General features: G+C 39.7%; 7 protein-coding genes and 2 pseudogenes across 19 annotated transcripts in view; 4 read left to right on the top strand and 5 right to left on the bottom strand.

Moving 5' to 3' along the window:
* THADA (THADA armadillo repeat containing) overlaps positions 1-30,906 on the bottom strand; it is a 314,824-nt gene extending 283,918 nt beyond the window's left edge. The window contains exons 1-14 of one of the 4 annotated variants that reach the window (XM_060026719.1): positions 30,655-30,906; positions 27,435-27,534; positions 27,041-27,135; positions 22,337-22,467; positions 18,294-18,445; positions 18,144-18,176; positions 17,846-17,894; positions 13,921-14,102; positions 10,609-10,703; positions 8,726-8,946; positions 6,766-7,463; positions 4,982-5,133; positions 3,896-4,051; positions 3,074-3,196 (exon numbers count right to left, since the gene is read on the bottom strand). In XM_060026719.1, coding sequence (XP_059882702.1) covers positions 3,074-3,196; positions 3,896-4,051; positions 4,982-5,133; positions 6,766-7,463; positions 8,726-8,946; positions 10,609-10,703; positions 13,921-14,102; positions 17,846-17,894; positions 18,144-18,176; positions 18,294-18,445; positions 22,337-22,467; positions 27,041-27,135; positions 27,435-27,510 — 2,163 coding nt within the window. In that variant the 5' untranslated portion in view covers positions 27,511-27,534; positions 30,655-30,906. Of the gene's footprint in view, positions 1-3,073; positions 3,197-3,895; positions 4,052-4,981; positions 5,134-6,765; positions 7,464-8,725; positions 8,947-10,608; positions 10,704-13,920; positions 14,103-17,845; positions 17,895-18,143; positions 18,177-18,293; positions 18,446-22,336; positions 22,468-27,040; positions 27,136-27,434; positions 27,535-30,654 lie in introns of those variants that run through there. The other 3 variants (XM_060026718.1, XM_060026720.1, XM_060026721.1) reach the window with 3 other exon arrangements.
* A 3,984-nt stretch (positions 30,907-34,890) lies between these two features.
* LOC132435454 (SS18-like protein 2 pseudogene) lies at positions 34,891-35,122 on the top strand (annotated as a pseudogene).
* Positions 35,123-40,837: 5,715 nt separating this feature from the next.
* Positions 40,838-41,542, bottom strand: LOC132435376 (dynein light chain 1, cytoplasmic-like; annotated as a pseudogene).
* Positions 41,543-61,363: 19,821 nt separating this feature from the next.
* Positions 61,364-168,261, top strand: PLEKHH2 (pleckstrin homology, MyTH4 and FERM domain containing H2). Of its 2 annotated transcripts, XM_060026716.1 has the most exons (30): positions 61,364-61,447; positions 68,180-68,309; positions 93,075-93,137; positions 100,678-100,827; positions 101,936-102,019; positions 102,627-102,708; positions 106,010-106,195; positions 107,902-108,851; positions 111,600-111,675; positions 113,003-113,097; positions 113,717-113,861; positions 116,075-116,211; positions 116,310-116,420; positions 116,581-116,667; positions 118,260-118,418; positions 126,419-126,499; positions 130,457-130,636; positions 134,707-134,815; positions 135,765-135,877; positions 142,020-142,199; positions 144,096-144,193; positions 145,813-145,990; positions 146,871-147,026; positions 148,882-148,979; positions 155,198-155,339; positions 160,431-160,576; positions 161,623-161,752; positions 162,532-162,618; positions 164,692-164,829; positions 166,097-168,261. In XM_060026716.1, the coding sequence occupies exons 2-30, from the start codon at positions 68,187-68,189 to the stop codon at positions 166,274-166,276; spliced, it is 4,464 nt and encodes a 1,487-aa protein (XP_059882699.1). In that variant the 5' UTR covers positions 61,364-61,447; positions 68,180-68,186; the 3' UTR covers positions 166,277-168,261. The 2 variants fall into 2 exon arrangements, with proteins under 2 accessions (XP_059882699.1, XP_059882698.1); XM_060026715.1 differs by lacking the exon at positions 61,364-61,447 and having other exon boundaries at positions 68,080-68,309.
* Positions 89,431-92,876, bottom strand: C1GALT1C1L (C1GALT1 specific chaperone 1 like). Its single transcript, XM_060027524.1, is given in 6 exon segments — positions 89,431-89,681; positions 89,684-89,851; positions 89,854-89,966; positions 89,968-90,315; positions 90,317-90,419; positions 92,873-92,876. Coding segments are annotated over 6 exon segments (987 nt in total).
* Positions 168,262-171,527: 3,266 nt separating the features above from the next.
* DYNC2LI1 (dynein cytoplasmic 2 light intermediate chain 1) lies at positions 171,528-218,090 on the top strand. 3 transcript variants are annotated; one of them, XM_060026712.1, is made up of 13 exons: positions 171,528-171,625; positions 173,501-173,618; positions 193,967-194,001; positions 195,357-195,426; positions 197,577-197,665; positions 201,621-201,807; positions 202,742-202,810; positions 203,399-203,476; positions 207,111-207,187; positions 207,786-207,856; positions 213,122-213,219; positions 213,624-213,716; positions 216,583-218,090. In XM_060026712.1, the coding sequence occupies exons 1-13, from the start codon at positions 171,618-171,620 to the stop codon at positions 216,643-216,645; spliced, it is 1,056 nt and encodes a 351-aa protein (XP_059882695.1). In that variant the 5' UTR covers positions 171,528-171,617; the 3' UTR covers positions 216,646-218,090. The 3 variants fall into 3 exon arrangements, with proteins under 3 accessions (XP_059882695.1, XP_059882696.1, XP_059882697.1); XM_060026714.1 differs by lacking the exon at positions 171,528-171,625 and adding an exon at positions 171,749-171,794; XM_060026713.1 differs by lacking the exon at positions 213,122-213,219.
* A 7,041-nt stretch (positions 218,091-225,131) lies between these two features.
* On the bottom strand, positions 225,132-259,764 carry ABCG5 (ATP binding cassette subfamily G member 5). Of its 2 annotated transcripts, XR_009521456.1 has the most exons (14): positions 259,402-259,764; positions 258,596-258,717; positions 252,591-252,727; positions 252,409-252,507; positions 248,154-248,286; positions 246,424-246,563; positions 245,543-245,672; positions 244,518-244,731; positions 244,230-244,435; positions 243,277-243,415; positions 237,989-238,174; positions 227,967-228,079; positions 226,560-227,162; positions 225,132-225,738 (listed from the first exon to the last, which is right to left on the bottom strand). XR_009521456.1 is itself a non-coding variant. In XM_060026711.1 (13 exons), the coding sequence occupies exons 1-13, from the start codon at positions 259,545-259,547 to the stop codon at positions 226,969-226,971; spliced, it is 1,959 nt and encodes a 652-aa protein (XP_059882694.1). In that variant the 5' UTR covers positions 259,548-259,764; the 3' UTR covers positions 225,132-226,968. The 2 variants fall into 2 exon arrangements, 1 of the variants encoding a protein (XP_059882694.1); XM_060026711.1 differs by having other exon boundaries at positions 225,132-227,162.
* A 67-nt stretch (positions 259,765-259,831) lies between these two features.
* Positions 259,832-278,916, top strand: ABCG8 (ATP binding cassette subfamily G member 8). 5 transcript variants are annotated; one of them, XR_009521455.1, is made up of 13 exons: positions 259,832-259,989; positions 264,555-264,656; positions 266,237-266,387; positions 269,926-270,164; positions 270,629-270,761; positions 270,852-271,121; positions 273,378-273,540; positions 273,629-273,712; positions 274,592-274,791; positions 275,219-275,295; positions 275,964-276,231; positions 277,099-277,333; positions 277,420-277,433. XR_009521455.1 is itself a non-coding variant. In XM_060026706.1 (13 exons), exons 1-13 carry the CDS (start codon positions 259,927-259,929, stop codon positions 277,555-277,557), a joined length of 2,016 nt encoding a protein of 671 aa, XP_059882689.1. In that variant the 5' UTR covers positions 259,832-259,926; the 3' UTR covers positions 277,558-278,916. The 5 variants fall into 5 exon arrangements, 4 of the variants coding, with proteins under 4 accessions (XP_059882689.1, XP_059882690.1, XP_059882692.1 ...); XM_060026706.1 differs by having other exon boundaries at positions 277,206-277,333; positions 277,420-278,916; XM_060026709.2 differs by having other exon boundaries at positions 259,974-259,989; positions 264,555-265,608; positions 277,206-277,333; positions 277,420-278,916.
* Positions 278,917-287,448: 8,532 nt separating this feature from the next.
* The window catches only part of LRPPRC (leucine rich pentatricopeptide repeat containing), a 105,660-nt gene continuing 104,750 nt past the window's right edge, over positions 287,449-288,358 (bottom strand). For both annotated transcript variants that reach the window (XM_060026704.1, XM_060026705.1), the window contains one exon: positions 287,449-288,358. This exon is cut by the window's right edge and continues 1,191 nt beyond it. The gene's annotated coding sequence lies outside the window, so the exon portion shown is untranslated.

The following is a 288,358-nucleotide window of genomic DNA, read 5'->3' as shown; positions in this document are numbered from 1 at the left end:
ACCCTTGGATAGTTTGCTCATTCAACTTTTCCAAGCTTCACTTATCTGACTTGTTAAGTGAGGATAATAATGCCCATCTCACAGTTTCATTATTAAAGATTAAAGGAGAACACAGATCTAAAGCATTTTATACTTGAAAGTACTCTAGCTAAAATTTTTAAGTACTCTATTATACTAGAGTATGAAATAACCTCCTTCACTAGACTAGAAGACACCTTTTCCCACTCATAGCCTTCTCTTCTCCCAGCACTTAGTCTGTTGACTGGCACTGAGTCCACCACACACCGCACACGACACCCACTATTCTAATGACGATGATACAACAGTTCCGAAGTTGCAACCTCCAAAAGCCACAAGAGCCTACAGGTGGGAGAAAATATCAGAACTATGAGACTGACTCAGATCAAGACTCTAAAGGACTAGTTTTCAAAAAATATATTCATAAGCAAAACGAAGAAACCACGCATACATGAAAATTCAGAATGTCACACCACAAAATCAGTTTTGTGTTTCTAAGTACCTAATTGAGATTTCACAAATGTCATTTTATCCCCTGCAAAAAGAAGCAAGGTGTTTCTGAGATCATCTAGCAATGATCTAAAAAGGGCTAAAACATAACTGTTAGACACACACAGTAAATGCTCTGTACTCTAGTTACTTTTAATGATGCCCAGGAAGGCTTTTTAGAGTGATCTAGAGTTTGCAAAGAACATTTCTTGTTTAATCCTCAAAACTAACCATTTCACAGAGGTTACTCATCCCACTTATAGCTAAGTAGACTCATGAAAGTAAGCCAAGTAGTCAGTGGCAGAATTGTTACTGATCATGTCCTTCAAGTTTAGGTTGTGACTTTCTCATCTTTTGTTGTTGAGATTTTACGAAGATGAAGCTGATTTCAGCTTTGTATAGGAATGTTCTTCTTTAGATGATTTTTAACCTTTAGTAGGTAGTAAGTATAGCATGGTTCCAATATATCACTTATTATACTTGTTTCCCTAAATGAAATAAAATAGATGAGCTCTGTCCTCTATCTGGGTCTTAGGAGAAAATAAGCATCTGCTTCTGAGAGGAAAGATTTGGAGTAAGAAACCAGTGAAAGCTCATTCTGTTCCGATGGGACAGAAATTGAAGGTGGTCAAGCTGAGCCCTGGCCCAGACTGGAGCTGCTATAACTGGGGATCCATCCATGACATTAACCTGGTGGCCTGAAATCCAGTCCTATTCTTCAAGTTCACTCCAAAAAACAGGATAGAGAGGAAGCTCTGTAACTGGACCATGGGCCAGGAGTCACAAACATCAAGCTACTGTTAAATCATGTTAGATGAAAGGGGAAACACACTCAGATGCAGCAGTCATCTACCCCGGGTAGGGGTGGAGGAATCAGGGCTGCCAATTACCTTTTTTTAAAGTACTAAATTCATCTGGCTCACATAAGCTGTAAAACATCGAGGTTAGCTCATGAATGTTATTCTATTTTTTTAACATCTTTATTGGAATATAATTGCTTTACAATAGTGTGTTAGTTTCTGCTGTATAACAAAGTGAATCAGCTATACATATACATATATCCCCATATCTCCTTGCTCTTGTGTCTCCCTCCCACCCTCCCTATCCCACCCCTCTAGGTGGTCACAAAGCACCGAGCTGATCTCCCTATGCTATGCTTCCCACTAGCTATCTATTTTACAATTGATAGTGTATATATGTCCATGCCACTCTCTCACTTTGTCCCAGCTTACCCTTCCCCCTCCCCGTGTCCTCTAGCCCATTCTCTACGTCCGAGTCTTTATTCCTGTCCAGTCCCTAGGTTCTTTAGAACAATTTTTAATTTTTGTAGATTCCATATATATGTGTGTGTTAGCATATGGTATTTGTTTTGTCTCTTTCTGACTTACTTCATTCTGTATGACAGTCTCTAGGTCCATCCGATACCTCATTACAAATAACTCAATTTCGTTTCTTTTTATGGCGGAGTAATATTCCATTGTATATATGTGCCACATCTTCTTCACCCATTCATATGTTGATGGACACTTAGGTTGCTTCCATGTCCTGGCTATTGTAAATAGAGCTGCAATGAACATTGTGGTACATGACTCTTTTCGAATTAGGGTTTTCTCAGGGTATATGCCCAGTAGTGGGATTGCTGGGTCATATGGTAGTTCTATTTTTAGTTTGTTAAAGGAAACTCCATACTGTTCTCCATAGTGGCTGTATCAATTTACATTCCCACCAACAGTGCAAAAGGGTTCTCTTTTCTCCACACCTTCTCCAGCATTTATTGTTTGTAGATTTTCTGATGATGGCCATTCTGACTGGTGTGAGGTGATACCTCATTGTAGTTTTGATTTGCACTTCTCTAATGATTAGTGATGGTGAGCATCCTTTCATGTGTTTGTTGGCAGTCTGTATATCTTCTTTGGAGAAATGTCTATTTAGGTTGTCTGCCCGTTTTTGGATTGGGTTATTTGTTCTTTTGATATTGAGCTGTATGAGCTGCTTGTAAATTTTGGAGATTAATCCTTTGTCAGTTGCTTCATTTGCAAATATTTTCTCCCATTCTGAGGGTTGTCTTTTCGTCTTGTTTATGGTTTCCTTTGCTGTGCAAAAGCTTTTGAGTTTCATTAGGTCCCATTTGTTTATTTTTGGTTTTATTTCCATTTCTCTAGGAGGTGGGTCAAAAAGGATCTTGCTGTGATTTATGTCAGAGTGTTCTGCCTATGTTTTCCCCTAGGAGTTTTACAGTGTCTGGCCTTACATTTAGGTCTTTAATCCATTTTGAGTTTACTTTTGTGTATGGTGTTAGGGAGTGTTCTAATTTCATTCTTTTACATGTAGCTGTCCAGTTTTCCCAGAATGTTATTCTATAACAGATTTCAAGTCCAGCACTGGTTCCGCAACTCAGGCTACCTTAAGAGAAGTTCCAAAGCACTAGAAGGAATATGTACAACCCAGCTTGAAGGAAAAAAGCACAGAAATACTATTCACCAAGAGTATTTACTTCTCTTTAATGTTTATTCAAAATTGTTTTAGGTTTCTTAAAAATCTGTATATCTAGAAATTTATCACCTACCTTATATTGCTGTAAAGATACAGAAGGGTGCTGTCTGGTTAACTCATTCTCTGGTTCATGTTTGGATTTACTTTGTTCCAGTTTATAAAGTACCTGAGAACTTTCCTGTATCCTACAAAACAACTTTGAGAAGAAGAAAAATGAAGCATACATAAGCCACATTAACCTTAAACATCAGCTTAAAAGGCAAAGGAAGAACTTTCTAAATTCTTTAGACTAAAACATCAGGCAAGGGGAATACTGGTTTTTAAACTCAACAGAAAATTAACCTTTACATTTTAAAAACCAAAAACCAAATATTACTGCAAATCAGAATCCACAGTCATAAAGCCACAGTTCTATTTCCTTTAGGTCAGCATGAACCTAAAGATGATATACTCACTTCTACTCTCTACCCACTCTTCACCCTAGAAGTGTATCAGGTGATTAATTCAAGCCGAATTATTCAATAATGACTATTTCTTGAGGCACTTACAGGAACAATAAAAATACAAAGACCTCGTTCCACCTCTTACTAAAGTTTTCTTAAAATACCTTATACCCTGAAAACTCCAGTGCTAGATTTTTTTTTTCCTTTCAAAAAAAGAGTTCAAGGCTGACTTATTACACCAAAGTGAAAGGACTTTTCACTCTGGATTTTAACCCCAAATATGAACTTTATGGAATCACAGAACAAAGCGTTCACAGAAGGGCCATGAAGAGCTGTGGTACTCCAATCCCATGACCCTTATTCCCACACTCTCCTCGGATCTGGGCTCTTTTTAAAAATAATTCCAGAGCAAAGTTCACCACTTTCCTACACTTTCGGAGGAGAAATTTTACCTTTTTAAGAAGAGAACAAATCTGTTGCCGCACTCCTGGAGACTGACTGTTAAGATTGTATGTGATAAAGAACTGAATGCACTCCATTTCTTCTGTGGAAACAATTTCTGTGCTTCGATTACTTTCACAAAGCAAGCCTAACGTATCGATCCGTACCTAAAATACACCAAGCAATAAAATGTTAATTTTTCAATGAAATAAGCAAAGCCTAAACCACTTGAGGGGTTTAATTATTTACACAGGCTACCAAAGGTGGGCGGGGGGGGGGGGAGGGAAGGTAAATCTCAGTTTACCCATGTGTACTTCAGAAAGGTTCCATAATCCCAAAGTTCCTGTGGTTATTTCCTATAAAATTATTTTATTAAATGTGTAAATTGGGTATTTTATTAAAGTCAAAAATCTTAGAGATTCTTATTCCACAGTAATGCTCAACTTCATTCTTTTTTCTCAGTGACCACTCTGCCCCAGGACCACATCATCTCACTCTCCAATTACTGTCTTGAACATCTCACTGGTTTCTTTTTGCTCCCACTCTGGAAACTCATATCTGTTTCCATTTATGCCACTTCCTGGCTGAAGGCAGAGTGGCTCTGCTTCCCAGTTACCAACTGGATAAAATCTGAAGTCTTCAACCAAGCATTGGAGGCTTCCATAAAATGGACAAAATACTCCACTCCTGCCAAACGATGTCTTTAGTCACCCTTCAGCCCTTGTTTACTGTGTCCTTCCATTTTGAGTAGGCGCCAGTGCTTCCCCTCCTCAGATCACATGTATCACTTTCCTACTCAACCACCATCTATACTCAGATCAATCTCTTCTAAGCTCCCCCAGTCTTTATGCATAAAGGTACACCTGTACCTGCATTGTCTTTTAAGAGTTTCCAGTTGTCTTAGGCAGGTTTCCTTATTCTCTCAACTAAACTTTAAGCAGCCTGAGTGCAATGTCTATACTCTTCCCTTTCTATTCATCCTTCTTATGGAGCCCTTAAAACAGTGCTGGGCATAATGTAGGGGCTTCTATATCGCACTGTTAAATGAATCAGGGATCTACCGCATGTATGAATTCCCAGTTATTCTGTTTACTTACTTGGCAGTGCTGATGAATTAAGCCTTGCTTTATTCTTGCACTGGACACAAGGTCCCTCCAGGCATCAGTTGCAGACTGAAGATGTCCATGAGCTCTAGCTGTTCGTAGACAAGCCATCAAAGCTCCCAGAGCCCCTCTGCTGTCATAAGACCCTAAGGATGGAAAAGATTACTCTTGGTTCAAAACACAGTAATAAAGACCACCACTGTGCTATTTAAAAACTACAAAATTCACATGTTTCCAGTTAACATTTCAAGAAACAAAAATCATATTTTAAGCTAAATTCTAACATGAATTAGTGTTTCTATTATAAAATCATTATTGAAAAGGATTTAATAGTTCTTAAATCAATAATTTCAGTAAGCATAATCCACTTATTGTTAACTTAAAAAAATCATAATTTTTGGCTAATATTTTTACCTTTCCCTTGACAGAAAATAGACCATCACGTCAATCAGGAAAAAAATCAAGTGAAGAAATATTTATCTTTTTTTTTTTTTTTTTTTTGTGGTACGCGGGCCTCTCACTGTTGTGGCCTCTCCCGTTGCGGAGCACAGGCTCCGGACACGCAGGCTCAGCGGCCATGGCTCATGGGCCCAGCCGCTCCGCGGCACGTGGGATCTTCCTGGACCGGGGTATGAACCCGTGTCCCCTGCATCGGCAGGCAGACTCTCAACCACTGCGCCACCAGGGAAGCCCATGAAGCAATATTTAAAACAATAAAAATAACTAAAATGACTTTCAGCCGAAAATAGGAAAAACACTTCAGTGGCTAAAGACCATTATTTCTCTAAAAACAAACACTGAACCTATCTGTATATTTTGGAGTTACTGTTTCTTCTTAGCAAAGGAGATAAAAGGGGGATCACAAAGAACCTGATGCTTTCAGAGTCCAGGACATCAGCCGTTACTAAGGGGACAGGGAGCTCTGGCTCACAGGACATCTTGATTTAAAATAAAGACTGCCTAGCTTCAGAACAGATTCACGGATCCTCAGCTCTAGACGGCTTCTCAAAAATGCAAGGATGATTATTGTTAAAAATTATAAGTAAGGCTCATTTTTGTGTACAGGAATCAAATTTTCCAGCTATCTCATGGTTATTCTTTGAAGGATTGAAAGATTTTAACTTAAATTTTAGTTAGAAATACTCTTAAAATGTGGTGGAGGGTACCATATTCCTGCTTTGTTAAACAGAATATGATAATTTTAAGATTTACATGAGGAGTCAGGATCATCGTTTTATATCTTAATTACTAAATTATGCTTCAATGCAGTGATTCTTTCAAGGTTACTGAGTTTCAGTGGGATGTTTATGCTTATTCTAAATGACCAGAGAGAGCTGTTTCCTGGGGTCATGCTTCTAAATTTTTTATCTCTTTCCCAGAGACAAATACTTGCTACTGCCAATTTACCTGTCTTTAACCTTGCCTAAAGCAACTTTTAATTACTATTTCAATCACTTGAATAAGCAAATTATATAAAACACACAAACGTTTACTCCAGTCTGACAACCAAATAATAAAAACTTGGTAAAATGAATTAAAACCTAGTAATAAAGGAAACCTCATAATCATAACTGGGATCAATCCTTAGCCTGTAGAAATGACTTCAGCCAAAAAACTCTATTCAGCTAGGTACAGGAACATTCGTTTCAACCCAAAATTTCTATATTTAATATCCTCCTTTACTATTAACAGAAATGATAATATTTAAATTTGCCTAGGTACCTAAAGTTAAGCATCCTAACTAGAAATTACTAAAACAAAAAAATTCATTTTCTTACCAGTTTTAGCATCAGCAGAAGTCTGAAGAATCTTTACCATGTAGCTTAAGCTTTCAGGGTTGCAATTCAATAATTTTGGCAAGTAATAATCAATCACGTAAGATTTTTGATCCAGATTTCCTTCACACAGTATAAACAGGAGAGGAGAAACCCAAGTCTCATGCCACTTGTCAATCCAAGTGCTGTCAACAGCCTGGGATTTCAAACAACTCTTATGACTTTTAAACATGGTTTCCAAGAGGTCACTTGCATAAGGCACCAAGGACTGGTCCCCCATCACCTCTAAGATTTGCGATGGAATAGTTTTAGCTAATGCCAAAATATGTTCAATTCCTATGTAATCTACTAAACAACCAAGGCATGTGTACTTTCCTTTACTATGCCATTCCAATCGCAGAAGACTCTCAGTCAGTTGAAAAATGAAACCATCAGCAGCCAAATCTGAACCTGACTCTTGCAGGGCAAGCTGGTGCATTTGGAGAATATTTCTGAATATGGTTTTGGTTTGGTGTCTCAAAGCATCCAATGGATGTTCCCAGTGGGTATAGACATATTCCAAAAGTCTCCTAACCACATCTGAATTCCCATTCAGATGGTCCTTTAGGCTTGGGGAACTTGATTCAAGGACTTGTATAGCTGAATTAGTCCAAGATGCCAAAATTCTAGACAGAAACATTTCCAGAGTTGACTCCTTGATCCTGAAGAAAAATAAGTCATATTATTTTATACTGACTAGTAAAAGGAATTTCATTTTATAATCACTCAGACTTTAAAAATATCAATACAAAATATAAAGAATGATCAGAAAATTGAATCATTATTAAATTTACAACAAAAAATTACAAAGCCAAAACAGATCTCAAATTTGCATATGAATCTTTCCATTTCGTAAAAACTAATCCATAAAAGGACACAGGGAAACTTTTGCAGGTGATGGAAATGTTCATTATTTTGACTGAGATGCATCTTTAACAGGTGTTTTAAAATATACTGAGGGGCTAGGGAATATTAGTGGGAATGGGGCTTCTTTCTGGGGTAATGAAAATATTCTAAAGTTGACTGTGATGATAGCTGCACAACGCTGTAAATATACATACTAAAAAAAATTGAACTACATGCTTTAAATAGGTGAATTATATGGTATGTAAATTATATCTCAATAAACCGTTATAAAATAAACAATGAAGAATAATTTTTAAATTACTTTAAAATATGCACAACTTATATCAAAAAAACACAAAATACAATCCAGTGAAGTCAGAAGACCTCATTACATTTCTGGTTTAGGTGCTTAAAAGCAATAGGCTATTAGGTAAGCATTTACTTTTCTAAGCTTCACTTTACCCATTCAACAGATTAGATTTCCTATCCTATCTATCAGACATGTGAGGATCACACTGAACTACCTATGCTGAAGTTATTCGTAAACTCTAAAGCATTATATGTATAGAAGTGCTTATAATTTTTTTTAAATGCTTGCATTATCTAATGCAAGACTGAAGGTTAAAATTAATTTTACAAGTGTTCGCTACAGGTTAACTTGCACCAATAATTTCTCTCTCTCTCTCCCATCATCCCATCTTCTCCTGTTCTACTTTCATACCCACTTCAGTCCCTACACATATCTCCCTTTTAATTTAAGATTATCCTAACCACTTTTTTTTTTTTTTTGTGGTACGCGGGCATCTCACTGTTGTGGCCTCTCTTGTTGCGGAGCACAGGCTCCGGACGCACAAGCTCAGCGGCCATGGCTCACGGGCCCAGCCGCTCCATGGCACGTGGGATCCTCCCGGACTGGGTCATGAACCCGTGTCCCCTGCATCGGCAGGCAGACTCCCAACCACTGCACCACCGGGGAAGCCCTATCCTGACCACTTTTCATTGAATTACTAAGTAAGCCAGCTCAGCTGCCATCTTTTAAATATCTGACAAGCAAAGCAAAATATGAGACAAAACTCACTGTGAACTCAAGGTGAACAGAACACGCACAGTATCCAAGAGCAGGGCCTCCCCACTGGGGCCCATCCTCCCATCCTGCCAATCCAACATGGTGAGTGTCCCCTGACACAGGAATAAGAGAGCTGACTGGGAGACATCAGCACCACAAAGGCTCCTGCAGCAGTTCAAAAGCCACTCGGGGATGCTGGTGTGGTCCACTGAACGGAGGAGCAAACTACTAATCTGGAAAAATATGACAGAGCTGATACACATAAAGCTTCTAAAACTTTCCTGATATCCCAAAACATAAATCCAAAATTCTCTTTCCCCTGAAATGTCCTAGGAAAAACACTGAATCTAAAGGTGAAAAACCCACAAGTGTTAAAATTATTATATCAAGAGGAAAAAAATTGAATCTAAATACATGAACCATTTTGCTGGTTTGAATGTACTGGGAGAGTGCAACACATTGCCACCTGCAGGTGGATGAGATTATTAACTAATGCTTTTTTAGAGGTGATTTGAGAAATTAAAATTTTTAACTTTATCCAATGATAATTACTTTGTGTAAGCTCATAAAACAGTATACATCAATTTTGTATAAAGCCATTTTGCTCTTAGTAAAGAACTAAAATAAGTTCCTAGATAAAACAGTAAGGAACAAAAAAACTGCTAGTACTAAATACAAGAACTGTATTATCAACTTACACCTTCCATACAATCAAATTCCCTGAACAATTGATTCTAGTACAATATTTGGGTTATTCTTAATAAAGATAACATTTATCAAAAAGTTATTACTGTATATATCTATACATTAATCTCTAATTTTAATAACACAAATATCTTTTACGATACTGAGAGATGGAACTGAACAAACAACACTAGAAAAAAACAAGGATATACACCCCAAAATGTTGATAATGATTATCTTTGTGAGACAGATTTACAGGTGACTATTATTGTCTTCTTTCTGCTTTATCCAAATTTTTGGAAGTCACTAACTATAAGGGAAAAAGGTTACCAGAAAGATTCTGACTATGCAAAAAACTTTTAAATTCACTTCTTTAAAAAAACTTTTTCTAATTAATTTATTTATTTTTGGTTGCGTTGGGTCTTCGTTGCTGCGTGCAGGCTTTCTCTAGTTGCGACGAGCGGGGGCTACTGTTCGCTGTGGTACGCAGTCTTCTCATTACAGTGGCTTCTCGTTGCACAGAATGGGCTCTAGGCGCAGGGGCTTCAGTAGTTGTGGCATGAGGGCTCAGTAATTGTGGCTTGCAGGCTCTGGCGCACGGCTTAGTTGCTCCACAGCATGTGGGATCTTCCCAGACCAGGGATCGAACCCGTGCCCCCTGCATTGGCAGGTGGATTCTTAACCACTGCGCCACCAGGAAGTCCCTAAAAATATTTTTTAAAACATGTGTTGGGACTTCCCTGGTGGTCCAGTGGTTGAGACGTTGCCTTCCAATGCAGGGGGTGTGGGTTTGATCCCTGGTTGGGAGCTGGGATCTGCATGTCTCGAGGCCAAAAAACCAAGAAAACATAGAACAGAAGCACTATTGTGGCAAATTCAATAAAGACTTTAAAAAATGGTCCACATCTAAAAAATCTTAAAAAGAAAAATGTGTCTGGGCTTCCCTGGTGGCGCAGTGGTTGAGAGTCTGCCTGCCGATGCAGGGGACACAGGTTCGTGCCCCAGTCCGGGAAGATCCCATGTGCCGCAGAGCGGCTGGGCCTGTGAGCCATGGCTGCTGAGCCTGCGCGTCTGGAGCCTGTGCTCCGCGATGGGAGAGGCCACAATAGTGAGAGGCCTGCGTACCATAAAAAAAAAAAAAAGAAAAAAAAAGAAAGAAAAACGTGTCTAACTATCAATAAAGTACAATTCTAAAAAGGAGATGGACTTACCAAATCCGCAATCTTTTCAGGTGGATGAAACATAGCCTTAATAAAAAGAATAACAGCTAATCCAGATGTACTCTGAATCGTCTGTAAGAGGTCATCTATTTGGCAAAAAAGTAGAAAGCATGTATTAAATGATGATGGATACTGTGGTACAGTAGAAAGAGCAGATGCCGTGGGGTCAGACAGTCCTGGGTGCAATCTCTAGCTTGACCACTTCCTAGGTGGATAGGCCTTGATTAAGTTATTTAACTTCCCAGGGATTCAGCTTTCTCTTCTTTAATGGGAAAAATATAACTCCTACCTGACACAGTTGTTGTAAGGTTGAAATAAATGAACATAAAGGCTTTTATGCCCAGCACACAAATAATCAATGTGATTCCTTCCTTTCTCCTCTAACATCCACTCTCTCTTCCTCTCCATCTACTCCCTCCCAGCACATCTAGCAGCAATACCTCCTATTCCCTCCCTTCCACTGATGCCTCTGCAACCCAATCCCCATGATACATTACTTTTTCTTAAAGTGATTTCAGGGCTTGTGTAAAGAGCCCACATCAGTGCTAATTACAAACTTTGCTCTCACTGGCACTGTACCCAATGTAACCAAACAATCCTGGCTTACTATCTTCTTTTTGATTTCTATTAGCCTCTGGTTTGTGAGAAAGTAAACAAAATAATACAGTGACTTATTCACTTTGGGGTAAGAATTATGAATACCTACTATAAGCTATCTTCCAAAAATCTATTCTGCCCTTTATCCCTGTTAACGAACTGTGACTCTGGGAGATCCACGTGCCCAGCCAAAGACACGATACCTATTTCCTCAATCTTCCTTGCAACTAAAGGTACCATATGAGGATTCAGGCCGATGGGATGTAAGCAGAAATCTTTTGGCTATTTTTGTTCTTCCAGATTAAAGGTAAAGATGCAACTGGTCTTCCTTCCTGCCCTGAACACAGACAGGGGGTCTGGAGACAGAGCAGTCATATAGTAACCATGAAACAACAAACATATGGATGAAAGCCAACATGCTGAAGACGGCAAAGCAGAAAAGCAGAAATGTTTGGGTCCCAGACTGCCCACAGTAGTTCTGCATCACCTGCCTCTGAATTTATCCTTATGTGGGGAGGCACATTTAATTAAATCCCTGAAGTTCAGCTTTCTGTTACTTACAGCTAAGCACTTTACTGATACATGAAGCTTTAAAATCCTAGGGAAGAACAGCATTGATTAGGGGCCATCAACTTTTCAGAAATGAGGTTGCCTCACATTAAATTCATGTCTTCTCTGTATTTCACTGAAGTGTTTTTTTTTTAGATTTATAAATTCCTCTTTTAAAATGTAAATATCTTCTGCAAACATGTCTGTAAATTATGCCTTAATAAAAGGAACTTTATTTTCCTTTTAATACTTATCTGAGATCCTAGGCAAAGGAAGGAAGGCAGGAAGGAAGGAATGAAGAGAGGGGGAGACAGAGAGAGAGAGAAAGGAAAGAAGGCAGGAAGGAAGGAAGGAAGAGAGGGGGAGACAGAGAGAGAGAGAAAGGAAAGAAGGCAGGAAGGAAGGAAGGAAGGAAAAGAGGAAAGAAAAGAAATACTAACGAGACAATATAGTTAGGACTCTCACTAGTTACCAAGGTTAAGAACATATAAACAATGAGATACTATTTTTTTCCCAACAGCCTAGCAAAATCAGAGTCAGTTACTGTTTTTTTACAAGCAAGAGCTCTGAACAGATCCTATTAATGTTTTTTTAATTAAGTTAATATTCATACATACATTACCATATAGAATAGGAGGTAAAGGGTGAAAAGGTAATACAGCTTTTTATGTAGATACTTATATGTTTAGTATAATATTTTTGCTAATCTTATTGTAATATAAAACACAGATACAGAAAACATCCAAAGCAAATGTATAGCTTAATGAATTATTAGAAGGTTAACACCCTTGTACCCACCATCCAGGGCAAGAAATAGAGCCTGGCCACCCAGCCCAGAGGGCTCATCCACATGCCTCACCCCAATCACAAGCTCCTCTCTCTCACCCTGAGTAAGCATTATCCTGACTTTCACAGTAATGATTGCCTTATTATTTTTAAATAGTTTCATTAATCAAACGTGCATCCCTAGACAATATAGTCTCGCCCATTTAAAATTTTTTTGATATGTCCTTTAATCTACAGGTGCCCCTTCCATCCTTTTTATTATAATTTCTGTCGAAGAACTCTGTCCTTTTAACCTGCAGAGTTTCCCATGATCTGGATGTTTACTCCTAGTGTGGTTCAACACCTTCTTCTGTCCTCTGTAATTCCTGCAAAATGGCAGGTGACCTAGAGACGGGGTCAGTCTCAAGTTCAGTTCCTCTGGGAACTACAAGTGGTAAAAGCAAGACTCAAAAGTAAGAGGCACGTGTTGTCTGGTTGTCTGTTTCTGTAATGTTAGTAGCTGTTGATGCCTAATGCCTACCTCAAGTCACTGCGGGTAACAAAATGGTGATATTCTAATTCTAGCATTTCATTTTAACTCCTTAGTTGAAACACTTTTATAAAAAGACACTTCCTCTCCTTGATAAGCCAGTAGATTGCCTCACATTTGTCTGTTTACAAAGTAAACCTTACATCCAGGGGAACAAAGAGCAACCACCACCAGCAGAAGACTTTGCAGAACCCTCTAATTTTGCGCATTGTGAAGTTTTTCAATGCATGTATGAAAATGTAGAAAGATGTAAAAGAAATAAATTAGGAGAGACTACTTGGTGCTGTACTGCCACTCCTACTGTATTTTTACACTTTTTGGCAGCATTAAATATTTTTACTAAATAGACAAAAAAAAAAAAAAGGCACTTCCTCTCATTACCTACTTGGTTTCGTGGTGGTACAGTTCATATGGATAGAAGCAACATGAGATATAAGGAGGAATAATGACCAGCCCCACAATGACCACTGTCATTATCTGAAGGTAACACCTGCTGCTAAGGAGAAATGCATGGGTTACACTAATCTTTCCAGATCGTACCTCCAAATTTGGAAATTTCTCAAGAACTTTCTTTTGCTTTTTAAAGTCTGTGGCTTTTCAACTCTAAGACTGTTGGGTTTTCTTCTTTGTATACAATACACACATGCACACACACATACACACATTTAGAAAAGTCCTTCAATGTTATCCCTTGTTGAACTGTAATCCAGAACCTTTCGCCACTTTGAGGGGCTGGGGGAGAGGAAGTTCTATATTTCAGTTAAGTATCAAATATTTCATACCATTAGTAGCAAAGTGATTGACACTCAATTGTAATCATCATTTGTATGTCTTATACTTACCATCGCTTAAAAACTTGGTAAAGATACTCAGCAATCCACACATACTTTGCCATGTAGGAGAACTCTTCAAATGAAGTCTCTGGAAACCTTGTACTTTCTGTACTAACATCACTGAAACTCTAATGCCTACCAACAAGTCATTCATCAACTGAGTTTGAACAATATGATTTCCAGCCAATTTTCTACAACAAAGAAAAGAAATTATTACAAAAGAAAAGTCAAATTAAAATGTCACCTTTTCTATCTCTCTCCAAAATAATCCCTCAATCAAAGGGCCAAAATCAATTTTAGATTATAATCAACATTTATGCCTCTCTCTTCCATTCCCATAAATATTCCAGTTATGCAGACATTTACTGCAAACTTCCAATACTCTTAACTTACCTCAAAATTTTCCCATTTTCTCAGCTAATGACTAACCTCACTTCTTTTTAGAGTAAAAATAACGAATCAGGAATAAATGGTACAGTCACTGTGGAAAACAGTATGGAGTTTCCCAAACAAACTAAAAATAGAATTACCATATGATCCAGCAATCCCACTCCTGGGCATTTATCCAGACAAAACTATAATTCAAAAAGATATATGCACCCATATGTTCATTGCAGCACTACTCACAATAGCCAAGACAAGAAAACATCCTAAATGTCCACCGACAGATGAATGGATAAAGAACATGTGGTACATATATATACAACGGACTACTACTCAGCCATAAAAAAAGAACAAAATGCCATTTGCAGCAACATGGATGCAACTAGAGATTATCATACTAAGTGAAGGAAGTCAGAAAGAGAAAGACAAATACATATGCTATCACTTAAATGTAGAATCTAAAATATGACACAAATGAACGTATCCATGAAACAGAAACAGAATCACGGACATAGAGAAAAGACTGGTGGTTGCCAAGCGGGGACGGGGAGTGGAGGAGGGATGGATTGGGAGTTTGGCATTAGCAGATACAAACTGGTATATATAGAAGGGATAAACAACAGGTCCTACTGTATAGCACAGGGAACTATATTCGATATCCTATGATAAACCATAACAGAAAAGAATATGAAAAAGAATGTGTATATATATATATATATATATATATATATATGTATAACCAAGTCACCTTGCTGTGCAGCAGTAATTAACACAACGTTGTAAATCAACTATACTTCAATTAAAAAAAAAAGAATAAATGACATAATTTCTAAATCTGAACACTCCCTAACCTTGTAACTTCCTTGATCCGGCTTCCAAGATGCCAGGTGCCCTTAGGTTTTTCTCCTACTTCACTATTGTTGAGCCTTCTCAGACACCTTGGCTAGTTCATCTTCTTCTCCCTTATGTCTTTATGTGAGCTCACCGCAATCCAGTCTTTACTTCTTCTGTCCACCTAATTCATTCCCTTGATGCTGAGCTCATCTAGCTCATAAGCTTAAAATTATAGTCTATATGCTGACAACTCCCCAATTTTCATCTCCAGCCCAGACTTCTTTTTCCAATTCCAGGCTTGTGTATGCAACTTCCTACTCAACATCTTCACCTGGATGTCTGACAGACATCTCAAACTACGTGAACTTATCCACAACTCCACACCAGCTCCACCTGCTAGGATCTCTATTCTACAAAAACTTGGCAGTCATCCTTGACTCCTCTCTCACTCGTCCCATCTGTAAGAAAAGCCTGTTGGTTCTACCTTCAAAATGTATCTAGAATCAGACCACCTCCACTGCTACTCCTGGCCTGAGCCACTCTCATCTCTCCCTTGCATTACTATTACTGCAATAGCCTCCTAACTGGTCTCCCAGCTTCTATCCTTGCTCTTCTCAGTCTATTCTCAACATAGCAGAACACAAGAGCAATGATAATATTAAAACAAAAGTCAAGGAAGACAGTTTGGGGGCTCGCTCCTCAAAAAGTTAAACATAGAATTATTATATGATCCAGCAATTCTACTCCTAAGTATATACCCAAAGGAACTGACAGTAGAGACTCAAGCAGATACTGGTATACCAATGTTTATAGCAGCATTATTCACATTAGCCAAAAGGCAGAAACAACCCAAATGTCCATCAACAGATGAATGCATAAACAGAATGTGGCCTATATATAAAATGGAATATTCTGCCATTAAAAGGAGTGAAATTGACACATGCTACAACATAGATTAACCCTTAAAACATTATAAGTAAAATAAGCCAGACACAAAAGGACAAACATTGTATTCCACTTATTCGAGTTTATCTAGAATATGCAAATTCAAAGAGACATAAAGTAGAATAGAGGTTACCAGGGGTTGTGGGTAAAACAACAATATATAAAAGGACAGTGAATTTTCTTTTGGATGCATTGAATTTGAGGCACCCTGTAAAACAACCAGGAGACAACCGCTACATGAGTCTAGCACTCAAGGAAAAGATCTAACTTGGAGTGATGCCTGGGAATCCTAAGTATAGAGATGGTAGCTGACACCAAAGAAGTGGATGATATTAAGCAGTCAGAACAAACAGAATGAAAAGGACAGAACTCATATTTAAGAGATGAGCAGAGGAAAAAGAGCCTAGAAGGAAACAGAGAAGGAGCTCCCGGTAAGGTAAAAGGAGACTTGGGTTAAAGATGGCACAAAGATATTACTTCTACTCTCCCCCAGAACCTCCCTAAACCAACAACCAAGGGATTTAAAACGTAAAAAGACATAAATACACTAGGGCAACAAAAGACAATACTACTAAAATTTTAGGAGCAGATGGATACGTGATAACTGACTTAGCAGAATCAAGAAAGGTGAATCCTCAGTCAGAGAACAAGCCCAGAGCAACCCAATTTGCAGCCCCCAAAGACTAAGAAATTGTTGGCACCAGTTGCTCCTTGATGTGGAGCTAAATGTCGGTATGAAAACAGGAAGAGTGGCTACGCTCTGAGAATGACAACTGTGGATCATACCTCCAAGCTAGTAAACAACTGTTTTACGTCCAGAGAAGGTAAAACAGTAAGTGTCTGGACAGGAAGACAACACACACACCTAAAGCAGTGATACCATATTGCAAACAGGAGAATTAGGAAAATATATGCACAATAAATGCTAAATGCCAAGATCTCAGCTTTCTTCCCTCACTCAGCAACCAGAATATTAAGCCAATGGTTTGAAAGATTCTTCCATGGCAAATCCACTACCCATGCAAAAAGGCCTAAAGATACTGGCATCAAGCGTTCCCCCAAAGAAACAGCCCAGCTAGACTAGCCTACAATAAAGCCTGCAATCAACCCCAACCATACGTACAGAGATCCAAATCAACTCTCAGGGCCCCAATCTTAAATAAGTGCTCAGCCAAGGATCACCAGACTTCCAAGAAAAGCTTCTAGCAACGAATACAGTGACCAAAACCAGCAAACAGAAAAAAAGCAGGCTGGAAGAAATAGAGACCCATGTAAAGATAAGAAAACTTAAAAAAAAAACCTTATTATTAATATCCTCAGAGAGATAACAGAGCATATTTCATCCACAAAATAAAAACAGGATGCTATGAAAAAGGAACACTCCAGTAGAGGAAAAAGTTCTTCCCTTTCTCATTTATTCTCATAATAATTTATTTGATCTTTTAAAATTAAATATTAAACCTCAAGAAAATAAATTTAAATAATTACATCTAATATTAATGGAGAGGGATGGAAAGGAGCACATTCTGGACCCTTCTTAAAAATTTCCTTTGTGGGGACTTCCCTGGCAGTCCAGTGGTTAAGACTGTGCTTCCACTGCAGGGGGCATGGGTTCAATCCCTGGTTGGGGAACTAAGATCCCGCAAGGTGCATGGCGCAGCCAAATAAAAAAAAGCAAGCAATATAATACAATTTCCTTTGTACAAACACAATGCACAACTGCAAATGTACACACACACATAAACAAGCATGGAAACATGTTAACACTTGCCTGTTTTCTTCTGAGATTTCAATTAAACTCTTCTGTAGATAATGAAGCACTGAAACAAAAAGAATATAATGAAAAATCAGAAATTTAAAACTGAACTTTGACTTCAGCACAAGAAAATATTTTAAATCACTGCTACCCAAAACGATATCACAGAAGTAGAAACTTAAAAGGAAGGCACACCACGTACGTTAGTCATCCGCAGTACTCCACCCGTTGCCAAGAAACTTAAAAGAACCAGTTCCAAAATGACTTACATAAGCAGTCACCTCTCAGAATAAAATAAAATAATAGGACTTACCATTTTCAAGAAGATTATTAACACCTGATCTACCTGTGGGGGAAAAATTAACACTGGTAAGCAGTTTCAGAACCAAAATTAACATCATTTAAAACACTGATGTACCGACAGGTGTTAGCCAGAAAAAGTACTAGAAAAGAGCTGGCTTACCCAAGTCAAAGTTCTCCATACAGGAAGATATATTGTCAATAACTTTCCTATAAGAGTATAGATCAGTAGTAGTATTCAATTCTTCCTGAAGACGAGAAGTAAAACTCTGTGTAGCCTCAGTTAGAAAAAATTCAGGTAGGTCATTTAGTGAGCTAGAAAAAGAACCAAATATTAAAAATCTGACAACCTTAGAGTATGTACAAGGATATGTAGGGAGGGAGGGGAATATTATAAATGAAGAAATATTGAATGACACCTTCAAAATACAGCCAGGAAATTATAACATCACACCACTAGAAGACAGATCAGGAACTCCCTCTCATCTGGTCTCCCTGCTTCCATATTACTTCCCTCCCATTCTGCAGACTATTCTCAACAGAGCAGCCAGAGTGATATTACTAAAATAACATGTTACTCCTCTGCGTAAAACCATCCAACAATGTTCTTCTCAGTCAAAGCAGTAGCCAAAGAGATTACATTGACTTATGAGACCCTACACGATCTGGGCCCACCATTATCTCTCTGCCTCATCTTGATCCTTGTTCACTTCACTCTAGCTACACAGCCTTCCTCCATTCCAACAACATGCCAAAGTCTTTGTACTTGTTATTTCCTCTACCTGGAACTCTCTTCCCTCAAATATACCCAATAATCATTTCCTCACCCCTTTCAGGTCAATCTCAAACATCACCCTATCAATGACACTAAGCAAAGATGTATGAAGTCACTACTATATTTTAAACTGTAACACTCACCCCATCCTTGGTACTCCCTTTCCCACTTCTCTGCTTTATTTCTTTTTCTCCATAGCACTCATGCTCTCTAATTCCTATATATTTTGCTTATTTCTCTATCTTCTGTCTTCCTCTTAGAAGTAACCTCTGTTCTGGACTGTTCTATTCACTGTTTCCCCAATGCCTAGAAGAATACTTGACACATGGTAGATAATCAATAAAAATTTACTGAATGGATAAATTAAATTTAATGCCAATTTACCACAGTTAATCTAAATTAACATTTTAAAAAAAATTTGACTCAACAGTTCTAAAGCTTTTCTGGAAGGAAAAAAAAATTTGAAAATAGAATATTCTGAAAAACAAGAGTCACTACAGAGATGACTTGTTCTAGTATATAATTAAACCATAGTATCAAACTATAGTGAATAAAAGTGTGATGTTGGTGGGTAAACAAATAGACCCAAGTCTAAAATCAAACCTTTGCTTATACAAGACCATAGAACATAATAGTATGGCATTTCAAATATGTGGTGAATAATGGACTATTCAACAGTTTGGGGATAAGTGGCTCCCCATACAGAAAAGAAAACTAAGTTGGATCTCTATCTCACACTACACTCAAAACTTAATACCAGATAGATTTAAAAGTTAAACAAACAAAAAGAGTATTTTCAGATAAGACAAGTAATTTTATATAATCTTGTATTAGAGAAAGCATATACAGGCTGAAACTCATTTTTTACAACGAGGGAGAGAGAAAGTATATGACCCAATCTTGACAATGAATATCGACAGGACCTTCAATGAAAAGTCTACTGGGACCTTCCACAAAATGTTTTTTCTCTCCAATAAAAAGAAATGCGGAGGAGGAAATTTCCTTTTTTTTTCTTTTTGCCAATTGCAGTAAAGTCTATATAAGGTGCTTGTAACTGCTTTAGCCCCTTGTAACTCTGAGGGAAGATAGGGCCAAACAATGAGAAAAAGATGGAAAATATCAGGATATTCAATGACATTTGTTGACTACTTCACCGAAACCCTATAACTGGCCAGTATTTGATCATTTGCCTTATGACACAATAAATACACTTGCTTAAAGAAAAAAAAAAGATATTCTAACAAGAAAACATACTAAGATATGTAATCACCAAAAAAAAGTAAAATAGTCAAAATCCACACGTTAAAAAATATTGACTCTTGGGGACTTCCCTGGTGGCTCAGTGGTTAAGAATCCACCTGCCAATGCAGGGGACATGGGTTCAAGCCCTGGTCTGGGAAGATCCCACATGCCACAGAGCAACTAAGCCCATGTGCCACAACTACTGAGCCTGCGCTCTAGAGCCTGCGAGCCACAACTACTGAGCCTGCATACCACAACTTCTGAAGCCTGCATGCCTAGAGTCCATGCTCCACAAGAGAAGCCACCACAATGAGAAGCCCACACACTGCAACGAAGAGTAGCTCTCACTTGCCACAACTAGAGAAAGCCCGTGGGCAGCAACGAAGACCCAATGCAGCCAAAAATAAATAAATAAATAAATTTAAAACAAATAAAAAATATTCACTCACACTCGTAACCTGGCAAATGCAAGTTATAACATAACACCATTTTTCACCTACCAAATTTTAAAAGATTTAAAGATTGATTTTATTCAGTGTTGGAAAGATATGAAGAAAAAGGCACTCTTATTCACTTGTTAGAAGGAGTATAACATGGTATCGTGTTGAGGATTACGATTTAGCAATATCTATCAAAAATTTTGATAGGCTTAAGTTTGGTCAAGAAATTCCTCTTCTAGGAATTCATTTCAGAGAAATACACATATAAAATTATATACATAATTAAGAATATCACTGTAGCATTGCTGGAATAATGAAAACTTGAAAACAAACTATCAATGGAGAAGTGATTAAATAATATGTAATACGGCACATATAAATTTCGGTACATACATATTATGGAATATCTAGCTGTTAGAAAGAATGAGGCTTTTGGTGGAAATGTAAAACGGTGCAGCCATATGGAAAATTGTTCGGAAGTTCCTCAGAAAATTAAAAATAAAATTACCATATGATCCAGCAATCCCACTTGCGGGGGATTGCTATATACCCTAAAGAACTGAAAGCAGGATCTCAAAGAGATATTTGCACAACCATGTCCATTATTCACAATAGTCAAAAAGAGGAAGCAACCCAAATGTCTATCAACAGACTAATGGATGAACACAATGTGCTATATACATACAATAGAGTATTAATCAGCCTTAGAAAGGAAGGAAATCCTATCACATGCTACAACATGGATGAACCTTGAGGACATAAGTCAGTCACAGAAAGATAAATACAAATGTTTTACTTATACAAGGTATCTAAAGTAATCAAAATCATAGAAAAAGAAAGCAGAATGGTGGTTGCCAAGGGCTAGGGGGAGGAGGAAATAGGAAGTAGTTGTTTAATGGGTATAGAGTTTCAGTTTTGTAAGATGGAGAAGTTCTAGAGATCCACAGCACAACAATGTGAATACACTTAACACTACTGAACTGTACACTCGAAAATGGTTAAGATGGTAAATTTTACGTTATGTGGGTTTTTTTTAAACACAATTAAAAAAAAAAGACTATACTGACCTGAAAATATCTCTAAGACATTCCTTAGTGAAAAACAACCTACAGAGAAATATGTAGAGTATAACCCCATTTACATAAAAAATAAAAACTAAAGTATAACACACACACACACTAAACCCAAAGGAAAGGTCTAGAAACACCAAAATGTCAAGTGATAACCTTTACTAAGAAAAGATAAGCCAGAAATAGTGAAAAGGAAGGCTCACTTTTTATTTTGTGTACTTCTATATTGCTTAAACTTTCTACACTAAGCATATATTCCTGTATTACCTGTGTAATATAGGTAATATGGTAATATATTCCTAACGTATGCTTAGGAATATATGCTTTAAACATCTGTTTAGACCAAGAAGAGATGGGACACAGAAAAAAGAGCAGGATGACAGATTTAAACTTAACCAATAATTGCATTACATGCAAATGGACTGAACCAGGAGTCTGTAAAATACAGCCTACAGCCTATTTTTTTAACGTCTGTGACCTAAGAAGCTTTTTTACATTTTTAAAGAGTTATGATAAATAAATAAGTAAATAAACAAAACAAAGAAGAAATTGTATGAATGAAATTGCTAAGTGATACATTTCAGTTCAGTTTTACCAAACCATAGAGGGAACCTTAAACACTGGTTACTTTTGGTCAAATTAAACATTTACAACGTCTAACTTTTCTTTTTTTCCTTACCTTGCCAAGACTTTCTTCAAGGGATTCTTTAGATTCAAAGAAAGATAAATGCCTGCTAAAATATCCAAACAACTTCGAATAGTGGGATCACACTTGCCATTTTTATTTGCCTTCTCCAGTAAGGGTACAATCTATAATCCAAAGAATTCAAAGCCATAGTAATGTTTTTCTAATATCAAGAATAGTAAAGTAACATAGATTCAAATACTTTTTTAAGTCTCACCTTTAATGTGTAATATTTTCCACTCTACACTGTTAAGGGTACTAATTTAAACACTATTTAATTTAATTTAAAACTATTTCAGTATTTATTAAATATTTAAACCATGCCCCCAACTCCCACTTTACCCTCCAGACCCACCTTCAATGAGTAGTAGACTTGTTAATGGCTTAACGTACAGGAATTCTGTAGCACTACTGAAAACCAATAATACATTTAATTGCTTCCCCCCAAAATATTATGCAACTTCAAATGATAAATCCTAATAATGAAATGCTCGTAAGGACAGTCTTTACATTTTAAGTTAACTTTTTAACATGCCTGCTAAAATTTTTGAAGATTAAGATTAATAGAAATTTTTTTTTAAACTTATCTCCACAAAAAAGGTATGTACAGAGAGGGCAGACAGCAGAAGCAAGAACTACAATCCTGCAGTCTGTGGAACAAAAACCACATTCATAGAAAGATAGACAAGATGAAAAGGCAGAGGGCTATGTACCAGATGAAAGAACAAGATAAAATCCCAGAAAAACAACTAAATGAAGTGGAGATAGGCAACCTTCCAGAAAAGGAACTCAGAATAATGACAGTGAAGATGATCCAGGACCTCGGAAAAAGAATGGAGGCAAAGATCAAGAAGATACAAGAAATGTTTAACAAAGACCTAAAAGACTTAAAGAACAAACAAACAGAGATGAACAATACAATAAATAAAATGAAGAATACACTAGAAGGAATCAATAGCAGAATAACTGAGGCAGAAGAACGGATAAGTGACCTGGAAGACAGAATGGTGGAATTCACTGCTGCACAACAGAATAAAGAAAAAAGAATGAAAAGAAATGAAGACAGCCTAAGAGACCTCTGGGATAACGCTAAACGCAACAACATTCACATTACAGGGGTCCCAGAAGGAGAAGAGAGAGAGAAAGGACCAGAGAAAATATGTGAAGAGATTATAGTCGAAAACGTCCCTAACATGGGAAAGGAAATAGCCACCCAAGTCCAGGAAGTGCAGAGTCCAATACAGGATAAACCCAAGGAGAAACACACCAAGACACATAGTAATCAAATTGGCAAAAATTAAAGACAAAGAAAAATTGAAAGCAGCAAGCGAAAAACGACAAATAACATACAAGGGAACTCCCATAAGGTTAACAGCTGATTTCTCAGCAGAAACTCTACAAGCCAGAAGGAAGTGGCATGATATACTTAAAGTGATGAAAGGGAAGAACGTGCAACCAAGATTACTCTATCCCGCAAAGATCTAATTCAGATTTGATGGAGAAATCAAAAGCTTTACAGAAAAGCAAAAGCTAAGAGAATTCAGCACCACCAAACCAGCTCTACAACAAAGGCTAAAGGAACTTCTCTAGGTGGGAAACACAAGAGAAGAAAAGGACCTACAAAAACAAACCCAGGGCTTCCCTGGTGGCGCAGTGGTTGAGAATCTGCCTGCCGATGCAGGGGACGCGGGTTCGAGCCCTGGTCTGGGAGGATCCCACATGCCGCGGAGCAACTGGGCCCATGAGCCACAATTACTGAGCCTGCATGTCTGGAGCCTGTGCTCCGCAACAAGAGAGGCCGTGATAGTGAGAGGCCCACACACCACAATGAAGAGTGGCCCCCGCTCGCCGCAACTAGAGAAAGCCCTCACACAGAAACGAAGACCCAACACAGCCATAAATAAATTAATTAATTAAAAAAAAAACAAACTCAAAACAATTAAGAAAATGATCATAGGAACATACATATCTATAATTACCTTAAATGTGAATGGATTAAATGCTCCAACCAAAAGACACAGGCTTGCTGAATGGATACAAAAACAAGACCCATATACATGCTGTCTACAAGAGATGCACTTCAGACCTAGGGACACATACAGACTGAAAGTGAGGGGACGGAAAAAGATAGTCCATGCAAATGGAAATCAAAAGAAAGCTGGAGTAGCAATACTCATATCAGATAAAATAGACTTTAAAATAAAGAATGCTACAAGAGACAAGGAAGGGCACTACATAATGATCAAGGGATCAATCCAAGAAGAAGGTATCACAATTATAAATATATATGCACCCAACACAGGAGCACCTCAATACATAAGGCAACTGCTAACAGCTATAAAAGAGGAAATCGACAGTGACACAATAATAGTGGGGGACTTTAACACCTCACTTACACCAATGGACAGATCATCCAAACAGAAAATTAATAAGGAAACACAAGTTTTAAATGACACAATAGACCAGATAGATTTAATTGATATTTATAGGACATTCCTAGGTTTAGGACAAACCTAGGGAGACAAAAGACCTGTATGCAGAAAACTATGACACTGATGAAAGAAATTAAAGATGATACCAACAGATGGAGAGATATACCATGTTCTTGGATTGGAAGAATCAATATTGTGAAAATGACTATACTACCCAAAGCAATCTACAGATTCAATGCAATCCCTATCAAATTACCAATGGCATTTTTTACAGAACTAGAACAAAAAAATCTCAAAATTTGTATGGAGACACAAAAGACCCCGAATAGCCAAAGCGGTATTAAGGGAAAAAAAAACGGAGCTGGAGGAATCAGACTCCCTGACTTCAGACTATACTACAAAGCTACAGTAATCAAGACAGTATGGTACTGGCACAAAAACAGAAACATAGATCAATGGAACAAGATAGAAAGCCCAGAGATAAACCCACAAACCTATGGTCAACTAATCTATGACAAAGGAGGCAAGGATATACAATGGAGAAAAGACAGTCTCTTCAATAAGCGGTGCTGGGAAAACTGGACAGCTACATGTAAAAGAATGAAATCAGGATACTCCCTAACACCATACACAAAAATAAACTCAAAATGGATTACAGACCTAAACGTAAGACCAGACACTATAAAACTCTCAGAGGAAAACATCAGCAGAACACTCTTTGACATAAATCACAGCAAGATCTTTTTTGATACACCTCCTAGAGTAATGGAAATAAAACCAAAAATAAACAAATGTGACCTAATGAAACTTCACACAGCAAAGGAAACCATAAATAAGACTAAAAGACAGGGCTTCCCTGGTGGCGCAGTGGTTGAGAGTCCGCCTGCCGATGCAGGGGACACGGGTTCATGCCCTGGTCCGGGAAGATCCCACATGCCGCAGAGCGGCTGGGCCCGTGAGCCATGGCCGCTAAGCCTGCGCATCTGGAGCCTGTGCTCCACAATGGGAGAGGGCACAACAGTGAGAGGCCCGTGTACCGCAAAAAAAAAAAAAAAAAAAAAAAGACTAAAAGACAACCCTCAAAATGGGAGAAAATATTTGCAAACAAATCAACAAAGGATTAATCTCCAAAATATATAAACAGCTCATGCAGCCCAATATTAAAGAAACAAACAACCCAATCCAAAAATGGGCAGAAGACCTAAATAGACATTTCTCCATAGAAGACATACAGATAGCCAAGAAGCACATGAAAAGCTGCTCAACATCACTAATTATTAGAGAAATGCAAATCAAAACTACAATGAGGTATCACCTCACACCAGTTAGAATGGGCATCATCAGAAAATCTACAAACAACAAATGCTAGGTAGGGTGTGGAGAAAAGAGAACCCTCTTGCACTGTTGGTGGGAATGTAAACTGATACAGCTACTATGGAGAACAGTATGGAGGTTCCTTAAAAAATGAAAAATAGAATTACCATATGACCCAGCAACCCCACCACTGGGCATATACCCAGAGAAAACCATAATTCAAAAACACACATGCAACCCAGTGTTCATTGCAGCACTATTTACAATAGCCAGGTCATCGAAGCAACCTAAATGCCCATTGACAGACGAATGGGTAAAGAAGATGTGGTACATATATACAATGGAATATTACTCAGCCATAAAAAGGAACGAAATTGGGTCATTTGTAGAGACATGGATGAATCTAGAGACTGTCATACAAAGTGAAGTAAGTCAAAAAGAGAAAAACAAATATCGTATGTTAATGCGTATATGTGGAACATAGAAAAATGGTACAGATGAACCAGTTTGCAGGACAGAAATTGAGACACAGATGTAGAGAACAAACGTATGGACACCAACGTGGGAAAGTGGCGGGGGGTGATGGTGTGGTGTGATGAATTGGGAGATTGGGATTGACATGTATACACTGATGTGTATAAAATGGATGACTAATAAGGACCTGCTGTATAAAAAAATAAATAAAATTCAAAAAACAAAACGGTATGCACAATTATTTCATTATCCTACCTATATACAGCTCCAATAGTGGTGGAAGCCTAAGTATGGCTTCTTTTGCCACTCTGAATAAAAAGATATCATACAATGAATAGAAAAAACAAAACAATCCCTTATTCTTTAATGATACATTTATATTAAATAATTGGGAGCCAAAAATTATCAGTTAATTTTAAAAGTCCATAATAGCATGATAACCTTCAAGATGCACTCATGAATATCAAATCAGCCTTACCTGTTTAACATAATGGATCTGTGACACTCCATCGGTGAGTTGTACACAATGTAACAGCAAAGAAGCTAGATTCTTCCCTTCTACATCAGCCAAAGCTACATTAACACACACACAAAAATTTCTTCAGTGATTTAACAATATACGGATATGAGTTTGCCTTTGTCATGTGTTCTATAAAATTTAAATATTTATAAACAAACAAAAAAAAACCTGGCAGAACTTAGTCTGAAGATAGAAGTTTAAGAAAACCATTTTACAACCAAAACTGAATGTAAAGAATGTGGAATAATTAAATACCAAGAGTTTGAACATTATGTGATATGGAGTCCCAGAGATAAATATACTGTTTGCAACCTAAAAAAGAGATCAACAAATGAAGTCAGAAATCACTTACATCTCAAAGTTTCAAGGTCCTGATGACAAACGGTCAATGAAGTAACTTGAGTTTCTTTCTTCTTCTTTACACCCATTTTAAATAGAATTAACAGTAGTCACTACAAGAAAGAAGAGTTTTAAGACACTAATGCACTAAAGCCCTCAGTACCACTGACATTTTGGGCCGGATAATTCTTTGCTATAGAGTGTTGTCCTGGACACTGTAGAATATTTAACACATCCTTGGCCTCTACCCACTAGATGTCAGTAGCATCCTCTTTCCTCTAAGTTGTGACAACCAAAAAATGTCTCTAGTCATTGCCAAATGTCCCCTGGGGAGCAAAGTTGCCACAGACTGAGAACTACTGATCTAAGGATTTCTGCTTTGAAAAACTTGTTTAGACTCAAGAAGAGTTTATTAATGTCTGAAGTTACTTTTACCTACCCAGTCTTTATATTTTAAAATACAGCAAACCTTCATTTTAGTAATAACAAAGAAACCAGTATGGTTTTTCAAAAATAAACTACGCATACCTAACCTCCGTGACTTCTTAGACTGACAGATCAGGAGGTATCATGAGATGCTATATCTTTATTTCTGCAAAATATTTAACAAAGGAAACTTTCACATACTATCCTCGTGAGTTTGCTTTTAGTTAACGAACAGAGTTTGTTTCAGCTAACAGGGTTCACAATGGGCTGAACAAATGTACTTAGAGGATACACACTAATAGTACCATGCGGTCTGAAGACAAGCCGCTAGGGAAATGCCACACAGGGCTCTTTTCTTGGTGCAGTTAGCATTTTTAGCAGTGTTTATAATGTAGACATTAGAGGACATAACATAGTGAATTTATAAAAGACACAAAGGTGGGAGCATATGTTGGATGATGGAATTAGGATTAAAAAAAAAAAACCAATAAACTGGAATAAATTTACCAAGATGAAACAGAAATAAATGTAAAATGCTGCATTTGGATTAGAAAAATATAATCTAGAAATACAGGATGGGGAGGTGGGGGAGAAAATATGTGATTTGAAACAGCTCAATATGTGGTTTGAATATTATGTGAGCCAATAGCACAACATGACTGCTAAAAACCACATTAGAAGTCAGCTAGACCAAGGGAATGCCTGATCCCTTGGTCATCTTCACAGGTCAGGTGACATGTGGAGCATTAGATGCTATGCTGGTGGCCATATCTTAAGGAGCCATAGTAAATGATGGAGCTTCCAAGGAACAGCCAGATTTCTGAAGGGCCAAGAGAGCACCTCCTTTCAGAAAACAGTTCAGTTAACCAAAGGTGTTTGGTCTGGAGAAAAGAGGACTGGACGAGTGCCTTAAAAGAGCTGCTGTTGTTGGAGGACTGCTTTGGAGAAAGAGGAATAGATGTCTTCTGTCTTTTTTTTTTTTTTTTTTTGGCTGTACTGCACGGCTTGCAGGATCTTTTCTCTGACCAGGGATTGAACCCGGGGCCACGGAGTGAAAGCACCAAGTCCTAACTACTGGACCACCAAGGAAGTCCCAGATGTCTTCTATCTGAGATGGCTATAGAATTTGTAGATGTCTATAGAATTAGGAAATGTCAGTGCAAGCTTCAGGGAGGCCAGTTCCAGCTCAATACAAAGGAAGAACGCTATGGTTCAACTATAAAATGTGCTGCCTTTCAAAAGAGAATTTCCCAATGCTGGGAATACCCAAACAGAAATTGAATGAACCCTTTCCACCTGTACTCCTGCAATAACCTCCCAACTGGTCTCCAAACTTCCATTCTGCTTCTGAAGAGTCCATTTTCTTCACAGTCATCAAAGCAATTTTTTTCAAATCTAATTACTCTCTTTCTTAAAACTTTCCAAGGGCTTTCATTTTCACTTAGAATAAAATCCAAATTTGAGACTTTGGCCTTCAAGGCCCTAAATAATCTGGCCATGCTTTCCCCTACAGTTCATCTCAAATTAATCTTCTCTTCACCATCTAGGGGACTTTGCACTTCCTGATATCTCTGTCTGTTAGGCTTATTCCACCAAATCTTTGCAAGGCCAACTCTTCATCATTCAGGTCTCTTCTCAAATATTACCTCCTCCCAGAAGCCTTCCATGACCACTCTATCTAAAATGCCACCACTCCTACGCATATACAGACCATTTCTATTGCTTTATTTTCTTCATAGTACTTACTACTACCTGAAGTTACAAGAACTTGTTTATTTGCATATTATCTGTCTCCCCTAGTAATAAATTCCATGAAGGCAGCAACTTTAATCTGTTTTGTCCACTGTTTTAATTCTCAATTCCCAAAACAGTACCTGGCACATATCAGGTGCTTAATAAATATTTGATGAATAAACAAATGAGTTATTTAAAACACATTTGTCAGTGATGTTCTAAAAGGTATGTATACTTTTAACAGCAGCAAGTGGACTACCTGTCATCTTAAGTAAATTCTATATCCAAATGACAAGCTAGTCCTGACACTGAAGAACCTTTGGTCCCTTTGCTAAGTAAGAGGTCAATACAGCAATGAAATGTGAAAATCCACTTAACAGAAAATGGTAATAAAAATGGACACAGTTAGAAAAGCATTGACAAGGTTAAGAATCTGAAAAGTGAAATGATTAGATCAAGGGGAATATCACTGGGGATCACTTCCTAGGTAAGTCACCAATATACAAAGCTTAGAAGGAATAGAGATAGACAACTGGGGAGGCTATTCTCTGGTGAATGGTGAGCAAATCTGCCCCGGGATTTGATCCTGGAACCCTCAAGACTGCACAAAGAGGTCTGGTGCTTATGCGTGCTCAATGGATGCCTAAACGTTTGTCCTGAAGAACTGGGCCTCCCAATAGCGGAAAATCCCGTGCCCACCTTAAGGTACTGCTTAAATGGCCAGAAGATGCTCAGTAAATTATACTCCTCCTGGGTCCCACTGGCTGCTTCCCTTCTGATTGCTGCTTCACTCCCATCTACAACTTTCTGGCTGACTCCCACAAACATTATCTGGGCAATTTCCCAACCACGTGGAGACCGGGGAATGACAGGTAAAACAAAAGTGGTTAAAGTGCTATCTCCACGGAGACCTAAGCGACCGGAAATCAGTTTCAAGACCGTCAAATTCTCGCGTAACTGAAGGACGGGAATTGGTGAATATCGCCTGGCGGCCCTAGCAAAGTGGCCGAGCCGAGTGGTGGAGAGTCGAACGCTACCGCGGATGGGACAAGCAGGACGCCTGGGAGCCAAACCTCGTTCCCGTGAGAGTCCGAGAAGAGTCGCAGCCCTCAGGACGAGTCCCGGAAGCTGGTCTAGTTCTACGGTGTCTCCGTGGCTCACAGCGTGGTCTGTAGTCGACTACCGGGTCGAGGCGACGGGAGGGAAGGAAGAGGACCTGGAGGGAGAATCATCGCGAGAATTGAGCCAATGAACTCCTCCAATCAGGAGTCCAGAGGGGTGGTGATGTCACCGGAGAACCGGTGTTAGTGAGTTTGGTCAGACCCTACTTTAAAGGGTGCGCGCGGTACCTCACTTGAACCGCTAGGGCGAACCCTGCCCGCCTCCTTACCGTTAGGTAAGCTTTGACAGTGGCCTCCACACCCCTGAGTCCCTGGGAAGCACTTTTGCCTTAACCCAGACGTTCCACCTTCTCCCTCTCAGCTTTCTCAGCGCAGAGACAGGGAGAAAACTGCCTCCGGGCCTTTAGAATCAGGAGCCTGATGACTTTAGAGCCTGTGAGAGGGGGTAGGGGATGGAACGGGCAGTCAACTGAAGCCACAGTAAGAATTTTGACTAAGATGCGAAGTACGGAAATGAACTAACGTATGCCACAGTACAGGTATTCATTCAGCAGTTAATGAATGCTATTGTCGGAGCTGTTACCAGGCGCTATCCTTGAAAGTTATCCTATTTAGGGTATATATATTATGCAGAAAACCAAATTATCAGATGGCTCGGCCCTTTAAAAATACATAAAATAAGTAGGTGCCAACCTCTACACTAGGAGCTGGGACGGAGGTAAGATCAAGAAATAGACACGGAGGTTATGTTCAAGTGCAATTAATTTGGGAAATACAGAGAAACATTCTAGTTCCCCAAACCTTTAGTCAGATTGATGATTTTAAGTTTTTAATCATTACTTTTCTGAATTTTATCTCACCTTCGTTTGTTTTTCTTTGTAGTTTTATCACCTGTGTATGTATCACTAAACAGATCTTATTTTGTTTGATTTTGAGCTTTGTATGTGGAATCGTTTGTTTTCTCCAGGACTTTGCTTCTCAGCATTGCTTTTGGCATCCACAGAAAAGCAGGTCTGTGTAGTTCTTTCATTCACTGTTGTATAGTATTCCATTGTTTAATATACCACATTTATCCATTCTAGTCCTCTGGAGATTTGGATTTTTTCCAGCTTTTGCACTAACAATACTGCTGTGAAGTGTCTTTAACATGTCAGCTGATGAGTGTGTGTAGAACTTCCTCTACAGCAATTTTTTTCTAATTTTGACTGGGACTGATAGTAAGAAATACATTGTACCTTAAACCAAGTACACCTAAGTACTCACACATATATAACTGAAACAAAACTTTCTTGAAATATTTGTTATTCTACAAGAGCTATGTGCTCTGATATGGTAAAATACACATAACAAAATTTACCATCTTAACCATCGTTTTTTTAAAAAAAGGAGAAGAAAGAAACAACAGGCTCAAGGTGGAGCCACTAGCCCCCAGGACAGCAAACCAAGACTTAATGGCAGTTTCAGCCTGTCTCAAGAACAGAGTTTCTGGAATTGCTTTATCAGCACTAGAGAAGTAATCTTACCTGAAACAATCCTTTTTTTTCCTTTACTCATAACTTCTTTGTCTCACCCCATTTCTATAAAAGCTTTCCATTTTGTACCACTGAAGGAGTGCCTTCCTATTTACTAGATGGGATGCTGCCTGGTTCATAAATCATTGAATAAAGCCAATTAGATCTTCACATTTACTTGGTTGAATTTTGTTCTTTAACACCATTTTTAAGTGTTTTCCTTTTTTAAATATATGTTTCAGTCTCACTGAAGTAACTTCGTAACGATCAATGGATTACAACCCTTTTTAAATTTTGGCCCAACCATTTGAAAGTAAGGGGCATTTGAGAGTAAGACGTTGTGAGTCTTCCCCCCACAAAATGAGAGCATGAGCTAGGAGGCAAACACACACAATTAACATGTATGTGCAAAGGTGGTAACTGCCATAGAAAAAACGGGGAATAGAAGAGAGTGAGGGGGAGATCTGTTGCCATTTTAAATAGAGTGGTCAGGGTAGGCCTCCTGGAGTAAGGATTTGCGAGAAATGTGGATACCCTGAGGAAGAGCATTCCATGTGGAGGGAATAGCCACTGCAGAGGTGTGTCAGGGCAGGAGCTTGGTGAGGAAGAACAGCAAGGAGGCCAGTGTGGCTAGAGCCAAGCCAGCAAAGGTATAGGTTATAGGGAATGAAACAAGGGAGTTTCAATTATGTAAAGCCTTACAAGGACTTTTACTGTAAGTGAAATGGGGAGTCATTTTGAGCAGAAGAGTGATAGGATTAATCTGCATTTCAAAAGAGTCCCTGGAGCTACTTTGTTGAGACTAAGACTTTAGTGGAAGTGGGAAGACTTCCCACTTCAATGAGTGAAGAGGCTATTGCTATAAACTAAGCAGGCAAGATGCTGGTGGCTCAGACCAGGAAGGTAGCAGTGGAAAGTGTGAAGGGTGGACAAATTCAGGATATGATTTGGAAGTAAGCCAACAGGATTTTCTGAAGGATGGGATATGGAGTATGAGGAAAAGAGTCAAAGATGATTCCAAGATTTCTGACCTGATCAACTGGAAGGATGAAGTTGCCATTCATAGAGTGATCAGGGCAAAAGTTTGCTTGGAGTGGATTTGAATGAGTTTAAAAGAGACTGGGAGGAAAGGAATTGACAGTGACAAGATCAAGCAGCGACAATGGCGGTATAGTACACAGTGGCAAATAAATGGAATGGTAACTCCTAGGGGAAATAGAGGCAAGAGAAAGTTCAGGTTTTAAAGACTGAAAGAGTAACGTGTTTGGAAAAGAGCTTTTTTTTTGGAGTCAACTTGCACCACCAAATTGAGACCACTTTAAATTCTCTGCTTGGGTCTTTTCAGAACACAGCATGAATTTGGGCCATGAACCTTTTTTTAAGTAGCTATATATTTTATTTGTAAAAATGTAGTCCAAGGGAATTTTTAAAGAATCAGTAATCCTTGATATATAAAAATATAAAAGAAAACACTTAAATGGCATCTTATGGTAAAAGTGGACTACATAAAATCATGAAAAGTAATCAGTATATCTGTGTTTTGTTAAGTGTAGTTTTACTTTAAATATGTACCTGTTAAAGCAGCATTTTCCCTTCAAGTAGGGAAGGGAATTTTTTTATAGTTATTTAATAACACATTTTCACACATAATGATTTTTTTAAGTTCTTTTACATTTGAAAGGATGTTTGAATAATTAAAATTTCACCTTTTAAAACCACAAAAAAGGGATTTAATTGCCTACTCATTTAATACTTGTTCATAAACTTCACTCCAATCACAGGTATCTACTATAATAGGTATTGTTTTCCATAACTGAAAATCTCAATGGAGTCTGTCAGTCTCAGAGTCACCCTTACATTTTAAAAAACACACTTTATGAGAATAATCTGCCAGTAGTGTATGGTGATTTACATAATTAAGGAATCCCTCCTAATAAGCCCTATTTAATAGCTTCATGTCTAAAATGAAATCCAAAAGCATATACTAGAGTATGAATATGAATATTTTATTGTTTGTTAATATAAGATGATATTTTCTGGCCAGGAGTCTCTCATGAGGTTGCAGTCATCCAAAGGCTTAACTAAGGGTGGAGGATCCATTTCCAAGATGACTTAACTCAGTGGTGCTTGTTGTTTACAAAAGGCCTTAGTTCCTCCCCATGTGGGCCTCTCCGCCAGGCTGCTTGAGCTTTCTCACAACATGGTAGCTGGCCTTCCCCAGAAAGAGCAAGGTAGAAGCTTCAATGGCTTTTATGGCCTAGCCACAGAAGTCCCACACCATGTCAACAATATCGCATTGATTACAAAGTTCAGTCCTATTCATTTTGAGAGGGGACTACACCAACCCATAAATGCCAGGAGGCCAGTATAGTTGGGGGGCCACTTTGGAGGCTAGCTACCACAGTCTATAACACATCTACAAATTTCTCTTGATACTTAAAATGTACTAACTAATAGATCACAACTAAGGAATGATTTGTTTACGAGTTGTTTGATTATAATTTCCACAGTATATCTTAAGGAAACACTAATGCTCATGTGTTCTTACAAACTTATTTGCCTTTAATGACATACATTTTCATAGAAGACAGCCACAGAATTTAAACATAAAACTAGGTTTACTAGATGCACGAGGATCCGTGGGGCCTGAGACTGGGTTTCAACCTGGCTTCCCAGGATGTTGGTAGCCTTCATACCAGACTGGCTGAGAGGCAGGGCAGAAGTCAATCAAAATGATCCAGTGGGTCCTAGAGGAGAATGACCAGCTGATCTGCTGTATCATGGAGTATCAGAACAAAGGCCAGGCAAATGAGTGCACCCAGTACCAGCATGTGTTACACAGAAATTTCATTTATTTGGCTACTATCACAGATGCCAGCCCAACCATTGCTTCGAAAGCAATGGAATAATCTTCCAGTTGACTGTTGTGAGAAGTCATTGAATGTAATTCATTTCCTATGAAGTAGAATCTTTACCATCTTAACTGCTTAAAACATGAATGAAACTTCTGTGACTCTCAAAAATGTGAAGAAAGCTACTAAGTTAACTGTATTCTCAATGTAAATATTTATTTTAATAATTAAGCAGATTCCCTAAAAAAACAAAAATAAAAAAAAAGGTTTGTTAGGTTTGTTATGAATGAGGCACATTTTAGATGTTCTTCAAACTTTCTTTTTTTATTTTATTTTGATTTAAAAAATTTTTATTTTTGGCTGCGTTGGGTCTTAGTTGCTGCGTGCGGGCTTTCTCTAGTTGCAGAGAGCAGGGGGCTACTCTTTGTTGCGGTGCACAGGCTTCTCATTGAGATGGCTTCTCTTGTTGTAGAGCATGGGCTCTAGGCATGCGAGCTTCAGTAGTTGTGGCTTGCGGGCTTAGTTGCTCCGTGGCCTGTGGGATCTTTCAGGACCAGGGATCAAACCTGTGTCCCCTGCATTGGCAGGCGGATTCTTAACCACTGGGCCACCAGGGAAGTCCCAAACTTTTCCTTTCTAAAGAACTCTGATCTTATCCCTTCCCTACTTAAAAGCACATGATGGCGCTCTTTTATGTATTCTTTCTTTCCTTCACCAAACACCAGCCTCCAACTTGTGGGACCTTCTCAGTATTCCCTGAAAGCACTGATCTTTCATGCACTGTGCTCTCTGCTTGGAAGGTTTTTCTTGCTTTTTATTTTTCTCTTTAAGATTTTTTTTTTTGGATGTGGACCATTTTTTAAAGTCTTTATTGAATTTGTTACAATATTGCTTCTGTTTTATGATTTGGTCTTTTGGCTGGGAGGCATGTGGTATCTTAGCTCCCTGACCAGGGAGGGATAGAACCCGCACCCCCTGCACTGGAAGGCAAAGTCTTAACCACTGGACCGCCAGGGAAGTCCATCAGAAGGTCTTTCTTATTCCCACCCACAAAACTTCCTCACACTTGAAGATACATCTCACATGTCACCTCCTCAGTGAAACCTGACAAGAAATTCTTGTTTTTACTGCCAGTAGTTTTGTCTCAGCATTGTCACTTTGTCTCAGCATTGTCACTTTGTTGGGACATGCTAGTTATTTGTATGCTTGTCAGTCTTCCTATTAACTTCTGAACTTTTCCAAGACAGGAGCCATCTTTAGGTCCTTATTGACTAGTACAGTGCCTAGCGTGAGTAACTCAGCAAATATACTTGTTGGGTTAGGATAATAGACCATCAAGTTCTTTTCCAGTGTTAATGTGCAATGATGCTTACCTTACCACTATGTGGCAGCAAACTACAGAATTACTTCCACCTTTCAATAAGGAGTTCAGCCAGGATGAATGTTCACCAGACAATGGTTTTCCTGGGAGTAGAATTACAGGAGACCCTCACTTTCCATGTTGTTTATTTCTGCACCATTTGAATGATAGCATATTTTTTCATGTGGAATATAGAATTCATCCAGAAAAATACATAAAACAAATATTTACAAATAGATTTTAGCTTATTGACTTCTACCCAAAGTGAGTTAGAATAGCTTGTCAGCTCAGTTTAAATGCTATATTTATTATGAAGCATAACATTCAAATAGAAAATTACTTTGTTTATGAAAATTGCTCAATATTATGTTTTTAAAATTCATAGTGCTGCTTATACTTTTTACAAAATAATCAAATATTTAAACTTTAAAAGAAAATTTCAGTGAGTAACTTAAAAATTAAGTCATAAGGAAAATAGTTATAAAATAATATGACCCAGAAATATTAGAACAGCAAATCATATATACATTATGTTTACAACTTGATAAAAAAATGTGGATACTGTGAATAAGAGTTGGAAAATAATGTGTTTTGAAAAGCAGTTAATCAGGCTGGTAACATTATGAGTGAACTTTTTTTCTTCTTAAACTTTAGTGTAACACTAGTTTAATAGAGGTTTCTTTTAAGGCTTGTTTTTGTAGGTTGTAGAGTTGCTAATTGGAACACCCTCAAATTACTGAAAAGTTAATATTTTTTACCAGCTGAATTTTATTATTGTCATTTTGAAGAAAGGCAGCAATTGTGTTGGGCACAGATGGGAAAACACAAAAATTTTAAATACATAGCATCATCTTTGATTAAAATGCTTTTGAAAAGAAAATATATTTTTTTAATTCTTGTTGCAAAAAGCAGTCTTATTTCCCCCACATTATTCTGCCACCCCAAAACATCTATCATTTGGGAGCCCATGTATGGACTATATCTGAGAAAGACCAATGAGGAAGATTTGCATCACCCAGTCCATATGGCAATCCCAATTCTCAGTCCTCTCCAGAGGAGGGGACTTGTAGATACCTACCACTGTTTCTTTGGCACATCTGGAGAAGAAATCTCTAGCACAGGAAGAGATGGAAAGTTTAATATAAATTTTAGAGAGTAGGACTCTGCTGGGTCCTGCAAGGGAAGAAAACAAAGTTTGTAAAATATAGAATCTCTTGGAAAAGGTAAAGATTGTGTTAAGTTTGTTTTCCTTTTTTAAGTATAGTTGATTTACAATATTGTGTTAGTTTCAAAAGTAAAGCAAAGTGATTGATTCAGTTATATATATTCTTTTCCATTATAGGTTATTACAAGATATTGAATATAGTTCCCTGTGCTATACAGTAAGTCCTTGTTGTTTATTTTATATATAGTGGTGTGCATCTGTTAATCCCACACTCCTAATTTATCCCTCCCCCCCTTCCCCTTTGGTAACCATAAGTTTGTTTTTTCTGTCTGTGAGTCTGTTTCTGTTTTGTAAATAAGTTCATTTGTATTATTTTTTAGATTCCACATATAAGTGATATCATATAATATTTGTCTTAGTCTGACTTACTTCGCTTGGTTTGATATTCTCTAGGTCCATCCATGTTGCTGCAAATGGCAATATTTCATTTTTCATGGCTGAGTAATATGTTCCATTATGTGTGTATCCTGAGTAATATTCTATTCCCCGTACACACACATACACCATGTCTTCTTTATCCATTCATCTGTCGATAGACACTTAGGTTGCTTTCATGTCTTGGCTATTGTAAATAGTGCTGCTACAAACATTGAGGGATATATGCCCACGAGTGGGAATTCTGGATCATATGGTAGCTCTATTTTTAGGTTTTTAAGGAACCTCCATAGTGGCTGCACCAGTTTATTATTTGCACACTTTTTTTTTTTTTTTTTTTTTTTTTGCGGTATGTGGGCCTCTCACTGTTGTGGCCTCTCCCATTGCGGAGCACAGGCTCCGGACGTGCAGTATTTCAGTACCCCCAAATACTCTTTTTCAACTGCTCTACTTGTCATGAAAGGTACTTAAATGGATTTAAAAGATGAGTAGGAGGCCCAATGGACAGAACTCAGTGACTAATTGAGTATAGTAATAAGTGAAAGACAGGAATCGGGGATGATTTCTAGGATTTTGTTTGGAGTGAAGACACTCCTAGTGGTCCTAGGCCTCTGGCAGGACTGAGTCGAGATCCAGCAGAGTAGCTGCTTGGAGCATTTTGGGGTGTGAGTAAACATAGCTAACACTCTTGCCCCTTTCAGGAAAAACCCAATTCACTTCCATAGGCACTTTTGTTAGAAAGACTACAAAAAGGGCCATTCAACTTTATTTTAAATATCACACAAAAATAGTATCTTCTTTCAACTGAATGCTCCACCCTAGTGTCTCATGGTACCATCTCTCCAGCAGCACACTAATTTCAGAGCTTACAGCCTACTTTTCCTGGGGTTACTTTGTCAGAGCTTCTGCCTACTTTGGGCAGAATTGGCTTAGAACTGGGTGAGGCTCTGCCTGCCTGAGAGAGGAGGGACTTGAGCCAGGAGGGACCAGGGAAGGTTAGCTCTGGCAGATGGTAACAATAAAGGCCAATGTTAATGGGGCACTCACCACGAGTCACACCTCTTCTCAGCCCTTCACAGAGGTCAGCTCACTTAATCCTCACACAAATGTATGAGCTAATTACTGTCTCCATTTTGCAAATGAGAAAACTGATTTTTCTAGAGGTTAAGAGAAAGGATTTGAGTCAGAGACCCAAGTGTGAAGCTTTACCACTGACTAGTAAACTAAGCTCTTTCAGCCTCAGTTTTCTCATCTTTTAAAAATGGCCGTAATAATAGCTACTTTGCTACATTTTTGTGAGAATTAAATGAGATAGCACATGGTAAGTGCCTATCAGGGTTTCTGGAACAGAATACATGCACAATAAATGGTCTATTATTTTTCCCATTCATACTTGACTCTCAACCACAAGCCTTCTTGGGCTCACTGCCCCTCACTTAATTTTCAGTACTTCCTATGATAGGCTGAATAAAGGCTCCCCAAATATGCCCATGTGGTAATCCTCGGACCTGTGAATGTGTTGTCTTACATGGTAAAAGGGACTTTGCAGATGTGATTAAACACATTTTGAGATGAGATTATCCTGTATTATCCAGGTGAGCCCAGTCACAAGGGTCTTCATGAGAGGGAGGAGGATTGAAGTCAGAAAAAGATATGATAACAGAAGCAGGGTTTAGCATGATCTGTTCTGAAGATGGAGGAAAGAGCCACGAGCCAAGGAATGCAGGCAGCCTCTAGAAACTGGAAAAGACAGGAACACAGCCCTGCTGACACCTTGATTTTTAACTCCATAAGACCCATTTCAGGCTTCTGACGTCCAGAACTATAAAAAAATTTTTAAGTGTGTATTGTTTTAAGCTACCAAGTGTGTAGTGTTTGTTACAGCAACAATAAGAAACTAATACACTCCCTAACTGAAAAAGAAGAGTGTGGACACCAAGCTGCACACCTGCATTAACCTCAGTGTCAAAGCCAGACCAGCTCCAGGGTATTCACCTGGCAGGCTGCCCTCAGCCCCTTAGCTCAGACAGCCTTAGCGCTGGTGAAACTAAACCCTGTGTAGCTGGGATTTTTGTGTGGTGCTTTTTTTCTATTCTTTTTTTAATTTAAAGAATAGAAATTAATTTTTTTTTTTTTCATTACGCGGGCCTCTCACTGTTGTGGCCTCTCCCGTTGCGAAGCACAGGCTCCAGACGCACAGGCTCAGCGGCCATGGCTCACGGGCGCAGCCACTCCACGGCATGTGGGATCTTCCCGGACCGGGGCACGAACCCGTGTCCCCTGCATCAGCAGGCAGACTCTCAACCACTGCGCCACCAGGGAAGCCCTAAAGAGTAGATTTTGAGGAGAGAAAAAACATGGGGCAGAGAAGTATGGAATAGAAAACGAATACAAATGCAAGCTGTTTTGCTAGTTGCTTTTTTTTTTTTTTTTTTGCGGTACGCGGGCCTCTCACTGTTGCGGCCTCTCCCATTGCGGGACACAGGCTCCGGACGCGCAGGCCCAGCGGCCATGGCTCACGGGCCCAGCCGCTCCGCAGCATGTGGGATCTTCCTGGACCGGGACACAAAGGTGTGTCCCGTGCATTGGCAGGCAGACTCTCAACCACTGCGCCACCAGGGAAGCCCCGCTAGTTGCTTTTTAACCACAACAAACTAGTACCGACAGCACCAGTACAAAAGATCGCAGTAAAGGTTCAAAGATCAAGGTGTTCTCTTAGCAAGGCTGAAAGATTCAGTCTCTGGTCTTTGGAATTTAGGCTGCAGTCCCTATTTGTGGGTAGATCCCTGGGTGCCCGGCACAATCCACGTTTTCAGTCGGATTTGAACAGAAGAATGGCCACTTGGCCCAGAGGTAGAAGTGGATGCGGTGTTGGGTATCCTGTGTCACGTGAGTACCGAAGTTCCTCCCCTTCCACGCAGCGCCAGGTGGGGGTGTACTTCTTAGCAGACTCCTTGCGGTTTGGGGCCGCAGTGCCCTCCTCTAGGTCGTACTTCTCCGGGCCCCAGTACCGCACTCCACTGAGTCCTGCGGCATCTCCTCGGCACCGCTGCATTTTTCATCACGGCCTTACGGTCACAGGTGGTTCCTATAGGGCCAGGTCTGGCAGACAGCTGCGGTCTCCTACGGGAGACCTAGCGGGCACATGTAAGCCTGAACCAAGCTCTCCTGGCTTGGCTGGCGCTAGCCTCTGCCTATGCCTGGACTTTGGTGTGGAAATGGGTAAATTCGGGCAGTGAGGGTCCATCCCATAGCGTGTGAAAAATTTGTCCAAACCCAGCTACTTCTTCCTGGTCTGGTAGCCCACACAAGCAAGAAGGGCAGGAGTTGAGGATTCCTGGAAGAAATAAACCATGCACCGCTGCATGCAGGAAACATTTGTGCTGTTCTAGGAAGGGAGCATACCTCAGAGGACGCTACAAGAGGAGGAGTAACTGCCCAGCCCAGGAGTCTGGCTTAGACTAGCCCCTCACCCTAGAAGCCAGGCAAAGTCCCTCCACCTCCTACAGGACGCCATCCTGGCCCCCCATACTCAGAGCTCTCCTGGACTAGGGAGGAACACATATGGTCCCTTCAACCCCAGTCATTTTCATTTGTTCCTTAACCACAGACCTTTAAAGCAGGCAGGGCTGGGATTCTCATTTTACTGATGGAGAAACATATTCAAATGGAACAAATGGCCAATGTGCAGTGGTTCAGATGCTTAGTCCAGGGCTCTTTCCATTATATTTGAAACCCTCCTTTTTATATGCAAATGAGGCCAAGTGTGTCGGTGACACTTTCCTACAAAATGAAACAATGCCGTAATAACAAGGTCTTGGGGAATTAATGGTACTAAATGGGTAATTTGGGTTTAATGTTAAATCCTGGAGTGGGTGACCCAGGGCCAGAAAGAGTGGCTTTCTGCGTGTCACCTCTGCCATCTGGTGACCAAATGACAATATAACTAAAACAACTGTGTATTGATACTGTCATCATAGAAAAGTCACGCATGACCCAGAAGCTGAGTGAATGATTTGAGTGTGAGCTCTGACTTTTAGGGCCTGAGATGATAAAAATAAAATGTTAAGTCTACAAATAAAGGTCATAGTTTTCCACAATTATTTCTGATCAGGGTGAGGAACCTCATAGTTTACAATGGAAGAACCCCTTCATCCATTTAGTCAATGAATATTTATTAAACATTATCTTAAGTCAGTTCCTAAGGAAGGAGATTCTAGGCAGAGATTTGCATAAAGGAGGGTTACTGGGGAGTACTCTTGAAAACAACTTTTGTAAGGACTTGAGGGAAACAGAACGGTCAGAAGGGTTGAAAGGGGATGAATTTGCTACAGAGGCCTTAGCCAATCCTACTGAGAGCTCTGGCGTTGGCTTGGCAAGGGACAGAGCCTCTGTCCTGCATGAACCAGGTATTGGATCAGGTAATGAGCCATCACAGCTGAGACTAGCCACATCTGAGGGAATGAATGCCTTGGTGGTAAAGTGGAGATCTGGGCAGCACGTCGCAGCATCCACTACAGACCCCCCTACTATGTTGTGTGCACTGTGCCATGGTCTAGTGGTATTATATTGAACAAGACAATATCTCTGCCTTCAGAGGTACCCACAGGTGTATAGTTAAAGAATAAACAAACAAATGTTGTAGAAAATTATCTTGTAACTAGAAAATGTATCCCATAAACTTAACAAAGAAAAATCCTTGCCTTTTATTGATGGCAATAAAAAGTTTGAAAATATTTAGGGTGAAAAGTGAATTCACTCTCTGCTGATATAAAAATTGAAGAAGAAAAAAAAGTCACCCAGGAACAGTTCTAGAGAAACTTGCCTAGTAAATGTAACTGAAGAAGCTGGAGATTACTTTGGCGTTTGTCTGTAATGGACTGTGGATCCCTTCAGCTCTACCCAAGAATAGGCGATGGGGCTTTATTTCTATCCTGGGGCCTTCAAGTGGTCTTAGCTATTGGAAAAGAGGGCTGCCTTTGCAAGTGGGGATGTGCTGGCTACTGATACTGATTCTGCTCTGTCCACTTGGTGCCCCTGACCCAATCCCATTGTCCCAGCCATCCTCTCCCCTACGTCCCCTTTGTCCCTCCCTTTCTCCCACTTGAGGAATTTTTATTTCATCTCAGAGAAAAGCACTTGGACTTGCCTGTTATCCCAGCCTGTTACTTATAGCATGACAATGAACTCTATACCTTGTGCTCTTTAGGGCTTAAAAATTTGAAATACACAAAACTATTTCTCTGCCATGGGTTTCAGAAAAATCACGTGGGACTTAAAAAGCCAAAAATTGCCTTCTTTTTCCTCTGGTTGAGCTGTGGTGTCCATTCCCTGAAGCAGGAGGGGTGGAATTGTCCTAGAGGTTTGGGTAGGGCAGAGGACCATAATAGAGGTACCTGTTGACCATTCTAAACTCTCTCTATTCAGAGCTTCAGATGCTGGCCTTCAAATGAACATCTCTATTTGGATGCCCTGCCTCAAACTCCTATCTGTTTTTGCTTTACTTCTAACTAACTAGCTCCTTCCCCCGAATTCTCCATATAACTTGTGCCCTAAACAAGCGAAAACTCTGAGAATCTTTCTTTCCCTTGAACTCCACTCCCTCCCAGCTGACTAATCACCAAGTTCTAGATAGTTCCATATTTGCTATCATTGTCCCAATTCAAGACACTGCTAACAACCTCCTTACCCTGGCACCATTGACATTTTGGACCAAATAATTTCTTGTGAAGCTGTCCTGTGCATTGTAGGATGTTTAGAAGCATCCCTGGTCACTACCCACTAGATGTCAGTAGCACACCTTTGTCGTGAGAAAAATGTCTCCGGACTAGTACTGTGTTGGGCCATGTTGGAGCCTGAGGCAAAAGGAAAAATCTGTGCCCTATATACAGTTATCAAAATGTCCTATCATATTTTGAACCACGTGGAACAAGTTAATGAAAGTCCTACAACAGCAAGAAGACTGAATTTCTTCTATGCTAATGTAAAATTTGAAGGAAAACAAAAAGACATCCAGAAACCATTCCAGAGAAACTTTGCAGGGCCCGGTACAAACTGAAACTACAGGGCCCCTTCTTTAAAAATTATAAAGAATTTCAAGACAGTGACAGCAGAGCAGTAAACCAATTGGGGGGCCCCTCTAAGTGTGGGGTTCTTCTGCATGTGGGGCTGTGTTCAACTGCACAAGTCTCACACCCTTGAAGCCAGGCCTGAACACCACATTACCCAGTTCACCTGCTGGGAAATGTGACAGTTATGTGGGCCCTGGGAACCCCAAGCAGATTGGAAACAACTGTTCCCATTGCACAATAACACAGGGCCCTAAAACACAACATTGTGAATTTTTGGCATTCATTTTAATTTTTTCAAAATGTTACATTAACATATTATCTTGGTTACTGAGGATTTTGGCACCCTCTTAAATTTTGCACCCGAGGTGAATTCCTTCTTAATCTGAGCCCCGCTCCAGACTTTGTCAAGTGTTCCTGCTGATTTAGAGCAGTGATTCTCAAACTTTGACCTGGATCAAAATCACCTGGAGGACTTGTTGAAACACAGACTGGTGGGCCCCAATCCCAGAGTTTCTGATTCAGTAGGTCTGGAGTAGGGCCTGAGAATTTGCATTTCTTAGTCCTCAGGTAATGCTGAAGCTGCTAGTCCATGGCACACTGAGAACCACTGCTTTAGAGCCATCCTCCATGTCATGCCAGTGAGAATGATATTTCAAAAATACAAGGCACTTCTCTGCTTAAAAAGTGGTCCCCATGTCCTATAGAATACAATAGATGCTACTTGGCATGGCATATATTACTCCTATGGACCCCCTATTGTGCCCCCCGCATGATGCTCTAGTAATATGGGACTGGATAACTCTTATTAAACATCCCTTAACACTCAAATCAGCAGTCATCATCTTTAGAAACCTTTTTTAGGCCTCTATATTGAGTTAGGTGTCTTTTCTTTGTCTTCTCATTGAACACTGAGTATAGCTCTCTATTAGCATTGAACTTGGTACAAAAGTCTACCACATCAGAGAGCAGAATCCTGGAAGACTGGGATTATCTTTATTCCTCTAGTCCCTGCTATAGTCTGTTGCAAACAAGTGCTCCAATAGCATCTAAAGAACTGAGCTGGACTCACCCAAATGCCATTCTATTATAGCGGAGTAAAACAAAGAAAAAGACTATGACCTCATGTGACAGCTAGAGATTTAAGTGCACAAGGGGAGCACAGCTGAGTCTCAAGAGTCTTGAGGTTTAAGAGTCTGGCAGACAGTTTTCCAAATGTCTATAAGAGTCGAATGCTTCTTTAATGGAATATTAACCCTTAATGTGTAACTGGTGACCTTTAGATCCTACTGATAGTAATATCCGTATAAGCTATGAAAGACAACAGCTAGGGAAGAAAAACTTGAAGCATTGGTTAGAACCAGTAAGAAATGCAGTCAGAAAGAAAGAGCAACAGAATAGAATGATCTAGGATAACGTGGATAGGAAAAAAAGAGCACAAGAGAAAAAATTCTTACATTCAAAGGAAAAGTATTTTTTTTCACTAAAAGGTAATTTTTATAATGTTAAAATTCTTCAATAATATCTATTACATTGAAAATATTTCAAGAAATCATTTGGCTTCATTGCTTTAAAATAAGTTTGAAGAATCATTTTATGGTTCTTTTATGATCAACACTAAACTTCAAAGTACAGAGCTACCATATGAATCAGTTTAAGTGAAGTTTGTTTGGATAGTTGGCTCCTGAGGTCATGGAAAAAGGATGGGAAAATGAAATTCACAGCACCGCAAAGGAAAGAGTGCTCTGCAATCCGCCATGGAAAATGTTAGATGTCTTTTGGGACAAAGTAAACCAAAATTCTGACTTAAAGGTATTGTCATCAAACTTAAAGAAAGGAAGCCACATGGCAGTGCTTCAAATCCAGTAATACCTCTGAGAAAAATGTATGTGTAGTATAATTCCAATATACTGACTTCCATCATACACCTTTGGTGTTTTCCACACGTTTTTAGATACACATATTTTTGTTAGGGAAATTTGAATATAACCTACCTCATTTGAAATCATGACTGTACGTTCATGGAATAAGACTGTGGTGAATACAGAGGTCCTGCTTCAAGGAAGGACTTGCTACCCAGGCTGCTCGGAATTCAGTGACCAGACAGCTTCCAGCTGTCACTCCCATCAGGGTTTCCCTAAACCGTTTGCCATATCCAAGCTCACACCCTTCCATCTGAGTATTGATCAACTGATGGTGTTCTTAATATACTTGTGGTCACTGTGGAACAACTCTGACTGGGGTCGTGTGTGCTGTCAAACTCTCCATGGTGTTTCCTGAGCCTTAGGGGAGCCTGCATTGCAGTTCTTGCTCCAATCCTACATCCTCCCCTTCCAGCCAGAAGTTGGTCCCTAATATCGTGCACATCAAGCCCCGTCTCAGCTTCTGCTTTCATAAAACTAATTGGAGACAAATATTAATAAACTTATGGAATAAGACACATTTGTGGTTCTTCACCCCCTTTATTACTCAAGCAAGAGCTAGAAGATAGATAGATAGATAAAATAGATAAAATCTATGTCTATATTTATATTAGTTTTTACTTTGCAGTCATTATTTTCTTGATGTAGGAAAGTCCTGGGATTTTCTAGTCATTGTCTTCTCCAAGTACTACTAGAATCAAGAAATTACATACAGAATCAGTACTAATTATTCATTCAACAAACATTTAGCGAGTGCCTACTCTCTGCCAGCCTCTTGGAGTTCCTAGTGCCTAAGGATACAAAGTATATAAGACATATTTTCTGTTCTCTAGGGAATTCCATCTAGTGTTGAAGAAAAATATTGGTAAGGGCTAGAACCGAGGAAACACTGATTATAGGGATGGGACAAAGAAGCAAGTGACTGCATCAGCTTTTGTGAGGCAGGAGAAGCCACATAGCAAAAGGTTTTTCAGGATGTAAAGGTGATTAAGCTATAAACAGGGTGGCATTCCAGCCTTTCCCAGCACAGGGAACAACATGATGTAAGACATGACACAAATCGGTGCCTCTGGGGAGGGTAAATCTTTAATCTGACAACAGCCTCTCTCACTGTTCAACCTTTCTGGAGACCAATCTCTGTGTGAAACACTCTTGACTCTACTAATATTTCACTTGGAGTAACTCCTTGTCCTTCACGTCTTTGTTAGGATATTACTTCCACCAGGAATTCTTCCTTGATTCCCTTAAAGTTGGCTAGATGAGTCTGCTGTACAGTTCAGTGTCTAGTACTTCCACTATTGCAGCATTTATTACACCGTGCTCTAATTGTCAATTTACTTGTCAGTTTGCCTCTGAGTGGACCATAACCTCCTTGAAGGCTATCACTCGAGGTTAGTCACCTCGAAGTCTAGTCATTGTTCATCACCAGATCTCAACATACTGCCTGAAAGATAAAAGGTATTGTTTGTTTGATGAATAAATGAGAGAAGCTAAGTGCAATGGACTTAGGAAGGCGTACTTTCTTTATTGAATAAACACTTATTTGTGCCCATCAAGTGCCTACATCTCTAGGCACTGAAAATAACAAGAATGAAAAGAACAAAGAACCTCATGGAGCTTACATTCTAGTGGGGGAAGACAGACAGTAGACAAACTGCTATAAATATAAAGCAGGATGGGGAAGGAGAAGTTTGTTATTTCATATAGGGTGGTCAGGGAAGACCTCGTTCTTAAGTTTATATTTGAGAAAAGTCCCAAAGAAATGAGGGAATGAACTATAAATATTTGGCAAATAAGATATGCATTGGAAACGTCATCAGCAATACTTCTTAAAATTACCCCATGAATGTTGGTTCTACATCATGGCTAATTTCTCTCAGCTATTTTGGGTAATGTCATGAAGGATTTTTGTTAAATTCTGACTTTTATTGTGGCTATCTCTTTAGGTACTAGCAAAACATCTCAAGGTTCTTTATTTCACAGTGCATTTTGCAAGGATTCCTGTAATGGTCAGGAAACTTCTTTGTTTCTAAAGCCTTTTAAAATCATAGACTAACCCAAACAATACCCACTATTAGTACAAATGTTTTATCTTTTGTTACCTGGCACTGGGCAAGAGCAATTAATATGGCCATTGGAACTGATTTAATTTCCGTGAGAAGCTTACATTTCAAGGGAAAATTCAAGACTGTGCTAAACTAGCCTGCTTGGCAATTTTTAGTTTTTCTTTTCAAGGATGAGCCACCACAATTAAATCAGGGGTACTCAAGAGAGTCTCTGTAAGGTCCATAAGGGATGTGGAGAGTTCCCGATAGGGGTTAAGTAATCACAGGGTTCTCCTTTTTTCAGGTAAAGGAAGGAAGTGGCTGTGTTTGTGTTGTAGTGATATGGGAGGAGAAATACAACAATATTTTATAAAGATTAGGTGACCAGCTGAAAAGGCATGAGCATTTTCTATCAATAGCAGAGTCTATATAGCACAGGAACCATCAAGGTTAGTGAAAACCGTAAAATTAATTAAAGTTTTCACACATTTTACTATTGCCGTCATACTTTTGGACAAGGTAGCTATGTTTTGGCTACTCAGTGAAATGCTGAAATGAGCAATAGGCCTCTGAAGATTACCATGTATTTGCATTAATACCACTAGTATTTATTCAGATTCTGTATGAACAAAAATGGAAATAGGAATTGTGGATCTAGAATCCTGGAAGACACATTTTTGCGATACGCGGGCCTCGCACTGTTGTGGCCTCTCCCGTTGCGGAGCACCGTCTCCAGTCGCGCAAGCTCAGCGGCCATGGCTCACGGGCCTAGCCGCTCCGCGGCATGTGGGATCTTCCCGGACCGGGGCACGAACCCATATCCCTTGCATCGGCAGGCGGACTCTCAACCACTGCGCCACCAGGGAAGCCCTGGAAGACACATTTTGATAGGCAGTTATTGTACCAGTCTTTGTCCTTGTACGTGAGCATGTCATTTTTTTCCTTAAACTTGAAAAGTATCCAATCATAGAAAGTATTTTTATTTAAGAAATATATTTTACTTAAGTATAATTTGCATTAGAAGATAAACTCTCTTTTTATTGTCAGTTTTTTTAAAATTCTAAGTTTGTTAAACAAAAGAACTCATACAGGTTTTTTTTTTTTTAATTAAGTAATTTATTTATGGCTGCGTTGGGTCTTTGTTGCTGTGCACGGGCTTTCTCTAGTTGCCGTGAGTGGGGGCTACTCTTTGTTGCGGTGCGCGGGCTTATTGTGGTGGCTTCTCTTTGTTACAGAGCACAGGCTCTAGGCACACGGGCTGTAGTAGTTGTGGCATGCAGGCTCAATAACTGTGGATTGCAGGCCACATGATCTTCCCAGACCATGATCTTCCCGGACCAGGGCTCGAACCCGTGTCCCCTGCATTGGCAGGCGGATTCTTAACCACTGTGCCACCAGGGAAGTCCCCAGGTTTTTAATTAACTAAAATTTGGAGAATTTTAGACAAACCTAATCATTCCTATTTTCCTTTCTTTTACTGAGGGATAGAGCAAATCTTTGTGCTACCTACGAGTCATTTTAGGTAACTGAAAGATAGCTCAGGCGTAAAAGGCATTTTAACAGTTCTATTATTCTGAATTTGAGGCCTGAATTTAGGAAAGGCAACATCGAGAGTGATTAAAGAGGCAGATTCATAAATATCTAAAGACAAAACAACTTGCAGCAAAGTTCTAAAAACATAGCAATAAGCAACAATGGTTGATAGGAATTCAACTTTTTTTCAAAAGTAAAGACTCTTGAAAAATGATTTAAAACTGTGTCAAGAAGTACCAAAAGTTAGCAAAATAATTTTCTGATCTCCACTGATCTGTACATAAAATAACATTAATTTTATAGAAAAAAGATCCAAATTCTATTTTTACTCCCTATGTGTATTATTCATGTAACAATTTGCAATAAAGGACTTATTTTTTCTTTTTAAGATTTTTTTTTTAATGTGGACCATTTTTAAAGTCTTTATTGAATTTGTTACAATATTGCTTCTGCTTTTTTATGTTTTGGTTTTTATTTTGGTCCCAAGACATGTGGGATCTTAGCTCCCCAACCAGGGATTGAACCTGCACCTCCTGCATTGGAAGGTGAAGTCTTAACCACTGGACCACCAGGGAAGTACCTAAAGGACTTATTGAGATGCATTAATATGTACTCAATCCCACATACTTAAACAGATATATAAATATTAAAATAGATCTTAATTTGAAGTCTTTATAGTTTTAAAATATAACTAACTTAGTAGTAGAGTAGATAAAACAATTTATATAGCATAGTAAATTTGCCATCTGAACAAACTATAACTTTCTTAATAAAAAACAAAAAATCATATGTATTATCATTGTATATATATTTGTATTTAAAAAATATTTTTGTATGTAGTGTAATTAAACAATTATATTAATTGCCATATTTAACCAAGGTAACCAACTTTACTTTCCTCAGACACAAAAGAAAACTAGAAAATTGAAAAACAAAATCTGTTTTTATCCTTTAGCATTTATTTCATATAATTCTAACAAATCTGAGGAGGCAAAAATAACTAAGTTGTGGGTGTGTGAGTAATATCATTTAAATGTATTTGCAAATTTTGTTTATCTATTGTCAATTTAAGTAATAAGGTAACTTAAAATTTTGTTTAGTGACCAATTTTTGTGTTTCTTTTTTTAGGAACTGTCTCTGCATCCAAAGATTTTTTATTAATTAACTTAGTCATTTGTCTAAGGTTTTAAAGTTAAAGATCTGGAAATCATAATTTAGCTAACACATTAAATCCTTATGATTTGTAACACTGTACAAACTTCATAAAACTAAACCCTTTGAACAGACATTGATCATCATTCCAATTAGCTGAATACGATTTTACATGTATAATTTTTTACTTAAAACAAGTTATGGAAACAGTGGCAATTTATTTAATTCATAAAACCAATGTGGGAAATTTAAGATGTTTGAATCACAAGAAATGTGATTAAATGGTCTTAACTGACTTTATTTTTATATGGTAAACTAATTTTTAAAGACTCAATCACAACAAAAATTCTTCTTTTAACTTAAAGTTGAAGGCTTTTCTTCCTATAGTATAAATGTTATGCAGGCTAATATGTAAATATACTCTTTAGTGTCAATAAAAAGAAACATGGTTTAATAACTTTTCTTTTCTTTTAGATCTTTTTGACCGCTTACCTGGACTATACTCCTAGAGTGAGCACATAACAACTGATGCGTCTTTTAAATTAATTCATCTTTAAAGTTTCCCAAGAGAAGGAAAAAGAGAGGAAAAGAAACAGAAAAAATGTGAGGGAGCTGTCATCAGATAAATACAAAAAACATTTTTTAAAAAAGCTAATTATGTTCCCTCAGTAAGGAGGGGAAGAAAGGTTAGATACAGAAAAATAAATGTGATGTATATACACATACAAGAGAGTGATGTGCAGTTGGTTTTGACAGAACTTGAATCCTTGAAAATTTCTATCCAGCTATAAATGAGAACATCAGATATCATTAATCTGTAAGTTACAAAAAAAAGGGGGGGATATTTCTCAAGCTAGACAAACTTTTCTCTTTTAGACAAACAAGACAATCTTCTTAAGAAAGTTTCTTCTTTTTTTTTTGTTCTGAGGCACTTCTCAAATGAACAACCTTGTTCACGTCAAAAGTTCCCTTGATTGGCCACCGCATTCCAAACTGTCCCTCGTGAAACTGTGCCAGTTAGAAAGTCAAGTGTACAAGTTTGTATATAAAGAGAAAACAGGAAGGCAGCAGGTGTTTAGTCTGGAAGAGGTGCAGTTTTATACTGAGAAAAGCCCCGAGAATGGAATGCTCCGTAAGGACGGTGCTTGGCTAACTGTCTCCGGAGCTTGGCCAAAGGCCAACTGTAGCTAATCCAGAGCTGAACAGAGTCTCCTGATTCACTGCAGGTGAAATTAAACACAGCAGTTCTCAGGGAAACAAAGACAAGACTGAGGAAGAAGTCCTGATAAGGTCTGTAAAGGTGACCCATGGAAAAGTTCATTTAAACTTTTTAAGCTCGTCTGTGGAGAACTTTGAACTCCTTAGCCCTCGAGGCTTGCTCAGGACGAGCTTATAGATTTCTTCTCCCTACAAATATGAAATTGTTCTTTTAAAAAGCTAATTCTGTTCTCTCTGCGAGGGAAGAAAGTTTAGATCCTCTCCCTGTAGAGTTTTCCTTTTACAAACAACATTCAAAATGCTTGTCAAGCAGAAGCAGGTGTTGGCTAGAAAATAATTTTGCCAAAGAGCAACACAAAACTGGTTAGGTTTTTTAAAAAAATCTTAAGGGGTCTTATTCCTATGAAAACAAAATAAACCCAACACTGAAGGGCTTCAGTGAAATACTGAAGCTCAATTTAGTATGTGCAGGTAGAGACACAGGGCTCTCAGATACACTCAGGATTACTGGGTTGAGGGTCCTGTGCGTGGTGCTGAGGGCTTCCTTGGTGGAACATCTACTTAAGTCAACTCCCTACAGCCAGAGACCACCAGGAACACACTTGTAGTTAAACAAGTTGGGTTTATTGCAGCTAAGATGGACACATACTATGGGGAACCATGATGTTTCAGCAAGTGGGTGTAAAGAGGTAAAAGTAAGTGGGTATAAAACAAATGAGGCAAAATATATAAGTAAAATGATAATAGGTAAAGTCCGTATGAGTTTTCTCTGTACAGTTTTTATTCCTGCAACTCTTCTTTATGTCTGGAATTATTTCTAAAGTAAAAACTTAAAGAAAATAATAAATCTACTTAGGCTTCAATCACGTGTGTGTATACATATATACTGAAAGCTAAATTTAACTAGATGTCAGCTAGGCCCTCTCAGTCTGTATCGATTTGACCCAGTCTCCTCTCCTTGCAGCCCAGTCCCCCACTTCACCCAATTCCATAGCTGGGGAAGAATTAAGGCACACTGAAGATTTTTGTGATTTCTCTGGAGGCTGATATCCTTATGGTCACTTTGCCTCTGGGCTCCTGTTTTTCTGTTGTGTTTCTGCCCTACGTGTCAGATGTGACATTTGGTCCCATCCTCTTACTTATGCAAAGCATTTATGAGCCTTGCAGGCATTGCAAAAGATTTGAGTCTCCTGAGAGAAGCCACATCATGCATCATAGAGCAAATAACCTAAAATCACACAGTAGACTTCCTGTTCTTAAAAAGCCTTTGGCCACACCATCCCCTGGGATTTCTCATTGCCCCTTTACCCTATGCTGTGCCAGCTCTCTGCCATTGTGCCATCTGCCTTCTTCGTCCCTCTCTTTTCTTTTCTCTCTCAGGAGCAAAACCAAGTTCCTCTCATTTTCATATTACTACTTTCCTAGACCTGACACTTTTGCCTTTGTAGGCTCCTTCCTCAGGAAAAACCCATTGAAAGTGATATTTTACCACTGTGTTGGTATGAAAATGAATGTATTAATGCTGTGTGTTAAAACATTTGTTTGACCACAAAGTTCATTTTTTCTTTGGATTTTAAAGTTAAAATATTTTCATGGGGCTTGCCTGGTGGTGCAGTGGTTGGGAGTCTGCCTGCCGATGCAGGGGACACGGGTTCGTTCCCTGGTCCGGGAAGATCCCACGTGCCGCGGAGCGGCTGGGCCCGTGAGCCATGGCCGCTGAGCCTGCGCATCCGGAGCCTGTGCTCCACAACGGGAGAGGCCACAACAGTGAGAGGCCTGCGTACCACACACACAAAAAAATAATAAATAAATATTTTCATGGGCCATTAAAGGTATTGTGGACACTGAGCACTGTGTCTATTTTGCCTCATGGATAAGTTGGCCTGAAGGAAACTAGAAAAAATAGATACTGTGTTAATGATACAAATTATAAATATTATGATATCACCAAAGTCTGATGTTGTGGTGCTCTTGATACGAAATTTATGAATGTGAATAGCAAATATATATTTTAATTTTCAGTGCTACCATACGTGTAGGTCATAGGGCAGAGACTGTCCATACCCATATGCCTAAGTGCAAACAACAAAAGAAAAAACTGATAAACTGGACTCTGTCTAAATTAATTTTTTTTTCTTCAAAGGACATCTTCCAGAAAGTGAGACGACAACCCACAGAATTGGAGAAAATATTTGCAAATCCTATATCTGGTAAGGGACTTGTATCTAGAATATAAACCTTATGATTCAATAATAAAAAGACAAATAACTCAATTGAAAAATGGGCAAAAGACTTGAATAGATAATTCTCCAAAGGAGATATACAAATGACCAAAAAGCTCATGAGAAGATGTTCAACATCATTAGTCATTAGAGAAATGCAAATCAAAAAGGCAATGAGATACTACTTTAGCCATTAGGATGGCTATAATCAAAAAGATAAATAATAACAAGGGTTGGTGATGATATAGAGAGAGTGGGACCCTCAGTCACTGCTGGTGGGAATGTAAAATTGTGCAGTCACTTTGCAAAACAGTCTGGCAGTTCCTTAAAAGGTTAAACATAAAGTTACCATATGACCCAGCAACTCCAATGCCAAGAGTTGCTGCAATTCTTCCAATAGAATTGAATACCTAAGTCCACACTAAAACTTGTACACAAATGTTCATAGCAGCATTATTCCTAATAGCCAAAAAGTAGAAACAACCCAAGTGTCCATCACCAGGTGAATGGATAAACAAAAGGTAATGTATCCAACTCAATGGAATAGTATTTATCCATAAAAAGGAATGAATTGCTGATACATTCTATAACATAGGTAAATCTTAAAAACATTATGGTAAGTGAAAAAGGCCAGTCACAAAAGATAACATATTGTATTGTTCCATTTATATGAAATGCCCAGAATAGGCAAGTCTATAGGAGCAGAGAGTGGATTAGTAGTTGCCTAGGTCTGGTGTGGAGGAGGGATTGGAAGGTGATGGCTAAAGTATATTGAGGCTCTTTTTGGATTGATGAAAATGTTCTAGAATTGATTATGGTGATGGTTACACAAATCTGTGAATATACCTGAAACCACTGAATTGTACACTTTCGATAGGTAAATTGTACAGTATGGGAATTGTATCTCAATAAAACTGTTATTAAAAAGTCTTCCAGGGACTTCCCTGGTGGTCCAGTGGTAAAGAGTCCGCCTTACAATGCAGGGGACATGGGTTCCATCCCTGGTCAGGTAACTAAGATCCCACGTGCCGCAGGGCAACTAAGTCCACGTGGCACAACTACTGAGCTCGCGCCTCAACTAGAGAACGCACGTGCTGCAAACTACAGAGCCCACACACTCTGGAACCCTCACGCCACAACTACAGAGCCCACATGCCCTGGAGCCTGCTCGCCACAACTAGAGAAGAGAAACCCACACGCCACAACTAGAGAGAAGCCCACGCACCGCAACGAAAGATCTTGCATGTCTCAATGAAGATCCCTTTTGCCACAACTAAGACCTGATGCAGCCAAAAATAAATTAAACAAATAAAAATTTTAAAAACAGGGCTTCCCTGGTGGCGCAGTGGTTGAGAGTCCGCCTGCCGATGCAGAGGACACGGGTTCGTGCCCCAGTCCGGGAAGATCCCACATGCTGCGGAGCGGCTGGGCCCATGAGCCATGGCCGCTGAGCCTGCGCGTCCGGAACCTGTGTTCCGCAACGGGAGAGGCCACAACAGTGAGAGGCCTGCGTACCGCAAAAAAAAAAAATTTTTTAAATAAAAATAAAAAAGTCTTCCAAAAGGTTATTATATTAGGGAAACATGAAAATATTGAAACAGTTATGTTGTTTTTTATACTAGTGAAAAATTGGAAATAAGCTAATTGTATAATAATAAGAGAATGGTTAAATAAATTGGGGTAAAATCTTATGGTAGAGTATTAACCAGTCCTTAAAAATGTTTTCAAATAATACATAATGACAAAGAAAATGCTCACAAAAGAATAGATATATGTATATGTACAACTGAATCACTTTGCTGTATACCTGAAACTAACACAACATTTAAAATCAACTATACTCCAATATAAAATAAGAATTTTAAAAAAGATAAAATGCTCACAAAATCTTAAGCGTAAAAGATTAAAAAGTATAAATTCAGCATAATCTTATAAGGGACTATCATTACGGGAAAAGTTTGATGATGAGAGAAAAAAAGAAAAAGACTGATGATGGATGGTGGGTAATTTTAGTTTTCTTTTTTATATCTTTTTATATTTTCCAAAGAAAATTAATTTATGTTGCTTTTATAATCAGGAAACAGTATAAGACAAAAGTGACTATGGGGAACTTTTAAAAAAAAGTTTCTGTATTGATTTGCATAAGTAACAGGGTAACACAGCACTAAAGATCAAAGTCCCGGTCCACCATATGAATTCGGTTAAGTAAAGGAAAAGACTTATTGAAAACAAGAATGCAGGTAATTACTTTGATTCAATTGTTGGTTCAAAATGCTGTTGCCAAGCCATCTCACATTATTTCAGCTAGGCTCAAAGCAAACCCACCTCTTGAATTCAGTGAGACACTGCCTCTCTTCTGTTTCTACATATAGCCCTCTCTCATTTTTACACTTCCCTTGCTCCATCTGCCCACTCCTTCTCACCTCAACTCTTAGGATTTTCCTGCTATGTATCTGCTATCCTTCAAATAAATGCTCCATGCAAGCTTCCAATACCCATCAAACACATTAGGCTTGTACTTCATTCAGTGGCAATCAAATACCTGTTCAGTCACCCTGCCAGGTTTTCTGAAACATCCATACTATATTCCATAGGCAATGATTTTACAGTTATCCCAAGGCACATAATAATGTCCTTATAATGTGTCTTTAATTGTCATTGTCAGGGGATGTCGTGGTCAGTTTTGTTGTGTTTTCTGTTCCTTTACTTCTGGCTTAAGCTGTCCCTTTATACACTGTAAAAAGAGAGGGAAAAGTTTTAGTTATTAGCTGTAGTGAGGATCTGGACCAGAATAGCTGCCTCTACCTGGTAGGTAATGAGCCCAAATACAGTAAATCCTCTGTTCACATTTAATGTTTTTTTATATGGTTTGGGTCACTGTTTTCCTGTGTGACTCTCATGTGTGGTGTCTTTTTCTTTTTTTTTTTTAAACTTCATGGGTCCTGACCAAGTCATTGCTGACTATCCCCCTCAATCTGTTTCAATGGTCTGCTTCTCCTTTCACTTGCCTTAAAATAAGTGATCCGCAAAGCTCTGCCCTAGCTCTTTTCTTTTTCCTCTGTGCATGCTTGTTCTCTCTGTGGCCTTACCAGTGCCCATTAAACTCTCACCTCCACCAGTCTTGGCCTTGGCCTGGCCTCACCTACAACCTGCTGCCCACACCAGTCTGTGATAGAGGGGGCCCAGCTCACCTGGTGAGGCTGCCTTCATTCAGCCCCAAAGGACTGAACAGGCTGTTATGCCCTGGGCACTGGGGACACACCAGACAGGTCATCTTCCTGTCCACCCCTCTAGGAGGGCCAGGTTGTTTGTCTGTCTCCCTGGTTCTAGGGACACTTTGGTGTCCAGAGTTTTCTGGTCTCCTGAGTTGCAGGTAAACAGCTTGGGGTGCCTGGGCCTATACCCCACTTTGTACTCTAGTCAGCCAGTAAGAGCTTGATCCTACAAGCCCTATTTCTTTTTCCCAATCTTCTTCTCCTTGTCTTTGTTATATTTCCCCAAGTGCTGGGACATGTACTTTCTGAACTGGGGTTTCCAATATCTCTGTTCCAGAAGCCATATGCTCATTCTGGTGGGGCCAGTGTCTCCTTTCCCCTTGTTTCTTTTTGGATTTTATGTGCAGTTGGATTAAAGAGCCAGACTCTTCTTTCCTAGTATTTACCCAGCTCCCTTATCCCTGCTTCCTTCAACCTCTCTGCTCCTGTTCCCAGTATGCCAAGTGGCTATATGGTCAGCAATCATTCTGCAATTTACAAAAATCTCCCCTCTGTGCAGATTACCTTGAAATGTATACTCAAACCCAAGCCTTTGTCCTCAACTCAGTCTGACTAATTTCCTGCTGGCTCTCTCCTCCTGGATATTTCAAAGGCACTTCAGGTTGCACTCAGCTCATCCAAGCCAGATCTCATTCTTCTTCCCCTAAACTAATTCCTTCTTCTCCTTGCTTCTCTACTTTGGTTAGTGGGACCATCATTTCCCAGTTACTCAGAGCCTCACGTCCCTATGCTCTAATCAGATTTCAGAACTTGAAGATTCAATTTCTTGAAAGAAATTGAGGTGCAGTAGAGATGACTGTGAAGCCAGAATTCCCAGTCCTGCTACTTAATGTCTGTACAACCTTGTGACAGTTATTTTAACTGTGTACCTCGATTGCCCCTTCTGTCAGATGGGAATAACAATTGTACCTATATCGTAGGACTCTCCTTAGATTGTATATGCTAAAGCACTTGGAACAGCTCCCTATGCATTGTAAGTGCCACATGTTTGTTTACTATTTTTATCTGTTCTACCCAGAATCTAATTCCCACCATGGCCTGCATTTCAATCTCACCATGAGCACCCTACTTCAGATGTTCATTGAACTGTTCTCTTAGCCTCCTAATTGTTCCTCCCTCTAGCTATTCTCTCCAGCACACTAGATAGAGCTTCCTAAAGCACAGCTTTGGTCCCCCATTGCTTTTTTCCATCACCACCACTCCCCAGCTGCCACCACTTCTCACCGGGCTAACTGAAATACGTTGAATCCACTCTTGCTCTTTTCTAATCCACTCTCCGTAACTTGCCACATCTGATCTTATCACGTCCCTGTTTAAAAAACTTGAGTGGATTCTTAGGGCTCTTGGAATAATGTCGTCACAGCCTTGCTACTCAAAGCACGTCCCTGGGACTTATGAGAAATGCAGACTCTTGGTCCCCAGCCCAGGCTTATTGAGTCTGAACATGCGTTTTAACAAGATCCCCACTGAAGTTTGAGAAGCCCTGTTTCTTCAAGGGCCCACACGGTCTGACCCTCTTTCTTCTGCAGCCTCGTCCTGCTCTACTCGTCCCCTTGCTCCGTATGCCTCACTGTGCCTCTGCCTCACTGGCCTTCATTCAGGCTTTTCAATGTCTCAGGCTCCTCCTCATTGCAGGGCCTGGCACCTGTGGCTCCCATGACTTGGGATGCTCTTCTCATTATCTCTTTGCTCTTGCCTGGCTTCACACCTGAGCTCAACTGTCAACTAAGATAAATACTACCTTAAGGTAAATACAACTAAGGTAAATACTATGCGACAAAGGTATATAGTGCCATGAACATTCATGAGGGCTGGTCAGAGATATTTTCCAACTGCCCCTACTTAATATGAAAACATAAAATTCAGCATGTATTTTTTAAAGAGCAGCTCTATTGAGATATAATTCACATAACATACAATTCACTCATTTAAACTGTACCCGTCTATAGTCTCTAGTATATTCACAGAGTTGCACAATCATCACCACAAATTTTAGAATGTTTTCATTTCCCCCAAAGAAACCCCTCTCTCCTTGGCCATCACTCCTATCCTCCCCAGCCCCTCATAACCACTAATCTACTTTCTGTCTCTATAAATTTGCCTATTCTGCACATTTCATGTAAATGGGATTCCACAAAACGTGGTCTTTTATGACTGGTTTCTTTCACTTGGCATAATGTTTTCAAGGTTTATCCATGTTGTAGCATTTAAAGGTACTTTTCTTTTTATTGCTAAATAATATTCCACTGTTCATGTATTTTTCTTAGCACAACCAGAAACAGGATACCGTTCCACTGTGTTCTCCAGAGCCAAATTCAGTTTGTCATGTTTCTAGAAAAAGGTGACAGTAAGCAAATGTTGGCAGAGCCTTACAAGAGTGGCAGCCGTGTTTAGAAAGCTTCTTTCCATGAGTGACTTTATTCACTCAGCTCTCTTAGTCTATTTAGTATTCTGACTCACAAACGGAAGTGATTCTATTTTGGCATTCTTTCTCTTTCTCCTGAACTAAGCTCTTTGGTCTCTACTGACTTGCTGTGTTAAATTTTGCAAGTTATTTAAACTTTGTTTATTTAACTCCTGTGTGCTCTATAAAATAAGCCCAGTCCAGCCTGCTTGTTTGCCAAAGCTGTTTGGAGACATTTTCATATGCTATGCATCATCAGCTCCCACAGAAGGCAAAAGGAATTTGATGTGTGGGGGTAGTCTGGGATCCAGTCCAAAACTAGTGCTCATCTGGAAGAAACATGGAAGCCTGATACTCACTTGCTGGCCTTTTAGTCTTATTCGTTTATTGCCTTCCCTCTGTGGAACTTTGTAAATCTTTATCTGCTTTGTGCTTTTTCTATATAAGGTGAGATAAGCTTAAGGGGAAAGAAAAAAAGATTGTACTGAAAAAAGCCTCCTGCACTTTCTATTGGCCAACTGTGAACCAATGGGAGTAATTTGTCTGACCTAGCTTTGTGACCTGGGGAAGGATTACCCATAACATTCAGAATTCTCTCTCTTTTTTTTTTTAACCCTGGGATTGGCCTCTCCAGACCCCATCTTGGGATGTAAAATCCAATTATGTTAAAATTATCACTTACTTACTCATGCAATGCGCTGTGCTAGGTGCTGAGGAGGATACGAAAAGAAAGAAAACAAATCCCTGGTTTCAAAGAGCTCACAGTCTAATGGGGAGATAAGGAATTGTACACAAGGCAGAATGAGCTAAGTGCCAAGGGGAGAAAAAAACGTAAATGCTCAGGGAGCAGAAACAAGAGAAGGGATTACTGCTAGGTGGGGCAACAAGTATGGTTACAAGCAGAAGATGATTTGAGCTGTGTCTTAGAGGATAGTTAGAACTTTTAAAGGTGGGCATAGGAAATAGTAGGTAAATGTTCCAAATGGACTTCCCTGGGGTGGGGAAGTGCACAGCAACAGTCTCAGGTGTGTGAAGGGCAGCTGTAAATAATAAACCTGACAAAAGTAGGTTGGAAGCTATGAATGCTATACTAAGGGATCTGTTCTTGGTAACTTAAGCAAAAGGAAGCCAATGAAGGTCTTTGTCAGGGTGTACATCAAAACCGCACTTAAGGACAGTTAACCTGGCGAGAGGTTGAAGGATAGACTGGTAAGAGGAGACACTTCAGGCTGGGAGACCAAACAGGAGGATGCCGAGTCGAGGCAGAGGGAATGGAAAGGAGGTGAGCGCTACAACAGGCTCTGAGCTCAAGTGTGCCAAAGGCCAGGGATAGAGACTCCTGGACAGAACTCCCTCCTGGGATAGGGACTAGGAGTAGTCAACACCCACACCCCCAGGTGACGTCAGGAGGTCGACTGAGGTCTCTGATTGGCTACAACGGCCGCCAGTCCGGGGAGGAGGCGGTACCCTGTCCCCCGCCCGCTCCGGGCTTGGTGTGAAGCGGGCGCAGGCTGAGAGCCCCAGGAAACCCGCACCAGACGCACCCAGGACAACGGGCGCTGCCCCCGGGGGCCAGCGCAGAGGTAGGCAGATGAGACTGGCCGGGAGCCGAAGGGCGACCCCAGAGACTCCGGTGCCCGGGGATCCCCGCCCCCTCTAGAGCGCGCCGTCCCGGGTGGGCGCGTCGCGCGGAGGATGGGAGCGGCGGGCTGATCCGGAGGGCCGGGACCCGGGGATGGAGCGGGCTGGCACCGGACTCAACTCCGCGCCTCCCGCCGCAGCCTCCGCACTCCACGTCGCTCCCCTTGCTGCTAGCAGGACTGGGGTCTCGTCTGGGAGCAGTGGCCGGCGGCTCCTAGCCCACTGGTCTCCCGTGACATTTTGTTTGAAAAGTCGGGGCCCGGGTTTGTGGCGCGGCGCGGGCAGTCAGGGGGGCACACGAGGCTGCTGCGCGTCCCCGCGCTGAGTGGCACACGCAGTTAGGGATGCTGCGGCTCGGCCTCCGCTTCTTGGGAGCCCCACTGTGATCTCGGGGGCGAAACTTCTCAAAACTTTAAAGAACCATTTTCTACACCTTGAGTTGCCAGAATGTCAAAGTGCCCTTAGGTGATCTACCATGAAACTGCGCTGTCCCTCAAGTCATTCGGCCACTTTTTAAAAGATGGAACATTTCAGCCAAAAGTTTTGACGTGCGAAACCCAGTGGAAAGAGAGGTTGAAACAATAACGCTGGAAAAGTCCTAGTGCTGTGCTACCTGCAGGTCACTGCTTTCTTTGTGAAAATGCCAGTCGCAAGCCTCGACCACACAGCTGTGTGTGTCCCTGAGGAGCTATGGAGTGAGGAGCACGGGTTCTAAGCAGTGCTACTGAAGGGCAGGCTTTGCCCAAGTGGTGCTGGGTGGTGGTCGGAAGGTTGCTTAAACAAGGCAAGCCTCAGTGTGGTCAAGAAAGACATCTTCTCTGCTTTAGAAACACACACACCTCTCTCTCTCTCTGTCTGTCTCTCTGTCTCTGTCTCTGTCTCTCACCGGGCCAAGTTAAGCTGTTCCTTAAGAGGAGAGAATTAAAGAGTATAAGTGGCTACCTTGGGCTTCATCAGGGGAAGCCTAAGTAGATGAACTCTTTCTATTCTTTTTCTTTCCCTTTAGGGATTTGGAAGAGAAACAGGAAGTCAAAGATTCAGAGAAAAGAGCATTCATTCCACAATCGTGTCAGTAAATGTTTCCCAAAGTCATTGGGGTATTTGGGAAACCAAGACTTTTTCCTGTCGGCTGCAGTAAAATTAGATTACTTTCAAATTCAAAATGTAGAAATGCTGTTTATTTAGCAAGTGGTATAGCTCCCAAAGCTATATCATTAGGCTCTATAAAATCAGTGGTAATGGAAAAGGATGGTGGATATTGTTAAAAATTAGAAGCTTTACTCAAGATGATGCATTAACACAGCAGTTACTTTATATTAACTGAAATTACAGAATGAAATGAGGAAATCAGGTGTCTAGACCTCAGGATAGACCATTAGCTAACCAATCTGTAGTTTTGAATTTTTAAAATTATGACTCTAGTAACTGGGAATGCAGACATGAAATGCCAATAATGTTCTTAAGGTTTTGCTACTTCACTGTAAAAATATGTAATTAGTATAACTATAGAAATGAATAGGTGTGTTTAACAGAATTTATTTGATGTGTCATTTTCATAGCACAGTACTCTTGGTAAAATATATGTCTGATACTTGTCATATTTGAGATTAACAATTAACTCTAAATTGTTCGAGTTAATGGTGGAATTCTCAGCAGGGATAACCACAAACAATAGATTATTAATATACATCCACTTAAACTGTTACTTTTTCTTCACTCATTTGTAAATATATGCTCTTTATAATTAAGGTATAATTCACAAATGAAAGTTACCTTTTTAAAGTGTACAGTGCAGTGGGTTTTGATATATTCACAAGATTGTGCAACCAACAGCACTAATTCTAGAATATTTTCATCACTTAAGAAAGAAACCCCAAACCCATTAGTAGTTGATCACCATTGCCCTCTCTTCACAGTTGTTGGCAACCACTAAGCTACTTTCTGTCTCTTGGGATTTGCCTGTTTTATATAAATGGAATCATACAGTATGTTGCCTTTTGTGTCTGGCTTCTTTCACTAGGCACTTAGGGTAATGTTTTCAAGGTTCATCCATTGTTGTAGCATGTATTAGTGCTTTATTCCTTTTTTTGTGGCTGAATAAGATTCCATTGTGTGGATATACCACATTTTGTTTATCCATTCATCTGATGATGGACACTTGGTTTGTTTCCACTTTTTGGCTGTTTGAATAATAATGCTGTTAACATTTGTGTACAAGTTTTGGTGTGGACTTAGGTATGCAGTTCTCTTGGGTATATACTTAACATTGGAGTTGCTGGGTCATATGGTAACTTTATGTTAAAACTTTTGAGGAGCTGTTAAACTACTTTCCAAAGCAGCTGTACTATTTTTACATTCTCAACAGCAGTGCATAAGAGTTCAGATTTCTCTGCATCCTCACCAACGCTTGTTATTACATGTCTTTTTTATTATAACCATCCTATTTAGTATGCAGTGGGAAGTCATTGTGGTTTTGATTTTCATTTTCCCTTATAGCTAATGATGTTGAGCATTTTTTCTTGTGCTTATTGTCCATTTGTATATCTTCTTTAAAGAAATATCTCTTTAGATCCTTTGCCTACTTTTTTTTTTTTGCGGTACGCGGGCCTCTCACTGTTGTGGCCTCTCCCGTTGCGGAGCACAGGCTCCGGTCGCACAGGCCCAGCGGCCATGGCTCACGGGCCCAGCCGCTCCGCGGCATGTGGGATCTTCCCGGACCGGGGCACGAACCTGCGTCCCCTGCATCGGCTGGCAGACTCTCAACCACTGCACCACCAGGGAAGCCCTCCTTTGCCTACTTTTTAACTGGATTTTTTATTGATGAGTTGTAAGAGTCCTTTATATAATCTGGATACATGTCCCTTATCAGATAATGTGATTGGTTAATATTTCTTCCCATACTGTGTGTTATCTTTTCACTTTCTTGATTGTGTCCTTTGAAGCACAAAAGTTTTTCTTTTTAGGTTAAATTTACCTATTTTTTCTTTGATTACTTATGCTTTAGATGTCATATCTAAGAAACTATTGTCTATTCAAGGTCACAAAGACTTATGCCGATTTAATCTACTATGAGTTTAGAGCTTAGGCTCTTACGTCTAGGTCTTTGATCCATTTGGGGTTAATTTTTGTGTATGGTATGCAGCCAGGGTCCAAATTCATTCTTTTGCGTGTGGATATCTAGTTGTCTAGCACCATTTATTTAAAAAAAACTATTCATTTCACCTTGTCAAAAATCAGTTCTCTCTAAATGTGAGGTTTTATTTATGTACTTTTTTTTAATGGATTGAATAGCTCCCCCACCCGCCACCAAAAAGGATGTATTGCAGTCCTAACCCCTAGTATCTCAAAATATGATCTTATTTGGAAGTAGGGTTGTTACAGATATTTTTAATTGAAATATAGTTGATGTACAATGTTATGTTAATTTCAAGTATACTACATAATGATTTAATGTTTGCATACATTATGAAATGATCACCACGATAAGTCTAGTGACCATCTGTCCCCGTACAAAATTAGTACATTGACCATATTCCTTATACTGTATATTACATCCCTGTGACTTATTTATTATATAAGAGGTTTGTACCACTGGATCCCCTTCACCTATTTTGCCCCCCATCCTTATTTCTTATTTCCTTATTTCTGTACTCGTAATTTTATTCCACTGATCTATATATATGTCTATCTTTATGCCAGTACCACACAGTCTTGATTACTGTACCTTCGTAGTAATTTTTGAAATTGAGTGTGTGAGTCATAAAACTTTTTAAGATTGTTTTGGCTATGCTGGGTTCCCTGAATTTCCATATGAATTATTGGATCAGCTTGTCTGTTTCTGCAAAAAAATGCAGTTGGAATTTTGATAGGGATTGTATTAAATGTGTATATCCATTTGCAAGTGTTGCCATCCTCACAGTATTAAGTCTTTTAATCCATGAATGTGCGATGTCTTCCATTTATTTAGGTCTTCTTTAATTTCCTTCAATGATGTTTTGTAATTATTTTTTTTTCATCTTGATCAATGATGTTTTGTAGTTTTCAGAGTACAAATCTTATACTTCTTTTGTTAAATTTACTCCTAAGTATTTAATTCTTTTTGATGCTATTGTAAATGGAATATATTCTTGATTTCATTTCTGGAGTTTCCTTGCAAGTATAAAGTAAAACAATTGATTTTTGTATATTGATCTGGTTTCCTGAAACTTTGCTGAACTCAAATAGTTCTAATAGTTTTTTTTAATGGATTCCTTAGAATTTCCTATGAATAAGACCATGACATCTTAAAATAGAAATAGTTTTAGTTTTTCCTTTCCAATCTGTGCGCTTTCTATTTTATTTTCTGGCACTGGCCAGACCCTCCAGTATGACATTGAATAGAAGTGGCGAGAGCAGACATCCTTATGTTGTTTCTGATCTTAGGCGGATCAGTCATTTACCATTAAGTGTGATATAAACTGTGGGCTTTCATGGATGCTCTTTATCAGGCTGAGGAAGTTCATTCCTATTGCTAGTTTGTTGAATGTTTTTATCATAAAAGGGTGTTAGATTTTGTTGAATGTTTTTTTCTGCGTCTGTTGAAATGATCATATGGTTTTTGTTTTTTATTCTGTTCATATGGTTCATTACATTGATTTTCATTTGTTGAAAAATATGTTTGTTATTTTTAAAACTGTAGAAATTTTACAGTAGAACATAAACAGGTTATTTTAAATGTAGTGCAAAAATTAACCAACATGAAATAGACTCTTCTTGTTGCTTAAGATAGAGGAGTGTCCCGATATTTCTGTGCAGTGATATGAATGGTTCAAGACTTAAGGATGTCCATTTCAGGACTGCTTTTTATTTTTAATATTTCATCTGTATTTTATTTCTTGTCCACTCTAAAGCTAATGAGGAAAGAAATGAAATAGCAGTAGAATTGAGAAAAAGTTTGTGACTGACAAACTACCTTATTTACTTCTAAATCATTAATAGAAAATGCTGATGTGAGGTAATGAAAAAAAGGTCATTAACAAGGCTAATATCCTTAGGAAAAACTCATAAAACAGTGGGGTGGGGCTTCTGTGAAAACGAAGAAATGAAGAGAACAATTTTTAGCTCTACAATAAGTTTCCCTTAAATTATGGCTAGAATTTAGGAGCATCTGGAGGCTTTGAGATGGTTGGGGAACTCTTAATAAAGTTGTAGCCTTTGTAGAATAACTTTGCTTATATTTATTTCTAAATTATTGAGTGATAATGTAAGTATTAATGTGAAAGCTGATCTAAGCACAAATCAATATTTATGCTAGGAAAATAATCTTTTGCAGATTTAAAAAACTGGTATAGATTTAAGAAGGGGTTATATTACACTAAATATTGGGAAAATAAACTTGCTTAATTTGTGAGGGAGACATGTTTTTGTAAAACAGAAGAACAGAATAATACGCTTCTACTGCAGTTCTATCCTGGGGTTCTGAGAGTTTGCTGTCACATATATGCTATGATTAGGACTTGGCTTCTCCTGAAGAGCCATTTCTAATGCAGATTTTGTCAGTTCATAGCAAGGGCAATTCAGAAATACATTATCAAGCCATTTATGAAAATGGTCTGATGAAACATTAACAGACATTTAAAACTACTTTTATGAATCCCAGAGCTAAAAATAATTGTGCTTCCAAAGTCAAGCAATAGTTTTTTGCACTTTAGAATTTCAAAACCAGTTCCCCTGCCTCTTGGCTTCCCCTTAACCGTGCTTCTCCTTAGGATTAACCTCCTCCAAAAGGAAGGTTAGCATCTTGGAAAACACTGATCCAGATTTACTTAATGTAGGTGATTCTAAATTTCATGTTTATATGTTTTCTCTTCTTACACCAAATAAAAATTATCTAAACTCGTCTAGGGTCATAATACTTTGCCCAGTTAAATATGCCAAAGGATTTTTGGTTTGAAAGACAGCCTTAGGGAAGAGATATGGGGACATATGTATATGTATAACTGATTCACTTTGTTATAAAGCAGAAACTAACACACCATTGTAAAGCAATTGTACTCCAATAAAGATGAAAAAAAAAAAAAAGAAAGACAGCCTGGACCTGGACAAATATAGGGTGGTGGTAAGTAATAATTATAAGTCTAAGCCGTAATTGTAGCACTGATATGAAGTTTCTTTAGGTTATTCTATGATGCTACCAATTGAATCAAAACTGTAATAATTCTATAAGTTTAAGAACATGGTAAAATTATGAACCGACAGATGTAAAAAATCTTACCTCAGCTGTTGGGCAGAGCTAAAATAATGACAGTACTCTGTTTGTGTGGTGCTGTTATATTGTCCAAGGTATTGTTAAGAACAGCAGTATTTAATTTGTTCCTTACAACCTACCCATGAGACGAATGGTTTGTTATTGCCACATTCCCCCTTTTTTCTAGATTGGATAAGCTGAGACACGGAAAGTTTAATTAAGTTAAACAGAAAGTTTATGTAACCCAGTTGGGCCTCCAACCCTGGCCTCTTGTCTCCCCTAAGTTCTTTCCATGAGCTATCACCAGTTCTGGAATTTATCTTAGAATTCAAAACTTACGTCTAGATATCGTTAGATGGTGACTAGAATATGTGTGTTCAATGATTTAATGAATTATCCTGAATGCTAACTGATATTATGCCATTTGAATGCTTTCTTTCCTTCCTAGAATAAATATGGCAGAGCTTTCTGAGACAGAAGGACCAGTAGATTGGAAAGAACGATGTGTAGCCCTGGAGTCCCAGCTCATGAAATTTAGAGTTCAAGCGAGCAAGATACGAGAGCTCTTAGCAGAGAAGGTAAGCTTTTCTCCCTCACCTTTGTTAGTAAACGTCAGCTATTTGGGGCCCATTTCATTTATATTAAATAATCTCAGTACTTTAGGCTAGGGAAAGCATTTTAAAAATAATGAATATAATTTAACGTTTTGTCAGGAATCTGAAGCTATATTTGACATATTCTTTTGCCAGTTTTATTTTATTTTTTTAGATCTTTATTGAAGTATAATTGCTTCACAATACTGTTAGTTTCTGTTGTACACCAAAGTGAATCAGCCATGTACATACATATGACCCATATCCCCTCCCTCTTGAGCCTCCCTCCCCTCCTCCCTATGCCACCCCTCTAGGTGGTCACAAAGCACCGAGCTGATCTCCCTGTGCTATGCTGCTGCTTCCCACTAGCTATCTATTTTATATTTGGTAGTGTATATATGTTGATGCAACTCTCACTTGGCCCCAGCTTCCGCCTCCCACCCCGTGTCCTCAAGCCCATCCTCTATGTCTGCATCTTTATTGCTGCCCTGCCACTAGGTTCATCAGAACCTTTTTTTTTTTTTAGATTCCATATATATATGTTAGCATATGGTATTTGTTTTTCTCTTTCTGACTTACTTCACTCTGTATGACAGACTCTAGGTCCATCCACCTCACTACAAATAACAATTTTGTTTCTTTTTATGGCTGAGTAATATTCCATCGTATATATGTGCCACATCTTTTTTATCCATTCGTCTGTCGACGGACACTTAAGTTGCTTCCATGTCCTGGCTATTGTAAATAGTGCTGCAATGAACATTATTGTAAATAGTGCTGCAATGAACAATAATTCAAAAAGAGTCATGTACCACACTGTTCACTGCAGCTCTATTTACAATAGCCAGGACATGGAAGCAACTTAAGTGTCCGTCGACAGACGAATGGATAAAAAAGATGTGGCACATATATACGATGGAATATTACTCAGCCATAAAAAGAAACAAAATTGTTATTTGTAGTGAGGTGGATGGACCTAGAGTCTGTCATACAGAGTGAAGTAAGTCAGAAAGAGAAAAACAAATACCATATGCTAACATATATATATGGAATCCTAAAAAAAAAAAAAAAGGTACTGATGAACCTAGTTGCAGGGCAGCAATAAAGATGCAGACATAGAGAATGGGCTTGAGGACACGGGGAGGGGGAAGGGTAAGTTGGGATGAAGTGAGAGAGTGGCATGGACACATATACACTACCAAATGTAAAATAGATAGCTAGTGGGAAGCAGCCGCATAGCACAGGGAGATCAGCTCGGTGCTTTGTGACCACCTAGAGGGGTGGGATAGGGAGGGTGGGAGGGAGATACAAGAGGGAGGAGATATGGGGATATATGTATACGTATAGGGGATTCACTCTGTTATAAAGCAGAAACTAAAACACCATTGTAAAGCAATTATACTCCAATAAAGATGTTAAAAATATATATATAGATAGATAGGCACAAATCCTTAGGTTACATGATGCCTACCTCTCAATAAAGCTGTTTCATGATTTTAAAAAAAAAAAAGAAGAGAAAAAAATCATTTCCTGGGTTGTACTGTGATTTATCTGGTATTTTCCACAATCCCAATCCCGTATGCAATGATTTTGTCAATATCACCAATTATAACCTTGCCTCTAAACCTCACTGGACACTTCCTAGGTATCCCAGGTGCCTTAGCCTCTCAACAGTTGGCCCGCTGTTGACCACAGCCTCCTCAAAATTTTCTTGGTTCCGTTGACTACTTACTCTCTTGGTTTCATTATGGACATTGTAAGAAGTTATGCCTATTTGGGTTCCAATTAATTGACCTTTAAATTCTTAATTTAATGCCAACATTTGTTTTGTTCTTCAGAAGGCTTATCGTAACAAATTTCTTTGAGTGCCCATTTTGTAAATTTTAAAAGTGTCGTTTTCTCTGTAAGTAAAATTGTGAATAGTTTTTTGGTGATTAATTTATGTTATTAAATTTTCTTTTTTGTCAGTGAATGAATATTCACAGAGGAATTATAGAGGAATTCACAGAGGAATATTATTTCAGAATTGCTGTTTTATTTGTGGTTTCTTATTCTCCTTCTCCTTCTCCTCCTTCTTCTTCTTCTTCTTTTTTGTCTTCCATAATTTGTATCTGTGTTAAATCCTTTGACAGATCTCAGAGATGGAATGATTCAGATGTGTTTCATACAGTGGAAAGAGGATAAGCATGCCAAATTTACTCATGGTTTCCCAGTAAATAAAGTCAACACCAAAATGGGAATAACACTTTTCATGATATTTTCTGTTATTTTCCACTATGAAATATTTTTCTCTGGATTAAAAATTATTTTTGGTACCCACCCATGTTTTAATAAAAATACCAAATATTGATTTATTATGTACTAAGCACTTTACAGATATGATTTATTTAGCTCTTATAACAATCTATGAATTAATAAGTTTTATTGTTCCCATTTTACAGATTAGGAAAATGATGCTTACCGTGTGCCAGGCAATGTTCTAAGTGCTTTATGTATATCAACTTTTTTTTTAAATTATTTTTGGCTGTGTTGGGTCTTCGGTGCTGTCCGCAGGTTTTCTCTAGTTGCCTCTTCATTGCAGTGTGCGGGCTTCTCATTGTGGTGGCTTCTCTCATTGCGGAGCACAGGCTCTAGGCACGTGGGCTTCAGTAGTTGTGGCATGTGGGCTCAGTATTTGTGGCTTGGGCTCTAGAGTGCAGGCTCAGTAGGTGTGGCATGCGGGCTTAGTTGGTCCGCGGCATGTGGGATCTTCCCGGACCAGGGCTCGAACCCGTGTCCCCTGCATTGGCAGGCGGATTCTTAACCACTGCGCCACCAGGGAAGCCCATATATTAACTTTTTAATCCTTATAACAGCCCTATGAGGTAGCTATTAATATTATTCGTATTTACACAGGAGGAAACTAAGGCACATAAAAGTTATTTATTTACCTTGCCTGAGTTCATGCTGAAATGTAAGTGGTGGAGCCAAGATTTGAAAATAGGCATTTTGTTTTTAGAGCTTGAATGCTTAGCTGTCACCCTATATGGCATCTCTAATACAGTTTTGTTACCACATTCTTTGCTTTCTCTGATATTCTTACCTACTCACCTATTCTGTCTTCTCTGTTCAGCCACACAGCATGTAACTCCATCTCTGCTTGGCAGCACACGTCTGCATAAGTTAGGATGCATTTATGGATGTAGTAATAACAGTTTACATAATATTACGTATTTTTCAAAGCAAACCCTCTTGCATTGCTTCTGCGTGCCAACACGACTTGAGTCACCTGTTGCGTTCTAGAGGATAGTCTGGTCCCATCTGTAACCTTTAGTTTTGTGTGAGAACCAGTCTGCCCTGAGGCTTCTTCCTAATAGTTCTCCATACCTTCCCTCCAGATGGTTGCAGGCCTAAGTCTGAAGATTCTTGAGGGAATATTAATTTGATTCCTCAGCTCTTTGCCAGAAATTCTGTCCAACTTTTCCTTTCTGCTACAGTTCTTGTTCTTAGTTCTGTTTTCTTGGCACTGATTTGAGGCATCTAACACTAGGTGCTTAACTATGGTTCCTAAGCCTTGACTACAACCATTAGCTAGTTTCAACCCTACAGTAACTCTATGACATAACTATTATTACCCACAATCTACAGATGCTGACATTAAGACTGAGAGCGTTTGAGTAGTAGGCCCAATATTACACAGCTAGCAAATAGCAGAGTTGGCATGAAACCTTAGATCTTTCATGCTTTTTTTGTGATGCAGCTAAAAGAGTGCATGGCACATAGAAGTAACTCATTATTACTTTCCTGTATCCTTCTGATTGGACACACTGGTTAAGTGTACAAGGAGATGACTTAAACTAATGTAATTGTAGATTGATGGGAGACATCTTTCTGAATTTTTTTAGGAAAAATGTATGAGAGGATCTCAGAGTGTTTTTATAATTCAAGATGGATTTCAATCATATATACATTGTATAGTTTTGGAGATGGATTAGGAGAATACATGGGATTTTTTTAAAACTATTTTTTTCACCTATTTGTTTTTTCCATTACAATTTCCAAGTAACTTCAAATATTGAAGCTTGTGAAGAAAAAGGCCTTATTGAAGTCTTGGGCAGGTCCTGCTGTAAGTGGGAGAGGTCTTTAGAGGAATTTAAGGAATGGTGTTGGAAATATCTCTAGTATGCCAAACATAAACGCTTTAGAGAAGCTGAGATTTAAGTAATTTTCCTACTTTACCGTATTACTAGTTCATTTTTGGAGTCAGGGAGGGAAAGGGAAAGTTTCTTTTTCAGTTGAAGTGAATGTTATTTCCTACAGGTTAGATTTTCAGTGAAAAGGAAAAAGTGAAAAATATGAATTTTCCCTTTGGGCATCAGCATGGACCACATAACCTAATGCTGCCTTTACCTGATACAGCATTTCTGTCTGGCAGTTCCTGCCACTTGACCTTCCTCTTGTGAATATGATTCCCCTGAGGTGGTCTAGGATTCTCGTCTAAGAATAAGGAGTATCTGGATAGCATTGTATTTGCTTTCATGTAACAGTCCAGTCACCACTGTGATTGCCCTATTTAAACCACACATGCCCTGTTACTCTTTTGCCCCACCTAATATTTCACAGTGCCCAGTGAAAATTATACATATAGTAATAATGAGATTTTTCAGGCTAATTTAAATTTCATTTTTGAGCTATTGACTGAGGATATTATTTTTAATAACAAAATTTTTAAATGGTTATAACGTCTTTCATGGGTTCTATGGGGAAAAGTCAAGAAGAGAGATACTTAATGAGGAATTTCTGTCCACATCAATGAGTTTGCAGGTTCTAAAGTATTCTGCCTGTAGTAACCAATTCATTAAATAAGTTTATCTGTATACAATGCATGGAACAATGAGATCACTGAGTGTTATGTATGGTGGTGTTATGTATGTATGTGTTTCTGTGTGTGTGTGTGTGTGTGTGTGTGTGTGTGTGTGTAAAATCTGGACCAGTGGCAGATTTCCCTCTGCCACTTGCTGCTGTGTTCACACTGGCTACAGAGGGCACTTTCACTCTGGTAAATCAAAGCACCAGGCTTAGAATTTGCTTCTTCATTTTATTATTGTATTAGTGGCCTGTTCATAAAAGACTTATTTTTGTCCAAAGCCTGATATGGATCATTTCAGGTTTCTTTTACTGACTTAGTATGGATTGGCTGTGGAATTGACCCAAGCTTTACATTACAGTCTACATTGTGAAAGTAAAAACTTAATGGGTATTTCCCGCATTGCTTTTTTTTCACTTTTAGTATTTTGCAAAGTTATTGCCCAGTTTGAATGATTATAAAAACAATCACTCGAAAAACAAAGTATTGCTTTTCATCCTATGCTTATGTTTAAACTGATTTTTTTAAATTAATTTATTTTTGGCCGCATTGGGTTTTTGTTGCTGTGCACGGACTTTCTCGTTGTGGTGAGCGGGGGCTACTCTTTTGTTGCGGTGTGTGGGCTTCTCATTGAGGTGACTTCTCTTGTTGCAGAGCACAGGCTCTAGGCACGTGGGCTCAGTAGTTGTGGCTCGCAGGCTCTAGAGTGCAGGCTTAGTAGTTGTGGCACATGGGCTTAGTTGCTCTGCGGCATGTGGAATCTTCCTGGACCAGGGATTGAACCTGTGGCCCCTGCATTGGCAGGCAGATTCTTAACCACTGTGCCACCAGGGAAGTCCCTAAACTGATTTTAAAGTGTTCTAAACTTTATTGGATATACTTAATGTGTATTTACATTTATGCAGTGTGAAATGTTTGGTATTTATGATGTTTAACATAGATTGTGAAAATTTAGTGATTTTGTTTTATCAAAATGTATCTTTGCTTTTAAATAATTATTTGGAAAGAGTTGAAACCTTCATCCATTCATTCATTATTTTTTCCTTTCTTTTATTTGTTCAACACACATTTATTGAGTTTCTGTTATGGGGTATTCGTGATCCCTGCCACAACCAATGTTACGTAAGTAAATAATAAACCCCAAATCTGGGGAGAGACTACTTAGGTAGAATTTGGTTAGAATCTCAAATTCTAAATTTAGCCTCTCTTGGTCATACCTGTGTTCCTGTGTTTCCTTCTGCAATAGGTTTCTTGAGAACATGCAACTTAAAGTTGTTCCTATTATGAATGTTAATGATTTTAAGTTACCAATAAAAGATTCCTAGGCCAAAAGAATAGCATACAAGGGACAAAAATAAAGACAAATGCTTTCCAGCCAAAGATTTTGTGGTTTCACGTATTTGGGACTGATCTTCATATGGTTCTGTAGAGCTATATGCTGTGTGTGGAGTTTATAAATACCAAAGCTGCTGTGGTTCAACTAAAAGAGCAGTAGGGAATCTGAACGTGAAGACTCACATCCCAGCCATGTCACTGGCTGGGAGCATTAGCTTACACAAGGCAAACTCATTCGAAACACCAATTTCCCAGTCTTTATAATGGGAATAATGATTTCTGTCTTATGACGTGACTGTGAAATAATGTATTTGAAAATTCCTGGTTCCTGAACACATTCTAATTTTTTAAAAGTTCTCTTCCCTGAATTATTTTTCTTTCCTCTGAGATTATTTTCCACTTTTATGTTTGTTTGTTTGTTTGTTTTCAGGTTGCAAGCTTTTCTCAAATGTCTGATGATCTTTGGTGGTCCATTTATATTTAAGAATGAGATATCTGGAAAGCTGACCAACAATTGTGTATAAATAGTCAGTGCTGGTCAACTGTCAATGTTTGCTTTAGAATGAGTGGGTGGGAGACTGCTTATTACACCATGAGCCCATAAATGCCACAGTTGTTGGACTAGAGCCCTCCAAGTAATTTATTCAGCATTATAAGAGAAGAACATTTCAGTTTTTTAACAGGAAGTAAATGCTTAGCTGCTGCACATTCGGCACACGGGGATAAGTGAGAAGGTTTCAGGGAGTTAGTTGACTCTAAGGGCCACGTGTTTTCCATTAATACCCACTATTCCCAGCCCCACACTCACTTCCCCTTGTAGGTCTTTACAGGGTTGTGCAGGGCATTCAGCTCCCAGGGGAGAAGTTCAGGACCCTCCAATCCTTATTCTAGGCTGTGGTTTCTGTCACTCTGCTTCACCAAAAACAAGAGAATTAAGTGAAATATGTATATTTAATGGTGAACTTGTCCTCCCCCTCCCAGCCTTCTTCTCCTACATGGTTCCTAAAATGCTGACAGCCAATTCTACAGCAGGAGATTGAAAGTCTTTGGGCAATCTTATCAGCCCAGGTGGAAAGAGGTAATAATGCTGACATCAGTGGTTCTTCAACAGAAAGTCTAGCCAGATCACCTAATACTAAAGTTCATGATCAGCAAGCCCCATATATGTGTAAAAGCTTCTAGTCAGCTTTTTAGTTCCTTACCTTTAAACATCAGTGGGCATCTTATGAATGACCAGACATCTGATGAAGGCCTCTAACATGGAAGATAGAGAACAACCAATCAGAAAAAACCAATATCGCCTATGCAGGGAAAAAAGAAACAAAACAAATAAAATCCTATCATTTAATATTCCCAGAGAGAAAAGGTATTGCATTCATGAAACAAGGAATATTCAGGAAATAAAAAGAACCCTCAAAAAATTAAAATCATGATAGAAGAAATAGTCAATTTAATAAAGAGTTTGGGATATAAACTTAAGATAAGTTCCTGGGAAGTAGAGAAAGATGTTGAAGAGATGGAACACAGGAGAGAAAAGAGAAATTTAGAGGACCAGTCCACTATGTCCAAGCTCTGGATAAAGGAAACCTAGAGGGGAGAATATCAGTGAAATGATGAACGGAGGTTTCCCAGGATTGAAGGATGCAAGATTCCAGATTGAGAGGGTCTACCAAGTGCCTTGCGCAACAGATAAAAATAGTTCCACCCCAAGGCACATCATCATGAAAGTTCAGAATATATAGACCAAAGAAAAGATTCTGCAAGCCTTCCAAGAGAAAAAACATGTCACATACAAAGGATCAGGAATTAGAATGGCTTGGACTTTTCAAAAGCAACGCTAGAAGTTAGGAGATAATGAAAAAATGCATTCAAAATTCTGAAGGAAAGTGACATCAAACTCAGAATTCTGTACTGAGGCCAGTTATGAATTTTATCTGAAGGTAGAATAAAGAGATTTTTAAGACATGCAGGGTCTGGTAACCTTTCTGAGGAATCTCCAGAAGGATATGCTCCATTAAAAGGAAGAAGTAAACCAAAAAAGAGGAAGGCATAAGATATAGTAAATAGGAGATTCAATGTGGGAGGAAGTTGAAGGGCCTTCCCAAGAAGACAGCAGTGCCCAGGCAGAAAGAGGAGCCAGTCTGTATTGACACAGGTCAGAGGCTTTAGGAGCTGCTTCAGGAAGATGAAATTGGTGGAAAATTAGATGTGAATGAGCATCCTGAGAGATGATTTAGACAGTGGTGTGAATTTGGAGTTGAACTATTAAGTTCATAGAAAGCTAAGTAAATAAAAGAACAAGACACTAGGGAAAAAAGTTATGTAGCAAAGGAAAAAGTAACCATAGTGTACTACATGGTTCCTCTTTGACTATCATACATAGTCACAATAATACTAATGAAGAACAGCAATTTAACCAAGGGTAAGATATAAACGTATTGGAAGAACGGGAGTGTACCTGTGTTGATGGCAAGGAGATCAAAGAGCTAAATCTTCATTCTCCATGCAGGAAGTAAGTAGGAAATCACTAAACTGAAGAAGTCAACAGAAATAGAAGCATGTTATTTAGAACACTTAAAGAAATAATAAGAGCATTGACCAAAAGAGTACAATTATTTTATTAAAAAATCTTATGAAACTGGTTGACACAATGTGTATTTATGGCTTTGATCAACATAAAAAGAACAAAAATCAAATTGTGAAATAGATGGACTTATTCAGTCTTTTGGAAGGAGATCTTCTTAATAGGATGTTTCCATGGAAATCACTTTCTAAACAAAATAATTTATTTTGTGTTTTCAGAGTATATCAAAAAGAATCAAACCTTCTGGGTTATATACTTTGGGTTTTTTTGGTTTTGTTTTGAAGTATAGTTGATTTACAATATTGTGTTAGTTTCAGGTGTGCAGCAAAGTGCTTCTGTTATATATATATGTGTGTGTCTGTGTATGTATATACAGAATATATATATATATATATTCTTTTTCAGATTCTTTTCCATTATAGGTTATTACAAATATTGAATATTGTTCGCTGTGTCATACAGTAAATCCTTGTTGCTTATCTATTTTATATATAGTAGTGTCTATCTGTTAATCCCATAGTCCTGATTTATCTCCCCCCCATTCCCTTTCCCCTTTGGTAACCATAAGTTTGTTTTCTCTGTCTGTGTGTCTGTTTCTGTTTTGTAAATAGATTCATTTGTATTAGTTTTTAGATTCCACATATAAGTGCTATCATAATATTTGTCTTTCTCTGACTTCACTTAGTATGATAATCTCTAGGTCCATCCATATTGCTGCAAATGGCAATATTTCATTCTTTTTTTATAGCTGAGTAATGTTCCTATATATATATGTGTGTGTGTGTGTGTGTATGTGTGTGTATACATACACACATACACACACACACACACACACACACACAGCCCACGTCTTCTTTATCCATTCATCTGTTGATGAACACTTAGGTTGCTTCCATATCTTGGCTATTGTAAATAGTGCTTCAGTGAACATTGGGATGCATGTATCTTTTCAGATTAGAGTTTTCATCTTTTCCAGATATATGTCCAGGAGTGGGATTGCTGGATCATATGGTAGCTCTATTTTTAGTTTTTTAAGGAATCTCCATACTGTTTTCCATAGTGGTTGTACCAATTTACATTCCCATGAACAGTGTAGGAGGGTTCCCTCTTCTCTACACCCTCTCCAGCATTTATTTGTAGGGTTTTTGATGATAGCCATTCTGACTGGTGATAACTCATTATGGTTTTGATTTGCATTTCTCTAATAATTAGCAGTGTTTTCTTTCCTTTTATTAACTTTGGACTTTGTTTGTTCCTCTTTTTCTAGTTCCTTGAGGTGTAGGTTGTTTATTTGAGACTTTTCTAGTTTATTGAAGTAGACATTTATTGCTGTGAACAACCCTCGTAGAATTGCTTTTGTGGCATCCCATGGATTTTGGTATGTTACATGTCCATTTTCATTTACTCCAGGTATTTTTTTATTTCTCTTTTAATTTTTTTTCTTTGGCCCATTTGGTTTTCAGTAGCATGTTGTTTAATCTCCACATATTTGTGAATTTTTTCAGTTTTCATGTAATCAATTTCTGTTTTCATATTATTGTGGTCAGAAGAGATGCTTGATGGGATTTCAACCCTCTTAAATTTATTAAGACTGATTTTATCACCTAACGTATGGCTTCTTTAAATGTATCTGAAATCACAATAAATGTATTATTTCTATATATCATATTGATGAAGTTTTCATTATCTCCCTGTTCCCATGCTTTTTTTCCTCTCTGATGCTTTGGAAGCTATGGACTGAATTTCTGTTCTTTTAAGTGATTGTCCTTAACTCTTTTTTAAAAAAAAGGCCAGCAAAAATACTTTATATTGTAACAATAAAACTTGAAACAGAATGTGTCAAGGAAACATTAGGGAGGTGGTGATAATTACAAAAAAAAAACCCTCTATATAAGGTGGCATTGTGGTAGGGAGTTGGTGAAGGAAAGGATGGAAACAAATAGCAATGGAGAGCTGAGCATCAAAACAGGAACTGCTGAAACTGTTAGGATGGCCAGCACTGATTTTTCTTTAGAGAGCACTCTTTAGAGAATGAGCATTTTCTAGAACTTAAAAAACAGCACCTTCAATTTAAGCTTTCAGTCAAGCTCTTGGAATTTAGGTAATTATTTAGCATTGAAGATGCTAGAAGATGTTAAATGTGTAAGTCCAGTATAAGCCATAAAATGGGAGAATGTCAGGCAACCAGAAAGACTTCAATTGCCCCATCTTTCCTAAAGAGAACTAGTGGTTTTTCCAACATAATCATGAAACTGCCTACTTTGAAAGCCTGAAGTGGTGTGGGGATACGTTGGGATAGGGTGTGATGGAATCACATTTTGGGTAGAAATATTAATACAACTGAAGGAAATCTTTCACCTTGGAGAATAATTTAGCCCTCAGCAACTCCTTAGTCTGCCATGGCTTTGCAACAGTAGCAGACTTTTAATTTGTAATATATATAAATGTGTTTTCATAAAAAGAAAAAATATAAGTATAAATATGTTTTAAAGGCTAGACCCAAAATGGCACGATGTCACTTCCACTGCATTCTGTGTGTTAAGGCAGGTCACAAAGCCATCACAGAGTCAAGAAAAGGGACAGGAGACCTCATCTCTCAGTGAGAGAAGTGACATGTACTTACAGGGAGGAAAGGAATTGATGGTGGCCATTTTGGGTGGCTGTCTAACCCTAATCAGTCACTTTAATTCACTCAGACTCTTGCATTCCAACTTGTGTCCTTGCTTCCTCACATTACAGCTGAACTCACGAAAGTCACTAATGACCTCTTAACTAGCATATATTTACATATATTATTCAATCATACTACATTTCATTTACATGTGTCTTTCAGTATGTCATTTACATATTTTTAAAAACTTTTTATTAAAGAAGTTTTCAAACATACAAAAGTGAGCAGAATATTATAATGGACCCCAGGTACACATCACCCAGCTTTAATGGTTATTAACTCAGGACCAATCCTGTTTCACCTATACCCTGACCTACTTCTCCTCTCCTACGTTATGTTGAAGCAAAGCCTCAATATATTATTTAATCCATCTGTGTATATTTTTAATGAATATATGGTATCTCTTTAAATATTTAGACAATCCGCTGTTTTGGGACATTCATGGCTTTTATTTTTATCATTCAAATTATAACACCACAACTGCTACCATGTATTTCTAATTAATGAAACACCAACAGCTCTTTCACATCACTTTTACATTTTTTTTGTTTTTTATCCTCATAACTTCCTGTTAGGTAGGTAGAATAGGTTACATTATCCCTATTTTAATAGGGAATTAAGAAGAATTTTAGAGCCCAATGCCAAATTGTTGGTAAATAGTAGAATTAGAACTAGAACCCAGTGTCTTAAATCTATAGTTAGTTCATTTTCAACTAAACCTTGCTAACTTAAAGTTATTCATAAAAGTAATACATGTGGTAGAAATACACAGCTTTAAATTTTTCTGTATAAATATTCATTGAACACCCATTAAGTATTAGATACTATGCTGGACACTTTCCTGTTTAATCGTCACATAAATAGTATGAGATAAGTGTTATCTCACTTTACAGGTAAGGAATGCAGACTCAGGAAGGTAAATGTCTTACCCATCATTACACAGCTTAGAAGTAGTGAAATCTGGATTCTGATTTAGGCCTTCCTGCCTCCAAGTTCAGTGCTCTTTCCACTTTTCCCTATATTAATATTTCAAGGACTACCCCTTTTAAATTAAAAAAGCAAAAATACTTTTTAGACATATGCTTTTAATTAACTCACTGTATTCACATATCCATATAATTTTCACGTCCAGCAAATTCAGTTTATTTGTAACCTTATATACCAAGTCCTATGAAATGCTGTGTGTGTGCAATGCTTTTTATAATGGAAAAAATCATTTTTTGTAAGGTTATTTCTTGCTGGCAAGCTTTTAGAATTTTACTGAGTGACTGGTATGTGCAAAGATATGGTGTTACAGAGGATATAAAGGGTACTCACACATGAAATATGTCTTCAAGCAACTTACAGTATAGTTTTGAAAATAGTACAAGGTAGAAAGTAAATGCCATAGGAACAGAAAAAAAAGTTATTTGACAGTGTAAAAATAATGCTGCTATCCTTCATACAGGCATAGTGCTTTACAGATGTCATTTCATTCAATAATTTATAATACATTGAATACCTATTATGTATAAAGAGCTGTATTAGGGTATGTAACAGTGAGGCAGACAGACAAGGCTTCTGCCCTCACTGTTATTGCTAAAAAGCAAACACTTCAGAAAGAGAAATCTGACAAGATATTTGTATAGTCCTTGTCTTAGTCCATTCAGGCTGCTATAACAAAGTGTCACAAACTGTGTGCTCATAAACAACAGAAATTTATTTCTCACAGTTCTGGAGGCTGGAAATCTGAGATCAGGGCACCAGCAACATTGGGTGAGGGTACTTTCCTGGGTTGCAGACTTATCATTATATCCTCACTCGGTAGAAGGACTCAGAGAGCTCTGTGGGATCTAGGGCACTAACCTCATTTGTGAGGGCCCCGCTCTCATGACCCAGTGACCTTCCAAAGGTCCCACCTTCTAACACCATCATTTTGGGTGTTAGAATTCCAACATGTGAAACAATGGGGACACAAACAAAAAAAGCCTAAAGAATAAAATTTCATATAAATACCATTTTTGGGGGGGAACACAAACAAAAAAAGTCTAAAGAATAAAATTTCATATAAATACCATTTTTTTAAAAATTGAAGTATAGTTGATTTACAATGTTGTGTTAATTTCAGGTGCTACAGCAAAGTGATTCAGATATATATATATATATATATCTATATACACATACACACACATACACAACACACACACACACACACACACACACACACACACACACACACACATATATATATTCTTTTTCAGATTCTTTTCCACTATAGGTTATTACAAGATATTGAATATAGTTCCCTGTGCTATCCAGTGGGTCCTTGTTTTTTTATCTGTTTTATATATAGTAGTGTGCATCTGTTAATCTCAAACTCCTAATTCTAAATACCATCTTAATCAGATATGGATGAGACTCAAGGTATGATTCATTCTAAGAAAATTCCCCCCAGCTGTGATCCTGTGAAATCAAACAAATTATGTGCTTCCAAAATACAATGATGGTACAGGTATAGAACAGACATTTCATTCCAAAAGGGAGAAAGAAGGGGTAACAGATTCCAAGCAAATCCAAAACCCCAGAAGACAAGCAACATTAAATCTTAAAGCTTGAGAACAATCTTCTTTAATTAGATGTTCTGCTCTGTGGGACAAAGGTCTTACCTTCCAGACCCACCTAAGGCATGGTGTGGGGGTGGTCTCACCCTCTGGACACACTGGGATATGCTCGCCTCCCATGGTTTTATTGGGTGTAGCCACACAGCAGCTCTCATGGGTTGCAATTGCATGCTGGTGGTTCTACCAGTCTGGGGCCCCAAGGGTGGCCTGATGGCTTCACTGGCACTGCCCTGGTAGTGGCTCCCTTCAGCGACCTTGCCCTCAAGTGACCCTCTGCTTGGGTTGTGGGCCCATGGCTCCAGGTTGCTTCATCTTTCTAAATCTAGGTGAAGGTAGCCGTGCCCCCATGGCTCTGCTGGGCAGGATAGAGCCCCCATAGCTTTGGGCAGTACCACTTTGATTTAGGCAGAGGTCAGTCATCTGGCCTGTTGAAACCCAGGCAATAACCCCATCCATCTACCACGTTTTGAAACTGAGGAGGCAGCCCTAATGATCTCTCTCTCCTTTTTTTTTAAAAATTTTTATTGGAGTATAGTTGATTTCTAATGCTGTGTTAGTTTCTGCTGTACAGCAAAGTGAATCAGTTATACATATACATATCCACTCTTTTTAAGATTCTTTTCCCATATAGGTCATTACAGAGTATTGAGTAGAGTTCTCTGTGCTATACAATAGGTCCTTATTAGTTATCTATTTTATATATAGTAGTGTGTATATGTCAATCCCAATCTCCCAGTTTATCCCTCTCCCCTTTGCTCCCTGGTAACCATAAGTTTGTTTTCTACCTCTGTGACTCTTTATACTTTGTAAATTAGTTCATTTGTACCTTTTTTTAGATTCTACATATAAGCGATATCATATGATATTTGTCTTTCTCTGACTTGCTTCACTTAGTATGATAATCTCTAGGTCCATCCATGTTGCTGCAAATGGCATTATTTCATTCTTTTTATGGCTGGGTAATATTCCATTGTATGTACCACATCTTCTTTACCCATTCCTCTGTTGATGGACACTTAGGTTGCTTCCATGTCTTTCTTGGCTATTGTAAACAGTGCTACAATGAACATCGGGGTGCGTGTATCCTTTTGGATTATGGTTTTCTCCAGATGTATGCCCAATAGTGGGATTGCTGGATCATGTGGTAGTTCTATTTTTAGTTTTTTATGGAACCTCCATACTGTTCTCCATAGTGGTTATATCAATTTACATCCCTACCAACAGTGCAAGAGGGTTCCCTTTTCTCCACACCCTCTCCAGCATTTATTGTTTGTAGACTTTATGATGGTGGCTGTTCTGACCTGTGTGAGGTGATACCTCATTGTAGTTTTGATTCGCATTTCTCTGATGATGAGTGATGTTGAGCATCTTTTAATGTGCTTTTTGGCCATCTGTATGTCTTCTTTGGAGAAATGTCTATTTAGATCTTCTGCCCATTTTTTGATTGTGTTGTTCGTTTTTTTGACATAGAGCTGCACAAGCTATTTGTATATTTTGGAGATTAATTCCTTGTCAGTTGCTCCCTTTGCAAATTTTTTTTCCCATTCTGTGGGTTGTCTTTTCATTTTGTTTATGGTTTCCTTTGCTGTGCAGAAGCTTTTAAGTTTACTTAGGTCCCATTTGTTTATTTTATTCTTTAAATTTATTTTATTTATTTTTGACTGTGTTGGGTCTTCGTTGCTGCATGCGAGCTTTCTCTAGTTGCAGCGAGGGGGGCTACTCTTCGTTGCGGTGTGCGGGCTTCTCACTGCGGTGGCTTCTCTTGTTGCGGAGCACGGGCTCTAGGTGTGCAGGATTCAGTAGTTGTGGCGCGCAGGCTCAGTAGTCATGGCTCGCGGGCTCTAGAGCACAGGCTCAGTAGTTGTGACTCACGGGCTCTAGAGCACAGGCTCAGTAGTTGTGGCACACAGGCTTAGTTGCTCAGCGGCATGTGGGATCTTCCTGGACCAGGGCTCAAAACTGTGTCCCCCGGGCTTCCCTGGTGGCACAGTGATTGAGAGTCCACCTGCCGATGCAGGGGACACGGGTTCGTGCCCCGATCCAGGAAGATCCCACATGCCACGGAGTGGCTAGGCCCATGAGCCATGGCCGCTGAGCCTGCGCATCCAGAGCCTGTGCTCCGCAACAGGAGAGACCACAACAGTGAGAGGCCTGCATACGGCAAAAAAAAAACAAACTGTGTCCCCTGCATTGGCAGGTGGGTTCTTAACCACTGAGCCACCAGAGAAGCCCCTATTTTTGTTATAATTTTCATTACTGTAGGAGGTGGATCAAAAAAGATATTGCTGTGATTAATGTCAAAGAGTATTCTGCCTGTGTTTTCCTCTAAGAGTTTTATAGTGTCTGGCCTTACATTTAGGTCTTTGATCCATTTCGAGTTTACTTTTTCTTTTTAAATAATTAATTAATTAATTTATTTTTGGCTGCGTTGGGTCTTCATTGCTGCACTCGGGCTTTCTCTAGTTGCGGAGAGAGAGGGCTACTCTTTGTTGCGGTGTGTGGGCTTCTCATTGCAGTGGCTTCTCTTGTTGTAGAGCATGGGCTCTAGGCATGTGGGCTTCAGTAGTTGTAGCATGCGGGCTCAGTAGTTGTGGCTCGCAGGCTCTAGAACGCAGGCTCGCGGGCTCTAGAGTGCAGGGTCAGTAATTGTGGCTCATTGAGTTTACTTTTGTGTATGGTGTTAGAGAGTGTCCTAATTTCATTTTTTACATGTAGCTGTCCAGTTTTCCCAGCACCACTTATTGAAGAGACTGTTTTTTTCTCCATTGTACACTCTTGCTTCCTTTGTCAGAGATTAATTGACCATAGGTGTGTGAGTTCATTTCTGGGCTTTCTGTCCTGTATCATTGATCTATGTGTCTGTTTTTGTGCCAGTAACATACTGTTTTGATTACTGTAGCCTTGTAGTGTAGTCTGAAGTCAGGGAGTGTGATTCCTTCAGCTCTGTTTTTCTTTCTCAGGGTTGCTTTGGCTATTCAGGGTTTTTTGTGTTTCTATATAAAGTTTAGAATTTTTGTCCTAGTTCTGTGAAAAATGCCATTGGTAATTTGATAGGGATTACATTGAATCTGTAGATTGCTTTGGGTAGTATGGTTATTTTGACAATATTGATTCTTCTAATCCAAGAACATGGTATATCCTTCCATCTGTTTGTGTCATCTCTGATTTCTTTCATCAGCATCTTATAGTTTTCAGAGTAGAGGTCTTTTGTCTCCTTAGGTAGGTTTATTCCTACGTATTTTATTCTTTTTGATGTGATTTTCCTTGATTTCTCTTTCTGATCATTCATTGTTAGTGTTTACAAATGCAAGAGATTTCTGTGTATTAATTTTATATCCTGCAACTTTACCGAATTCATTGATGAACTCTAGTAGTTTTCTGGTAGCATCTTTAGGATTTTTTATGTGCAGTATCGTGTCATCTGCAAACAGTGAAAGTTTTACTTCTTCTTTTCCAATCTGGATTCCTTTTATTTGTTTTTCTTTTCTGATTGTCATGACTAGGACTTCCAAAGCTATGTTGAATAAAAGTGGTGACAATGGACATCCTTGCCTTGTTCCTGATCTTAGAGGGAATGCTTTCAGCTTTTCACCATTGAGAACGATGTTGGTTAGCTGTGGAGCCCTGATGATCTCTGAATTACATTTATGGTCCTTCTTTCCTTGTCTTGAAGAATAGCCCATGTTCACAGCCATATAGTCCTGTCCTGTAAAATCTAAGTCCAACAGCCTTCCTCATTCCTTCTTCTTCAGTTCAAACGGACTGTTTTCCTGCTGGGGTGGCTGATTCAGTCTGTGGTTCAAACCCATACTAATCTCTTAATCACAAGGTGGCTTGGCCACACCCTGTTCTCTCTGGAACAAGCTTTCTCATTTCTTTCAATATGGATAGGCCAAAAATTTTCCATTTCTGCATCCTCTTTGGTTAACAATTCCACCTCTAAGTCATTCTCTCTTTTCACATTTTACTATAAGCATTCAAAAAGAAACAGGCCACTCCTTAAACACTTGGCTTAGAAATTTCCTCAGCTATATATCCAATTTCATCACTCATAAGTTCTCCTTTCCACAAAACACTAGGACATGAACACAGTTCAGCAAAGCTCTTTACCACTTTATAACAAGGATCACTTTTCCTCCAGTTTCCAATAACATGTTCCTCATGTCCGTCTGAGACTTTAACAGAAGAGCCTTTACCATCCATCATTTCTACCAACATTCTGTTCACAATCCTTAGGTACACTCTCCAAGAAGATTGAGGCTTTCTCTATAGCTTTCCTGTTCTCTTTCTGAGCTCTCACCAGAATAGCTTTTAATGGTTCGATCACGGCAATGTAGATATTTTCTACTATGCACCTTAGAATTCTCCCAGTCTCTATCTGTTACCCAGTTCCAAAGTTGCTTCCGCATTTTTAGATATTTGTTACAGAGGCACTGCACTCTCAGTACCAATTTTCTGTCTTAGTCTGTTCGGGTTGCTATAACAAAATACAACAGACTCTGTAGTTTGCAAACAATAGAAATCTATTTCGCCCAGTTCTGGAGGCTGGAAGTCTGATACCAGGGTTCCAGCAAGATCAGGTTAGGTCCCTCTTCTGAGTTGCAGACTTCCTGTATTTTCACCTGGCAGAAGGGGCTAGGAGCTCTGTGCGATCTCTGTTATAAAAGCCCATTCATGAGTGGTCCACCCTCAGGATTTAATCACCATTACATTGGGCACTCCGATTCCAACATGTGAATTTTGGGGGGACACAAACATTCAGATCACAGTGGTCCTCTTGACAAACTATTAAATCTTTCTAAAAATTATTATTATTAAAACTTTGTCTTTTTAGAGCAGCTTAGGGTTCACAGAAAAATTGGGCGGAAGATACAAATTTCTTATATAATCCCTGCCCCCACACATGTATAGCCTTCCCTATTATTAACATCCCCCACCAGAATGGTACATGCTACAAATTGTTGACCCTACATAGACACATCATTGTCTCCCCAAGTTCATAGTTTCACTCTTGCTGTTGTACATTGCATGGGCTTGGACAATGTATAATGACATGTATCCATCATTATGGTATCATACAGAGCATTTCCACAGCCCTAAAAAGCTTCTGTGCTCTTTTTATTCATCCCTCCCCCACCCCAATCCCTGGCAACCACTGATCTCTTTATTGTCTCCATAGTTTTCCAGAATGTTATATAGTTGGAATCATACTTTATGTAGCCTTTTCAGATTAGTTTCTTTCACTTAATAATATGTACTTAAGTTTCCTCCATGCCTTTTCATAGCTTAATATCTTATTTGCTTTTAGCCCTAAATAATATTTCATTGTCTGGATATACAAGTTTATCCAGTCATCTACTGAAGGAAGCCCATCTTGGTGGCTTCCAAGTTTTGGCAGTTATGAATAAAACTGCTATAAATATCTGTGTGCAAGTTTTTTTTTAAAGATATTTTTTAAATTAATTAATTATTTATTTTTGGCTGTATTGGGTCTCCATTGCACCTGGGCTTTCTCTAGTTGAGGCAAGTGGGGGCTACTCTTCATTGGGGTGCGCGGGCTTCTCATTGCAGTGGCTTCTCTTGTTGTGGAGCATGGGCTCTAGGTGCATGGGCTTCAGTAGATGTGGCACGTGGGCTCATTAGTTGTGGCTCGTGGGCTCTAGAGCACAGGGTCCGTAGTTGTGGCACATGGGCTTAGTTGCTCCGTGGCATGTGGGATATTACTGGACCAGGGGTCGAACCCGTGCCCCCTGCATTGGCAGGCGGATTCTTAACCACTGCACCACCAGGGATGTCCCTGTGTGCAAGTTTTTATGTGAACATAAGTTTTCAACTCCTTTGGGTAAATACCAAGGAGCACACTTGCTGGATAGTATGGTAAGAGTATGTTTAATTTTATAAGAAACCATAAAAATGTCTTCCAAAGTGGCTATATCATTTTGCATTCCCATGAGCAATGAATGAGAGTTCCTGTTGCTCCACATTCTTGCTAGCATTTGGTGTTGTCAATGTTCTGGATTTTGGCCATTCTAATAGGTATGTCAGTCTTTTTTTTTTTACTAGCAAAATTTTACAGAGCAGCAATCTGTTTGTGAATTTGCCTGTTTTTCCTGGCAATCTCAAAAATATTCAAAATTGAGGCTAAGGCTGCACAGGTGCAAAAGTTCCCCTGAAAACACAATGTAGTTGCTTTGCAGAGGTGATGATTATTAGCATATTGTCAGTAGTGAAAGAATGTGGTGTTGGCATGTACATGCCAGTTAGTTTTTTGGATAAGGAATATCCTAGACAGGAGACACCATGCTTGTCCAACTGCTTGACATAATGCTGCAGTCTGTAACAATGACTCAATAAAATGCTTTTAGACAGCAATACTTGCTTATTAAACATTTGAAATAGCTTCACAAAAATTAAAGGTGACATGATGTCCAGAGAATGCACTTGGGAAGTATCTATTTACATATCCAAATATTTGAAACCTCTTCCAGAATCTAGATCCCTACAGTAAACTTCCTTTTAAAAAATGCTGCCATGTGGACAGGAAGTTAAATTGACATATATGGTGATAATGGAATGTTTTACATTTTTATTATCCAATAGAAATATAAAGTAAGACACATGTAATTAACAAATTTCCTAAATAAATAAAATAAAGCTAAAAAGAAATCTCCATTAAATAAAAGAAAGATTAAAAAAAAATCTTCCATAGGGAATTCCCTGGCGGTCCAATGTTTAGGACTTGGCACTTTCACTGCCGGGTCCGGGTTCAATCCCTGGTCAAGGAACTAAGATCCCACAAGCCACATGGCACAGCCAAAATAAATAAATAAATAAAAGAATGCTAAAAATTTCTAATAACATGAATAAACTGTAAAAGAAACAGTTGACATTAATTTTAATGTTGTATTTTATTTAATGCAACATATCCAAAATATTATCATTTCATTGTTGAGTCAGTATGAACAATTACTGAGATTTTTATACTTTTTATACTAGGTTTTCAAATAATATTATTGAATGGAGTGTGTATTTTATACTTATGCTACATGTCAATTTGGACTAGCCACATTTCAAGCACTCCTGGACAACACAGTCCTATTATTTCCCAGCCCTCTGTCATTTTCTGAACCATTTGAAGGCAAGAAAATCAGTGTGTCATTGAAGTAATGTCCAAATGCCCTGAGCTGGCACACACCATCCATCATTACTATCATCTTCTTGGGAGTCAGTCCATTAAAAGTAATAGCCATATCTGAACAGCAGGCTTCTGCTACTTGCTGAGGGTTACTAGACATTGTCTCTTGAATAAGACATGCAGTAGTTTTGTATTTATAAATAGAGTTCTTCCTTCGGAATCCTCTGCATTTTCTGCAAGAACTCCTGCATATTTCAGGCAGACTGCCAGTTGCTTATCTTCAGATAACTTCCAAATCACACTTTGACCTGCACACTTTTCAGACTTATTCAGAAGTCTGTTAAGTCTTTTCATAGCTCTATACTTAAAACAATTTCTTCTCCCATAGTCACATATTCAAGGTCACCAGATGTTATAGTGTGGCTCAGATAGAAAGGTTGTGATGCATCCCTAGTAAACAGAAGATACTTTATTTTCAATGACAGTAAATGTAGTGGGATGTGGAGGAAAGAACCAGTTGTCATTGTTGCCGTGCTTCCCAAAGACATATTTGTACCTTTTCCTTATCTGTGTCCACATGTCATTTTTTATCTTAAACAAACCATCATTTTTAGTACTGTAGCGCTCTGTTTTGTCACAGTGTTTGGCCTAAGTCTCTTTCAGTACAGCCCAATAATACTCATCATTGGGTTCTACAAGGATGGTAGAGTAAATACAGATACTTTTACTGAGCTCCATGCGTTCCACTTCTGAAATGTTTAAGAAATCTTTTGTGTTAGGTGGGTGAAGGTGATGATGCTCATGGTCTTGAGTTTTATCTGTGTCGAATGGTAACTGGCCCAAACATAGTTATCAAAACACAGCAAATTCTCCCAACCAGTGTACCCTTAAAAAATGATACAGTACACTCATAACAGAAACCATCTTTCAGGCATTGAGAACAGAGCACACCTCAGTTGGGGTCCCTGTCACCCAGGCAGTCCAGAGAGGGCAGCTCCCTGCTGGGCCGTTGTAGCTGCAGGAGGCCGCTTCTCTGTGGTTTTCAAGAAGGGGACAGGTCTGGAGTGTCGGCTATGGGGGTAGTACCCAGGGTGCTGTGAGTTTGAGATGTTCTGGAAGTTCAGGGCGTCTGGGAATATCAGCCAACAATAAAATTGATAGAGTCTGAGCCACAGACAGACGGCTCTAGTGTTGACCAGACTTCAATACTCAGCAAAAAGTTTAGTTTTACATCCTGGTTGTGTATGATGTTAACTGCACTGGGTCCTATTTAATACTTTCGTTTATTTTACTTATAATATTCATTTTACTATTTAACTCTCCAAACTTTTTTTAATTCCCCACTCTCTAAAATCTCCAAACTTTCTCTTCTCCACAGAACTTTAAAAAAATACCCAGATATTTTTCCATTCTCTGTGCTGTATGCTTTTGTGGACGTGTGTGTTTAATCAGAGTATCTTCTATACTCTTTCCATCATGATCTGTAAGAATTAAAACTCCTCAGTTGTGACATAAACATACCACCTATGGAGCTTATGAGAATACAACACTTTCTGATATCATTGGGACTTTTTTTTTCTATATTAAGCCTGTGTCAATGTATCTTTTTTTTTTTTTTGCGGTACGCGGGGCTCTCACTGTTGTGACCTCTCCCGCTGTGGAGCACAGGCTCCGGACACGCAGGCTCAGCGGCCATGGCTCTCAGGCCCAGCAGCTCCGCACCATGTGGGATCTTCCCAGACCATGGCACGAACCCATGTCCCCTGCATTGGCAGGCGGACTCTCAACCACTGTGCCACCAGGGAAGCCCTTTTCTTCGTTTTAAAATTTTTTATTATTTATTTTTTATTGAAGTATAGTTGATTTACAATGTTGTGTTAGTTTCAGGTGTACAGCAAAGTGATTCCATATATATATTCTTTTTCAGATTCTTTTCCCATATAGGTTATTACAAAATATCGAGTGTAGTTCCCTGTGCTATACAGTAGGTCCTTGTTGTTTATTTTATATATAGGAATGTTTATATGTTACTCCCAAATTCCTAATTTATCCCTCCCATGCTCATTGGGAATTTTTTTTTTAGCATCTTTATTGGAGTATAATTGCTTTACAATGGTGTGTTAGTTTCTGCTTTATAACAAAGTGAATCACCTATACATATACATATATCCCCATATCTCTTCCCTCTTGCATCTCCCTCCCTCCCACCCTCCCTATCCCACCCCTCTAGGTGGTCACAAAGCACCGAGCTGATCTCCCTGTGCTATGCGGCTGCTTCCCACTAGCTATCGGTTTTACATTTGGTAGTGTATATATGTCCATGCCACTCTCTCACTTTGTCCCAGCTTACCCTTCCCCCTCCCCATGTCCTCAAGTCCATTCTCTAGTAGGTCTGCATCTTTATTCCCATCCTGCGCCTAGGTTCTTCATGACCTTTTTTTAGATTCCATATATATGTGTTAACGTACGGTATTTGTTTTTCTCTTTCTGACTTACTTTACTCTGTTATGACAGACTCTAGGTCTATCCACTTCACTACAGATAACTCAATTTCGTTTCTTTTTATGGCTGAGTAATATTCCATTGTATATATGTGCCACATCTTTATCCATTTGTCTGTCGATGGGCACTTAGGTTGCTTCCATGTCCTGGCTATTGTAAATAGAGCTGCAATGAACATTGTGGTACATGACTCGTTTTGAATTATGGTTTTCTCAGGGTATATGCCCAGTAGTGGGATTGTTGGGTCGTATGGTAGTTGTGTTTTTAGTTAGTTTTTTTCTTTGCGGTACGCGGGCCTCTCACTGTTGTGGCCTCTCCCGTTGCGGAGCACAGGCTCCGGATGCGCAGGCTCAGCGGCCATGGCTCACGGGCCCAGCCGCTCCATGGCATGTGGGATCTTCCCAGACCGGGGCACGAACCCGTGTTCCCTGCATCGGCAGGCGGACTTTCAACCACTGTGCCACCAGGGAAGCCCTATTTTTAGTTTTTTAAGGAACTTCCGTACTGTTCTCCATAGTGGCTGTATCAATTTATATTCCCAGCAAGAGTGCAAGAGGGTTCCATTTTTTCCACACCCTCTCCAGCATTTATTGTTTGTAGATTTTTTGATGATGGCCGTTCTGACAGGTGTGAGGTGATACCTCATTGTAGTTCTGATGTGCGCTTCTCTAATGATTAATGATGTTGAGCATTCTTTCATGTGTTTGTTGGCAATCTGTATATCTTCTTTGGAGAAATGTCTATTTTTGATCAACAAATCAAATATGACATTTGAGGTTTTACTATTCTCTTAGATTTAATTTATTGTTCTCAATATGTGTTAACCAGTGATTTCTAACGTATAGTCCAATGAAGAAAATTCTATTGATGAATACTCATGTAGTATATATTACATTGTATTAAAAATATCAAACCTTTGGTATTTTGTTTGATCCATTTTTAAATATGCCCTGAAAGAGCTTTTAATGTGCTAAATTGTATGAAATCATATTCACTGAAGTACTTTAAATGTTCTTAAAGAATTCCAAAAGGGAAATATGAATTTTTCTATTTTTTATATCTTTTCTCACTTTTCAGATGCAGCAGCTGGAGAGACAAGTTATTGATGCTGAACGTCAAGCAGAAAAAGCTTTTCAACAGGTAGGGTATAGTTTTAGTTAAAAAATTGTTTTCTGCCTCTACCAGTATAAACATTGTTTTGCCCAAAACAATCCTGAAAATAGTCTTCAGCTGTCCTCCTCATTTTATCATTTTTCCTGTTCATAAGCTGGTTCCGTAGAGAAAATGGAGAATCTAACTTTGTTTTGCCCCTTAATAAATTTTCAAAAGGACATAAATGCTTCTATTTGGAAGTTTTATCTTATGAAAAAAATCAAATATGACTTTTATGGTTATGTCTAACCATAATGACAGTTTATGTATAAATATGTTCATGGCAGCTTTATTTATAGTAATAAAGAGTTGGAGATAATATGAATGCCATTTTGTAGGAGAATGAATTAGAGAACTGTATCTATTCCATGAAATATTAAACAACAATTAAAAATAACTATTACGGGCTTCCCTGATGGCGCAGTGGTTGAGAGTCCGCCTGCCGATGCAGGGGACACAGGTTCATGCCCTGGTCTGAGAAGATCCCACATGCTGCGGAGTGGCTGGGCCCGTGAGCCATGGCCACTGAGCCTGCGCCTCCAGAGCCTGTGCTCCACAATGGGAGAGGCCACAACAGTGAGAGGCCCGCGTACAGCAAAAAAACAAAAAACTATTACAAAGAATATATGCAAATATGGAAAAATGCTTAGTTATATTAGGAATAATATTTACAGATTTTTATATTTAACATGATGTTATATTTAACATTTTTATTTTTATTTTTGTTTTTTTTAATTTAACAACAACAACAACAAAAATTTGTGTTTGTGGAATTATGGATGATTGGTTTTTTTATTCTGTATATTCATACTTTCTAGTTTTTGATTTTGGTAATACTTTTACTTTAAAAAAATAATCTTTTGATAAATCACTTAACCCTTTCTGGGCCTTGACAACAGTAAAATGAGCGGTTTGGATGAGCCCACCAGCCTTAAAGTTTGTCTAAGGAGCCTAAATTGATAATTTCACATTTTATGAAAAGATCTCTGTCAGATTCAGTCAAGTCAAGAATTTCAGAAGTCTTAAATACAAAATTATTTCTTCCAAGGAGTGTATCTTCAATTTCTTATACTTGCTCTAAGTTTGTCATGTTTCTTCCTTCAGTTTGAGTATTACCAAATCTTGTTTTCACCTAAAAGATTTAATTTTACTCCGTAGATTGTTTTAGTGGCTTGACTAAGTTAACCCAATTTAACCTAATCCTTAATTTTCTTAAATTAATTATACTTGAAGATAAAATCTTAAAACTTTATTATGCAAAATTTCAACCACTACAGGAGCAGAGAACATAGTATAATGAAGCCCTGTCATCACCTTCAGCAGTTAGTTGATGCACAGCTAGTATATACCTCCACCCACTTCTTCCCTACCCTCACACTAGGTTATTTTGAAACAAGTCCCAGATATTATATCATTCCACCCAACAGTATTTCAGCAACTCATCTACAAACAAAGACTTAAAAATCATAGCTACAGTACCATCACCCCACCAAAAAATTACCAATAATTTTTTAAAACCTCAAATGTAGATTTTGATACAAGTACTAGTAGTAATGGTAAGGATGTATGATTTGCTTGTTTTTTTGTTTTTTGGTTTTTTTGGCGGTACGCGGGCCTCTCACTGTTGTGGCCTCTCCCGTTGCGGAGCACAGGCTCCGGACACGCAGGCTCAGCGGCCATGGCTCACGGGCCCAGCTGCTCCACGGCATGTGGGATCTTCCCGGACCGGGGCACGAACCAGTGTCCCCTGCATCAGCAGGAGGACTCTCAACCACTGCGCCACCAGGGAAGCCCTGCTTGGTTTTTTTGTATTTTATATTCTTTAGTTGATGGGACCAAATAGTAATTACTCTACATATATCTATAAAAAGCCAATAATTAACAGTAAAGTCATTAAAGGTCACTTACATTCTAAAAGAAAGACTCTTGTGTTTATATCACTCTCTGTCACTCTATACCAAATGTCTTTTTCTGTGGTGGGCCATATATGTGCGTCCCTATTCAGCCTTCAGCCTTTTGCAGCATACGTTTGTCATTTTGTTGACCTCTCTTTCCTGTCTCCTTCCCTTTCTTTCCCTTTCTGACTTTGGCCTTTCCTGGTGACATCTCTCTTTATTTCTGTACCCATGGCTGTCTCTATACGTTTCTCTGTCTATTCTTTCCTAGCTTTCTTTTCCCTTCCCTTCCCTTCCCTTTTTCTCCTTTAACTGCTCGTATTATAGGAAAAAAAAAAAGAAGGAAATTGAAGATGGTTTTGTTTTGCCTTAAGTTAAAAGTCTAAATTTATATATGCAGCAAATTTATTTAGCTATGAAAATTAAACTAAATGAAGAATTTTTTAATTTGTGATTTTCATTTTTTTTACCCCTTTGGTTCACTGGATCTTGAAAGAAAAAAGGAATCCCCATTCTCAACTCAAGGGAAGCAAACCGTGGCAGTTTGTAGCCATCAGGGCCCAACCACTGATCTCAATAAGTTAACAGGAAGAATATCTTATTTGAAGTTGTCCTTTGAGGATATCAAATGTAAAGTTATTTAATTCTATGTGCCACATTTTTAAGCAAAATTATACAATGATTGGTTATTTTAGATATACTGCCTTAAATCAACACCCCCCCAAAAGAGTGAGAATTGAAGATCTCCCAGAGTTTCTTTATAATCTGTAGATATTTCTTTTTGTCATACACTTTAAATTTATACAGTACCTATTTTTGTTATGTTTCAGAAGAATTTTTTCTTAAATATTTCATAATGAATCTAAAAGTTAACAGGAAATATAAACAGCAGATGAATTCTAATGTACTGACTATATTACTTTTTTTTTTTGCCTTTGCAAGACTAAGTAAATATTATTAACTTAGAGTAACTGAATCCTTCACTGTCTTTAACACTTTCTATGGGACTATGGCCTATCTGCTGTTCATGTTGCTTAAATTCATAATTTATCCTTTGTCATTGAGCCATATCCTAAGACTTAAACTGTATTTATACTAACCTAGAAAGAATGTTTCACCACTAAAAGCAATAGTCAGCTGAAACAGCTCAGCTCTACACTTTAGCTTTGTACATTTTTCTCCTTGTTTATTAATGTGTGGGCATCACTTGCATAATCACTAAATAAGTTGCTGATAGAAAAAAGAATTAAACATTCTTCCAGAGAAATCTTGGCAGTCTTTTTACTTGATGCTGTAGTACATCTTTATTGTTATTGTTCACAAATTTTGAAAGCAGTATGTGCAGATCAACCCAATACTACTTATGAGAACTCTTGTGAGGCAGAAAAGCAGCAAATAGCACATTTGGGAGACACTGATAAACAGGATTCCTTCTCAAGTATCTGATTAGTTAGGTATATAATACAATCTAATACACTAATTTATGCTAACCAAAGAGGGCTAGATAATTTCCCCTGTAGGAGTTTGTCTTTTCAATTCTGTCTTTCTGGACTCAGTCGCTTGTGTGTATTTGATTCAGGCTTGGTAGGAGTTGGATTTAAATTTCCTTCTGACCATTCTAATATGTGGGCTCATCTGCCTTTTATAAAGTTGGTTCTTAGTATCCAAGTTATTTTTGGTTCTTAGTAAATGATAACTACTCAGTCATCCTAACGTCCAAGACCGTGTAATGATTTGCTTCATTACATGGAAACCTACTTTATCCAGTGATGTTCCCTTTCACCTTCGGTGAGAATGGGCCTGGCCTTACTGCATAAATTTTGGAGCACTATGCTGAAATAACTATGTTTAAAATATGATTAGAATGATTAATTAACTTGCAATAAATTTTAATTAACTGGAAAATGGTCTGGGATTCAAAATACTCTTAACAGTTTCATCATTGTATTTTGGAATGATTAAGTATCTTTGTCATGTCACTGCGATACTTATACAGGAATAGAAACTTACACCCCCCACTCAAAAATATAGTCACATCTTGATTACCTGTAGTGGGGGAGGGAGGGATGAAGTTAGAAATGAGAAGAAGGAAATATTGATATGGGTAGTTACAATGCGGAAAATATTGGCAGTTTCTGCTTTCTCCAGGATAGACAAGAAAATGGAAAATAGCATTGGAAGTTGTGTCAGGGTCCCCAAGACTACCCTCAGGTTTGATGATTCACCAGAAAGACTCATGAAATCCTGAAAAGCTGTTATACTCATGGTTATGGTTTATTACAGTGAAAGCATACAGATTAACATCAGCAAAGGAAAAATGCACATAGGGCAGAGTCCAGGAGACACCAGGTACGAGCTTCCACTTGTCCTCTCACAGTGGAATTGCACAGGAATGCACTTGGTTCTCCCATCAGTGATGTGGGACAACACATATGAAGTATTGCCAACCAAGGTTGTTCATCCGAGCCTAGGTGTCCAGGATTTTTATTGGTGGGCAGGGTGGGGAGGGGTCAGTCTTATAAGCACGAAATGCATGCATAACCCACCTTAGCTACTCAACTTCCAGCCCCTCCAGAGGTCAAACTTGATACAGTGTGGCCCATGACCCAGGTAAGTAAACAAAAAAGGTATTCAGTATAAGTCACACTGTTAGCATAAACTATCTGGTGTGGCCCAGTATATCAGCTATATAAAGACAGTCTTATCAGGCAGAATATTCCAGGGGCTCAGAGGTTATTTCCCAGCAGACAGTCAAAGGCTAGTTCTTTCTTTGGAATGTACAGGGTTCGAGCACCCCAAGTCTACTGAATTAACCCTTCATTGCACAAAAGCTCAGAATCAACAAGACTTTCGGGAAATAGCTGAGGAGTGTGCTGAGGGGATAGGTAGATGCAACCAGAGGCTCTGCTGGAAGTAAAGGAGAAAGGTAGCCTGAAAGTACAAAACATTCCTCACTAGTGGATATCCACATATTGGTAACTGCAAGAGTTTATTCAACAACTAATTTGAATTCATAGGTGTGTGTTACTGGCCAGTCTCTGAGTCGTTAAATTGTATAATTCAAGTTAAATAAATGGTAAAAGATCTGACCTATGTTCTGTGTACTTGTGGTAAGATATTTTTAAAGGCTGCTTAGTTTTTCTGTAGGCCTCTTAACTTTTCTGCAGATTTCTTATTCATACTAATTGCCAAGGAAGGCTGGTGAATCCTGTGGAACTTGGTCCTAACAGGGCCAGCTGGAAGAAGGTTGCCTGTAACTGCTTTGTGATCTCTCTCCTGCAGAGATGTTGCCACCTTTGTCAATGTTTTTCTTGCCCAGGAAAGTTGTTTATCTAGAAGTAATAGTCAAATGAAACAGTTGCACAAGGCAAAGGTGCAGCCAAGGAGCTCTGACTCTAGCATTCATTCGTAATGAACTTTCAAGTTGAATGTGTTTTTCAGGGAGGAAGAAGGTCCTGGAAAAATAGTTTTCCAGGACCATAGGCCTTTTCTAAGCAATAATAGGACAATTTTATATGGTAGCCCAATGTCCATAGGGTGGCTTGCTCCAATTTAATAAAAGGAGACTGTAGATGTCGGTCCGGTAATATTTATTTTTATTAATTTTGTCTTTCTGGAGTATTATGATCTATTACTCCCTCCTTGATGGAGGACTACCATTTTGCACTTGGTCTCTGCTCTTCTTTCCCTGCTTCCACAGCTACAGAATACCCTGCATGGAACTGGCTGTACCATTTTAAGACTGACCTTTGGTATTTACTGTCCAGCTCTCTGTCCTGCTCTGGCTTTTTTCATGACAGCATCTCTGATATAGGCCTTTGTCCTTGACCTCTTGGTCTGAAGTTCCTGCAGAAAGCCTGCTATATTATGTTTAAAAATCTAAATCTTAAAATAACTTAAAATTATCATTTGGATAGTAGAATATATTTTTTCTCCTATTTTTTTGGATCTGCTTTTATATTTATAGCTTCCAGCCATGTGGGTGGTATTTAAATAGGACAGTTTTGGCATTTGAGTTGAATTTACATTTATACAGTGAACTCACAGATGAAACTTTGTATTCATAGTTAAAAAAACAAAACCAAACTAACCTTAACACCCTCCTTCTAGGAACCCTCATTAATCAAGTATTTTTGAGCTTTAAGTAAGTTCATTTTGATTTTTCAGAGATGTTTTATAAGACTTTTCATCTTAACTATCATCTTTAATTTCTCAAATGCCTTTACATATTTTTCTTCTTTGCCCCCTATAATCTAAAACATTACTAAGATTACATTCTTACCTATTTGGAGTATATAGAATAAAAGTTTTAATATTGTATACAGTGCCCAGTACTTTATTTTCTTTCTTACTAACATTAACATCACACATATCTCTTCAAACATTTCATATGCCCAAATGTGTTTTGCAGAAGATCCAAGCAGAGCCAGTATATCTTAGATATTAAAATTGAGGCACCACAACCCCTAGCCGTACAGCGATCTATTTTATCTTGCTTTATTTTTCCCATTACCCTTATTGCCATCTGTAACAAACTGTGTGATTTTTAGTCATTACAATATTTGTGCTCTCTCTTACCCACTAGAATGTAATTTCTATGCAGGTAGAGATTTGGGGGTCTGCTTTATTCACTGATGTCTTCCCAGGACCTGGTATAGACCTGGCACTTGGCAGGTGTTCATTGAATATTTGTTAAAGTATTGAATCAATAAACCCTCATGGAATGTACTCTGCTACCTATATCTTGACTGTCATACTTTTTTACTCTCTATGATTTCATCATTGGGGTTTTAAGGTTCTTTTTTGGTTTGTTTTTAATATTTATTTATTTATTTGGCTGCGGGTCTTAGTTGTGGCACGCGGGATCTTCCCTGCAGCGCTTGGGTTCTTCATTGTGGAGAGCGGGCTTCTCTCTAGTTGTGGCGTGTGGGCTCCAGAGCACGTGGGCTCAGTAGTTGCAGTGCGTGGCCTCTCTATTTGTGGCCCATGGGCTCCAGAGCATGCGGGCTCAGTAGTTGCAGTGCGCAGCCTCAGTTGCCCCACGGCATGTGGGATCTTAGTTCCCCGACCAGGGATTGAACCAGCATCCCCTGCATTGGAAGGCAGATTCTTAACCACTGCACCACCAGGGAAGTCCCTTTAAGGTTCTTTTGTTTTACTTTTGCTTTCTGTTGTATATGTGTACCTTTTTCAGCTAAGTTCAGTTTTTTTTCCCAAGATGTGTTATTATACTAGGTCATCCAGTCTGAGTCTTATCTTACCACTCAATGTCTGTACTTGATATTCTTACTTTTTTATAAAGTATGAAAAAATGAGAGCTGGAAGCTTTCTAATTCTATGCTCACATGAAATACTTTGCATATTATCATTGATCTAGTTAACATGTGCATTTCTTTACATGATAGCAATATTATGAGAATCTTTCATGTACCCTCATGCACCTCAGGGGTAGCATCACTTAGCAAAATAGTCTTCAGACTTTATAATTGTTAAATACATTAAAACTTGCTGTTCAATGTTTTCCTTTTATGACGATACCTTTTAGGAATTTAATGTTAAAGTAAAATTCTGAATTTAATACTATGATAAATTAAGTACGTGCATAGTTTTAATATTTTATCCTCTGAATTTAGGTACAAGTTATGGAAGAAAAATTAAAAGCAGCTAATATTCAAACCAGTGAATCAGAGACGAGGTTGTATAAAAAGTGTCAAGATCTGGAAACCCTAATACAGGAAAAAGATGACATCATTCAAAACTTGGAACTGCAACTTGAGGAGCAGGTTAGGAAGAATTTGATCATCAAAGAGTCCTAAATATGTGCATTCATTTATACATAATCGCAAAGATTAAAAAGAGAGTCAAAATTTCTAAATTTTGATCAGAAATCTTACTTGGTGACCCCCTAGGACTACATCACATTACTGGTGAAAGGTGCAAGTTAAATACATTCACTTTAAATCCGGGGTGATTCCAAGGCAGTATCTACCACTTTTTGGATGTGACAATACTCCTTAAGTTGGAAACACTTGGTTATCAGCAGGTATTTATGTCTGTAAAATGTTTCCAATAAATTTTTGCTTTAGATTGTTAGGGTGTTGGAAATGTTTATGGAAGGTTAAATTTTAAACATGTGTTTGATTTGACTCTAATCCTTCTGCTTAGAAATGTGTATACTGTTTTTAAACCACTTCATTGAGATCAAGTATAGTATTTAGTTTATTTTTTTTTAGTTTTTAGGAAAAAAATTGCACTAGGGTTATTTACTTAAAAGGTCATTTAGTGTCATTTAAACATGACCACTATAGAACTGTTCAATGTTTAATCATTTTTTTCATTTCTCTGGCATCAGTGTTCCTTTAGGTCAGTGGCTTTCAGCCTCCAACCCCTAGGATTTATATGATAGTCACACTCTCAGTAGTTTTGTGACCATAACCAGATTTAAAGTTTGGTGGATGTGAGCTAGAGTTTCTCAATCTCTATTTTTTCTGGACCTTCTAAAACTAGCACTTGAGGGGAAAATAAGCCATTCTCCAGAGGAGATTCTGATTCTCCTCTCCCCAACCTGGTTGAACTCTATTCCACTGTTCTAAACCTAGACTATTTCCAGAAATGGTTTATTTTGTTGATAAATTCAGTGGATTGATTTTGGTATATGATCTTTCAGAGAAAGGGAATAGCAGATGTTAAAGCTAGAAATATTTATGTATGCTTTTATTATTGTTCTGCTGGACAGCCATTCTTATTTTTTCCTATGTTTGGTAATTTAAAGGCAGACGTCTTAACTTGGAAACAGGTTTTAAATGGACTTGCCTTTTATATCTATGACTGTAACGTTTCCAGACCAGTGAGCTTCTGTTTGAACTAAACAAACTGCTAATGTTATTTCAGAAACAAATAAGGATTCAAGAAGCTAAAATAATAGAAGAGAAAGCAGCTAAGATCAAAGAATGGGTAACAGTTAAGTTGAATGAGGTATTTATTGCCATATTTGTCTTTTCTTTACCTTTTACTTCTTTTGAATAGATAAGTCATCAGAATATCTGAATGAAACAAAATTCTGATCAGTTGGTGGTGCTGCTGGCTTTTGGCAAACATGAGATAGGTAGCTTTCACTTTAATGACTAATGTAATTTTAAAATTAAAAATATTGATAGACCCATGGTAATCAGTGTTAAGTAGCCTCATTCTAATTAGTTGACTAGTTCTAATTAGTTAACTTTAAATAATTAGAGAATATATGTGCATAGCTCATAAAATTAATATATTCAGTATCTGAGAAGTACACATTATTTAGTTTATATGGCAGATTAAATGCCAAAATAATTTGGTTTAAAATAACTTTACAGTGGAAAAGGCATAGGGGTGAAGAACATTTAAAACTTTTAGCTCTGGAAACAAATATTAAAGCCATAATTATCTAGGCTGACAATCTGTGCTGATAAATTCATCTGATATTTACTTATTTCTTTTGTATTTTGCTTGTGTTTAATGAGATATTAACATTTTCTAAATGTTTAATTTACTAGTACATTTTAGAAATGTTATCCCTGTATAAAAGAAAACCATTATGTTCTTTTAGCTGGAATTGGAGAATCAGAATCTTCGTTTGATCAACCAAAACCAAACCGAAGAGATAAGAACAATACAGTCAAAATTACAAGGTATGTGCACTTTGGCTAAGATAGCCTAGTTGGATTTATTTGCTAGAATTTTACTATTGAGCGCTTGAAATATGACTTGTACAACTAAGGAACTGAATTTTATCTAATTTGAATTCATTTAAATTTAAATAGCCACATGTCCATATTAGCACAGCTAGACAGTAGTGAATAAACCAAAGGGGGTAATTTGGATGTTTAATTTCAGGTATGTTTACTTCTTAAAAAATCAGTCTTGTTATTTTCTATTTTCATTTTGTGGCATTGTGCTCAATGGTGATTGAAATTCTTACAACCTGAATATTTTGAGCAGAATTTTATAATGTGAATAAACTCTTTGCATTTTCTAATGCTTAGGGCTATTTCCTTTCTTTTTAACTTTAAAGCCAAAGGATGGGTGGTAGAGTTAATGATAGAGATTCACTTAATATGCTATTCGTATGATAGCCACTCAAGTGCACATTTAGCTGAAGAGGAGGTTAAGTCAGCAGGGTGTATGGATAGCCTGTGCTTATTAGACCCATGGCCTAATAGTGCTTTTTAAACTTTTATTTAGCAGCAGAACCCTTTTTAAACAATTTTTTTTTCCTATAGAATCTCAAGGGATAAAATAGGTAAAAAACCTGTACTGGGTGATGGGTCCAGAGTTCTGCAGACTTGGTCTCACCCATGACTCTTCTTTCATTTCTTGCATCCTCTGCAACATTTCCATAAAGCCGTGGGGTTTCCTAGAATGCATTGGAAAAATACTGGCATGGTAGAAAGAACCTGGACTTTGAAGTCAACTTTAATGCCCTACAATTTAATAGCTGTGTTTATATCTCCAATTTTTTTTTTTTTTTACATCAGTAAAATGGTGACTGTAATAGTGTCTTACTGGTTTCATGGGGGGTTGCTGATTATAGGATATGTGAAAGCACTTTGTCTACTGCATGTTAGTACCTATTGCTGTCCTTTTGTTAAGGCAAAAAATCCTGTTTTCTCTCTCTTAATATTTCTGACATGAGATGTGTGGACGTTTTTCCCACACCAAGCAATTCTCCAATTCTCAACAGACACCGACTGGGTGTCCTATAAATTTAACTCAATTCTGACTCATCTACTTGGATAGCACCAGATCCCTCACCCCCACAAAACTACCCACCAGCACCTCCGAGCAGGCACTGAACACACACACAAACACACACTTTGGACAGAGTCACAAGTACAGGGTGGCATCCCTGCTTCTATCCAACAGACTGTAAATCCAAGGTTCCCAAGATCCCTTCCTTGGGTTCAATAATTTGCTAGAGAGGCTCACAGAACTCAGTCAGACAGTTCACTTCCTAGATTACTGGTTTATTACAAAGGATGTAACTCAGGAACAGCCAGATGGAAGAGATGTATGGGGCAAGATACGGGAGAAGGGGCACAGAGCTTCCAGGCTCTCACTAAGTATACCGCCTTCCCAGCATCTCCACATGTTCACCAACTTGGAGCGTCCTGAACCCCATCCTTTTGATTTTTTCTGGAGGTTTCACTATGTAAGCATGCATGATTGATGAAATAATTGGCCCTTGGTGATTAATTCAACCTCCAGCCCCTTTCTTCCTCACCTGAAGTCAGAGGTAGGAGGTGGAGGGTAAGGCTGAAATTTCCAACTCTCTTATGATTTGGTTGGTTCCCCTGGCAACCAGGCCCCATCCTGAGGCCATCTAGGGGCTTTCCAGAAATCACCTCATTAATACATACTCAGATGTGTTTAAAAGGGCTTGTTATGAAAACAAAAGACACTTTTATCGCTCTTAGGACATTCCAAGGGTTTTAGGAGCTGTGTGCCAGGAGCCATGGATGAAGACCAAAATCTATTTCTTATATCACACATCACACATTTCCTCTACCTATATGATGAAAAAAATAGGTGTTCCTATAGTTGATCTGGAATTCCATGTTTATAATTAAAGTTTTAGGTCCTTGTGGTGTTCACCCTCTTTGAAATAGACAGGATGTATTAAGCCCCTTCACCAAATACTGTTTCCCTGATATTCTTAACTTACAATTCTAGTCTTCACTGGCAGCCTTTTAGTCTTGGAGACTAAGGATTATTGATCCTTGGAACCTCGGCTTTACTGGAGAAGAAGAGATACAACATATGTAGATATAATATAGTACTTTAAAAATGTATATGTATATATGTGATTACTAAAATATCATGAATTAGTTCTGTGAGCGATGGCAACATGAAAATATTAAAAGATACATCTGAAGGAATACACTATATAAAGGTATTTTTCTATACTCAATTATCAGTTGCTATTTAATTTAACCCTTTGGTGCTCTCCTAGAGTTGAGAATTTAATTTCTTTGGAAACTTTTCTTACTATCACTGGGATCTCCATGCTTTTGATCTTACAAGCAGCAATGTTACAATTCCTAGAAGATGAATTAAACCCATGATTAGGTGCTCGATTAGGTGCTCGATTAATCACTCACCTAGCTGTCTAAATTCTCAATCTAGAGACTGCCCCCTCCCCTTTTTGTTCCTTAAGGAAGTGATTAAGGCTCTCCATGCTGTGGTCACCATAGACCAAGTGCCTTCATCTGCTTTCTTATGAGAAGCACACTAAAAACTAAGATAAGGGCTTCCCTGGTGGCACAGTGGTTGAGAGTCCGCTTGCCGATGCAGGGGACACAGGTTCGTGCCCCGGTCCGGGAAGATCCCACATGCCGCGGAGCGGCTAGGCCCGTGAGCCATGGCCGCTAACAGGAGAGGCCACAACAGTGAGAGGCCCGCGTATCACAAAAAATAAATAAATAAATAAAAACTAAGATAAGTAAAAGTTATTCCAGTGATCATGTGATATTTGCCCCAGTGATCATCTAAATTTTCCTGGGTTGTCTTGGCAACCAAGACCTCAGTCCCTTTTTTCTCACTATTGGTAGCAATACCAAACAATCAAATTTTACCAGTACTTGATTGGTATTTACCAGTAGTTGACATTGCAAGAAGCTATAACTTCCTAGTTGTTTATATCTGGATTTTGGTTTGTTTGTTTGAGAACTAACTACTTTTAAAGGGATTAGAAATGTTTCTCTTTGCAGTTAAAAAATAGTTTGTGCATTCAGAATATATAAACAGATTTTAAACACTGACGTGTGATGCTAGACATTGAGGGGTCATTGTTCCTATACATAAATAAAGATGAACTTCAGGCTTTTTTCTGGTTCAAGGAGTGATTTGTCCACGTTTTTATATGCTTTGGTTCTCTGTTTAACAAATTGTTATAAAAAATTCAGATCTTCATTTTGATTAATGATCTTGCAGAAGTTCAAGGAAAGAAGTTGTCCACTGTCTCCACACTGAAGCTCACAGAAGGCCAGCGTCTGAGCAGTCTGACTTTTGGGTGCTTTTTATCCCGAGCAAGGAGTCCTCCTCAAGTTGTAAAATCTGAGGAAACGAGCAAGATATCATCTAAAGAACCTGAGTTCACTGAAGGAAAAGACATAGAAGGTATTTATGGACTAGAGGAATTTACTTTGACATTTTTTTAAAAAAGGAAAAATCATTTGCTAAGATTAATGCAAAGATAGCTTAATTTTCCTTATTTTTTTCCTGACAACTTGATGTTTTATGAGACTATTTCTAAAGAGCAAAACAGCATTTAACTCTGTGTATCTAGTTATCTTGTGTGTTTTTTGAGACTCTCTGCCAATGATTTATAGGAAAAACTGGTTTTCCCTTCTTGATACTTTTTCCTGCAATAGGTAGCAGTAATAGTTAAAATTTTAAAATGTACAGTCATACCGACTTGTTTTAACTGAGTTTTAGAAGTATGAACTTTCTATTCATTATTTATTTAAAATATAAAAAGATTATCTAATATTCAATATGAAATTAAATGTGACACAGCAAACTTATAAAGAAAAAGAACACCAGGTGACAATTTAGTAACTGCTTTGATTTTCCCTTTATTGCCTCAAAGAGGAAAATATTTGCCAGATGTTTAAACTTTGGACCTGTGTGCAAATTTCTACCCTTCTTTTAGTCTTAAAGCCCCTCTAAATTTTGCTTAATTTTGCGGTTGCTGCTTTGCCACCACTAGTATGACTTTTCCCAAATATTTTTGAAAGACTTGAACTTGTATCTTCTCTATTTTCAGTTCCTGCTTCCTTCCTCCAAAGGAGAAAAATTATAGCCCTAAGAACTGTCTCTATGCTTGGTTTTGAAACTCTGAAAACTATATAATGTTTTTCCATTCAGAAGGCTCCTTTGGTACTTGTTTTCATGCCATTACATGGATTTTTTTTTTCTTTTTTGAGACGTCATTTTAGTTTTTTTCCCACTTTCTAATAGTTGAGTACAGCTCGGTTCAGCTGAGGTTGCCTGTACTGCGGTTCTTGCTCATTTGCAAATTTAACAAACTGCCTGATACCAAATGGTGGAGTTTATTTGTTCAGCCTCTGTATCCTTAATTATGAAGCTCCTATCTATATTTTCATGTTTTCAAAGTTTCTTTTGTATTCTTCAATCTAAATTTTTAGTTCACTGTTTATAATGGTTCGTTCTATTAATTATGTTATAAACAATAATAAGCCATATCTAAAGATATTTTTAAAGACTGTTATTTTTTATTGTAAAGACATTTTATATTTATGATTAAACCAAAAGTAGAGTGAATAAAGCTTTTCTTTGTGTATGTTTTCCTTACGGTTTTGCATATTTCATGTAGTGAAGCTTGGGAACAAAGTTTTTTTTTTAAACTATAGCTTTATATTTATTATGTTTTAATTTATTTATGATAATTTTGAAGTTTAGTAGAAAGAGGGTGTCATTGTCTTTGCCTCTAAAATATAAATGATGATGTTCATTTTTTTAGTGGCTGCTTTCTTTGATAGTCAGTGTTGCCTTATTTTTCATTTTGCTTCTCGTATTATCTCGCCCTAGACTATTGTCAGTTTTATTTTTCCTTCATGTTTCTTTGTAAAAAGCAGTTTCATTTTGATATTATTCTATTGAAGTGTAAGGGCTCAGTGTTTTATAGAAAGCTTGTGGTTTTCAAACTTGGGTTTAAAAAAGGCATATGACTAAAAAAGGATAATGTAAATTAATTTGACTCGTGGAAATTCCAGTTTGTACAATGTAGTTATATAAAGCTAAACATACAAAAAGATTGTATGATTAAAGGCAGCATGCCAATATAATGTATGCTTTTCTAGAAATGGAAATACCAGAAAAGTCTGTCGATAACCAAATTCAAGAAAACAACCGAGGTCAGAGAACATTGCATCAAGTGCCGTGTGTCTCAGAGCAGAATCAGAAAACAAGGACAAGCTTTGTGATGGATGGTGGCATATCCCAGAATTCTGGGGCTCCTGGGAGTGACTGGAGTTCCGATGAGGACGACGGGGGCAAAGGAAGATCCAAGTCCAGGTATACGTCCACCCTTTCCAGCCACACATCAGAGGAGGGGGTCCAGTGTAGCAGAATGGGCAGTGAGACGTATCTGACAGCCTCTGATGACAGCAGTTCTATATTTGAAGAAGAGACTTTTGGCATAAAGAGACCAGAACACAAGAAGCTGTATTCTTGGCAACAGGAGGCACAGTGGAGTCCTCTCGGAAAGGGAAATTCTGAATCAAGTAAAAAGGAGCACGATAGTTCCTCAGACGAACTGAATAAAAAATTTCAGTCTCAGAGACTGGATTATTCATCTTCATCGAGTGAAGCCAACACCCCAAGCCCTATTCTGACCCCAGCTTTGAGTCCAAAGCATCCTAACTCACTCACTGGAAAAGGCACAGAACTAGTGCCCCCCTCAAGCCTGCCACTTCCCAAATTAAGGGTTCCTAATGTTTTCAGCTTAAGTGTAGCTCTAGCCAAAAGACACCTAAGCCAGCCACAGTTAAGTTCCGACAGGATGTTTGGTACAAACAGAAATGCTATAAGCATGATCCGGCCACTGAGACCTCAGGAAACAGACCTTGATCTAGTTGATGGCGACAGTACAGAAATTTTAGAGACTATGGACACTAGCTGTGATGATGGATTATTTTCCTACGGCTCCCTGGAGTCCCCATGTTCAGACGACCAGGAAACCTGCAACTCAGCAAAGAAGGCGGCCTGTGGGAAACCTCCAACTCCTCCCCTGCACCGGTTTCCCTCTTGGGTAAATTATGTGTTGTGTGCAACGCACACACACTCGTTTTTGCTCAACGCTCATTTTCAGGTTTTACTCCACTTCTTCTTCTTTCTTTTCCAGTCCGGCTTTGTTCTGACAATTCCCAGTTTTTAGAATCCAATTTCCCCTTCTCTTTCCCCTGAACCAGTCGAGAAATAAGAGAAGGGTAAGACAAAGCAAGATCAAAATGTTACCTTTATTACTGATAAAATGGATTTTAGAGAATTGGTGGGCAAAGGAGCAAGTACTGCACCTGGGAAAAAGCTAGATTTATTCACCCAGGCCCAGGTAGCGCTTGACCAGCCACCACAGGCTCATCCAGTGAGGCCCAGCTCCTCTAAAGCTTACAGTCTAGAGAAAGAACAAATGGTTATTTCCTGCACACAGCTACTTCTCAATAGAAAGGAGAGGGGAAGGTGCCGGGCTTTGCATGTCCGGTTTCTCCTTCTAGGAATCACTGGCTAGAGATCAGGAATGTTCAATTTTTGGAGCTCCCTCCACATGGAAGGAAACATTGGGGTGGGGAAGAAGGGCTCTCTCTAACTGTATAATACTTGTGGGTAAATTCTGGATGAGGGCACTTACTGGTCATCAAGTTCTGAACTTAAGTATTTACTTGATTGGCTTTAAGAGAAATTTAATTTTACTCTTCATGAACTTATAAATCTATTGCTTTAACCAAAAGCATCTTCCTGTATATCTAGAATAGATTGAAATTTCTTCCATTGAAACACTGACCATTAATATAATAATTAACCCATTAATTGTGTGATTCTTCTTAGGAATCTCTAGATTAAAAAAAAATTCTTCCTATATTTGAAACAAAGTGAAATTATCTGTTTTGTAGATTGAAGTTTTCCTTCACATATTGACATAATTTAACCTTTGGCCTCCAGAAAATCATCTGGGTTGTGGGATTTTTTGGTTTTTGGAGTCATGTTCTGTTATTATTTTTTATTTAGTGACCAATGCAACTTTAAGCAAATGAAGGCAACTATGTTTTCCTAGTATAAATTCAGACCTTGAGATGTATCTGCTCTTATTTACTTTTAAAAGAACATTTCATTGCAAAGTCCACGTGAAACCGCCTGCAGTTTATTACTAAACTCTGGATAGCATAAAAAATGGACATTATTGGCATGTGAATCTCTGGAATTCCAACTATGTTACCCTTTAGGCAGTTAGGAGTTGAAATTTTGCTTCTTTCATTATGTTGAGATTGGCAGAGATTTAGGTTAGACATTCACTTTCATTTTATTTGGCAAACCATTTTTACTACTTTTTTGCCTTTTTCTCTTCTTGCCTTCTGAAACTATCCAGTCCTGAAAAAGTAGTACTGCTTTGCAAAAGCCTTCTAGCAAACTGGCCAAGTTTGAGGTTTTATTTCTGCTTGTTGGGTATTTTCAAGTTTCAAGTTAAAGAGATACATTCTAGTCACCTCAATTTATGAGAGTTTAAGGATTTTTAAGAGTTTACTTTAAGGCATAGCCCATTCTTATTGAACTGGAATATCATTCCAAAATACAGTAGTCACTCTAGCAGGACAGCATGTAATGATTCAGGAGCACCTCTGATGCTCAACTCCTTAGAAAAACAGGTGATACCCAGTGTCCCTGGTCCCATGGCTCAGCTTGTCCTCTCCTGTCTACAGTGACTGTCTGCTTCTTTCATGACTGCTAACTACTCTCCTTCGCTCTCTCATGGCTTGTAAGTGCCTCACTTACTGCCTTATTTTTATATGTCTTTTTGTTCTGTCCACTCTGTTGTTTGTCTCTCTCTGTGTATCTCACCATCACACTCTCAAAGAAGCTGTGAGAGTGATTCATTCAGCCACTCTTCAATCTTAAGTGTCTCAGATGGTTAGAGATCTCCTGCCCATTGCCTCACACAGGCCCCTGTCTAGCGCAGTCCCAAAGAGGACTGCCTTAGTTGCCCCCTGTGCCCCGATCCAGATAACTGTCCAGGTTAGGTGTGTGACAGAGTTCAGGACATGGTGATCTATGCATTAGGGACAACCTAGAGTCCCTTTTCTCAGAGGGGGCAGGGCCAATAGCCTTCCAGTACCCATTTCAGAAATCTCTCTCAGAGAAGAGAAAGCAAAATAACAACCTGCTTTTGGAACAAGATCCTATAAATTCCATTGCAGTTCTCAAATTCACTTATTATTTGACCTCAGGTATTTCTTCTACTTCATTGAAATGTACATTGAGATATGAAGGTGATAGCACTAAATGTTACTTTGTGTGTGCTTTCTGACTTCAAGTTTTGGCTTTCTCTTTTTCTTTAACCATATTCTAGAATGGTAGAATATTAAAGATAATATTTGTGTCTAGTCAATGATAATAAATGGTTTGTGGCTTCATGTTACAGCTCTTCAGAGTTTTCCTTTTTTTTTTTTTTGACCATGTTGTGAAATGGTGGAATATTAATGGTGGTATTTATGAATAGTCAGTGATCGTGAATAAGCTTTCTCTTACTTTTTTCCTGTCTGTTCAAAAGAATTTAAAATACCAAGCAAAAATTTGGGAACAAAGATAAATAATGGAGTGACTAATGGATGGAAGAAAATTCTGCAGTGCTGTTCACAGTGGCATATTTTAGTTGGCACTGGTGACAGTTTTATAATAATTCTGTACTCTGGTGACAATTAAATGAAGCACAAATGAAAAACATGTGTATTGAAAGTAATTGTTTCTTTGCTTTAAATATCCAGCTTAAATCTCTCTTTTACATTAGGAAAGCAGAATTTATGCTGTAGCCAAATCAGGCATTCGAATGTCTGAGGCCTTCAATATGGAGAATGTTAATAAAAGTAAGTGATTTTGCATGCTGCAATGCAGGTGAACCTTGAGGACTTTATGCTAAGTGAAATAAGCAGTCACAAAGGACAAATACTGTATGAGTCCACTTATATGAGATATCTGACATAGTCAAACTGATAGAAACAGAAAGTAGAGTTGTGGTTACTAGGGGTTAGGGGGAGTAGGGGAAGGGGAGCAGTTGCTTAATGGCTATAGGGTTTCAGATTTTCAAGATAAAAAAGCTTTGGAGATCTGATTCACAACAATGTAAATATACTTAACACTAACTGAACTATGCACTTAAAAATGGTTAAGGTGGTAATTTTATCTTATGTGTTTTTTACTACAATAAAAAATGTTTTAAAAAATAAGTGATTTTGTATTGCCATTTCATTAGCCAAGAACTTCCTAACTGTCTAAAGTCATTGGAAAAAATACAACTTTGCCAACTTCCAGAAAATGCTTTCTGAGGTTGCTGATTTATATTTTAAAATTGAAATTCATGTTACTCAGTATAGGGGCACATAGATGTTCAACTCTTATGTAGCAAATACCTCATGTTTTTACCCGAAAGAGGCTAAAGCTAAGAAACTGTGGAGTTTCAGCTGTTTAAAATTGTAAAACTATTGATCTCTATGTCTTCTTTTTCCAGAGTTTAAAACACATTCCTCCTTTCTTTCTTTTTTCAAAATATTATTATAGAAACAATGCATGTTCATTATGAAAAATAAAACCAAACAACAGAGAACTGTCTGGAACAAAAAGAAAAATTTTTCTGTGGTTCGTTCTACTGGCCCCCTCCCTATCCTACCTCTGATCTGTATCTTAGAGGTGACTATTGTTGTTCTATTCCTTTTCAGCTATCCTCTGTTCTTGCCACTCAGGAAATATATTCTAACCTTTCAATCTGAGGTTCACCTGATAAAGGTTTAAAAGTGACGATGTTTTAAGACGTGTCAGTAATAGGTCTCTGAATAGTCAGAGAATATCTTCATAGGGTACTGCTCACTGAATCAGTCAGCAGGTGTTTGTACTCATTTCTGCCCATTGTGAGCTGGATGGAGATGCCAAAGAAATAAAGCTAAGATCCTTGCTCTCAAAGAGCTTACAGTCTAGTTGGGGAACTAGCACACCTGAGGACATAATGAACCATGTAAGAGAGTGTATAATTAAAACTGCCATAAATGCCATAATTCTTCAGGTAGACTGTGTAGTGAATATTGTATGTTCATCCAGTTTCTCTTTAATTGGAAGTTTTGCTAATTCACATTCATAAGAAATAGACATAAGCACTAGTTAGAAGGTTTGTTTTCTTAATCATTTTGTTTTCTGTTTCAGATTCTGTTGCAGTGCTTTCCTATACCACATCAGGACTTTATACATCACTGATATACAAGAATATGACAACCCCAGTGTACACAACTTTAAAAGGGGTAACTCATTATTGTTACTGTTAAAGATGTGGGGCTCTTCATGATGAATCAAGGAAACTGTTTAGTCAAGCTCCAGATTCCATTCTTGACATTTTACACGGACTGTCCCTTTAAAGGGAGTTTTAGAAGTTCACACTAGCATATTATTAAAAGAGAAGAAATGGAAAGATCTAGAGAAGATATTTATTTTTATTGGAGTATTAGAGGTCTGATATGCTCCGTTTTTGTTATGCTACATGTGAGTCTCCACCCCCTCCATAGCTGTTAATTGTTTAAAGGAAATAGTATTAATGATGTAATGAAAACTCCTAATATAGAAAGATCTTTGTATCACTGCCAGGGTTCCCCTCCTTTGTGTGAAGTACCTAATTAAAATAAATATCAGAAAAAAAAGTAGCATCAGGTATTAACAGGCTTATGTTCTTAGGAATCTTTTATAATTGACAAATGCCTTGCTAATTGGAATTTGGGATTTAACAACGTGACTTTGATAATGGCAAAATATTTTCTTGTATTCCTTAAAAAAACTTATTCCATAACTTCTGGTAAAACATTCTATACCTAAAGAGAGTGGTGACTTTAAGGATGGACACAGGGAGGCTGTTTTGCTTTTCTTCAGAAGGCGACCCAGATAAGCAGCAACCCATTCCTGGATGACTCCTCTGGGTCAGAGGAAGAAGATAGTTCCAGATCCAGCTCCCGGACTTCAGAGTCAGACTCTCGCAGTCGGAGTGGGCCAGGCAGTCCCAGAGCAATGAAACGAGGTAAGGGAGAGTCTCAGGCATACAAGACAACTCCCAAAAATTCAGAATGTTTAATGGGAATTTTATCTCTATAATAGGACTTAAAAAAAAAAATCTGAGCTGCCTTCAACTCATAGTGAAAAGAGTATTCACCTAGGACTAAGATGCTTATATTTTAGTCCTAATTCTCTTTTAAATTCTCTTTGTGATTCCAGACAAGACAGTGGTTTTTTTTGTTTTGTTTTGTTTTTTGTTTTTTACCTTATCTGTAAAAGAGAGATCACTTCGTTATAGGAATAAAGTGAGATACTTGGCTTAAATTAGGTTCTTCTTTTACAGTTACTGTGTGATTTTGGATAATTTATAGGATGGACTTATTTCAGCTAAATTTGTTGCACTGCTAAATGGCAGAAGAATATACCTAAAAATGTGGTGGTTAATCTGATATTAAGATGGAAACCAACAAAAACTTACTTTGGGCATGTCTATGATTTTTGTAGATTTTGAAAAAATTTTTGGCATACAGGTTACAGAGAGAGCCAGTCACATTAAATGGCATCTGTATTTTACAAAAGCCTTTAATGCAGCACAGTATGTTGGTTTTCAAACTGTGTTCCATGGAACCCCTAGGTACTCCCAAACCCCTCAGCTTCAACAGGAGCTGTTCAGCTCTCATAGGTTTAATATTTTGGGCTTCCATCAGTCCCTTTGCTATATGACCTTGCCCCCTTGACAGCCAGAATCAGGTTATATCACACTTTTGCTCAAAACACTGCAAGGACCTCTTATAAAGACTATAACATGTTATGTGATTCTTTGATGTCTTGGACCTCAGTTCCTCCTTTCTTCTCTCTTACTCAGCTCTGGCCATCCAGACCCTTTAGCTGTTCCCGGCACATGCCATTCATTCCTTTAGTTCAGGACCTTGCACTGATCGTTTGCTCTACCTGGTATTCTTGCCCCAGATGTTCCTTTGCCTCCTCCAGTTGAGACACTGCCTTCTCAAGGAGATCTACCCAGAGCACACCATTCAAATGTAGTCCTTTGCCCTTCTCTAACTGCTAGCTCTTTTTATTCCCTTTAGTCCACTCTACATTTTATTTTTCCATGGCATTTACTCCCTGTTTTTTGTCTGTCTCCCCCGACTAGAATCTGTGTTCCATGAGGGCAGAAATTTCTTCGTTTTGTTCTCTGCTCTGTCCCTAGCACCCTGGGGCTAGGAGCCTGAGATTTGCACTCCAACATTGCCTCTGCCTAGCTGTTTGACTTTGGACAAATCCTTTAATCTGTGGACCTTAGTCTCCTTAGAGAATGAGGGCATGAACCAGGATGATCTCTGAGGTCCTTTGTAGATCTAAATTTCTGTTACTCTTTGAAAAATAAAGATATTACTATTATCACAGCCATTACTTGTCTTAGTCAAATAAATAAGAGGAATAATATAGTGACATTGTCCTAATGTTTCCCTTAAATGTTAATAAACACTTAAAAATTGCCACATACTGTAATGAATAATGACTTAAGTCCTTGATTTTATTTAATATTTTCAAAATCTCCAATTGTAGTGACTCTCCAAATGTGGCTTGCAACTTGCAAGTTGTTTTCTAAAATGACAAGTGAATTATTGTGAAAAATGCTCCCTTGAATTTTACATTAGAGCTGCTGGCAAATGAAATAGTCATTTTATATCTTTAAGTCTTATTGCGTCTCTTTTATGAAAGATTTTCAAAATCTGTAAACTAGTAGTATTGGACTTGTGTGTCTTTTTTAATGTGATGTTACTTTCAAAATGATTACATGTAAAGCAATTATACTCCAATAAAGATGTTAAAAAATGATTACAAAAATTAAGTGCAGTAAAGTGTGATTGTACAAATCTTGATAAATTAAGGTTCAACATTTGTTTGCCTACATGCCAATATGTAAATACACATATTTTTAATCCTTAATAAAAGATATTGTTAGGCTACTGCATACATTTTATATATGTAAAAATAGCTGTGCTTATAATCATACCGAAATATTATTTATGTTCCTTTAACTTCCTTGGAGATTTGCATGATAGTCCTTATGCTTAAGTTCTGTTTTCTGCTTTAAAGGTACTTCATGGACTACATCTAGTCTAGGAAGGTTCATGATTTGGGATTAGATGTATTTCTTAAGAAACCTGACAGTCAGCATTTGGACCACCCAATTATTAAATACTGACTTGATTTATTTCTTTTTTCATCTAGGTGTGTCTCTCTCTTCTGTAGCTTCTGAAAGTGATTATGCTATTCCCCCAGATGCTTACTCCACAGATGTAGAGTGCTCACAGCCAGAGCAGAAGCTCCCGAAAACTTGCTCGTCTTCCAGTGATAATGGGAAAAATGTAAACACTGAATCAGTTTTTTTTTTAACATTAATGTATCTGTTAGTTTGAGCCTCCAAAGGGAAACTTAAATATTTTTTTAAAATCTCTTTAATTAGGAACCACTGGAAAAATCTGGCTACTTATTAAAAATGAGTGGTAAAGTCAAGACTTGGAAGCGGAGATGGTTTGTTCTTAAAGGTGGTGAATTACTTTACTACAAATCTCCGGTGAGTGGAAATTGCTTGTTATTTAGAACTGAATTCCTCAAACTATAAATCAGACTCCTGATTGATTTTCTTCCATGTAATGCAATTAATTAGACAAAGCATTTCTTATTATGACTATTATAGGTAATCACTTTGCATTGGTTTTCTTCCTTTCATACAGAGTGATGTAATCAGAAAACCCCAGGGCCATATTGAACTTAGTGCATCCTGCAGCATTTTAAGAGGAGATAACAAACAAACAGTTCAGGTACTTTTTTTTCTTTTTTTGTGTCATGCAAAACTCAGTTCTCAATTATGTAAGCTAATAGAGTGGAAATTGGGTGTTCAATTGTTTGTTTATTCCCTTTGGGGGTCAGTTTGATGCCCCAAAAATGTGTGAAACCCTAGGACTTCTTAGTTAAAACTATAATATAACCTGAGTATATGTTAGTAACTCTCCTCTACACTTTCTTTGCCCTTGATCCTTTACACGGTTCTTTCCCCACACTAACCCTCCCAGCCATTTTCTGTTCTCAAACTGTCAAGCTATTTTAGGGGAGGGTTATTTGATAAATGAATTCCCAACAAGATATTCATAATTTAATGTACTATTAAATTCAGAAATGTTTGCAATTAAATAGAGAACCGGAAAATGGCAGTTGTATGAACTTCAGAGGCTGTAACACCAAAGTGGGAAGGATATTGGTGAGCAGAGGGGCTGTCCTGGCTCCCACTGAGTCACATGGCAGAGGTAGCTGCTGACCATTTCACCCACACATAATGCCAGTCTTGCTAGAAACCTTTGTTAAGTTAAAACAAGCAAACAAAAAAAACAAGCTATCGGGCTTCCCTGGTGGCGCAGTGGTTGAGAGTCCGCCTGCCGATGCAGGGGACACGGGTTCGTGCCCCGGTCTGGGAAGATCCCACATGCCGCGGAGCGGCTGCGCCCGTGAGCCATGGCTGCTGAGCCTGCGCGTCCAGAGCCTGGGCTCCGCAACGGGAGAGGCCACAACAATGAGAGGCCCGCGTACCACGAAAAAACAAAAACAACAAAAACAAACAAACAAAAAACAAGCTATCGAGACAGTTTGGTATGTGTGATTTAAAATTCAGATGCTTTATTTCTGAAATGCCTTCAATAATCATTATTTTCTTATCTTGCTCCTTTGGAGGGTAGAATACAATATTTTATTAGAAAGGTACATTATCAGTGTTTCCAGTAGATAATACCTGAGGACTGCCCAAAAATGCAGAAAGGAGAATCAGGGAAAACTTTGTCTTGGAGCATGGCAGATAAGAATCATTTGTAGGCTTCTGAAATATTTGGAATTTTTAAAATATGGCTAATTTGAACTTGAGAAATTGTGAATTCATAATATCTGATTACATGTTTAAGAATTCCTCTTCTGCTGTATAGGTTTTCTTATTTTATTTATAATTCATTTCTTCATTTCCATAACAAATAACTTCCCTTTATTTGCTTAAAGTGTGTTATTTTATTACAGTCTGAAATCATTCTGCTCCTCATTTCAACAACCAGGAACCTGTAGCACATTTAAGGGAGAAAAGGAAAATGTAATGAGTAAACAAGATAAAAAATCATGACCCCAAAGCTTAATACTATGAAGAGTTTTAAAGTAAACAGAAGTGAAAAAAATTATTTCAGAAAAAGTTAATTGTCATTCTCACAAAGTGGTTAAAATATGCTACGTGATTTATGGAATCATTTATTTAGAGCCTAGGATTCAAGGTTCAGCATGTTTGTTTCCATGTTAGGTAGTGATGTTTGAAGAATGGACAAGGAAGTGCTAATATCCTAAAATCTTCAGAGTTTCCTATCTCTTTCTTATCCCATTCTAGTTGACCACTGAAAAACACACATACTATCTGACTGCAGATTCTCCCAATATATTGGAGGAATGGATTAAAGTGTTACAGAACGTTCTTCGGGTACAAGCTGCCAACCCCCTTTTCCTCCAACCTGAGGGCAAACCAACGGTGAAGGGATTGCTCACCAAGGTGGGAACTCTTATACATAGCGGTATCCCAGGCAGCGATGGAATTAGCCCCCGATCATAAAAAAGTGGGCATCAGAGAATATAAATATTGAGTATTTATGTTATCTTGGGATGGGGAAGAGTGTTTTAGGTATGATACCAAAGACAAAAACCATGAAGATGAAAAATGGTAAATTTGACTACTCTACATAAAAAATGTAAATGTTCTTGGGAGTTCCCTGGCATTCCAGTGGTTAGGACTCTGCTTTTCGGAACCTCTGCCGAGGGCCCAGGTTCAATCCCTGGTCGGGGAACTAAGATCCCACAAGTTGTGTGGCACAACCAAAAAAAAAAAAAAGTAAATGTTCTTACCATCAGAATTTCTCTAAGCAGAATTTTTAAAAGACCGATGAGAAGCTTTGGAAAGGTATTTGAACATGAAAAACAAGCTTTTTCTAATCAGTAAGTAAAGGATAAATACCAGTGAGGGGAAGGAACAAAGGACACAATGAGAGAAAAGTAGAGATAGTAGAGAGAAGAAATACAAATGATCAATAAACATATGGGGAAACGTTCTACTATCAATAATAATTTTCTTAAAAAGCAAGAAATAATGGATATTTTTAAAAAATCTGATCAAGGGAGGACCTCTTTTAAAAGTATGAAATGCAGTATCGACACAAGTTAAGAAATTTGCTAGTGAGTTTATTACTTTAGAAGGCAATTTGGCAATATCTTGACTAAAGTGTTTACTCAATAAATATTTTTGAGTGAACAAATGAATGAATGAATATTAAATGTTTTATGAACATATATACGTACCCTTTGATCCAGCAATCTCAGTCCAAGAAATTTATGCTTAGGAAATTATCTTAATTTGCATAAGATTTAAGTATGAGGATGTCCATCACAGCATGGTTTTTCCTTTCCTATTTAAAACAAATGAGATATAATTAACATACATTGAAATGCAGATCTTAAGTGCAGAATTTGATGAGTTTTGACAGATATTTACTGTCACTCTCTCAAGATACAGAACATTTCCATTACTGCAGAAAGGTTACTTGCACATCATGGTTTATAATAAAGAAAAACTGGGATCAACTTAGATGTAGAGTAGAGCATAGTTTTAAATAAATATTTATGTAACCAGGTAATGCTTTACTATGCAGTCATTTTAAATGTTGTAAAAGAATGCTTAATGTTTTAGAAATAGGTTATGGATGTATTGTTAGGTGATAAAATAGCATATTACCATAAATACATAAAAATGGTTGTTATGCCATTTTTGGTAAACATGTTTGTAGAAAAATGTCTGACTAAGAAATATACTAAGGTATATTAGATATCTCTGGGTGGTTTTTACTTCATTTTTGCTTAGTTCTGCTTCCTAACATTTTTAGAATGAGGAAGTATTGATTTACGCTAAGATAAATATTATTTATAAATTTTTAAGAGTTCAATTGGTCACTTTTAGAACAAAACAATAAGATATTTATATGCAAAATATTACCCACAAAAATAACCTCTACGTCATCACTCATCACTCATGTGCTTTATTTATGTAAGAGGTGAAAAATTTAGCTGTAGATGAGCTATGCCACCATGTAATTTATACTTATTATTAATGTGGGAATGTAGGTGGGTGCTCTTCAGTAATATTTACAAAGACTGGAGAAAAAAATTGGAGAAAAAAATTACCAATACATTCAACAAAGAGATGCACTATGTTTTTTTCCAAAACATTACGTTACCATGAAAATGTTTTTTCAGTTACTGATGGGCTTGAGAACTCCTTGGTATTGTGCTGATATATGTTTTCCAACGAACACAGTGCCACTTTAAATCACATTCTTATTCTAATTCATAGTAACTAGGTGTCCTCCTGTTTCAAGGGCTATGTTTATGAAACCCTTAAGCTTTAATATGATCTCATGGCTAAGGGTTTGTTACTTCTTTCACAATTAGTGTTTTTTGTTTTTTTGCTTATTTTTAATTGTTGGCATGGCTTGTCAGTTTCCACTCCTGTTACATTTGTGCTGTTCCCTGCTTCCCATTTCACAATTGCATTTTAAATGAGTATAAGTTGATGTGATTATCAGATGACTAAACCATTAGAATTTATAGACAGGATGCTTATTAGGTTTCCTTCCTACCATTTGTGAAGGCTTGTCCACCCCCATATTTTCACCTGCAAAGCCTTATAAGAGAAAAACTCATTCTGAGTGACTTGTTCTGAGCTCACGTTCAGGCTACAATCCCAGATATGGCAGAGCAGCATTTGAATACTTTGGAGGGGAGGAGGCTTTTCCAAGTTGTCACACTGTTATTATTAAGTACAGAAATATGTAGGTAGATATTAAGAACTTGACTAATTTGATTCTGGACAGTCACTCTTGCAACTTTTAATGCTTTGGAAGAACATTTCCTATATAAAAATTCATTTATTTTTAAAATATGTATTGAGCAGTTACCACATGTCAGGCAATGAGCTGCAGGGTATTAAGATGAATAGGCCACTGCCCCATCCCTCAGAGAGCCTCATATCTATTGGGAAAGAAAAGGACGTCCACATATTTATAATGATATATATAAAATACTATTGTTGACATGCATCATAAGGTCACAGAGAAACCTAATTTAGACTGTGGGATCAGGAACAACTTCTCAGAGAAGATTTGCCTGTGCCAAGTCTCCAAGGAGGAGTATGAATTAATTTTGGAAACGGACAAGGAAAGGTATCCTGGGCTAGAAAACAGCACGAACAAAAGACACAGTATCTCAAAGCAGTGCCACCTATGTGAAGAGCAAGTCCCTTGGAGAAAAAGTTGGAGGGTCCTGATCATGGAGGGCTTTTTTGTCTTGTTAAGGACTTTGTTCTTCATCCTGAAGGTGTTGTGGAACCCTTCAGGGTTTGTAACAGGAACATGGCTATATTCATGCTGTTAACCGATTACTCTGCTGAGAGGAAGATGAATTTGTGGGAAGCAAACTGGAGGTTCTAAGAACAGTAAGTGGAAGTGGTTTTCCTCAAGAGGATGGGACTCTGAACTGGTCATGGGGAAAGAGACCAGAGGGTGAATCTGAATAATGCTAGGAGGTAAAATCTTCCGTTAGACTGAATTCAGCAACTAGGAAGTGGGAGAGTTAAGGATGGCTGGGTGAAAGACCATGCCAGATAATAGAGAGCTCAGAAAACAGGAGCAGTTTAGGATGACTAAAAGGTTATTTGGGGAACTGTCAACGTTTAGAGCTTGTGAAGACACCTGAGTTAAGAAGTCCAGCAGGCAGTGGCAACACCAGTCTCCATCAGAGGAGAGGGCTAGGGCTTCCCTGGTGGCGCAGTGGTTGAGAGTCCGCCTGCCGATGCAGGGGATGCGGGTTCGTGCCCCGGTCTGGGAGGATCCCACGTGCCACGGAGCAGCTGTGCCCGTGAGCCATGGCCACTGAGCCTGCGCGTCCGGAGCCTGTTGCTCCGCAGCGGGAGAGGCCACAGCGGTGAGAGGCCCGTGTACAGCAAAAAAAAAAAAAAAAAAAAGAGGAGAGGGCTAGGTTGGAGAGAACGATATGGGGAATTATCATCATGGATATGATAGTTGAATCCACGACAGTGAGAGAAATCACCCAGGAAACTGTGTAGGGTGGGAAGAGCAGGGGACTGTTGATGGGACACTCGGGTTCCCAAAATTTGAGGGCACATAAAGGTGATGTATGAAGAGACCCTGGAGAGTACGTCCTGGAGGCCAGGGGTGGAGTGGTTGACAGGGAAGGAGTTATCTGTAGTGTCAGATGCGGTCAAGTGCTAGGGCAGAAAGTGCCTTGTGGTATGTTGAACAGTAACCGGGTGATGGGTAAGTGCAGTACTGAGTGTGGAGGACTGTCCATACTTTCCGGCACATGAGAAAGAATCAAGTTGGGAGGGAACATGGTGTCAGGAGAGGCACTTTTTCAGATGGGAAAGGCATACCTTGAGTTTCCAAATTGAAGGGAGGAAGCTGGGAGAGAGAAGTGGGAGGTTAAGAACAAAGTCCAGAAGAAATGGGTGATCGGGCATGGCGGGAGGGCACTGTGGAGGGGCTGGACTTGCAGAAAGGTGAGGAAGGATGAAAATACAAGTTTGTGGGGCAGTGAGTGAAATCATGTCTGATGTCCTCGGTTTTCTTTGATGAAGATTACTCCAGTGGACAGTTCCATGAGAGTGAAGGAAAGGATTGAGAATAAGGGAAGTGAGATATACCCAAGGACAGATAGAAGGATTGATTTACCGAGGGCCCACCTGACTTCAGTGATTTGAGTTCATATTGGTTATTCTTCTCTAAGATGCTCAGAAATAAGAGCAGAGACTTTACATTGTAGTGATGTGAGGATAGTCATTTTTTTCTAACATTTTATTATGTGAATTTTCAAATACGCAGAAAAGTTGGAAGAGTATTTTACAGTGAACACTCATATTCCCACCACCTAAATTCCACAATGAACATTTTACTTGCTTTATGCATATCAAGATGATGATTTTTAAATCATTCTTTTATTATGGGCACTTTCAAACACATGTGAAAGTAGAAGGAATAATAGAAAGGACCTTCATATATTCATTACCGAGTTTCAACAATTATTAACTATGGCTAATGTCATTTCTTAAAACCTCCCGTAACCTTCTTTCTCTTCCTACACGCTCCACTGGATTACTTAAAAACAAATGGAGGTAAAATTTTATTGTGTGGATTTGTTAGAAGCATGGGAATGCAACATAATCACAGGTTTTAGAGCAAGAGTTGTTTTGTGATCAAATATCAAATTCAAGGTTGGTGGAGAAGGAAGAGAAGCCAGGAGGGAACTGATAAACTGGAATAAAATGGAAGGGTTGGAGGACTTAAAAGTTTTGAATGAGGTCAAAGAATAGGAGTGGTGTGAGTAGGAGGGTGGGAGCTGGGGGGAGGTTGGGATCAGAGAGTAGAATGTAAATTTCAGAAGTGGAGCAGTTCCCAATGAAGGAAAAAGGACCAGGGTGTGGCCAAGCGGATGAATGGCAAAAATGGAAGGATAGCAAAGGTTTTTAGAAATGAAGAGAGCAAGGAACTGTGAGTTAAGATTGTAGGGAGGCAGTACAGCAAAAAGGCTAGGGCAAGAGTTCAGGGGCCAGACTGCATGGGTGCATGTCCTGCCTCTGACAGTTGCCACTTGTGTGACCTTGAATAGATTACTTAGAGGCTCTGTGCCTTAGTGTCCTTTTCTGTAAAGTGGGAATAATAATAGTGCCAACCTCACAGGTGCTGGGAAGATTAAATAAATTATTTAAGCATGTCAAGTGCTTTAGAACAGTGCCCGGCACATCATAAACATGCCAAAAGTGCTAGCTATTATTATCACAAGAGTTTTACCTAGATGCTGAAGTCAGCAAGACAGGTGGCAGGATTTGTGGTGGAGAAGGCTACAGGCGTGCAAATATAGGAGAGGGGAGAAGACCATGGGAGCTTATGTTTTGTGTGATGACAAAGGCCAATCAGAATATGATATACTATTTGTCATCAAAGTTTCAGAGAGAACTGATATAAGTAACTTTGTCATGGATGCAAAGTAAAAAAATTTATTCTTTCAACTACTTAGTTCACCAAAGCCTTGAGGTTTGAGATTGTCTTTAAATCTCTGTGAGGATTCTTCTAGTGTAATTTGTTTCATTATGATTTTTTCAGAATAAGTCAGAATTGGAAGAAATCTTAACATAATCAGATGTACATAAAAAGATAGACTATGTTTTAAAACACAGCTTTTACTGTAAGTTGGCAGAAGTCTTCATTAATTTGTAGTTCCTCAAAGGCACACATTGTTCTCTTTAAAGATAAATCATTTCAAAAGTATACTCTCTATAGCCAGATGCATTATTCTTCAGTTTTGCTAAGACTCCTTTCTGGAGTTTGTTTAAAAGGAGAAAAAAAAAGCTGCATAACACAAGCTATTTAAAACTTCCAGGATATTCATCTGTAAATATATGTTTCTAAATTTAATTAAACCGAAACATGTCTTGCCAAATGCGACATTTTGTTTTGTTTTTCCTCAAGCAACATTTAAATCCATCAAACTGTTAGATGGTGGAGTTATTTGTTTGCTTAAACCATAGTTTTGAAAGCCCAAAGGCTGGCTGCATTTGTGGGTTTAAACGAAACATGTGTTTTACTTCTCCTTATGCATAGTGAGGAAGGAAGCATTTATTGAGTAACTACTAGTATCCTTTATTTACATTTTCTCCTTTGGTCATCACAACAGCCCAATGAATGAGGTGTACAGTAATCCCATGTTAACGACAGAACTTGGGAGGTCAAGTCAGTTGCCTGAGGACATCATCCATCCAGTATGTGGTAGAACTGGAATTTAAGCCTTGGTCCATGTGACCTCAGAATCCAGGCCTTTTCTACTGTCGTGACTTGCTGACTGTAAAATCCGTTGTGGCAATAATTTATATTCTTCTCATTGTACAACTGTCAGAGCAGTCCGTTTAAATGTTATGTCATTACAAGGGCCCTGCAAAATATGTGTGCTCTCCACCCCTATATGCTGCCCCTTCCCCAGTGACCTCTCCCCTTCCTCGCTTAGTCTCAGACACATGGGCACACACCGTCTCAGGACCAAGGAAGCTTGCTGCTTCCTTGCCCGGAGTGTTCTTTTCTCAGGTGACTGCATAGCTCATCTGCCTCCTCCAAGGCTTGAATCAGTGTTGGTGATGCCTTCCTGACCGCCTTATTTTAAATTGTAAAACACGTCCCTCCTTCTCCAGGCACTTCCTTCTCCTTTCCTGCTGTGGTTTTCTCCTTCGTATTTATCACCATGGGCAAGCATGACAATGGAATGTTGGGCTTTCGTTTTACCGGCCAGTGTCTTGGTTTCCAGGTGGTGGGCCACTCCAAATTGAAGCCCACTCTAACTATTGCAGGAGAGGGTCAAGCCTCAAGGCAGAAGTTGGCAGGGCTGCCAGGGTAGTGGGATTATAGGGCAAACTCAACCAGGCTCACCACATTCTAGGTCTGGGGCAACAGAGCCTATTATCAATCTTACCCACTGATGGGAATGGGGTTCTTGGTGTTTTTCTAGGCTTGAGGGTGTAGCTGGGACTGTCTGGCAAAGATCTTCAATGCCTGTACCTGGGCAGAACTGGGGCAGAGAGGAACTCACAGTGAGGATCTTCATAAAGCTACCAAACGATGAAAAACCTGTGGTATTCAGTACAAATTTTGGTAGAATGTCTTCCTCCAAAAAAACCCCCCCCAAAAACTAGGCTTTTAAACTCCTTGTGTTCTTGATGAAGATATGTAGCACGCTGCTGGGTTAGTTGTCTGTCTTCCTCACGAGGCAGTGAGCTCCTTGAGGAAGGAGACTGTCTCATTCATATCCGTCCCCCCAGTATCTAGACTAGCCTCTGACTATTCAGAGTCAGGAATCAGATTCAGGTTCCATCCCAATCACTTGACATAGCTCCTGACATGTAGGAAGTACTCAATATGTAATAATAGCTTTTAGTATTATTATTTTACAATTTTGTGTGTATCCTTCTGGAGAAGGTATCAAATGTGTTCAGTGTATTATTACTCTGGAAAAGGCATCAAATGTTTTGAATGATTGAATCTCTTACATTTTGGAAATCACTAGAATTCTTAGGTTTCAATCTTGTTTCTAACATCAGAGTGTTAACCCAGAGAGCCCCACAGAGTTATTGGAAATCTATGTAATATAAAAACTATGAAATATACTTACTTGTGAAACTGCATCTTTGAATCCTTAGTCCTAGGCATAGTACTTGACATATAGTAAACATTCGTTAAATGTTGAATGGTGAACACCAAAGCAAAACATACCATGCTATTACTATAATGGGTAAGTTTTAAATAGCATTTGGATAGTCTAGTTGGAATATCACTTATATCTCAAGCAAACTGGACAGCCGAACAACTTCAAATAAAGTGTATAAACTATACTTTAAGGTGTCAGAGTTCTGAGCTACATTTGTAATTCTTTGAAATATGATTTCAGGTAAAACATGGCTACTCCAAGAGAGTCTGGTGTACACTTATAGGAAAAACATTATATTATTTTCGTAGTCAAGAAGATAAGGTATGTATGTATTTTTAATATGCTAATTAGAGGAATTTTTTGTTTGTTATGGCTTCAAGTTTTCCCTTTCACTGTTCTGTTGCTAGCTCAAACTTCAGAATTTTTGATAAGGTTGAAATTTTGCATAAAATTTATTACTAAGGTAATCATAGACCTACAGGGTCTTTTTTTTTTTTTTTTTTTTGCGGTACACGGGCCTCTCACTGTTGTGGCCTCTCCCGTTGCGGAGCACCAGCTCAGTGGCCATGGCTCACGGGCCCAGCCGCTCCGCGGCATGTGGGATCTTCCCGGACCGGGACACGAACCCGTGTCCCCTGCATCGGCAGGCGGACTCTCAACCACTGCGCCACCAGGGAAGCCCCCTACAGGGGTTTTCATTCTTAATTATAAGCCTTAGTAACTTTTAATTAATTCTTCTTCTAAGACCTAGAAAAGTCTTCCTCTATCCCACTTTCAACCATCAATTTCTCATATTTTTCAGGTCTGACAGACTAGATAAGGTTGATTGAAGGGAACAGCAAGCTAGGAAAAAAGAGCTGGGAAGGGAAAAGAATCCAGTCCTGTCCCAGGCCCTCGAATCCCTAGATACCACTTATCTATCCATCCATCTGCATATCTATATCCCATTCGTTCATTTTTAACTAATCTCCTCCCCGCCAAAACTTGAGTTATTGCATTTTCAAAGTAAAAAGATGGGTATCTTCCAAACATGAAATGTATACCTAATTATCATTGTGCATACCCCATGTCATCTTTGGATTACTGAAACTATAAAAATTGAACTAACATGGACCAAGAGTATTTGCATAAAACAATGATGCCAGCTCCACAGAACAGCAACCTGTGACTGATTACTGTGTTAATGAGACTAAACGTCTTGGTCCACTGACCATGTAGGTCAGTTAGTATTTCTCTGCTCTATTTTCATAGTCTGCACTCTCAGTTCTGACTAGCCATATTTAAAATGCATGCCATTATCGTCAGTATCGCTCACGGGTTGGTACTTAACACAGTGCAGCCATTGAGAGTGATATCTCTGAAGTAATGTGGGAATATGCTCATAAAAATAATACAAGAATAAGCACAGTACAAAACTGCATATTCAGTATAACCCTAACTCAATTATCAGTCAGGAAAACAGAAGCCACTCTGTGTATTCCAGTTTTTAACAATTTTAATGCAGAATTAGGGACATACATAACTTTAGAAAAGTCGGGGGAGTAGAGGTCGGGGAAGCAGCTGCCACTGAAGATCTGAGAAGCCAGCACCAATGGTCTGAACACAAAGCACAGAGGCAGCTGGTACTCAGCAGTTTACTGAGAAGCCTCTGTGATACATCAGCCCAGACATCTGACTGCAGCTGTCTCAGGAGAATCATGACTCTTCTTTCACGCTTACCTTCCACAGCAAGTTTGGGATTCTGAGTTTATAATTCTCAGTCCAGCACATCTATGTAAAGATACACATAGCAGAAAAGTCAGAAAGAACTATGCCAAAATGTTGAGTGGGAGTAGAATTATGGATGATTTTTTTCTTCCTTTTTTTTAGTAACTTTCTGTTTTTACCAAGTTTCTATATTCGTGTTTTATAAATAGAAAAATAATTTAAAATTTGCTGAGAGTAGAATTTAAATGTTCCTACTATTACTACTAATAATAATTTTGTTTTCTATTAAAAATGGATAACATTGATCACAGAAGGAACAAGTCAGAGGAATGTAGATAGCTGAACAGAAATCCATTATAATTACTGGAGAAGTGTTGAGAATGCTTGTGAATCGGTATTAGGCTTACTTCATTTTGTGCTATAGATGTTTCAGAAACAATTTGTCTTTATCTCAATCAGTGTCTTTTAAAAAATTCAGTCAAAATATTTAAAAGCACCGGTCTATTCACTGTTTATAGAACCATGGTAAATCCTCTGGTAAAAGGAATAATCATCTTTAAATATTGGGGTGGATGGAACCTTGATTGTCATATGATTAGGTATGCCTAAAGCACACAATTAGGATAGTATTGTCATGTATTATCATAGTAGAATTAGTTTTCTTTATCCTATTTTTTAAAGCTTGCTTTTTATTTATTAATGTGAATTTTCTGCCCTATTATTTTGCTTTTGTTTTACTGCCTTTTTCTGAAAGTATAGATAAGTTAATTTCACATTTTTCCTTCAGAAGTAAATTTTATTCACTCAGTCTCCAGAATGGTGCTTTGCACATAGTAACTACTCAGAAAATAACTGTAATTAATTTAATGGGAAAAAGCAGTGTTTCTCGTAAAAGACAACACATTTAATCAAATGAATTAATTTTTTACTATTAATCAGCTATTAGGCAGATAAGATATCTAGGTAAGACCTCACTGAGAAGCCAACATTTTAATTAGGTTTTGAAGGAAGTAAAAGAGGCAAGAGTATTCCAAGCCAAAGGAACAGCAAGTGCAGAGGCCTTGGCAGGAGCATGCCAGGTGTGTTTGAGGAATAGTGAGAAGATCAGTGTGACTGGACTGGACTCCGTTAGGGAGAGGATAATAGGAGATGAGTTCAGGGAAGTAATGGGGACCAAATCGCAGGGGGCCTTATCATAGTAAGGACTTTAGCTTTTGCTCCAAGTAAGATGAGAAGCCATTTGAGGATTTTGAGCCGAGCAGTGACATGATCTGACCTGTGTCTAACAGGAACCCTCCAGCTACTGTCTGAAGGGAATTAGGAGGAGACTGGTTAGGAGACTCTTACAGTAATTCAGGTGAGAGCTGATTGTGGTTTAGTGTGGAGGTGTGAGAAGAGACCAGATTCTGGGTATATTTTGAAAGATTTGCTGATAGGATTTGTTGACTAAAAGGGTATGGAATAGGAGAGCAAGAAAAGGGGCAGTGACAATGCCAATCTTTTTGGCCTGAACAGCTGGAAGGATCAAGTTGCGAACAACTGGGATGGGAGAGACTCAGGAGAGCAGGTGGTGGGGGAGGACTTACCAAGTGACGTTGAAATGCTATTAGACATCTAAGTAGAGCTAGTGTGAGTCAGGAGTTATAAATTTGGAAGTAGCTAATACATGCTGATGCAAAAGCTATGAGCTTGGATGACATCACCCAGGGGAGTGAGTGTAGATGGGAAAAGAGAGTCCAAGCACTGAGCCCGAGCATGGAAATGTAAGATGGTAAATGTCCTTGGAGTTACAAGGAACTTTCTCAGGCTGCAATTCCAAACCTGACCGAATATTTTAGAAGTTGTACATCTGAAGCAGACTGTGTGTGTTGCTGGAATAAATGGACTTAATTAAAGAAAAGTTTTAAAACAAATATGCTAAATATTCTACACAGCAAATAATGGTTTTCATCAGTAAAAGAGTAGGTAAAATTTAATATAAATCATTTTTAGGATGTTTTTCTTACACTTAAATTAAGATGAAAGAAATCATGGCATTTTTTGTGATATGTTACATGTGTAATAAATCATATATGTGTATATAGCCTCAAAACACTCCTCATTTATTGGGGTTTAGAGTGATAGTTAATCACACTTCTTCACACCAGCTGTTTCACTTTGTTACTTTTTCTATGAATAGTATTGAGACTATGTCTACCCTTGTCCTTTTGATCCAATAACTTAAATTAATTCTGTGGGGAAAAAAGTCAAATGAATATTTTGACTGAATTGCTTGACTAGGTAATGTGTCATTTTGGTCCAAATGAATAATCCAAACCACTGTATGGAAGTGGCTTCTTGCTTTTTCCACAAAAGTTAAATGTCTAGTATTCAAATTGTTCTTCAGTATCACAGTTGGCATGTTGGTTGTGGCTACTCCTTTTGTAACAATGTGGATAATCCAATTAGCTTTAGGCATTCATTTAAAAAAAGGTATGCTTTATAAAGGTAAGAATGAAAAACACTATGAAAAATTTTAGCAGGAAAATATTTAGAAAGTTCCTTCCTTACAATTACTAATATTTACTTTAGTTTCCTTTAGGTCAGATCAGACTCTGGGAGGCTAAAGTTGAAGAGGTTGACAGATCCTGTGATTCAGATGAAGATTATGAAGCCAGTGGGCGAAGTCTTTTATCCACACATTACACTATTGTGATCCACCCCAAAGACCAAGGTCCGACTTACCTCCTGATTGGATCCAAGCATGAAAAGGTATGTAAGGTCTAATTGGTTGATTTAGAATGATTTAGACTAATATGATTAAGTATTGGTAATAATTTTCAAATGACCGTTAAGTACAATCAAAGATTTACGTATAGATTTGTTGGACACAGTATTTTTAAAATAATTTTATTTCTGATATATTTCAAACACAAAAAATATAACAGACACCCTTTTTTACTTAACAGATGTTAGATTTCATGGTATTTTTTTATCGGCATGAAATTAATAACCATCTAAGTGTTCAACAATAGGAAATTGATTAAATAATGTCCATATGATAAAATATCCTGCAGCCTTATATCTTTTTTATATTAAAAATAGATAATTATAATTTCTGAATTTTACTAACATAGTATAAGCACGTCCTTAATATAATCTCAACTATGTGAAAATATGATGTACATATATATTTTAATAGAAAGAAAAAAGTCCAGTATATTTGGGGAGCAGAAAAATGGATTCTTTTCTTTCTTTCTTCCTTATATACATAATCAATGTATACAACTTGATGCTTTGGAAATAATTATGTGCGCATGAAAACATCACTGCAGTCTATGGCATAAACCTATCCATCACATCCAAAAGTTTCCTCTCAACCTCTTTTTTAATTATTATTTTTGTGTGTGTGTGATAAGAACTACATAACATAAGATCTTCCCTCTTAGTAAATTTTAAAGTATGTAATACAACATTGTTAACTATAGGCACCATGCTGTATGATAGATCTCTAGGACTTATTCATTTTTTTTTTTTCCCAGGACTTATTCATCTTGTATAACCAAAACTTTGTACCCTTTGACTAATACCACCCTGTTTCCCCTTCCCCCTAGCCTCTGGCAACCACCATTCCCTCTCTGCTTCTATGAGTTTGACTATTTTAGATCCATCATATAAGTGGTATTATAAGGTATTTGTCTTTCTGTGTCTGGTTTGTTAGCAGGCAACAAACCTGATTGCTAAGAAACCAGACACAGAAATGTCCTCCAGATTCATCTATGTTGTCACAAATGGCAGGATTTCCTCCTTTTTAAGGCTGAATAATATTGTATGTATATACCATATTTTCTTTACCCATTCATCCATCGATGGACATTTAGGTTGCTTCCATGTCTTTGCTATTGTAAATAGTGGTGTGATGAACATGGGGGTGCATATATCTTTTTGAGTTACTATTTTATATAAATTTATATTATAAAACTTCCTTCAGATAAATACCCAGAAGTAGAATTGCTGGATCATATAGTAGTTCTATTTTTAATTTTTTGAGGAAACTCCATACTGTTTTCCATAGTGCTGCACCAATTTACATTCCCACCAACAGTGTACAGGGCTCCCTTTTCTCTACATCCTCACCTTGTTATTTCTTGTCTTATTGGGGTTTTGTTCTGTTTTTGATAGTTGCCATTCTAAAAGGTGTAAGGTGATAACTCATTGTGGTTTTCAGTTGCATTTCCCTGACGATTAGTGATGTGAGCTCCTTTTTGTGTACCTGTTAGCCATCTGTATGTCTTCTTGGGAAAAATGTTTTTCAGATCCTTTGCCCATTTTTTAATTGGATTGTTTGTCTTTTTGCTATTGAGTTGTATGAGTTTTATATGTATTTTAAATATTAACCCCTTATCAGAAATATGATTTGAAATATTTTCTCCCACTCAGTAGGTTATCTTTTCATTTTGTTGATGGTTTCCTTTGCTGTGCAGAAGCTTTTTAGTTTGATGTAATTCCACACGTCTATTTTTGCTTCTGTTGCCTGTGCTTTTGGTGTCATACCCAAGAAATCATTGCCAAGGCCAGTGTCCAGAAGCTTTTTCTCAATGTTTTCTTCTAGGAGTTTTATGGTTTCAGGTCTGATGTTTAAGTCTTTATTCCATTTTGAACTGACTTTGTGTACTGTGTGATATCAGGGTCCAATTTCATTTTTTTTAATATATATTTTATTTACTTATTTTTGGCTGTGTTGGGTCTTCGTTGCTGTGCATGGGCTTTTTCTAGTTGTGGCAAGCAGGGGCTACTCTTTGTTGCAGTGCATGGCCTTCTCATTGCGGTGGCTTCTCTTGTTGCAGAGCACAGGCTCTAGGGTGCATGGGCTTCAGTAATTGCAGCACGCGGGCTCAGTAGTTGTGGCTCACAGACTCTAGAGTGCAGGCTCAGTAGTTGTGGCATGCAAGCTTAGTTGCTCTGCAACATGTGGGATCTTCCAGGACCAGGACTCAAACCTGTGTTCCCTGCATTGGCAGGCGGATTCTAAACCACTGCACCACCAGAGAAGCCCTCCAACTTCATTGTTTTGCCTATGGATATCCAGTTCTCTCAACACCATTAATTGAAGAGACAATCCTTTGCCCACTGTATTCTTAGCAACCTTGTCAAAAATCAGTTGACCATATATGCATGGTTTTATTTCTGGACTCTCTATTCTGTCCCATTGGCCTAATGAAGCAATCATTAGGCCCATTGATGGACCTAATGTCTGTTTTTATGCCAGTACCATACTATTTTGATTACTGTAGCTTTGTAATATATTTTGAATTAGGAAGTATGATCCCTCCAGCTTTGTTCTTCTAGCTCAAAATTACTTTGGTTATTTGGGGTCTGTTGTTGTTCCATGTGAATTTTAGGATTGTTTTTTCTATTCCTGTTAAAAAAAAAATTGGGATTTTGATAGGGATTACTTTGAATCTCTATGGGTTGCTTTGGGTAGTATGGACATTTTAATAATATTAATTCTTCCAATCTATGACTGGATGTCTTTCCACTTATTTGTGTCTGCTTTAGTTTCTTTCATTAGTGCTTTATTGTTTTTGGTGTACAAATCTTTCACCTCCTTGGTTAAGTTTATTCCTAAGTACTTTATTCTTTTTTTTTTTTTTTTGCTATTGTTTTGGGATTGTTTTCTTAATTTCCTTTTCGGATAATTCATTGTTAGTGTGTACAAACACAACCGATTTTTTAAAATTAATTAGTTCGTTTATTTTACTTATTTTTTGGCTGTGTTGGGTCTTCATTGCTGTGCGTGGGCTTTCTCTAGTTGTGGTGAGTGGGGGCTACTCTTCCTTGCAGTATGCAGGCTTCTCCTTGCGGTGGCTTCTGTTGTTGCGGAGCACAGGCTCTAGGTGCATGGGCTTTAGTAGTTGTGGCATGTGGGCTCAGTAGTTGTGGCTCACAGACTTTCGAGCACAGGCTCAATAGTTGTGGCGCACAGGCTTAGTTGCTCCGTGGCATATGGGATCTTCCTGGACCAGGGCTCGAACCCATGTCCCCTGCATTAGCAGGCAGATTCTTAACCACTGCACCACCAGGGAAGTCCCCACAACTGATTTTTGTATGTTGATTTTGTATCCTGCAACTTTATTAAATGTATTAGTTCTAACAGTGTTTTTATGGAACCTTTAGGGTTTTCAACAAATAAGATAATGTCATCTGCAAACAGAGATAATTTTACTTCTACCTTTCCGATTTGGATGCCTTTTATTTCTTTTTCTTACTCTGTTGCTCTGGCTAGGACTTCCAGTGGTATGGTGAATAGAAGTGGCAAGAGTGGGCATCCTTGCCTTGTTCCAGATCTTACAGGACAAGCTTTCACTTTTTCACCATTGAGTATGATATTAGCTGTGGGCTTTTCTTATAAGGCCTTTATTGTGTTGAGGTATGTTCCTTCTGGGTATTATTTCCTTCTTTAAATTTTCTGGATTTCCTAGGTATTTTATATGTTCTATATGTATGTACTAGGAGTCAGATTTTAAATTTGATAGAATTTGTTGTATTTCATAAAAGAATATTAATTGGTTGTATTTATTCTAGTCTCTTAATGTCACGTTACTTTCTTAATTTTCTTATGCTTTTCTAAATGTGAACAATGGGGAAAAGGTACTATGAGCACAATTCAAATAAGCTGGCTTCAGAACTCTTTAAGTGGCTTTTAGTTATTATTTAAAAATTAAGAGTGTTTTTTTTCCATTGTCAAAGTTTTCTACTGTTTATGCAAGTTGTGTTTTTCCTTAAGTCATCAAAAACTGTCTCTTGGTTAACATTTCTATTAATATGTTTTGATTTTTAAGGACACTTGGCTTTATCACCTGACTGTTGCAGCTGGAAGTAACAATGTAAATGTTGGATCTGAATTTGAACAACTCGTTTGCAAATTGCTAAATATAGAAGGGGAACCTTGTAAGTTTATAACGTACAAGGCTTTATGGTTTATGAAATGGGCCCCTAACTCCCTTAGCCTAATAGAGTTTTCACTTTGCGGGTTCCTGTTTCCCTGAGATGTACCCATCTTCTCACAGGCTTTGCTTGTCATGGGCCAGGATTCTCATTGTGGTTCTTCGGCTCTAAGGACACAGTCATTCCTTGACATGTCCATATCCTGTCACACCTCTCTGCCTTTGCTCACATTACTCCCTCTGCCTGGAACACCCTTCTTCCTTCACATTCCCCACCAACTTGATGAAATCCTACCTACCTTAGGAGCTCCCCCAGCCAACCCATCCCAACTCAGCATCTGGGTCATAAAAGGTGCCTAATAAATATTAAAATTATATCCCAATGCACTTTACCATTTAAAACTTTTATAGCATTTGTTGCTTTGCACTGAAGTTTTTTTTATGGCTAAGGTTTCCCCATTGAGAGCCTAGATTCTAAGCTCTGCTTTACTTAATAATAGAGATCACATTTTATTTGCAGTGTCTAGCATAGGAATTTAATAAATGTTGATTTTAGGAATGACTTCAAGTTCCTCTTTATCTTTCTGTCTCCTGCTGCTCTGGCTTCTCCTCTCTGTATCTTCCCCCAGCTCCCTCTCATGTACAGTCATCTCCCCACCTAGGTCACCAATCTTTAGCACATTTAAGCAACATGACAACGCCCTGGTAGACTTGTTTTGGCCTAGAATATTTCTACCAAACTCTTCTAGCTTTAATTTATCCAAAACAGAAATAGGAGAATCCCAATGGCCTGGAAACTGAAATAAAATAATGTTATCAGAGGTTTTTCATGACTTTTATGACTTAAATTGTGAGCCAAGCCAGAATGAGGTAATTTCTAAAGGACTGATTTAATGTGAGGCCAAAATAAGTGATTCTTTCTATTTCCTGTTCATATTTCATTCTGTGTTTAGCCTCTCAGATATGGAGACACCCTACTTTGTGTCACAGCAAAGAAGGACTCATTTCTCCTTTGACAACACTACCTTCGGAAGCTCTACAGACAGAAGCAATTAAATTATTTAAGGTAAGATTTTATATGGAGTTATATATTGTTAAAAAATTTAATAGGAAAAAATAAAACTTCAGATTATAAAGTTTCACTCTTTTCAAGAAAATTCAAAATGTGATGATGATTAAGAAAATCTACTGAAATAGAATTAGGTGAATTTAATATGCTTTCTGAGTGAGGATTTGAGATTTACTGCAGTAAACTATCTATGGTTTGGGCCATGTGAAACACTTAATATCAGAAGAATCATTTCCTCTTCAACCTCTCAAATGGAGAGACTCCTGACATCACTTGTACCTCAGTGTTGGGAGAGGGATCAATATCCTTCTTCTTCTCCAGTGCTACTCTCACATTCTTATTACTCAACCTCTATTAGAAATCCGTGGTGACTTGAAGCTTACCATTCAACTATATCACTCTTAATCCTCCACCCCCATCATCTCTGTCATCAGTCACCTTCTGGTAACTCCTCAAATTTCATTAAGGATTTTGGCTCCCAACTCACATCTTTCTCTCTGCCTCAAATCTTGCCATTACCTGAATTACTTTGCTATCACTTCACTCACCAATGCCACGGCCTTAAGATTCCTGACCTTCTCAATGTCAGTAAGCTTCCTCTCTACCCTGCTTCACCTTCCAATTCTCCATGTCCACACCCTGACCTCAACATTCCTCATAAGTACACCACTTCTAAAAGCTTAAATTCTAATGTGTCTTTCATTAACCATAATCTCTTAGCCCATGAGCTCTCTAATTTTCTTTCTTCCATTTCTCATCCTCACTAAGACATTTTTTTGAGCCATTTATTTTCTTTGAGATCAAGAGAGAGCACAATAACTGCCTCTTGGCTTTTCTTCCTTCTTTATCTAGTCTGGATGACTTTCATTAATACTCATAGTTCCTTGGGACCTGTAGTTCCATGCAATCTTCAGCTGAACCCCAACCGAGATCAATGCTGCTGTCTTGCCTGCTTCCCTATTAATCGCATACATACTGCTAGAGAGCATCAAACAGCCGTATGGACTGGAGCCAATGTAAATCTGTGGTCTTCATTCCTTAGGGCCAACTGTCTCTCCTTTTGCTTGTCTTTGGTCACATCCCCTCAAATTCCCTACTTAGTAATGCTCCTCACAACAAAGTTACCTTCTAGTTCATTGGGAAAATTAGAGGGCATCAGAATTGATCACCTCAAATCTCCCTTCTCAACAGACATTCTTTCATCTATTTTTTCCTCCATTACTCCAGTCTCAGAATATAATGTACCTTCTATGGATTCATGTCTTGACTCTGCACTGGGACCTTGGTACTTCATTTTCCCATAGTCTCTTAAAGTCTCAATTTTTGTCTCTCTTTTGGCTTTTTCTTGCCTACATTTCACCCATCTCAAAAAATTATATATTTACTAGATAATACTAAGGAATTGTTGTTAATTTGGGAAGAGGATAATGGTGACATGATGGTTATGGGAAAAAAATCTTTATCAGTTGGAGAGCCCTACTGAAGTATTGGTAAAATAACATGATATACATTAGAATACTACAGAAAAAAAGTGGATGCAGGGGTTGAACGAAACAAGTGTGGCAAAATGCTTGTTGACAATTGTTGACACCAGATGATGGGTACATTATACTGTTCTCTCTACTTTTGTTCATGTTTTAAAATTACCATAATTTTAACGTTTTTAAAAATCCACCTGTAGAATACACAAATATCCAAAGCAAGAAAGACTTTATATAAATATATTTGAATATCTGGATGAAGTGATCAACTTTATAACAAAATATAAATGGTGAAAACCAGTTACACAGGTGAATGAAAATTTAAACAGGGAAATTTACTAAACTTTGTAAGTGTGGTTAATTTCAATGCTGTTTAAACTGTCCCAAAGCATAGGAAAGAAGGAAATTTTGCAAAATTTTTTTCTTTTACTTTTTTGGGGGTAAATCTCAAACATATATAAGAGTAGAGAGAATATTATGAAGTATAAGATACTCATCATCCAGCTCCACAGTTGTCAACATATGACCAATTTTGTTTTATTCTCCCCAACCCCACTGCTCCCCAAGATTGGATTATTTTGAAGCAATTCTCAGTCATCATGTCACCAGATTTTTTTTGTGAAGTGAGTATTCCTTTGTTACCAAACCCCAGAAAATATTGTAGAAAACAGAGCATTTCATACAAAAACTAATAAAGTATTAGTAAACAGAATCCAACATCATACTAAAAGAATACTAATCATGACTAAGAGGGATTTGTTCCAGGAAATCAAGGATGGCTAAATATTAGGATGTCTATTAATATTATTTATTATTAAGTTGACAGTCATCTCTATAGATGGTGAAAAGGCATTCATAAAATACTGATAGATATTTCCTTAACATGATAAAATATTCCTGCTTAGTAAAAACAAATGTCATGCTTTATGGGGAAATGCTTTAAACATTTTCATTAAAGTGAAGAACAAGACAATCATACTCACTCCCATTAATATTTTAAAAACTTCTTATTAAAGCATAATCTGTATAGAGTGTATCCCCATTATTATTAATATTATTATTATTTAGCATTCTATTAGTGGTACTAACCAGTTGCAATTAGGCAGTGAAAACAAATTAGAAGGGAACAAATTGGAAATGCAAATATTTACAGATTATGTAATTGTATACCTGGGGAAAAAAACTTAAAAAACTACTACAAACAAAAAAGATAATTCAAAAAAAAAAAAGATAATTCAATCAGATAGTGAGGTACAAAATTAATAAGCAGAAATCAAAACTTTTTACACGTACAAACAACAACCAGTTAGAAGATAAAAGGAAGAACTTCTGCTTTTTGGCTGTGATGGAGCAACAGGAACTGGATTTACCCTACCAATGGTTTTCAGACTTGAATAACAGGCTGTGCAGGACAGTGATCCTCAGGAAAACAAATGAAGTAAGCTTTACAATCGTTGCAGCTTAATATCTTGGAGAGAGTTTCATGACCACAGTGCATGGAGGGACACCCAGATGGTGCTTGGCAGTCTTCCTGAGTTACCAAGACAGAGTTTAGAATTTGAGGAGGCCAAGATGGTTAGAATTCACAAAACTGAGAGGAGTGAGCAAAAGAGAGTGGGAAAGTGCTCCACAGATTCATAGAGGGTTCCTTTTGAGTTTTTAGCTGAGAACTGATAATCATATGTGTGTGAGGAAACTACCTGAGGCTAGGGAAAGAATTACCAGAAAAGAATAGACAAAAAAAAAAAAAAAATTCCTGGAGCTTACACATAGCTGAAAATAGTTTGTATTCCTATCATCCAGAATGGAAAGACCTCCTAATGCACTAAGCATCAAGTAGAGTACTCAAGATAGAAGTCACATTGATTTTTAATAACCTAACCTCAGAAATGGCATATCATCATTTCTGCCATATTCTACTGGTCACACAGACTAACTCTAGTACAATATGGAAGGGGATTGCCTCAGATATTGTCTGAATATCAAGAGATGGAGATCATTGGGGGCCATCTTGGAGACTAGCAGCCATACTTCATATATTCAAGAAAGTAGAGGACAGCATAAGCATTTTAAGAAGAGTAATGGAAGATATTTAAAAGATCCAAATTGAACTTTCAGAGATGAAAAATGTAGTGGCTAAAATGAAAAAAATACCCTGGATGAGATTAACAACAGGTAAGGTAATGCAGTAGGCAAGACTAGTGAACTTAAAGACATAGCAAGAAAAATTATCCAAAATGAAACACAGAGTTTAAAAAAAACTGAAAAAAATTGAATACAGTACAGTGAGCAATGGTATATTTTCAATCAGCCTAATATATATGGAATTGGAGTTCCACAAAAGGAAGAAAGGCAACAGAAAAATATTCAAGGAAATAATGGCTTAAATTTTCTTTTCCCAAATTTAATGAAAACTATAAAACTCTCAAATTTAAGAAGTTCAGTGAATCTCAAACAGAAGAAATGTGACAAAAAGTACTCTAATATACATCATAATCAGTTGCTTTAGACAAGTTATAAAGAGGGTGGTGGTTTGGGAGGAATAACCTAACACATAGAGAACATAGATAAGAATGACAGCAGACTTCTTATTGAAAACTATACAAGTCATAAGATAGTAGAGTAACATCTTTAAAGTACTGCAAGGAAAAAAAATCTATCAACCTAGAATTCAATATCCAGTGAAAATATTTTTCAAAAACAAAGGTGACATAAAGGCTTTTTCAGATATATAAAACCTGAAAGAATTACTCCCCAGAAGACCAATACTACAAGAAATGTTTAGTGATGTCCTTTAGGCAGTCAGAAAATGATGCCAGATGGAAATCTGGATTTATGCAGAGGAATGAAGAGCACTAGAAATGGCAAATATGTGGATAAATATATAAGAATTTTTCCTTATTATTTCAATCTCTCTAAAAGATAATTGACTGTTTAAAGGAAAGATAATAACATTGTATTGTGGGGTTTAAAATTATATGTAGAAATAAAATATATGACAATAATAGCACAAAGACTGAGAGAGGGGAAATGTAAGTATACTGTTGTAAGGTTCCTATACTACAAGAAGTGGTATAATATTCCTTAAAGGTAGACTGTGATAAGATTAAAATATATGCTAAAACCCTAAAGCAACCACTTAACAAAAGTCAAAGAGGTTTAGCTGATAAGCCAATAAAGGACATAAAACAGAATCATAAAATATACTCTAGTAATTTTTTAAAAGGCCGAAAAAGAGGAAAACCAAAAAGAACATATGAGACAAATATAAAACAAATAGCAAGATAGAAGATTTATTCCTGATCATACTAATAATTACATTAAATTTAAATGGTCTAAACACTCCAATTACAAGGTTGAGATTGTCAGATTGTATAAAAAAACACGATCCAACTATATGCTGTCACAAGCAGTACTTCTTTTGTTTTCTGACATTTGTTGTAAGAAAACAAGACTGACATTTTAAAATAGCCTGCTCAAAAGAAACTGATTTCACTCTCAGAACTTCATTTTACTCCCAAATATCAATGTCATTAATAAGCCCAATATATTTAATTCATTGAAACAAATATATATTACACTATAACTACAAATTTATTTAATACATTATTACAATAATTTGGGGTTCAATTAGCATGCAAGTATTTTTAAGAATTCATAGATAGAACACTTTATGAGTACTGAAGTTGCTTCCCCTGCCTTTAGGCAATCCATCCTAAACTTTCTCAGGCAAGTGTACCTACTCCTCTAGTCAGGAACAAAACAAATTTTCACAGTTTTATTACAATGAACTGTTAAAATGAAGAATGATAAGTATTAATATCCTACTTTGGAAAATGTCTAGGAAAGATTATGCTATAACCTTTTACTAGTAACCTACTCCAAAATTTAATCTCTTTGGGGGAAAAAAGTATTTATTTGCATTCATTTTAAGTTATTTATTCTACTATTTCCCAAAATATTTTCCTCAGTAAACTAGTTTTTAAAGATGCCAATTGGTATTACTAGAAAAAAATAAAGATGGGAAGGGATTGTAGTCAAATAAGTTTAGAAATTCTGTGCTGTGTAGAGAATACAAAGATAAATAAGAAAGAGTCCTTGTCTTTATGAAGTTTATAGTCTGGTAGACCAGGGACTATTACTGTTCCATATGCCCTTAAAATGAATGCATATTCTGCTCTGAGGTGGAGTATTCTACAAATGAGTTCAAGTTGGTTGATAGTGTTATTCAGATTTTCTAAATCCATACTGATTTTTCTGCCTACTTGTTCTCTCAAATATTGACAGGGGATATTGAAATCTCTAACTTTAATTGTGAACTTTGTCTGTTTCTCCTTATAGTCCTATAGGTTGTTGCACCATGTATTTTGAAGCTATGTTATTAAAACATTTAGGATTGTTATGTCCTCTAGATGAACTGACCCCTTTATCATTATAAAATGACCCTCTTTATCTCTGGCAGAATCCCTTGCCCTGAAATCTACTCTGTCTGATATTAATGCAGCCACTCTGGATTTCTTTTGATTAGTGTTATCACAATATATCCTTTTCCATCCTTTTAAACAAAAGCTATTGCTAAGAAGAGGATCAATATTTCATGCAGAATAAATCTGATCATTTCTCACCCTGAGTATATCTATTTTTTTCATTTAATTCAGACCTGCCAACTTTTTATAAATGCAGCAGTTGACTCTCCTGCAATTGATTACCACATATCTCTAGCCCAGAGTGCTTTGCAAATCTGTTTGACACATCCTGAGCTACAGAATGAAATTTGCTGTCAGCTCATTAAACAGACAAGACGGAGACAGCCACAGAATCAACCAGGACCACTGCAGGTATCTGTTGATACATATACATGCAATTTTAAATGATGTTGTGTTCCTGATTGTAAGAAAAATACATATTCAATACAGACATTTGGAAAATTACAAAAAGTATGAAATGGAAAAACAGCTATTAATATTTTTATGTATATCTTTTCAGTTTCTATATTTATATATAAATGTATATGTGTATATCTTTATGCACTCACAGTTTTTCACATTACTAGAGCTACAATGTACATACTACTTTTTAAAAACTATAGAACATAATCATTTCCCCTATAGCCTTCAATAGTCTACAAAACATTAATACTAGTTGCATTAATATCAATTACTATACATTTAGGTTTTTCCAGTTATTTTTCCTATAATAAATACCACTACATTAGACATCTTTGAACCTAAATTTTGTGTGCAAGTCCAGTGAATTTCATTGAGTCCACTTCTAGAATTTTCCTATATCTTCAACAATGTTCAGTGTAATTCTTCTTTTAATTCCTTTCCAGGTAAAAAGTAGTATTTCACTATTGATTTTGGATGCATTTCCTTAATTATTAGTGCAGTTGAATTTATTTTCAGGGGGTTTTTGGTCACTTGTGTTTACTCTTCAGTGAATACCTCTTTTAATCTTTGCTTACTGACTCCCTGTCAACTACAGGATAAAATAGAAATTTCTTACCCTAGCCTGTAAGACTCTCAGGGGTGGATCCAGGTTTTGTGGGACTTGAAGCTCATGCAGCGAATACTCTCCAAGAAAAAGAGTACAAAATACATTACTTTTACACATTTTAAAAGAACGTATGACCATTCATATGACTAGGACAGCTCATCGGGCCTGTCCCAGGGACTTGGAGGGGACCTGTGCATAGAGGGGTTCTGAAGCTTAATCTTTATGTGAATCAAGGGCCCTTCATAGTCTGGCTCCAGTGGCCTCCTCTTTCTCCACTTCATTTTATACTTCCTGCCTCCAGTGTACAGTGAATGAATAAACTCTCCCCATTCTTCAAACATACCCTGCCTTTGCATTATCCTTCACCTTGCACCTGGCATTATTCCTGTTACCTGGATCCCTCTGCTTTCTTCCTACCTGTGACTTCACCGTCCAGCCCAAGCAACATCTCTCCCATATATTCCTTCCTGACTTCCGCAACAGTAAGTCATTCCCTCCATTGGTTATACTTAAAAAATATTATTACAATGTATTAGCGATATTATATTATAAATTACTGTTTCAATATATAATGTCTTCTCCTGGACTGTAGGTTCTTCAAGGGCAGGGCCTTTCCCCCTTCTCCTTTTTTATATGACATTTAAAAAATTATTGAAGTTATACTTGCTTAATTAAAAAAATTAAGATAGAAAATAGAATATAGTCCAGAGCAAGAGAAGAATAAAAATCACATACAATTCTATTACCTAGACATACCTCTGTTAATATTTTTGTACTTGCCCCTTATTTAGGTATGTATCTATATATGGGTAGATAGGTTTTGCTTTTTGTATAAATAATTTTTTTTACTATTTTTCAATCTGCCCTTTCTCAGTGCCATTACTTATATTTCAATGAATGAGTTAATACATAAATGAACAAAAAGCAACAATTTCCCTGATCTTTGGGTGTGATATCAGAAAGGACTACCATATCATGTCTTCTGGTACCTCAGTTGTAGACAACAATATATACAACTAGATGGATTATGGTTCTGACCCAATAGGAAGCTTTTATGTTTTTATGTATTATAAACGCTCTAAGCAGATAATGCATATATGGAAAAAGCAAAAACATGTGGGGTCAAGTAAGACTGTCATCATCCCCTTGCTCTCACAGCCTCTGTCAGTCATACTTGCCCTGACTTGGATCTCTGACGACCACATGGTGTCTGACCTGTGATGCTTCTCTTTGCCCAGGGCTGGCAGCTCTTAGCGCTCTGTGTTGGGCTCTTCCTTCCCCATCATCCTTTCCTGTGGCTCCTCAGACTCCACCTAAAGAGGAATGCAGATTCCAGGTACGCAGAATTCTAGCCAGCTAAACCATTTATGTGGCCTCTGAGTGTCTACAATAAGTCAAAGGTATTCAGTAACCTGCCAGGTACATTTGTGGAAGAGTGTGTGAAACAAATGTTGGTACAGGAAGCCTTTGGTTATCATTTATGCGGAGCTGGGAAAATATTTCCTTTGTTATGTTAAATCTCTTATGGAAGATTACAGTAAAAGCTTGAAAAACTGACAAAGAATATTTTAAGTGAAAAGTCTATGTACATTTCAAGTATGAATGTGTTATCATTAGTGGGTGTTCATTCAATAAAAGCAACTATTTTGTTTCCTTATTTTTCCTATTACTATTTTCTTCACATTGAATTCTTTTATGTAGAAGACTTCTCTGATGGTCTTCCCACCTTTTATAATTGTATGTATTTGAATTACTTCAGAATTTTTACTCCTTTGAAAAAGACTCATAAAATTCAGCTGTCAGAGGGGCTTTCTTACAGTGAGACCCAGGGCACCCAGCCAAGGGTTATCAGGATCATTTTGTCCAAGAGGTTCATATTAGGTTGTTTAAACAGACTCTGGGATTCAAACAAACAAACAAATGATGAATCAAAAAACAACTTGAAAGCAGTAGGAAAATATACTCCAGCTCATAATATATTTTGGAGACTCTGTCATCAAGGTCATGTGATTCCAATAGCAGTCACTGAGGACCCCCTACCCCTCCAGACAAAGGTGACATTTTAAAGTCTACCTAGAAGGCACTGGAATAAAAATATATTTAGAGATATTATCAACCTGCTTTTATAAACAGAATAAAAATTATATATAACAAATGAGGGCAAATAAGATCTCTATCCAGCTTTTACTGGATTTATTTACTCCACTGGTTTTGTTTAACATTTAACATTTTTAAAGAAGTGCATGTTTTGCAAAAAAGGAAAATATATTTTTATTTTTGTTTGAAGATATTTTCTTACCTTGCTTAGCAGGAATGGCATTAACTTCTATGTTCTTCAAAAGAGAACTCTCCTCATCGTGCACTTCTTAAGTTATCCTGTACTAGTCTTTATACAGTTATTTTCTTTATATTTGTTAATATAATCATTATATATTGACCATAAAATGTCTGGTAATTTTAAATATATTTTGTGACTGTAATAATACAATAACAATAAAGATTGTTTTGTGGGGAAGTCTGGTTTAGTCAGTAGCAAAAGTAAAGACACTAGAATTTGAGAAAAGTAACAGCAGTTAATATCACTCAAAAAGAAAAATTGGGCTTCCCTGGTGGCGCAGTGGTTGAGAGTCCGCCTGCCGATGCAGGGGACGCGGGTTCGTGCCGCGGTCGGGGAAGATCCCACATGCCGCGGAGCGGCTGGGCCCATGAGCCATGGCCGCTGAGCCTGTGCGTCCGGAGCCTGTGCTCCACAACGGGAGAGGCCACAACAGTGAGAGGCCCGCGTACAGAAAAAAAAAAAAAAAAAAAAAAAGAAAAGAAAAATTACTGTCAACATTAGCATAATACATTGTAATATTTGTATACCAAGGAAAGCTTTCTTAATGGTTTCATATATGTAAAAGGTTGTCTTAATTAAATTTGTTCTTAGGCTTTATCTTAAGTTTTGTATTATAGGACAGAATTTGGAAAATATGCCATTTACTGCCAACGATGTGTAGAAAGAACGCAACAGAATGGAGATCGAGAAGCAAGACCCTCAAGAATGGAAATTCTTTCCACCCTTCTTCGAAACCCATATCATCATTCTTTGCCCTTCAGTATCCCCGTACACTTCATGAATGGGATATATCAGGTAGATTAGACTTTCTACCCAGTGAAAACATGCTTAGTCTAGAATTCTAAGTGCACTCTGTGGAACTGGGAAGTGAGACTGTTTCCCTATTTCTGTCAGCTCCTGGCAGTGATAAATATGCAAATGTATTAGACCTTCTGTCAGGACAGCTGAGTTGTGAAATAGTTTTGCTAAAAAGGATTCACACTAAAAAAATCCATAATTGAACCAAATAAGGGAGGAGTTTCACTACCATTATAATTCTGATGGAGAAAAACAAAAAGATTGAGGCCTTTCCCCACCTGGGTACCGGCTAGGTGAGAAAATAATTACTAACGTGTGGGATGTGTACAGGTTTAGTCTCTTTAAAATCTCCAGATCTCAGGAATTATCTGGGAAAACTGTCCAAGCCCTCCCAACTCAGATCTAACTGCTTGCTTATTAACTCAAGCAAACATGTTCCAAAGCTAACAATTAGTCTTTGTAGCTCTAAGCCTTTTATCATGGAATTCAGATACTTAACTGCATATTAAAGAAACAAAAATTAAATGTGCTTATTTTTTTTCCTTTGCTTAAAGATTACATATTGTACTGTAGTTCTTGGTTTGCTTCTAATGGGCAGGCATAATATCTCTGCAAGATGTTTGCAGCTGTCAAATGATCTTTCTATTTTGAATTCATGTCTGTTGGCTGAAGCCAAGATTTCTGAATTCTTACATCAAGCTAATGACTAAGATGACATTAAATTTCTCCAGCGGAGCTTTGGAAAAAAAGTTAAAACACCTAGATAAATATGCTATCATTAATCATGCATCAAGAATGCCCTGTTTCCCCCCTGAAATCTAAGTTTGAAATGTTTGTACCTTTTTATTAAGAGAACGACTTTGTTATTTCTGTTTAGGTAGTTGGATTTGATGCATCCACCACAGTGGAAGAATTTTTGAATACTTTGAACCAGGATACAGGGATGAGGAGGCCAGCACAGTCTGGATTTGCATTGTTCACAGATGATCCTTCTGGCAGGGATTTAGAGCATTGTCTTCAAGGAAACATCAAGGTAAAACCAACTCCTTTTAAGGAGGCAGACCCAGAAAACAGCAAAGAAGCTACTCTGCTATTTGCAAAAAGTTTAGCTCAAGAATTTTCCAAAAATTTAAGCAATCTAATTTTCATAATAAAAATAATATTGCAGGACTTTGTTGAAGCCGTAGAATTCTTAATACAATCTGCACACACACATACTCCATGTTAAAGAGAAGAAGAGGATTAATAATAGTAATAATACCCTAAATATTAGGGTAAAAAGAGTGGAGGTGTGGAAGGTCTAATAAAATGGCTTTCCATTTTATTCATTCACTCAGCAATATTCATGGAACTGTTTATTGTGTCCCAGGAGCTGGTCCAGACCCTGTGGGTAATATAAAGAAGGTCGAGAAATTGTCCCTGCACACAGTGAACTTCTAATTTGCTTAGGAAAGAGTAGCCTTATACACTGATAACCTTCAATCTGAAAGTGATAAATATATAAAGAGCGAGGTGAACATTCTACAAAGGGAGAGATTAAGTTCAGATTGGAAATTAGGGAAGAGCTCAACTGGTCTTTGAGGGATTGGTAGAATATGGACCTGTGGAAATAAAGAAGAGATTCCAGATATAAGGAAAATCATGAGCAAAGACAGAGAATTGGAAGATTCTTTAAAAATGTTTTCTAGGTCATAGTAAAATAACTGTAATAAAGTTTCCATCTAGCAATGGCAACAATTAAAAATATAGAATATAGAACCATAAGGAACCTTAGAGAAATAACCCACTTATTTTGCAAATGAGGAAACTGAAGCCCAGAGTGAAAAATGACTTATGGCAAATCAAACAGCTAGAACCAGGTCTGGACCCTCTTACTTGATGTGGCCCTTGATTGCTCTTGGGAATAAGTACCTTGTTACGGAGTAAAGGTATTTCTATGATTTGGAGATTAAAGAATTGGGGCAAAGCAAGGGACACACCCATGAGTTTAGAACATGTGAAATATCAGTACTTTCATCTAACTCCCAGAAGCCCAGCTCCACTTGCAGAACGATCTGTTGGGTGTCCATGGGGTTCCGCAGACTATGTTAAAGCTCATACTTAGTTCCTTAAGGAGTACTGGTCAGAATATAGGATTTCCACCTCACTCCACCCCACCCCTGCCTTATTTCTTCAGCTGCATTTTGAGACATCTAGATAAATGAATGTCTTTTTCTTCTCAGCTCCAAGTATATCCTGTTTAGATCAACAATTCCAAATGTAAATTTTTGAGACAGACATTCCTTGAGCACTGTTAATAATTAGTCAATAAGATAAGCTAGTATTTTTGGTTGGCTTGAACTGAGTAAATATCAGGGGCTTTGGTGAATAACTGCTTACCCCATAATTCTGAAAACTGTTATTTATAATTCTCAAATGACCAGTCTAAAAAAAACAAACAAACATTTATTTGGTTCCTGAAGAATTTTTGTTCTTTCCCAATCAAAAATCTTAACATTATATTTCAGATTTCTTTGGTATAACATCAGTTATTCCCATCTTTATAAACTCAGAAGGTGGGAAGTTGCTTCTTCAGTGACTAAATCATGAAAAAATTCCTGGAATCTTCTTGTTTCCAGTCTCATGCAGTCCTTCATTAAGATTCCTTTTTGAGTAAAAAATTCATGGCCATAGTCCAAAGTTAATGTGTGTCCAAAAGGATAAGAGGACCAAAGAGTGATTTATAATTAAATTCTAAACTCAGAGCTGCAGAAGCTTAAAACAGAAAGCACCAGTCCATTTGGTTTGATCACATTAATTGAAAAATTTCAGTCTATAGACATGCTTGTCTTCAAAAAATACCCAATGTGAAAAATATTATGAATCTCCATTTTCCACTTCCCTTCTAGATTTGTGACATTATCTCTAAATGGGAACAGGCTTCCAAAGAACAGCAGCCCGGGAAATGGGAAGGTACGAGAACCGTTCGTCTCACTTATAAAAACAGGTGAGTAATGCCGTTGCCAAGTGCCAAAGTGGGAGTATGCATCTATGTTCAAATCATGCACCTACAATTTAGTTTCCTATTGAATAGCCTTAAAAGTTATATTCATTTATATGTTTTCTTATAAATGGTAACTGTTTCTATAGGAAGAAGAAACTGTCATATAAATTTTTTTCTCTAATTCTAGTTTGTTAATATCATGAATAATTATATTTTATAAAAATATGCACTTGGACAAAGATTAGAAAAAAACTATAGGAAAATATAGCTGCTCTCTTAGGGTAGTTGATATAATTTTTCACTTTCAAAATTTCCTTTAACACTATTTTACATTTTTTCATAAGCCTGAATACTCAAATACCCTACTGTAGATCTGTAGTAAGAAGTATTTGTTTACCCAAGTCTTTCAGAAGTGATATATTCATATCCATTCATTCTTATTCTTTCATATTCTCTCTTCCTCTGTATTTATTGAGCTTCAACTATAAGCCTGGCACTTAGCTAGATGCTCTGGATAAAATGATAATAAAAACAGACACATCTTTTGGAATTTACAGGCTAGTGAGGAAGACGGTTGCTAATTTTACAATGACTCTAATGAGTATATAATAACATATTAAGTTCTCTGAAAGAAAAGAGCATGGCTCTGTGAGAGCACATGGCAAAAATCCTGACCTAGCCTGGAGACTTTGGGAGGCTTCTTTAAGGAAATGATGCTTATGCCCACGTCAGAAGGGCGCTGAGAGTGGAAATGGATGGAAAAGGATGTTCAAAGCCTGTATAAGGAGGCTGTGCAGTGTTTCAGGAACTGGGAAAAAGCTGGTAGGGCTGGAGCACTCACTTTCTCAACTGATACAATTTTAAAAGACTTTGGCAAATGATCAGAAATCAGGTTTTCTTTCTTTCTTTCTTTCTTTTTTAATATCTTCTTTTCTTCCATGTATTAGTAGAAGGTGGTATTTAATAAAGAGTGTTCACTGACCAGGTCATATTAACTGTACAACAACAGCAAAAAAACTAAAAAAAAAGTATTTTCTTGTTTTATTTGACTCATATCCCATAAAGTAAGAAATCTAAAATATCAGACCAAGAGCCTGGTAGAATTATTGGTGAAGTGTTGACTTCTTTCAGAAGGCTACTTTTGGAATATGTTCATAGATCTGAAATTGGGATATGAGAAGTAAGGGTACTATGTAACATAAAGAATGTAACAGCCTTTGATCCAGTTCAGGATCTCTTTTTCTGACACTTTATTCCACAGAAATACCCGCACAAGTGGGCAAGAATATTCCAGTATGCTTTATAACAGTGAAAAATAAGTGTTGTAGGGGGCACTTAAGTTTATCAATAGGGGAACAGTTAAATAAATATTGTGCATTCATATTGTGGATTCCTCTTACACACTCAGACATTGAAGGGTCACCACTGTTTGAACAGACTCCTTTGATCTGAATGGTGGTTTTGAGCCACGAGAGCTTCTCTGTTCAGGGGTTCATGAGCTGAGGTGATTCGCAGGAGTTCTGGGTAACGAGAAGGTAACTGTCAAGCTTTGGTATCTAAGGTTTTAAAATCTCCTATTCGTAGAGATAAGCAGGATTATTTAGATACTAGAAATCTAATAGGCTGTACTCCCAGAGGAACCTGTTTCCGCTGATGGCAGTCTTCATCTGTGGCCCTTTGGTGACTGGCAAGAACAGCAGCTGGAAGACGTGGACCTTCCAGATGATTGTTTTAGTTTTGTGATCGCTGGAGCAGTGGTTCTCAAAGTGTGGGTCCTGGGTCTGCAGCTTCAGTATCACATGGAAACACGTTGAAATGCAAATTATTTGGCCCCATGTCAGGCCTACTAAGTCAGAATGTCCGGGGATAAGGCCCAGGAGTCTGTTTTAACCACTCTCCAGGTGATTCTTACTCATGCTAAGTTTTGAGAAGCACTGATCCAGAGGTCCGTGTTGCTGCCTGTGTCTTTTGTGGAAGGAAGCCAGCTCCTGGACCTGACCTGCCATATATCTTTATGTAGAAGAGGTTCAGGAATTTTCATTTGGTTTTGTTGGCACTAAGTGGAATTACGTCCATGTCTAAGACTATTCCTAACACTGCATAGCTTATGAATGCTGAATACATACTGATTTTGACTGTGATGGCCACAGTTGGAACCAAAATTAAATGGATGAAATGGAGAAAAGTGGTCTGAAAGACGTAAGAATTACTGTGCCAAGTCTAGCAAACACCACCAGGGAGGACAAAGACAGTCATGAATAACACAATGCCTTGTTAACAACAACAAAGCTTTATGACAGTATCTTTGACATCAGAGAAAAAGCAACTCGATCATAACGTTTAATTTTTAACAGAAATCTGAAATGGCTGGATAGCCACATCTATGAGAAAGTACTGTTTCTAAATGCGGTCGTGATTTGCACATGTGTAAAATGGCTTAGACAATGAGCCCTAATTTCCAGGGACACAGTTAGGAGGGGAGCTGGCTGTGACCTACCATGCAGCTGCGGACTTGATTCTTCATCTGTCAGGCAGCACTGTAATAAGCAAAACTAAAGCACCAGCTCTCTTTATCATGGAATTTTTGCTTATATTTAGTAAGTTATGGAATTTTAATTATTTAGATTTAGGGGTTAATGATCTAATTAATAGGTTTTGAACTTGTTCTCATAGAAAACCATTTGGTAACTAACGTTTAAATTCTATTCATATTTAAGCCACTTATTTAATTTGGTTTCTTACTGTCTATTTGAAATTGCAAAATCAAAGCATGTTTTTAACAAAACAAAACTGGCAAGGGTCTTTCTCTACAGAGAACAACTCTTCCTTCTCCCCTCTTTGAAACGAAAGATTATTTTCAATAATTCTTTGTTATTGTTTTCTGGAACATAGTTTAACATTCCCATCTCTGCCACCCTTAGCTGACTGTAAGAGCACCTATATCCATTGGATCCTAAGCCAACAAGCCTCTTCACAGGTCACCTAGTGTATGCCATTTCTTCCAGCTGTGTTCACACCAAAAAAAAAAAAAAATTCTAGTATGAAGAGACTCTTATGATTCTAAAGACCTCTAGAGAAGGCTCATCATCATCATAATAGTAATAATAATAACTGCCACCAATATTTATTGAGCACTTACCACATGCCAGGCCCTATGCTGAGCTGTTTATATGCGTCATCTCATTTAATCCTAACAACACCTCTAGGTAGGTGTTATCATTAATCTCCATCTTATAGATGAGGAAACTGAAGCTTTAGAGAGTTAACTCATTTACCCAAGGCTACAGAAGGGATTTTTCAGGGGTTTTTTGGCAAATAGTTTCCATGTGTAACAATTCTCACCACCATTCATTTATCCATTCATGCCGTAAACATCTATCCAGTGTCTGCCAGTGCCAGGCCTTGTTGAAGCCCTAGAGATTCAAAGGTGAATAGAATTTTCCTACCCTCTAGAAATCTTACAGTTTATAGGGAGAGACAGACATGAATTCTTAGCAATGTGATTAATGCTGTAACAGTGACAGTATAGCAGAGTAGTGAAGAACATGGGCTCTGGGGAGAAACTGCCGGGTTAGAATCCTGGCTCCCCCACTCACTCTGTGACCTTGGACAAGTCACTCACCATCTCTGTGCCTCAAGTCCCCTCTACGTGAAGTGGAGATGAAAACAGTACCTACCTTTAGGGTTGCCTGAGGGACTAAATGTTGGCAAATGTAAAGCACTTGGATCAGAGCCTAACACATAGTAGATACCCCTCTTGTTGTGAATATAGCATGTCTGTTGTGTGAACAGAGAGGCTTCTCACAGTGGTGACTTCTGAGCACAGGACTTGTGGTAGCCACAGAGGCCGGAGGAGAACAGGGAAGGGGCGTCACAATTGCAGATTTCGTAGTGTTATTAGCAGACCATGGTGGACAGAGGAAGGAAGGAAGGTAAATGGAGAGTGAAGGCAGGCTGCTTCCTCAGTAAGTTTACATGATGATGAGAAAGGCAACAGTAGGAAATAAATGCTCTGAGGACTGAAATATGGAGCCGGTTGGAGGCGAGCAAAAGGATTACCCAGCAGTGCCGAGAGCTCTGCTGAACTTGGAGCAGTGTGTTTGCTGATACTGGTCCACATAGTGACATGATTTCCATCCCACAGTGTTCAGCTTCCTGGATGTCAAGTGAGGAGGTGGGCATTTGGGAATGCCCCAGCCTTCCAACGTGTGCCCTCCCTGCTGTGACAGAAGCCCCTTTCTCTGTTTCAGGCCCCTTTAGGATTGGAGAGCAGCTGGAAGCTGGTCATATTGGGAGAGACTCAGATCATGTAACCCCGGCACCTTTCCTATTCAAGATCCATGGATTTGATTTTCTGACTTCCGGATCATTTTTGTGACTCTTTAGTTCCTCTTCACATTCTCTCCAAATCCCTGTGTAGCTGTTGGAGCCCAAACTGTTCCATTAGGGGCTTGAGCCTATGATTCCTACAGGTTGTGTTCCTATAGGTGTGTCTGGAATTGTTTTTCTCCTTTGTGCCTATAGTGCTTCATTTTCCCTTCCCAGGTGCAGTCTTATTGGCATGCCAGAAATGATAGAAAATGCACTTTAGCTCTTCTTGCCTGTAGCCATTTGAACTACAGGTTCTTTTTTCCCTCCTAGCTGTATTACCAATTCAAACTTTTACTAAGAACCTTCCAATGGTTAACACTTAGCTAAAAAAACCCTAATGCATTATAGTGATGAATAAGACATAGTTCTTAACTTCAAGTGGAGAAAATAAGCTAAGTACAAAAACATTCACATGCCAGAAAGGGAGGGCTTTCATCTTAAACTTTATTCTCTTTATTTTATATCCCTTTGCTAACACCATTTTGAATTTAGAAACTATTTCTGTTGCCCAGCCATATTCTCCTACCAGTTAACAATTTGCCATCATGCAGTCACAGATAATTATTTTATCAAGAAACCACTCTGGGGCTTCCCTGGTGACGCAGTGGTTGAGTCCGCCTGCCAATGCAGGGGATGCGGGTTCGTGCCCTGGTCCGGGAAGATCCCACATGCCGCGGAGCGGCTGGGCCCGTGAGCCATGGCCGCTGAGCCTGTGCGTCCGGAGCCTGTGCTCCACAGCGGGAGAGGCCACAGCAGTGAGAGGCCTGCGTACCACAAAAAAAAAAAAAAAAAGAAAAAGACACCACTCTGAATGATGGCCCAGGCCAGTGATTCTTAAGCTGGCGTGAACGGAAAGAATAATCAGAACCATGGGGAGGAATAGCTTTTCAAAGTACATCCCCCGTGCTTCCCCCAAGATTCTGACCTGCTGCCCTCTCATTCCTTGCTATTTGAGGTAATTACCACGAAAGATTCCGTAACTGATGATAGGGTGTCCTCTCCCTATCATCAAGTGGATAGGGGAAAAAAGGCTGGAAATCCGGTTATAGCTAATTGAGCACACACTTAACAAATGCCAGATCTAAATCTCTGTTTTCCTGCCACTGTGTTGTCATGACAATATTAAGGTATGTCACGGGGCTGCTTACCCACACCACTGTCACGGCATTTACAGTGTTTACAGTGCTCTGTGCCTGCCCTGCAGCCTGGAATCAGAGCCCCAGAAGCCTCACATACCAAGAAACAGCACAGTGATTAAACATAGAGGGTCACTGAATTGAGGAAAACCTAGGCGAACAAAAGTCATGTCATGTTTCAACAAATAATAATGATAACATGTAAACTATTTTTGAGATCCTAAGGCTGTTTATCAGAATGTGGCATAAAAAAGTCAAAACATTTAAATGTGCAAATATTATCTTTTAGATTCCCAGAGAAAACTGCCCCACTTGACCATTCGATGTTGATTTTGAATTGAAACCTTCATTTTCTATTTCCTGGTGTGTCCAAGGTGTTTAGGAAAGATCATGGGTGTTTTGAAAACTGGGTTTATACAGCCCACTGGTGTCTGAGGTCCTTCCTCAGTAACATCTAAGGTATTAAGGTATTTCAGGGCATAAAGGTAGCATAGAAGCATCCATCAGCCTCAACTTCAAAGCAGTTTTTCCTCAGTTTGCTGATAAACGTTATAAAGAATAGAAATAGAGGTCATTAACCGATAGTAATGGTCTAAGTTTGTATCATTGAGAGAACTATTGTTAGAGCAGCCCCATATCAGTCCTCTGGATTTCTCTTTACTTTTTTCCTTTGTAAGTAGATCATTTAATGAAAAATTTCCTCTTTTTTTACAGACTGTATTTCTCAATGCAAGCTCGTGGAGAGACTGATAGAGAAAAGCTGCTGTTAATGTATCAGACAAATGATCAAATAGTAAATGGACTTTTTCCTCTGAACAGAGACCTGGCGTTAGAAATGGCAGCTCTTTTAGCTCAGGTAACTTCCGTGTTATATAGAGCGATGTTTTGTAATGATAAAATACTAATTTCTCCACTGAATTAAATGTAGTAAAACAATATACCTTTCGTAATTCTTTAAATTCAATTTGCTGTGATTAACACCTTAAAAATTACAGGCATTATAATTGCAGCCTGACTCCCATTGCTGACAATTGCGGTGATGTAGAATGAGACAATATTCCATAAAGGGAACCTAGTTTCTTAATCTCTTGAAAATATCCCACTAGGCTTTGCATTTAATAAAGGAGTTTGAGTGTTGAACTGTGGGGTTGCGGTTGCCATGCTAAAATCATTCAGTAGTCAAATAGGATCAGTCTTCTAAAAAGCTAAAGCACTTTCTTTTATTTACCTATTGTATCAATTAAGTTCGGTTGGCTGTAAACTACACACGCATGCAAATTAATAATGACAGTTAAAATGGAAGTGTTATTTGTCTCTCATATGGAGAGTGTTGGGGCCCAGGGCAGTGTGCCCCCAAATATGCCTCAGTGGCATATTGATTATTTTTAATTAAAGTTACTTGAGAAACAGCTGGTGAAAAAAAATGATATATATTTTAAAAACACTCTGACCTCCCTCTTTTCCCTTAAAAGCAGGAAATAAATCTTCCCATGTGAATGTATCCTCCCTCTACCAGGAGGATAAAAAGCATCCTTGTCAACAGAGTTAGGGAATTCAAGGCTAAGAAAGCTGTATAAACAAACTTTGTTGCTTCTTCACTAATCTGCTATCCCAAGCACAAACCCCTTTGTTTTGTTAAATCTTCATAAATAATTGTTTCTTTGTCTAAAAATGATGTATAAACAGCCTGCTTTGGTCATTTCAGGGGTCCCATTTCTATGAGACCTCTGTGCGTTCAATTGGTTTTTTTTCTCCTGTTAATCTGTCTTGTGTCAGTTTCATTATTAGACCAGCTAAGAGAACTCTAGAGGGATGTGGAAGGGGAAATCTGCCCCTCCCCAGCGAGAGATAGGCATGCTGGCACCTCTACAGGCATTAGGGGCATAGGCTTTATCCTGCCCTCCATTCTGCTGTCATCTTCACGGTCCTGGAGGTCTGCCAGAGCTCCAGCCATTACATCAATGTTCCAGGCATCATAATGGAGGAAGGACTGAAGAAGGGCATGCCCTCCTGCTTTTGAGAAACTTCCCAGCAGTTACACAGAACACTTCTATTTATGTTTCTCTGTCAAAACTTAAGTCACACAACCTTGCCAACCTACAAGAGAGACTGGAAAATGTGGTCTTAGCTGGGCAGCAGTGAGCCCAGCTAAATTCAAGGTTTTTATTATTCAGAAAGAAGGAGAGAATGGTCATAAGAGACAACCCACAGTCTCTACCCCATCTGGGTCTTTGCACAGGTTACTTAAGGGAAAATGATGTGTCGTTGGCTTAGATTCCCCCGGGTTTTCAGTCTTCTCACTCACTCACTCTACGTACCATCCCAGGACATCTTACTCATTCTCTTAATTTTATCTACCACCTGTGCTGATGATTCCCAAATCTTTTCTCTCCAGCTCATATTTCTTTCATGGGCTCCTTAAATCCAACATATCGGGAACTAATCATCTTCCCTTCTTTTCCTTCACATTTTGCTTATTCACTGCCTCCATTCAGTCCGCCAAGCAAGCTTCAAATACAGGAATCATCATTGACTCTGCCTTCCCTCTCTCCCTTTCCCCCAGTTAAAAGGTGCCCTGCCCATTTTACCTCTGTTCCCTCCTCTCCATGCTGACCACCATTGCTATGGTTCAGACCATCATCACATCCTGCCTGCTCTCCTGCATCAGGCTTCTAAGTAATGTGTTTTTCTCTGGTCTGGTCCCACACACACACTTCTATCCTCCATGCAGAATCTAGAGAGATTGTTCCAATTACCTATTGCTGCATGGCAAATGACTCCAAGACTCGGCTCAAAAGGACAGTTTGGGCAGGGATGTATAAGGGCAGCTTGTCTCTGCTTCATATGGCATCAGCTGGCATAGCTTGTAGACTGGTTGTGACTCTACAGCTGAGGGCTGGCATCATCTGCAGGCTCATTCACTCACACGTCTTGGGGCTGATGCCAGCTCTTACTTGGATCTTCTGCTGGGGAATGTCAGCCAGAAGACCTACTTGTGGCCTCTTAAAGTGGTTGCTTGTGCTTCCTCACAGAATGGCGGTGGGGTGGCAAGAGCTGTCCCGGAAGAGACAAGATGTGGAAGCTGCCATTTTCTAAGGTCTGGGCCTAGAAACTGCCGTGGTGGTTTGTCAGGCAGCAGTAATATACAGTAACTGGAATGGAGATACAGCAAAAATGTGGATCTAGCTGTGTCATTCTCTTTACATGGAGGGACTGTCATGATCTAAACTCTGCCTGCCTCTCCAGCCTTATCTTTTAATACTCTCTACCTTGAACTTTATGGTCCTGAGTTGTATATGATTCACTTATTCTCACCTCTTAAACTTTACTTGTCTCCTCTGCTTGGAACACGTCTACTCCCATGCCTCTACCTGTGAACTTCAGCTTATCCTTTAATTTTCATCTTAGGGGTCACTCATTCCAGGAAAACCTTCTTGAATTCTGCCTGGTTGGGTTAAATGTTCCTCTTGGGGTTTCTGTAATGCCCTGCATGTATCTATTACTGTCCTGACCCCAGTGGTTTATTATTAGTTATTTGTTTCTGCTTTGCACCACTGACTGCGGCCTTCCTGAGAGCAAGGGCTCTCTCTGTTCATGTTTGTATCTAGCACAGTGCCTTATACACGGTCCATTCTCCATAAATGTTCTTGGATGAATGACTAGTTGATAATTTAGTTTACTTTCATAACAATTTTATGGTCATCCAGACTTTAAAGCGTTCAGTGCTACACTGAGTGTTCCCTTTTTGCAAGTGATAAAAAGCTGAAGAAATGAGAACTAGGTCACATTTTTTCTTGGTGATAGAATTAGGAATGATTTCCTATCACATGCCATTCTAGGCTTTGGTTCTCTAAAGGCACAGATGCTCTGTTAAAATCACTCTTATTTTTGCTAAAATTTAATAAGTTCATCTTCTTACTTTTTAATTTTCTGGGGAAAGCTTCTCCAAGAAAAATTATCATATCCTTTGGAGATACACACTTCTAATATTTTTTAGATGAATTTTCGGAAGGGGTAGAAAGGTAAAACCGTATACCTAGAAAATTCTGAGCATATTACTAACTAAAAAGTATAATTTCTCCATCTACAAAAGGAAAATTAAATAATACCTCTGGTCTCTTCCTCAGAGCAGTTTTTGTGAAGATAAATGAAATATGCTAAGGAAATCTGAGGTCTGTAGAAGAAAATAGTTATTTCTGTTGTAGATTTGCATATCTATAGGGCCTTGTTGATATTCTCTGTCTTAATCAGGAAATTCTTGGAGCTGATGTTCTGATTGCTGTACATGGTGTCTGGTAAGGGGTCATGTTGATGTGAGGCATATTGGGGATTATCTGAGTTGATTCTCCAAACATTTGGAGTTGATTCTCCAAACATTAATTGTGCTCATTCTGTGCCACACAGTATGCCAGGAGCCAGAGAGGGACACCCTGAGTTTGAATATCCCACTACAGGGTTCCCTAACAGCCAAGCTTGCCTTAAGTGGCCTCTATGTTTGTAACTATTGTTTGTGCAACTGCCATGTCCTTATAGAGGTTAAATCCTGGTCTAAGGGTTCACAGCTAGATGTGCTGAGTACTGCCTGGTGATAGGTGGGGACAATGAAAAGCTTGCTCTGGGGGAAGGATTTCGATGTATTTGAAGAGCAGGTGGACAACTTTTATTTGGTGTGAGGAAATTAAGATGATACCTGACTAGATAGGAGATGAGGGTGAAAAAACTGAACAGCAAAGCCAAGCCAAGAAACCATCAAGTAAGGGACCAGGTCAAGGAAACTAGAAAGTCATAAGAATAGACGGTAAGGGCAAAGCTCAGCTGAGGAATTTAGACAGTAGCTGGTCAGATTAAGAACTAGATAAGGGAGGTCACAGGGGTCAGAATCTCAGAGGCTGGTGGTGCTAACAGCTTACTTGAAGGCAGAGGGCCCTTTTGAGATGGAGACCCAGGGCTTTCTGTAAGACCATCCCAGTCTTGATGGAACCCTCCATCTGCTTGCTGGGGAGTACTCTAGGTAAGGATGTGGATGTTCAGTATGTCCCCCACCCCATCTCACTTGTTGAGCCCTCTTTGGTACCCTATACAAAGCATTTAACACAGATTATCACAAGTATTTATTTATTCTTCAGTCTCCCCTACTAGACAGTAAACTCTTTGAGGATAGGAACTATGTTCAGCTTTTTTCTTTCTCATATAAATTAGCACAGTGCCTGGCATATAACAGGGACTCAGTATAGGTTTGGGTGAATGAATGAGTGGGAGAGTAGATGGAGAGATGGATGGGTGAGTGGTTGGATGGGTTGGTAGAGGATGGCATCTGTGTAGCCTGTTAATGGAAGTAAGGATTGAACATTGTTTCATTCAGGCAAAAGGGGGAATGAAGGGCTTTATTTCCAGAAATGACAGCATAATAGATTGAGGGGATGAATACAGTAACATTTATGGAGAAAATCTAGGAAGAAAGTAATGAGAAAATAGTACTTGCTCCCAGGATGTTCGGTAGAGATCCTGAAAAAGTCCAAGTAATACTATTTAAAGATTTTTCATAGCTTTATAAGTTTTTAATTTTTCACTTCTAAGTTCTATTTTGCCTTACTATTATCAACCAAAATGGTACCTTAAAAATGAAAAATTATCTGGTGCTGTTAACAGGAATGGTAGAGTAAGTGACCTTTAGCAAATACTACCAGATATTAACCTAGAGTGATTAATGTAGAAATGAAACTGGAATGTTTAAATTATAGATTATTTTCATAATTAGACTTCAAATGAAATTTAAATTTGAATAATAGTATTTATATATGATTATAAATTCCATAATCACACAATCATGACAAATAGATTTATATATTGTATGTTATAAAGAATGTTTAGAAAAAAGAAACTAATTTTCTATCTTAAAATTCTTTTTTAATATCCTGTATTTTCTCTTTTTTGGGTTTCCACTTAGGTGGAGATTGGAGATTTTGAAAGACCTTTTTCTACTCCAGCAGGGCATGTTACTAGTCAGTGCAAAGCAAATCAAACTATAAAACAACTCATAGAGAAATTTTATCCTAAAAGGTATAGAGATGACTCTTCTGAAGAACAGTTAAGGTAAAGAACTATTTGTAACTCTTGAAAAGGCAGATGCACACTAGTTTTTCAGTGACATTTTTCTGTTCAAATTTTAAAGATGAAAAAAATTGTACATAACAATTTTCTCAGGATTTTTTAAGTACTGTTGAATACCAGGAGGTTATAGTTCTTTTTATTTAAGATGTGCCTAGAAACTGTAGTATCTAGATTTAAACTTTTTTTAATGAGAAAAAAATCTACCTTAATTTAGAAGATCTACTTTTCATTTGACCTTATTCATTCTTGTCCAAATTAATCGTGCTAATAAAGAAAAGGAAAAAATTGGCTAATAAGATGTTTAATTATATTAAGTGTTTACCAAAAAATTTTTATCTCTTAGGGTATTCCATTATAAACAAATTGGAATAAAAATAAACTATCTTTTTACACAAGATGTTTTATTATAATATAAAATTTTAATTAAACTGAACTAATTTGAAGTTTTGATTTTTGAGACCATATAAAGAAAAGCTGTAGATTCAAAAATAGAGGCAAATCCAATTCACCATGAATTTTTCCAAAACAGAAACATTTGAGATCAGTCTGTTGTCTGTGTAGAATAAGTGTCTGCCTTTGTACTTTTGTTTAAGAGGTTTCCCCTGCAGCTAGCATGTCTCCAAACCAGGAGTGGTAGCACCTAAAATTCCACTGTTGGGGATTCATTCTTCAGTCTTGACTTCTTGTACTTTTCTTTAAAAATGAAAGTTATTCCCTTTTAAACTAATTTATGCGGTTTGATGTTAGCTTATCAGACTTTAAAATTTTACCTAAAGGGGGTGGGGAGCGGGGAACTTAGGTCATACATACTGAGAGCACTAACCGTACGAGAATTTGGTGGAAGGAATGCTACAAAAAGGACAAGGGGTAGACAGTGGTGAGATGGGACTCACAAAACAACAGCTTCACCTAGGTTGTGGGTATGTCTCCCGGGGGTGCTTAGGATCGGCTCAAGGAGAGCTTTATCTTGGGAGGATCATACACTATTTATGTGTTTTTCTTTTGTGTTTGTTCTTTTCTTTTTTTAGGCAGCTTTGCCAGCGACTGTCAACCAGATGGATGGCCCTCCGGGGACACAGTGCTGCTGATTGTGTGCGAATCTATCTGACAGTAGCCAGGAAGTGGCCATTCTTTGGTGCCAAATTGTTTCTTGCAAAAGTAAGAAAGAATGGGGGGTTATTCAGTTCAGTAAAATATAAAGTGATAACCTGAGTAACCCCAGGTTTAGTACATTTGGCTTTTTAAAAGAAAATAAGGAAATTTCTAACAATTTAAAGAAAACCATGAAGGGACACTAAGGAAAGGGAAGGAAAGCCATTAGCGTCTCTGTCTTTTCCCTTCCGTTCCACTTCCCCATACCGTAAATCATTTCTTACACTCAGTAGGCTTAATCATTAGACTGAAGACAACAGCTGAACTCTGCTTTCTTCTTTTTATTCATTCATCCATTCACTCATTTACTCTCTCACTCATTTGCTCATTCATTTAGTATTTATGAATTCTGTTTGCCAAACATTGAGCTAAGCTCTAGGGATACATCAGCCCATGGTTTCAGATAGGTTGTACTCACACTTCCAGGAACTCACAACCAGTATTGCAATAGGCCTGGAAACAACTACTGTGTGGAGAATATGGTTAAGGGTGACATGAACAGAGTGATGGAGGAACACTGAAGAAGGAGAGATGAAACCTGCTGGGGGTTAGCTTAAGAGGCCTGTCCAAATGCACACGTTAATAAATGGCAGATCTGAGTCTCAAACCCAGGTCTGCTAATTCACTCCTCTTTCCATTATACCACACTGCCTGCTCCCCAGGTGAGATTTTTAATAACAAGATGTTGTTGTGTTATTGCAAATGCTGCATTGCATTTACACTGAAAATTATTTCTGTAATTTTGCTTAGCATTTATTATGTAGTGTATTTTCACCTCTTCATAGCCCATAACCCCATCATCACTTGGAAGTACTTTCATGTGGCTGGCTATACATGAGGATGGTTTAAGCATCTTAGAATACAACTCCATGGTAAGATTAAATCCTTAAGTTCTGCATTGAGTCAACTATTTCCATTGCTCAGTGTACTGTAAACAGAAGGTAATGATATCTTTATCTGACTTTTCTCACACACAGAAAACACTCTGCCTAATACTATATAATGAATAGTCATTTTACAAATATAACTATGGTTACAATTTAATCTTTTAAATCAAGATTAGACAGGTTATATATTGTATATGAGAAAAATATTAAGATACCATGACTAAATTGCAATCATGGTTGTATTTGTAAAATGACTGTTCATTTATTGTGTTCGGAAGATTGCTTCCTGTGTAAAATGCAACTGTTGAAGATAACATTTAGGTAGAAACTTCAGTTACCAAAGTTTTAAGTTCAGTTTCACGAAGCCTTCTATAACAATTTCTATACTATCCCATAATATCAATTACCAGTTCATTTGTACGTAGACAGTATCTTAGAGCTTTTTAAATGATTAAATATAAAATCAGACTGTGATTTCTATCTACTCATTTATTTATCTGAAATTTACTTTATTTTCTATCATATTTTATATGTATCAGAGTACTTTTAAAATTTTTGTTCTTTTTTTTTTTTTTTTTTTTTTACCCTGGTAGGCAAGGATTGCTAAATTCACCTGGTAGGTATAGTGGGCTCTCCTACTTGTGGCTATAGTCAGGATCACTGAGAATTTCTCGTAAACGAGGTTATCCTTTAGTGTTATAGTTAACTGTTTCTCCTTATAATTGCTGAAAAACTTTTTTGAAGGCATTTATGTTTCCTGAATGCCTTTTAGTTCTTGAATAGATAATCTGAAGATAGATTATAAAGTCAGTGACTTAAAGTCAACAGAAGTAGTACACAAGTATTGAGTTACCTTAGCTAAGTAAACCAGTTCCTAGGTCCCGGGAGATGGACATACAGGTCAGGAAGTAGACATTGCCAGCCTGCAGCACTAGAGGTGTTCACTGCTGGGATGGTCTGCTCAGAATCTTGCAAGCTGATCATTAGATACGCAGATTCCTTTCCTTTTAGGCTGTACATCTTTGACTTATATTATTTAAATTGTTTTAGTAACACATTGGGAAAAAATATTTGCTGCATGTATGATGAAGGGTTGGTATCCTTTATGAATGTGGATGTTTTTTCAAACAGTAAGGAAATGATGAACACACCAATAGACAAATGGGCTGAGGCAATTCACAGAAGAAATACTAATGTTCAATAAATGTATTTTTAAATGTTAATCTCACCATCAAACAAATAAATTCAGTTTAATACAGTGAGATTCTACTTTTCACCAATCAGATTGGCAGAGCTTCAAAAGAATAACGATATCCTGTGTTAGCAAGACTGTAATGCTGGGAATGTAAATGGGTATAGTCTTTTTGAGTTTGGAAAGATTTACTTTTTTGAGATAGTAATTTTAGCTGTTGAGGTTTATAACCAAAGAAATAATTAGGCTATGTGTATTATGAAATATGTCCCAAAATATTCATTGGAATATTGTTTAAGATAGTAACAAATTAAAAAACTTAAATATTCTTCAATAGGAGATTAGTTAAATAATGTCTATGTGTCTATAAAATCCAAATAAATGTCTATAAAATCATTTAAAATGTTATACAAGTACATTTGTTGTCATGGAAGGATGTTCATAACATGTTAAGTTAAAAGAAGCAGAATGTTAAAAAAAAGTAGTATGCGTGATACTGTTTATGTTTACACATATCAAAGTTTATATATCAGGGTGAACTATGTGGATTTGCCAATATTTGACCTTTTTTTAACCTTAAAAAGAATCAGTTTCATATGGTTCAACCAGATAGATAGATAGATAGATAGATAGACAGATAGAAATCTTAAGGACAAATACAGTGTAAATGCTATGTAAATAGTTGCTGGTGCACAGCAAGTTCAAGTTTTGCTTTTTGGAACTTTATGGAATTTTTAAAACATATTTTCCATCTGCAGTGGTTGACCACATCATCATTTTAATGAAGATACATGTTATTAATCATCTCTCATCTTTCTTTGAAAATAAAGATTGTATAACATACTTACTTTTATTTCTCTTTGAAGAGGTTAATAATCAGCTATGTGTACAAGAGTCTAATGACCTTTGGAGGTTATCAAGATGATTTTATGATAGTCATTAACAATGCACATTCAAAGGACAAACCAACAGAGAAATTACTTTTTGCCATGGCAAAACCCAAGGTGAGTAGAAGGCTTTATGCTAACTTTTTTATGCTAGTTTTTTTCATACTAAAACATATATTGTACAAAGAATAAGTTCCTCATGGGAAAACAGACTCTACTTACAATCAAACAACCATAGGTCCAAATTCTGGCTTACCTTATCTTTCTAAACCTTGGTTTCTTCATCTAAAAAATGGTATGATGCTATGATGCTATCTTTTTTTTTTCCTGGATTAAGAATAAAATGAAGGAATTGTAAAGTATTTATAGCCCAGTGCCTGGTATACAGAAAGTTCAAAATAAGTGGTCCTGGCATAAGTTGTTATTGTCAGGTACTTTATGTACTTGTAGTACATTACCTTACGTACTTGTAGTAATTCACTTTATAGACTCATTATTGAGAAGAGTGAGGTTTTAAAATTAAGGCATACTTGTTTCTTTACTATTTTTAGCAAACTATGTAGTTTTAATGTCTCTAAATAAAAGCAGTAAATAAAAGGGCTGCATTCTAACATGTAACTCTGATTTTAGGAAAAAGAATGAGAATTTAATTTTTCGAAGACTTTGTCTTAAAATTCTCAACTAAAAGAGACTACTGTTTTAGAATTTGAAACTTTAAAAAATGACATATATGTTTCTTAATTAAATCTATACTTAAGTGAAGTCTGTAAGTGTAGAAGATCATGGTACACTCAGTGCTTTAGTTTAAAGAGTTGATATAATACACTGAATTTCTTATTCATGTATTCACAAATGTGGCTTTAGGATAACTGGTAGAATTGTACTACTGTCACATTTTCTAATGTTGCCACTAAATTTGATTTTTTTTTTTAAAGTATCACTTTCTGCTGGTTTAAGTAATGGGCAAATAGGTCAGTGCCTTGATGGTGCTGAACATGTAAGTACAGTTGACTCTTGAACAACATGGGTATGAACTGCACGGGTCCACTTACACATGGATTTTTTTTCAGTAGTAAATACTACATTACTACACGATCCATGGTTGGTTGAATCCATGGATGTAGAACTGCAGATACAGAGGAACCGTGGCTACAGAGGGGCACTGTAAAGTTATGCATGGATTTTTGACTGCTTAGAGTGTTGGGGCCCCTAACCCCTGTGTTGTTCAAGGATCAACTGTACTGCACTGCTTGATCTGGTTAAAAGGGAAGTCTGGTAGCCTGGGTACTTGCAGATGGAGACCACCCATGGCCAACCCTTCACTCTCTTTTGGAAGTGATGAGAACTTCTCAGGAGAATAACAGTTCCATTTTTCTTGTTTTAGATTCTTGAAATCACTCTTTTGATCGCCAGCTACATGAACAACTTCTATCAGCAGAAGGTGGTTCACCACCTCTCTGCTCCAGCGCTGCTCTCAGCTCGGACCCAGGGTCCTCAAGCCAGGGTGATGGGAAGCCAGCCTCTTCTGTCAAGCAGACCAACCAAAGGCCCCACTTTACTCTGAAAGCTCAGGGACCTGAACATTCACTCCCTGTTCTCTAACCAATGGCTGCCTCGGCTCCAAATAAGTTCATTTACATCCTGGCAGCATGGCACACACACAGTAGTAGTCCATTCTTTAAAAATAATGAGGATTACTCTCTTTCATTTGATTCATAAATATGCAAATGAATGCTAGTAATAAGACCTAAACACAGATTTTCCCACGTGCTGATTTTCTCTTAGTTTAACTGGGTTAGAATTTGTCATTTTTTTCCATCACCTTCTCCTTTGCCATCAGACACATCAAGGCTTTTTTCTCTTTTTTAAAAAAATATTCTAACAATCTTTAGAAAGTGAGATTCAAGGGAGTTTTTCCAAACTCTTATTTGGCAAACCAGTTGATTATTTGGCAATGCTCATTGCCAAAAAATTAAGTACTGTAATTAAATGTGCTTTTAATTAATGATATGGTGTTTAGAAAGAAGTAGAGTATACAGTTTAAGAAACAGCTTCAGGGTGGTGTTGAAGGGTAAATTTTAGAGCAAGTGCAGTAAGTCTTCTGGCCCTATGAATCATTGTGTGAGAAAACAGGAGCTAGGTAACCAGAACCTCCTATGGTTTTAGAAGGTGTACCCTGTCACTTTTTCAGATCACTGGAGTGTAAAACTTAAAATGAGACAGTGATTCCTGACATTCTTTGGCTGTCAACATAACCCAAGTTCACTGGAATATTGCCCACATTTCATTGCATTAGTGCTGGGTCATCTTGACCTTGCTTTGTTAAATAATAATATCTATGAAAACAAAGACCATTCTTAAAGCTTTTCCTCATACAGTCCTTTTTAATTATAGTTTAAAAATAAATTCCCAAAAATATTTTTTAAAAGGAAAGAGAAGGTAACTCTTCTGTGAAAGGAGGTAAATTTTTAGGTGAAAGAGTCTAGAAACGTATTACTTTATTAGGTTACGTAAGTGGTCAGTACATTCCGGTTTGTGTCAAAATACTTATTCATGATAAAAATGAAACTGTGATAAGACATGAAAATTATATTGCAAAAATGTTTAATTGAAATAGTAATCATGAGTATACTTAATTTTATTTATGTGTAGAATATTTTATATTTTGGACGTATATTTATCACTCTGTGTATGGTATTTTTTTAACAAATTGGGAAAAAAAAGTTAGCTGCTGAATTAATTTGTTGGCAGAGGCTTCATGTTTTCTTTTTTGCTGCTTTCTCCCTATGGCAATGTACTGTTCTCACAATAAGCCTTTTAAAAATGCTCCATCCCATGTTAGCATCCTTCGAAAGGACAGAGCCAAGAAGTATACTGATCAAGTAAGATTTTGCTTTATTGGTAATGACAAAGGTAAAAAAAAAAAAAACCATAGAAATAGATTGCCATTTACTATTTCTCCTAAATCTTTTGAACCACAACCACTCACTGGGTAAGCAAATTAATTTCTGAAAATAAATGGGTTACCAGTTTGAGATGACTCTCAGGAGCCTTTTGGCTGGGATACAGTAGTTTCTGAGTTCCCAGAAAACCATTTAATAATCATTAGTCGGTGAACCACAGGCTTGGCAGAGCTGTTACATATGTGTGAGGACTTTATTCTCAGGCAATAGTTAGTTCACCATCTGGTAAGCCCCCCGAAAATCTAATTTAAACAAGTAGTGAAGACTTAGCTTAAATGGTAGTACCCTAGACTTGGCATTTATTTTTGATAGAGCAGAGATAAAATATTTTGATGGAAAGAAATCAATTTTCTGTAACTGATGTGAAAATTTTATTTTCTGGGAAATTACTTTTATATAGCCATTTAAAAAATTCAAAGTATGTTATTATGATTGGTTACAAGAGAATAATGTTACATGTTTAATTGTAATATTTGTCTCCTATCATTTTCTTCCCTTTCAATCATAATAAATGATTTACAAAACCCATTTCAAGCATTATCTTTTGAATAATCTTCAAGAAATACCTAATGTTTTCATTGTCAAAGCTGAGGTGTACTACTAGTGAAAATGGTAGTTATTACCTCCTTCTCTTGCACTCATGCTTTGTCTTCTGTGTTGCTTTGTTTTATCCATATAAAAGGAAGCTGTTTTTGGCAAATTGTAAGTTTCATATGTATGTATGCATATTGACACATATACAATATGTATAAGTCATGGGGTTCTCCCATGATTTCATAATAAGCTCCTTATAGGTAAGTTGATTGGACTGTGTCTAAAATTTTATTTTGAATGCTCTAGATTTCTGTGTGTGTCCTTAAAGTCAAATACTGCCATAGCTTAGAAATGAATTTAACTCTCAATTTACAAGAAAAGTTAGTCACAACTTATAAAGTATTTGCTTGAAAAATGTGTTTATCAATGGTTGTTTGGACATTTTTTCCATAGGAAAAAAATACATGGTAGTCAGGTTCCTGTAACAACACTTGTAACCCATAATTGTACTGAAGTATAATCCTGAAGAATTAACCACCATGGATAACCATATTTCTCTAGAAAAAGGCTTTAAGTAGTCCTGAGATGCCGAGAACACATTTCACCCATCCACCCACCTCCTAGCTGTCATGGAATTTGGACTTCGCTGCAGAGTCTCTGGGCTGATTCCAGGGGAGCAAAGGCTTTGGGAATGTGGGGAGTGAGGAAGCAAAAGTGAGTAGCAGGACTAATAAGGTGGAGAAGCTTTTCTGCTAACTGGTTCATGCAGGGACCGCATCTCCTCTCACATTTCCCCCTATTCTCTTTTTCCTAAAGGAAAAAAGGGATTTTATTGCCACAAGAGTACTTCATTTAGCAGGAAATATGCCAATTTCCTCCAGAGAAGGAATGATTTGATTCTCCTAATTCTTGTTTGAAAATTTCCAGAAAAGGACTCTGACTGGCCCAACTCATGTTAGGTGTTTAACCTCAAACACTCATATTAGGAGAATGCTTAAGTAAATTATTAAAAATCTATATAGTGGAACCTTATGTAGCCATCAAAGCTATGTTTATTATGGGTTTTTAAAAAACTGATATGGGAAAATACATGTTAAAATCAGAATGTTAACAAACTTTACAGTAAAATCTCAATTCTGTGAGAAAAAAGATTGGAATAAAATACATCAAAATGTTTAATAGTTGTTACTCCTGGTATTTGCTTATTATACCCTCTTAGTTTTTTCTGTATACTATTTTTTTCTACAATAAGCTCATGTAACTTTGAAAACAAGGAAAAAATATAAAAACTCTCACTTTCTGGGCTATTGTTAATAGCCTCCGTATGGACTTCTAAACTCCAAAGCATCCCTCACATAGCTGCAGAAAATTATCTCATTGACACTTAGGTCTAGTCATGGCACACCTCTATTTGAAATCTTATTTGGTTTCTCATCGCCAACACAGTAAAATCCAGACTGCAAGATCCTTCACTGTAGCTCAATCTACCTGTCCAGTTTGCTCTCCCACCTTAGCCCCACCAGGCACTTTATATGCTTCCACCCCAAACTATTCACAGGTCCCCAAATATACTCTGCACACACCTTTATCCTTTTGCACTGTTGTTCGTTTCACCCAGGAAGCAGCATAAAACTGTCTCCTCCTCCATCACCACCATTGAAATCTGTGAGTCTTCTTGGGCTGATTCAGAAGAAGAGCTCAAATCTTTGTATATTTTACCTTGAGAACAATTTTCATCTACCCAGGAAAGTCACTTTCTTCGTCCAAGTATGAAGCCTCAGGAGGCATAAGGGTAGAAAAGAGAACTCACCTGCTTAATCAGATCAAGGTGAATCAACTGAATCACTCCTGAATCAGTGCTGGTGATTAGGGCCCAGGCAGATAACCTTCACCTTCCTGGTTACCAGGCTCCCTCCCTGAACCACGTATCCCAGTTACCCAAATCATTATACTTTAAAATGCTAGTACTGTGCCTAGTCCACAGAAAACACCTGGCAAAATGTTAGCTGCCATTATTGTCCATATCAGTAGGGCTTCCCAACTAACATGCAAAGGGATTCTAAAGTTCCAGAACCCAAATCATTGCAATTCATTACAATTTGTCCCACATCAGTTTGTGAGTTTATAGGCAATGCTGATTCAATGATGGATGTATCAGCCTCACTTGCTACCATCCTTTCTCCATTGAAGTCCATTACTTCCCTTCCTATGTGCAACTGTAGTCTTCTATGTCTCCAAAATGCACCTACGTGTTGGGAGAATTTTGTCCCCAAAGATTTTATCTGAAGTGAATGCCTTTTATTTCCTATGAACCATCTGCTTCATTTCCTTGTGTTTGTTTCTTCAAAGTTGGTGATCAGCAGCTTACCTCACCATAATAACAAGTATTAAGCACTTATAATGTTTCAGACACACATAAGTTATGTTTTACATGTATTTATCTCATTTAAAACTCATAATTTTCCCCTGCTTTACAGGATCGGACACTAAGGCTCAGAGAAATTGACTTATTTTCCATTGTGGCAATGTGGCAACTTAGCTAGTTTGACTGAGTCCCGACTTCGATCTAAGTTTGTCTTATTCCAAAGCCCACATTCTTGAACATTACAACATAGAGACTAAGCCAAATGGCAGAACAGTAGAGGAACAGTTTCTCCTTCAGTCAATCAAAACAGATCAAATACTGTCACTGCCATGAATGTTTCACCAACTCCTTGAGGCATAATTAGTCACTTGTTCTAATATAAATTGTTTGTACCTCTCTGCAATAGCTTATATCTCTGGCTTCCTTTGGGTTATTATAATTAGTTGTGTATGTCATATAGTAATAATGTTTTTTATTGATTTGGAGATAAAGTAAATGAAGTATTATGGAGATGCATTTGCTTTATTAACTTATTAATAAATGATGTGCTATTGCATAAAACCTGAAACAACCAAACAAGCAGAGAGTTGGAAAATACTAAAATCGTAAATATTCTTTGCCTCTAGTAAATCACTAGAAAACAGCTCAGGAGATTGTTTCGTTCTCCATTCTCAATTCACTGCTATTGGGGAGAGAAAAGTAATTGAAGAGAGAGAGACCCCTGGCATATAAATAGTCGGTACTCAGTAGAATACTTTTAAAATAAAAGAACCCTTCCAGCCCAGAGTTTTTAGGTCCCAGATTTATTACCACTTGTCGCCTCTCTCTCCCACCCTAACGGATGAAGCTGAGACGCTCGGAAAGAACGCCGAAAACTACATTTCCCATGATGCCCCTCTTCTATACGCAACCTTTACTGGTGACGTCGCTACCATAGCAACCCACGAGCCAGCACTAAGCCGGCCTCGCGCAGAGCTCGCGGTCCCGCTGATTCTAGGCTGGACCCTACGCGGAGACCACGACAGTGGGGCGGCCGAGCCACGATGCCCAGGTATCCCTGCAACCCTGCTTGCACCTGGCTTATGCTCCCCTCGAGAGCCTCCCTTCTTTCCCAGCCCAGCCAGGAAGGGGTGGAGATGGGGGAGGGGTGGAGGGAGAGGCCGCTGCGGGTGTATTTGGGGAGAGGAGATCCTCGCGGGACCCGTTGGTGGAAGAAAATTGTGAGTTCGTCCTCTTTGCAATTCCTGTCTTGTTGGTCAAGGATCCGTAGGCACTATCCTTGAGAGTGTGGATTCTGCCGAAAGCAAGTAGAAAAGTTCCCCAGGTGGAAAAGTTAAGAGATTTTGAAAGATCATTCAACTCCAATTATTCACTTTTTCAATAAGAGTTTCTCGAGGGTTAGGGAATGTTCTAGGAACAGTTTCAGGCGGTGAACCAGACCACAAGCCACTTCCTCAGGGACCTCGGCTCCGGGTGCAGGAGTTCACGACAACAATAAATGAGCCTAACTTGTGAAGGCACTGTGAAGAATGTAAGGTCATATATAAACGGGCAGCAGGGGTGGGATTTTAATCACCTATCAAATACATTTTAGCTCTTCAGTTCTATGATGTCTATTTTAGTTGCTTATTCTCAAGGTCATACCTAAACCTTCTCTAAACGACTTATAAGGACATCGGGAGAGATGAGTCCTGGAGTCCATCACAGAGCAGGAAAGTCTGTTTTTCTCACATGGTGGATGGGCGGTGTGACCTCTGTTGAGTTTATGAACCTTAAGCTTCCCATCACGGTTTAATTGGTTACAACACCTCCTCTCTTTTCTGCTGGGAACTTGGAAAGAAGATAATCACAATAATGAAGAAATAGTGTGTAATTGAAGAGCAAACAGGCCCGGACTGAGTTCTTAGGGGCTCACCTGTGAAATAAATGTGTGAATTTTAGTGCAGACATTTAGGGACACCTGTTTTGCTCTTTTCTAACCCCTTTTTTTCATTCCTGGTTCTTGAATAATAATGATTATAAACACTCACTGATTTTAGGTGATTATGTATAGGCCAGGCCCTAACCTAAATGAATTATCACATTTGAACAGTCATGGCAATCCTATGATGTTGGTATTCTTTTTTATCAGCATTTTAGAGGTGAAGAAACAGGTAAGCCTGGGGACTAGCACAGCAGCTTTCATATATTAGGCGCTCAAGAAATACTTGTTGACTTAATAAAGCAATGAAGGATCCAGAGAGGTTAGGTAATTTGCTCAAGTTGGCATACTCTATGAAGAAAGTAGTAGATTCGAGCTTGTAACACATCAAATCTTTCTCATGTATTTTTAGTTCAATACTCCATAATTCATTTAGGCTTTACTTTAAAAAAAACGATATAATCTTATTTGTATAAAATTATATGAGTGTGTAGAGAGGTAAATGAAAAGATGATTTTCAAAAGTGATTTTAGGTGATTTTCCCCCTTTTTTATATTTTAAAAAAGGAATCTTGAGCCAAAAAATATATAATTTAAAAAACAATGCCAAAAACTTTCAGGGGGCAAAGATGATGTGGTACACTGGCTTTACACATTCCCCCTTTTCCTAGATGTTGGTGGTTTTCAAGTTGTGCGTTTCCAAAAGTCATTGTACATTCATGTGTGTCTGAGACGCTAACACACACAGCTTTCAGCCTTGCCCGGAAGCCCCCAAATCAGACAACCTCAAATCCTGGCAATAAATACTCTGCTTATCATTTTCTGCTTCAATCTAGTACAAAGAGAATGACTAATCCTCCGAAGTTTTACCAGTAAATTGTCCCCCCCCAAATGATGTTGATTTATTTTATAAATCTGACAGAAATAAATTTTCTTTGGACTGGAAAGAAATTTTTGAAAGGATTCTTTTTTGTTTCTCTGAATTTTGGTTTTCTGCCTCATATAGTGAAACTCTCTGGGAAATCGCAAGAGCTGAAGTGGAAAAACGGGGAAGTAATGGAAGTGAAGGCAATGGAGTTGAAACTGGAGAAAAGTCTGTTTTCTTCATTGGCAGTAAAAACGGGGTAATGCATTTTTTCCTACTTTTTTTTTTTCCCAAGTATTATAATGATTTAACAACCAGTGGTAAAATTTATTGTAATACTTTGATAAAAATTTAGGTACTTCAACCCTTTAACCAGATGACCAGTCTCCGGCCTGCTGGTTACATTGGATCTGGTTGGGCCCTGCTCACAGGTGGGTAGGGACTAACACCCAGCCTTTCTCTTCTTGTCAAGCGGTGTGTCCTGACCTGGGCCACAGCAGCCCAGAGGAAGGGGCATGTGTTTCTGACTAGACAGCCCAGAGGAGTTATCTTTTCCCAGTTTTCACAGTCACCATAAATATTGATACTATTCCGATGGTCATATTTATAGGTAACTTGTACAGCTGAAACAAGCATATAGATAATAAAAACATGAACCATATAGAGTATAATATGTTTAACTTTCACTGTCTTAAACTAGTGTCACAGAAATAGAAGGAACCTTGAAGATATCTACTGTTCTTTTTTTTTTTTTTTTTTTGGTGGTACGCGGGCCTCTTACCGTTGTGGCCTCTCCCGTTGCGGAGCACAGGCTCCGGATGCGCAGGCTCAGCGGCCATGGCTCATGGGCCCAGCCACTCCGCAGCATGTGGGATCTTCCCGGACTGGGGCATGAACCCGTGTCCCCTGCATCGGCAGGCAGACTCTCAACCACTGTGCCACCAGGGAAGCCCTACTCTTCTTTTTTTTTTAAGGCGATATACTGTTTTTTTTAAAATAAATTTATTTATTTTATTTTTGGCTGCGTTGGGTCTTTGTTGCTGTGTGCGAGCTTTCTTTGGTTGCAGTGAGTGGGGACTACTCTTCGTTGTGGTGCACGGGCTTCTCGTTGTAGTGCATGGGCTTCCCACTGCAGTGGATTCTCTTGTTGTGGATCATGGAGCTATAGAGCACAGGCTCAGTAGTTGTGGTGTATGGGCTCAGTAGTTGTGGCTCACGGGCTCTAGAGCACAGGCTCAGTAGATGTGGCACATGGGCTTAACTGCTCCGCGGCATGTGGGATCTTCCTGGACCAGGGCTCAAACCCATGTCCCCTGCATTGGCAGGGGGATTCTTAACCACTGTGCCACCAGGGAAGCCCTAGTCTACTCTTCTGCAATAGGGATTCTTACTCTGGGATCCATGGAGGTACTTCTTGGGGTCTGTGAACTCCCTAGAAATGTTTGCAGAATTGTGTGTGATTGTGCACTGGTGCTTTTTTTTTAATGAGAAATTAGATTCCCCCAGGGTTCTAGTCACTGTAAACAGTGGTTGTATGGTCTAGGTTTGAATATTTCCAACAATGGGGGTGTTCTCTTTTACAAGGCAGGCTGTTTCCGTTTTTGTTTCTAGAAAATCCTAGTTACAAAGCCTAGTTGCTGGAAAATTGCAGTCTGTTTTATTGTAACATCCACCCCTTGGTTTGAATTCTGACCTGTAAAAGTATGAGAGTAAGTCTAATTTTACTCTTCTACTTGTTAAACCTTCAGATATTTAAAAATTACCCTTCTAATAGTTCTGGCAACCACCTTGTCTCCCTGAGTCTTTCTGTTTCGGCTTTAACGTTTCTTTCAGCCATGCCTCTGTGTCAGGGACTCTATATCAGTCAGTCATGGATTGTCTTATCTGCGGTGATTCTAATGTGTATTTCTCAGGATGGAACAGAATTTTTGAGGTTTTCCTTAACAACTGTAGAAGGTTTAGACACTGTTCGTGTCATGGACTCTACACGTCATGGATTATCTATCTGTCATAATCCTAGTAACTCAACTGGAATTATTCTAATGTGAAATTCTCAGGATAAAACAGAATTTTTCAGGTTTTGCTTACCTACTGTCAACTAGAGCAGGTCTGCCAGCTTCTCTGTTGCCAGATGCCGTGTTCCTGTTACTGTACAGAAAAATATTAGTAATCACATAACACTGCTCACTAAGTTTGAGCTTGGGGTCTGCAAGCCTTTTTCATTTATGATGTTGTTTTGTCCTTAATTTTATTAGACTGGATCTTTTGTTACAGTCTGTTTTTATTGTTATCTTAAATTACTTTTATTAAAGTAATTCATGTATGTGGTTTAAGAACTTAAAGACTATCAAAAGATAAATGAACTTATTTACAAAACAGAAATAGACTCACAGACATAGAAAACAAACTTGTGCAGACTTCCCTGGCTGTCCAGTGTTTAAGACTTCTCCTTCCAGGGCAGGGGGTGCCGGTTCGATCCCTAATCCGGAACTAAGATCCCACATGCCTCGCGGCCAAAAAACCAAAACATAAAACAGAAGCAATATTGTAACAAATTCAATAAAGACTTTAAAAATGGTCCACATCAAAAAAATCTTTAAAGAAAAACGAAAACAGGGCTTCCCTGGTGGCGCAGTGGTTGAGAGTCCACCTGCCGATGCAGGGGACATGGGTTCGTGACCCGGTCCAGAAAGATCCCACATGCTGCGGAGCGGCTGGGCCCGTGAGCCATGGCCGCTGAGCCTGCGCTTCCGGAGCCCGTGCACCACAACGGGAGAGGCCACACAGTGAGAGGCCCGCGTACCGCAAAAAAAAATAAATAAAAAGAAAAGAAAAACTTATGGTTACTGAAGTGGATAGCGGAAGGAGGGGGGATAAATTAGGAGTTTAGGATTAACATACACGTGCTACTATATATAAAATAGATAACCAAGGACCTGTTGAATAGCACAGGGAACTATACTCAATATCTTATAATAACCTATAATGGAAAAGAATCTGGAAAAAAGACATGATTTTCTTCTTTCCTTGATACTTTAATACTGCATTAATTTGTCAGAATCAAAAAAAATCATTTGGTCATCTCAGTAGATTAGAAAAGCAGTCAATAAAATTCAACACCTGGGGCAACTAACTTACTTTTAGCAAACTAGGAATAGAAAAGAAACTTCTTAATCTGATATAGACTATTATTAAAGTACCTCCATCAAATGATGTACCATAATTGATTTAACACAGTTTGCCTACTTTTGGATATTTGGACTCCCTCCTCTGTGTTTATTCAACAATTATAATTTATGCTATGATGAACATCTTTGTGTATGTTGATCAAGTTGCTTAATCTCTCTGTGTCTGTTTCCTCATGTATAAGATGAAAATAAAGTACACCTACCTTAAAAAAAAAAAGATTACCAAAGGTACATAAAGTAAAATAACAAATCTCTCCACATCATTCAGAATCTCTCCTCAAAGCCACAATTTTCATATCTTTTACGTTTCTTCTGTAATTTACTTCTGTATTTCTGAATAATGTGCTTATGAGCTGTTTCCAGACTTTGAATATTATACACTATCTGTTGAATTTCTGATAATAGTAGAAAAGTATTTACTTCCCCATCTCTCTCAAACTCCCACTTCTAGTAATATCATTGCTATTATCATGTTGGGCTGAATGCTATTATCATGTTGGGCTGAATCAATATTCAGTGTTAGTTTATTTTATTATAAGTGTCTAAATCATTTTTGGTGGTGTGCCAAGTGCAAAACTGTGATTATATTTCCTTTCTCAAGTAACTTTTTCCTGAAGTTTAAAACTTCTTTTTTATTTGCCTAGTTTTTATATGTACCTTAGTTTTTACATGCATTGGTTATCTATTGCTACATAATAAATTACCTCAAAACTTATCAGCTTTTAAAACAACAGTCATTATCTCACCCAGTTTCTGAGGGTCTGGACTCTGAGAGCACCTTAGTTGGGTGGTTCTGCTTAAGAATTTTCATAAAGTTGTAGTCAAGATGTCATCTGGGACTAAAGTTATTTCTCGCCTCGACTGAACTGGAGAATCAGTTTCCAGGCTCCTCAACATGATTGCTGGCAAGAGGCATCAGTTTCTTGCTGGCTGTTGGCCAGAGACTTTAGTTCTTTGCCATGTGGACCTCTCAACAAGGCTGCATACAGCATGGCAGCTTGCTTCCTCCAGAGTGAGAGATCAAAAGTGAGAGGTTACCTGAGACAGAGGCTACAGTCTTTTATAACCTAATTTTGGAAGCGACATGCCATCACTTCTGCCATATGCTGTTGGTCAAAAAGAGCAGTGCAGTGTGTGAGGGACTACAGATGGGTGTGACTACCAGGAGGTGGGGCTCATTTGGGACCATCTCTTTTTAAAAATTTTTATTTTATATTGGAGTATAGTTGATTTACAATGTTGTGTTAGTTTCAGGTGTACAGTGAAGTGATTCAGTTGTACATATACATACATCCATTCTTTTTCAGATTCTTTTCCCACATAGATTATTACAGAATATTGAGTAGAGGTACCTGTGCTATACAGTAGGTCCTTGTTGATTATCTATTTTAAATATAGTAGTGTGTTTATGTTAATCCCAAACTCCTAATTTATCCCTCCTGTCACCTTTCCCCTTTGGTAACAATAAGTTTGTTTTTGAAAACTGTGAATCTGTTTCTGTTTTGTAAATAAGTTCATTTGTATCGTTTTTTTAGATTCCACATATAAATGATAGCATATGATATTTGTCTTTGTCTGACTTACTTCACTTAGTTGAATAATCTCCAGGTCCATCCATGTTGCTGCAAATGGCATTATTTCATTCTTTTTTTATGGCTGAGTAATAGTCCATTGTGTGTGTGTGTGTATATATATATATATATATACACACATATATATATATATATATATATATATACACACATACACACCACATCTTCTTTATCCATTCCTCTGTTGATGGACATTTAGGTTGCTTCCATGTCTTGGCATGAACATCATAAATAGTGTTGCATGAACATCAGGTTGCATGTATCTTTCCAAATTATGGTTTTCTCCAGATATATGCCCAGGAGTGGGATTGCTAGACTGTATGGTAGCTCTATTTTAGTTTGTTAAGGAACCTCCATACTGTTCTCCATAGTGGTTGTACCAATTTATCTTCCCACCAAGGTGTAGGACGGTTCCCTTTTCTCCACACCCTCTCCAGCACTTATTGTTTGTAGACTTTTTGATGATGGCCATTCTGACCAGAGTGAGGTGATACCTCATTGTAGTTTTGGTTTGCGTTTCTCTAATAATTGCTGATGTTGAGCATCTTTTTATGTGCTTTTGGCAATCTGTATGTCTTCTTTGGTGAAATATCTATTTAGGTCTTCTGCCCATTTTTTGATTGGGTTTGTTTGGGTTTTTTTGATATTGAGCTATTTGTATATTTTGGAGATTTATTCCTTGTCAGTCACATCATTTGCAAATATTTTCTCCCATTCTGAGAGTTGCCTTTGTATTTTCTTTAAAGTTTACTTTGCTGTGCAAAAGCTTTTAAGTTTACTTAGTTGCCATTTGTTATTTTCATTACTCTAGGAGGTAGATCTAGAAGTGTTTTGCCTATGTTTCCCTCTAAGAGTTTTATAGTATATAGCCTTACATTTAGGTCTTTAATCCATTTTTAGTTTATTTTTGGTGTGGTGTTAGAGAATGTTTTAATTTCCTTCTTTTATATATAGTTGTCCAGTTTTCCCAGCACCACTTACTGAAGAGACTGTCTTTTCTTCATTGTATGTTTTTGCCTCCTTTGTTGTAGATTAATTGACCATAGGTGCGTGCGTTTGTTTCTGGACTTTCTATCCTGTTCCATTGATCTATATTTCTATAGGAGCCTTATTCCTCCAGCTCTTTTTTTCTTTCTCAGGATTGCTTTGGCTATTCGGGGTCTTTTTTATTTCCATACAAATTTTAAATTTTTTTGTTCTAGTTCTGTGAAAAATGCCATTGGTAATTCGATAGGGATTATATTGAGTCTGTAGATTGCCCTGGGTAGTAAAGTCATTTTGACAGTACTGATTCTTCTAGTCCAAGAACATGGTATAATCTCTCCATCTGTTTGTGTCATCTTCAATTTCTTTCATCAGCATCTTACACTTTTCAGAGTACAGGCCTTTTGCCTTCTTAGGTAGGTTTATTCCTAAGTATTTTATTCTTTTTGATGTGATGGTAAATGGGATTGTTTCTTTAATTTCTCTTTCTGATAATTCGTTGTTAGTGTATAGAAATGCAACAGATTTCTGTGTATTAATTTTGTATTCTGCAACTTTACTGAATTCATTGATGAGCTCTAGTAGTTTTCTGGTAGCATCTTTAGGATTTTCTACATGTAGTATCATGTCATCTGCAAACAGTGACAGTTTTATTTCTTCTTTTCCAGTTTGGATTCCTTTTATTTCTTTTTCTTCTCTGATTGTCATGGCTAGGACTTCCAGAACTATGTTGAATAACAGTGGTGAGAGTGGACATCCTAGTCTAGTTCCTGATCTTAGAGGAAATGCTTTCAGCTTTTCACAGTTGAGTACGATGTTAGCTGTGGGTTTGTCATGTATGACCTTTATTATGTTGAGGTAGTTTCCCTCTATGCCCACTTTCTGGAGAGTTTTTATCATAAATGGGTGTTGATTTTTATCAAAAGCTTTTTCTGCATCTATTAAGATGATCATATGGTTTTTATTCTTCAATTTGTTAATTTGGTGTATCACACTGACCAATTTGTGGGTGTTGAAAAATCATTGCATCCCTGGGTTAAATCCTACTTTCATGATCATAGTGTATGATTCTTTTAATGTATTGTTGGATTTGGTTTGAAAGTATTTTGTTGCAGATTTTTGCATCTTTGTTCATCAGTGATATTGGCCTGTAATTTTCTTTTTTGTGTGGTCTGGTTTTGGTATCAGGGTGATGGTGGCCTTGTAGAATGAGTTTAGGAGTTTTCCTTCCTCTGCAATTTTTGGAAGAGTTTCAGAAGGATAGTTGTTAACTCTCCTGTAAATGTTTGATAGAATTTGCCTGTGAAGCCATCTGGTCCTGGACTTCTGTTTGTTGGTAGTTTTTTAAATCACAGTTTCAATTTCAATACTTGTGATTGGCCTGTTCCTATTTTCTATTTCTTCCTGGTTCAGTCTTGGAAGATTGTACCTTTCTAAGAATTTGTCCATTTCTTCTAGGTTGTCCATTTTATTGGCATATAGTTGCTTGTGGTAGTCTCTTATGATCCTTTGTGGTGTCAGTTGTAACTTCTCCTTTTTCATTTCTTATTTTCTTGATTTGAGCCCTCTCCCTTTTTTTCTTGATAAGTCTGGCTAAAGGTTTATCAATTTGTTTATCTTTTCAAAGAACCAGCTTTTAGTTTTATTGATATTTTTTATTGTTTTCATCTCTTTCATTTATTTCTGCTCTGACCTTTATGATTTCTTTCCTTCTACTGACTATGGGTTTTGTTTGTTCTTCTTTCTTTAGTTGCTTTAGGTATAAGGTTAGGTTGTTTGAGAGTTTTCTTGTTCCTGGAGTAAGATTGTATTGCTATAAACGTCCCTCTTAGAACTGCTTTTGCTGCGTCCCATAGATTTTGGTTTTTGTTTGTTTCTTTGTTTTAATTTTATTAATTTTTTACACAGCAGGTCGTTATAAGTCATCAGTTTTATACACAACAGTGTATACATGTCAATCCCAATCGCCCAATTCATCACACCACCACCACCACCACCCGCTGCTTTCCCCCCTTCGTGTCCATACGTTTGTTCTCTACTTCTGTGTCTCAATTTCTGCTCTGCAAACCAGTTCATCTGTACCATTTTCTAGGTTCCACATATATGTGTTAATATACGATATTTTTCTCCTTCTGACTTGCTTCACTCTGTATGACAGTCTCTAGATGCATCCACGTCTCTACAAATGACCCAATTCCTTTCTTTTTTATGGCTGAGTAATATTCCATTGTATATATGTACCACATCTTCTCTATCCATTCATCTGTCGATGGGCATTTAGGTTGCTTCCATGACCTGGCTATTGTAAATAGTGCTGCAGTGAACATTGGGGTGCATGTGTCTTTTTGAATTATGGTTTTCTCTGGTTATATGCCCAGTAGTGGGATTGCTGGATCATATGGTAATTCTATTTTTAGTTTTTTAAGGAACCTCCATACTGTTCTCCATAGTGGCTGTATCAATTTACATTCCTACCAACAGTGCAGGAGGGTTCCCTTTTCTCCACACCCTCTCCAGCATTTGTTGTTTGTAGATTTTCTGATGATACCCATTCTAACTGATGTGAGGTGATACCTCAATTTAGTTTTTTTTTGTTTTTTTTTGTTTTTTTTTTTATTATTATTATTATTTTTTAACATCTTTATTGGGGTATAATTGCTTTACAATGGTGTGTTAGTTTCTGCTTTATGACAAAGTGAATCAGTCATACATAAACATATGTTCCCATATGTCTTCCCTCTTGCGTCTCCCTCCCTCCCACCCCTCCAGGCTGTCACAAAGCACCGAGCCAATATCCCTGTGCCATGCGGCTGCTTCCCACTAGCTATCTACCTTACTACGTTTGTTAGTGTGTATATGTCCATGACTCTCTCTCGCCCTGTCACAGCTCACCCTTCCCCCTCCCCATAACCTCAAGTCCGTTCTCTAGGAGGTCTGCGTCTTTATTCCTGCCTTACCCCTCAATTTAGTTTTGATTTGCATTTCTCTAGCAATTAGTGATGTTGAGCAGCTTTTCTTGTGCCTCTTGGCCATCTGTATGTCTTCTTTGGAGAAATGTATATTTAGGTCTTCTGCCCATTTTTGGATTGGGTTGTTTGTTTTTTTAATATTGAGCTGCATGAGCTGTTTATATGTTTTGGAGATTAATCCTTTGTCCATTGATTTGTTTGCAAATATTTTCTCCCGTTCTGAGTGTTGTCTTTTCATCTTGTTTATGGTTTCCCTTGCTGTGCAAAAGCTTTTAAGTTTCATTAGGTCCCATTTGCTTATTTTTGGTTTTACTTCCATTACTCTAGGAGGTGTATCAAAAAAGATCTTGCTGTGATTTATGTCAAAGAGTGTTCTTCCTATGCTTTCCTCTAAGAGTTTTATAGTGCCTGGTCTTACATTTAGGTCTCTAATCTATGTTGAGTTTATTTTTGTGTATGGTGTTAGGGAGTGTTCTAATTTCATTCTTTTACATGGAGCTGTCCAGTTTTCCCAGCACCACTTGTTTAAGAGACTGTCTTTTCTCCATTGTATATCCTTGCCTCCTTTGTCATAGATTAGTTGACCATAGGTGCGTGGGTTTATCTCTGGGCTTTCTATCCTGTTCCACTGATCTATATTTCTGTTTTTTTGCCAGTACCATACTGTCCTGATTACTGTAGCTTTGTAGTATAGTCTGAAGTCAGGGAGTCTGATTCCTCCAGCTCTGTTTTTTCCCCTCAAGACTGCTTTGGCTATTCAGGGTCCTTTGTGTCTCCATACAAATTTTGAGATTTTTTGTTCTAGTTCTGTAAAAAATGCCATTGGTAATTTGATAGGGATTGCATTGAATCTGTAGATTGCTTTGGGTAGTATAGTCATTTTTCACAGTATTGATTCTTCCAATCCAAGAACATGGTATATCTCTCCATCTGTTTGTATCATCTTTAATTTCTTTCATCAGAGTCTTATAGTTTTCTGCATACAGGTCTTTTGTCTCCCTAGGTAGGTTTATTCCTAAGTATTTTATTCTTTTTGTTGCAATGGTAAATGGGAGTGTTTCCTTAATTTCTCTTTCAGATTTTTCATCATTAGTGTATGGGAATTTGCAAGAGATGCAAGAGATTTCTGTGCATTAATTTTGTATCCTGCAACTTTACCAAATTCATTGATTAGCTCCAGTAGTTTTCTGGTGGCAACTTTAGGATTCTCTATTTATAATATCATGTCATCTGCAAACAGTGACAGTTTTATTTCTTCTTTTCCAGTTTGGATTCCTTTTATTTCTTTTTCTTCTCTGATTGCCATGGCCAGGACTTCCATAACTATGTTGAATAATAGTGGTGAGAGTGGACATCCTTGTCTTTTTCCTGATCTTAGGGGAAATGCTTTCAGTTTTTCACCATTGAGAATGAAGTTTGCTGTGGGTTTGTCATATATGGCCTTTATTATGTTGAGGTAGGTTCCTTCTATGCCCACTTTCTGGAGAGTTTTTATCATAAATGGGTGTGGAATTTTGTCAAAAGCTTTTTCTGCATCTATTGAGATAATCATATGGTTTTTCTTCAGTTTGTTAATATGGTGTATCACATTGATTTGTGTATATTGAAGAATCCTTGCATCCCTGGGATAAATCCCACTTGATCATGGTGTATGATTCTTTTAATGTGTTGTTGGATTCTGTTTGCTAGTATTTTGTTGAGGATTTTTACATCTGTATTCATCAGTTATATTGGTCTATAATTTTCTTTTTTTGTAGTAGCTTTGTCTGGTTTTGGTATCAGGGTGATGGTGGCCTCATAGAATGAGTTCACGGGTTTTCCTTCTTCTGCAATTTTTTGGAAGAGTTTGAGAAGGATGGATGTTAGCTCTTCTCTAAACGTTTGATAGAATTCACCTGTGAAGCCATCTGGTCCTGCATTTTGTTTGTTGGAAGTTTTTTTTCTATAGCTTTTTAATATGATTTTTTAAATTAATTAATTTAATTTATTTATTTTTGTCTGCGTTGGGTCTTCCTTGCTGCGTGCGTGCTTTCTCTAGTTGTGGCGAGTGGGGGCTACTCTTCATTGCCATGCGCGGGCTTCTCATTGCGGTGGATTCTCTTGTTATGGAGCATGGGCTCTAGTCATGCGAGCTTCGGTAGTTGTGGCTCACGGGCTCTAGAGCACAGGCTCAGTAGTTGTGGTGCCTGGACTTTGTTGCTCCGTGGCATGTGGGAACTTCCCACACCAGGGCTCGAACCCGGTCCCCTGCATCGGCAGGTGGATTCTTAACCACTGCACCACCAGGGAAGCCCTTGTTGGAAGCATTTTAATCACAGTTTCAATTTCATTACTTGTGATTGGTCTGTTCATATTTTCTATTTCTTCCTCTTCAGTCTTTGAAGGTTATACCTTTCTAAGAATTTGTCCATTTCTTCCAGGTTGTCCATTTTATTAGCATAGAGTTGCTTGTAGTAGTCTCTTAGGATGCTTTGTATTTCTGTGGTGTCTGTTGTAACTTCTTTTTCATTTCTAATTTTATTGATTTGAGTCCTCTCCCTCTTTTTCTTGGTGAGTCTGGCTAATTGTTTATCCATTTTATTTATCTTCTCAAAGAACCAGCTTTTAGTTTTATTGACCTTTGCTGTTGTTTTCTTTGTTTCTATTTCATTTATTTCTGCTCTGATCTCGATGATTTCTTTCCTTCTGCTAACTTTGGGTTTTGTTTTTTCTTCTTTCTCTAGTTCCTTTAGGTGTAACATTAGATTGTTTATTTGAGATTTTTCTTGTTTCTTGAGGTAGGCTTGTATGGCTGTAAACTTCCCTTTTAGAACTGCTTTTGCTGCATCTCATAGGTTTTGGATTGTCGTGTTTTCATTGTCATTTGTTTCTAGGTATTTTTTGATTTCCTCTTTGATTTCTTCAGTGATCTCTTGGTTATTTAGTAACGTATTGTTTAGCCTCCATGTGTTTGTGTTTTTTACGTTTTTTTCCCTTTAATTGATTTCTAATCTCATAGCATTGTAGTCAGAAAAGATGCTTGATATGATTTCTACTGTCTTAAATTTACTGAGGCTTGATTTGGGACCCAGGATGTGCTCTATCCTGGAGAATATTCCGTGCGCACTTGAGAAGAAAGTGTAATCTGCTGTTTTTGGATGGAATGTCCTATAAATATCAATTAAATCTATTTGGTCTATTGTGTCATTTAAAGCTTCTGTTTCCTTATTTATTTTCATTTTGGATGATCTGTCCATTGGTGTAAGTGAGGCTTTAAAGTTCCCCACTATTATTGTGTTACTGTCGTTTTCCTGTTTTACAGCTGTTAGCAGTTGCCTTATGTATTGAGGTGCTCCTGTGTTGGGTGCATATATATTTATAATTGTTATATCTTCTTTTTTGGATTGATTCCTTGATCATTATGTAGTATCCTTTCTTGTCTCTTGTAACATTCTTTATTTTAAAGTCTATTTTATCTGATATGAGTATTGCTACTCCAGCTTTCTTTTGATTTCCATTTGCATGGAATATCTTTTTCCATCCCCTCAGTCTGAAGTGGGTCTCTTGTAGACAGCATATAGATGGGTCTTGTTTTATCCATTCAGCAAGCCTGTGTCTTTTGGCTGAAGCATTTAATCCATTCACGTTTAAGGTAATTATCGATATGTGTGTTCCTATGACCATTTTCTTAATTGTTTTGGGTTTGTTTTTGTAGGTCCTTTTCTTCTCTTGTGTTTCCCACTTAGAGAAGTTCCTTTAGCATTTGTTGTAGAGCTGGTTTGGTGGTGCTGAATTCTCTTAGCTTTTGCTTGTCTGTAAAGCTTCTGATTTCTCCGTCCAATGAATGAGATGCTTTCTGCGTAGAGTAATCTTGGGTGTAGGTTCTTCCCTTTCATCACTTTAAGTATATCGTGCCACTCCCTTATGGCTTGTAGAGTGTCTGCTGAGAAATAAGCTGTTAACCTTATGGGAGTTCCCTTGTGTGTTATTTGTCGTTTTTCCCTTGCTGCTTTCATTAATTTTTCTTTGTCTTTAATTTTTGTCAGTTTGATTAATATGTGTCTTGGCATGTTCCTCCTTGGGTTTATCCTGTATGGGACTCTCTGTGCTTCCTGGACTTGGGTGGCTATTTCCTTTCCCATGTTAGGGAAGTTTTCTGCTATTATCTCTTCAAATATCTTTTCAGGCCCTTTCTCTCTTCTCTTTCTAGGACCCCTATAATGTGAATGTTGGTGCATTTAATGTTGTCCCAGAGGTTTCTTAGACTGTCCTCTTTTCTTTTCATACTTTTTTCTTTTTTCTGTTCTGCAGCAGTGATTTCCACCCATCTGTCTTCCAGCTCACTTATTCGTTCTTCTGCCTCATTTATTCTGCTATTGATTCCTTATAGTGTATTTTTCATTCCAGTTATTGTATTGTTCATCTCTGTTCTTTAAATCTTCTAGCTCTTTGTTAAACATTTCATGTATCTTCTTGGTCTGTGCCTCCATTCTTTTTCCAAGATCTCGGATCATCTTTACTATGGTTACTCTGATTTCTTTTTCAGGAAGATTGCCTATCTCCAATTCACTTGTTGTTCTCCTGGAGTTTAATCTTGTTCATTCATCTGGAACATATTTCTCTACTGTCTCATTTTGTCTAACTTTCTGTGTTTATGGCCTCTGGTCCTCAGGCTGCAGGATTGTAGCTTCTCTTGCTTCTGGTGTCTGCCCCCAAGTGGGTGAGGTTGGTCCAGGGGCTTATGCAGGCTTCCTGGTGGGAGGGACTGGTGCCTGCCCACTGGTGGTTGGAGCTGGGTCTTGTCCCTCTGGTGGGTAGGGCCATGTTAAAGAGTGTGTTTAGAGATGGCTGTGAGATCAGGATGACTTTAGGTAGCCTGTCTGCTGATGGGTGGTGCTGGGTTCCCATCCTGTTGGTTGTTTGGCCTAAGGTGTCCCAGCACTGGAGCCTGCAGGCTGTTGGGTGGGGCCAGGTCTCAGTGCCAAAGTGGTGACCTCCAGGAGAGCTCACGCCAATGAATATTCGCTGGGGCCTCTGCCACCAGTGTTGTTGCCCCCGCAGTGAGCCACAGCTGACCTCTGCCTCCCCAGGAAATCCTCCAGGACCTTCCAGTAGGTCTGGCCCAGGCTCCTGTGGAGTCACTGCCTTGCCCTGGATCCCAGTGTACGTGAAACCTTGTGTGCGCCCTCCAAGAGTGGAGTCTCTGTTTCCCCCAGTCCTGTGGAGCTCCTACACTCAAGCCCCACTGGCCTTCAAAGCCAAATGCTCTTGGGGCTCCTCCTCCTGAAGCCAGACACCCCCAGGCTGGGGAGCCTGACATGGGGCTCAGAACTCTCATTCCTGTGGGAGAACCTCTGAGATATAATTATTTTCCAGTTTGTGGGTCACCCACCCAGTGGGTGTGGGATTTGATTATATTGTGAAAGTGCCCCTCTTACCATCTTCTTCTTTGTCTTTGTATGTAGAATATCTTTTTTGGTAGGTTTGAGTCTTTTTTTGTTGATGGTTGTTCAGCAGTTAGTTGTGATTTTGATGTTTTCATGGGAGGAGGTGAGCTCAAGTCCTTCTTCTCTGCCATCTTGTCTCTGCCTCTCACTGTTGGACCAAAAGAAGATAAAAAGTCACTTCCAGGGTGAGGCCTCAGGGGAAGAGGGAACTATCAGTATATCTCAGTGTCCTGGTGCAGTGTTCCACTGGTGGGACTTGAAATTTAATTGGTTTTCCAGTTGGGGAACCATCCTTGAAGCTGGCTCCCCATGTACCTATTGCTAATTTTTTCCACAATCCCCAACAGATGGTCAATGCAAATCTTCATGTGGTCAGTTGTATCAAATCATCTGAAAGTACCCCTCTCCAGCCAGAGTCCTCCCATCTTCGAACCTTCTGTGTAGTCTGTACTGGTTATTCCTGGGGGCAGCTGCATAGCTACTGTCCCTCCCCAACATCTTGGGGACTCCCTTTGCATCTTTCTTGTGTTGGAGCTTCAGTTTCCTGGATCCTGTGTCTTCCGTTTTCTTGATTTACTCACTTATCTTTGTGGAGCACATTCTTTTGTAGTTTCCTGGGAAAGTATACATGGGTAGTAAACTTTTTGAGACCTTGCTTGTCTAAAATGTCTTTATTTTACCCTCACTCTGGATTGAAAGTTTACCTAGGTATAGAATTCTAGGTTGGAACAAGTCACTTAACCTCTCTTTGACCCTAGTTTCTGTGTGAGTCTGGATTATTTCCTTTGGGAGTGACAGAAAACTCAATTCAAACTGACTTAGACACTGTCTTGAATAGTTGTTATCCCCTACACTATTATACTTTGTCCATATTCCTCTTGTGATGTGTGTCATGAGATATCCTTTGTATTATTCATGTCACATGGTCAGGCTACAGTCTCTAGTATACGTCCATGAGGTTACATGCATTCTGTTCATTTATTTTCTTTTTTTAAAATTAATTTATTTAATTATTTTTGGCTGTGTTGGGTCTTTGTTGCTGTGCGTAGGCTTCATCCAGCTGTAGCAAGCGGGGGCTACTCCCTGCCACAGCGTGCGGACCTCTCATCACAGCGGACTCCCTTATTGCAGAGCATGGGCTCTAGGCGCACAGGCTTCAGTAGTTGTGGCACATGGGCTCAGTAGTTGTGGCTTGCAGGCTCTAGAGTGCAGGCTCAGTAGTTGTGGCGCACGGGCTTAGTTGCTCCATGGCATGTGGGATCCACCCTGACCAGGGCTTGAACCTGTGTCCCTGCATTGGCAGGCAGACTCTCAACCACTGTGCCACCAGGGAAGTCCCTGTTCATTTTTTTTCTTTTTTTAAGCTTTTTTTTTTTTAATTTATTTTTGGCTGTGTTGGGTCTTCGTTGCTGCACACAGGTTTTCTCTAGTTGTGGCAGGTGGGGGCTACTCTTTGTTGTGGTGCGTGGGCTTCTCATTGCGGTGGCTTGTTGCAGACCACAGGCTCTAGGTGTGCGGGCTTCAGTAGTTGTGGCACGCAGGCTCAGTAGTTGTGGCTCACGGGCTCTAGAGCGCAGGCTCAGTAGTTGTGGCGCACAAGCTTAGTTGCTCCGCGGCATGTGGGATCCTCACGGACCAGGGCTTAAACTTGTGTCCCCTGTATTGGCAGGCAGACTCTCAACCACTGTGCCACCAGGGAAGTCCCTGTTTATTTATTTTCATGCAAATGCATTTGTTTATGCTGCCACCACCTGCATGTTTGTAAGTTTCCATACAGATACACAAAGTGTGCTGCATTTTTCCTCCTCTTCTGTCTCTTTTTATTCTTCACATTGATATTGCACTCACTCATGCCACAGGTTTTGGTAATATATATAAGGTCATTTTGTTTTCCTGTGATAATACTGAACTTATTACTTGTAGTTTTGCGTCTGTGGCTTTAATATATTATTCTAAGGCATTGTCTCAGCAGTTTTGTCCTATGAATTACATGGACCTTCTTCCATTATTCTCTTTAAAATTTTTTCTTAATATCATACCTAATGACATCTCAATTTATCCAGACCTTTCTCTCTTGTTTTCTGTGCTCTCATTTGATTGTCAAGTTTCTAGGCATGGTCTTCTGATCCTCTTGACATATGTTTCCTCTCTTTTCAAGGGATAATCATTCTGTGTAAACTATTAAATACAGAAGGGATAAACAACAAGGTTTTACTGTATAGCTGAGGAACTATATTCAATATCCTGTAATAAACCGTAATGGAAAAGGTAAAAAATAAAGCTTGCAGAAAAAATTTTTTTTAAAGGGTTAATCATTCTAGTATTCCTAGAGTGTGGCCCAGAAAACTTTGTCACTGACTAGTCTTTCACTTCCCAGAGCTCACTTTCTCACCCTAAACCTGAATCTCTAGGTGGTAGAAAAGTGGGAAGGAAGCTATCTAGACCTCTACATTTTTACTTTTCCAGTTTCCCATAGTCTAAGATCTGGTTGTCAGAAGGTGCTTTCCAGGGTCCCTTAAAGGATAGCAAACACTAGGCACACATCTTCCACACACATCTTATCAATCGTGGTGCCTTTTTCTGCTGAGCCTGAAGATGACATCTGATCCACAGCATTCTAGGAAAGTGCTGGCGGTTGAGATACAACAATCTGTTTGTCATTTCTGCCCCTAGTAATGTCATTTATCTCCACACAGATTAGCAGAAGTCACCCAAAATCCATGGGTTGACAGGTGCACAGGTATAGCATACCCTTTAGATCAACAGAGAGCTAATTTCAGATAGAATAATCATTTAAGGGGGCAGTTAATTAAGAAATAATGTTGATGACAGTATTAACATTCTCACTAAGACATGATTGAAAAATACCCAGATGAAAGAATTTTACATGTGAAATGAATTATTTTATTTTTTATCACCTAATATTAGAATAATTACATTTTGAAAACAATATTTAGACATTTTGTGCAAATTCATGGTCATGGAACCATTGAGCTTGAAGTTAATGAACTAATTTTATACTTAGCTAATACCATATTTAGTGTGAGTTAAAAAGTACTTATATTGATCTAGGAAAAATTATAATAGTAAATATAATTTTAAGTATTTTAACTTTTATTTCATAATTTGAAACTATTAAGGTCTTCTACCTCAGTTGAGTATAAAAGCCAGGATCCATTTAAATATCTAAGTCAGCATCTAAGTCAATAAGTCAGTATCTTAAATAATATTCATATTTTATATTCAGTTAGTTCACTTTTAGGAATCTCATTTAAGGAATAATTGAATTGTTACAATGATGTTTGTCAAAGGGCTGTTTATTGTTGTGAAAAGGACAGCATATCCTTTGGAACACTTTAGTAGCAAGAGACCCCTCCCCACTGACTGTAAGTTTCCCTTGTTTAGCCAAGGATAAAAAAGGTTTTGGAAGTGGCCGTACAGAGCAGGAACAGATGCATCCTATCTTCATGCAGCTTTGCTTGGCCCACAGAGTTTCTGCCAGAGACGTAGAACTGCTGGTGACACTGTCTAAAAAAGGTTGAGGCTTGCAGATGCTGAAATTCATCTTATTTGGGTTTATATTACAGACCTTCCTCGACTTACAATGGGGTTACATCCCAGTAAGCCTATCATAAGTTGAAAATACCGTCAGTCGAAAATGCATTTAATACATCTAACCTAACCTACATCATAGCTTAGCCTAACCTACCTTAAATGTGCTCAAAACACTTATATTAGCTTACAGTTGGGCAAAGTTATCTAACACAAAGCCTATTTTATAATAAGGTGTTGAATATCTCATGTAACTTATTGAATACTGTATTGAAAGTGAAAAACAGAATGGCTGTGTGCATACAGAATGGTTGTAAGTGTATTGGTTGTTTACCCTCGTGATCGAGGGGCTGACTGGGAGCTGCAGCCCACCATCATGAGAGAGTATATTAGTGCATATCATTAGCCCGGGAAAAGGTCAAAATTTAAAATTCAAAGTGTAGTTTCTACTGAGTCTATATCAATTTCACATCATCATAAAGTCAAAAAATCATAAGTGGAACTGTCCTAAGTTGGGGACTGTCTATTTTATGATATTTTATATATATATAGTGTATATAATACTACTTTATTTCTGTGCTTCATGCTTCTACCTGTTAACAGACATGAGGCTTTCAGGAACTAACTTCTGCATCAGTGAAGCTACATCTTTACCGGGCAGCGTCAGTGCTCAGGTAGCCTGAGCACCCCTCTGTTTCCAGCTGTGTCCCAGAAGGATGGATGGACCTTGGAGGCCTCTCACTAAAGCTAAAGAGTTATTCCTGTGGGAGTGGTTAGAGAATGTGTTGTTTGTGTGATTTTGGAAGTGGTACAATTTCCAGTAGTGAAATGGTTCAAAATAGAACCTTGAAAGTGACATGTAGCAGAAGTAAAGTGAAGGAAAAAGTCTCTTGAGGAGGCAAAGGGGACTGAGAGGTCGGGGTCTTAGGTGGGTTGCCCGTGCCCATGTGGGTGTGAAGTTAACAAGACTAATGACAGTAGCTGAGAGGGAGAGGGAGACTGTAAGCCAGAAGAGATGGCACCCATGAGGGTAGACTGATACAAGCCTCTAAGATTCTTGCCAGAGAAGAGAAGTAGAGTAATTGTTTACTCTACTGCTGTGATTGAAGTAATAGAAGGGAAGATGGGATTCATTTTGATAGTCTTTAAATGAACTTGTACTGTGTCAGTGCTTCTTGGACTAGGAAACCCGGGGGTCTGTGGATGCATTCTCAGAGCGCAACAGTTTACTAGTGAATTTTTTAAATTTGGATCATTATTTTAATGGTAATCTAAAAGTTGACTTCAGTGCCCAGAGTTGAGTTTATTTGGAATTCCACCAAGTAGTCTTATACATTTAAGTGAAATTGTAATAAAAATAATTTAAATCAACACTATGGGATCATGAGAACTTGAGAAAATTGGCTAGATATTATCTAAGATTCCTTCCAATTCTAAAATATAGTAATTCTGTATACTTTCTTGTACATAGAATACATTAATTTTTAGGTATTATAGTCCTCATTTATTTAAAACTTTAAAAATATTCTACATGTACACATTCGGTAAGGGATAATTAGAAGATCTTTATTTTCTTAAAAAAATGAATCACCTACAAAGTTATCACCTGGAAACATTCACTGTTAACATGTGATGTCTCTCTGGATTCATTTTTGTATTTTTTTCTCTCTCTCTGTATCTATGCATATTATATATGTATGTGCATCTCAAAGAAGTAGGAAAAGAAGCTTTTTAACTGAAAACAGGGTCATGCATAATCTATTATGCATGTCTTACCATGTCAGTATGTATATTCCTACATCATCATTCCTGTTAGCTGCATGTTATTCCATTATACGGATTGCCGTTATTAATATAGCCAATCAGTTCCCTATTTGGGACATTTAGATTGTTTCTAGTTTTTCACTCTGATATAACACCTACCAATAAATATCCTTCAATAATATATATTTTTAGTACTATTCCAATTATTTATATATCTCATTACCAAAAAAAGTCATTCAATTTGATCATAGCCCAGATATAATCTGGAGTCATTTATTTATGATTATCTTTTTTTTTTTTTGGTAAATATTATAGCTTTCTTGGCTTAAAAAAACACATGTATAATAAAATAATCTGTGTTTTTGGTAGAGTCCACAGTTTTCCAAACTGCTTTCTTTGGATCCTGAATGTTTCTTTCGGTAGAGCTTTCCCCTCTGCTTCTCTTTTGTCTATTTTCTTGTAAAAGATTGTTTGTTTAAAAAAAATTGTTTTAAGAAAACAAACACAATGATTTAAACCACTGAGCCAGTCCCTGGTTAAGATGTGAAGTTAAATTTCATGATTAGTGGCAGAGATGGGATATCCTATATGCCATCCTATATATCCTTACTCCTAAAAAGAAATTTAGAATAAATACATCTCCTAGAAATAAAACAAACCCAAAAAAGTACTCTAACCTGGTATCTGGATTGCTTACTTGGAACATATTTTCAACATGTCCTTTATTTGTATGTTATCTTTTTTTATTTCCACTTCAACAAATTGGAATTAAAACATGTTAGAAGACACTAATCATCAGCTTAACCAGTAATTAGCATTGATGAGTAGAGAGAAAATTTAAGACAGCTGCCAAGTTGACCACTAAAATGAGGTTTGATTTGCTAGTATTTGTCATCTGCGGGACTTTATAATTATAATAATAGCAGTGTAGTTGCACTCTGATGGAAAGTTGACAGTTAACTTTTTCTACTCATCAAACTTAGGAATAATTCTGAAAGTTTCTAGTTTCTAGTTTCCAGGTAATTTATCATTCAAGTGATTAAAAGCTATTTTGGGCCACAATTATGAACAATAATAAAATTTTACATGTGGATGACATTAACACAGTATTTCTTTCTTTTTGAATTTCCAGGGAAAGACTACTATTATTCTAAGGTGTCTTGACAGGTAAGTGTTAGGTTAACCTCTAGACTACATTTGCTTTTTCTTGTTGTGTAGGGCAAGTTAGAATCTAAAAGACATATGGAAAGAGAATAATTTTGAGGCCGAAACAAAATATTTTAATTCTTAGTGAATCCTTATTATGGCTTTTACAATCTCCTTTAAAGATAAAACCAACAACAAGCAAAAAGAAATTGTACAGGATTAATATTGGATTTCCTTATTTGGGGGGAGAAATTAACATAATTACTCAGTCTACCATAGTACTTGCTTATTTTGGCTCTGCTACTCTGATATTTAAACTTTTTAGTTCTATCTAGTTCATGACTGTTTGAACATTAATTACGATCTTCGAATTGCTCATGGGTATACTTTTTTTTTTATTTATTTTTATTTTTGGCTGCATTGGGTCTTCGTTGCTGCGCGTGGGCTTTCTCTAGTTGCGAGCGAGGGCTGCTCTTCTTTGCGGTGTGTGGGCTTCTCATTGCAGTGGCTTCTCTTGTTGTGGAGCACGGCCTCTAGGCATGTGGGCTTCAGTAGTTGTGTGGCTCTCGGGCTCTACAGCGCAGGCTCAGTAGTTGTGGCGCACGGGCTTAGTTGCTGATCTTCCCAGACCAGGGCTTGAACCCGTGTGCCTTGCATTGGCAGACGGATTCTTAACCACTGTGCCACCAGGGAAGCCCTCTCATGGGTTTACTTTTGAAGCACATTATTGGTCTTTAAACTGTGCATGTTACCATTTGTTTTATATACTTCCTAATCTTCTATACTATAGAAGCATGCCACCAGATTAAGATTTAGGATTATGATTGGTAGGTGTTGCAGGAAGTTGATAAGGAAAGTCTTGTTTGTTTGTAGCTCTCATTAGCTAAATGATGCCTACGTTTGAACCGTGATTTCAGACTGAGAACTGTATAAAAGTCTTTCATTGGTGTTGCCGTTAAATTGATAGTCATTAGGTTCCCAGCTCCCCACATCAAGGCTGAGCACAAACCTGCTGTCAGTGCTTCCCACGTGGCCTGCATGCAGAGAGCTTGTGCCCTAACATGGCCACCAACACTGCCAGCACCTTCTCTACTCCCCCAACAGTGTTGCTAGGCGCTGCCACTACATGCAGGTGCCATTATGCTCTGCAGTTGCTACTAAAGATGGTATTTTGAAGGCTTATTTAATTTTTTTTTTTTGGCTTATTTAATTTTTGTATAAATTCTTAATCATTTTTATCTCAATGTGTTATACAAGGTGTAACTTCTCTACTAATCAAAGTTTTTAAGAGGAAGCAAAAATAAATCAGGTAAGATGATAGCGTAAGAAAATAATTCCACCCATGATGGTAATACTACCTGTCTTTTATTGTGCAGGGATGAGCCACCAAAACCAACCTTAGCCTTGGAATATACATATGGAAGGAGAGCAAAAGGACATAACATAGTGAGTGTCTTTTTGGTGATGCTGCGCTACACATACATGGAGAAGTGAGGATACTGACGTTGTATTTTATATTTTCCATCTTACCTACAATCATTGCACATATCCAGCTGTACACTTCATAGCTATGTACTTTTTAACTCAAATGCAACTCAGCACATATGAAGCCAACCTAACTGTGGGGAAATATTTTGGCCTTCTCATTTGTTATGTCTTAAAATGCTTGAATTGGATTCCTTTGTAACTTTATTGTACAGTTTTTTGGCATATTTTCTTCTTTCAAATGAGAATAACATCGTGAGTTATCTTCTGTCTCCAAAAAATCTGCTAAAAATATGAATTTGACCTGTGGAATATTTATGAAAAAATACTGGTCAAAATCCAGATTATTAGCATTTTTACAAATACATCTTGAAGTTGGTAATGCTATTTGAGACCACAGGCCCTAATTGGCTATAATCCTGTTTTCACTGTGTTAGTGTATCTACAGAGGAAAATTAGACATTGTTCAGGGTACAGGGAGAGCTTATAGTGTATGTTAGAGGAAAAAAAATTCCTAAATGGAATTCTCTTTTGGAGTTCTCATATGAAAAAGAGGTCTTTTAAAAATAAAATTAGATGTACGGAAGAACAATCTAGAATACAGTAGAAGGTCCCATATCTCCCATAACAGAGGCAAATTTTTATAGACTGATCCAGTCCAAGTGTTTGATTATTAGACAGTGTATATAAACAGTTAAAATGGGCTGTTGCTGCTTCCTGGATTCACCAGTGCCAAGCTGGTTATTAAAACTGTGAAATTAAAAAGAGAAAAGAAAAAAAGTAATATATTGAGATGGGGGAGGACTTTATTTTTGTGACTCACATGAATTTTGCATGAGTGATAAGCCTAGAAATGGAATTATCCTTTTCATGGGAAACTCTGAGACAACTTTCATAAGCTTAACTTTCAAGAGCTCTAAAAACTTTTCTTCATCCAGCTGTGAATCAAGGGAGATTTTCCAATGCAAACTTATTTCCCCCACAAACATTAATGATTCAAATAGCAACCGCAAAACAATTTTAATGGTTGAGATAACTTGTCAAAAATGCAAAATATATATATTCATCTAAAACTGCTTTAATGACCACCTGCCTCTTCCAAGTTCATGGTATTAGACACATAAAAACTCATGTGATTCTTTTTCACCTATTTGTTTCTGTTAAACTTTGTGCTATCAAGTTGGGCTTTTCCATATTCATTCAAAGATGGGCTTCACATCTTTCTCAGATTTAATGTCTCCTAAAAGTTCTAAGTGGAAGAGCTTTATCAGCTCTTCACACAATCTTGGTGTCCTGAAGGTTCCTTAGTATCTGGCCAGAGGCAGAGATGCCATCAGCTAGCTGGTGGTGTAGGAGAGCTGTCATGGAATAGATGGTCTTATTTCCAAGCTACCCAGCCCTTTGGCTGCCCAGCCCTTTCAATCCCCTAGTGTTGGAGTCCTCTAAAAAGGGAAACAGTTGTTGAGTCTCTCCTTGTTCCCCCACCTACCGCTTGTATGGCCAGTGCCAGCCGGTCACATTCCCCAGGGAAGTCAGGCACAGACCAGCTGCTTATATACTATTGCCCGGGAAATCCCAGTCTGCAGCCCGAACTGCCACCTGTTCTTCCCGTTTCCTCATGTCTTGTCTGTGTGTCTGATTTATTTTGTGAGCTTCTGCCTCCCTCAATTAGGATGTTTTCCTGTTCAACTGTTTTATTTCTATCTAAAATTATAACTGTTTTCAAAAAGATAATTCCAAATGTGTTCAATTTGTTAATTTTATTTCTAATTTGAGTGAGTGTCTGCTACATGTGATATTTACAGAATTGGGGCACTGTTTAATGTCTTCTATTAGGTTAGGGTAGAATTAGGGCATTTAGTACACATGTACATTCTTAATGTTTCATTTTTGTTCTTTGGAATAGAGGTTTTGGTGCATTTTGAGGGATGGAATAGAGAAAGGAAAAAATTTCCTTTCCTTAACTTTCAAAAAATTGCCAAGAAATGGTCTTGAGGACTATAATATCTTGTATCCATAATTATTACTGGCTGGTACTAATGAAACATAAGAACTATTTAAAATGTAAAAATATCAAAGAACATTAATTTGAAAAAACCCTGTTTTTTCAGCCAAAAGATATTGCTCATTTTTGGGAACTAGGTGGAGGAACCTCTTTACTGGATTTAATCAGCATACCAATCACAAGTGACACCTTACGGTAAGTGTGGCCAGCTCCAGGAACAGTTGTTAGAAAGTATCCAGTGGAGACCACAGGATGAATATGAGTAGGCTTTTGTGAACCAGAATTTGCAGGGACGGTTTTATGTTGCCTACAGTTCACTTCCTTTCTATGTGCTTAAACTGTAATGCTGTCAGAGATTTTAAAAGAACCAAGGTTCTGGCCTGTGCTGAAGTGAAATAGTTGGCATTCCAACTAGTAACATATTTTGCAAGCCTGCAAACAAACAAAATACGTCAAATAACACTTGGGCAATGAATTCACTTGGCAAAAATAAATTTGAAAACAATTATTTCTAACACCCATCCAAGCGTGAGCTAATTCAGCCCTGAGTTTTTCCTGCAGCTGGACATTATGTCTACTTTGAACTTAATGCTAATTAATACCATTGAAGCTTCATCCAGGGGAAGTCTACGAGTCAGTGGAGGAAGAAAGTCTCTATTTGCTGACCTAAAAGAAACAGAACCTGAGGGAAAACCTCAAACTCTTTGGTGGTGTTTTCCTAACAATGACTCCCACACGTGGCCAAATCAGATGTGGAAAACTGTCATCTTAGCCAAGGAAAACAAAATTTTTAAATCTGAAATATCTTACTCCTGTCAGAGTTTAACACAAACGGTTGCTGCTGCCTGGACCACATACAAAGGGCTTGACAATTATTTGTTAAATTTCAGCCATTAAGATCTTTAGAGTATGGAATTATTTCTTGTTAACAGGATAATTGTTTTTCTATAACTAGCCGGTAATGTTGGCTTTATTTGTCCAGTGATTTTTTTTTCTTTTAAAGAAATATGATTTACTGTCTTTTACTTATTACAAACGTAATGTATGCTCATATGGAAAACTTGGAAAAATACTGAAAGGTACATAGAAAGTAAAAGCATCCTCAATCACATGAAAAAGAACTATCAATATATTGAGGTATTTCTTTCAGTGTTTTCAGTGTTCATAAACATACTTTGTACAGGTATGGGATACTGTATGTATATAGATTTAGATCTTGCTTTTTCACTTATAACCACCGTTTTCCCCTGACATTACTTTTCAGAATCATGGGATTTTACAGGTGCATAGTTTTCATTTGTCCTCCTTTAACAGAGACAAATAATCGAAGCTGCCTGGGAATTCGGGCAGCTCACGGTGGTGTGGTTGTGAAGAGATGGCGCGGACGGGGAGGAGCTGAAGGACCCAGAGCTGCCAGCCAGCCTGGCCTGAGGCTGGCAGGACTGAAAAGGCCGGGAGCAGCTCTTACCTGGCCCTGACTTGCACTTCACCTTGCCATACTACCTCACTTCCCTTCTCTAGACCTCACGGGCTTGTAGAAATTCTGGTTTCTGCAGGAAGCCAAACCTCTCCAATTTCTTTAATGCCTCACTTTGTGAGTCCTTGGTCTTCTTTGCCTGGAACCCCAGGGCAGCTTGAGCCTGCTTTAGGAGAGAAGAGGGGTCAGGGTTATGATGAACAGAGGGCAGGGGCGCCATAGGCCTGGGTCCAGAGTAGCTTGCTGAGTGATGGAAGAATTCATGGAAAGCATTTCACTCCTCATGTAGCTGCAAATCTCAGTGTTTTGTGGCTGGAATTAATTTGACATATAATTTCCTTGTGTTGGACGAAGCCCAGCGACCTCAGCAGCCGTACCAGTGCTCTTAGATACTGTTTATCTTTAAGATGCCTGTTCATAGAATAATTATAGATGCACTGAACATTTCCACAGACCTTAGATAATTTGTAACAGAGCATTTCCTGTGGTCCACTTCCCTGTTTTAAAAGGTCGTGTTTTAAAAAAAATGTTTTTAGCTGTCATTTGCTATGAAGGTAAAAGTAACACAGATATTTCCAGTGCACTGGCAACATAAATCTTAATCTTAGAAAAAAGTTGAATAATCCATTTCTCCTTTGCTTAAAACAAAGTTATTTTCATTTGGGAAAAATGATAAATTTTATGTTATATATATTTTACCACAGTTAAAAAAAGTTCAACCATAGTCCTCTCTTTTTTAAACATTAACCATACTAAAACTGTGAAAATATAGTATCCTCACTTATGTATATTCTGTTACAATTAAGCAAAACTGGTTCTGAGCTTATTAAAATGACATAGATGTAGTTGGCTAGAGAATTTAATGGCTCAATAATTTTATAGAAAATCTTGCTAATTAATGTCTAAAAAGACTACTTTCTGGATTTAGACCTATAGTATAGAATTTAGCTACTGTTCTGCTTTAATTACACAACACAGCTGATTTGCTCAAACTAAGCAAAATAACTTGACTGTATTATAACTAGCATGTATTATAATTCCTTGCTATATCTACTAGCAGAATGTTTGCCCTGTTGATCAAAAATATATTGGCCCATGATTATGGTTCTACATACTTATTATGACCATTTTCTGAAATACTCCTATATTTGTTCGTTTTTTATTGTAAAATATCATAACATAAAATTCACAGTTTTAGCCATTTTTAAATGTACAGTTTAGTAGCATTAAGTATATTCACATTGTTGTGCAGCCACCACCACCATCCATCTCCAGAACATTTCATCTGCCCAAACTGAAACTGTACCCAATAAATAATAACTCCCTATTTCTCCCTTCTCCAGCCCCTGGCAACCACCATTCTAGTTTCTGTCTCTATGATTTGACTACTCTAGGTACCTTATGTAAATGAAATCATATAATACTTGTCCTTTTGAGTCTAGCTTATTTCACTTAGCATAATGTCTTTAAGATGCATCCATGTTGTAGCATGTATCAGAATTCCCTTCCTTTTTAAGGCTGAATAATAGTTCATTGTATGTATATACCATGTTTTGTTCATCTCTTAACCCACTGATGGGCATCTGGGTCATTTCTCCCCTTTGCCAATTGTTAGTAACGCTGCTATGGACATTGGTATACAAATATCTATTTGAGTCCCTGATTTCAAAACACCCAGAAGTGGAATTGCAGGATCCTCTAATTTTTTGAGGAACCACTGTACTGCTTTCCACAGTGTCTGCTGTACTATTTTATATTCCCACTGGCAATGCACCAGGGTTCCAATTTCTCTATATCCTTACCAACACTCGTTATTTTCTGGGGGGTTTTGTTTATTTTTACTTTTATTTATCATAGCTATCCTAATGGGTGTGAAGCGGTATCTCATTGTGGTTTTGATTTGGGTTTCTCTAATGATTAGTGATATTGGGCCTCTTTTCATATGTTTATTGGCCATATGTATACCTTTAAATAGAGAAATGTGTATTTGAGTTATTTGCCCTTTTTAAATTGGGTTGTTATTGCTGAGGTTAGATTTACATGAACATGAGCACACATGCATGTGGTCACAGTGGTGGTGTGTGTGGTGGCCAGGGGTGTGCTTTCAGAGAGGCAGCAAGGTACAGCAGAAAGGCACGTGGCTCTGGATGTAAATACCAGCTCTACAATTTACTAGTTATATGAATCTGTGCCTCAGATTTCTAATCCATAAAATGGCCGTCATAACATCTTCTAGGAAGTGTTGTTGTTAAGAGTAAATAAGGTAGGTAGTCCTCCTAGCAAGGACCATCAGTAAATCTGTTTTCTTCTCCTTCACCAGGTTGTTGCATTGTTGCTGCTGCTGTGATTATTATTTTTGCTTCCCTTCTTTGGAGCACACAGCAAAAGTGGATCTAAATATGGCATTGTTGGACCCAATTACTTGCCGATTATTTGAACTGGATTATTACTAGTTCAAACAAAAACTTCAGTTGTGACACTTAAATATCACTAGGGAAAAGCACTAGAATAAATAAGGCTATAATTCTGGCATTTTTTTCTTAGGACATTGCTGGGTTTTTTTTTCTTAAACTATAGTGTTATTTTTAGAAAATAAATTTCGGTATAGTATGGCTTCAAATAGTAATTATTTTGACTCTTTTTTTTTTTTGAAACATGTTTTTATTTCTTTAGGACATTTTCTATTGTTCTTGTTTTGGACCTTTCGAAACCTAATGACCTTTGGCCCACCATGGAAAATCTGTTGCAAGCCACAAAACTTCATGTAGATAAAGTGATGATGAAACTGGGGAAGAAAAATGCTAAAGCAGTTTCTGAAATGAGACAGAAGATATGGAGCAATATGCAGAAGGACCATCCAGTGAGTTACTGTTGGGATTATCCCTAGAATTCTTAGCCCCATATACAGTTAAAGATAACATCACAAACAACTTCTTTAGATTTTTATGCATGAGTTGAAATTCATTTCATGTAGATGAACCTGTTCACTGGAAAATTATAGCAATTTAATAAAACCTCAGTAAGGGCAAAACAAGGAAAAAGATTTCATATGTCTTCTTGTTAGACATCTACTGTGATTGTTATGGCATATTACACCAATCAAAAGGAATAGAGTTTTAAAGTAGTAGTTTGATACTGATTTTATAATCTCTGTAAAATGAAGATAAAACACCAGGTTGTACAAATGTCACCTGGCAAAGGCTAGATAAGACTACAATTTTAAGCAAGGAATAGAATTTTAACAGCCTTTACCGTCACTATACTTTACATTCATTTAGTGTCTGTCACATAATCAATATCTTTTTATCATCTGATAATTAGTTAAACTATAAACTTGCAATATGATAACACAAGTAAGTCCTTTATATACAATCATGAATGTCATCTTCTAGAAAACCAAGAGCAGTATTTTATATTGCCCAGAGTTTATGTGAGTGCGTTTTACAAAGGTAATATCAGAACAAAACTGATAGTTTATGGTTCCCATGTATAAATGTTATTGTAACAAACAGTTAATACGAAATAATAAAAAAAAAAAAAACAGGAAGGTGACATATTTAAGAAAATAAAAGGATACAACATGAAGAATAAATATCATAGTTTAGGGAATTGTCATTTCTAGTTTTATGCTTGAGAAATGTATTGATAGTTTAAGAAATTCAATATTGAAACAACCTCTATGTCAAGCAAACAATGTCAACATTATGGGAAGATTTAAAATGATATAAGTGGAAATTGATGACTACATAGTAATAAACAATTATAATGAATCAATGAAATATGTTTGTTAACAGGATCGTGAATTAATTGACCCATTTCCAATTCCTCTGGTCATAATTGGAAGTAAATACGATATTTTTCAGGTAAGCTCTTCCACTTCTAGTTGAGCTTGTTGTACTTGCATGCCTAGGCTTTATAGGAGAGGAACAAAAGTAATAGTGAAATGAGAAAAATGACTCTGGGAGGGAGAGGTCAAGGGGTCACACATCTTAAAGATTTTGGAAAAGAGGATATAGTTGGGAAAGAGAAAAACAGTAAATACAGTGGAATGGGGATATGGCAGAAGATTTAGAAACTGAATCCAGTCCAGTCACCAAGGGACAGGGCCTATGTCCCAACTTTTAAATCTAAGAAAGTAGAAAATTGGTTTCTTCTTATCTTTGCTTGTCAGAGAATCCTTGGGGTATTCCGTACTAGAAAATGTGTACTTATATCTAAATTCTATTGAGCTAAGTGTTTAAACAAGGAAAGATCTGGTAGCTGCAGCTCTAGAAGGCTGCAGCTACTGTTCAGCTCTCTATATAAACAAATGCCAAGGTAATGGAATCCTACTCAAGGTATGTTCCAAAAAATAAATAAGAAAATCTATTTCTGTATTGAATAATTTGCACCTTTCTGCTACAGACACTAGTTGTCTCAACTTTTTTCTTTTTAATAACGTATTTCTTCAGGATTTTGACTCTGAGAAGAGGAAGGTAATATGCAAGACACTTCGATTTGTTGCACATTATTACGGAGCATCATTAATGGTTTGTACGTTTCCTATCCTTTAGGTTTGAACGGACAGTAACAAATTTGGAAAGATTAACAGCTTGGTGCACAGTTATGAATGCTAATGCTTTTACTAATGCATGTCATTCTCTCCTTTCCCATTGCCTCAAAACCCTCTTGTTACAGAGTGTTTATAACGTATTTCTAGAACACACTCTGCTAGATGGCCTACCATTTCTTTGAAGCAAAAGTTCTAAATTTCTAATAGCCATAAACCCCCATCAATATTAAAGAGATAAATTGGTTGTTTATTTATTTATGTTTTAGTTTCCCCTTAAAAATTAGAATCTATGTTCTCTTAAAAGAGAAAAAGACTAACAATTTTTTTAAAACTTAAATGCTGTTTGTTGTAGAGGTTAAAAATATGAACTTGGGAGTCATGCTGCCTGGGCAACCATTTACTAGATATGTGGTCTCAGACAAGTCACTTAATCTCACTGAAGCCTCAGTCTCCTGGTAAAATGGACAAAACAATACCTTCTTCATAGGGTTGTTGTGAGGATTAGTAGCCCGAGTACTGTGAAATGCTTAGCACAGGGTCTGACACAAAGTTCAGTAAAGGCTGGTTCTTTGTTTTTGTTTTTGTGGTACGTGGGCCTCTCACTGCTGTGGCCTCTCCCGCCACGGAGCACAGGCTCCGGACGCACAGGCCCAGTGGGCACAGCCCACGGGCCCAGCCGCTCCGCAGCATGCAGGATCCTCCCAGACCGAGGCACGAACCCACATCCCCTGCATTGGCAGGCGGACTCTCAACCACTGCGCCACCAGGGAAGCCCAAGGCTGGTTCTTATAATTACTGTTACATCATCTTCCACAGCAGGACCAAATGTTGCTGGATATCCTCTAACACAACAAAACATAAACGCATTTTTTATTAAAAGAAAAAAAGGAAAAACTTTCTTCCCATTTGAATGGTCTCTTTTTCCCTCTAAATCAGAGTGCTCAGAGGAACCTGTAGAAAACATGGCCTAGTCCCCAGCCTTCGTGGCTAGTATATTAAGATGAAAAGTAATAAATATGATCTGTATTTAAAATTTTTATACTTTTCAGAATGCTCCAAATATATTTTATTATGTATTTTCTTAAAAATCATTACCTTTTATGTTTGTACTGTATCTGCTTACATATTAGATTGACAGAGTACTTTGGAAATATTCTTTTTTTAAAATTCTTTTTCATATTCTTTTCCATTATGGTTTATTATGGGATATTGAATATAGTTCCCTGTGCTGTACAGTAGGACTTTGTTGTTTATCCATTCTGTATATTATAGTTTGCCTCTGCTAATCCCGAACTCCCAATCCAACCTTCCCTCAACAACCCCCCCTTGCTAACCACAAAAATATTCTTTATTGTTTTGAAAAAGATATGACGAATTTAAAGTAAATTACTCATTCAGAGTACAGAAGCAAAGACCATGGATCTTGTAGTTTCTTACTTTCACCACTAGATAAGGCCCCATACTTACTTCTGGTTAGTTCGCTGAGGGAAATCCCTGTCTTTCTTTAGGAACAGATCACATTTGATGATCCATCAGGGCCAGTCTGGTCTTACGGATACAAATTTAGGTGAAGTCAGGTCAACCCAGGCCACAGCAGGCCTGCAGTTAACCATGGTTCAAAAGACCCTAGAAGGTCAGGGACTAGGGAAAGGATTTGAGACTCCTTCATCTCAGCTTTCAGTAAGCCAGAGGGTTCAGAGGTTGGGGTTATAAGAGCACTCTGGACCACCAGGGGAACCATAAAGCTTTTCTAGCTTCCCACACCAGCAAGAAAGCAGCCAGAGTTATCAAAGCCCCACCTTTCAGTTTCACTTCCACTCTTACCCTACAGCCCAGACTTGGGTACTGCTTTACAAGGTTCAATGATACTCAGCAGTCTTTTTTTTTTTTAACACTATAGTTTATCCTTTATAATTCAGTCAAGAATACTGGTTTGATAGTATGAGCAATCTAATCAAGTTAACAAAAACAAACAAACAAAAACATTGGTAAGTAGAACCAGATTCAGTGGAGAGCCAACAGGATGTTAGGGGACTTAGAATTAAGATGTATGAGGAACAGTATAAACATATATTCTGGCATCGGGATTGTGATAACACTCTTTAAACATTCGAAGGACTGATCCACGGAAGAGGGATTAAATATATTCTTTGCTTTCTTAGAGTCAATAACAAGGAATCAATAGAGCTTAGTTCAAATTAAGAAAGAAATTTCTAATGCTACCATTATCTGAAAATGGAATGAGTTGCTTTTGGAGATTATGAGTTCCCAGGCATTGAGTTCATAAGTAAAAGCTCTACAGCTATTTCTGGAGGATGTTTTCAAGGCAGTTGATGCAGTAGATGGGGGTGGGGTTGAGTTAGAAAACTTCCCACGTCCTGTGAAAGACATTTGTGACGAGGTTTTTTTCCTCATCATATAGGGAACATAATAGATAATATAATAATGATGATGATGAAAACTTGTGTTTTTAAAATTCAACTAAAGTTTTCATATTAGAAAATTGTCTCAGTGGAAGCCTAAAATTTTTCAATTTTTAAAAATAAATGTATCAGGGGCTTCCCTGGTGGCGCAGTGGTTGAGAGTCCGCCTGCCGATGCAGGGGACGCGGGTTTGTGCCCCGGTCCGGGAAGATCCCACATGCCGTGGAGCGGCTGGGCCCGTGAGCCATGGCTGCTGAGCCTGCGCGTCCGGAGCCTGTGCTCCGCAACGGGAGAGGCCACAACAGTGAGAGGCCCACGTACCACATGCATGCATGCATAAATAAATAAATAAAATCTTACATATTCACATGAATGTTCTCCTTTGAATGTTTTCCCTGGAGCCTGTTCTTAATCCAGAATGAATATTATCCTGAAAATTGAACTCTGTACATTATAATTACATCTCATTTTGGTTCAAGATTGTTTTTCCCACTTTCATACATCTTGGTCATTCTTATTTGGCTGGGTGACTTTGGTATTTCCAAAAATCAGACTAGTCTTAAAAGATTTGTAGGGTAACCATATGTCCTAGTTTCACCTGATTTCTCAGATTAATGATTAATAGTAGCCACCCCGTTTCGTTCTCTAAAATGTTCTGGTTATGATCATTCTAGTTATAGACCACCACTGAGAATATTCAGTAGCTTATTTTGCAGGTTCCGAAGGCAATTCAGAAGAGAAGTTAAAAAATGGTTTTAGTGAGTATCAGTATCTGTTGGACTAATCTGCAACTCCCACATTAACTGCTTTGAAGACAGTCATATGCCCTTAGATGAAAAAGTTATTTATGATGCATACCTCCTACTTTTTTAACCAACCAGATTGCATTTTGGCAATGATTACGATCCATTTGTGGGAGTAGCGGAAATGATCAGTGCATAAAAACAAGTCCATTCAATATCATGCACTCATGAAGTTTGAAGAGTAAGTTAAAACAAATTTACTGAGCTTTTTCTTTCCCTTTATTCAAAGGTTTTGTTTTGCTTACTGAAACACAAGTATTGTTGGACAAATAGATAGTATTTCTCTCTGCAATCTGTACTTGTTCAAAGCCATATTTATTTTACCTCTTTCTGTGATTTGAAAGCAGAGCATGTAATTTATTCTCCTGATTTATTTTCTTTCTAGTTTACCAGTAAATCAGAAGCTCTATTACTAAAAATACGTGGAGTTATTAACCAGTTGGCATTTGGCATTGACAAAAGGTACTGTTAAAATATTTTTTAAATATCTTTTTTTTTTGCTGTTGTTATTGTCTCATCTGATTATTGTTCTCACAAGTCTTTTGCTTCTTGACCAGGAAAGTGCCTCAGATGACTGTCCTTAGAGATAATTTCATATTGTCTCCTGCTTCTTATATTGTTTAAATATTTATCAAATTTTACAACTAAAATATTACATAATACTTAGTTTGAGACTAGACAAAACAATGATACTATTATACTTGTTTCCCTGATTTCTTTTACTTCTTTTCCCTCATTTCAGTAGCCTTCCCGCTATTATCACTTTTTTATATTGATTAGAAGTGGAATCAATCATTTTAGTGTGTATTTTTCTTAACCTTGCTACTTTCCTTGGTTTTGATTTGAGGTAATTTGGGTCTGTCATTTTTTTCCTCCTATAATACATTTATTAGTGCTCTACTTTAATTTTTGGAATCATATTAATATTCATTCATTCATTTTGAGCAATGCTGTCACCAGTGGCTAGATATAAAACTTGGCTCTTGTATTTACCGTAGAGAGTGGCAGGATATTTGATTGCTAAACTTAATTGGATTCTTTTTTCTTCTCATCCATGTAGCAAATCAACATGTGTGGATCAGAATAAACCACTGTTTGTCACAGCAGGATTGGATTCTTTAAGTCAAATAGGTTGGTGAACTTATTAAGATTGTTCAATGGTTTTTTAATTGCTTATTGATTTTGTCCTACTCCCTGTTCACTTCATCTCCAACATCTCCTAACTCTAACCATCATTTCCGGTTTCATTATTGTTGCTGTTATTCTTTGTATACACAGTATTGATGCAAAATGCATCACATTGACATATTTGTGATAGAAGGGATGTTGTCACATAAGAGACTGATTTCTAATCTATATTCCACTATATCTATATAGATCTATATATAGATCTATATATAGAAATCTATATATAGATTTCTAATCTATATTCCACTAAAAATTTTGCATGTATTTTCTTTCCCTCACTGATTTCCAGATACTTTTAAATTTTAGCTCCTTGCGTTTAGAAGAAAACCAGAAGCATAGAGTGGTCAGGAAATTCAAAGCTATATATTATGGGCAATGATGAAAAATCTGAGATTCAAGTGTTGGAATAAATCAAAAAGAACACAGTTGTACTAACTAGGTATGCCTTAATTTTTCATTATGAAAAATTGCCTCTCATCCAATGGGATGTGTTTCCTAAACTTACAGATGTCCTAGACTCATGAAGCAAAAGAAATTTCAAGCGTTTATGTAGGCAAGCTCCTTATCTTCTCACAGAAGCTATTTTCATTGTGGAGATTCTCAGGCCTAGCAACTCTATATGCTGGGGTTGGCATAGTTTGGTTTTAACACTCTAATAGACAATAATTTTCTTTTTTATTTCCCATCCCCCGTTACTCTTACAAGCTAAAGTTGACTTGACTTCGAATGTAGAGATCTTTGTCATGAGATTGTAGATTGAATTGGAATGAAAAGAATAGAGGTATTAATGAGTGATTATAAATACTGATTTTTATAATACTTATTATTACCAACTTAATTTCATTAGCAGTGAGAATCACTGTAATGATAGATAATGCTGATGGAAATCTTTTGCCCATGTAAGTAGTTGGAGGTCAGAAAAGGGTTGAAAAATACTGAATTTAAAAAATCATGGAGGGACTTCCCTGGTGGCACAGTGGTTAAGACTCCACGCTCCCGATGCAGGGGGCCAGGGTTTGATCCCTGGTCAGGGAACTAGATCCCACATGCATGCAGCAACTAAGAGTTCACATACCAGAACTAAGGAGCCCGCCTGCTGCAACTAAGACCCAGTGCTATCAAATAAATACAATAAATTTTTTAAAAATCATGGAGCTCGGACCCCATCAAAATTAAAAACTTTTGCTCTTAAAAGCCCATGTGATGCCGCGGAGCGGCTAGGCCCGTGAGCCATGGCCGCTGAGCCTGCGCGTCCAGAGCCTGTGCTCCGCAATGGGAGAGGCCACAACAGTGACAGGCCCGTGTACCGCAAAAAAAAAAAAAAAAAGCCCATGTGAAAAGGATAAAAAGACATGCTACAATCTGGGAGAAAATATTTTCAAACTACATATTTTACAAAGGACTAGTATCTAGAATATATAAATAACAGTAAAAAAAAATCCAATTAGAAAATATGCAAAAGAGGACTTCCCCAGTGGGGAAGACTCCACGCTCCCAATGCAGGGGGCCCAGGTTCAATCCCTGGTCAGGGAACTAGATCCCGCGTGCATGCATCAACTAAGAGTTCACATGCCGCAAGTAACAAGTCCACATGGGGCTTCCCTGGTGGGGCAGTGGTTAAGAATCCTCCTGCCAGTGCCCGGAACATGGGTTTGAGCCCTGGTCCGGGAAGATTCCACATGCTGCGGAGCAACTAAGGCCATGCGCCACAACTACTGAGCCTGCACTCTAGAGCCCGTGAGCCACAAGTACTGAGCCCATGTACCTAGAGCCCATGCTCTGCAACAAGAGAAGCCACCACAATGAGAAGCCCATGCACCACAACCAAGAGTAGCCCCCGCTCGCTGCAACTAGAGAAAGCCCATGCGCAGCAATGAAGACCCAATGCAGCCAAAAAAAAAAAAAGTCCACATGGTGCAACTAAGAAGTCTGCCTGCCGCAACTAAAGATCCCATGTGCCACAATTAAGACTTGGTGCAGCCTAGATAGATAGATAGATAGAAAGAAAATATGCAAAAGACATGCCCAGATATTTCACTAAAAAGGATATACAAATGGCAAATAAGCACATGAAAAGATGTTTAATATCATTAATCATTAAGGAAATGCAAATGAGATATCGCCACACACTTAATAGAATAGGTAAAATAAAATATAGTGATAACACCAGATGCTTGTGAGGGGATGTGAGGAAACTGGATCACTCATACATTGCTGGTGGGGATGTAAAATGGTACAGCCACTCTTGAAAACAGTTTGATGGTTTCTTATAAAACTAAACTTGCAGCTACCAAATGACCTAGAAATTGCAGTGTTGGGCATTTATGTGGGAGAAATGAAAACTTATGTTCACATAAAAATCTGTACACAAATGTTCATGACAGCTTTATTTGTAATAGCCCAAAAGTGGAAACAACCCAGATATCATTCAACAGGTAAGTGGATAAACTGTGGTATATCCCTACCATGGAACACTACTCAGCAATAAAAAAGAACAAACTATTGATACATACAGCAACTTGGGTGAATCTTCAGGGAATTATACTAAATTTTAAAAGCCAATGAGAAAAGATTACGTACAATATAATTCTATTTATATAAAATTTTGGAATGAAAAAATTTTAGAAATGGAGGAAAGATTAATAGTTGTCAGAGGTTAGGGACAGAACTGTAGGTAGGGAGGTAGGGGGAGGAATCGAGGAGGTAGGTGTGGTTATAAAAATCGAGGAGGAGGCAACATAAGGGATCCTTCTGAGAATGGAACTGTTCAGTATCTTGACTGTGGTAGTGAATATATGAACCTACAAAGGTGATAAAATTCTGTACAATACACACACACACACACACACACACACACACACACACACACACACACACACACACACACACACACACACACACACACACAAATATGAGGACAAGGAAGAGATTTGGGAAATCTAAGTAAGATCGGTGGGTTATATCAGTGTCTTACTCACCAAAGTGGTAAGGAGGCCCTGAAAGATCAAGAGTGAAACAGTCTTAGTGAACAATGTAGATGCTAGAATAGAAAGAACGACAAATCTCAGACTGTGGGTTGAAAATTGCCAAGAAGTGGCAGCATATTTTCAAATTTTTCATATTAACTTAATTTTTTTTAAACACTGTAATTGTTTTATTTTTCAGGTTCATTTTGAAAGGCAGTATTCATTAGGGTGTATATTTTGGCAGTTTTTTAAGAGGGACTTTTTAAAAATTTATGTATATTTATTTTTGGCTGTGTTGGGTCTTTGTTTCTGTGCGAGGGCTTTCTCTAGTTGTGGCAAGCAGGGGCCACTCTTCATCACAGTATGCGGGCCTCTCACTATCGCAGCCTCTCTTGTTGTGGAGCACAGGCTCCAGACGCGCAGGCTCAGTAGTTGTGGCTCACGGGCCTAGTTGCTCCGCGGCATGTGGGATCTTCCCAGACCAGGGCTCAAACTTGTGTCCCCTGCATCGGCAGGCGGATTCTCAACCACTGCGCCACCAGGGAAGCCCTAACTTAATTTTAAATTAACTTAAATTATACAAGCAATACCTAAAGACATTCTCCATATAAAATCTTGAAATAGTATATATTAGGATCAAGTTTAATATTCCAGACCATTTTCTATATATGTGAATGTGGTATAGAAAAAACTTTTTTTGTTTTTTAATGTAATTTTTATTTTACATTGGAGTATAGTTGATTTACAATGTTGTGTTAGTTTCAGGTATACAGCAAAGTGATTCAGTTATACATATACATATATCCATTCTTTTTTCAGATTCTTTTCCCATATAGGTTATTACAGAATATTGAGTAGATTTCCCTGTGCTATACAGTAGGTCCTTGTTGACTGTCTATTTTATATATAGTAGTGTGTATATGTTAATCCCAAATTCCAAATTTATCCCTCCCCCACCTTACCCCTTTGGTAATCCTAAGTTTGTTTTTGAAGTCTGTGAGTCTATTTCTGTGTTGTAAATAAGTTCATTTGCCTCATTTTTTTAGATTCCACATATGATATCATATATTTGTCTTTCTCTGACTGACTTACTTCACTTAGTATGATAATCTCTAGGTCCATCCACATTGCTGCAAATGGCATTATTTCACTCTTTTTTATGGCTGAGTAATATTCCATTGTATATATGTACCATATCTTTTTTTTTATTGGAATATAATTGCTTTACCATGTTGTGTTAGTTTCTGCTGTAGAACAAAGTGAATCAGCTATATGTATACATATATCCCCTCCCTCTTGAGCCTCCCTCCCACCCGCCCCCATCCCATGTGATGACCCCATGCTCTAGGTCATCACAGAGTGCCGAGCTGAGCTCCCTGTGCTATACAGCAGCTTCCCACTAGCTGTCTATTTTACACATGGTAGTGTGTATATATCAGTGCTACTCTCTCAATTCATCCCACACTCCCCTTTCCCCACTGCGTCCACAAGTCCATTCTCTACGTCTGCATCTCTTTTCCTGCCCTGCAAATAGGTTCATCAGTACCATTAGAAACAACTATTTGTTTTAATATAATTGTATCATTCTATATCATTTTGAAGTTTTCCTTTTTCCATATTAATGCTACATGTAAGTCTATTTGGTACTTTGACTGCTGGGTAGTGTTATAGAGCATGGCTGTGCATAGTAATTTAGTTCACTATACCTCTATTGATGGACATTTCGGTTGTGGCCAATTTTTCACTAATACAAGTGATGCAGCCATGTGAAATCCTTAATACATGTATGTAGGTGTTTCTAGGGTAAACACCCAAAACTGGAATTGCTGGTTAATAGAGTGTGACCTTTTTTAGTATTTTCATAGTATTCACTAGTGCCTTATTACTCTCTGATTTAGCTGTCCCAATTTGCATTCTACTCATTAGCACATAAGAATAACTGTTTCCTTACACATTCATGAACACATGAGAATATCAAACTTTATATTTTTGCCAAGCAGCAATTTAAATGTGGGGAAAGAGAATTATAGTTTACTCATTACTCTATCTCCTCTTCCTCTGGTACTAGAATCTGCCCCAGTGGCCTTGCTACACTGGGTTGGGGTAAACTTTAATAGTGACTACAGGAAAGGAGAAATGAGTGATCTAAGATTTATATTTTTATAAGTATCATCTGTTTTATTGATAGAGTTTGTAATGTTTTAGTCAATGCAGTCATTTGGAGTAAAACTTCCAATTTTAGGATCTCCTCCCGTTCCTGACAATGACATTGGAAAGTTTCATGCCCATTCACCAATGGAATTGTGGAAAAAAGTGTATGAAAAGCTCTTTCCACCAAAGGTATATATTTCTAATTCTTTTAAAGCAAGAATTTTCAGCACTATTCAACAGTTATTGGGAAATGTTTCAGCAGGCCTATTATAGTAACTTTGTTTTCTACTCACATGCTCAAAAATCAATTAAACATTTGCTAAAAATCTACTGTATATGAGGCACTGTGGGGTTTAAAAGATGCGTAAGACACAGTTCTCACTCTGCTTCCAAACAGAGCTCTCGCTGGTTGTTAGAGAAGGGAGAGGCAACATCTGAAAGACGAGGGAGAGAGGACCTGGGGGAATTTGAACTGACGCTCAGCAGCGAGGGCCAGCTGAGGAACGAGAACTTGGCTTGCAGGGTAGTTGATAACCCTGCATTGAAGGTTTTGGACTATGGGCATGAAATGATTTGAAGAATTGTGATTTCAGAGTGTCAACACATTAAAAGATGTCAAGGACCCTGCAAGAGACCCTCAGTATGCTGAAAGCGAAGTTGATGAAATGAGAATTCAGAAGGATCAGGTATTATCCTAAACATTTATTTTATTTCATCTTAAGTTTTATCACAGAAATATCCTTAGAATTCCGTAAATTTTTCTCAATTTAATTTTTTACTTTTAAAATTATTTAAATAGTACATCTTCACTATATATTAAAAAATTTTGATATGCATCAAGAAGGAACTAAAAATCACCTATCATTCTACCAGCCAGAGATGACTTGGTGTTCACATATCCTTTTTGGACTTTCCAGTTTACTTTATGTTGAAGATGGGTAGTGATTCTTACCTCACTGTTGGGGAGACACTTCCATAATATTCTTTTGTTTGTGGGATTATTTAAAAGGTTTTGTTTTTTTATTAGGACATTTAGATGTATCTATACTTTTCTTGTATCAGAAAAATTAAGGACTGAAAGCACACAAACGCAGTTGACAAAACCCAGAGTCTCTCAGGAAAGTGATTAAAAGTGGAGACTGCTTTCCATATATGCCAGATAGCACCATTTGTGATACACAGTCTAATGTAAGAATGCAAAAGTTGGTAAACTCATCATGGTCCAATATTTAGATTTTCCCAGATCTCCTTTTAGTTTGATAAAATGAGTCACTGTACAGGACATGCCCTTACTATAAGCACAGTAAATTGAATGCCCTGACCACCTCTCAGGTGGGATTTACAGAGCTGTGTAACTTGGGCAGTCACATTGTTGCAAGGATAACCTGAAAGCAACCACCCACTGCAAGCGGGGACCAGCGTCTTTTTCTCAGCACTAGCCTTTCACCTTCAGGGGCTCTAGAATAAGTAAGCAAAACGTTTAAGTACAGAAGACTTTTGAAAAATATGTCATGAATATTTAGAGGGTGTTTTAGCTGTAGCAAAGTAAGAGGCACGTTGTAGGGACACTAAAATGACCTCATGTAACCCTTATTATGTGTGCAGGTTGGCTATAGAGATTAGTTGGAAGTCATCTCTGAATTAATATTTATCTAGGAGTTAATGACTAACTGCCATTGTTGATAAGAGTTATCTGTTTATATTAGATAGTGAGCCCTTTTTTTTACACACACACACACACACACACACACACACACACACACACACACACACACACACACACACACACACACACACACACACACACACATTGTTAAAGCCCTAGAGTATTTCTGAGCATCATGAGTTTTCACATTCAAATACATCTTCCCTAACTGACCTAAAACCATATGAATTTTGAGTGGAACTGGAAAGCAGCCCCACAATATCTTTCTTTACTCAACCCTTGTACCTCACTAATTCTACATTCTCTTGACTGAGAGATTTTTTTTTTTTTTAACTCACCTGAAAAGTTATAATATCCTACTTTTGCCTCTTTCATAGTATTTTATTCATGGTATCTTAGTAGATGAATTGATTTTCGTTTGCACGTGTAGTACCTTAACATAATTTTATGCTTCTGCTTTAAAAGTCATGCTAATGATTACCAGTTGATGCTCAATTATTTTATTGATGTCCATTTCCAAATTTTGACATTCTAATATCCAAAACTTTAAATTTATATCTTCTCTGTTTGCTGTCTGTAGAAGAGAGAAACTACTAGCACAGAATCTCAAAGCAATGCCCTCACCATTAGCATTGGTAAAAATAATTCAATTAAAGAAAGTCTGTGATAACTGATTACTGTTTATTCTTTATGAGTTAACAATCTTTGAAACCATAAGTTGCTGGTAAGATAACTGGTGAACTGAGCTATCTTCATTAGAAGAAATAAACGAAGCTATAAAGACTGCTTCAGAGTTAATACTATAAAAAATCCTTCTGAAGTCTTTATACAGTTTTGAAACTTTCAACATTTAAATTTTAATAACTTAGAGTATAGGTATGAAAGAGACAATCTGCAATTTTTTTCTGAAAATGAGAATCTAATTTTCTTTTCCTAGCGAAAATGAACTTGTTATGTTAGCCAAAGGGCAGTGATTGCCTTATCTTGCAGAGTAACCACTTTTTGCTTATCTGAAATAATAATATACTTTGTACACTTAGACATTGAACAACATGTAAGAGGCCAGGAGGCAATCCCCTTAGATGATCCCTTTTGCAGGTCAGTCATCTCATGCAGGATATTCACCCCCACTAAAAGTTATCTCTGTTTTATGAATTGTGAAAGGAACATATACTCATTGTGAAAAAAGTCAAGACATGGAAGTGTATAACAGAAAATGGAAGTGTCCTGCCCTCTCTCCACCTATTTGCCTTTTCATGTGGCACATAAGACCACTGTTGTTTTTGCTGGCTGCCTATGAAGTCAAGTGTGAATGAGCACTGATGTATTTAATCAGTCCTTACTGGGAGATGTCTAAGCCATTTCCAATTGTGTGCCACTATACACAGCTCAGTGAATATCCTTCTATTGCTATTCTTCTGCTCTTCTCTATTATACTTATTGATAAAATTCTAAAGGTACAATCACTGGGTCAAACGATATGTACATTTTAAACATTGATACCTTGCTGACTTCAACCACAATTTGACAGGAGTTGAACAGCAAACATTTAAAAATAAGATCACTTTTATATACTTAAAGTATGCCAAATGCTTAATTTTGTTAGTTGAAAAACAACTTGTATATACTATATAGTGTATATTTTGTCTGAAACTTTAATAAATTCATCTCCAAGTGCTGCTTTGGTGACACGGAAACTCTGAAGACTGCATTTCTAGAAAATAAATCCTAAGTATAATTATTTATAAAACAGTTGGCAAGAAATTTGGAGAATGATGATGTTATAAAGGATACACTGTTAACCCAAAAAAATGCTAAGGCAGTTTTAAGGTGCCTAGTTTTAAAATTTTAAGTTTTTTTGCAAGTAACACATATTTTTGTTTTAGGAACTGGAACAGTACAAAAGAAGTTCTTCCAAGTCTTGGAAACAAATTGAGCTTGGTTCCTGAACCTAATGCAACTAGAGGGTATTTATTTCTTCTTTTCCAAATACAAGTAAGATTATTTTATTACTTAATATTATATTAATAAGTGAGGAAAGTCTACATGTGTAATTTGTTAAAGGAAAAGTGGAATTTCTTGTATTAGTGCAACTCCCTGCATACTTTTAACTCTCTTAAAAGGGAAAAATTTGTATAATTACATGCAATATTTTTTTAAAAATAAAAAATCTTGCAGGACCTACCTTTAACATGTTTAAGTAGTGTATACTTGGTTCAGCGTCTGTAAGTTTCTGTTTATGTTTTCAGGAATATGAAAGCAAGAGCATTTAGTAACAGTTGTGAGTATAAGGTTAAGCATTTATATTAGACACATTCCTTCTCTAAGGAGTTCTCAGCTGTGTCTGGTAAGAAAAGTAGAATTGGGGTCACTTTCACAGGTGTCATCATTTTACTCTAATTAATGGTAAGGCACAAGAAGCATCCGAAGTACTTTTTTAAAATGCACATTTCTGAGCAGCAATCAAGATGGTGGAATAGTAGGAAGTGAAGCTCACCTTCTCCCACAAATACATCAAAAACACATCTACATGTGGAACGATTCTCACAGAATATCTACTGAACACTGGCAGAAGACCTCAGACTGTTGAAAGGGCAAGAAAATCTCCAGGTAACTTCCAGGTAGGAAAAAATAAAATGAGAAAGGAATCGAGATGGGACCTGCACCCCTGGGAGGGAGCTATGAAAGAGGAAAGGTTCCTGCACCCGGGAAAGCCCCTTCACTGGTGGGGAGATCTGCTGGGACAGAAGGGGAGCTTCAGAGACTCAGAGGAGAATGCAGCAGCCGGTTTGTGGCAGCCAGAGCAGAGGGAAAACTGCACAGATGGTCTGTTCAGTGCTGCCGCCCTGCACTCACCAGCCTGAGATGCAGGTCCACCGGTGCGGGTGGGGACTGGGTGCCGGAACTCGGGCTTTGGAGATCAGACCCAGGGAGAGGACTGGGGTTGGCCGTGCAGAAACAGCCTGGGGCAGCTGGAATCTAGTGCAACTAGATCAGACTGCAACTGATGGTGTATGGGGAGGAAGCCTGGGCTGCCTTAGAGGCCAGGCGCCATTGTTTGGGGGTGCACGAGGGAAGGGGTGGGACCGCCATTGTAGCCTTTTTCTCTGTGTGCACTCACAGAGGGCAGGACACCACATGCACGGGCTCCAGGAGCCGCCTGGAGGGAGGCAAGCCACCGCCTCCCTCACAGACTCTAGGAGCAGTCTCCAGCCACCTCTGCTCCTATCACATGCTCTGGGGGCACACCAGAGCCACCACTGCTGCCAAGAACCCCAAGACCAGGCACCAGCCGCCGCATCTGCACACCCCTATCAATAAAGGGGATAACAACCAGCACACACTGAGGAAAGAGTCAACAGGCATCCATAATAAAAACAGGCCTTGCACCCAATATATTAAACTCACACAAGCTACACAGGACATCCCCACATATAAATAGCCCTCCAAGATCACAGTAGATAATTGTTTCTCCTAAACTCACAGAGTAAGAGAAATATAAGTAAAATGAAGAAGCAGAGGAACCACTCCCAGTTAAAAGACCAAGAGAATTCCCCTGAAAGAACAAATAATGAAACAGACCTCTTTAGTCTAATAGACATCAATTTCAAAAAGGAGATAATGAAAATAAATACTGAAGGAATTAAGAAAGGCTATCAACAGAAATGCAGAGTACTGTAAAAAGGAACTAGAAACTATAAAAAGGAACCCAGAAAAATTAGAAAACTCATTTGCAGAGATGAAAGCTGAGCTAAAGGCAATGAATAGCAAAATGAATAATGCAGAAGAATGAATAAGTGATCTGGAAGATAGATAGAATAATGGAAATCACCCAATCAGGGCAGCAGACAAAGCCAAATGAAAAAAAAAAAAAGCAATATGAGAGACCTATAGGATAATATAAAGCATGCCAATCAATGCATAATAGGGATTCCAGAACGGGAAGACAGAGAAAAGGGGATCGAAAATGTATTTGAAGAAATTATGGCTGAAAATTTCCCAAACATAAAGAAGGAAACAGATATCCAGGTACAGGAAGCACAGAGGGTCCCAAACAAGATAAACCCAAACAGACCTACACCAAGACACATTATAATAAAAATGGCAAAAGTTAAAGAGAGGATTCTAAAGGCAGCAAGAGAAAAACTAAAGAGTTAATTACAAGGGAACCCCCATAAGGCTGTTACCATCTGGCCTCTACAGAAACGTTTGCAGGCCAGAAGGGAGTGGCAAGATACATTCAAAGTCCTGAAAGGAAAAACTCTGCAACCTAGGATACTCTACCCAGCAAGATTATTATTTAGAATAGAAGGAGAAATAAAGAATTTCTCAGACAAGCAAAAACTCAAAGAATACAGCGATACTAAACAATATATCCTAAAGGAAATATTGAAAGGTCTTCTCTAAGTAGAAAAAAAGAATCTATAGGAAAGAGAAAATTACAATTGAAAAGTAAATCACTTAAGTAAGCCAGTACACAGATTTAAAAAAACATCAAAAAATTTCTGTGAAAGTGATGATAACCACAATGAACAGCAAAAGGATAGAGATGTAAGAGGACATCAAAATCATAAAATGTGGAGAAGGAGAGTAAGAAAATGTAGGGTTTTTTTTCTTTCCCCTAGAATGTGTTTGAGCCTATATGACTACCAGTCTAAGGCAAATAGATATAGGAAGGGGTTAACATACTTGAAAAACAGGGTAACCACAAATCAAAAACATACAACAGACTCACAAAAACCAAAAAGAAGAGAACATAAGTATAATACAAAAGAAAGGCATCAAACCACAGAAGGAAAAAAAAAAAGAAAGGGACAAAGAAGAAATATAAAATTAATGAGAAAATGAGTTTTTAAATGGCAATAAATACATATCTATCAATAATTACCTTAAATGTCAATGGAGTAAATACTCCAGTCCAAAGACAGAGTGGCAGATTGGATAAAAAACACAAGCCTACGATATGCTGCCTACAAGACACCCACTTTAGGGCAAAGGACACACAAAGACTGAATGTGAGGGGACGGAAAAAGATATTTCATGCAAACGGAAATGACGAGAGCAGGGGTCGCAATGCTCAGACAAAATAGACTTTAAAACAAAGGCCATAAAGAAAGATAAAGAGGGATACTATACAATGATAAAAGGTTCAATACAAGAGGAGGATTTTACACTCATCAACATATATGCACCTAATATAGGAGCACCCAAATACATAAAACAAATACGGACGTAAAGGGAGAAATAGACAGGAATACAGTAATAATAGGAGATTTTAACACGCATTCACATCAATGGACAGATCTTCTAAGACAGAGATTAAGGCAACAGAGATCCTAAATGATACAATAGAACAGTTAGACTTAATTGATGTTTTCAGGACATTACATCCAAAAAACCTAGAATACACCTTCTTTTCAAGTGCACATGGAACATTCTCTAGGATTAACCACATACTAGGGCACAAGACAAGCCTCAACAAATTTAAGAGTATAGAAATTATTTCAAGCATCTTTTCTGACCACAACAGCATAAACCTAGAAAGTATCCACAGAAAAAGTGGGAAAAAATGATTACATGGAGATTAAACAACATGCTTCTAAAAAACAGATGGGTCATCGATGAAATCTAAGAGGAAATTTTAAAAATACCTTGAGACAGGGCTTCCCTGGTGGCGCAGTGGTTGAGAGTCCACCTGCTGATGCAGGGGACGCGGGTTCGTGCCCCAGTCTGGGAGGATCCCACATGCCGCGGAGTCCGGAGCCTGTGCTCCGCAGCAGGAAAGGCCATGGCAGTGAGAGGCCCGCGTACCGCAAAAAAAAAAAAAAAACAACCTTGAGACAAATGACAATGAAAACACAACCATACAAAATCTATGGGATGCAGCAAAAGCAATTCTTAGAGGGACGTTCAGAGCAATACAGGCCTTCCTCAAAAAAACAAGAAAAATCTCAAACAACCCCACCTACCACTTAAAAAAATCAGAAAAAGGAGAACAAACAAAACCTAAAGTCAGCAGAAGGAAAGAAATAATAAAGATCAGAGAGGAAATAAAAGAGATTTTAAAAAATAGAAAAAAATGAATAAAACCAAGAGCTGGTTCTTTGGAAGAATAAACAAGATTGACAAACTTCTGGCCAGGCTCACCAAGAAGAAAAGAGAAAGAACCCAAATAAACAAGATATGAAAAAGGATACATAACAACTGATACTGCAAAAATACAAAAAACCATAAGGTAATACTATGAACAATTATATGCCAACAAATTCAACAACCTAGAAGAAATGGACAAGTTTCTAGAAACATACAGCCCACCAAAATTAAATCAAGAAGAAATAGATAATGTGAACCACTGATCACAAGAAGTGAAATAGAATCTGTAATTTTAAAACTCCCTACAGGGACTTCCTTGGTGGTCCAGTGGTCAAGAATCTACCTTCCAATTCAGGGGATGTGGGTTCGATCCCTGGTCAGGGAACTATGATCCCATATGCCGTGGGGCAACTAAGCTTGTGCACTCTAGAGCCCGTGAGCCACACCTAGAGAGCCCACATGCCACAACTACTGAGCCTGTGTGCTCTGGAGCCCATGCACAGCTAGAAAACCCTGCATGCCACAGTGACTGAGCCCATGCACTCTAGTGCCCGTGCGCCACAACTAGAGAAGCCCATGTACCGCAACAAAGAACCCAAGTGCTGCAAAGAAAGATCCTGCATGCCACAACTAAGACCTGATGCAGCCAAATAAATAAATATAATTTAAAATAAAAATAAAAGCTCCCTACAAACAGAAGTCCAGGACCAAATGGCTTCACAGGCCAATTCTACCAAACATACAAATAAGAACTTGTACCGATCCTTCTCAAACTCTTCCAAAAAATTGAAGAGGAACACTCCAAAATACATTCTGTGAAGCCACCATCACCCTGATACCAAAACCAAAGACACCACCAAAAGAGAAAATTAAGGCCAATATAGATGAAAAAATCTCAACAAATATTAGCAAACCAAATCCTACAACACATTAAGAAAGATCATATACCACAACCAAGTGGGATTCATCCCAAGTTCACAAGGATGGCTCAACATATGCAAATCAATCAATGTGATACACCACATAAATGAAAGAAAAGACAAAAACTACATGCTTATCTCAGTAGACGCAGAAAAAACATTTGACAAAATTCAACATCCATTCATGATAAAAACTGTTACCAAAGTGGGTATAGAGGGAACATAATCTCAACATAATAAAAACCATTTATGATAAACACACAGCCAATATAATACGCAATGGTGAAAAGCTGAAAGCCTTCCCACTAAAATCTGGAACAAGACAAGGATGCCCACTCTCACCTCTTCTATTCAGTGTAGTACTGGAAGTCCTACCCACAGCAATCAGACAAGAAAAAGAAATAAAAGGTATCCAAATTGGAAGGGAAAAGGTAAAATTGTCATTTTATGCAGATGATATGATGCTATATATAGAAAACCCTAAAGACTCCACACAAAAACTACTAGAACTGATAAACAAATTCAGCATGTAGCAGGATACAAGATTGACATACATAAATTGGTTGCATTTCTTTACACCAACAATGAAATATCAGAAAGGGAATGTAAAAAAAAAAAAAGCTTTTAAAATTGCACCCCCCCCCCCAAAATAAAATGCTTAGGAATAAACCTGACCAAAGAGGTAAAAGACTTATATGCTGAGAACTATAAAGCATTAATAAAGAAGCCTGAAGATGATTCAAAGAAAGGTAAAGATATCCCATGCTCTTGGATTGAAATAATTAATATTGTTAAAATGGCCATACTACCCAAAGCAATCTACAGATTTAATGTAATCCCTATCAAATTACCCATGACATTTTTCACAGAACTAGAATAATCCTAAAATTCATATGGAACCATAAAAGACCCAGAATTGCCAAAGCAATCCTGATGAAAAAGGACAAAGCAGGAAACATAACCCTCCCAGCCTTCAGACAATATTACAAAGCTACAGTAATTGAAACAGCATGGTACTGGCACAGAAACAGACATACGGATCAATGGAACAGAATAGAGAGCCCAGAAACAAACCCACACACCTATGGTCAATTAATCTTCAACAAAGGAGGCAAGAACACACAGTGGGTAAAAGACAGTCTCTTCAGCAAGTGGTGCTGGTAAAGTTGGACAGCCACATGTAAATCAATGAAGTTAGAACACACCCTCTCACCATACACAAAAATAAACTCAAAATGACTTAAAGACTTAAGACATGACGCCATAAAACCTAGAAGAGATCATAGGCAAAACATTCTCTGATATAAATTGTACCAATGTTTTCTTAGGTCAGTCTCCCAAGGCAGTAAAAACAAAAATAAACAAATGGGACCTAATCAAACTTACAAGCTTTTGCACAGCAAAGGAAACCATAAACAAAACAAAAAGACAACCTACAGAATGGGAGAAAAATTTGCAAACAACACAACCAACAAGGGCTAAATTTCCAAAATACACAAACAACTCATACAACTGACCAACAAAAAAAACCAAACAACCCAATTGAAAAATGGGCAGAAGACCTAAATAGACATTTCTCCAAAGAAGAAATACAGATGATCAATAGGCACATGAAAAGATGCTCAACATCGCTAATTTTTAAAGATATGCAAATCAAAAAAACTACAATGAAATACCACCTCACACTGGTCAGAATGGCCATCATTTAAAAGTCTACAAATAACAAATGCTGGAGTGGGGGTGGAAAAAAGAGAACCCTCCTACACTGTTGGTGAGAATGTAAGTTGGTGCAGCCACTGTGGAAAACAGTATGGAGGTCCTCAGAAAACTGAAAATAGAATTACCATATGATCCAGCAATCCCACTCCTGGGCATATATCCAGACAAAACTATAATTCAAAAAGATACATGCACCCATATGTTCATAGCAGCACTGTTCACAATAGCCAAGACATGGAAACAACCTAAATGTCCATCAACAGATGAATTGATAAAGATGTGGTACATATATACAATGGACTACTACTCAGCCATAAAAAAGAATGAAATAATACCATTTGCAGAGATTATCATACTAAGTGAAGTCAGAAAGAGAAAGACAAATATATGATATCATATATATGTAGAATCTAAAATATGACACAAATGAACCTATCTATGAAATAGAAACAGAATCAGGGACATAGAGAATAGACTGGTGGTTGCCAAGGAGGAGGGGCTGGGACAGGGTTGGATTGGAAGTTTAGGGTTAGCAGATGAAAACTGGTATATACAAAATGGATAAACAACAAGGTCCTACTGTGTAGCACAGGGAACTATATTCAATATCCTGTGATAAACCATAATGCAAAAGAATATGAAAAAGAATGTATATATATATGTATAACTGAGTCACTTTGCTATACAGCAGTAGTTAACACAACATTGTAATTCAACTATACTTCAATAAAAAATAAATTTAAAAAAAAATAAAATATGACACAAATGAACCTATCTATGAAATAGAAAGAGAATCACAAACAGAGGGCACTGGTGGTTGCCAAGGGGTTAGGGGTTGGGGAGGGATGGAGTGGGAAGTTGGGGTTAGCAGATGTAAGCTTTTATATACAGAATGGATAAACAACAAGGTTCTACTGTATAGCACAGAGAACTATATTCAGTATCTGTGATAAACCATAATGGAAAAGAATATAAAAAAGAATGTATATATATGTATAACTGAATCACTTTGCTGTACAGCAGAAGTTAACACAACACTGTAAATCAACTATATTTCAATTTTTATAAAAAGAAAAAAAAGAAAATGCACATTCCTGAGTCCCCACACCCAGAGATCCTGAATCAGTGGGTCTGGAATGGGGCTCAGTAATCTGCATTTTTCATCAGCACCTCTGGTGATTCTGACATACTTACTTTGAGTATAACTTTTTGAAGAATAGGCAAATTTAAGGAAATAGTCTATCAACAAGCAGGCCAAGACTGCATGAGTTAGTAATAACTAAGATCATTTCCAAGGTGGAATAGCTTTTAAGAAGCCTTCAGACTCCTGGAGACTTGTGTATCTGCTAGCCAAGTTCAGTTGGAGTAAGCATAATTGCTGTCATTAAACAGGAAAGTAATTTATTCTCTGTTCTTCCATTTCCACTATAAAATATGTTGACTCTAATATGCCATGCACCCAGCTTCAAATAAGCACACTTACTAACCTCAAGAACACCAAGATTGATGAGTGGTATCCAAGTGGATAGCAAACTACCTGGTTATTGTAGTGAAATACGACTTCCTAAACTAGTTACAATGCATGTGGTTCCAGCACTCTGGAAAACAATTTCACCATGTCTACAAGGAACTGCAGTCTTAGGAGCAGACAGGCACCCTGCTTGAGTGCTGTGGAGAAAGAACTCCCTTCAAATCAACAGGGAACGTTTTGATCTCAGAAGTTTCACTGACTTGGTGGGAATAGGAATTTTTATTATATATTTTGATTTTCTTATACATCACTGTCCTTTTTTTTTTTTTTTTTTTTTTTGTGGTACGCAGGCCTCTCACTGTTGTGGCCTCTCCCGTTGCGGAGCACGGGCTCCGAACACGCAGGCTCAGTGGCCATGGCTCACGGGCCCAGCCGCTCCGCAGCATGTGGGATCTTCCCGGACCGGGGCACGAACCCGTATCCCCTGCATCGGCAGGTGGACTCTCAACCACTGCGCCACCAGGGAAGCCCCACTGTCCATTTTTGACTGAGACAAACTGTCACATGTTGAAAGTCATTGTGTTTTTCTAAGATTACGGTATCACTAACATTTAATAGCTTGAAGTCACGTGCTATGTCAATTTTCCAAGTGTTTCTGAGCTAGAATGAAATTCATCTGCATATGAATAGTAGAAAGTGTTTCCACTTACATTGTACACCCATATCTTTAGTAAGTTGAAATCAGTGATTTCAAAAGAGGTTCCTGTGGGACTCTCTTTGAACTACTTTAATAGATTATCATCTCCAGAATTGTCTGTAACTGATGTGACATATATAATCTGTAAGACATTATGTAACTATTATACCATAATCATCAGTGTCAAAGACCTTTTATAAAAATTGACAATACTATTCTGGTACTTTACCAATGTCTGCAGATCCTTAAATACTGTTCTAAGAAATAGGATTTTACTGTGGTTTCCTTAATGAAATGATCTTTCCCACTATAATGTGAGATCTTTCAAATACTATAATTTATCATTCATTACATGTTAGGTCACAGTAACTGAACAAGTTCATGTATTATCTAAGATATTCTCACTCAAAGTTACCATGGTAACATGAAGACAGTTTCACTTCAGACTTGTACATGAATTACTTGGAGATCAGAAAGATCATTTAGTCCAGAACCCACTTTTAATAATCTATATACATAATTTAATCCCTAAAAATATACATTTATCAGCATTCTTTCTCTTTACAATTCAAGAACATGAATTCCTAGTGTGTGATTCTGTTCTTAGTGTAAATGTTGTGTCAATTGAGCATCTTTTCTATGTGGACTTTAAATAACAGCTGCTCTCCAACCTTAAAAATGTCATTTCTCAGTGCATATACTTTAGTAACATTTACTTTTAATTTTATAAGTAAACTAAGCAGAAAGTGAAAACTAGCAAACTAATCTTTTTGTCTAGTGTGCTGTTCTCAGTTCAGCCCACTTCTGCCATTTTTCATTTTAACCATCAGTAAAATGAGTGGCTGCTCTGTGTCAGGGGTCTTTATCCAACATCTGTCCAACATCCTCTCCATGTGATCAGTTAACTTATGTAGACATGTGCACGTAAATAGGGTTTTTAAATGAAAATGAAAGCATTCTTACCTAATTCTGCGTGATGCTTTGCTTCAATCAAACCACAACTTTTTCTGTTACTTACAATCATTCAAATGTTTTCTTTTTTACCAAAGCCTTTATCAAATGTAAGCATAAGCTTTAACTGACCTATTTTTCTGTCTCTAGAACAAAGAAAACAAATAGTCACATTAGTCTCCCATAACTTTATGAATTATTATGAACATCTTTGGACCAGCTCAGTCACAATTTCCAAATACCACATGTCCCTCCTGGAATAGCATTCAAGGCCTGCATGGATCCAAGGGGCACAGGGAGTCTTAATGGTTAAAAGTCTTACGAGGTACTACTAAGAATCACGTAACATTCTTATTTCAGAAATTCAAAGCAGTCATGTACATCTAGGAGCTTAAGTTCCATTTCGCAGCAATGTTCTTTACTATCTGCTAATGAGATAATCCCTGATTTTAAAAACAATTATTCCTAGGATGACAAGAACTGGGATAAATGAATACAAAATCAGAAAGTTGGCTGTGAATCTGGACGTTGCACCTGGGCAGGTTCTCTCAATGAACTGAATTCCTTGACTGAAGGCACACATTGGATTAGTTGACATAGAACCATTTGAGTTGCCTGCCAGGGAAAAGATTGACAATGTCAAATATGGTACTTGCAAGGTAATTTAATCAGCACGTATTTATCAGATGCCCACTAAATGCTCAGCAGTCTGCTAAGTACTCTTCTTCATGAAGATACAGGAAATTTTAGAGAGCCCAGAATTCATTATTAGATGAAGCAATAGTGAGTGTTGGGGGCCTTGAAGATGGAAATGGGTTTGTTTCCATTTTGGGTGTATATTCAGTACCATAGTACTAATAAAAATTATGATCACTTAGCACTGCATATCCCAAGGTTACTAATGTTATCACCTAAAGATAGATAAAACGACTACTAAATTCTGCCCTGTTCTTTAGGTGTCTTCACAGAGTGGCCTGGGATTTCCAATGGCCAGGAGGGCCTTGCTGTGCTCCCACTGCCCTCTTGTGGGATTAGGGAACAGATTTTTGCCAAAAATGGCTTCACTCAGCTACATACTCTGTACATTTGGGGGAAGAAGAAGCCACTGCAGCCTGCTTCAACCTGTTCAGTAGGTATAGGAACTGATCCATCCAGAATATACTAGAGTTTACCTCAGTATACATTAAGTCTATCATTTTCTAAAAACATCAGAGTGCCCTTAAGCTACTGACCTTTGACAACTGACTAACTTGACTACTGCTTATTATTTTCAAAATCAGAGAAAATGTTAGACTCTTCAAAACAAAGTTTTAAATCTCTTTTACAATATAGCATTTACTTAAAAAAAATACATTTCCCTCAAGGAATTGTTTTTTTCAAACTAATATGTAAAAATAAATTCCAAAATTGAGTACTTACCACAAGTGAAATTCTGGCCATAGAACTCATTGACTACAAGAATCTCACAGCAATATTTTTGGAATGTAAAATAACTGAAGATTTTAAAAGGAAGGGGCATTTCTTCTGTGTTTCTTAAGAAAAAGCAAAAAGAAAGAAAGATGAACTTCAATAGGCTCTGGTAGCAGTCCTACCAAATGAAAAGAAAGGCAACCCTTATGTTTCCCAACAGGAATATACATAGTTTTTCATCTCTCATTATAAAAATATGTTCATTAGAAAAACTTCAAACTACACTGAGAAGTATAAAGAAATACCACTGCCCAGAAATAACTATTGTTAACATTTTGGTGATATATGTAATGTGTATTTATAACATTTTACATAAATGGAATTAAACTCCTCATCCTCTTTCCTAACCTGCTTTTTCAAACAAACGTATGCCTCAGACATCCTTTCAAGTCAGTAAGCATAACACACCATCATTTTTAATCACAACTTGGTGATCCATTATAGTAGGAACCTTAATTTAACACACCCCTAATGATGGATTGGTGTCTAATTTTATTGGTAAGCACCATTGATATAAAAGAAAACAAATAACACACCACATTAGAGGAGGACGTTTGTGATTAAACAGATTTGAGGTGCTAATGTATGAAGTGAGAACTAAACTATAATACAAGGGGAAAAGGATGGTGAGAAAAGCAGACATTCGTTGTGAAACCTGTTTCAGGAGAAACTTCACGCTGACCCTGTGGCCTTCTTAGTTCACTCAATAGCTTTTATCAACCAACAAATATGTATTACATTCTATTTGTGAGGCACTAGTTCTAGGTGCTTACGGAATTCGAAAGAAGTATCCTACCCCTAAAGACTCATAATGTAGTTGGGAGACATAAACTATACATTCTCAAGGCTATAAAAATACAGTAGTGAACAATTTGTGCTTAGAAAGTACAGAAAACCAGTACTACATGTCCGTGACATTCTTGTATTTAGTATTTATGGTTTCACCAAGTGATCCCCAAACTCCATGACTTTCAGTTATTGGCAATTTTCTGAGGCACAAAATTGAATTAGCCACATTGAGAGGCTGCTAACTGGAAAGGACAGATCGGAGTCTGGGGAGGATGTAGGGGCAGAGGAAGGACACTCTAGGAAGGCAGAATGGTATGAGCACAGGCATGTGGGACTGGATGGACTAGAAAGGCAGAGGATCCGAAGTGGGAGCGGTGGGAGGTGAGTTTGGAATGGTAGCCATGAACCGGCTACTTCAGGGCCTTGCAGGCAGTTGACATTGAAGGACCATGATAAAAGTCACATTGCAATCAGTGATTTAAGAAAATTAAAGTGGCACCAGCAAGTAGGATGGACCAGAATAAGAGTAGAGTAGGAACAGCAAAAAACAAAGCAGCCTACAGCAGAAGTTCAAGGATGAGATGACAAAGGCTTGTAAGAGGATGATGGCCATGAGAAGATGGCTGCCCAGATGGCTAGAGTGTGAGGTGGGAACCATGTGTCTTCATCTTGTACCATACCACACAAGGCAAACTCAAAAGCTCCATGTGCATCTGTGATTTGACATCAGAGAAGAAAACCGTGATTTGGTGACTGATCCAGTGTGTAGGCAGTCCAAGAAGAGAGAGTAGTCATTCATTTATTCACTCAATCCAAATATTTTTGGCAAACCTAATTGGTTAAAGGCCTTGGGCCAGCCACTGAGAAGAGCTATAACTATGAATGAGACACGGCTGCTGCCCTCAAGAGGCTGACTGCAACTGAGCAGCATGTGATGGGCTGTGAGACCCAACAAAGGGGGCTTTCAGAGAGAGCTCGCCCTGCCAAGGGAACAACAGCCAGGCTTTGTGCAGGCGGCAGAGGGGGGACAAATGGATCTGTGAAAGACACAGGAGGAGAGCTAGGCTGTGTCACAGCAATCCTTGCAGTACATCCAAGAGGGAGGAACCACAGATCTAAATTTACTGATGTGGGACCATCTACATTATATTGTTAAAAGGGGGGAAAAGCATGCATACCTTACTCCTTCACAATAGTATGAGCTCATTTTAATTAAAGATTATATAAAAGTCTAGCAAAATACACAACAAAATTTAACTCTGGGTTGTGATACTTCAGGTAACTTTTACTTAACTTCCTTATACATTTCTGTATTGTGTGCATTTCTCCCCCTAAGAACTTGCATTATTTTGTAAGCAGAAAGAACAACAAAGCTATTTCCACTTGTGTTTAAAGGAAGAGACAGCCAAAAGTGCACATGTTGCAGGCACTCAGTCAGGAAAGACGATGACTTGAGGGAAAATACATAAACTCAATGACTAGGAGGTTGATGTGGGGCCTTCAGGAGCGCAGTTTCACCCCAGTGATGGAGCAGAACCCAGGTGAAGCCTTGGGATGTTGAGATCTTGCAAAGAACCCAACAGCATTTTGATAATGTTGGCCACTGCCCCCCTCTCAAGAACAATGAATCCCCTTTCCTATAAACCAAATACGTGAAATAGTGCCAGACTGATCGGAGCACATAATGTTTCAAATATGAAAGAGGAGATGCTGCTGAAGATTGGGTCTGTCATTTGCTGGCTTGATCCCATGCCATTGGGGTGATCTTATCTGTGCATTTTTCATAGATGCTAACAAGCCAATTAAGCAACGTAGACAAATACAATGTAATGGTGTCACTGTAAAAAAATATCCTCCCTGACTGTTCAAAACGAACTCACTTGGCTTTATAATAACTCACTACAGTTCATGAAGTGTTTCCACGTTGCTGATCTCATTCCAGTCTCATGATCCCTTGAGGCAGGTGGGGCTGAGATCATTATCTCCATTTTATAAATGAGGAAACTAATTTAGGTAGAAAAGTAACTTGCCAATGGTCACTTGGCAACTAAGTGGTAGGAGAAAGACTCTGACTCCAGGGTCGGTGCTGTCTCCAGGGAGCCACATGCCTCCCCGGAGAGTCTTCACAGCGTGTGATCAGAACAAAGTCAAGTCTGAGCTTAGTTTTCTTAACTGAACGTGGATTGCTCTGAGAGTTAATTAAACAAATATGATTACATACAGTAGCTGCTCAATAGCTTTTTTCTTTGATTTTTTAAAACATCTTTATTGGAGTATAATTGCTTTACAATGGTGGGTTAGTTTCTGCTGTATAACAAAGTGAATCAGCTATACATGTACATAAAACCCCATATCTCCTTGCTCTTGTGTCTCCCTCCCACCCTCCCTATCCCACCCCTCTAGGTGGTCACAAAGGACCGAGCTGATCACCCTGTGCTATGCAGCTGCTTCCCACTAGCTATCTGTTTTACATTTGGTTGTGTATATATGTCCATGCCACTCTCACTTCGTCCCAGCTTACCCTTCCCCCTCCCCATGTCCTCAAGTCCATTCTCTATGCGTCTTTATTCCTGTCCTGCCCTTAGGTTCTTCAGAACCTTTTTTTTTAGATTCCGTATATATGTGTTAGCATACGGTATTTGTTTTTCTCTTTCTGAATTACTTCACTCTGTATGACAAGACTCTAGGTCCATCCACCTCACTACAAATAACTCATTTTCGTTTCTTTTTATGGCTGAGTAATATTCCATTGTATATATGTGCCACATCTTTATCCATTCATCTGTCGATGGACACTTAGGTTGCTTCCATGTCCTGGCTATTGTAATAGAGCTACAATGAACATTGTGGTACATGACTCTTTTTGAATTATGGTTTTCTCAGGGTATATGCCCAGTAGTGGGATTGCTGGGTCCTATGGTAATTCTATTTTTAGTTTTTTAAGGAACCTCCATACTGTTCTCCATAGTGATTGTATAAATTTATATTCTCACCAACAGTGCAAGAGGGTTCCCTTTTCTCCACACCCTCTCCTGCATTTATTGTTTGTAGATTTTTTGATGGTGGCCATTCTGACTGGTGTGAGGTGATACCTCATTATAGTTTTGATTTGCATTTCTCTAATGATTAGTGATGTTGAGCACCCTTTCATGTGTGTGTTGGCAATCTGTATATCTTTGGACAAATGTCTAGGTCTTTTGCCCATTTTTGGATTGGGTTGTTTGTTTTTTTGATATTGAGCTGCATGAGCTGCTTGTAAAATTTGGAGATTAATCCTTTGTCCGTTGATTCATTTGCAAATATTTTCTCTCATTCTGAGGGTTGTCTTTTCGTCTTGTTTATGGTTTCCTTTGCTGTGCAAAGGCTTTTAAGTTTCTTTAGGTCCCATTCGTTTATTTTTGTTTTTATTTCCATTCTCTAGGAGGTGGGTCAAAAAGGATCTTGCTGAGGGCTTCCCTGGTGGCGCAGTGGTTGAGAGTCCGCCTGCCAATGCAGGGGACAAGGGTTCATGCCCCGGTCCGGGAGGATCCCACATGCTACGGAGCGGCTGGGCCCGTGAGCCATGGCCGCTGAGCCTGCTCGTCCGGAGTCTGTGCTCCGCAACGGGAGAGGCCATAACAGTGAGAGGCCCGAGTACCGCAAAAAAAAAAAAAAAAAGATCTTGCTGGGATTTATGTCATAGAGTGTTCTGCCTATGTTTTCCTCTAAGAGTTTGATAGTGTCTGGCCTTACATTTAGGTCTTTAATCCACTTTGAGTTTATTTTTGTGTATCGTGTTAGGGAGTGTTCTAATTTCATTCTTTTACATGGAGCTGTCCAGTTTCCCAGCAGCACTTATTGAAGAGGCTGTTTTTTCTGCATTGTATATTCTTGCCTCCTTTATCAAAAATAAGGTGACCATATGTGCGTGGGTTTATCTCTGGGCTTTCTATGCTGTTCCATTGATCTATCTTTCTGCTTTTGTGCCAGTACCATACTGTCTTGATTACTGTAGCTTTGTAGTATAGTCTGAAGTCAGGGAGCCTGATTCCTCCAGCTCCATTTTTCGTTCTCAAGATTGCTTTGGCTATTCGGGGTCTTTTTGTGTTTCTATCCTGTTCCATTGAGATATATATATATATTTTTTTTTTTTTCCACCAGTACCATACTGTCTTGATTACTGTAGCATTGTACTATAGTCTGAAGTCTGGGATCCTGATTCCTCCAGCTCCGTTTTTTTCCCTCAAGACTACTTTGGCTATTCGGGGTCTTTTCTGTTTCCATACAAATTATGAAATTTTTTATTCTAGTTCTGTGAAAAATGCCACTGGCAATTTGATAGGGATTTCATTGAATCTGTAGATTGCTTTGGGTAGTATAGTCATTTTCACAATATTGATTCTTTCAATCCAAAAACATGGTATATCTCTCCCTCTGTTGGTATCCTCTTTGATTTCTTTCATCAGTGTCTTATACTTTTCTGCATACAGGTCTTTTGTCTCCTTAGGTAGTTTTATTCCTAGGTATTTTATTCTTTCCGTTGCAGCAGTAAATGGGACTGTTTCCTTAAATTCTCTTTCAGATATTTCATCATTAGTGTATAGGAATGCAAGAGATTTCTGTGCATTAATTTTGTATCCTGCTACTGTACCAAATTCATGATTAGCTCTAGTAGTTTTCTGGTAGCATCTTTAGGATTCTCTATGTATAGTATCATGTCATCTGCAAACAGTGACTGCTTTACTTCTTCTTTTCCTATTTGGATTCCTTTTATTTCTTTTTCTTCTCTGATTACTGTAGCTAAAACTTCCAAAACTATGTTGAATAATAGTGGTGAGAGTGGACAACCTTGTCTTTTTCCTGATCTTAGAGGAAATGGTTTCGGTTTTTCACCATTGAGAACTATGTTGGCTGTGGGTTTATCAAATATGGCCTTTATTATGTTGAGGTAAGTTCCCTCTATGCCTACTTTCTGGAGGGTTTTTTATCATAAATGGGTGTTGAATTTTGTCAAAAGCTTTTTCTGCATCTATTGAGATGATGGGTTTTTCTCCTTCAGTTTGTCAATATGGTTTATCACATTGATTTATTTGCATATATTGAAGATTCTTTGCATTCCTGTGATAAACCCCACTTGATCATGGTGCATGATCCTTTTAATGTGCTGTTGGAGTCTGTTTGCTAGTATTTTGTTGAGGATTTTTGCATCTATGTTCATCTATGTGATATTGGCCTGTAGTTTTCTTTCTTTGTGACACCTTTGTCTGGTTTTGGTATCGGGGTGATGGTGGCCTCATAGAATGAGTTTGGGAGTGTTCCTCCTTCTGCCACATTTTGGAAGAGTTTGAGAAGGATAGGTGTTAGCTCTTCTCTAAATGTTTGATAGAATTCGCCTGTGAAGCCATCTGGTCCTGGGCTTTTGTTTGTTGGAAGATTTTTAATCACAGTTTCGATTTCAGTGCTTATGATTGGTCTGTTTATATTTTCTATTTCTTCCTGGTTCAGTCTCGGGAGGTTGTGCTTTTCTAAGAATTTGTCCATTTCTTCCAGGTTGTCCATTTTATTGGCATAGAGTTGCTTGTAGTAATCTCTCATGATCCTTTGTATTTCTGCAGTGTCAGGTGTTACTTCTCCTTTTTCATTTCTAATTCTGTTGATTTCAGTCTTCTCCCTTTTTTTCTTGATGAGTCTGGCTAATGGTTTATCAATTTTGTTTACCTTCTCAAAGAACCAGCTTTTAGTTTTATTGATCTTTGCTATCGTTTCCTTCATTTCTTTTTCATTTATTTCTGATCTGATCTTTATGATTTCTTTCCTTCTGCTAACCTTGGGGTTTTCTTGTTCTTCTTTCTCTAATTGCTTTAGTTGTAAGGTTAAGTTGTTTATTTGAGAGTTTCTTATTTCTTGAGGTAGGATTGTATTGCTATCAACTTCCCTCTTAGAACTGCTTTTGCTGCATTCCCGTAGGTTTTGGGTTGTCGTGTTTTCATTGTCATTTGTTTCTAGGTATTTTTTGATTTCCTCTTTGATTTCTTCAGTGATCTCTTGGCTATTTAGTAGCGTATTGTTTAGCCTCCATATGTTTGTATTTTTTACAGTTTTTTTCCTGTAATTGATATCTAGTCTCATAGCGTTGTGGCCGGAAAAGATACCTGATACGATTTCAAATTTCTTAAATTTACCAAGGCTTGATTTGTGACCCAAGATATGATATATCCTGGAGAATGTTCCATGAGCACTTGAGAAGAAAGTGTATTCTGTTGTTTTTGGATGGAATGTCCTATAAATATCAATTAAGTTCATCTTGTTTAATGTATCATTTAAAGCTTGTGTTCCCTTATTTATTTTCATTTTGGATGATCTGTCCATTGGTGAAAGTGGGGTGTTAAAGTCCCCTACTATGATTGTGTTACTGTCAATTTCCCCTTTTATGGCTGTTAGCATTTGCCTTATTTACTGAGGTGCTCCTATGTTGGGTGCGTAAATATTTACAATTGTTATATCTTCTTCTTGGATTGATCCCTTGATCATTATGTAGTGTCCTTCTTTGTCTCTTCTAATAGTCTTTATTTTAAAGTCTATTTTGTCTGATATGAGAATTGCTACTCCAGCTTTCTTCCGATTTCCATTTGTATGGAATATCTTTTTCCATCCCCTCACTTTCAGTCTGTATGTGTCCCTAGGTCTGAAGTGCGTCTCTTGTAGACAGCATATATACGGGTCTTGTTTTTGTATCCATTCAGCCAGTCTGTGTCTTTTGGTGGGAGCATTTAATCCAGTTACATTTAAGGTAGTTATTTATATGTATGTTCCTTTTACCATTTTCTTAATTGTTTTGGGTTTGTTATTGTAAGTCTTTTCCTTCTCTTGTGTTTCCTGCATAGAGAAGTTCCTTTAGCATTTGTTGTAGAGCTGGTTTGGTGGTGCTGAATTCTTTTAGCTTTTGCTTGTCTGTGAAGGTTTTAATCTCTCCATTGAATCTGAGTGAGATCCTTGCTGGGTAGAGTATTCTGGGTTGTAGGTTTTTCCCTTTCATCACTTTATATATGTCCTGCCACTCCCTTCTGGCTTTCAGAGTTTCTGCTGAAAGATCAGCTGTTAACCTTATGGGGATTCCCTTGTATGTTATTTGTTGCTTCTCCCTTGCTGCTTTTAATATTCTTTCTTTGTATTTAATTTTTGATAGTTTGATTAATATTTTTCTTGGTGTGCTTCTCCATGGATTTATCCTGTATGGGACTCTCTGCACTTCCTGGACTTGACTATTTCCTTTCCCATATTAGGGAAGTTTTCAACTATAATCTCTTCAAATATTTTCTCAGACCCTTTCTTTTTCTCTTCTTCTGGGACCCATATAATTCGAATGTTGGTGTGTTTAATGTTGTCCCAGAGGTCCCTGAGACTGTCCTCAGTTCTTTTCATTGTTTTTTCTTTATTCTGCTCTGCGGTAGTTATTTCCACTATTTTATCTTCCAGGTCACTTATCCGTTCTTCTGCCTCAGTTATTCTGCTATTGATTCCTTCTTGAGAATTTTTAATTTCATTTATTGTGTTGTTCACCATTGTTTGTTTGCTCTTTAGTTCTTCTAGGTCCTTGTTAAACGTTTCTTATATTTTCTCCATTCTATTTCCAAGACTTTGGATCATCTCTACTATCATTACTCTGAATTCTTTTTCAGGTAGACTGCCTATTTCCTCTTCATTTGTTCGGTCTGGTGGGTTTTTACCTTGCTCCTTCATCTGCTGTGTGTTTCTCATTTTGCTTAACTTACTGTGTTTGGGGTCTCCTTTTCACAGGCTGCAGGATGCAGCTTTGTAGTTTCCGTTGTTTTTGGTGTCTGTCCCCAGTGGCTAAGGTTGGTTCAGTGGGTTGTGGAGGCTTCCTGGTGGAGGGGACTGATGCCTGTGTTCTGGTGGATGAGAATCGTCTTTCTGGTGGGCAGGAACGTGTCCAGTGGTGTGTTTTGGGGTGTCTGTGACATTATCATGATTTTTGGCAGCCTCTCTGCTAAAGGGTGGGGCTGTATTCCTGTCTTGCTAGTTGTTTGGCATAGGGTATCCAAAACTGTAGCTTGCTGGTTGTTGAGTGGAGCTGGGTCTTAGCACTGAGATGGAGATCTCTGAGAGAGTTTTCACCGTTTGACATTACGTGGAGCCGGGAGGTCTCTGGTGGACCAGTGTCCTGAACTCGGCTCTCCCACCTCAGAGGCACAGGCCTGACACCTGGCCAGAGCACCAAGACCCTGTCAGCCACATGGCCAGGTACATGGGAAGTTCCTTGCCTTTTGGGAAGTCTGAGGTCTCCTGCCAGCATTCAGTAGGTGTTCTGTAGGAGTTGTTCCACATGTAGATGTATTTCTGATGTATTTGTGGGGAGGAGGGTGATCTCCACGTCTTACTCTTCTGCCATCTTGAAGGTCTCCGGGCCCTTTTCTTTGATTTTTAAGTCAAAGAAACAGAGCTGTCTTCACATTTTCTCAGGGACCCATGGTTTACTTACTGGATCCCACTCACATCACCCACCTGAAACCACTTTCACCCTTCTAAAATTTTCTGCCGTTCCTGCTACTTTAAAAAAATATACAATATGTATGTATGTGTACATATATTTTTTCTTGGTTATAAAGTAATGCTTGTCCATTATAGAAGATTCACAAAATATAGGAAAATATCAAGAAAATTAAAATAAGTATCACCCAGAGATAACTGCTGTTTACATTTGGTGTGTGTCCTTCTAGTCCTGATGCTTTCTTGAGCAGTCTTTTATCCTGCAGCCTCTTTTCTTATCTGACTATTCTTACTTTCTTAAAGTAACTGAGAATTGAGAGCTGGAATAGAAACTCAACAGTGCCAGGGAAGAAATGAACCAAATGCATGCTATTTAGCCTGTAATAGGCTGTGAGTATTTCTGGAGGACAGCTTGGTTTTCCTCCTCTTGTTATAATGGCTTATGACATGTGATAACATGCTTCAATCATCATTTCCTGATTCTCATTCTGACGACGTTTTATTTAACAAATAATGAACAGTTCAAAGTCTAAGCAATACTGACTAGGAAGCACTATGAGTACTCCGGACTGTAAGGTGATAGAGTATCACAGTATCACACAGCGCTTCTCTGTAACGCCTTATAATAATCATTATGAGGTGATCATTAACATCAAATCATGCCAGTCTAAATCATTTGAATTATTAGATCTTACCTCAGGAATCCAGAGCCCACAAGCACCCCAGCAATGCAGAGCAGGGCCACCATGCTGTTGACCACATTTGGGTTTTGGACCACACCAAGTAGCACAAGAGTTAGCAATTCACCAATTAAGTGGGGGGCCAAGATAGCAGCAGAGAAATATCCAAATCTTGCAGCCTCAGGGTATAAGGCCAGAGTCCTAAAAAAACATAAGGTCTTTAGTTCCTCTCCAAGGGTTATCATTTAAGAAAAATTCCACACTTGACTTCTGTGGATAAATCCATGGTGGTTAAGTGGGTGGGGAGAGTCTGCAGGGCAGGCCAAACTCCCCTTTGAAAGGCCTTTTCGGAACAGGGCCAACATTTGAGGCCATTTAGTCCCTCAAATTGTTTCTGTTGGCCCCAAGTCAATGGAGCCACCTTTTCCTTTTTACAGCCCCTCAGCTCTCATAGAAAAATACTAACACTCAGAGGATGGTCACAACCAACTGCAGTAAGTAGGGCTGAACTGTCCAGGCTTCTCCATAAGCAACCACATTCTGCCTGGCTGGCACTGCTCCCACCCTAGCTAGCCTACTACCCTAATGCTAAGGACTCACCCAACCTGCTTCTCAGCCCCTCCTTCCCTGAACCTCACCCTTGTTACATGGGGTTACTGCCAGCGTGAAAACCCTTCACTGCTTTCATCCTCCAGTGGATTAGCCCTCCCCAGGCCTGTTCCATTCCATTCTTGTCTTTTATTCTACCAACCCCTTCCACTGATTTGACCTTCATGTTCTTGTAAACAAGCTACTCTATATCCATGCCCCTTAACCTCTTACATTCCTTTCACCACATAACATTTCCCTGGTGATAGCACGTCCTCAACAACCCTTAGACGTGGCTACTCTTTCTTCCATTTGTAGAGTAAGTAAGAGAAGTTGGCATGTCTTACCCTCACCCCTCCCTACCACTCTTCAAGGCCATCTGCCTTTCCTCCTATACAAATCAGGAAGTTGGCTTATACTACTAATTCTCTGCCTCAAGGCAGTCCTCTGTGACTTTTAAGACATTTTCTCACCTTTGATGATTTTGTGGCTTTTAGACCAGGGTCAGTTTTGCACTCCCGTCCACCATCATTATCCTCAAGGTTTTTAACCTTCATAATCCATCAACACCAGTGCCTCCTAATTAGGTCACCTGATCAATTCCAGTGGCTCCACCCACCTAATCTTGATCACTCACTATGTCTGGGATTTAAATGTTACTTGTTACTCAAAACTGTTGCATGTCCAAGATTTCACATTCTGGAAATGCCCCTTCTGATCATGGCCTCCTCCCGTCTCCCATTTCCCCAAAGCCCTCAATGCCTCAGATCCTCATCCCTTCTGCTATTCTTTGCCTTACCAATTCCCCACCTGGGGACCTTGCTCTCTCAATTAAGCTGTGCTAATTGGATCCATTCTGCCACTTTGCCTCAGCTGATTCCTGGACCCCTAATTCTTCCTCATTGCTTATTGGGTTCCAATGTCATGTCCCATCATGGCTAATAAAAACTTCTACTTTAAACTATGCTCTCTTCCCAGGGAACTTCAAACTCTCTCCCCAGTGCTCAGCAGATGGATTTACCTCCCATTTTGTGAATTTCTATCTTTCTCTTCCCTACTTTGCATCTCCTCTCTTTCTCCCTGTCTCTATCTCTTCCCCCATCTTTGCCAAGCTTTACCCTGTCTACTTGCATCCTTGATACTATGTTAATCTGATTTTCCTATTTTTGCCTTGGTCTAATCTGGAAACTTGATCTGCGACTTACCCAACTTTTCTGTAGTTTCATCTACTCTCAATCTAATGGTTTTCCCTAATGGTCTTACTTACCGTATTGTAAAATAACCACTCCTTGAGTCTGGTAACCTTTTAAGCAACTGCCCCCTCTTTATCCTCTCCTGTACCACCAAGCTTCTCAAACAGCACCTGCTTCTCCCATCTCACTCCTTGTTCCCTGGTAAACCTGACTGGCACCCCCACCACTCTACTGAACCTCTTTTATGGAAGAGCACCAGTGACCTCCTAAACCTATGCCTCACCTCCTTGAACCTCTGCAGTACTGAACGGGTTCACTACACCGTCGTGAAACTCCCTCCTCTCTTGCCTTCTCTGACACTGCCCGATCCTGCTTCTCTTTCCACCACTCTAACCACCTCTCTGCCTCTCTCGCCGGATTGCTTCCCTCTTCCCACCCTCTGAATGTGCCTCTTAAGATATCACCCTCAGACCGCTTCCTCCCTGACATTCTCGCCTATAGAATCCATTCCCAGGCCTCTCCTCTCACTCCTCTTGCCTTTTCTTTCTACACCAACCTATTGTGCCTCTGATTGACATCTCCTGTTGGGTGTCCTGTAGCATCCCAGATGCAACATATTCAAAACCAAATCCATTCTCTTTCCTCGCAAACTTGATAAGGATACTGTCCCCTTCCCATCCTCCCAGGCTGAAAACTCAGGCATCATCCGTGACTCTCTTTACCCCCCAGCAAATCCATTCCATTTCTAAGTCCGTTCGATTCTACTTTCCCAGCATCTCAAAGCGAAACCCCCTTTCTGTTGCCACTGCTGCTCTCTTCACCAGAGCCTCTGCCTTTCCCAGACTGTTACCAAGGCTCCTCACTGGGCTGTTCAGCCTCTCTGCCCTAACTCTCCAGTCTGAGACGAAAGTGATGCCAGCCTCACCCCCCAGAGTCCAACACAGATGGGTCACTCTCTGGGGATCAAAATCCTCTACTAGGTACCGGTATCTAATCCACGTCAGCCCCTTAGCCTGGCATTCAGCACCTCACCTACCAGGCTCCAAGGCTGTCAGTCATATTTTCCATTATTCCTTCCAATCCTCCTTTCCCCACGGCACAACTGAACTTTTTCTCTGGAAAGGTCTTGTGTGTTTTTGCTTCTGAACCTATGCTCCTTCTCTTTCTTCCCCCTGAAACGCCCTTGCTCCTTTTCCATCTATTCAAATGTTGCTCATCTCTCAAGTTCTCCTTTATAAAGCCTCCAAGAGTCCCTCTCCCCATCCAGCCAAATGGACCCTTGGTCTCCTTTGTAATTCACTGTGATAATGAATGTGAGATGGGGAAGAGACATTCCCCATGGTGCCTCAGCTTCCTCGTCTTCAAACAAGGATAATGAATAATGCCGCCTTTAGAGAATGGTGCCAAGGATTACATGAATTGATATAGTTAAACCTTTTAGTGCCTGACATAAAAGCAAGTGCTCACGTGTGTCAGCCGTCTTTGTTATCATATTCCTCCGCACCGTGTTCGTGCTTCTTTATAATATTAATCTTACACTTTCTTGAATTAAAGTCATCTGGAGATTTATGTCCATAATCCATCATCTGAAATACTTTAGGGCCAGATGTGTTTTGGAATGTGGCAATTTACAGATTTGGGAAAGACTTCATTCACACTGTGTAGACCATGCTTGCTGCAGTGGGGTCTGGGACTCCACCTGTAACATATCTACTAAACAGGAATGTTGCTGTGGGAAAAGTACAATGAACCTCACGTTGGTTCAGATCGGATTTTGCTACTGAGTGAGTTCAAGTCTGATGTGCTGCTAAGAGTCAGAAAACACTCCGGCTTTCAGGGCCGTCTCAGTTCAGAACTGCAAGCTTGAGGGCAGCCCCTTCAGTTTACTCCCCTTTAAATCCGCAGCTGCACCTGGCACTGTGCCTGGCACCTAGTAGGCATTCAACAAACTTTTCTATCATTGAATCAGAGTATTTGCTACATTGCTAACAGCTGTGCTGCCACCACTAGAAATGATTATGCTTTTGTCAAAGAGAGTCATGACAATACTGAACCTAGTTTAAAACCGCCCTGTTTTCTAAAATCGTACAGAACTCTTTCTCATGGGCAGTTTTACAAATATCATATGGTCTTCAAAATCAGTGCTTTGCAAATTCTGAAGTGCATATAAATCACCTGGGGGATCGTGTAAAATGTGGAATCCAATTCAGCAGGGCTGGGCATGAGATTTTGCAGGTTAAACAAGCCCCAAGGTAACACTGACACCGTGCTTCGTGGGCCACATTGAGGAGCAGGGTTCTAAATTAACAAGGTTCTCAATTTCCAACCAACCTTGGCTTACTCAAAAACGGTCACTTAAAAAAAATCTGCTCCCGGATCATTTAGCCTAAACTAGACGGGCCTGTGGTTTATGTATATCACAGATCAGAGATTCAGCATGTTCCTGAGCGTCAGAGGATAAGAGGCTTCATCAAGGCCAGCAAGGAGGGCCGTGTGGTCCCTGCCATCGCCCTGGGTTGCGAGCGCCCGCCCTCTTGCTAACCAGAGCGAGCAGCTTTGCCTCTGTCACTCCCCAGGGTGACAACAACGTCTAAGAGTCTGCACAATAAGACCTCCTAACTCTTCATCTTGGAGCTCAAACCAGGCCCTCACTTATCTTCTACTTGTATTTCACTTGATTCATCATAATTATTCACATCGCATACCACGGGGTCTTTATACTGGTTATGGGTGGAAGCACCTGCACATGAATCCAGTGCCCTGAAGAAAGACAGTGTCTCCAGAAGCGTCTGAAGTCCTCTCTTGGAACGACAAGCTGGGCACCTTTCACTACTGGAATCACAGAATGCCGGATGATTCCCCCCATCTTTTCTTAAGGGAAAGCCAGAGGGATTAGGGAAGATACATCTCCCTATGACAACAAATCAACAAATAACTCTACACACTTTCAGATTTGCATCTGTAAAATGTTCTATGCAATAAAAAGCACTGTCTACAAACCATCAATCAAAACCCAGCATCAGGGGTGCTTCATGGTTCTCCAAAGCCCTCTTCCCATAGTCACTCTTGATTCCTCCACCCCCCGTCACCCCAGCCCAACCACGATGCCCCAGGTCGGTCAAATGAAACCTCAGGCAGCGTTGCCGCTCCAGCTCACAGCAGCCTGGGAGCCACGCTGAGCTGGGTGGACAGCCTCGCTGCCTCTGCACCTGGTCCCAGCTACTCCAGAGCCCTCCCCTCAGGCCAGGCCCCGCAGTGGATGCGGGACAGGTTATTCCCTGGTGCGTGTAGTCTTGCTGGTCTGCTCTCAGGTCCCGTGTGGCCCACAGTGAGGGTTCCTCTCTTTGTCCTGAAGGACAGGACACTGTACTGGACATTGGTGGGCAAAGACAGACCCTCCAGAGCAGGGAGCTGTTTACCCTGGGGCTCTCCCTCCACAGGTCCCACTGGCCATCTGGGATCCCACCATCTGGGAAGCATGGCCCGGGAAAACTGAAGGCCTCTGGACACCCTCTTCCTTACCAGTAGCACACGCTGCAGAAGGTGATGGTGGCAATGACACTGAAGGGGAGCACATGCAGCACGTAGGCTAGCAGCATCTGCCACTTCTGGTACAGGCCATCCTCGCTCTCCTGATCGCTGACGGCTCGCAACACAGGAACTGGGCATGGGAGGCAGGTTGCAGAACAGCCGGTCACCACACAGCTGGACGGGGAGGGGTGCTAGCCCAGGCTGAACTTGAGACCTATCAGCACTGGATGGTGAGGACCAGCTGGGGCCCCCTAGTCATAGAGAAAAGGAACCTGACATCCATAGAACTATAAATACCCCCACCCCAGAAATCCACACTCTACCTGAATTACAATAGGATTACAAAAGCTGTCACAATTTATTTCCGTCTCTTTAAAGTGGGGGGGAGGGGTGTCACCACTTCAAGAACACACATGCAAAAGGGACACAAATGAGTGACGTGAGGCACTCTGTCCTCTTTTCTTGCAGGGTGTTGGCACAGAACATCAGGCAACTAGGTATTGCTTCTGGACTCCCACTGAGTTTGAAAACCAGGCGTTGGCTGTCCTAAAATAGGCTCCAAAAAGGACGTTAACAGTGCAAAGTTGACCAGGCATCCGGGCCCCCATGGGCTGTGCCTCCTAATGGATAAGAGAAGATACCAGGGCTGATCTTCTAAAAACCCTGTCCAAACTCTGCTGCATCATCTCCTCATAACTTCATGCTTCCCTGGATCCTCAGAGACCCTCAGGGAGATCCACTTGGAGAGCTAATTCCCACTAAGGTGTTACTAATTCACGAGTTACCTTGTCCCAGAGAGAGAACCCGGAGGGGGCCAGGTTGAGCTCAGAGAAATACCCCTATAATGGTGGAGTCTCGCAAGGCGTCGGCTGGAGAAAGGAGATATTCAGGGAGAGAGAAGCTCCCGTGACCCCGGGGGCCCACCTCCGGGGCAGGGCACTCACACAAGTTCACAGCGTTGAGCATGCCCGTGTACGGGACGGCGCCCACAAACTGGTACAGGAGACCCACACGGTCCTGGATGGCGCCCTTTAGCACGTCGTTCTGGACCCGTAGAAGGAAGAAAACGATGAACAAACCCACGATCAGATTCTGAGTGAGACGCATAGTCACCGCCAGCTTATTTCTCATTAAGTTTCTCGTCACTCTCCTGAAAGCCAAACAACCCCGTTTTCATTGCTTTTTTTTAATGGGTGGATGTCTACCTATCTAAAATGGGGTGAGGCTCTTACCTCAAGAGAACACACAGTTTAGAAAGGGCTCCAGGAGAATCTTTGGTTTTGAAAGGAATCACTGGTAATGTTTTCAGGTGTTTTGTTCTTCCAATATCCTCCAAGGTTTTACGATACATTGCTGATTCTTTGTAGGCAGATTCAATCATCTGGACTCTCTTGTAGGTTTCTATTTCCCGTTCTTTGTTTTGGGTATCCACTGATGTCAGGTCCACTGAAATTTTTTTCCCACAAAAAAATGACCCATGTGTTTTTAAATGCACATATATACACAGTGACTAATAATATATGTTCCATCATTGATTTAAGAGTGCTAACCATAATACCTCATCTCATCAAAATAATACCTGTTGTTAATCCCCACCTATAAAATCAGAATATTTTAAAGCTACCACAGCAGGGCCATGAAGATCCTGATAGGCCTGTCTGGGAGAATTCAGAAGTTCAGCTAATTTTTCTCTGACAAAGTAGAAGTGCACCATTTCAAGAGAGATCCCCGGGACTTTCCTTGTGGCACAATGGTTATGAATCCACCTGCCAGTGCAGGGGACACGGGTTCAAGGCCTAGTCCAGGAAGATCCCACATGCCGCAGAGCAACTAAGCCCGTGCACCACAACTACTGAGCCCGTGTGCCACAACTACTGAAGCCCATGTGCCTAGAGCCTGTGCTCCACAACAAGAGAAGCCACCGCAATGAGAAGCCCGCGCACCGCAACTAGGGAAAGCCCGCGCACAGCAACTAAGACCCAACGCAGCCAAAAATAAATAAATAAAATAAATTTATTTTTTTTTTAAAGTGAAGAGTAGTGGTAAAATGTTTTAAAAAAAAAGAGATCGCCCACCTCATTCTGATAGGTCATCTATGGCAAGTTAATTGGCTCGGCCAAATTAATTTTTTGAAGAGTAAAAACACCAAAACAAAAGGAGAAATAAAACCCACGTGTGCTGGTGTCATCTAGGCAGAAATCTGCGAAGATAAAGTTTAGAAAACATATATGATGGGGACTGTGAAAGAAAAACTTACCATAAAAATCAAAAGGGTTTGAATGTTCGGGACAAGGGTAACCGCAGCCACTGAAGAAATGAAGCATCTCCACCGGTGTCCCGCAGAAAACCAGCTCTCCGCAGCTCAGAATGGCAATTTTATCAAAGAGCTGATTGAACGACAGACAGTGTTAGTGTGTAATCAGGTCACCACATCCTTATGGAAAAGAAGCCTCAAGTAGTCAGTCCTTTGACTCTCTCAGCCATAGATCAGTACTCTCACTGCGGCCATCAGAACCTCTCAAAATGCATCCCTCTTCCTTCCAGCCTGGGTTGCCCCTGTGGGTCCTGCTGCCTCCCAGCCTGCACCCAGCATCATGTCTAGGATAGAGGACAACTCATGGAACTGGTCAGAGGACCTATAGGTTTGAGGCCCCGCTGTGCCCCGGAATGAGTGACTTTGGACCGAAAAAATTTTTTTAAATCTCAGATCCTCATCTATAAAAGGCAAATAATAGCTCCCTAAAAGGATCCTAGGAGATCCAAGGTGAGATTTTTGGGAAGGAACTCTATATGATTTAGTGGAAAAGCACAGACTTGCTGGAATATGAATGCCAATTCCAGCTTTTTATTAACTGTGATATTGGCTCAATGTTGGATCATTTCTAAGTCTCACTCTTCCCCTCTGTAAAGTGAAAATGCTGGTACCCACCTCATAGGGTTGTTGTGTGGATTAAAAGAGCTAGTGTATAGAAGGTATTTGGTACGTGATAGGTGCTAAAAGAACTGAGTTTCCATCCTTGGCCCTTCCCATCAGGATTGCTCTGGTTTAAGTACTAATCTCTACTCCGAGATCCCCAGCCTGGCACACCTATACCCACCCTGGATGAGCTGAGCTGGAACAACAGACATCCCCCTCACCTGGAAGAGCTCGGAGCGGGGCTGGTGGATGGTAAGGATCACGATGCGGCCCCTGCGAGCCAGCTCTGCTATGAGGACAACGATCTGATTTGCAGTCACGCAGTCCAGGCCTGTGGTTGGCTCATCAAAAAGCATGACCTCTGCGGCAAAGGAAGGTCAGACATCTGAGTCACTGCCGAGCCTGGGCTCTGTGCTCTAGCCTCAGAAATTTGAACAGTTCCTTGTTGAGCTGTCTTATCCCATCCAAACAGTGTGCAGTGAGCAGTACTTTAGCCTGAGCCCAGGAGAAAGCACCTGACCTGGAAGGGCCCAACTCCCAGCTCCAGAGCACATCCCAGCCTGAATCCTTGAAGGGACAAGGCAGCAACCACGTCAGGCCTCTCGTGTGGCACTATAGACTGTTTGGGCTCCATCCAGGGGACCCTAACAGGGAACGAGGGCTGGCAGGCTGGCACCCAGGTGTTTCTAAAAGGCTGAGAGGAGGCTGGTTAAAAAGGCAAAATCTCACAACATGGATAGACCTAGAGATGATCACAGTAAGAGAAGTAAGTCCAACAGAGAAAGACAAATATGATATCACTTATATGTGGAATCTAAAATATGACATAAATGAACTTATCTACGAAACAGACTCACAGACATAGAGAACAGACTCGTGGTTGTCAAGGGAGAGGGAGAGTAGGGGAGGGTGGATCGGGAATTTGGGATTAGCAGATGCAAACTATTATACATAGGATGGATAAACAACAAGGTCCTACTGTATAGCACAGGGAACTATATTCAGTATCCTGTGATAAACCATAATGGAAAAGAATATGAAAAACAATGTGTATATATGGGTATGTGTGTGTGTGTGTGTGTGTGTGTGTGTGTATAACTGAATCACTTTGCTGTATAGCAGAAATTAACACAACATTGTAAATCAACTATACTTGAATAAATCTTTTAAAAAGACATAATGTCACTTCATGTCTAGCACTTTCCAACACCAACTGCGTCTTTGCACTGCAGAAAACTCTGACCTGTGAAACAAAGTCCGAGATGGGAAGGCATTTGGATTCTTTAGCGGGTTTAACTGTAGCTTATTTCTACCCAAAAGGTACAGGGTACTTTTTGTACCCTGTTCTTAAGAACATCCCTCTTATTTGTTCTGAAGAGCAGGCAGTCTTGGTCTACCCCAATGTGAAGAAAGTATCCAAATGTATCATGTCATCTTCCAAGTGTATGTAAGTGGCAAGGTTTCCCCAGACAGTGGGGAGAATGAAGCCAGGCAGGAGAGGCAGGTGACTGGCTACCCCATCTTGATAGCCCCTCCTTCCAATATATATACTTTCTCATGTATCACTTAAAATCCTATTTTAATTCCTGCCGTTTCATAAATACTTCTAGTCACAGCAAAACTCACTGGCTTTCCAGAGTAGACACAGTGGTGCTGCTCTAGTAAGAAGTAAGGAGGGACAGGACATTCATGGAAGACCCTAACTGAACATGAACACAAACGCAGTGCTTCCAAGTCCAACAGCTTTTTTGTACCTGGGTGATGGAATCGCATCAGGAACTACTTAGATTTCCAAAGAAACTGGGTCCCCAGTTTGAAAAACCTCAGTGACTTCAGTTCCCAACCAACCAAGCCCTTTCCAAATGGAGACTGTGAAGAAAGGGCTGAAAATGTCTGCAGACACATGGAAGATGACAGGCAGCAGCCAGTAGCAGTTCTGGGTCCCACTTACTGGGATCCTGGAGGAGCTGGGCTGCGATGGAGACCCGGCGCCTCTCACCATGGGAAATTCCCCCAAAGTTGTAGTTGCCAATCAGCCGATCTGCCACGTGGCTCAGACTCAGCTCTGCCATGACTGCCTCCACCTGTAAGAGACACAATGTCCAGGAAGGCTGGTCACTGCTGGGCTGTGTCCCGATTCATGGGCTGAGGATGGCAGGGGAGAGGCAACACACTTCCCTTGAGCGCTTGGGCCACTTCCAGACTTACCACATCCTAGGGAAAGCACGCCTATTACAAGAGAATCCAATTTGGTTTAAATCACAATATATGTATCAGATTAAAATAAATAATATTGACATGAATTTTTTTTCAGAAGTCCTTACGGCAACAAAAAACTGTTTCAACTTGCTTCAGGGAAAGTCAGCAGGAAACTATGCAGATTTTGTTGGACTCCTGTTTTCAGATGCTACAGTCAGTCCAGCCCATAGAGAAACCACCCCCTAAGGCATAGTTACAATATAGCTTATTTTTTTAGTCTTTGGTTTTTGAAACTTTATTATAATAAATGTTTTTTACGTGTAAAAAAAATCAATTTGGTTTGAACTAAACCTGGCTTCCCCTATGTAACCCAAATAAGTCCTGGAGTCCCATGTGGCCCAATCTCACTGTGGTTTTGCATCAAATATAATCCAGCTATCAAAAGTAATTAAAAATAAAGCCAATCTTTATTGGAATCTCTTTAAGGACTTTAAAAGGAACCCAGTTTATAACTTACAGACACACTTTTAAAAATTTCCTTTTCCCTAATTCTCCTCACTCTGCTTATCTTATACCCTTCAGCTCCCTGAAATCCTCTGCTTACTACTCAACTCCCCAAAACAATCATCACTAAAAAAAAAATTCTTTACTGACTCTCTAATCAAGAAGGTTGGCCTTTTCCCTCCCTCTCCCTCTTTCCTTCCTTAGCTTATCTCCCCACCAGAGACCCTTTCAAAAATCTCTATTTCTGGTCCTCCCCTGACTGAGTACCCCTATCTGCATTAGGCCCTGGGGAAAGCAGAGAGAAAGAGACTGGAAATACTTATATATATGATAATGAGTTTTGTTCCCATACATCTCTAATGAGATTGTGTTTCTTTTATAATGAAAAAAAGAGGACTTCCCTGGTGGTGCAGTGGTTAAGAATCCGCCTGCCAATGCAGGGGACACGGGTTCGAGCCCTGGTCTAGGAAGATCCCACATGCCGTGGAGCAACTAAGCCCATGCGCTACAACTGCTGAGCCTGTGCTCTAGAGCCCATGAGCCACAACTACTGAGCCTGCGAGCCACAACTACTGAAGCCCGTGCACCTAGAGCCCGTGCTCCACAAGAGAAGCCACCACAATGAGAAGCCCGCACACCGCAACAAAGAGTAGCCCCTGCTCACCGCAACTAGAGAAAGCCCACGTGCAGCAACGAAGACCCAATGCAGCCAAAAATAAATAAATAAATAATTTATTTTTTTAAATACCCTATTAAAAAATAACAACAGCAAACTAAACTGGAGTAGAGGGGATGATTTATGGAACAAAGTTCCAGAGGAGACAGGGAGTGGGATCCATAGATGATGCTTTGACCAAAAGAAAGGGATACACCTGAAATAGATACAAAGGAATAAGGAGGAGGTTAGAAATGCATATGTAAACCAGTATGATTGTCTCTTCTTGCCATCAGAGTGGAAGGATTCTGGAATTGAGCTTCACTTGACATGGCAAGGTTTATGTGTTCACCAGTCAGGGTAGATTCCTGAGTGTCCCTTTCATCTGCTCTGCAACAGCAAGAAAGGAGTAAAGCTTGCCCCTCCTGGCTCAGAAGCAATGGACAGGGGAGACATTTACTTCATCTGTTTCAGATGTCTCTGGCTAGAAGCCTCTCCCATGTTTTGCAAACACTGCTGGGAATAGAATTCAGAGTCTTGGAAGGGAGCACTGGGATCATCAATCCTCTCCATGCTATGTGATTTCACATAAACTGATTCATTCCTCACATCAGCTCCAGGAGAGATGCATTATTACTCTATCCATTATAGAACAGAAAACAGATCCTCAGACAGGTTCATAGATTACCCAAGGTCACACCACTAGCAAATGGCAGAGCTGGGACTGAGAGTAAACTGTGCGGGTTCTCGAGTGGTCCAAGAAGCACAAGGGTGGACAAAGCCTGCCACATCAATCATGGCTTTACGTTCAGGTTCGCAGAGGACAAAAGCAGATCTGCTGCACTCTCTGCTCTGTTATCACAGGCACTTCCTTCTCCCTAAACTACTTTGTCGGGATTTTACATCCTGTGGACTGGATTTGCTCAGAAAGTACTCTCAAGCAGGGAGAACTTTATGATAGGAAACTTTGCAGGACACTTAGGGGTTGCCAGTGCCAGGGAGAGGGACCATTCACTGGGGGCAAATTTGCCATCAACCAACTTCAGGTACCTTGAATTTTCTAAATATTTATGCAAATGTGTGCATTTTCAGGGGAAAAGGTTCGGTGGCTTTCTCGGATTCTCTCCCTGGGGTATGGGATGTAAATGGATCACTCTCTCAAAAGAATCTGCTTATGACTTCATTTCTCCAACTCAAATACCAATGAGATCCTCTCCTACCCATTTTAGACACAAAAATACTAAAGCAGGCAGACAGGAAGCCTACATAGGGGCTCACCTGTCACTCACTGTCAGGGCAGCTAAGTCATGTGAAGATGCCTGTGCCTCCCCGTGGGCCAAATTCCGACCTCTGTCTTCTCAGACCACAGTGAGGCCCAGGGAGGCATGATGGAGCCAGAGGACCTGGGTCCATGTCCCAGCTCTGCCAGTCCGAGGTGTGGGATCTTAATATCCTTGGGGGTCAGTTTCTTGATCTGAAAGTTGGAGATAACGCCTCCCTCATAGAGCTGATGCCAGAATGAAATGAGATGTGTGTGAACAAGGCCTGATGGAGGCCAGCCACATACGAGAGCCCAGAGAATAAGCTGGTAGAATAGCAAGAACCTCGCAATGCCTTCTGAGCACTCTAAGGTAACCTCCAGGTAGGAACAGGGCTCTGTGGGGCTAATGGTCTTTCTTGAAGGTTCCTCTGGAGTGAAAGCTATGCTCCAACACGTCCAGGACTCTGAATCAGAAGAATGCCCTTTCCTGACTTGGCATGACAACAAACAAGCCTGCTGGTACTCTGGGCACAGTTCAGACCTGGCTGCACTGGCCAAGCCCTGTCTGAGAGTCCAGCACCAGGGACAAAGAGGAGTAACTCCCTGGTGACAGGCTCAGAGGTGCCTGATAAAAAGGGAGTAACCTACTGCCCCTTCAGCTGAGATGGAGGATTCCCTTGGATCCTCAAAGGCATTAAAGGAAGGCTAGCTTTGGAGCCTGAAGTGCAGGTGTAATCTGTGTGCCCAGGAGGAACCTTCACTGAGGCCTCAGAGTGGTGAAGCCTCTGAGGCAGACGTCACCAGTGATCTCCGGCACCTCTGAGAGCCAGTTTCCCAGAGAACTGTGCCTGCTTCGCAGGTGTTACGTTGACCTGTCCTTGGTCGTATGTTTCCAGCCCAGACAGAAACGAGGCAATGTTTCCAGGTAAGGCCCCTGTGAGTTTACTCGCAGCCTCTTCCAAATCAGGTCCACTTAAAGAAACAGATTGGAACTTAGAGTTGACAATTCAATAGTTCCTCCTTCACCAACTGAATCCAGTTTGGACGAGGCACATTCAAGACGCCTCAAAGAAAGTTGAGAAAAATCTCAACAGGGCTGCAGGGCGACACACAGTGAGGAAAATAGCCATATCTGTTCAAACACAGAGCTCTCAGGACAGCGCCACCCAACAGAAATATCACGCAAGCCACATTTAGAATCTAAATATTTCAGTGGCCACGTTTTAGAGAGTGGAAAGAAACAGATGAAATGAATTTTAGTGGTATAATTCCTTTAACCCAATACAACCAAAATATTTCCATTTTGACCAATAATCAATATCTTAAAAATTGTTAATGAGACGTTTCCCATTCTGCGGTTCCAGACTAAGTTCCTGAAATCTGGTGTGTATTTTACCCTCACAGCACATCTCAAGTAGGTCTAGTCAGTTTCAAGTGCCCCAAAGCCACCTGGGACTAGCGGCTGCCAGCGCAGCCCTTGACTCTTAAAGGGTGGAGAGCGAAGGGGAGGAAGGGGCAAGCGGAGGGACGAGGGGGTGCAAAGCCACAGCGGGGTGATCCCTTGGGTGGCCCTGGGGCGGTACCCACCTTCTCCTGGAAGAAGCCCTGGGAGCCGCCGCGGATGGCCAGCAGCGCCGTGTAGCACAGCGTCTCGCGGACCGTGAGGCTGCTCAGCAGAGTGTCGCTCTGCAGGGGAGGGATGTGTCAGCAGCCCCCTCGCTGGCTGCGGGGCCAGCGGGCAGCCGGGCAGGCGCCGGGGACGCGCGCACCTGCAGGACGTAGGAGAAGCAGTCCTGGAACTGCTCCCTGCGCAGCGCCCGGCCGTTCACGAACACGTCCCCGAGCAGGGTCCCCGTGCGCCGCAGCCTCCCGGACATGGCGTCCAGCAGGGTGGTTTTCCCCGAGCCTGGGAGGAGACAAGAGAAGGTCCTGGAGGAGGCCCTGCACGAGGCCTCGCGGGAACTTCCTGAGACCCTCGGTGAACCCGCGGTCCAGCCCTGACTTGTTCTCTCTTTGGCCTCATGGGACAAGCTCATGGCTGGAATGAGTCCTTCCAGCTTGTCTCCTCAATGAGAGGGGACAAGCTGTTTCTCTCCTCCACGTCAGGACTGGAGGAGCTTTGTCCTCCTGTTTGTTTGTTTTTAAAGCTGCTTGAGGCTGAAAAAGAAAATACAGGATCAGAATAAAAGGAAAACCAGGGTTCTTGGAAACGTTTGGATCCTAGGACATCTGAATTTGTTTCTGTGACCCCCTGGGATCCTCTGGTGGTTCCTGAATGTAGGCGACACCGCCCAGAGCCTCGCTGACTTAATCAAGTGTGGTCTGAGGCCGAACAGCCTCAGCTCCACCTGAGAGCTTTTGCTAGAAATGCAGAATCTCAGGCCCCAACTCCTAACCCGGATTCTGCTTTTTACAAGATCCCTGGGTAGGCTCATGCATGTTAGAGTTTGAGAAGCACTAGCTTAGCGAGTCCTTTGGTTAAAACCAAGTTGGCCTCAGTCTACACTGAGAGCCTTGGGCATAATAACCCAGCTGGCTGTCGCTAAGGACTTGCCCACAGAGGAGGTGGGATGAACTAACTACGCTGTGCTGAGGTGACTGGAGGGTGAGGTTTCTCCTGGTTTGCTTTTTCTAGGGTTACAGTGATCCTTCAGGGTAGGACACCAGCTGGCCCTTCCCATACACAAGCTTACATGGGCCCAGAGAGTTAATGGAGACAGGAAGAGGAGTCACCAGGCCTTTCCTGACCAAGGCTTTTAAGCAGTTAGAATGAGTAACAGGAAACAGGCAGGAGGTTCTGGGCTGTCTGAGAAGATGGCAATAGAATTCTACTGAGGATGTGATGACTTGCGCAAAACCAAAGAAAAGACCTTTTGTTCAAATATTTTAAAGAAACCGCTGGTTGCTCTGAGGGGTGCAAAGATGTATAAGCCAAGCTCCTGGAGCAGTGGTTTTCTTATCTAACCCACGACTGACACAGCTCAGAGTCAGCCCCACTATGTTCAGGTAGAGGTCAGCGTGGGGAAGGGGGCAGAGTTTTTGTAAAGAAACAAAATGTGACTTCACTGGGGTTGTCTTTCAAAATGTGCTCTGCAGTGTCCCAGTCACGATATTAAGCCTTGTCTGTGGTTCTTCTAACTTCTAATGTAGCCTCCCTAGCCTTACATTTCTGGGATCCAATCTCAACTCTGACAGACCTTCCAAAGAGCCTGTCACCTGGATTCCAGTTCCACCACTATCTCAAAACTAGCCTCCTTCTTTGTTGCCAAATCCAGTAGATGCTTCTCTGTATGTTGTCTGACTTCCCAGCAGCAGCTGATACTGTTGCTTGCCCTTCTCTGTCAATCTCTCTCCCTTGGCCTTGAGGCCACCTCATCCTCTTGGTTTAATCCTGCTGGTCTGGCTGCTCCTTCTCAGCCTCTTGTGGGTGACCCTCAGGGTTCCTCTCATGTCACACATCCTCACTGCGCAACAGTGAGCACCAACTTGCTAGACAGCATGTGAGGGAGCCACTTCGGAAGTAGCTTCTCCAGTCCCATTCAAGCCTTCAGATGACTGCAGCCCCAGCTGACATCTGACTACCACCTCATGAGGGACCCCACACAGAAGCATCCAACCAAGGCACTTCCAAATTTCTGACTTGTAGAAACTCTGAGAGATAATTAATGATTTGTATGAAGTCACTTAGTTTGGGGATCCTTTTTTAAACATAGAAAAAGGTAACTAATATTATCCTTTTTTGAACATGTGTCAAATACCTATTAACTCATTAATGAGGGTACCAGCAGGATGACCAAAAAGGATTCATATCCTCATTCAAAAAAGGATATAAGGGACTTCCCTAGTGGCGCAGTGGTTAAGAATCCACCTGCCAATGCAGGGGACATGGGTTCAATCCCTGATCCAGGAAGATCCCACATGCCGCAGAGCAACTAAGCCTGTGTGCCACAACTACTGAGCCCACACACTGCAACTACTGAAGCCCACACGCTCTAGGGCCCACATGCCACAACTACTGAGCCTGCATGCCTACAGCCCGTGCTCCACAACAAGAGAAGCCACTGCAATGAGAAGCCCATGTGCCGCAACAAAGAGTAGCCCCCGCTCACCACAACTAGAGAAAGCCCACACGCAGCAACAAATATCCAATGCAGCCAAAAAAAAGAATGCTTTTAGTTTTACAAGATGAAAGGTTGTGGGGATGGATGGTGGTGATGGTTGCACAACTGTGTGACTGTATTTAATACCACTGAACTGTACAGTTTAAAATGGTTAAGAAGGTACACAAAAATATACTCAAAATAGCTTAAAGCCTTAAATACAAGACAAGACACCATAAAACTCCTAGAAGAGAACACAGGTAAAATGTTCTCTGACATAAATCGCAGCAATGTTTTCTTAGGTCAGTCTCCCAAGGCAAAAGAAGTAAAAGCAAAAGTAAACAAATGGAACCTAATCAAACTTATAAGCTTTTGCACAGCAAAGGAAACCATCAACAAAACAAAAAGACAACCTACAGACTGGGAGAGAATATTTGCAAACGATTCAACCAACAAGAGCTTAATTTCCAATATATACAAACAGCTCATACAGCTCAATATCAAAAAACAAACAACAATCAAAAAATGGGCAGAAGACCTAAACAGATATTTCTCCAAAGAAGACATACAGATGGCCAACAGGTACATGAAAAGATGCTCAACACAGCTAATTTTTAGAGAAATGCAAATCAGAACTACAATGAGGTATCGCCTCACGCCAGTCAGAATGGCCATCATTAAAAAGCCTACAAATAACAAATGCTGCAGAGGGTGTGGAGAAAGGAAACCCTCCGACACTGTTGATGGGAATGTAAATTGGTGTAACCACTATGGAAAACAGTATGGAGGTTCCTTAAAAAACTAAAAATAGACAACCTAAGTGTCCATCAACAGATGAATGGATAAAGATGTGAGATATATATATATATAAAATATAAATATAAAAATACTCATACATACACACATACACACACACACACACACACACACACACACACGCACACGCACACACACACGACATAATGGAATATTACTCAGCCATAAAAAAGAGTGAAATAATGCCATTTGCAGCAACATGGACAGACCTCGAGACTATCATACTAAGTAGGACAGAGAAAGACAAAAATCATGATATCACATATGTGGAATCTAAAAGATGACACAAATGAACTTATTTACAAAACAGAAACAGACTCACAGACATAGAAACAAACTTATGGTTTCCAAAGGGGAAAGGGGAAAGGGGAAAGGGGAAAGGGGAAAGGGGAAAGGGGAAAGGGGAAAGGGGAAAGGGGAAAGGAGGAGGGATAAATTAGGAGCTTGGGATTAACAGATACACACCACTATATATAAAATAAACAAGGGGACTTCCCTGGCAGTCCAGTGGTTAAGACTCCACGCTTCCACTGCAGGGGGTACAGGGTCGAACCCTGATCGGCTAACTAAGACTCTGCATGCCTCATGGCGTGGCCAAAAAAAATAATAAAGTAGATAAAATAAACAACAAGGACCTACTGTATAGCACAGGGAACTATATTCAATATCTTATAATAACCTATAATGAAAAAGAATCTGAAAAAGAACATATATATAACTGAATCACTTTGCTGTACACTTGAAACACGTTATAAATAAACTATACTTCAATAAAAAATAAATTAAATAGTTAAGATGGCAAATTTTACATTATGTATATTTTACCTCAATTAAAAAAAAAAGGAAAAAAGGGTTAACGCCCTACAGGGCCATAAAACTGACCTTTGGGTTTATCCTCTCTAAATGGACAGAAATCACCTGTAACTAAACAGTCTTCTGCAAGGGAGCATGCAGCCTAGAGTCTAGGTCCTAAATGATCAAAAATAATGAGTCAAATAAAATTACCTTCCCCTGGAGTGTTGGTTGACTGTAGACAGGCTTACATTATGCAGACCATTCTCTAGTGAGACTTTGAACACCTAAGTCATCTTTTGCCTCACTAGTAAAGATTTGATAAACAATACTGCTTTAGATGAGACACCAATGAAATCATGTTATTTTCTGAAAAACTAAGAGTAATTCATAGAATTAATTCATTTGCTTAATCATTTATTCAGCAAATACTTATTAAGCACCAACGATGTGGCCAGCCCTCTCCTAACTGTTGAGGATACAGCAGGAAAAAAAAAAAAAGACCAAGCTCCCACCCTCAGGGAACTTGCAGTCTACCTTGAATTCATGTTCAGTATAAAAGGATGGACAGTCATAAAAGCATGATAAGGTATCATCAGACACCAGCCCATGAGGCCCTAGAACAGGGGGCTCCACCCACTGTTCTGCTGAGATGTGCATGAAGATGTACATTGGCCTGTGGGACACACTTCTGAGAAGTGGGTTCAATTCCTTGTTGTGCTGCATGCCACCCTTTTTTATCCTACACAAGGAAGGAAACAAGTGACACATTATTATAGGAATAACTCAGCTTTTCTTTTTAAAGAAGTATAATTATCAAAAGGAAAATTAGGATGACCCTGGATGTTATGGTACATGCATACAATTAGAAATGGTTAAAAATTGTAAAAAGAAAATAAAAGGAGGGACTTCCCTGGGCCCAGGTTCAATCCCTGATCAGGGAACTAAGATCCCGCAAGCCGCGTGGCGTAGCCAAAATAGGAAAAAAAAAAAAAAAAAAGGAAATCTCAGGGAAGTGTAACCATTCTCGCCAGTGAATTCCTTTTCATTTCATCTTAACAACACTACTGTTACCATCCAGCTGTCCCCCCACTGCAGCAGGGGAGTGGCTGTGGATTTAACTCCCCAGGTTGAAAGAGGCTAACCATGCTGAACTTTTATCACAGACTTATATTGCACACCTCTGTTAAAGAGAGCAATGCAAGTGAAGACTGGCAGGAAGTGTCAACAATTGGCAAGCAAGAACTCCATCAAGAGGCTCCTGGGAAGCCAATTTGTCCGAATCTTTCAACCTTAAAACGTGCAGGATAGCCTAGTGTAGTGGACCCTGTGATGTGCCACACAGATTCATTCCCTCTTCAGGGCCAATGCACCCATCCCCCCATAGCTGTGCATCCTCAGCTGTGACCTTCACAGGGCATTGCCCCAGCCTCAAGGGGCTGCCTCCCCGGAGGCTCCACCCTCCCCAGCAATGACTTGCTGATGCAGGGAAACAGGAGGGGAAGAATGAGGTGGGAAACGGGCACATAGATAGCCTCAGTGGAATCTGTGATATTTAACTCCTTTAAAAAAACAAAAAAGGATCTTAAGTAAATACGGTATAATGTTAAGATTTGATAAAGCAGAGGTTAAGACACGAACATTCTTTATTTACTCTCTATCTTGCCTGTGTGTTTGAAACATATCATAATTTTTAAAAGACCAATGAATATGGGGATAAATGGGCATCTTTGTGCTTATTTAATTCCTTTTCCCATCTCCAGGCAGGAAAATTGTGTTTACTGAGCACCCCTATATGCCAGGCACTGTGTTAGGTGCTTTCCAAACTGAAATATGAATTAACTTACATGTTCGGCAGGACTTCGTTTTTTTCAAGGATCTTCCTAAAGATTACACGTTAGCACCAGGTTCTATTCACAGTCACACAGGCCATCAGATTTCATTCTAATATCAGACCTGTGGCCTCCTTGGTACAACGTGAACCTGTTTCCTCAATGTGGTGTTCAAATCAAGCCACAGACTCTTTCGAGTCCTCGTGGAGGATTTAGGGGACCCCCCCAGCTTACCTGAGCTCCCCAAGATGCACATGATCTGCCCACTCTCGACGTACAAGGAGACATCCTTGAGGATCTGCCTGGTCCACTTCTGTCGACGAGACGCGATGTCCCACCAGGGCCCCACGCGCTGGCTTTAAAGGAAACCCCGTGAGGGAAAGGCAGCATGGGGTTCTGGAAGGGTCCAGCCCCTTGTCCCCCAGCACCGATCCCAGCTCTGCCCAGCCCAGGTTGTCTCTGGACAGGCTCCTAAGTGTGTTTTAGCCTCAGTGTCCTCCTCTGTAGACCCTGGCAGGTAGTGACAGAAGATCATCTCTATAAAGCACCTGTCTAGCAGCTGCTCTGAACACCAGCTCTCTCTGGCTGGCTGGCAGATGGCAAACAGGACACTGTTAATTCCTTCGGTTGACGCTGCGTTCCTTCACCCGGTTTCATTACACCTCATGCTCCCAGCACCCCCGTTCCCCAAGCGCTCGCCATCCAAGTAGGGAAGGCCATCAACAAGGGAGACACGGGGGGAAGGGGCATAAAGCAGGGGAGGGGGGCAGAGCACAGTTGCTGCATCTGTCGTTTGTCATAGCTTCCAGTCCTGCTGTGGACAGAGGGGCTGTTCACCATGGCCCCTCACTTCCCTCTGGCAGCCCTTCCCCTCTCCTCTCTCTACCTCCACCCACTAGAGAAGGAGCCCAAGGCTCCATGCATGCCCCCCCTTAGTGAGGAAAGCCAGCAGAGGGCAGGGAGGCCCACTCACCTCAGGCCATGCCTGTCCCTGACCACAGCTCAAAGCTCCCAGCAGATGAAAGAGGCACTGGCCTTACCTGACACTGTAGGAGGCATGGAGAATGCCCAGGCTGTGTCGAGGCTTAGAAGCAGCTGCAGGAACCTCCTCTAGGGAGCACTGAGAGCTTCTGTTTACCTGGAGTTCCGAGGACCCCGCAGGGGTCAAAAAGTGGAGTTCACTCATGGCTAACGGGCCGCAGAGACAGGGGAATTCTCTCGCCTGACCCTCCCTGGGGCGGCTTCAGCCGAGGAGCCAGAGGCAGACAGTCCCGCCTGCCCCTCACCTGGCCCTGGAGCCCCTCCTCAGGCCTTCCCCGTGGCGGGCCTGGGGTTTGGCCGTGGATGCCATTATCTGATGTACCTTTAGCCAGAGTGTGTCTGCGTGTTATCTCGGCAGCGGGCAGAGCACACAGCCCGTGTTTGTGGCAGGGCTGGCCAGAGAGGAATGCTGGGAGCCAGACCAGAGGTTGCCTAGCTCTGGGAGACAGAGAACATTGGCCCTGGCCGGCAGTGGTTAAGTCCAAAGGAAGCTGCAGAGACAGGCGCAGACACCACTGGGCCCCATGGCTGAGGAGGCCCCACAGGAGACAGGGCTGGGGGACAGGGCTGCTCCCCAGGATGACTCGGTGAGTGATGGGGAGTCACCACAGTCCTGGTGGGAGGGGGCACATTGGACCTTTCTCTCCCTCAGGAACTTTCGGTCCTAAGTCACCAGCAGGACCACAAGCAGAGCGAGGACGTGACAGCAGGACTCCACTTCCTGGGCATCAGAGGGCTGAGGGGAGCGGACTCAGGGGCCAGGGGTTGGTGGGGGGCCTCTGAGGTCCCTTCCTGTCCTAAGACATGCTCCTACAGGGAAATGATGTTCTTGTTTGCGACCTGAGCCGATCTGGCTTCTTTCCAAATGAGACTCCATCACGGAAATGCGCTTGCACCTCGCGGGGATGTTGCAGTGTCTCCTCTGTCCGTGTGGCTGTCAAGTTCAGAGCCTCAGTGGCAGCAAACTGATGAGACAGGATGGCAGAGGACTCTGTGGGAACATCAGAATTTATGCTCCAAATACAGCAGGCGGTCGTAAGATCCCGGAGAGAGCTGGAAGGAATACACGACGCGAGGGGGCCAAGAGGTACAGGGTCTCCGCCGTCATTTTACATGAGAAATGTTTGCCTGAAAAATGGACTTTGACTGAAATCAAGATGTGGGTGGCGTTTGAAGCAAGAAGTGAAATCAGAAGACAGAAAGGAAGCAGATGCCCACCTTCCACGCCCACCTCATGCCACTGTCCCATCTGTCTTCTCTGGCTGTGGGTGGGCTGAGGGGTGGGGACAGAAAGACATGAAGGGCCACAGGCCACCTGGACTGGCCTTGAGTGGCTAGGACCTGACTTCAGCCAGGGCTCGGGAACCCACCACTCCCAGTCAGCTCTGCAGACACAGCAGGTGACCAGCTGTGCTCTGGGAACACCCCCCGGGGCCGACCCTGCCGGGAAAGGATTCCTAGGAGCCGTGGCTGCAGTGCTTGCTCTCAGCCTGAACAGGAGACAAAGTCCCCCGTGGCTTTGGGGACACTTTCTAGAAGGTCTGACAATTCAGCCACCACCGCTTGGGATGCAAAGAACTGCCCGAATCTGACATCCAGGAATGTGTGCGGGCCCTGCCATTTCCAATTGCCTTTTCTCCACTCCCGTTATTCAAGGTGCCAAGCGACAGTTTGCCCCTAACATTTATGGAGCCTGGAATAAGAGGCTGAGGGCTATGTACCCTATGTCTAGATATTTAAAAGTTACCAGTCAAGTTAAAAGCTATTAAATAAAATAGTTTTTAATCCCCTTAGCTTGACATACCTTCTTCACAATGTGCAAGGCCAGGTGTAAATTGAAAAATTCTAGGATTTGTGGCTTCCAGCCCAAGCCACAGCCTGTCTCCCTTATCTGCCCACACCCAACGCCACACATGACCACACACACCCCTACGTGGTCACCCCATCCTGCCCACCCACATTCCATCCATACCCTCCACAAACAAATGCCCCTCTGGCCGGGGGTGCCCAGGAGGATAGGCCTGAGACGAAGTTCATGCAGCCCTGGGAGTGGGCTTGTGGCCACCTGCACAGGGAATTCTGGGGTCGCAGGTACGTAGAATGGCAGGCGCCCTCGGCCCATAGGCTCTTCAGTCTGTGGGCAAAAGCCCGGCCAGAAGAGGACAAGAGGGACTGAAGCCTGTGTGTGGAGTCCTCAGCATGACACTACTTTTCCAGGGCACGGGTTCCTCATCTCAGAGCAAGGAACTTGGGTTCTGCGCTCCCCGAGTTTCCTTCTCTATGCTCCTGACTCAGGAATCTGATCAGAAGTTAATACAAGGAGAAATTACAATGTAGCCCAGCAGCAGCCGAGCTGGTTACCTACAAATAAACCTGCTTTTGCTTTTTTGGGTGTCACCTGTCAGAAATTCAAGTGATGTTCTGACAGTCATACTGATTAAGATGTCAGCTGAACAGATATTTAAGCATTTGAAAAATACAGAGAGTTTGTCAAAACCTCAGGAAGCCTCTAACAAATCCTTCCTGGGAGCCAAGGAAAATATTTCAAAATGGAACAGAGGTGGTCCCCAGCCTAGCCACGAATTCTCTTCTTCTGAAAGTTGAGTGTTCTACGCAGCTCTGGATAGCACAGGCCCTTGCTGGTGGCCGGGGCCCCTGGCTGGCCTGCGCCTGCCGACTTAGCCCAGGAGCAGGGAGCATGCACCTCTCTCCTTTCTTTCATCTGTCTTCCCATCTGATACCTCTTTCCCCAGGGCCCCAGCATCCTCCACCTCCTCCAAGCTCCCACCTGGAGAGTAGAAGCCTCTAGGCTTAAGGTCACCACCACACACTGCTCCAGACTCCAAAGTGTCCAGCCCTCCTTTCTCAGCAGCACCTCTACCTCCAAATCTAACCTGGGGAGATTCTGGCCCAGCTGTTTGTTGCAGAAGCAAATTCTGAGCTAATTCATACCTTCTACAATTGACTAATGTTCCTCCTGCAGATATTTACCTTTTAAGAACAAACAAGCAGGATGCATGTTAGCCCAAATGAGTCTCTCAGCAATGGACAGACTTTCTGATGGTTTAACCAAATACAATAGGAAAACTAGGCAGTGGGAATGCCCGTTGTGCAGGTGGTGACTGAGGGGCAGGGCTGCAGGGCTGACCCGCCGGAATCCAGAGCTACCCATGACCTCCCCACCAGCTTCATTCTCCATCTCTGAGGGCGTGACCCTCTCGCCTCCTGCAGCTGGGGGTCGAGGTGAGAGCGGAACTCTGGACTTCTCCTCAAGGACACACTCTCTCAACTTGACAACATATTTTGAAATATTTCAGACAAAGCAGTTTAAAGAATGGTGAACTAGGGCTTCCCTGGTGGCGCAGTGGTTGAGAGTCCGCCTGCCGATGCAGGGGACGCGGGCTCGTGCCCTGGTCTGAGAAGATCCCATGCCGCGGAGCGGCTGGACCCATGAGCCATGGCCGCTGAGCCTGCGCGTCCGGAGCCTGTGCTCCGCAACGGGAGAGGCCACAACAGTGAGAGGCCCATGTACCGCCAAAAAACAAAAACAAAAACAAGAATGGTGAACTCCCATATCCATCACAAATTACCAATAGCTTTGAAGCCCATCCACTCCCCCTACCCACCGTGGACCCTTCCCTCCTGTAACCCTTCCTATACCCCAAAGACAGTCCTTCTGCTGACTTAGCTGTTGATCTTTCCTATGTTTTTCTATATAATATAGGATCTTTACTGTACTAGTTTAAACATTAAACAAAGTAAGGAGCTATGGTCTGCTGTTTCCACACTCTCCCAGAACTCTGGGGGCTCCTCACAGTGAGCCTGCAGCAGACTGTCCCCCGGATTTACTTCCCTCCACTTCCATTGGTCTCAATGTCCTTTTTAAGGACCTTTTACCTCCAACATTGCAGGGATGCTTTGACAAAGACTGCTGGATGTTATTTTCACAGAAGTCACAAGCCATGTTGTTGCCACATAAAGCACACGGACGCTGTGGAGACAGTGAAAATATAGCCTGATTGGGTGCTCAAGGTCAGCCTGCCTCTACGTCTGCCTGTCTTGCTCCATCCTCATCACCTGTCTCATCCACTGAAATCTAAGCTTCTCAAAGACTGTTCTTTTCACAGTCACACCCCAAACTCAAGACTAAAGCATGATGTGGGCCCCCATAAGTATTTGTTGGATGCTTGATTGATTGATTGAAGGAACACATCAGTGGGGGAATGGCAGCTCTGAGGGGAGATCGGAATCAACAGGAACTTATCAACAGGAACTTATTAATGAATGTGTACTTTCCCCTGCACTGCTGCAATGAAAGAAAAATTGAATATGTTAAAAAAAAATAACAGAAATCTTATGAGGCAGGTTCTTCCTTGCTTGGGCCTCAGTGATTTAAATGATTGAATTGATAAAACAGAAGGAACTCAGATCTGCAGATGGTTAATATCATTCGAAGTTATCAGCTGATACCATGAAGCATTGATTTGTTTGATGTACATTCAAATAAAGCAGCACTCCAAAAACAGCAACAAGATGGTGATGAGGAGGAGGATGACAACGATGGTGATGACAGGGACTTCCTCTAAAATCTCCCAACAGCATTTTGAAGAGCTTTGTTGTGAAAAATCGTTACCAAGATAAGATGCAACTCCTCTAATGGTAGTGTCTTCACAAGTACCGAGCACTAGCTTGTTGACAGCGGTCTTCCTCTCACATGCTGGGTATGGAAAGTCTGTTTGGCATCAGGAGATACTAAGCCAGATGCAGGGAAGAGAGAGTTAAAGGCCAGCCCCCAGCCCAGGTCTTCTCTGAGCACAGAGGCTCACAAAGCTCTCTCCAGTCCAGGGTCTGGGTCTCTTCCAAGAGAGATCTGCGTTCAGCTTCCAGCAGCCTGCGGTTGAGCTTCTCTGGGGCCAGAGGCTGTGCTGGAGGGAAGCCCCAAAGCTCTCTCTGCAGGGAAGCGGAGCCCTGCCCTCATGGATGCTCCTGTTTTCTCAGAGCCCTTGGGTTCCTCCTGCAAATCCATCTCTTGTCCACTCGGGATCTCACCCACGCTAGCTCCTGCTCTCACCTCTCTGGGTCTCCTCTCTCTGTTTTCTCCTATGTCCTCCTCCTTCTGAAGGAGCCCCTCACCTGTCATGTCTCCCGGCAGGGCCTCCAGGACAGCGTGTTCTCCTCTGAAAGTGACAACAGCCTGTACTTCACCTACAGTGGCCAGTCCAATACCTTGGAGGTCCGAGATCTCAGCTACCAGGTAGAGGCACACCTGAGTGCAGGTGGGAGGAGCAGGCAGGGAGGGCCAAACAATTCCCCAAGTGGAAGGGAAGGGTGAACCCAGCTGGGGGCCCTCTGCCCTAAGGACGGAGTCCAGGCCACAGTGATACCTCACGTTTTGGCTGCAAGCACCACGGAGACGTCCGTCAACTACACATATTGGAGCTGGGGGTTGACAGACATGAAAAAGACAATGAGACCTTTGTTAAAACATAAAGCCAACCATGTGAGCCCGTGGGGGAAAATCTCTAAAACTCATTTTTAACTTTATATTTTGAAATAATTTTAGACTTTTGAAAAAGTTGCAAAAACAGTGCAGAGTTCCCATATACACTTTGCCCACCCTCCCCTAATTTTAACATCTTGCTTACCCATAGCACAGTGATCAAAACTAAGAAATTAACCATGATATAATACGATTAACCAAACTACAGACTTTATTCAGATCTCATCAGTTTTACATACATATATACACATGTGTGTGTGTGTGTGTGTGTATATTTTTTCTTTTTGTAAAATGTACTTCCCTGGAGCTAATAAAATATCAGAGTGCAAGGACTGCTGCCCTTTCAGAGGCTGTCAGGAATCTCCTGGTCAGATTCTAGGACCCCTATTTCCCATGCCTCCCCAGGGCCAGATACGAGGTGGCCCAGGCAGAACATGCTGAGACCTGGGATGGTAAACCTCAGAGGCCCAAGTCTGGCTTCCTGGGGAAGTGAGTTAGAACAGGCTGACAAGCCCCACCATAACCTTTCTCTGCTCTGCCACTTACTAGCTGTGTGAACTTGAGCAAGCTACTTCACTGCTCTGAGCCTCATCTGTAAACAGGGATTATAACAGTACATACGTTATAGTAGGTTTGCAATGAGGACTGAATGATAATGGATATAATAAGCAGATGAATACAATGCCTTGCACACAGTAAATGCCCGGTAAGTTATCAGTAAATTACTATTAAATAAAAACATTGTTTTGCTCCACGTTGTGTTTTTTTTTAAATTTTTTTATGTTGTGTATTTTTTTTTTAGGCTGCATTGGGTCTTTGTTGCTGCACGCAGGCTTTCTCTAGTTGCGGCGAGCAGGGGCTACTCTTTGTTGTGGTGCGCGGGCTTCTCACTGCGGTGGCTTTTCTTGTTGCAGCGCATGGGCTCTAGCTGTGCGGGCTTCCGTAGTTGTGGCTTGCGGGCTGTAGAGTGCAGGCTCAGTAGTTGTGGCTCACGGGCTTTGCTGCTCTGGGCGGCATGTGGGATCTTCCCAGACCAGGGATCGAACCCATGTCCCCTGCATTGGCAGGAGGATTCTTAACCACTGGGCCACCAAGGAAGTCCCTCCATGTTTGTATTTATTTCTGTTCTGCTATTACACATGCTTCCCAAGTCTTCTCTTCAGACTTGGAAATGGCAGCTTCAGGTTCTCAGCATGGTGGGGTCCACCTCCATGTTTGGTAGAACCTGAGTGGGGGACCCCTCAGTCCTGTTGTGTATCAGCAGGATGATGTCTCCTGGAGGGAGCTGAACAGAAGTGAAGCTCTCTGAGGAACCTTTTCATGTCTCCCCACAGGTGGACATAGCCTCCCAGGTGCCTTGGTTTAAGCAGCTGTCTCACTTCAGGATGCCCTGGACATCTCACAAGGACTCTTGTGAGCTAGGCATTCAGAATCTGAGCTTCAAAGTGAGGAGTGGACAGATGCTGGCCGTCATAGGGAGCTCAGGTACCAATAAGGGCAAATAGCTGGGCAATGGGTTCTCTCTCTCCTGGGATGCAGAGTGGTCCCTCAAACAAACAGATGCTCTTTACAGAACGCTTTGCTGACCAGTAGAATAATAAAGCAGAGTGATAAGAGCACAAGTTCTGGGTCTGACAGCTGGGTTCAAATCTCAGCTCCTCCATTTACTTGCTCTCAGGCAGTCACTGCCCTTATGAATCATGAGTGGGCCTCTTACAGCTATAGTCAGAGTTTTGGTCCTTCATTAATATCAAGGTAAGGCCTTTCCAAAAGCATCATGCAGCTTTGGAATTGAATATTCTTTCCAGGGTACTCCTCCACCACAGGAAGCACTCATTGATTGCTCCCCCTGAATCAGATTCCTGTTTTGGTCAAACAGTGGGTAGGCACAGCCTCTGCCACAATTCACTTCTCAGATACCCCAAGTCTTAGCTCAACCTTCAACCATCTGCAAAGATCCAGATTTTTGGAGTGCTTCAAAAAGTCACTTCTGGGCTTCCCTGGTGGCGCAGTGGTTGAGAGTCTGCCTGCCGATGCAGGGGACACGGGTTCGTGCCCCGGTCCGGGAAGATCCCACATGCCGCGGAGCAGCTAGGCCCATGAGCCATGGCCGCTGAGCCTGCGCATCCGGAGCCTGTGCTCTGCAACGGGAGAGGCCACAACAGTGAGAGGCCTGCGTACCGCAAAAAAAAAAAAAAAAAAAAAAAAAAAGTCACTTCTGCAGGCCAAACTTAAAAGTGTAGAATGCCAGAACTGGAAGGGGGCTTGGAGAACAGAGTTCTTTCCCTTGCACTGTATTCTACCTTTCTTTCTCCTGACCAGCCTGGAAGCATCTTTAGAGGAGGGTTTTCAAACTACCTAGTTCTCAGTATTGCTAGAGTATCTTCCTGCCCCATACCACTCCCCCTTCATCTGACAGATGAGAAGACCAAAGTTTAGAAAAGAGGAATGATGTCTAAGGACATACATTTAATGCAGAGCAAGAACTAGAACTCTGGTTTCCTGGTTCTCAGATGATGAAACAAATTCAACTGATTAAATTTTAAAGATCTTACTGACTTTATTCAACGAGTCATGAATTGGGCAGCAATCCAACTGGCAGACAGAAAGTAGCACTGGAGAGCTGTACAAAATGAAAGACTTTTATAGGCAGAAGGAGGGAGGACAAGGAAGTTATTCTAGCAAAGGGCTGATTGTTTTAGGCAAGGTCACCTTCCTTTGGGGGACAGTCGGGGTCCGTCAGTGCTTACCAGATAATGTCAGATGGGCTGGTTTAAGATTCCACTCCCGGGAGAGATTGAAACTGTAATTAAGTTAGGTATTAAGTCTCAGTCCGGTGGTGTGGGGCTTAGGACAGGTGACTCCATTTGGGGTTTGCTGTTTCTTTCTTTCTTTCTTTTTAAACACAGATCAAGGCATTTCTCCCTTACACAGTGTTAGAGGGAGCACTTTATACCTTTCAATTAATCATTTCCAGAAGTAGAGATTACCCAACTTTTTGACCATTTTAGTCTTTAGTCTTCTGATGCGGAAAAGTTCTGTTTATTGTCTAACCGAAGATCAAATGCGACGATGTGTGCAAATGCACTTTGTAACCGAAACAACTCCCACAGATCAAATCCCGCCAACTTCTGGTCCTGCCCCTACAATTCGGATCTAAACGAGAAAAATGTGGAAACTTCACAGGCCAATTTTGGTTTTGTCTGTAACACCTGGTGGCTTTTCTGGTTATACCTGCTTTTCCTCATGAACTGAGAGTCGAGGGGGCATACGGGCCTTACTAGGCACTTCCACAAAGCTGAGAGTCATGATTGTTAATCCTGGCCACACACAGTCCTGCAGCTGTTAGCAACCCTGATTTGCGGCTGAAGAAAAGGGCAGTGGGGAGAGGCCAAGCAGGAATCACACTGAGCATCTCCAGAACTTTCGACTCTAGGCTCAGTGTGGTTTAGCTGCAGGTTTACTTGGCTGAAATTATTTAAATGATTTCTTAGAAAGGTTTACCAATTATACCACCTGTGATCAATACTCCGCGCACCAAAATTATAACAGTAAAGTGAAATTAATTAAAACAGCCCCCCAGGCATTTTAGCTTCTTCTATAGAATCAGCAGTAGTGCCAAAGGCGAATTAATTTACTGATTTGGAGATTCCAGCCATTTTATAAGGGTCTTGAATGCCTGTGGGTGTTTTCTCCTGGTTCACGGAGGATCTCCCCAAATATACTTGGCAACCTCCCCTGGAAAGGCTGCCCACACCTCCCACGGTTTTGTTTAGGAAATGTAGTCACCCTGCTCCCTGACTGGGAATCCTAAGGTCCCTGTAAATGTTAGCAAAGTCCCCTGCGCTCCCAGAGCCTGGACCCTATGATGTCCGAGGCTGAGCCAGGAGCAGGGCCAGAGCCCTCCCCTCTGGTTTCTCTCCTGGCTATTTTGTGCCACCTAAGTTCTCAGGGACCTTGAATGAGGTACACCCAGGAGGCAGCGTACAGGTCCCCTTCCACCCTGAGAACCTCCAGTAGGTAAGCAGCCGGATCACCGGGAAGGCCTCTGGAACTTTGTTTGTTGCACTGGGGGCAGGGGGCTGCCTGCGGAAGGCCTGGACTTGTGGTAAGGAAGCGCTGTTACACTGTGTATTGGAGTTTTCCCTGTTTAAAACTACTTGAAAAATTCGCCCTCCAAAAGGAGTTTGCAATAAGGAAACCAAAACCCCACCTGGGGGAATTGGACTGCGCTATTCCCAGCACCTTTGCAAGAAGGCCTTCTCAGAGCCTGAACCCTATCTGCATTTACAGTTCAAATGGCTGCCAGAGAAAGAGTCTCGTGGAATCTCATGGAAGCTGATCCAATCTGACACTTACTTCTCCAAATTGATAGCAATCACTATGTCATTCAGAAGTGGATGGTGTTAATTTGCATGTCATGGATCCTTTTTTTTTTAAGAGTGGAAGGTACTACTGAGAAAAATGAGTGCAGAGGGTGTAGAGAAATTCAGAACCCATAGGCACACTGTACTGTCGTTTTAAAATCATTTCCACATTTATTACTTCTCTGTTTTTCTCCCTTTCTGAAAATACGTTCCAATTTTGCATTTTTAAAAGACACCCTATTAATTCTCCAAAATTAGTTCTTCCCACAATGCCAGCTTCTGAGCCAAATGATGTTTGAACGATGAAATGTTGCCGGCATGTTTGCCAGGCAAAAATAGTTAAGCTTCACAGTGCAATTAACACCAGCCTTGCTTGGAGGAGGGGGGGGCATCGCTCCAGGCACAGGCAGTCATGCGGCAACTAGGACTCTAGCCTTCTGTCACGCAGCCACAGGCCGACGTGGCCTGAACACCCCGCACCCCCCAGAATGTTCAAGTTGGCTGCCCTAGGCAGGTCTGAGAGCTGTGCCACCTTCCCTGAGGGCTGGTTACATCTGCAAGGACAGAGCAGTCTGGAGAGCGCACAGGCGGCAGTGGCTTCCAGGCTGGCCCCCACAGAAGCTCCGCTCTCAGGGATACTTCTGGTGGCTTCTCAGGCTGTGGGAGAGCCTCTTTGCTGGATGTGATCACCGGGCGAGGCCACGGCGGCAAGATTAAGTCAGGCCAAATCTGGATCAACGGGCAGCGCAGCACGCCCCAGCTGGTCAGGAAGTGCGTGGCCCACGTGCGACAGCACGATCAGCTGCTCCCCAACTTGACCGTCCGCGAGACCCTGGCTTTTGTTGCCCAGCTGCGCCTGCCCAGAGACTTCTCCCAGGCCCAGCGTGACAAAAGGGTAACTAACAGACCCCAGTGACCCCCAAGGAGCCAAAACACCCTTCCCCTCCCCGTCCCTCACTTCCTGCCTCAGGGTCCGGCCACAGGTCAAGTTTGAGCGACCCAGCTCACCATCTGTCCGTCCGAAACGTCCACCGTGCGCTCAGCCCTGCCCCTCCATCCCCCGTTTTCCTTGAAAGTCCCATCTCAGCCCCAAATGTGTGATGAATATTTGCTCACTTGTTTTCCGGTTCTCCGTGCGGGCAGAAAGCCGGGGCATGGCCACGTTCCCAGTAAGTGGTGCTGTGCTCGGCACGTGGGAGCTGCTCTGGATGTGTGGAAAGAATCAGGGAACAAACGTTGAATCGGGGAAATGAAGGCTGGCGCCGTAAGCCCAGGCGTCTTTCCACTGTGGGTCGCCACAGGCCAGGCCGCGAGCAGGCCGGCGCAGCCCTCCTAAACCCGCAGGCCCCTGCCTCCCAGGTGGATGACGTGATCGCGGAGCTGCGGCTGCGCCAATGCGCCAACACGCTCATGGGTAACTCCTACGTGCGGGGCGTGTCCGGGGGCGAGCGGCGCAGAGTCAGTATCGCAGTGCAGCTGCTGTGGAACCCAGGTGAGGCAGGAGGGGCCTGCACCGCCCGCCTGGCTTAATCCGGTCCAGCCGGAGCCCTGCCCCTTAACCAGGCTTCTCTTTGTTGGGAAGGAATCCTCATCCTGGACGAACCCACCTCTGGGCTCGACAGCTTCACGGCCCACAACCTGGTGAAAACCCTGTCCAGGCTGGCCAAAGGCAACAGGCTGGTGCTCCTCTCCATCCACCAGCCTCGCTCCGACATCTTCAGGCTGTTTGATTTGGTCCTCCTGATGACGTCTGGGACCACCATCTACTTGGGGGCAGCCGAGCACATGGTCCAGTATTTCACGGCAGCCGGCCACCCCTGTCCCCGCTACAGCAACCCTGCCGACTACTATGGTGAGCCAGCCAGGCCAGAGGCAAGGAACAGGGCTCCCCTACACCCCGAACCCTGCCAGGAGAGAAACTCTCAGAAGCTTCAGGAGAACAGGACCGAGCATGGAGATGGGGGGCAGATGGGGTGTATTACAGGCTTCAGCTTGCCAAGCATCAAATGCTAGGAATGGGGGCCTGAAGAAAGCAGCTTCTGACATAGCCACCCTTGTGTGCATGACAGATAAGAACCTTCGGAGAGCTCCAAACCGGAGGAGATATAATCCAAGAGAGTTTGGATCCATTTCTGGAACTGTGGTCTTCATTCAGATTCTGTAGGGAAACAGGATATTAGAGGTCGGAAACCACCAGGAAATCTTAAAGCCGTGCCCTGGTTCCCCCACAAAGGCAGGGAGCCCAGAGGCTCTGGGTGGTGGAGGGGGACCCAGGGCCCAGGCCAGCTCAGGGCTTTTTGGTGGTCTTGGCCAATGAATCTCTAGGTATGAAAATTGCGGTCAGCACCAGAGATGCCTTTCTGCTTGGGGTCCTGAGGCCTCAGCATATGGCCCTCAATTCTTGTGGGGACAGTTGCCTTTCCAGGTGCCCACCCTGAAAGCAGGTGCCTGGATCCTGAGTGCTGAGGAATGCTGTGGCTGCCGGACAGGCTGCGTGGTTGTACCAGGGCTGGGGAAGCAGCAGCTGGGGCTTGTCCCAAACATAGGTCACCTGGAGCCCAGCCTTCCTCCCAGGATGGCCTGGTGTAGCAAGGGCCTCCCCAGTAAACATGATGACAAGGACCAGCTCCTTGAGGGCAGACACTGTGCCCACAGGTGCCAAGCACCAGAGGGTGTCCCTTTGACCCTCACAGCCCTGCCAGGCCACGGTCATCTTCGTCCTTATAGATGAGAAAACTGGAGTCCTTATAATCAGGCGGCAGAACTGGGCCTCCCACCTCCCAACCCAGCCCCTCCCAGACTCCAGGCCCTGCTGCCCACACCTTCCTCCCGGCATCTACCCTCCAACTCTCCCCTAGGAGGACAGGCCACTCTCTCTGGCCCACCAGCCCTCGCCCTCTGCACTCACTGCCACTGTGTGAACTCACCTAGAGGTCACCCTCCCTCCCTGTGCCCACGTGCCAGTTTGGCTTCCTGCCAGTGTGTCATCCTCTGGCCGGTCACCCCCAGATAAGGGGGTAGAGGGCACCTGCCAGCCTGGCCTTTGGGAACAATATGCTGTAGCCCTAGAGAGAAGTTACCAGAAGTCAGGTGCCCAGATCTGAAAAAACAAATTTTCTTTTTCTTAATTTTATATTATTATCATTTTTGGGTGGCGGGGGGAGCTCTTGCCCACAAACCCTGGGGCAGATAGCCCTCACGGATCCGGGCCCCACGGTCTGGCAGAGAATCTGGCGTTTGAAGCTAGGGCCCCACACACTGAAGGGACCTTTCATGGTTTACAAGGCCTCTCCGAGACGTTATCCCGCCTTGAGATGTGTCATGAAAATGGGAGGAGGGAAGGGGCAGAGAGGTTAAGAGGGATCCCCTGACCAAGGGAGGGATGGAGGGAGGAGAGGCCTAGGAAGGCCCTGGCTGTGACTGGCGGGTGTGCCCTTCTGGCATTTCAGGGGCCCCGGGAGAGGAGGGCTGTGGTCTGGGGCTACCAGGTGCTACCAGCGGGGGTGACATGGAGGTGCGTGCGGCCCAGCCTGTTCTCCAGCTGGTCGTGCTGGCTCCCTCCTCCCGGGGCACTGAGAATTACACTTAATATTTGGCCAGACCCTGGCACCCTCCAGCCAAAACATTCTTCCCTTTTGGGCAGGCTGCTTGGGAAGCCAAAATGACTAATTTGCATTGAAAACTAGAGCTGCTGGGAGCCAGACTGCTCAGCCTCCCCGTGGCCAGCCCGCCTTCTCCCCATGGTGGGCACGCCCGGGAGGCTGAGTCCTCATCACAAGCTTCTTGGACGGCTGGAGTTAGAGCCAGGGCATAACTGTGCTGTGGCCTTGGGCTCCAAAAGCCCAAAGCCTCCTTCTCTGTCCTGGGGATGTCCCCATAATAAGCCTGCTTGGTGGGACCAGTGCCAGTGTTCACTGGCCCTTCTCCCGAGGAAGGCTCTCTGTAGACATCGGGGACAGTCCTGGGCAGCTCTCTGCCTCTCTCTGCTCTGACCGTCACTTCATGGTCCACTCTCAGAAGGTGGGGATCATGTCCCGGGGGCCCCGGGGGCTGACCAGTGTCATGGGCTGTGAGCACCTGCGGGGCCCGGGTCGCCCTCTGCTTACAGTGGACTTGACCAGCATCGACAGGCGAAGCCAAGAGCAGGAAGTGGCCACCAGGGAGAAGGCTCAGTCCCTTGCAGCCTTGTTTCAAGAAAGAATACGTGGCTTCGATGACTTTCTGTGGACAGTGGAGTCAAGGGAGCAGGGTGTGGGCACTTACGTGCAGAGGTAAGGCAGCCAGGTGGCCCTGCGTGAAGAGCGCCCTGCAAAAGGTGGCCGCCCCCAAGCCCCCATGACACTCTCTGTCTCCTGACAGCCCAGCTTCCCCGAGGGACACCAACCCCTTACAGCCTCCCACTAAGCTGCCTGGCCCCCTACAGCAGTTTGACACGCTGATCCGGTAATTGCCATTTCATCACACACACACACACACACACACACTCCCCAAAAGTCTTTGTTGTATCAAATTAAGCCCTTTGGATCTAAAGTGAATTTGAAAGAGGAATTTGAATTTGAAGAGGCAGAATCATTTGAAAAAAACCAGCACCAGCCCTCCATGTGCTACAGAGCATTCCTCTTACTTTGATTATTTAAACAAAATCAAATTTTCCTTAATAGCCAGATGCTCGTAGAAATCACCCAGAATGACTATGAAAAATTCAGTTGACACAGGAGACTGTCAAGTAGAAAGGGAAGGTTCCTTGATCCACCGGCCCTCAGAGAAAACCAGACCTGAGTGTTTGGTGTGAGTCTAAGATGTTTCCATGCACATAACCATTTTAATACATAAATGGGATCACACGTGTTGTTCCGTAACCTTTTTCCCCCCCCCCCCGCCTTAGAATAGCGCCTCTGCCTCTCATCTGGTTAGGTCTTCCTCAGGGTTTCCAAATCTAGCCGTAATTCATTTACCCATTAAGTCCATATTGATGGTCAGATTACCTTCAGTCATTTGCTATTACAAGTAACTCTATGACAAACATCCTTGTACATACACCTTTACGCTCTTGATTGGTTATTTCCTCGGGATAACTCTTTAAATAAAATAGCAAGGTGATACAGTGGTGATAAAAGTCACAATCATTGACTGAGTACCTACTGTGAGACAGATGCGTTCATCGATTTTCTCGTTTGATCCCTCACAGTAACTGTGAGGTGGGCACTGCCCTCCCCACTGTACAGAGGAGAAAAATGAGCCTTACGGGGATTCAAGGACATTGCCAAGGTCACAGTGCTGGTGCCTATTGTCCCTTGGCACATCTTTATTCTGTTTTTTAAGTCGTCAGATTTCCAATGACTTCCGAGACCTGCCAGCCCTCCTCATCCACGGGGCAGAGGCCTGCTTGATGTCCCTGATCATCGGGTTCCTCTACTATGGCCATGGAGCCGTGAAGCTCTCCTTCATGGACACGGTGGCCGTCTTGTTCATGATCGGAGCTCTCGTCCCTTTCAACGTGATCCTGGATGTCATTGCCAAATGTGAGTGTGGCCTGCTCTCCATGACCCACACGTGGAGCAGCGTCAGCCATGCAATGAGCTGGTCCAGGGCCGGCCTGAGTTCCTCTGAGCTCCTGGAGAAGACGGGTTTACTGAATAATTTCACCCTGACTGTGAAATAAAAGATGATGGTTGTTTTTCAAGTTCGAACATTAGTATTAGTATGCAAATGAGAACAAATTACCAAGGAGTCTGAGGCATTCCTGTCCTGGCAGGAGTTATACTGACAGCAATGCAGAACTCACAGAATTACAAACATCTAAATTAGGATCTAAAATTGCCTGTTTTTTAAAAAAAATACATGACATTGAGGCAGTAAAACTATTTTTAATTGTACTAAGAGAGACTCAGAAACAGAGACACTGTAAATTAATTTCACTTTTTCATTCTCCTTTTCTCCCCTTTCTAGGTCACTCAGAGAGGGCGCTGCTTTACTATGAACTAGAAGATGGGCTGTACACTGCGGAGCCGTATTTCTTTGCCAAGGTGACTGGTCAGGCCTGAGAGTGAGTGGCCACCCTGGTTAGGAGGAGGAGCAGAAAAAGCTGCTCCACGTTGTACAGAAGTTACAGGGAAGCGTTTTGCTGAACTGTGGGGCCATGCATCATCTGTGGTTACAAATGCCACGTTGCTCTGGGGAGTTTCAGAGACTTGATATTGTTTAAACATTTACTACAAGGCCAGGACTATGGACCAGGAATGACGTTTTTCTGGTCCTCAGAAACCTAACAAAGAAGAGGTGGGAAACACCTAGCATACTTCACCTCTCCAGTCTCACCATGTCCCTGGGAAGTGGGTCAAGCAGGTGTGACTGTCCTCATTTCAAGGAAGCAGAGGCTCAGAGAGGTTATGTGGCTGTCTCAAGGCCACACAGCTATCAGGTCTGGGCAGGCAGGGTGGGGACTTGAAACCAGGTCTTAGGAGCTCTGAACTGCCCCAGAGGGAGCACATGACATCTGCAGGGGGAAGCCAGCAGTGAGCTCATGCTTGAGAGTCCCACACACCCACGCCCGCCAGCCCTCCGTGCTGCAACCCCGATCAAACCACCAGGAGGGAAGGTTGGTGTCACTGGGGGCTGCTACTTTTGAACATTTAAAGAACAGTAGCAGATGAAGGCATTGGCTCCACATCCTTGCAAGGTCTGTCCTTCGCAGATCCTAGGGGAGCTTCCCGAGCACTGTATCTACATCATCATCTATGGGATGCCTACCTACTGGCTGGCCAACCTGCGCCCGGGCCCCGAGCCCTTCCTGCTGCACTTCCTGCTGGTGTGGCTGGTGGTCTTCTGCTGCAGAACCATGGCCATGGCCACCGCCGCCCTGTTCCCCACCTTCCACATGTCCTCCTTCTTCGGCAACGCTCTCTACAACTCCTTCTACCTCACTGGGGGCTTCATGATAAGCTTGGACAACCTGTGGACAGGTGAGGCCTGCTCCCCTCACCTGGTCAAGCTTCTTGAGGCCTTCTGTGGCTGGATTGGCCTGCTTTCCCCTGGAGATGAGAGCTCAACCCTTAGGTCCGACTTCTGGGAGCAGGTGCCAAGGGAGTGGCTCCACACAGGGGGAGTGGGGCGTGGTGCAGATGACACCTTCTCATACAGCCCGGCTGACACCCAGGGCCCACCCTTGACTCTCCCTCACCCTCCACGTCACCAGTGAGCCAAGTCAGTTCTGCCTCCTGTGTCTTTCTGAAGTGTCCTCTTGCCTTACCCCCCAACCCTGGCCCCATCAGCCCATCGTGGGCCACTGTGATAGGCCGGTATCTGTGACCCTGGTTCCTCCATGTCCCCTCTCAACCCTCATCCATGCAGCGCGAGCTTCCTAAGGTGCAGATCCAGCCACTGCTTTCCCCGAGTGTTCCTGGGGCTGCTCATTCCCTGCTGCCTCCCCCAGCTCTTCTGAAGCCCCCAGGACACTCCATGCTCTCACGATGGAGCCTGTGCATCCCTTCTCTATAGGAATGCCACCCGCTCCCATCCACAGGCCTTTCCTGTCCTGTGCGATCAGGGTTCCTTCCTCCTCCTCCTCCCTGAACCGTGATGCCTCCGCAGGGTCAGGGTGCAGACTCAGTAATCTCTGGCTTGGGGCTGCTGAGTCTCCCCAGTCCGTAAGCTGTGTGAAGCTGAGCACATGCTGGACACCTGACACCTGACACTCTCTGGGGTTATTATGGGTCAAACGTGCGGTGATCCTGCAGCCACTAGGTCCCTCTGCCCCAGTCCATGTCCCGAGCTTCCCCTCTGCCCGTTCACCCTTTTGTTCTCACCCCCACCCCTCCTTGCTCCCTCAGGGGACTTGCTGTCCTTGGGTCAGAGCCACCATGGCCACTCTCCAGGCTTACTTCCCAGGGAGCAGATGATTAGACTGTGTGAGTAATGTGACTCTCACCGCCTCCAGTGCCCGCGTGGATTTCCAAGATGTCCTTCCTCCGATGGTGTTTTGAAGGGCTGATGCAGATCCAGTTTGGTGGGCACACGTATCACCTGGCAGCTGGCAACATCACCATCCCTATCCCGGGAGACATGGTAAGGAGCCAAGGCTTTGGACGCTAAAGAGATGGCAGCCGTCTGAGCATGTTCTTAATGAGCTCACTGATGTCTCTTGTCCCCAGATCCTCAATGCCATGGGCCTGGGCTCATACCCTCTCTACGCCATCTACCTCTTCATCATAGGCATCAGTGGTGGCTTCATGGTCCTGTACTATATGTCCTTAAAGTTCATCAAACAGAAGTCAAGTCAGGACTGGTGATTCACGCCCAGACTCCTGCCCGCCGGTGGGGGACTCGAGAAGGCCCTTCCACTGCACTTTCTCCCAAGGAGACCCTTCCCAGGCACAAAGAGGACCGTGAGAACACAAAGCTCAGCTACATCCTGTCCACAGTGCTGCAGTGGCACAGGCTGGCCACAGGATGGCAGTAGAATAAAGACAGTCGAAAGATATTTCTGATCCCCGGCCAGAGCTTGCGATTTACTGGGAATGTGAAAACCATACTTGGGGACACCTACAGTGTCGCTAATTTATTTCCTTTTGATATGTATTTGCATAGGCAACTAATACAAGACAGGAGCAAATTAGGTATGAATCGAGTAGTTAGGCTATGCGGAAACAACAACATAATAGTTAGTGGAATATTTGGCTTCATCTTCCAGGGTCCTCAAACTCTGTTGAGCCATTCTCAGTATAGAAAAGGACCTAAAACATACCAGCGAGGTACCATCCCTTCTTTCTGGGTGAGGTAATGGGCTCCAAAAGCCAAACTGAACAATTAAATATTTACTGAGCAATTGCTCCACACCAGGTTCAGGGCAAAACACTTTATTTATTTGGATCACGTCATTAATTTCTCTGTTAAAACAACCCTTTGTGGTGGACAGTATCCTGTTTTATAGATGAAGAAAGAGAGGCACAGAGTAATTGTCTGCTAAGTAAGGTCACAGGGCTACTATGTGGTGGAGTCATGTGGGGTCAGAAAAGCCTTCGAGGCCTTTAGGAGTTAGTGGGCAGAAGGCAAGTCTGAGCCACTGTGAGGCTTGGAAGCCAAGGAAGGCTCCAGAAGATGAAGAGGTTTATAGACACTGTGCCAGCTCAGCCAGGACTCTTACAGTTGCATCTCACTGGCCCTGGCTGAGTCTCAGAACCAACCTGGAACCTTCCACAGTGGCTCAGTACGGGATGGAGCAGGCCCAGGTCACATGCTTCATGCCTGAGCCTTGAGGACAAGCTGACCCAAAACAGGTGCACAGAAAGCAGGCAGGGAATGATCCCCAAAGGAAAACCAGAGTCTGGAACCAAAAGAAGGGGGAAGGTGGATGTTTAAGAGGCAAAGAGTGAATGTCCTCCATGGGTTTCCTAGGCCCTTGCTACTTTGAGTGCGGTCGCTGGGCCAGCAGCATGGGTGTCGCCTGGGAGCTAGTTAGACTGACAGAATCTCAGGCCCCACTGAGACCCGCTGAATCAGAATCTGCATTTTAAAAAGATCCCCAGGAGATTTGAATATACATTCAGACTTGAAGAGCAGTGCTAGCACACTTCCCTTATACAATACAACCATCAAACTTGGGATATTCATGTAGTGAAACTGTAACACTGCACGTGTGTCACTTTTATATCGCCACCATCCAAAGGGCAGACATCATTCAAGATTCACTTACTTTGGCTATTTTGGCTATTGTGAGTCTTGAATGATGTCTGCCCTTTGGATGGTGGTGATGTAAAAGTGACACATGTGCAGTGTTACAGTGCCAAAGCAATCTTGAAAAAGAAAAACAGAGCTGGAGGAATCAGGCTCCCTGACTTCAAACTATACTACAAAGCTACAGTAATCAAGACAGTATAGTACTGGCACAAAAACAGAAATATAGATCAATGGTTCAGGATAGAAAGCCCAGAGATAAACGCACACATATATAGTCACCTAATTTATGACAAAGGAGGCAAGAACATACAATGGAAAAAAGACAGCCTCTTCAGTAAGTGGTGCTGGGAAAACTGGACAACTACATGTAAAAGAATGAAATTAGAACACTTCCTAACAGCATACACAAAAATAAACTCCAAATGGATGAAAGACCTAAATGTAAGATCAGACACTGTAAAACTCTTAGAGGAAAACATAGGAAAAACACTCTTTGACATAAACCACAGCAAGATCTTTTTTGACCCACCTCCTAGAGTAATGAAAATAAAAACAAAAATAAACAAATGGGACCTAATGAAGTAAAAGCTTTTGCACAGCAAAGGAAACCATAAATGAGACAAAAAGACAACCCTCAGAATGGGAGAAAATATTTGCAAATGAAACAACAGAGAAAGCATTAATCTCCAAAATATACAAACAGCTCATGGAGCTCAATATCAAAAAAATAAACAACCCAGTTAAAAAATGGGCTGAAGACCTAAATAGACATCTCACCAAAGAAGACATACAGATGGCCAAGAAGCACATGGAAAGATGCTCAACATCATGAATTCTTAGAGAAATGCAAATCAAAACTACAGTGAGGGGGGCTTCCCTGGTGGCACAGTGGTTGAGAGTCCGCCTGCCAATGCAGGGGACGCGGGTTTGTGCCCTGGTCCGGGAGGATCCCGCGTGCCGCGGAGCTGTTGGGCCCGTAAGCCATGGCCGCTGAGCCTGCGCGTCCGGAGCCTGTGTTCCGCAGCGGGAGATGCCGCGACGGTGAGAGGCCCGCGTACCACACACACACACACACAAAAACTACAGTGAGGTATCACCTCACACCAGTCAGAATGGCCACCATCAAAAAATCTACAAACACACACCTGGAGAGGGTGTGGAGAAAAGGGAACCCTTTTGCACTGTTGGTGGGAATGTAAATTGATACAGCCACTATGGAGAACAGTATGGAAGTTCCTTAAAAAACTAAAAATAGAACTACCATATGATCCAGCAATCCCACTACTGGGCGTATACCCTGAGAAAACCATAATTCAAAAAGAGACATGTACCACAATGTTCATTGCAACACTGTTTATAATAGCCAGGACATGGAAGCAACCTAAGTGTCCACCAACAGACGAATGGATAAAGAAGATGTGGCACATATATACAATGGACTATTAGCCATAAAAAGAAACGAAATGGAGTTATTTGTAGTGAGGTGGATGGACCTAGAGTCTGTCATACAGAGTGAAGTAAGTCAGAAAGAGAAAAACAAATACTGTATGCTAACACATATGGAATCTAAAAAAAATTAAAAAGGTACTGATGAGCCTAGTGGCAGGGCAGGAATAAAGACACAGACATAGAGAACAGAGTTGAGGACATGGTGGGGAGGGGGAAGCTGGAGCAAAGTGAGAATAGCATCGACATATATACACTACCAAATGTAAAATGGCTAGTGGGAAGCAGCGACAGCACAGGGACATCAGCTCAGTGCTTTGCAATGACCTAGAGGGGTGGGAGAGGGAGGGTGAGAGGGAGGCTCAAGGGGGAGGGGATATGGGGATATATGTATGCATACGGCTGATTCACTTTGTTGTACAACAGAAACTAACACAGTATTGTGAAGCAATTATACTCCAATCAAGATGTATTAAAAAAAAAAAAAAGAAAGACTCACTGTTCTGACAATGTCCTTCATAGCAAAAGGATCCAGATCAGGATCAAGCATTGGATCTAGTCATCAATTCTCTTTGGTCTCTTTTAGTTTAGAATAATCATCAGCTTTCCTTAACTCCCATGACCTTGACACATGAAGATTTTGTAGAATATATCTAGATTTGGTTTGTCTGATATATTTTCATGATTAAATTCAGGTCACGCACCTTTGGCAGGAATATCACAGAAGAGATGTGCTTTTCTCATTACATCCTATCAGTGGCGCTTGATTTCGATTTGTCCCAAACTGATGTTGTTCACTTTGATCACTTGATCAAAGGAGTAGTTGCCAGGCTTCACCACAGTCAACCATTTGCCCTCCTTTTGTAATTAATAAGCATTTGTAGGCAGGTATTTAGAAACTGTGTAAATGGCCTATTCTTCATCACTTTCCATTAATTCATTTTTAAATTTATATCAATATCAACTTGTGGTTTCCTGGTTTATTCAATGGTTGTAATCTTTTACCATCAGTATTAACTTGGATGTTCAGATTGTCCCTGATGTGGCAATGGGAGCCCATTCAAGCTGGCTTCTGCCTCCTTTGACAGGTCCCCATCATTCTCTGAACACTTTCACAACAAAGTGTTTCAGGCTCATCATGTACTTTCCCAACCCCTAGTCATGGAAGCAGACATTTCTCTAAAGAATCTTGGTTCCTTTCAGTGGAAAATGGTATTTAGAAGCCAAGATCTGAGTGATAAGTATGCTCATTGGTACTGGGGCATTACTGTTCCCAGGCCCTCTCAGTGGACAAAGCTAGGGACTATATGTATGCATATATATGTTTATGTGTATACATGTGTATGTATGTGTGTACAGACAGACACATCTGTCCAAATTTTTATATATATATTTTTTCCCCACATTGATACATCCAATTCCAATCTACCACCACAGAGTTGAGTCTAGTTTTTGTCCCTTTTTGCAATTATAACTCCCTCCTCCAATTGTAAGAAACCTGGCTTCCACTAGCCTTAATATTTTCACTCATTTAATTAACCTCCAATACGTAACCAATCTCCCAACTCCACTGCATGTCTTCCCCTGTGTGGACACCTTGCTAAGGCCCTAACTCCCAAATCAAGTTGTCCCTAAGTCTGCAGAGGTGTCCTTCTCACCCTACTCTGGCCCACCACAGTTCTCCCACCCCAACTCACACCCCACAGCCACTCCCAACCACAGTGTGGTCAGCTAGTGGCTTTAGGCCTGAATGGAGAATGGAGAAGGAGGAAGAAGACTGGGTTTTTTCTTTAACTCTCCAGTGATTCCAGAGTGAAGTGAGGGTTGACAGGCACTGAGGTACATCATGGTGACGTCATGAGCGTTAGAACCATTCAGTCTTTTCTTCCTTTCTTTCTTTGTCTCTCCCTCTCTCCCTCCCTCCCTCTCTTTTTTCCCTAGAGCAGTGGTTCTCTACCTTGGAGCTTTAACAGATGCCAATATGGACCCACGCCCAGAGATTGGCTCCACTGGTCTGTTTTAAAAAAAAATGCTCCTCAGGGCATGTGAGGCCAAGGAGAAGAACCACTGTTCTAGAGGCGTGCACACAGTTCAGTGAGCCCTCCCTGCATTAGAAGGGTAGAGATCTGCTTCTGTGTAATTACCACAAACAGGGGTTGTGAAGAGAACATAGGAAAAACATCCTTGGACATAAATCATAGCAGTATTTTCTTAGATCAGTCTCTCAAGGCAAAAGAAATAAAAAGAAAAATAAACCAATGGGACCCAATCTTTTGCACAACAAAGGAAACCATCAATAGAATGAAAAGACAACCTACAGAATGGGAGAGAATATTTGCAAATGATGCAACTGACAATGTGTTAATATCCAAAATATACAATCAGCTCATACAACTCAACGACAACAAGAAACCCAATCAAAAAAATGGGCAGAATAGTTATTTATTTCGTAAATAATGGACATTATTTACGAAAACAGGGAGCATGCTGGCTTTGGCCTGAGGCTGTAGTTTTCAGACCCTTGGTCAACAGGCACATGAAAATATGCTCAGCGTCGCTAATTTTTAGAAAAATTCATAGCAAAACTACAATGAGGCAGCACCTCACACCAGTCAGAATGGCTATTATCAAAAAGTCTACAAATAATAAATGCTGAAGTGGATGTGCAGAAAAGGGAACCCTCCTGCACTGTTGGTGGGGATGTAAATCGGTGCAGCCACTATGGAAAACAGTATGGAGGTTTCTCAAAAAACTAAAAATAGAGCTTATTTTGATCCAGCAATCCCACTCCTGGGCATATACCCAGAAAAGATAAAAACTCTAATTTGAAAAGATACATCCACTCCAACATTCATAGCAGCACTATTTACAATAGTCAAGACATGGAAATAACCCAAGCGCCCATCAACAGACGATTGGTTTAAGAATATGTGGTGTATATGTATACACAACAGAATACTACTCAGCCATAAAAAAGAATGAAATATTGCCATTTGTGTTAGGAAACTGTTGACTGAAACCACCCACCTTGGCCAGGCACAATAATAACTGCTCTATGAGTTGTCTCACAACAGGAGGTCCTGATAAAGAACTCGGTGCTGCCCCCAAAAACTAACCAGAAGAATTCAGGAGGGGCCAATAGGAGGGAGGAGATGCCAGTCCATAATATGTCCTGCCAAATTCCTAGAAACCCTCACGATGGAATCCATCTTGGCTGAGAGATGCACATGCCACCAGGAAGGACCTTGAGTCAGACCACATATGGGCACGAGGAAGATGATTGGCTAGAAACAACCCAGAAACTAACCCCATTACCATAAAACCTGAGACTGCAAGTCACATGGCAGAGCAGTTCTCCTGGGTTTCCTTACCCTGCTGTTCTTCACCCAGGCGGCCCTTCTCAATAAAGTCTTTTGCTTTGTCAGTCCGTGTGTCTCCTCTGACAATTCACTTCCTAGTGTTATACGAGAGCACACTCTCGGGCCTCAGAAGGGGGTCCCACTCTGGTAACATTTGCAGCAGCCCAGATGGACCTAGAGAATAGCATACTGAGCCAAGTAAGTCAGACAGAGAAAGACAAACATTACATGATATCACTTACATGTGGAATCTAAAAAATAATACAAATGAACCTATATACAAAACAGAAAGACTCATAGACATAGAAAAACTTACGGTTACCAAAGGGGAAGGGGAGGGGGTATAAATGAGGAGTATGAGACTAGCAGATACAAACTACTACACATAAAATAGATAAGCAACAAGGATTTACTATATAGCACAGAAAACTATATGCAATATCTTGTAATAACCTATAACGGAAAATAACCTTAAAATATATAAATGAATCACTTTGCTGTACACCAAAAACTAACACAATATTGTAAATCAACTATATTTCAATTTTAAAAAAAAAAGGCAGGGGTTGCAAGTTTTTCCCATTAAGGGTGAGACAGTAAATATTTCCTTTGCAGGCCATACAGTCTGTCGCAAATACCCAAGTTGGCTGTCGTAGTGTGAAGGCGCCACACACAACTCTGAAGTATGGGTGGTGTGGCTGTGTCCCAGTGAAACATTATTTATGAAAACAGGGAGCATGCTGGACTTGGCCCGAGGCTGTAGTTTGCAGGCCCTTGGTCAACAGGTAAAGGTTTTGAAATTGGTATTTTAAGCCCTCCAATTGCAAGTTGTGCTGACGGGGAAATTTTAATTAAGCAGAAAATAATTACCTATATTAACTCAAATATTTCCTGAGGTGATTTTTTTAAACGGCTTCCGTTCCTATAAAGATTATTTAAGACACAATCATGCCCTTGGTCAAGCTGATCTCCCTGGTCAGGCTCACAAAAGTAGATCTTGCATTTGTTTTCTTCTTTTCTTCCACTCTCTTGTTTTGATCCCAGATGAAACAGCTAGCAGCAGTGCTATTTAAAGCTACACCAATCCAAGTGTTAACTACAGACCTGGGGCTATAGGGGTTTCTACTGAGATGCACATTAGTCACTTGGCAGAGTTTAGCACAGCTGCCCTGAGCCACTCTCCTTTGGGTCCAGTCATGGATCTGGAGCACCGAGCAGACTCCGAGGAAGAGAGCGAGGGAATGGGATGCTAGGATGCAGGAGTGAGGAAGCATCTTACTGGTGGATCTGTGCTTATTTGGAAAATACATCCCATGCTCGTGTCTGAAAGAAGGCATCCTTATTTGCAAATAGTCTAAACTAGGTAATTCAAATCTCATCTGTCATTTGTTTTTGATAAAATGATTGGTTCTTCTAAAGTGGCCAGGCGATAGAGCAATATCCTGTCTTTACTCCATGGTCTGCCTGAGACAGCCTGGGCGGAGGTAGGCAGATGGAGCACACCCCATTTTCTGGTGGCGGCCCGGGAACAGCCATGCATGTGGTGTTAGCAGCTTAACAGTTAAAACAATGATGTTTTAAGCGGTGGGTTAAGATTTTAATACACCAATTCAAAGGATGGATAACACTTCGCAGCTTTTCATGTAATAGTCCTCACAGTTACCGTTCGTGCGGTGGTCTTGTCTTTTCGTGAAATTGGAGGTGTTCCTTTTTCCCCCAAACTCTAAAAAGCTCTATGGCCCCATGTTAAAAACAAAGCTTTGTTTTTGTTGATTCCACTCTTGCACTGTACTTGTACTCAGCTTGAGTTGTCTGATTTCATCCCACATTTGAGAGCCCTCTTCCTCCTGGCAGCAAATCCAGAAATGCTAACATGTGGGCACACAGAGTTTGAAAGACTTCTCAACTCTCAACCCCAGTATCCTAGATCTGAGGTAAAAAGTGGCACCTCTATCTCCTATAATTTGTGTGAGGAAGAAACCCCCCAATGCACACAAACCATACGTCTCAGAAACAACATGCCTTGGAAAGGGGGACAGGTGATGTGCCCACTGATTCAATCAGTGATGCTTATTGGGCACCTACCAGTGCCAGGCTGTTCTAACTGGTGGGGCTGCAGAGCACTGGGAGAGCTCAAGTTCTTGGGGGAGGAAACTACAAAAAGAAGTAAATAATTAAGAGAATCTCAGCAAGTGCACACAGGGGGCAGGGTTGGTGAGATCTATTCTCTAGTGAACTCTTGAAACATGGATCCCAAGAGCCAACCGTTGTCCAAATGAATGTGCAGAGGTGGTAGATCTTAAGTTGGTTAAGTGTTTTTTGCTCTACCTGGACCTGATGTTTATTTCATGCAAAAAAAAAAAAAAAACAAGAAGTGCCTATTTTGAATTTGCTAATGCAGCTATCTTATTTGTACCAAGGCTGCATAACGTGGACTTTGTAGAGTCCACAAGCCTGAAAGGATACGTTTCTGTTGGAAACTCAAGCTCATGATGTCCAACAGCAAAGTGGTAAGTTACCATGATTTTGCACCCCCTACGCTACTATTTTGACCATACTTCAGGAATGTTGCTTTCACTTACAGAAACTCTACAAATATTGGTTTTTCAAAAAGGCAAATACTAAATGAATATTGTTTGCTCGAAGACATGAGGAAAAATGTGCACAGCACACACACTGCAGACAGACTGGAGAAATAAATTGTACCGGGAAGCACAATTTGCAATATAAAGCTCGCTTAATAATTTATTGGAACTTGAAAACTCAGTGATTATGCCAGGCACTGGGTATTTTGATTAACTGGTAGAAAATACAGTGCTAGCTGTCCAGAGACTGCAAACACTTGTATTAATGTGAAAGGTTTTTAAAAAATATTCCTATAGTTTAGAGATTCCAATTTGATTAACTGGATTTTTAACTGAGTTTAGGCTGGATTCCATCGGGTTTTTTGTAACCTCAGAGTAAGTACATGACTCTCAAAGTCCTGGCCATGTGATATTATCGCTGTGATGCTGTGCAAATTAACTTCCCTAAGTTTCCTCACTGTGAACATCAGGCAAGAGGGGCACCTGACACACGGTAGAACCCACAGAACTGACCACTGACAACTCATGAATGTGCTAAGCTGGGGACACACAGACAGGAGACAAAGAACTGATCCTCAGTGAGTTTACCACCTGTGTGGTCGGTACCTGCTGCGTTTTCAAGTGGCTTCAGGGGGGCCCTGGAGAGAGAATTAATACTCCTGGTAGGAGAGGGGACACTGAAGCGGCCTCAGTGAGCATTCACAAGCGAGGAACAGGAGGAAGAGGGGAGTGTGCTGAAGACAGCCCTGGTGGAGTGGAGCCCAGTCATCCGTGCAGCTGTAAAATGCTCCCTCTGTCTGACACTTAGAGCAAGATAAAACCCCCTCTGTTGTAAGTGTCATTCACCACACACCCAACTCTAATTCTTGCCAACTTTGTACCTCAGAGATCTCAGACTGAATATCTGTTTGTCCTTAAAGCAGATAAGCAGTGACTTCCCTGGTTCCCCACTCACAACCTGTACACCATTTAAAACAAGGAAATTCCGGCCACAACAGAGGCCACCACACAATTTTTAATTAAAAATTTTAAGACTCAAGTCCTTGAAATGGCTTAAAGTGGTTATATAAAAACATAGTAAGATAAAAATGAAGAAGCCCACAGGTTGCTGGAATACAATTTATTCAAAGCATTTCACATTAAAATTATATTAGGTTTAAATACACGAACATACAATTACATATAAAACACTATACTTTCCCAAAGTTTATGACATTTACTTTTTAGAATTAGCTGTTTGCTTATAATTTGAATCTAAAAGGTACCATTGAGTGCTGCTATAATTGTGTTTATATTTCTATTTATTTCAATTTTGCTATTAGATATTTAGAAAGCATTCATAAGCTCACCTAGAATATACAATGATTACATGTTAAATATTTACATTCAAAACAGGAAGCCAATACAGTGCTACAGATGCATGACTTGATAGTTCTTTAATGTATGTAATATATTGAATGGTCCAGCCTGCTGTTCAGAATGCTAGAGATGTTATTAAGCAGTAGAAAGCTCATTGAGGGATTTATATCTATTTCCTCTGCACTAGACCCACATCTTACCAGAGTCCATATACAAGGCTGGCTTGGAGTCACTTCATGCAAATGAGATTGTACTCTGAGCTTCCCTAAAGATAACTGGGAGGTCCAGATTATGCCCCAAGGTCGTTCCAATTTAGCTCAACTATCTTATGGTTGGCATTAACTACAAAATATAAACCTGCTTCAGTGGAATCCCTAATAGAGTGAGGCTCATGGCAAATCAGTAGTGTCAAAACAACACGTACAGGTCCTGCACCTGAGGAGTACACAGAGGAAAGCTTTACTAAGTCCTCTAGGCTGGGACTCGGCACTGGCCAAGCCCGATTCCTTAGGTCTAACTCTACAAAACAGAGATGAAGCATGGTTGATGCCACGATGACATTTATTTTTTGGCTTCCCTCCATCTACCCTCCCTCTCACGCCATCTGCAGGCTGTAGATGCAGAATGGTTGATCCCACAAGACACAGGTTAGCAGCATAAACAGT

This window comes from Delphinus delphis, chromosome 12 (genome assembly GCF_949987515.2).
Source record: "Delphinus delphis chromosome 12, mDelDel1.2, whole genome shotgun sequence".
Taxonomy (NCBI): domain Eukaryota; kingdom Metazoa; phylum Chordata; class Mammalia; order Artiodactyla; family Delphinidae; genus Delphinus; species Delphinus delphis.
This window is presented reverse-complemented; position numbering and strand designations above follow the sequence as displayed.

Coding starts and splice junctions, on each gene's coding strand:
- PLEKHH2 (XM_060026715.1), top strand. CDS start 68,160: ATGCTTTCTTTCCTTCCTAGAATAAATATGGCAGAGCTTTCTGAGACA. Junction 130,637..134,706: donor TTGGATCCAAGCATGAAAAG/GTATGTAAGGTC, acceptor TTGATTTTTAAG/GACACTTGGCTTTATCACCT. Junction 155,340..160,430: donor TGGCAGCTCTTTTAGCTCAG/GTAACTTCCGTG, acceptor GTTTCCACTTAG/GTGGAGATTGGAGATTTTGA.
- DYNC2LI1 (XM_060026712.1), top strand. Junction 194,002..195,356: donor ATTCTAAGGTGTCTTGACAG/GTAAGTGTTAGG, acceptor TTTATTGTGCAG/GGATGAGCCACCAAAACCAA. Junction 213,220..213,623: donor AAAAGCTCTTTCCACCAAAG/GTATATATTTCT, acceptor TTGTGATTTCAG/AGTGTCAACACATTAAAAGA.
- ABCG5 (XM_060026711.1), bottom strand. CDS start 259,547: ATGAGTGAACTCCACTTTTTGACCCCTGCGGGGTCCTCGGAACTCCAG. Junction 244,732..245,542: donor AAACCCTTTTGATTTTTATG/GTAAGTTTTTCT, acceptor AAAAAATTTCAG/TGGACCTGACATCAGTGGAT. Junction 244,436..244,517: donor AAACTGTGTGTTCTCTTGAG/GTAAGAGCCTCA, acceptor TTTGGCTTTCAG/GAGAGTGACGAGAAACTTAA.
- ABCG8 (XM_060026706.1), top strand. CDS start 259,927: ATGGCTGAGGAGGCCCCACAGGAGACAGGGCTGGGGGACAGGGCTGCT. Junction 264,657..266,236: donor TCCGAGATCTCAGCTACCAG/GTAGAGGCACAC, acceptor GTCTCCCCACAG/GTGGACATAGCCTCCCAGGT. Junction 274,792..275,218: donor CCTGGATGTCATTGCCAAAT/GTGAGTGTGGCC, acceptor TCCCCTTTCTAG/GTCACTCAGAGAGGGCGCTG.